The sequence below is a fragment of the Macrotis lagotis genome, unplaced genomic scaffold (genome assembly GCF_037893015.1).
Source record: "Macrotis lagotis isolate mMagLag1 unplaced genomic scaffold, bilby.v1.9.chrom.fasta BILBYCTG032, whole genome shotgun sequence".
In the NCBI taxonomy this organism is placed as follows: domain Eukaryota; kingdom Metazoa; phylum Chordata; class Mammalia; order Peramelemorphia; family Peramelidae; genus Macrotis; species Macrotis lagotis.
Window position 1 is genome coordinate 83,611 of NW_027421939.1, and position 288,358 is coordinate 371,968.

At 35.9% G+C, this 288,358-nt stretch overlaps 3 protein-coding genes and 3 pseudogenes across 13 annotated transcripts; 2 read left to right on the plus strand and 4 right to left on the minus strand.

The window, feature by feature from the left end:
- LOC141504030 (uncharacterized) overlaps positions 1-574 on the plus strand; it is a 6,025-nt pseudogene extending 5,451 nt beyond the window's left edge.
- Positions 575-25,700: 25,126 nt separating this feature from the next.
- Positions 25,701-114,868, minus strand: LOC141504031 (uncharacterized). The gene is given in 19 exon segments (XM_074208868.1): positions 25,701-26,645; positions 40,504-40,644; positions 41,349-41,380; positions 45,274-45,458; positions 50,029-50,197; positions 85,118-85,256; positions 86,212-86,228; positions 88,753-88,888; positions 91,721-91,787; positions 93,975-94,011; positions 95,303-95,356; positions 101,548-101,648; positions 102,669-102,774; positions 102,777-102,802; positions 104,632-104,738; positions 108,954-109,127; positions 109,274-109,388; positions 113,402-113,581; positions 114,747-114,868. Coding segments are annotated over 19 exon segments (2,853 nt in total).
- Positions 65,871-87,838, minus strand: LOC141504034 (uncharacterized). Of its 5 annotated transcripts, none has more exons than XM_074208887.1 (13): positions 85,118-87,838; positions 84,239-84,288; positions 81,261-82,052; positions 80,363-80,397; positions 78,768-78,906; positions 77,898-77,947; positions 76,241-76,370; positions 75,306-75,355; positions 72,753-72,858; positions 71,864-71,901; positions 70,597-70,735; positions 69,705-69,754; positions 65,871-67,000 (listed from the first exon to the last, which is right to left on the minus strand). In XM_074208887.1, exons 4-13 carry the CDS (start codon positions 80,363-80,365, stop codon positions 66,947-66,949), a joined length of 759 nt encoding a protein of 252 aa, XP_074064988.1. In that variant the 5' UTR covers positions 80,366-80,397; positions 81,261-82,052; positions 84,239-84,288; positions 85,118-87,838; the 3' UTR covers positions 65,871-66,946. The 5 variants fall into 5 exon arrangements, with proteins under 5 accessions (XP_074064988.1, XP_074064984.1, XP_074064983.1 ...); XM_074208883.1 differs by having other exon boundaries at positions 65,872-67,000; positions 80,363-81,400; positions 81,923-82,052; XM_074208882.1 differs by having other exon boundaries at positions 65,872-67,000; positions 80,363-81,400.
- A 2,367-nt stretch (positions 114,869-117,235) lies between the features above and the next one.
- Positions 117,236-137,593, minus strand: LOC141504035 (plasma membrane calcium-transporting ATPase 4-like). 7 transcript variants are annotated; one of them, XR_012473192.1, is made up of 6 exons: positions 137,548-137,593; positions 130,570-130,692; positions 128,877-129,056; positions 128,487-128,574; positions 122,528-124,951; positions 117,236-118,950 (listed from the first exon to the last, which is right to left on the minus strand). XR_012473192.1 is itself a non-coding variant. In XM_074208890.1 (6 exons), exons 3-5 carry the CDS (start codon positions 129,006-129,008, stop codon positions 124,860-124,862), a joined length of 312 nt encoding a protein of 103 aa, XP_074064991.1. In that variant the 5' UTR covers positions 129,009-129,056; positions 130,570-130,692; positions 137,548-137,593; the 3' UTR covers positions 117,236-118,950; positions 124,856-124,859. The 7 variants fall into 7 exon arrangements, 4 of the variants coding, with proteins under 4 accessions (XP_074064991.1, XP_074064990.1, XP_074064989.1 ...); XM_074208890.1 differs by having other exon boundaries at positions 124,856-124,951; XM_074208889.1 differs by having other exon boundaries at positions 117,236-122,595; positions 124,856-124,951.
- Positions 137,594-150,682: 13,089 nt separating this feature from the next.
- Positions 150,683-187,881, plus strand: LOC141504032 (ankyrin repeat domain-containing protein 26-like; annotated as a pseudogene).
- A 21,571-nt stretch (positions 187,882-209,452) lies between these two features.
- On the minus strand, positions 209,453-210,981 carry LOC141504027 (basigin pseudogene; annotated as a pseudogene).
- Between the last annotated feature and the right edge of the window lie 77,377 nt (positions 210,982-288,358).

The window sequence follows — 288,358 nt, forward strand, 5'->3', positions numbered from 1 at the left end:
GTTGGCATTTGAAAAGATGCCATCCACCCATGGGTTTGGGTAAGGTCCTAGAGAATTAAACTTCATTTTTAAAAACTACCTTTATTGTCCTGTTTTAGTCACAGGGAAAAAATGGTTTACACTTACTGGCTTCAGAGACAGAGAATGAAATAAAAAAGATGACAGAAAGCCACCACATGGCAAAACAAACAAACAAACCAGCAATAGTATGGTTCAGTTTGGATCAGCTGTTGAGAACCACATAAGCCTTTATTCTCCATTTCACCAGGAATGGAACAAACACATTTGGAATAACCAGTTGCAGATTGGTGGAGAGGGCTCCTTTCAGCACCAGTTGTTTCAGTACCCCTACCCTACCAGAGACTTGAGGACTACTTAGTGAGATCTCTCCCATGATACCACAGATTCTTTGAGTTTTGATATCCCCACATCACCGAAAATCTCCCAAGCTGCTCCATGAACATGCAACTGACGCTAGCAAGTCAGAAGAGGACTATGATTACTGGAAACCAGTGATGCTCGAACGCAATCCTTAGATCCCAGTGAGGTACCTTATATTCAATTCATAATCTGAGAAGTTAAGTTTTTTTCTTCTCAGAAAAAGTATTGTTTTCAGGGACCTATACCACTGATTTTTTTTTTGGCCATTATAGTAACTGTTATTGTGACTATGGTACTTGGCTGATTTATATGAGTAAAGGTATCTCTTACATGAAGAAGGTCACTATCCTGCTTAGGTTTTGCTGGCTTGTTCTCGGTTTAGGCACTAGACTATATACATATATGTGTATATATATTATAGATATATGTATATATTATATATACATATTTATAAACATACATATAGGTGTGTACACACACACAAACACACATACACACAAAGTACATAAGCTTTTGGATTCTGATTTAAATCATAGGATGAAACTCATTCTCATTTGAAAAAAAGTAATGATATAGCATATAATGGGAAAAGACTGAACAGTAGGATGTGATGACTTTTTTTTTTAAACTAGGGTGTGGAAAAGTTATGGTTAAATTCTACAGTCCTAACTTTTATCCTTAATATATATATATATATATATATATATATATATATATATAATAAATATAAAAAATCAAGCTTGTACCTTCCTTTTTCAGATTATTCCTCAATTTATCCCTTTAAATATGTCTTGTTTGTTCATTATTTGCATGTTCTCTCCCATTTGGTTATGGGCTCATTTGAGAACAGAAACCACCTTTCAATTTTCTTTGTATATGCTGTGTTTAGTGCTGTGGCTGACAGCATAGAAGACGTCTTAATAATTGTTCATTTGGAAAAAAATAAGAGTGGTCAGAGTAGTTGAATCCATGTCTTTAGTTCAAAGGAAAAAATGCCTGCTGCATTTTCACGACCTGGTTATTTCAGCAATAGAGTAAGGAGGTCTCAAGGATACCTAATGTACAGCTTGAACAAAAGTCATTAGCTTTCTCAGTATTTGCTGGGAGTATTGTCATTCCAATTACTATAAGAAAAGATATATGTGTGTGTGTGTGTGTGTGTGTGTGTGTGTTTGTGTGTGTGTGTGTGTAAATGTATATATATATATATATATATCTTAGAATTATGTTCTTTAATTTGAAAGATTGTAATTTTAATTAACTTTGAAAATGAAAAAGACTTGTTTAGAACTATTTTTGATAACTGGTGGTGCTTAGTAGTATCCCTATAATTTTCTTATAAAATAAAAGCAACAAGAATTATTCAAGAAGATGGTGACAGGTATCTAGATGGTGCAGTGGATAGGCTTCTGGCCCTGGAGTCAGGAGAACTGGAGTTCAAATTTCACCTCAGAAACTGGATACTTATTGTGTGACCTTAGACAAGTTGCTTACCCCAATTGCCCACCCCCCCCAAAGAAGAAAAATAGTGGTTTTCCATGGGCATGGAACATCACTATAGCCATAGGGTCATGAGGATTAGTAAATTTAAATTCAGCTCTTGAATAAACTGAACAATTATATTTCAATCCCGATATGGCCAATTAGTTGCTTAAAAATAAATGACAGTTTTAGTATATAAATTATGATGATTTGGTATCCTTTTCATTACCAGCAGTAGAAGCACATTTATCTTCATTCCTATAATAATTATTTTATATTCTTAAATTCTACCAAAACCCCTAATGTCTAGTGGAACATGTGGTAGTTTATAAGGAGACTTGAATTTTAGTCTTGACTACTCAAGTCACTTAATTTTAATTTTCTTATTTGTTTTTTGAGATAAGGCTTGCCCTACCAATTTGATGGGGTTGTTAGAAAGGAATAAAGGAAATACGCATTAAGTGCTTACTATGTGTCAGGCAATTCTACAAATATTTCCTTTTATTTTTCATAAAAGCCCTCAAGGGGAGGTAGTATTATGATTCACATTTTTATATGATGCTACTTGAGGTTAAATTACTTCCTCAGGATTACCCAGCTTGAAAGTGTCTAGGATTGAATTTGAACTCAGGACTTTCTGAGCTGTTGGGCTCAGTGTTCTATTTTCTGAGCCATCTAAATTCAGTCAGATAATAGATGTGAAAGCACTTTGAAAAGATGAAAGTAATGTAATTATTTCTTTAAAAACACAGTCCATTTTAGCTTTATCCTATGAAAGGAAGACAAAATAAGCAAAACAGATATGAAACATGTTTGTGGTATTCCTAGAAAAGTTTGGGAGATAACTTTGAATTCATCTTAAGGTAGAGAAACTGAATTTCCATTGATAAGTCTCAGAAGCCTGATCTTTGATGCTAATATTTATAGCTTTATTTCATTTCATGAAACATTGAATTTTTGCTTTGCTTGGCAAGTTCTCCATTTTGCACTTTTATTTCTAATATTTATATTAATTTTTGTTTCTTAAAGATAATTTTCCATTCTTCTCTTGCTGTATCATTTAGTTTTCAGTTGTACTGGGAAGAAAATTTGAAGGCCAGAAGCCTAGAAACCACTCAGACTTTTCCATCAATGTGTGGTACCTGGGAATTTTCAAAAGACAGTCTTGTTCCAAAAAATTAGATATGATAGTGTACTATTTTTTCCTTACAGGTGTCTATTACTGTTTCATTTTGGTAAAGTCTTATCCATTCCATCACATACTGAGCTGAAATATGCTATATTTTAATAAAAACTACTGTATTATGTGTTTCATATTTAGTAACATCTTATTTATGTAACACTTCAGAATAATGAAGTAATCCATATAAATGAATTTTACAGATACCCAAAGCTTGTCAAGTTTAGTGCCATTATTTCAAAATTTTCTGATGGAAGTCTTGCCAATATGTGCTTCTTAAACAGTATTCCAAGCATAGTGTAAAAATCTTCTGATTCAGTCATTCCCCAAGAGACAAATGGTCAAAGATATGCAAAGGCAATTCTTGGACAGAGAAATCACAGCTATCTATAGTCATATGAAAAATTACTCTAATCCATTATTGATTAGAGAAGTGCAAATCAAATCAACTCTGAGGTACCATCTCACACCTCTCAGATTAGTCAACATGACCAGAAAGGATAATGATCAATGGTGGAGGAGATGTGGGAAATCTGGAACACTAATACATTGTTGGTGGAGCTGTGAACTGATCCAACTTTTCTGGAGAGCAATGTGGAATTATGCCCAAAGGGCAATAAAATGTGCATTCCATTTGATTCAATAATACCACTACTGGGTCTGTAACCTGAAGAGATCTTGAAAAAGGGTAAAATTCCCACAGGTGCAAAAATATTCATAGCAGCTGTTTGAAGTGGCAAAGAATTGGAAATTGAGAGGATGTCCATCAATTGGGGAATGGTTGAGCAAATTATGGTATATATATGTCATGGAACTCTATTGTTTTATATGAAATCATGAAGGACAGGATTTCAGAAAAACCTGAAAAGTGTTGCATGAATTGATGCTGAGTTTGATGAGCAGAATCAGATGAACATTATATTTACTAAAAACAACACGGGGTGATCATCAACCTTGATGGACTTGCTCAATCTACTGGAGTTCACACTATTACCATAGCAATAATTATGGACAGTTTTAGGGTGTCTATGATGAAGAATGCCATCTGGATCCAGAGATGGAATTGTGGATTTTGAACAGAGAAATATCTTCAATTTTAAAGGCTTTCTTATATATTACATAATTTTGCTATCTCTAATGTTCTCTTTCATCTTGTTGGATCAGTTTCTTCTCTCACAAGACATTTAATTTCGATCAATGCTTATGATGGATGCGAAGGTAAAGCCTGTATCAGTTTGCCTTCTGTTGCTGGGAGAGAGAAAAATTGTGAAACTCAAAAACTTGCCAAAAGTAAGTGGTAGAAATAACCATTATATGTAATTGGAAAGCAAATAAAATATTTATATAATAAAAAATAAAAGTGTAAAATTCAAAAATAAAATAAAATCTTGTTTGTCAGTATAAGGAGCATTAATCATTGCTGTAATTCAATGAATCCCCACAGGGTACTATCATAGAGTATTAAGGGATAAATTCAGTAACTGTAGATTGCCATATATTGTGTAAACTTACTTTTTAATGTGTATTCTAGAATTTTACTGTGAGCTGTCAATTCTTAGGTTTCATTTTTAATATGCAAAAGTTGTAAGCCTGGATAATTAGGAATGTTATTTCATATAAAAGAAGAGCAATATATTTTAGAGAACTGATGTGCTATCCTATAAACTAGAGTTTATAGATTCATAACATTTTTGTCATTGTTTTTGTTGCCAAGAGACTGTTTTCATTGTCTTCTTGACATTTCTCTATAAAAGGAAATATTATAGAGATCATATAATAATTGATTTAGAGCTGGAATATGGACAAGGTGCCATCTAATCCATTCTTGAGAGAATAAATGACTTATCCAGTGTCATATATATGTAGTGATGATTATATAGGAGACTTTTAGATAAGTGTGATATTCTTTAAATTAATTAAATCCATTGAATATACTTTGTTTTCTATTCATATTTTTAAACACATTCAATAAATATATGTAGTAAGATTTAAAAAAGAAAATCACTCAAGTTTTTTATGTATGGCAAAAAATGCAGATGTTTCTTAGGAATTTTTCTTTGTTTCTTTTAAAAAGTATTCAAGAGACAAGGATGAGCATTTATTGAAAATCATGGCTATGAGATAAAATAACATTCTGTATTTTATGTGATTGACTTGAAACATGATTAAAGTATATGCTTCTCAAATAGGAATTTTACACATACATACATGTATTATACATGCTTATATATTAACCAAACAGTTGAAATGATATGTTTTTATGTTTATATTTCACATTAAAAGAATTATTTGTCTATTAGTCCTGCAAAGAAAATATTGAATAAAAAATAAGATATTGTAAAAAATGCCAGAAATATAAGTTTATTTACATGAATATGGCATATTTCAGTGAGCAGACAGGGTCCTGTTTTTATATTATAAAGTATTTAATCTGCAACTGCATGCTTTTAGAAATAGTGTCCTAGTTAAATGTGCACATTGTGAATGCTAAAAAAATGAATCAAATTGTTAAATTTTCTTGCATTTACTCCCCCCCTGCCCTAAATAAGTGAAAACTAGTTATCATCTATCTTTTTTTAGGTCTATTTATCATCTGTAAGAGATAAATGACTATTTATGATACTTTTATGAGGTTCCTAAATAATCCAGCAGGTAGGTAGTTTGGAGACATAGTGGATAGAATTATGAACTAGCTATATGATCCTGGACAAGTCACAGATATTTTTTTAGTTTGATAACCAAATAAACAATAAAAAAAATGAAAAGCATGAACTAACCACCAATGAAGAGAAAATTAAAGAGATAATCAGAGCTATTTTGCTTAACTGTATGTCAATAAATTGGACAACTTGAGTGAAATGAATGAATACTTACAAAAATACAAACTGCCCAGATTAACCGAAGAGGAAATAAATTACTTAAATAACCCGATTTCAGAAAAAAAGAAATTGAAGAAACCATCAATAAACACCCTAAGAACAAGTCCCCAGGTCCAGATGGATGTACCAGTGAATTCCACCAAACATTTAAGGAACAATAATTCCTATTCTACATAAACTATTTTACAAAATAGGAGAGGAAGGAGTTCTACCAATCCCCTTTAATGACACCAACACGGTGCTATTACCTAAATCAGGAGGAATCAAAATAGACAAAGAAAATTATAGACCAACCTCCCAAATGAATATTGATGCCAAAAATCTTGCATAAAATTTTAGCAAGGAGACTACAACAAGTTATTACCAGCATAATATACCATGTACAGGTTGGATTTATACCAGGTAGGCAGGGATGGTTCAACATTAGGGAAACACTCAACATAGGGAAAAAACTCAACATAATTAAACATATCAACAGTAAAAACCAACAGAGACGATACGATTATCTCAATAGATGCTGAAAATCCTTTCATAAATATAACATCCATTCGTATTTTAAAAAAAAGTGTAGTAATGGAGTTTTCCTTAAAATAATAAATAGTATCTATCTAAACCCATCAAAAAATTTTATTTTTAATGGGAATAAACTTGGGGCATATCCAATAAATTCAGGGGTCAACAAGGATGCCCACTATCACCATTACTGTTCAATATAGTATTACAAATGCTAATAGTAGCTGTAAGAGAAGAAAAAAGAAATTGAAGGAATCAGACTAAACAATGAAAAAGCAAACGTTTCACTCTTTGCAGATGATATGATGGTATACTCAAAGAACAAGAAAATCATCTAAAAAACTCCTTGAAACAATTATAAAAATTAGCAAAGTGGCAGGATATGAAATGAACCCTTATATATCATCAGCATTTCTTTATATATAAACAACAAAGCCCAAGAACAAGAGAAAGAAAGAGAAATTCCAGTTAAAATAATTATAGATAACATTAAATACTTGGGAATCCACCTCCCAAGACAAACCCAGAAATTGTGTGAACACAATTATAAAGCTCTCTTTCCCAAATAAACTCAGATCTAAATAAATAGAAAAACGTCAAATGCTTAGGGTTAGGTCAAGCTAATATAACAAAAATGACAATTGTACCCAAATAAAAATACTTGTTCAGTGCCTTACCAATCAAACTACCAAAGAAATACTTTACTGAGCTAGCAAAAAATAGTAATGAAACTGATTTGGAATAAAGAAGGGCAAGGGATAGCAAGGGAAATGATGAAAAAAAAATGCAAAGGAAGATAGCTTAGGTCTACCAGATCTAAAACTGTACTATAAAGTAGCAGATATCAAAACTGCCTGGTACTGGTTAAGAAATAGAGTAATTTATCAGTAGATTAGGATGGGTTCTAAACAAAAATGCAGTAAATGACTACAACAATATACTATTTGACAAACCCAAAGGCATCAGCCTCTGGGATAAGAACTCACTATTTGACAAAAATTGGGAAAACTGGAAAATAGTATGACAAAAACTAGGCTTAGATCCACGTCTCACACCCTATACCAAAGTCAGTCAAAATGTGTACAGGATCTAGACTTAAATGGTGATAATAAGGAAAATTAATAGATCAAAAATATTTTATCTATTTTATTTATGGAAAAGGAATACATGCATTACTAAACAAGAACTAGAGCACATTATAAACTGAAAAATGAATGATTCTGACTATATTGAATTAAAAAGTTTTTGCACTAGTAAAATCAATGCTGTCAAAAGTAAAATAAGAGCAAAAAATCTGGGAATCAATCTTCACAACCAGGACTTCTGATAAAGGTCTCATTTCCAAAATAGATGGAGAATTGCAGCAAATTTATAAGGTCAAGGGCAGCAAGGTGGGGCAGTGCATAGAGCACTGGCCCTGGAGTCAGGAGGACCTGAGTTCAACTCCAGCCTCAGTCACTTAATAATTGTCTAGTTGTGTGACCTTATGGGAAAGTCACTCAGCTGCATTGCTTTGCAAAAATCAACCAACCTCCAAATTTATACGTTATCCCCAATTGATAAACAGTCAAAAGATACGAACAGTTTTCAAATGACAAAAATTAAAGTTACATATAAGCATATGAAAACATGCTCCAAATCACTACTGATTAGAAAAAATGAAAATTAAAACAAAAATGAGGTATCCTCTCTTGCCTATTAAACTAGTACAGAAGAGAAGAAGGAACAATGATAAATGATGGAGAGATTGTGGTAGGATTTTGACACTGATGCATTGCTGGTGGAGTCGTGAACATATTCAACCTTTCTGGAAAGCAATATGGAACTATATCCAAAAAAGCAATAAAACTATTCATACCCTTTGACCCAACAAATCCAAGTCTAAGACTATATCCAGAAGAAGTTATAAAAACATCAGAAAAGTCCTATGGGTTCCAAAATATTCATAGCAGTTGTTTTTGTAGTGGCAAAGAATTGGAAATTGAGGGGATGCCCATTAATGTGGGAATGGCTAAACAAATTATGGCATATGAATACTGTGGAATATTACTGTTCTGTAAGAAACAACAAATGGTCAGACTGAAAACATGGAATGATTTTCAGGATCTAATGCTGAGTGAATGGAGTAGAGCCAAGAGAACACTTTACACATCAACATTATAAGATGAACAACCTTGATGGAAGCAATCGCTCTCAGCCATTCAGAGAGCTAGAGCAACTCTATTTGACAGATTATGCATGATATTATCCCCAACCAGAGGAAGAATAATGAAACCAAACTAAACCAAACAAAAGCACACACACACACACACACACACACACACACACACACACACAGACATAGCTCGGGTGAATGTGATAAACACTTAATAAAAATAAATTATCTCTTATGTCTCACTTTCCCTTAATCCTAATTTCTCATGACAAAAATAACTAATTTTTAAATATGTTTAACAAAATATGTATGTAAAATGCTAACCTCACTGTTCACAACTGAGGGGAAGGGGGGAGGGAAGGGAGGGGGAGGGTAACTTTGTAACTTGGAAATATTCATGTGGAAATGTATAAAAATAAATAAGCAAATAAATAAAATGGTAGTAGTCAATACTGTCTGAAACTGGATTAGATATAGAAAAGTGGATCAGTATTACAGGTAAAAAAAGTAGCAGTAAACAACTATAGCAATCTAGTGTGAATAAACTCAAAGTCTTCAGTTTCTAGAGTAAGTCTCGATGGATCTATGGATGTCCATGTAAGCATATAGCTGAGTGGATTAAAAAAGCAGAATCCTAAAATATGCCTCTTACAAGAAACTCATTTGAAGCAGATATATATATATATATATATATATATATATATATATATATATATATATATATAATAAAGGTAAAAGGTTGGAGCAGAATATATGCACCTAGTGGTATAGCAGCCAGATTCTTAGAGGAGAAGTTGAATGAGTTACAGGAAGACCTAGACAGCCAAATACCACTGGCAAGAGACCTCAACCTCCCTTTCTCAGATTTAGATAAATTTAACCATAAAAGTTAAAAAAAGGAAGTTAAGGGGGTAAGGGCAATCTTATTTAACAAATGTAGACATGATATACCTTTGGAGAAAACTGAACAGGGATAGAAAAGAATATACTTTCCCCCCCACAGTACATGGCACTTACAAAAAAATTAACTGTGTACTATCGCATAAAAACCTCATAAATGCAGAAAAGCAGAAATAGTGAATACTTCCTTCTCATATGATAATTCACTAAAAATTATGTGCAATAATGGGCCATGGAGAGATAAACCTAAATCAAATTGGAAACTAAATAACGTCATTTTAAAAAATAAGTGGATCAAGCAACAAATTGTAGACAGAATTAATGATTTCATCCAAGATAATGGCAATAATGAGACAACATACCAAAACGTATGGGATACAGTCAAGGTAGCTATTTGGGGATATATTCTATCTTTAAATGCTTACATAAACAAAATAGCAAATGAGGAAATCAATGAAGCATGCAACTAAAAAATTAGAGAAAGAATTAGAACCCCCACTATCAAATTAGAAATTCTAAGAATTAAAGGAAAAATTAATAAAATTGAAAGCAAGAAAACTATTGAACTAATAAAACCAAGAGTTGATTTCATGAAAAATAAGATAAAATTGACAAACACTTGGCTAATTTGATTTAAAAAAAGAAAGATGAAAATCAAATCATAAGTGAAAAGGGTGAACTAACCACCAATGAGGAGGAAATTAAAGTAATAATTTGAGATTATTTTGCCCAATAATATTCCAATGAATTTGATAATCAAAGTGAAATGGACTAATATTTACAAAAATATAATTTCCCATGTTAAATGAGAAATTAAATGCCTAAATAACTTTATCTGAGAAAAATCAGTACAGGAAGCCATATCTTCAGGGTTACATGGATTCACAAGTGAATTCTATTAAACACTCAAGAAACAATTGGTTCCAATTCTATATAAACTCTGGAAAAATAGGTGAAGATGGAACTCTGCCTAACTCCTATGACACCATTTTCGTGCTGATACCTAAACTAACAAGAATTAAACACAGAAAGAAAATTAAACATCAATTTCCCTAATGAATATGAATGCAAAAAATCTTAAGTAAAACCCTAGCAATATGATTACAGTAAGTCATCACTAGGATAATATACTATGACCCAGCAGAATTTATTCCAGGAATGCAGGGTTGGTTCAATTTTCAGAAAACTGTTACTATAATTGACTATATCAATAACAAACCTAACAGAAATCATATGATTATCTCAAAAGATGTCGAAAAAGCCTATGACAAAATATAGCACCCATTCCTACTAAAAGACACTAGAGAGAGTAGGAATAAGTGGATTAGGAACATAGTGAATATAGATAAGTTAATAGAATAGTCTACCAGTATCTATCTGAAACCATCAACAAGCATTATATGCAATAGGGATAAGCTAGAGGCATTACCAGTATGATCAGGAGTTAAACAAGGGTGCCCATTATCATCATTGCTATTCAATATTGTATTAGAAATGTTAGCTTCAGCAATAAAAGGAGAAAAATAAATTGAAGGAATTAGAATTGGAAAGGAGAAACAAAACTCTCACTCTTTTGCAGATGACATAATGGTATACCTAGAGACTCTTAAAAAACCAGCTAAAAAACTACCAGAATCAATTAACAACTTTAGCATTGTCACAGGATACACCCATATAAACCTCAGCATTTCTATATTACAAACAAGATGTAGCAGCAAGAGCTAGAAAAGAGAAATCTCATTTAATAAAACATCAGACAATATAAAATACTTGAGATTCTACCTGCCAAGACAGACTCAGAAACCCTATGAATAAACAACTTTTTTAAAAGTTGTCTTATGGGGCAGCTAGGTGGTGCAGTGGATAGAGTACCAGCCCTGGACTCAGGAGTACCTGAGTTCAAATCCCGCCTCAGACATTTAATAATTACCTAGCTGTGTGGCTTTTGGAAAGCCAATTAATCCCATTGTCTTGCAAAAAAAAAAGTTGTCTTATGTACTATATAATTTTTTGATCTCTATGATTTTTTCTCAACACATTCAGTTTTGAGCAATGAATAACATGGAAATAATGTAAAGATTATAAGATTGCTTTCTGTTGGGAGGGGGGAAGGGGTAAGGAAGAGAAGGTGGGGGAAAATGTGTAAATTCAAAACCTCACCAGAAAATGCTAAGTAGACAGTTTATTTTATATAATTGGAAAACAAATAAAAACATAATACACAAACACACACAAACACACATATATACAAGAAAAAAGAGAATAACCAAAATCATTTCTATTCACAAAGTACCTAGTGAATAGTAGTCTAAGCACTGACTGACAAGTTCGTATTCTAATAGGAAAACAACAAATACATTTATATTTACATATATATGCATATACATAAGGAGAATAAAAACAAAATACAATTGTCCTTTCCACAATAGAGGGGCTAGGGGAGCAGCATCCCCATGATTTAGAAAATTCTTATATTTTTTGGTCTTCTCCACATCACATAAGTAGTCTGAATTTTTTTCTATTTATGGGGTGTTTATAGTACCTTGTTGTAAAATTTGGATTAAGTATTTAGTCATAGTTAATTATTAGGGTCCTTGCTGGTCTCCATGTGTCATCTACAGCTTCTGCCAAACTCCCTCTTATTCACATATAAATTCTTATGCTGACCTACTGCAATATATTAAAACTGTGATGGGGAAAGTAGCATTGTGGAAGGGTAACTGTAGTTAAACTCAAGATGCTAGTCCAAGCTTACACAAGTAATAAGTGGCAAATCTATTTTTAACATCAGGGAATGCCTTTCTTTGGCTTGGTGACTTTCCAGATCCTTTTGGATTATACTGTGGATATAGAAGTTCAATATAAGAAATATAAAAGGACAATATTAATATTCTACATTTCCCAATTTGCTCTCTCCCAGTCACAATTGGACTGGTCTATATCATCAAAGGCATTTGATGCTCCAATATTTCAGTTTGTAAGAAATAAGGTACACAGTCCTGTACTTTACTTAACCATCCTCCATGGTAGCTAAGCAGACACGTAGATGAATCTCATCAGACTATAATTCAAAAAAGTATATATATATATATATATATATATATATACACATATATGTATACACATTGTAGAGATAGTTCCACTTCTTTTTAAAATTAAAGTTAATGTGATCATGTTTGAAATCCTTTATCTTCAATGTGCAAAGCTCTCTGAGGGATCACATTATCATAGATCTGCAATCAGTAGTTGAATTGGTCAAGGTCAAAGGTGGTGCTATCTTGCCATATGCTTAGCTTTCTGTGCATTCCTACTTCTGTACTCAAAGTCCAGAGAGCAGCATAGCAATTATCTGTAGAATTACTGTCTTAAGATATTTTTGAAATTACCCACAAGTAGTTTGTGGAAATTGTCGTGAAACTGTGGCATGGAAATGTTTCTGTTGGTATGTCCCCAAGGAGCTCTTGAACAGTTAAATCTGGTCACATCACATAAAGAATTTCACAAAAGGGAAGAGCTGAATATTATTTTGGGGGTACAAAATAAGCTCCAGGACAGGGATCTTGGCCCTTCTGTGAAGTGACCATGGGTAAGAAATTATTTTGTCAGAAAATGGTACAAGTCTCAGTCGCTACTAATTGTCAGGATGTTAGTAAAAAAGGTAGGATCCAAATCAGTCTAATATTATGGCAAGTCAGGAAACCTTTCTGAGGGCTACAAGTGGCTATTTTCATGACAGTGACTGGATTTTCCACCCTGTATGTTTTCTGAACTCTCATTGTGACATGGAGCTGACTCTGGGATCTTGAAAACTTATACTTATGGAGTATGTTGTCTGCTAGGTTCCACCATAAGTGAATAGTTACTTCAAATATTCTGGAATAAACTGCAGGTGGGTCTTTTAAGTAATTTGACTTTAATTACATCTTCTGGCTTTACCATAAATGATTTTTCACAAGTTCCCAGCAAAGTGATTAATCTGCTGTTCCTTTCTTTTGCTTTTGTTTTTTACAAGGCCATGGGGCTTAAGTGACTTTACCCAAGTAACACAGCTAAGTATTAAGTATCTGAGGTTGGATTTGAAGTCAGGTCCTCCTGATTCCAGGGCCAGTGCTCTATCCACTGTACCACCTAGCTGCCCCTCTGCTGTTCATTATCTATCTCCTACCTCTGGGATCTTACAAACCATTCTCCCATGCTGCAATGTAATCCCACCTGACTAGGTCTTTTGAAGTTTCCTTTGAAGGTTCAAGTACATACAAGTCCTATCATGATGATCTTAGTTGCTGTACAACGAAATGTCTTTGCAGTTATTTAGATTTATAAAGATTGTTGGGTTTGTTTTGTTCTTACCATCACAATGCAATGCAAACTCTTTCACAGTAAGTGCAGTTTTATATTTTTTACTCCCTAAAGCCAAGTAGAGTGCCTGCTATACAGTAGGTGCTTAATGAATGCCCATTCAATAAATGAATGAATGACTGAATTAAGTACAATGTCCCTTGTCAGGGATACTGACCGCTCACAGGTGACAATAAATTTTAAGAATAACTCATGAAGCAAATTAAAATTATAAGTGGCTTTTCATTTTTCTGAATGGCATCCTTCCTCCAAAAAGAAACCCAAACAAACATGGTGTTAAGAATCAATTGATCAAAGTGTTTTGTCACTTTATAAATAATAACTCGATAATTTAAATGTCCAGTGACTGATAAGTATCATACTATCAGAAGAAATCATTAACATCCATACTGATGGATGTTACTGAAATAAGAAAGAAGACAAAATGCAGTTGTGGTTAAGTTGAAGGATTACTCAGAAGGACAGATCATAATTGGTTTCAACATATACCCAAAAGTAACAAGAATCATTGTTCCACATAATAACTGGCCATGTCAATTTGCAATGTGTATGATAAGTATATATTAAAAGACTACCAAGAAGTGCTTATATCTGTTGAAGAGAATGAAGTAGTGAAAATTTAGAAGAAACAAATTAAACAAATTAAATTATTAACCACATACAATTTTATTTCAATGTTTAGTGACTTCAAAACCAATATAGGAAGAGCCCATGTCTGAGAAATGAAAATGGAAAAAAGCCTTTTAGGTTACTTAGAAACAGGGCAGGCAGCTAGGTGGCCCAGTGGATAGAGTATTGGTCCTACCTGTGAGAGCTTGGGCAAGTCACTTAACCCCTTTACCATGAAAAAACTAAAAAAAAAATTCATAGGATCCACATCAGTCTATCCTGAAGGTAATGACTAAAATAATTAATGAAAGAAATAAAGTAAAATAAAAACAAACACATGAAATGAAGAATTTTCGTAACTAATTTGCTCTATGAAAGTGACCAATTTACAAAAGCAAAGTGACACCAAAAGATGAAAAAAATAAAAAATCTCATCAATTGTTGATTAAAAACAGCACCTCCAATAAGAGTCAAGTCTGTCAAAAAGTTTCTTTCAAGTGTTGTTTGCCAGACCCTATGCTAAAGACACAGAAAGACGAAAGACAATCTGTGTTCTTAAGTAGTTGACAATCTAGTGGAGTCTATGCAAATGCTAAGATCAACTAATATTTCTTGTTAAATGAAAAAAATACAAAAGAAGTTGTGATGACATATTTTCAATAATAATTAGTTACCTTTCAGCATTATTGCTCATCTGTTTTCCCCCTTAATTTTCCCTGAAATTAAGACACTGTGGCTTACTGGATTATTAGGACCTCAGGATTTGGAAAGGTTCAAGTGTTCTCTCTGATACATATTGTTGGGGATCTCAAGAGATGTCACACAGAACACTTTTTTCGCATAGTCAAGTTCCTTAATACTACAGGTTGCAAAGAAGCTGTTTTGTGTGGAGGAAGTTCCTAATCAAGTGTTCCCGATCTGGATCAAAACATAGACCAGATTAGAAGTAAAATAAATACAAAGATAGATTCATAAACATTTTTAAGATATTAACATACTCAGCCGGTAATAAATACTAGAGTAATTGAATGCAGAAGCATTTCTATTCATTCCATTATCTAACTCAATTAGACAATCCCAACTTGGCAGCCACCAGGAAAACACTGTGTATCATGTCGCAAAAATGAAGTCCTTGATTCAATGGAGTTCACAAAGTACTTTTTGAGACAACTGTTTGATGTATTTGAATTCATTACTGATCAATACGTTTCAATTAACATGCAAACATTTCTTAAGATTGCAGTGCAATGGATGCTCTGGGCTCAGAATGCATTTCAGATGTCAGATGGTGAAAAAAGATGCAGGTGGTTTCTACAAATCTAATAAAATGATGTGTGATCTGCTCTAACCACTTATTCATATATTTAACATTCTAAGTTTGCTTTTAAAATACATTAATATGGAATGGTTCTTTTTTTTTAAAGATCAGATAGTAGATCAAAGTGTTCCAAGTCAAAAATAAGGAGCCAATTAGAACATGGAGCAATTCTGACTCCACATTTTTCATGAAGCTGGTTGTCGAGAAAAGAAAGGAGAAAGAGATTGCTGATCAAGGAGCTGAGGAAGTAAGAAAACCTTCAAAGATGTTATACCAAAAGTTTGAGTAAAACAATGGAAATGTAGTGAAGGTCAGTTGGTTCTCAAAGAGAACGAGTAAATAAAATGCCTATATCTATCCAGGTAAAATTAAGTGGTCAACTCAATCGATAAGGAGATGTTCACATGGAATATTTTCATCAGAATTACAAAATGATGTTTTTCAAAGGAACATTGTAATTAAATGTTTCATAGGAAATAACATCTATCAAACCAACATTCACAAATCTTTATCATATCATTAGCACTGAGATGCTTATAAGATTATCAACCATAAAGCTTAATCCTTACATCTTTATTGATTAATTACTTCAATATGTTTTTGAGGGAATTTGAGCAATTGTCTTTAAAAAAAATGTAAGCTCTTGCTGAACTTAATGTTGACTGCATTACTATTAATGTTTCAGTAGTGTGAGGTTCTTACAAGAGATGTCATAGTTCTATCAGGTCTCTTAAGGCTATGTCCCAAGTTTAAGAAACCTTTATACATTATGAAAAAAATACACTAAATTAGGAGATAATTATTCACATGACATAAGATTATTATGCAAAGTTTTCTCTGGGATATTCTAAAAAAAGAGGGTGTGCTTAGAAGTATGTTAACTTTTTGTATGTTTGTTTTAAGTGATATGTGTGTTTGCTTGAAGAAATTCTGGAAAAGAAACAATAAGAATCACAGAAAGACTACATTTTAAGTATTAAGATGACATTAGCAAGGGAAAATACATCAGAAGAGAGAAAGTTGGGGCAGCTAGGTGGTGTAGTGGCTAAAGCATCGGCCTTGGAGTCAGGAGTACCTGGGTTCAATCCGGTCTTAGACACTTAATAATTACCTAGCTGTGTGGCCTTGGGCAAGCCACTTAATCCCATTTGCCTTGCAAAAAAAAAAAAAGAGAAAGTCTCTCTCAGGATTGGTTGGTGAGAAGTTAACATTCTATTTAAAGAACCCTTATATATATATATGAAAGTCATTTGTTAGATTTACATAAATTTTGTAAAATCAGATAACACTATATCTGAGAAGTTAACAGACTCACACATATAATAGTCATGGAACAAAGAAACATTTTTTCACATGTTATTAGCTAGCATTTTTAATTATCATTAAGTAAAAAAAAAGAACCACCTTCATTTAAACATATCACAAAAATCAATGATACATTCAAAAATACTTAAGCAGGAAATTTCACTACTATGAATGCTAAACATCACATCTTTAACATAAAGGAAGGAAAAACCTTCTAAATGACTAACTTTTAAAAAGTAGGCTTCCATATTTATTTTATTTTGAAGACACACTCTCTCCAGTAGAATGTATTTTCTCTTGGAAAATAACTTATTGAAAGCTATCCCAGGATTAAGATTCTCAACATGAGATGGTTCTGGAACTGGACTTGCAGTACTACTACTAATTAAAGGTTGTGTTTTGGCCCATTCTTTTGTACATCATACTGGATTCTGGCATTCACTGAAGCTAGCCTCTCTTCAAATCTGTGAATATTTCAAAGCACATAAATGGTTAGATTCTTCTTAATGGTTGATGTTTTTTATTAATACTTTCATAATTGATTTTTTTCCTGAATAATTTCTTAATTTTGTAAACAATTCAAGTATGTGGACTATTAAAAAGTTTTTGCTTGAGGCCGTTTCCCAACAAATGATAATTTAAAAAACTGAGTGAAGGAAAAGGGTTTTTCCCATTGTCCTGGGAAAATTTAAAGAAAAAATACCCTCAAAAGACATTTATAAATATGCGGTTCCTTACTAATCTAGTCTTTAAGGAATTCAATAAAAGTACTTTCTTCTATAAATTTATAATAGAAATTACTTCAGTTCCTTTAATGGCATCAATTTGGATGATAATATCAAGCAATACTTTTACTGTTTTCTCCCAGGACACAAGCAGTACCAAAATGACTCAGGGATGTAGTCTCTAAATGGAAAAGTTTGGTCATTCCATTGATGTTTTAAAATCCCTAGTCTCTCAAATGTATAGGCAATCTATTACACCCATTTATGATTCTCACCAAGATATATAGCAAGGAAGATGCCACATCCTTTTTTTTTCATTTAATGCTAGTATTTCTTAGCTTTCCAAGACTGTAATCTCAACCCTTAGGTATTTTTTTTCCTTTTGTCCCCTCCAATAGTTTCCTCAAGGACCTCTTAACATGTATAAAAATTGGAGCAACTAGGACATCAGGGAATTGAGGGGTATTGCTTGACTTGCTGTATAGGTCATAGGATGACCCTGAGACTTGCAGTTTCATTAACACCTTTAGGAGATTATTTGCAATGTATCCTATATGGCTACGAACCTGTTACAAATGTAAAGAAACACTTTAAACCTCTAAGTATTGCCATTTGGTTTAATATTATTAATGTTATTCTCATTTTCAAATTTAAATACTGTATTCATTTGCTTTTCCATCTACATGCAACAGTAGTTTTTACTATTCACTTTTTGCAAGTTTTTGAGTTTTACATTTTTTTCCCTTTACTCCCTTTCCCCATCCCCCCCAACAGAAACCAATCTAATATAGAACCTAGATTCATAGATCCACATTTTTCATGGTGTGAAAGAAATGTCAAAACCAAAGGGATTAAAAAAAGGACACAGGACACAAAACATAACGTAACTTGTAAAAATTGAAGAGAGTAAGCTTTGGGATTCATTTAAACTGCACAGATCCTTGTCTGGATTTGGATGGTATTTTCCATCACAAGTGTTTTAGTATTGTCTTTGATTATTGCACTGGTGAAATGAACCACCATCATGGTGGATCATCACGCCCTTTTGCTGTTGGTATGTATAATACACTTCTGGTTCTGCTCTTTTGCTCGGCAAAACTGGTTCATGCCAGTTGTTCCAGGCTTTTCTGAAGTTGCATTCCACATAATTTCTTATTGAACTATAGTGTTTCAGCACATTCATATATCAGTTTGTTCAGACATTTACCAACTGATGAATATCCCCTCAATTTTGACCTTTGGCCATAAATCCAAATTTTTCTCCAGAAGCCTTGGATCAGTTTACAACACCACCAACAATGCATTAGTTATTATTTTGAAGACTCTCTTTCAGTAGAATATTGTAAATATATTGAGTCTATTATCTTATTATCTTATATACTAATATATTTAGCATAATGTTTAGTATATTCCCAGTTTTCCCATAACCCATCCAACATTGATGATTTTCATTTTTATTCATATTGGCCAATCTGATAGGTGTGAGGTATGCGTTTCTCTAATCAATAATGATTTGGAGCAGTTTTTTAGATACAGAATTGCCTTTCTATATCTGTTAACCATTTATAAATTGGGGAATGAAATGTATTCTTACAAAATTTGACTCAGTTCTCTAAATAACTTAGAAATGTTTTCTAAGTCAGAAATACTAGTTGTAAAAATTGTTTCCCAATTGACTGCATTCCTTTTAATCTAGGTTGCAATGGTTTTGTTTGGACAAAAACTTTTTAACTTAATATAATCAAAATTATTTGTAATATTCTCTATCTCTTCTTTGGTCATAAACTGTTCCCCTTTTTCATATTTCTGACAGGTAAACTATTCCTTGTCCTCCTAATTGGCTTTTATGTCATCATTGATGTCTAAATACTTTACCCACTTGGTCCTTATCTTGGTATATATAGAGTGTGAGATGTTGATCTATGATTACGTTCAGTCATAAGACCTTCCAGTTTTGCCAGCAGTTTCAAACGGAGTTAGCTCTTATCCTGGAAACTGGAATCTTTGTGTTATCAAACAATAGATTACCAAAGTCATTTGCTTCAGTTTCTTTTGCGCCTAGTCTGTTACACTAATTCACCACTCGGTTTCATAGCCAGTAAGTACCAAATAGTTTTGATGACTGATACTTTATAATTTTAGATCTTGTATGGCTAGGCCGCCTTACTTATCATTTTTCCCTTAATTCTTCTGATACTCTTGCACATTTCTTCCTCTAAATGAATTTAGTTACTATGTTTTCAAGTTCACTAAAGTAACTTTTTTGTAAGTCTCATAATTTTGGCACTAATTAAGTAATTTGATTTAGATAGAATTATCATGTTTGTTATATTAGCTTGGCCTGCACATGAGCAATTGCACAGTTTTTTAAAACTAATTTTATTTTTGTGTAAAGTGTTTTATCATTTCTGAGTCTCCCTTGGTCGCCAGTAGACTCCCACATAGTTTATGTTTTCTAAAATTACTTTAAATAGAATTTCTCTTTCTATCTCTTTTTTTTGTAATGTAAATGCTGAGGATTTACGTGGGTTCACTTTATATGCTGCAATTTTGTTAAAGGTACTCAATGTTTCAAATACTTTTTAGATGATTTTCTAGAATTCTCTAAGTGCATCATCATATCATCTTTAAAGAGTCAGAGTTCTGTTTCTTAAGTACCTATTCTAATTCCTTCAACTTCCTTTTCTTCTCTTATTGTTATAACCAATATTTATAATACAAAATTGGAAAACAGTGGGGATTTCAAAATCCTTTCACCTCGATGTTATTGGGAATGCTTCTGGCTTATTCACCATTACTTACCTGTAATGGTTGTTGATGGTTTTAGAAAGATACTGCTGGGGCAACTAGCTGGTGTAGTGGATAAAGCACCAGCCCTGGAGTCAGGAGTACCTGGGTTCAAATCTGGTCTCAGACACTTAACAATTACCTAGCTGTTTGGCCTTGGGCAAGCCACTTAACCCCATTGACTTGTAAAAAATCCTAAAAAAAAGATACTGTTTATTGTGCATTTATTCCTGTGGTCTCTAGCATTTTTAATAAGAATGGTACTATATTGACAATAACTTTTCCAAAATCTATTGACATAATGATAAGATTTCTTTTAGTTTGGGTATTGATATAGTCAACTACATTGATAATTTTCCCAAAAGTCAATCAACCCTGCATTTCTAGAATAAATCCTGCTTGATAGAGTATTATCCTAGTGATAACTTGCTATAATTGTTTTGCTAATATTTTATTTAAATTTTTGGCATCCACATTCTTTAGGGAAATTCTTCTATAATTTTCTTTCTCTGTTTTGACTCTTCCTGGTTTAGGTGTCAGCACCAACTTGGTGTCACAGTAGGAATTTGGAAGAATTCCTGCTTCAGCTAATTTTTCAAATAGATTCTATAGAATTGTAAACAGTTTTTCCTTGAATGTTCGGAAGAATTCACTTGAGAATCCATCTGGCCCTAGATTTTTTTTTTTTAGGGATTAAGTATTTAATTTCATCTTCTTTCAACCTGGGCAGTTTGTATATACATACATACACACACACATATATATATATGTTTGTAGCTAGTCACCTATTTCAATTAAATTGTGAAATTTATAGGCATTTAGTTAGGAAAAATAGCTCCAAATTATTACTTTACGCTATTCTAATTTTCAAAGTATCTAACTTCATTTGGCAAGGACTAACATGTAACAGACAGTGAGAAAGAAATGATATAGCATATAAATAGAACATGCTTAAAGAGGAAATGGGTGCCCAGGGAAGGTTAAGAAATATTACCAATCATAAGATATTTATTTTTTTTATTTTTATTTTTATTATTACTTTTTTGCAAGGCAGTGGGGTTAAGTGGCTTGCCCAAGGCCACACAGCTAGGTAATTATTAAGTGTCTGAGGCCAGATTTGAACTCAGGAACTCCTGACTCCAGGGCCAGTGCTCTGTACATTGCACTACCTACCCGCCTCTATAAGATGTTTATTACCATGTTCTATTGGGTTCCATTTTCATTTCAGTCAGTGATTTAGAGAACAAATCTGAATTTTTAGAAACAGATACTTTGAAAGTATTCATTATCAAGATCAAATGAATTAAATATATGAAAAGTTATAATCTCAATGGTAAAATCCCATGTTCTAGTGAAGTCATAGTTGTCTATAAAGATGTGCTAAATTTAAAATGGAGAAGTTTACAAGCAATCTGTTAAGTTTAGGTACTTATTATTTTCTTAATGTCTGTATTTGGGTTTACCTGTCTAATTCATCTAACATTTTTTTTTTAATTTTTAAATCAGCAGAATAAAAACTGTGAGTTTCTCTTCTTCTATCTTAGAATCCTGAAGTTTCTATTTCATTGTCAAGATTTCAGGTTCTAGATATTTAATTTGATGCTCCAATATGTTTCTTTTTGAAACTTTGTAATTTTCTCTTAATAGAACTGAGTTTTTGTGGCGGCTAGGTCGTGCAGTGGGGGGGGTGGCTAGGAAGCACAGTGGATAGAGTGCTGGCCCTGGAGTCAGGAGTACATGAGTTCAAATTCAGCCTCAGACACTTAATATTTACCTAGCAGTGTGGCCTTGGGCAAGCCACTTAACCCCGTTTGCCTTGCAAAATCCTAAAAAAAATTTCATTGGGTTTTCTTGGTAAGGCTCTTTGGTTCTAAAAAAAGAATGGAATTAACAACAGAGTTCAGTTGTATCTGGTAAGATGCTTATTACCAAGTTTGCTAAGGTTTCATTTTCATTTCAGTCAGTGATTTAGAGAACAATTCTGAATTTCTACAAATAGATACTTAGTTAGAAAGTATTCCTTTTCAAGGGCAAATGAACTAAATGTGAACTTAATAAAATCCTACTACTCATAGTAGATCATTATGAAATTGATAGGGGTAACTCCAGAATCTTCCAGAATGTTTCATTTTTGAGTTAAAAAAACCTCACCCTTCAAATTTTCACTAATTAAGCCAAGTTAAAAGGAAAACTTGATTGTATAAATGGTTATTTTCGCCTATTCTTTCAAAGGTCATTATTTTTTAGATAGTGATACCAGACTTAAGGAGACCCACAGAAAAGAAGGCAAAGAATGAAAAAATGGATTTTGCAGTTTGATCAGGGGGGAAAAGAAATATTTTAAAAGCACAGTAGGTGATTAATTTAACCTGCACGAATATTCTGGCTTCTTTTTGCCTTTCTAAAATCTGCTGCCTTGCTTCTTCTTCGAGGTCATACTTGTATTGTTCTATTTGACTGTATTCCATCTTAGCCATTTCTAACTGGTGTCTGTGCCTCTTGACTCCTTCTTCCCATTCTCTTATATTCTTTTCCAACTTGTTATTTTTCTTTTCTAATTTTTCAAAGAAAATTAAGTCTTCTTGAGGATTTTTCCTTTTTGATGCCAACTGTGTGCATTTTGAAACTTCTATTTCTGAATGTAGGTCTTCAATCTGTATAAAATATCAGGTTAGCAAATTACACAAGTAAAACAAAGGTCTTTCAACTCAAAATACTAACTTAAAACTACTAAAGATAAAATGCTTTTTTTTAATTCTGCTGTATTAAATTGTGTATCATAATCCTTTTAACATTGCCGCTACAAAATGACTTCCCTAAAACCCAAAACAAAATTAAGCTGAAAGAAGAAATCATGAAATAAAATTACTAACTCTCATAGTCTATATAATCTATATATATTACTTGATCTCATGTTGGCTTCTGCATTCTCTAATTTTTTTCAAGTGTCTTTTCTTCTTAGTTTCCAGTACTGTATCAATAAAATTCATAGTACCAGGGATATCAACAAATTTTTCTTAAGTCATGCTAGGTTTCAAGCAATAATAAAAATTCCTTAAAGGAATATGGAATGAAATGAGATTCTTTTTTTAATCATTCTAATGAGAACAATGATTCTATGGTGACAGATTTTGCTGAGAAAACAAATCAATATATACTCATTGCAATATCACATGGTGAGATATTCAATTACAGAGCCAGAGAATATAATGTCTTTCTCATTTACAAAACTCTGGTGAAAGAACCAAGGGAAAATACATTTATCAAAGGTTCTTTTGGCTAATGGCCCTTCCTCTTCCTGTTCCCCAACTGCCTCAACAAAATAAACAAACAGTTTAACAGGATTTCTATTGGTTTTCTTTTGACTGAAATAAAGGATAAAGGAAAAGGTGATGCTGTTGAGTTCAAAAGGGCAAAAACTGGATGAATGTTGAAGTTAATTCTTTTGGGTAAATATTGATGAGAATTGCTGACAGTAGACTCCAGACAGGAAAGTTAGTGAGAGTAAGAAATGTTGTTTCATAGAAGTCATTTCTCATTAGAGCAAAAAAAAATTAGCACTAGTACTAGTTGCACTCTAGCACTTTAAGGTTTAATTTCAAAATTTCTTTAGGAATTTCTCCTAATTGGTTGGTGGTGGTGTATAGTGGTAAAGTTGGGAAAATATCTCAATATGATCAAATATCAGAATTTTAATAAAAATAGTAGTAGTTTCAGTTGTATTAGTCAATCTTTCATACTTATTGTTCTTCCAGTAGATGAAAATATTTTTATTCCCTAAAAGAGAAAAGCAAGGTATAGGGCATATGGTTTTCACCTACTTATTGGAGGAAAAAGGAATGAAAATCTTTGAATCTTCTCATAAACCAACTGAAGTCCCATTTTTAGAAAGTTCCCCACTTTAATTCTGTTGAATTATCAAGTTTCGTAAAATTTCCATTGAACTCCTTGCAATCAAACTGTTGCTTTATTTGTTCCTTGTCATTTTAAAATCTCTTAAAGATTTTGCTACTGATTTTCAAAATATTTCTCCCTTTTAAGGGGATATTTTTTGATCTTTAGGTTTACAGAAGTAGAGTCTCAGAGGGATCTCAGAGGATCTAAGTTAAGTAGGGAAAGATGAACGAAGGTTTTCCAGCATTTCGTTTCTTAAAACAGTGCATTTTTCTTAGAGATCACTCTAAGTGTTGGAAATTTTTTTCTCCATGTACATATATATATACACACAGATGTAAAGATATACTATAAAAATTATAGCAAAGAAAATTGTGGCACATATTCATAATAGAAAATTAAGTTAAAATCAAAAGAAATTTAAAATTTTCTATCTTATTAGATAAGTTTAAGTATGAAGGAAAAATAAATTTAACTAATTTCTACTAAACTTTATCAAAGAAAAGTTAACTAAGACAAACCAACGGAAAAATTGATAAAGGAAAAAGGCATAATTAATTTTACTACCAAAGATTAACTGAATTACAGTATGAAAACTACTATTTCAAACCCATGATTTTCTGTATTAAAAACAAAATCTAAAGTTTTTTCTATAAATGTCTTATCTAGTTAAATAGTTGATGGTCCTGCCACTAACTGTCCATATGAGAAAATCAAGGATAATGAGACCAGTTATTAAGTCTGTAAAAACCTATCTATCTTCAACAAAGGAAAGTGTTAAGCAAAAATTGTTAGTAAAAGAAAGACAAAATATAATGAAAAACAAAAAAATATGTAATGGGACACAAAAAATAATTTTAAAAAATGGCACTTTTTTCACACAAAAATATTAATGCTTAATACATAGCCATAGTCTCTATGAAGAGAATAACTATATAATATCCCACAATATCTCAATGTAACAATTTAATTAGAATTGTTACATTATTATTAGCATAATTTTTAAACTTAAACCTTTCAAATCATTTATTTAATTGCAGCCTTTAATTTTATCTTGGGCATAATATTAGAATAATAAAGTCAGACTTTTTACAGTGAAAGATAATTATCATCTGCCTGCTGAAAAATTCAAATTTCTAATTTAACTGGATCAAATTTCATTTGAATTTCATTTCAAGAAGTTAAAAGTTTATCAAATACATTCAAATTTAATTTAAAGACTTGCCTCCATTTCTGCTTTGTCATTTCCACATTTATACATTTGAGAACATAAAAATTTATGTTCATGTAATTTTTTCTTGCTCTCTCCTACCACAAGAAAATGTTTTTCATTATCATCTTGGAATTTCCAGAGGAGATCCTTCAACTGTCCAAGAACAACCTTTTCTTTAATGATGTCTAGCTTCTGAACATCATCAAGCTGTTCTTGTAGCAATGCATTTTCTTTCTGCATATGTCCTAAACTTTCTTGGATGGATTCCTCTTTGACAGCATATTGTTTCAATTTTTCTTTTTCCATTTGAAGTCGTTCTTGAAGCTCCTTTACCTTATGTTGGGCCTGGATTAATTTGCTCTGTGTGCTTTCTAAAGTTAGAGTCTTTTCTCTGAGGGAAGCGTATAAAAGGGAGAGCTCATTTCTTGTACCATTAACTGTACTTTCCGCATCAGAAAGCTCTTGAAAAAGGACACTAGTGTTATCCCTTAGACTAGACAACTCAAAACTTAGTGTGTCCTCTGAATGAAGCCAATCTTGTTGAAAGCTATGGGCAAGGTCCACTTTTAATGTCTGACTTTGTTCATGATCATGACCAGCAAAACTCAGATGAGAATAGCATGATTCAATTTTAGTCTCTGATCTGACTCTGTTTTGTTTTTCATTCTCAAATTTAGAGTTCAGCATTGCATTTTCTCTTGTAAGAATCTTTATCTGTTCACTCAATTGGCATATTGTTCGTGTTAAAGCTTCTTTATTGTCTTTTAATTCTTTGTTAAGTTCATTCTTTTCTTCTAAAATTTCATTTTCTTTTAAAAACAGATGAATTATTTTTTCATTATCTTTAATTTTTCCTCCTTGTGCCAGTTCCAGTGCAGCAACTTTTTTCTTTAGGCCATGAATTTTACATTCCAAATGTTTTTCTCTTTCATGACTATCAGCAACCTAAACATAATAAACAGAAAAAGTGCAAGTGATAATAAAATGATGCTTCTGATTTTTCCTTGATAATGAAAAATGAACCCAAAATACAAAGAATGATAGTATATTTGAAGAAAAAATAAATTGAGGGAATTTCATAACTCCATTTCTCCCCAAAGAACAGACATTAAAAATGCTACATCAGTCAGAAGACTACTTAGGATATTCACTCTTCAAAACAAATGGACATTTCATTATATGAATTAACACCGATTTTACATGCTCTGTCTGACTTTCAGCATATTTTTCCATCCTTTTCTGAATCCATTCTATTCTACACTGACATTTCGTAATATAGCCTTTTAGAATTTACAACGTATTTTTCCTGCATTATCTCCTTTAAGCCATACAACACACATATGAGAGATGTAGCCATGTTATTTATCCCCATTTTACAGATGAGGATATAAGTCATAAACTGTTTGACAATCTGCTCATTTTCACAGAAATAGCATTAGAAGCAGTATCTGACTTCACGTTGCTTCAAACTCCAAATCTACACTCTTTTACAATAAGTCATTTCTCCTTAGGTGTTGAAGAAGTACTGTTGTCCTACATTTAGTCTCCATCCTGATAAAATTATCTTAGCTGTAGTCATAATAGTGTTTAAATTTCTTAGTGTATACAACTTGAGAACAATCTGTTCTCTGATAGCTCTGTAGCTTTGTCATAGCATGAATGTGTTGGACCTTTTAGCTCTTATCAAGTCCAGAACTCTCATGTTAGGCTGGGGAAAAGTGAGGTCCAGAGTAACAGTCTGCAGATGGTAACTTCACCCTAACCATTGCTCTTTTAATAGTCATTTTATTTTATTTTTTAAAAATTGTTCACTATTTTATTTTATTTCTCCAATTACATTCAAAGAGAGTTTACAATCTTCATCCATATACATGTTTATGAGTTCCATGATTTTCTATCACCCTCTCTTCATTCCTTTGTCTCTAAGATGGCAAACAATTTGGTAAATGTTGTATATGAACAATCATTTGTAACATATTTTCATATTAGTCATGTTGTGACAGAGGAATTGGAACGGGGTGGAGGGAACCATGAGAAAAAAGAAAAAAACATAAAAGAAGTTTTAAAATTTTTAAAAGTTTAAACAAATATGCTTTGCTCTGCATTCAGACTGCTAAGATTTTTCTCTGGATGTGGGTGGCATTTTCCAAAACAGGTCTCTCCGGACTGTCTTTGATCACCCTACTGCTAAGAAGAAATGTATCCTATGGAGCTGATCATCTGATGTTGTTGTTAATATATACAATGGTTCTTTTGGTTCTACTCAATTCACTGAGCATCAATTCATGCAAGTCTTTCAATGTTTCTCAAAAATTTGACCATTCATGATATCTTATAGAATAATAGTACTCTATAAGATTAAGCCATACCACATTCAACCACTCCTCAAGTGATGAGTATCCCCTCAATATCCAATTCTTTGCCACTAACAAAGAAATGCTATAAAGATTTTTGAACATGTAGGACTTTTCATTTTTTGATCATCTTGTTGGAATATAGAACGAGCAGTGAGTATTGCTGGATCAAATGATTTTCAAAGCTTTATTTTCCTTTGCACATGGTTCCAAATTGTTGTCTACAATGATTGGATCAATTCACAACTCCATCAACAATGCATTAGTGTTCTCAGCCTGGCCAATATGACCAGAAAGGACAATGATCAATGTTGGAAGGGATGTGAGAAATCTAGGAGACTAATTCAGTGTTGGTGGAGCTGTGAACTCATCCAACCTTTCTGGAAAGCAATTTGGAATTACGCCCAAAGGGAAACAAAAATGTGCATACCCTTTGATCTATCAACACCCTCAAAGAGATTATGAAAAAGGGTAAAAACATCACTTGTACAGAAATATTCATAGAATCTTTGTTTGTGGTGGCAAAAAATTGGAAATAAAGTGAATGTCCTTCAATATGGGAATCACTTAACAAACTGTGGTATATATAAATATATACATACATATATATATATATATATATATATATGTCATAGAACACTACTGTTCTATTAGAAACCATAAGGCATGGGAATTCATGGAAGCCTGGAAAGAGGTGCATGAATTAATGTTGAGCAAGATGAGCACAACCAGAAAAACACTGTACATCCTAACAGCAATGTGGGGCTGATGATCAACCATTGACTTGCTCATTCCATCAGTGCAACAATCAGGCACAATTCTGGCTATCTGCAATGAAGAATAACATCTGTATCCAGAGAAAGAATTGTGGAGTTTGAACAAAGACCAAAGACTATTACCTTAAATTTAGGGAAAAAACCTATATTATTATATATGTTTATTATTATTATTAATATTATTATTATTATTATTATATAAATTCGCTATCTCTTATACTTTACTTTTTCTTCCTTAGGGATATGTTTGCTCTCTCATCACATTCAACTTAGATCAATGTATACCATGGCAATGTAAAGACTAACTGAATGTCCTCTGTGGGGGGTGGGAGGAAGCAAGCAAGAATGGTGGAAAATTGTAATACTCAAAATGAAATCTTTTCAAAAAAACAAAAATAAAAAAATGCATTGTCATACAAATTTTCTCCAATATTGACCACAATAGTTATTTGTCATCTAGGTCAATCTGATTGATGTGAGGTGGTAGCTTAGAGTTGTTTTAATTTGCATTTCTCTAATCAATAATGATTTGGAGAATTTTTTCATATGACTATAAATAACTTTAATGCCAGTGCATATACTTTGATTATTTATCAGTAGGTTAATGAAATCTTATGAAACTGATTCTATTCTGTATATATTTTTGATATGGGTCCTGTACCTGAAATGCTAGCTGTGAAAGCAGTTTCCCTGTTTTCTGAATTCCTTCTAATCTCGATTGAATGTGTATTATTTGCAGAAAATTTTTCAGTTTATCCCATTCTCAATCTCTTGTTTGGTCATAAACTTCTCCCGTATCCATCAATTAGACAGATAGACTATTTCTTGGTTTTCTTAATTGTTCTATGGTATCAGACTTTATGTCAACCATAGTTTGTTATAGATTGTGATATGTGGGTTTATGCCTTGTTTTTGCCTTATTGCTACCTAGTTTTCCCAGAAACTTCTGCAAAATAGTAAATGTTTTTCCCAGAAGTTAGCATCTTTAGATTTATATTGCTAGATATTCCTTCATTCAAAATCCTCCACAAATAAAGGGAAAACTCTTTATCATCTGTAAGAGATATTGTGACTTTTATGTATTTATGACATTTTCCTAAATTTCCTAACTCATTCAACTTGTAGGTAGTTTGACAACAGAGTAGTATTGACAACAATAGAAACAAGAAGATCTGAGATACTTTAAAAACCTTATATGACCGCAACCTCACAACAATTTTGTGGGATGAGCACTACATATAATTATTTTAGAAATGAGTAACCAGGTTAAGGGAAGTTTTGGGACCTGTCCTGGTTCATATATCTAGCTAAGAGACAATGGATGCATTCAAAGTATTGAGAAAAATTTAATTGTTAGTCATTGTTATAGTTTTAAGTTGTTATGATCTTAGAGTATTATTATATATTTCATGAAGCAAAGTACAAATAATCTTGATAATCTCACTTCTGGCAGCTCTATAGAGGTTTATGATTTGATTCCCCCAAATTATAAAAACATGCTATTTATTGTACAATTTTGCATTGATTAAGTAGGTAAAAACATTTTAAAATTTCCTAACAAAATACCATTGTTCAGAAGAAATCAAATACCTCTGTAAATACAAGAAAATACCACTGAGGTCCTACTCTACTGACTCACAGTAGAGAAGAGGTAACTTTGGGGGTTCTGACAGAGTAAGGCAATGGTACTACTTCTAGGGTAGAGCCAGATGGTGGTGTAAAGCTAAGAATTCTGAAAGCTTTTCCTGAAAGAACTTTTCATGAAGCCTCTACACAGACCATGAAGCTACAGGTTCCAGAACTCAAGATATCATTGAGGAAGTTTGGTAAAAGTCTGTGTTACCTGGGGTGTGTAGGGGAGTATAACCCAGAGTAGGTAGAAGAGCTAGAAAACTGGAAGAGGGCCCTTAGCCAAAGTATGGTTCAGGTTGAGGTTCAGCAAACCAACATTGCAGCAGATGAACAGTGAGGATCCCAACACCAGCTCAGCAAATGAAGTTTGAAGCCTGGGAATGCTGGTGCAACAGAAGGGACTGGGTTGGGCTTCTTGATGCAGGGAACTAACCACTGCATAAGCAATGCACAGGCAAATGATAAACCAAGGATCAGATCTAGACCCCAGCACAAAAGAGCTTGAGATTTTACTCCCTGTGCCCTAGGAGGAGGGGTCAACTATAAAAATGAGTAAAAAAAGGGGGAAGAGGAGGGTACATTTACAATAGAAAGCTACAATTCTTATAGAGATGATAAAAACACCATCTCAGAAGAGGAAAACTGTGACAAATTGTCTACATATTAAGCTGAAAAGTTTATAAATTGGTCTAAAATCCCAAAAGAAGTACTTCAAAAACCAAAGATAAAAGGAAAAAGAAAAATGGAGAAAAGAAATGCGAGCTATGCAGAGAATTATGAAAATTTCGCTGAAGAAATTAACTACTTTCAAAGTAAAAATGACCAACTGGAAAAGTTATTACATCATCAAAGAGAAAATCTGATCAACTGCAAAGAGAAAGATAAAAACCTAATTGAATAAAATAAAATTCTAAATAGAGAAACAAAGGACTCTATGACTCACCACAATTCCATTAAACAAAATCAAAGCCCTGAAAAATAGAAGAAAATGTAAAGTACTTCCTAGAAAAATAACTACTTAAAAATAAATCCAAGAGAGATAATTTATGAATTATTGCTTTATCCATTGCTCCTATCTAAAGCTCATATCTAAAAAAAGAGCCTGGACAATATCATGCAGAAAATTATTAAGAAAAACTGTCCTAATACTCTTGAACAAGAAAAAATGATATTTGAAAGAATCCACTGATCACCAAAAAGAAAGAGATCCCAGTATAAAAATTAAGAGGAAAATTTTAGTCAAATTTCAGAATTCTCTGATAAAGAAAAAAATCCTCCAAATTGTCAAAAGGAAGTAATTTAAATATCACGAAATTATAGACACAGTTATACAGGACTGAGTATAACATTGTGGAATATGATATCCTTGAGGGCAAAAGAGCTTGAAATACAACCAAAAATCAATTGCCTTGCAAATTTTTATTAAGGATGGACTTTCAAAATTATCTGAAAAAATATTTCAGAACTGAATAGAAAATTCTGAAGTATAAGACTCAAGAGATACATAAAAATGTAAATGTAAAGGGGAAAACATTTCAATTAATAGCATTATGCTGTACATATCTCTCTTGAGAAGAGAATATTTGTAACATTAGAAAATTATATTTCTTTTGGGAGAGGTAAAGGAAGCATACTTAGAAGGTATGAGTATATATTGAAAAAGATGATTTAGTTGAAATTTTAAGCACATTGGGGTTGAAAATATTTGGAGGAAGTGGACTTAGAGGGTGGGTGTAGGTATAAATGGATCATGAAGCAATTTTGCCTTTACAAGACACTTTAGCTTATGAATACTGAATTTCTATAGAGGGTACTTGAAAAGAGAGCATGCTATAAATTAATTATAATTTCATGATGCTTATATGGCTATTGAGAATTGAATTTCTATTGGGAGACTTGAGAGGAGTGTACTTGGAAAGTGGCTGTGGGTATGAAGTACCTCTGAGATAATCATATTTAAAAATCAATCAATCAATCATTTAACCATGGAGAATTGTGCTTCTATCGGAGCAGATAAAAGGATTCCATCTTAAAGGAGGTTGTGGGTGTAAGACAGGTATAAAACAATGCATGAAAAGAAGGACAATACCAGGAAAAGGTGAGGCATCAGAGTATTACAGCACATGAACAGACATAAAGACCTATTGTGGTAGAGCAAAAGAAGGAGTGTCTGAGTACTGAGCAAATCTTATACTCAACAGATTCACCCCAAAGAGGGAGTAACATTCATTCCCAAATGACTTCAAAATTTCATCCAACTGGGAAGGGGAAAGAAAGGGAAAGAATTGTTTGATAAAAAACTCAAAAGGTAATGTAAAAATATAGTTAAAAATAAAAAGAAAAGGAGAAAGGGAAATGGAAAGTGGAAAAGCCTGATAGAAAGAAGGGCTGCTCAAGAGGCCTAAGTCTGAAGAAAATCATTAATGAGGTGGGATAAGGTGAATGGAAAAATTATGAAAAGCAGAAGAAAGTATGGAGGGAAATACTATATAATAATCATAACAGAAAATGGGAAAAAGATGAACTCTTGCATAAAACGGAAGGTGGGTAGCAGAATGAATTAAAAACCAGAATCCTTCCGTATGTTGTTTGCAAGAAACATGTGTGAGACAGAGAGAGTGATTGGTTCTTGTCCTCTGTTATTGAAGAATACCAAAATGACATCAAAATGTTTGACACAAATTCCAGTGTGTCCAAATGTGCCTGATCAGACTAATATAAGCTCTGAGTACTCTACCACAGGTCAGGCACCAGTAATCCATGTGAACAATCGGGGTACTTAACATAAATGTATATAAGTCCCATTTTCTTTGAACTACTTCAATTCTGCCTTCCTCTTAGAGTGCAGCACCCTCACAGAGGAATGCTTGAAACGCCAGATGGTCCTATGCCATAGCTTTCCATGTTGAACAATAAATTTTAAAGTGTTAAGAGAGAACTTTAGGCTGTCCTAGTATAACTATTTTGACCAACTTGTGAGCTATTGCTCTGTCTGAGTTCTCCATACAATAGTCTTTCGGGCAAGTGTTCTCTGGCAATCTAACAATGTGGCCAGCCCATCATAGTTGCTCTCTCTGTAATGATGATGGAATGCTTGGCAGTATAGCTCAAGAAAGCACCTCAGTGTCTGGTATCTTCTCCTGCCAGATGATCTTCAGAATCTTCTTAAGACAATTCACTGCTACACTCTTACCAATTATGTGTTGCCTTACTTTTCCTTCCAAAGTCACAACAAACTTTTCCTGCCAAGAGAGACCTCTAATTTCTTGACATTCATTCTTCTAGTGGTCATTGAAGTAGAGAGATCCACACCAGGAAAAGGGAAAAGGCTACAGCAGAACATATTATACTTCAGCTGAAGTTAAAAAATAACTGGGAGTGTAGCAACCCTGATCTCACACAAAGAAAAAGCAAAAAATAAAAGGGGTAAAAGGCAGAACCAAGATGGCAGCATTAGCTACCATCTTCCTGGAACTTCTCCCTATTGACCACTAAATGAAGCCTCCAAAGAAGAGGAGAATACACTTAAAGCTGCAGATCCCATTAAAAAAAGACAAGATCAAAACAAGTTTTCAATGGTCTGACATTGTGGAGGATCTTCAGTGAAGGTCTGTCTCTTCAGGGAGAAAAAGGGTAGTAAAACCTAGCTAGGCAGGAGAGCTGGTCAGCAGCTTTTAGCCAGAATGCAGTCCAGGTCTGGACAGAATGACAACAGCAGAGGTCCTGGCAGTTAGATAGCAAGCCAGCAGGGAGCCTACCAAGTCCAAACAAAGTCTGAACCCTGTGAATACTGGGATAATAGATAGGGCTGGGTTGGGAAATCCATTGAATAGCCAGACCCTCGATATATAAGGAGGGAAATAAACCTCTGTAAAGGCAATACTGGGCTGCATAGGCAACATTTTGGTCAATGACAAGCTAGGGAACAGACCCCCAACCCCAGCATAAAAAGCTTCAGTCTATACTCCATTTACCCCAATAGAAGACACAAAATCAAAATGAACCAAATAGTTAAAACAGCGCTAATCACAGAAACCTACTATTTGGATAGAAATTATATAAAATCCAACTTAGAAGAAAGCAATGAAAAAAATAACTTACTCAAAGGAGTCTATGAGTTGGACTCAAATCACAACCTCACACAAGAGTTTGCACAAAAAATTCAAAAACCAAAAAAGAGAGGAAGAAGAAAAAAGAAAAAAAGAAAAAGAAATGAGACCCAAGCAGGAAATTTATGAAAAATTGGCCAAATAAATCAGTTCCTTTAAAAAGTAAAAATAACCAATTGGAAAAAAGAATGTAACTCTTCAAAAAATAAAATCAGCAACTGGAAAAGCAATGCAACTCATCTAAAATTCAAATTGAACAACAGGAAAACTCCATCCAACAACTGGAAAAGTCCAAATCTCTAAACAATCAACTGGAAAGGGAATGGGACTCAGCAAAAAATAAAATCAACCAATAGTAAGTGGAAACACAAAAATTAACTGAAGAATATAAAACCCTAATAATTAGAATTGGATCAATAGAAACCAAAGAATCCATGAGATTACAAGATTACCACAAACAAAGCAAAAAGACTGAAAAAAGTGAAGAAAAAATGAAGTACCCTGTAGGAAAAAAACAAAACAAAACAAATGACTATTGAAATTAGATAAAGGAGAGAAAATTTACGAATTACTGGCATACCAGAAAATCTAAATCAAGAAATGAGCCAGCAAAATATCTTTCAGGAAAAACTGTATATAACTGCTATATCAAGAAGGCAAGATGAGCATTGAAAGAGTACACAGAAATCCTCCAGAAAGGTGACACCAGGAGAAAAAAATTCCAAGGACTATCAAAATAAAATTTTAGAATTCTCAAATAAAAGAGCACATCCTGCAAGCAGCAAAAATGAACCAATTTAAATACAAAGAAAAGACAATCAAACTTACACAGGATTTAACAGCTACAGCACTGAAGGACCAGAACATCTGGAATAGCTAGCACATTTCAGAGGACCCAAGGACCTTGGATTACCACCAAGAAATGACTACCCTGCAAAATTCAGCATATTCTATCAGGCAAAAAAAATGGAGAGCAGGACAAATGACTTCCAAAATTGCCTGATAAAAAGATAAGAATGGAAACAGAGAATTCAATCTGCAAATATAAGACTAAAGAGTTACATAAAAAGGTAAATCAAAAGGGGTTAACAATGTTACTCAGGATTATTAAATTGTATACAGCCCTAAAAAGGAAGGTAACACTTATATCTCTTGAGAATTTTATTTCTCTTAGCATAGTTAAAGGGTTGAATATGGTTTAAAAAGATTGAATTTAAAGGATATGGGTATGGCTGGTTCTTGCTCTATTGAAAAATACCAAAATGAAATATTTCTATGTTGACACAAATAGTCCAGGTGAAAAGCTGTGGTGTATATTCTAAAATTATGTGTCCCATGCTTCCTTTGACCTACTTTAACTCTTAGGGATTGTTCATGGAGTTAAGTATATTTTCTGCTGAGAGCATCCTGTGTAGCCTTGAGCAATTGTCTCCCTTAATCTTACAATTAACTGTAAAGTTCCTAAGAGAGACCTTCAGAATGTCCTAGTACTTAGAGTAAATTAGAGACTCTGTATTTAATTAAGTCAGAAATGCCTTGAATTTATTAGATCCTTAGAGATTTTGTAGTGGCATGAGGGCAGAGAGTGGGAATGTACTTAGAATAGTTGGACATAAAGAGATTAGGAAGTGATTTTGTTTAAATCCATACAAATTAATGAGAATTCAAGTACTATGTTTCTGGAATGAAAGAGGAATATTGGAGTGTAGGAGAGAAGATGCTTGGGTGGGGAACAAATATTTCATGAAATGACGTGGCTTTGCATGATGCTTTGGCTCCTGAGAACTGTTGTGTCCATGGAGGGTACTTGAAAAGTTGATAAGGTAAAGTGACTTTAATTTGATGTGATTCATGATTGGCAAAGAAGAAGCAAAGCTTTCACAATTTGCAGATAATCTGATGGTATACCTAGATCCAGGACCTGAGAAAGTCATCTAAAAAGTGCTTGAAACAATGAATAAATTCAGCAAAGTAGCAGGATATAAAATAAGCCTACTTAAAACAGCAACATTTCTTTATATAACCAACAAAGTCCAAGAGCAAGGGATATGCATTTAAAATAATAGCTGACAGCATTAAATACTTGTGATTCTACCTCCCAAGATACACCCAGAAACTGTATGAACACAATAATTACAAAGCACTTTTCATATAAATAAAATCAGATATAAACAACTGGAAAAATCTCAGTTGCTCATGGTTGGGTTTACCTAACATATTAAAAATGACAAATCCACCCAAATTAAATTACTCATTCAGTGCCATATCAATGAAACTCCCAAATAGCCATTTTTCCAAGGTTGAAAAAAATAGTAACAAAATTCATATGGAACATCAAAAGGTTAAGAACATCAAGTGATCTGAAAAAAAAAGTAAAGGTAGGTAGCCTAGCTCTACCAGATCTAAAACTCTATTTAAAAGCAACAGTCATCAAAACTTCCTGATTTTGGTTAAGAAATAGAGTAATGGGTTCATTTAAGTGGCATAGTGGACAGAATACTGACCTGGAGTCAAAAGGACCTGAGTTCAAATCCAGGCTCAGACACTTAATAATTGCCTAGCTATGCAACTTTGTTCAAGTCAAATAACCCCATTGACTTATGGAATAAAAAATGGAGTAATAGATAAATGCATTCAGATACGTTTACAAAGAACAGTGTAAAAAACTATTATTTGTCTAATATAGATTAGTGTAATCTTACAAATGCAAAGACAATTTTCTGGGATAAGAACACACTATTGTTCAAAAAAGGTAGGGAAAAATAGAAAACAGAATGGCAACATCTAAACACAGGCACGTATCTCCAACTTTATATCAAACAGAATTCAAAATGGGGGCAGGATTTTTCCATAAAGGCATTATCATAGACTAATTAATAGAGCAAGAAATACTCAATCTATGTAAGATCTATAGAATGGAGAGAAATTTATGAACAAGAAATAGAGTACTTTATAAACTGCAAAATGGATGATTTTGACTATATGAAATGAAATAATTTTGAACTAATAAAATCAATGCTTCCAAGATTAGAAGGGAAAAAAAAGCTGGGAAATAATTTCCACAACTAGAGCTTCTGATAAAGATCTTATTTCTAATATGTAGAGAACACCATCAAATTTATAAGGTTACAAATCATTCCCCAGTTGAAAAAATGGTCAAAGAATTTGAATAGAAAGTTTTCAAATGACAAAATCAAAGCCATATGTAATCATATGAAAAAAATGCTTCAAATCATTACTGATTAGAGAAATGCAAATTAAAACAACTATGAAGTTATACCTTACACATATCATACTGGCAAAGAAGACACAAAGGGTAAGTGATCAATATTGGAAAGGTTGTGGGAGGAATGGGTATTAATGCATTGTTGGTGGAGTTGTAAAGTGATCCAACCATCGTGGAGAGCAATATGGAACTATGCCCAAAAAGTAATAAACCTTATCATACCCTATGATCCTGCATTACCAATACTAGCCTTATATACAGAAGAAATCGTAAAATGAAAAAAGTTCCACAGGTTCCAAAATATTTATTCATAGTAGCTCTTTTTGTTGTGGTAAAGAATCAGCAATTGAGGGGAAGCCCATCAATTGGGGAATGAACAAGTTATGGTATATGAATGTTAATGAGTACTGTTGTTCTATAAGAGACTATGAATGATCAGACTCTAAGGAAGCATGGAATAAATTACAGGACCTGATGCTGAGCAAAGGGAGCAAGACCAAGATAACATTTTTCTTATTAATAACAACATTGTGAGTTGATTAACCATGATGGGTGAAACTCCTCCCAACAGATCAGAGAGCTAGGGCAACCCAAGGAGATCTGCTATAGACAATGTTATCCTCATCTAGAGGAAGAAAAATCAAACCAAATCCAAAAATCCTGCAGAATCTGAATGAACACTATATTGACTTTTTATTTTTCATTTTTTCATTTTTTTTAAGTTTTTTGCAAGGCAAATGGGTTTAAGTGGTTTGCCCAAAGCCACACAGCTAGGTAATTATTAAGTGTCTGAGACTGGACTTGAACCCAGGTACTCCTGACTCCAGGTTCAGTGCTTTATCCACTATGCTGCCTAGCTGCCCCTACATTCACTTTTTAAAAATTTCTCTTTATAGCTTTCTTTCCTACTCATGCTTTTCTTCTTTTTTTCCTTAATCTTAATTTCACCTACAGAAAATGACTAATATTTAAACATTTTGAACACAAATGTATATATACTGCCACTGAGGAGAGAAGGGTGGGAAGAGAGGTTGGAAAATAATTATGCAATTTAAAAAGAATGCATATGCATGTGGATAAATGTTGAAATACTAATCCTGGGGTGGCTAGGTTGAACATTTGATAAGAGCGCTGGCCTTGCAGTCAGGAGTACCTGAGTTCAAATCCGGCCTCAGACACTTAATATGTGCCTAGCTGTGTGACTTTGGGTAAGCCACTTAACCCCATTGCCTTGAAAAAAACTAAAAAAAAAAAAAAAGAAAAGAAAAGAAATACTAATCCTGGGAGACCCTACCTTTCCTCTGTCAGAATTAGATAAACCTAGTCACAAAGTAAACATGAAGAAAGTTAGGAAGCTGAATAAAACTTTAGAAAACTTAGACATAGTAGATCACTGGAAAAAACTGAATAGGGGTAGAAAGGAATATACCCTTTTCTCTGCAGTTCATGCCACCTACACAAAACTTGATCATATAATAGGGCATAAAAACCTCACCATCAAGTGCAGCGGCAGAAATATTAAATGCATCATTTTCAGATCTATCCATCACATTTAAAAAAAAATAATGAAAGAGTTATGGAGACGAAAGAACAAAAAGTTGACATTGCTCCCATTAAAGCAAAACAGGACTGGGGGGGGCATAGAAGCCCCAGTCTATGGTATCCCTTCTATAAAATTAGGAGGATGGTATGAACAAGTTGCAGGAGATTACTAAGGATTTACTTCAAACCACTATTGAAAATAAATGAAAAATTTGAAATTTGGCATTGGGTGAACTTTTGTTTTTAATATGTTGAGCAATGATGAATGTGAATGAATAAATTCTAGTAATGTATTGAGCCTTATTTTAGAAATCTAAGTGAAATTTATTCTTATTTCAAATACTTGTATTTTTTTTCTCTTTCATGAAACAGGAGAGAGATAAGAAGACAACTTATTATCATTTATTTTTTTAATCCTTAGTCTCTGCTATGGAAAGACACATGAATGAAATCACTTTAAAAAGGAAGAAAAAGTGGTTTGTATATATCTGAGGTGTTTCCTACTACCTAGCTGAACTGCTTTCTCCCCTTAGGGATTAGTGAAATTAATGACCCACTCCCTCAGTTTGAAAAGAGCAGAGTGATTGTTGAGAATCAGGGCTTTTGTTCAGTAGGAGTACACACAGGTCTGTGGAGGCATCACTTAATTCAAAGAAAAGGAGCCAAAAAGGGGGTGGAACTAGGCAGCACAGTAGATAGCAGACTATCCCTGGAGTCATGAGGACCTGAGTTCAAATCCAACCTCAGACTCTTAATAATTACATAGATGTGTGACCCTGGGCAAATCACTTAACCCCACTGCCTTGCAAAAAAATGAATAAATGAAGAAAGAAAGAGAGAGAGAGAGAGAGAGAGAGAGAGAGAGAGAGAGAGAGAGAGAGAGAGAGAGGAGAGAGAGAGAAGGAAGGAAAGAAAGAAAGAAAGAAAGAAAGAAAGAAAGAAAGAAAGAAAGAAAGAAAGAAAGAAAGAAAGAAAGGAGAGAAGGAAGGAAGGAAAAGAAAAGAAAAGAAGTCAAAAAGAAAAATAAATCACCTGCACTGATTTTGGTCACCAACTGTATCAGCTCGTCTGTTGCAGTCAGATGCACAATATGTCCAAAAATGAAGGACAAAAGTCCTTCTTGTTTAAATATGCAATTAGTTTCAAAAATGACAAAGTGAATACCTTCAAACTCAGAATTCTTTTGGAAGCAACTGCTTCTTTTTCCCTCTTCTTCCTAAGATCATTCAGAATTCTCTCTTGCAAAGTTCTGGCCCTCTTCTCCTGAGCAAGTTGTTTTAGAGCATCATTTCTCTCCTTTTCAACCTAGAGAAAAAAATTTCATAGAGCTTTTAATCCTGTTTTTTATCAGAAGTCAGCAAAAATATTTCATCTTTAAGTACAATGTAGAATCTGAAGGAAAAAAAAAGGTAAATAGCAAAAAAAAAAATAAGAAAAGTAGATTACTGAAAATGAAAAGCACCTGGAATAGAATTTTCAAGTGCTAAAGGAACCTTAAGTAATCAGTTCGATTCATATGCATTCTTACCTACCTGACTCCTATTAGATTTAAGTTAGACTCAGCTTGATGTCTTTTCCAGTGAGGAAAGCTGCTATCTCTAATTATGAATGGTTCCATTAGTACTTTTATTCTGATATTAACAATAAAGTTGTAAATTCTTGCAAATTCTACTATTCTTAGTTCTATATCTTAGACTGAAGCACAATAAGCTTAATCTTTCTTCCACATGGCTGTCTCCTTCAAAAACTTGATGAAAGTTACTGTGACTCCCTTTTCTAAAGAGTAAAAATATTCATTCACTTTAACTGATCCTCATGTTTCATGGATTCAAGTTCCCTCTTCACTCTGTTTGCCATCTTACTTACTAGCTACTATAATTCTGTAATTGATGAATTGATTATTGACTTTTGTAAATGACAAAGACCATGTCAACAAGGGAATAATGATGTGACATTCAAATTATATAGATTAAAGGGAAGGTAATGTTATGCCAAGAGATTCTTCTCACTGTGTCTTCCAGAACTATCTTAACCCAATGGCCTGCAAGAATAGGAAACAAGACTTCAGGTGATGGTCTACATTGGGAGACCTGGTCTTTTACATGTAGGACTTTCTCATGAAAATGAGGCATCATGGTTTTACAGCTGGGAAAATCATCAATATGGTATTTTTATGACTTCAAATTTATGACAGTGTGGTATGCTAATCTGTTTCTTGATGGTCTAATGGTCAATATGGTAATTCTGTGGTAACCAAAAATGTGGTATCTGATAAGGTCAGCTAGTGTTACTTCCTCAGTTTTGGAAGCTATGCTTTTCTTAAAGCAATCCAAAATCATATTTGCTTCATGATGGCCAAAAAACAGTCTTGTCCAAAATTAAACTTGGGGTTCACAAAACACCTACATCTTTTCAGATAGAATATTATCTAATTATATTTCCCCAACTTGCGAAACAAATTTGTGTAGTTAAATATAAAAGGTTATATTCATTGTTATTAAATTTCATCTTTTTTTTCAGGTCAGACCAGAAATTTGATCTAGTTAGAGTTTTCCTTTAGTCCATTAAGAATTGACATGAGAACATTTTAATTAAATAAATGAGATAAACATACTAGCTTTTCTGAAAGGCTCAAAGATGTGTGGTACAGTGAAATACAAAAAAAAGAGAAAGGCAACTTCATTGGCCTAGAGAAATCTCAGATAAGAAAACTCCCTGTGCCAGTGTTGGTGGACAGCTTCTCTGGAATTAGAGTCAAAGAGAGATTCTTAGAGGTGTTATGTCAAATAGATTCCGAAATACCAAGTTTCATGGGCACGTTTTGGGGAATTCAACACATCTCACTTGGGTAAAATGACTTGCCTAGTGTCAAACAGTCAAGATGTATCAGTGGAAGCATTTGAATTCAGGTCTTTTTTGATCTAAAGCCAGTTCTATCCACAACACCATGTTGTGACATATGCTATAAAAAGTACTAGCTGTATCTGCTTTTTAAATGGGTAATTCACCTGCAATTTGCATTCAAATGCTTTATAATTTATGAATAAATATTTAAGAGTGATCAAACCCAGTTTACTTATCCTATACTTAAACACTACAGACCTGTTTTTTATACTATACTTAAATACTATTGACCTGTTTGCAAGAAATAAACAAGAAGAAAGTTAAGGTGAATGGAATCATAGAAAACTTATATATATATATATATATATTTATATATGATAGACCTTTGGAGAATACTTAATGGGAATGGAAAATAATATATATTTTTCTCAGCTGTACATGGCATCCATAATAGAATTGATCATGTATGTACTCAGGCACAAAAAACTTATAATCAAATGCTGTAAGGAAGAAATGATAAATACACACTTTTCAGATCAAAATGCATTAAAAACTACCAGTAATAAAGGGTCATGGAAATATAAACTGAAAACCTATTGGAAATTAAATAACTTCATCTTAAATAATGGATGGATTGAATATGAAATAGAAATAATCAATAATTTTATCCAAGAAAAAGATAAAAATTAGTCAACATACCAAAATTTATGGGATGCAGACAAGGCAGTTTTGGGGGACACTTATCTCTAAAGGCTTCTCTGAATAAAATGGAGGAAGAGGAGATCAGGGAAATAGGTATGCAACTAAAAAAGCTAGAAAAAGAATGAATTAAAGATCTCCACTGAAATACCAAATTAGAAATTCTGCATATCAAGGGAGATATTAATAAAATGAAAGCAAGAAAACAATCTCATGAATAAAAGAAAGAGTGGATTTTTGAAAAAGCCAATAAAATAGATAAACCTTTGGTTAATCTGACTCAAAAAAAGAAAGATAACCAAATTGCCAGTACCAAAAACGAAAAGGGTGAACTAATTAACCAACAATGAGGAGGAAATTAAAGAGACACTTTGGAACTACTTTGCCAAACTGTATGCCAATAAATTGGATAACCTGAGTGAAAAGGATGAATATTTACAAAAACACAAACTGCCCAGATTAACCGAAGAAGTAAATTACTTAAATAACTCCATTTCAGAAGAAAGAAATTGAAAAAAAAAATCAATAGACTCCCTAAGAAAAAGTCTCCAGACTCAGAAGGAATCACAACATTATATTCTTAGGAATCTGCCTCCCAAGACAAACTCAGAAATAGTATGAACACAATAATAAAGTATTTCTCATCCAAATAATGTGAGATGTAAATAATTGGAAAAATGTCAATTGCTCATGTTAGGCTGAGCTCATATAAGAAAAATTCTACCTGAATTAAATTACTTATCCAATGCAATACCAATCAAATCAAATAACTATTTTACCAAGCTAGAAAGAAATAGTACCTAAATACATCTGGGCCAAGAAAAGGTCAAGAATAGCAACGGGATTGATGAAATATATGTAAAGGAAGGTGGACTAGCTACAGCGGATCTGAAGCAACAGGCATCAAAATTACCTGGTACTTAGAAAAGGTTGTAAAGAAACCACAGTAAATGACTACAGCAATCTACTCTTTGATAAACCTAAACACCTTTGTTTCTGGGATAACAACTCACCATTTAACATAAATTGTTGGGAAATCTGGAAAACAGGCAAAAATGAGGCATTAACCACATTCTCACACTTTATACCAAAATAAGGACAAATTGGGTACAGGATTTAAAAATAAATGGTGACATCATAATAAATTAATAGACCAAGAAATATTCTAGCAAATCTATGGACAGGAGATACATTTTTGACCAAGTGAGAATTAGAGTACATTAGAAAGTGAAAAAAACCGAATGATTTTGAATATAATTAATACAAAAGGTTTTGCACTAAAAATATCAATGCTTCTAAAATTAGAGGGAAAGCAAAAAAGCTGGAAACAACCTTCAAATCTACGAGTTCTGACAAAAATTTCATTTCTAAAATATACAGAGAATTGAATTAAATTTTAAAGTTACAAGTCATTCCCTAACTGATGAGTGATCAAATGATACGAATAGACAGTTTTCAAATGAAGAAATTAAAGGTATAATCATATGAAAATTCACCAAATCATTATTGATTAGAGAAATGCATAGTAAAAAAGCCATGAATTCATCACTTCACACCTATGAGATTGGCCAAGATGAGAAAAAGTGGAAAAGAGCAATGTTGGAGAGGTCGTGAGGGGATTGGGACATTGATGCATTCTCCATGCTGGAGAGAAATATGGAAACATAATCCAAAGAGCAATAAAAATGTTAATTCCCTTTGATACTTTGATAGCAGTTCCTCTTCTAGTTCTATATCAAGGAGAAATTATAAAAAAAAACAAGCAAAAATAATGAGAAAAGTCTCATATGTTCCAAAATTTTCAAAGCAGCTATTTTAGTAGTGGCAAAGAATGGCAAACTGAAGGGAACCTATCAAATGAGAATGGGTAAACAAATTGTGGCACATGAAAACTATGGCGTATTATTGTTCTACATGAAAATGTAAATGGAGAAGTATGAAATGAGTTACAGGATCTCATGCTGAGCAAAGGGAAAAATAGGAAGAGAACAGTGTACATACACATTAACAATTATTGTGAGATGATCAACCTTGATGCAAGCAGCTCCTCTCAGCAGTTCAGAGAGCTAGGACAACCATATTAGATGGGACATGGACAATACTATCCCCATCCAGAGGAAGAAAAACAGAACAGAACAAATTTTTTAGAAAGCAATTCATCAGAATCCAAAGAACACTTAATAAAAATGATCTCTTTTGTATCTCTTTTCCCTTGATCCTAATTGCTCATACTGACAATGAGTGATCTGTAAACTTGATTTTCAAAAATACATATGTACAATGTTAAGGTGGGAAGTAAGGGTGGAACGAAGGAATTCTGTAACTTAATATTATATATGTGCATATAAGATGAAAAAATAGAGACGTTATTAAAAATAATTTCCAATTTACCTGTTTCAACATAACTTTTTATTGGTGTCAGTTCTAGGTCAACAGTGCTAGGAGAGCTTTCCAGTTGCTGTCTTAGCTCCATTTCTTTATTGTATGGTTTTTCTTTTCTTCCTGATTGTTTCTTTAGGTTTTTAAATAGTATTTCTGCATTCAATCTCTTTTCTTCCTCTTGTTTCAGTGCAAACCTAGATTAAATTATTTGTTGAAATATCACTGTTCAGTAGTGATAAGGACTATAATACCAGTCATATGACCTCTAAAGCAGGGGTGAGGGACACTCCAGTCTCCATATTGCTGAGACAATCACAGGAGGGACTCCAGATTCATTAAATCTGAACATTTTTAAGCCAAATTAATCAAAATTTGACCAAAAATAGCCCATGAATGATACAAACATCCAAGTGGCCCTTTAGAAGAAGAAAAGTCTGAGTCAAATTTATAAGAATACAAGTCATTTCTCAATTGAAAAACAGTCAAAAGACATAAATAAGCATTTTGCAGAAGAAGGAATTTAAGTTATCTATAGTCATATGAAAATGCTCTATGTCATTATTAGAGAAATGCAAATTTAAGCAAATGTGAGGTATCACCTCTTAACTATGACATTGGCTAAAATGATAAAAAAGGAAAATTTTCAATAGTGGAAACAATGTGAAAAACAGGCACACTGGTGCACTATTGGTGGAGTTGTGAGCAGCTCTAATCATTCTGCATAGTAATTTGGAGCTATGAGAATAAAAGTGTTCACACTATTTGAGCCAGCAATATTGACAGTAGGTTTTTATCCCAGAGTAAGATCATAAAAAGACTCATGTACAAAAATATTTGTAACAATTTTTTTTTGTAGTGACAAATACTTGTAAATTGAGGGAACTCCCAACAATTAGTGATTGGATGAGCAAATTATGGTATATGAAAGTGATGGAGTACTTGTATTGAGTAACAAATCATAAGACGGTAGACCAGAATAGCCTTTAAAGTCTAGCATGTGTTGATGTTGAGCGTAATGAGCAGAGCCAGGCAAATACGGTACACATTGACAGAACCATTGTATGATGATGCACTTAGCTCCTCTCAGCATTATATTGATCGAAGACAATTATAAAAGATTTTCTTGGAAGATGCCATGCATGTCCAGAGGAAAAAATTATGGAATCGCAAGCAACAACAGGTAACAATTTAAAGACAAAGGAAATACAATCAGACTCATACAGGACTGATCAGCCTTATCACTGAAGGACTGAGGGACCTGGAATACCATATTTTGGAGAACAAAGGACGTGGGATTCAAAACAAGAATTTACAGCCCTACGAAATTCAGCATATACTATTGGGAGAAAAGATGGATGTTCAACAAAATAGAGGGTTTCCAAAATTTCCTGACAAGGAAGAGTAGAACTTAACAGAGAATTCAATCCCTGAATACATGAGTCAAGAGATGCATAAAAAGGTAAATGGAAAGGGGAAGGAAAAAACATGGAAAAAACAAAACATGTTAGTCAAGACCATTAGACTGCATGGAGATGTAAGAGGTATAAATAACACTTGTAACTCTTGAAGATTGTTTTTCTCTTAGCATAAATAAAGGGTTGAATATAATTGAAGACGTTGAATTTAGAGGATAGGGGTATGGTTGGGTCTTGTCTTTCCATTGAAGAAGATCAAGATGACATCACTATGTTTGAGACAAAAAGCCTTGATAAAAAGTAGGGTTTCCTATTCTAAATTTAAGTGTTTCGGTTTTCTTTGACCTATGTTAATTCTGCTGGGCTCAAGAAGCTTAAAACTTTTCCCAATGAGGCCATCTTAAGCTAGGTGATTCTGAGTCAGTGCCTCCCATATCTTACATTCAATAGTAAAGCAAAGTAATGGGGTTGAATGACGCAGTTAGGTAATTATTAAGTGTCTGAGGTCAGATTTGAACTCAGGTCCCCCTGGTTCCAGGGCTTGTGCTCTAGTCACTGCACCACCTAGCCTCCCCAAATAAAAAGTTCTTAAGAGACCATCAGAGTGTACCAGTACAAGATTCTATTGTTTATTAAATCAGGGATAAGATTTGATCTATATTTACTTAACAAGGGTTTAAGTATCATGGAAAGGGGATTTGGCGAAGGGGGGATGGAAGAGTGGGAGAAAGGGGACGGGGAACAAATGGTTCATGAAATGATTTGACTTTGAATGATATTTTGACTCATGATGATTGTGTGTCCTTAGAGGGTACTTCAAAAGGGGGTAAAGTTAAAAAATGATCAGAATTTGTTGTAATTCAAGATTCTTTAGAAATGTACTTCTAATGAGACAGAAGAGGCATTGGAAATTGTGGTGGTACTTTGACAGCAATTTGAGCTTATCAAGAAATCAAATAATTCAGCTTTGTCTGATGATACTTGATTAATAGTACTTGGTTGATATATCACACCAGATGAAGAGGCACGAAGATATATATATTTTTAGAGGGAAACAAGGGAGTGTGTGGGCACTGAATAAATTCAATTTAGTAGATTTCACCCAGAGAGAGAATCAGATACACTCCCACTTGGGTTTAATATCCTATTGTAAAGGGAAGGGGCAGGGAGGAGTGTGATGGGGGAAAAGAAAGATGAGGGAAGAAGGGACTGATAAACAGGAAGAAGAGCTCTGGTGCAAACTTAATGTCGACAAAAAAGAATATACTATCTTCTCTACAGTATATGGCATCTATATCAAAACTGACCAAGTATTAGGGCATTAAAAACTCAAAATCAAATATGTAGAAAGGCATAAATAATAAATGACAAGAGAACAATAAGCACATCAACAGCAATATTGTGTGAGATGATTAAACTTGATGGAAGCAGCTCCTCTCAATAGTTCAGAAAACTAGGACAAGCGTTTTAGACTAGCTACAGAAAACGTTATATCCATTCAGAGAAGAAAAAAATAAAACAAAAAAACAACAACAACGTTTCAGGAATCTGATGAATTCTTTAGAAAAATTTTCTCTTTCCCTTAAACCTAAATCTTCATACTGAATATGAATAATCTATAAACATGTTTATTAAAAATGTATATGTACAATATTAACCTCACAGGAAAAGAAGGAAATTCATACATAAATTTTGTACTTAAATTCATACATATACATATGGATGAATGTTAAAAAAAATAGATGAACATAAAAAAATAAAGACACATTTCCAAAAATTAAAAGAATAAGAATCAGAAAAATTGCTTCTTTTATTGTAATTATAAGGAGAAAATTCTTTAGGTTTATAAATTGGTAGAGAAATTATTCTTAAATAATCCCCATAGGAAAGTCAAAAGGTACCTGTTTTGTATATAGCATCTCTCTCAATACATCATTCAGTGTTAATAAAGAAGCATTTATTAAATGACTCCGGTGGGCCACATAGTGGACTGTGCTCTGAGGATACATACAAAGGTAAAAACACCAGTCCCTAACTTTAAGGTGCTTACTTTCTAACTGGGGAAATAACACGTAGATAAACAGTACAAACAAGTTCTATACAAAATAGATGGAAGGTAATGTTAGAAAAGAAGGCACTTGTAGCTAGAGGGACTAAGAAATGACAAATAGGCAGATTTCAGACAAACCTGGAAAAATTCACATGAATAGAAGCAAAGTGAATCTAAAAGAACCAGAAAAATGTTGTGCACAGCAACAGGTATAGTGGTCAACTATCAACTTAACTCTTCTCTGCAATATGGAAAGCCAAAAAATTTACAAAAGACTCATGATGGAAAATGCTATTCATGTCCAAAGAAAGTACTAACTGATGGGCATTGAAAGGAGATCATAGCTATTTTCACTTTATTTTTTCATGCATATTTCCTTATTGTTTATTTCTTCTCTCAAAACATGACTAATATGGAAATGTGGATTACAGGATTGCACACATAAAAGCTACATCAAATTGGTAGTCATGTTAGAGAGAAGGAAGGGGAAGAAGGAATGAGGGACATCAAAATTTTTAAAGGATGAATTTCCAAAATTGTCTCTGATTATCTTAATCATAAAAAGAGAGAATAAAAGTCAGTCAGGACAGTTGGATTCTAGAGTGGGAGGATAAGAGAAAAGTATGAGAAAATTTGAAAGCAAGAAGGTGACAGGATGTAAAAGTTTTGAAAGAAAGGTTTTATTTGATCTTGCACATGATAGGGAACCACTACAGCTTATTGAGCAGGAGGACTGACAGGATAAGATAAGTCTGTGAAAAATCACTTTTGATAGTGAGTGAAGAATGGATTGGTGTTTGGAAGATCCTAAACCAGAGAAAGAAATTTGAAGACCTGTAACAGACGATGGTCTAAATGACAGTGGAGCTTTGAGACACAAATGGACATAGCTGAGGATATTTGTCATCAGATTGAATATGAGGAGTAAAATGGAGGAGTTAAGGATGTCATCAAGGTTGTAGTTATGTGAGAATGTGAGGGAGATAGTGTCCTTGATATTAATAGGGATATTGAAAAGAAGAGAGAGAGCTTGCTAATAAATGCTTTTTTGAGTGAAAAACAACTATTGTTCAAAATAAGTAACGTCATGTAGTAATAATGGGCACTCATTGAAAATTATTCCAAACAGGAAGATGGATCATACTCCACAGTGAAAAAAAAAGGATTACATAGGGTTCATTATACTCTTATTTTAAACATATGTCACTTTTGCCTACCTAACACTCACATTCTCTGTCATAATGTTCCAATACTAGAGAAAAGTTTTCAAATATTTGTCCAAACCTGTGAATTCCATACCTTATACTACAGAGTTCTCTGTCCCATTCATGTTTTTGATTCTCTAGCTGGAATAGATGGGATTTCATTGCTTTAGTTCCTGATAATTTTTCCTGTAGTCTGATAACCATCTTTTCTAAACTCTTAACTTTTTCTGTGAGTAGTATACAATGTACATTCTTAAGTTTTTCTGATCATTCATATTTAAGAATTATGTCCTTTATTTGCAAAAGCTTAATGGAATCTGTACAGAGAAAAATCACAAGGAAATAAAAATATTAACATTTTAAAATCTGCAGAACAGTACAAATAGTCTTGGAATTCATGAAATCAGGTGCTGATAAAATAGTATCCACATATAAATCCAAAGTATATACAACAATATATTATTTTGTCAGTAGATAGAGTTTTCTAAATTTATTTTATTTTTAAATCCCCCCCAGCTAAATGGAAAAGTAAATTTCAACGTTTATTTCTAAAAATCTCAAGTTCCAAATTCTCTTCCTTCCTCCCATCCTTTTTGCCCATTGAGAAAGTAAATTACTTGGTATAGGTTAAAAATGTATAGATATATGATAACAGTCATATGTAAAAATAAACATATACCCCTCCACAAAGAGACAGAACCACATGAAAAATAAAATGAGAAAAATATATAGTATGCTTAAGTATGTTTTCAAACACCATCAGATAAATAGCATTCTTTATCTTAAGTTAAACAGAGAACTTTTTTTCAAAAATTTCCCCCTACATTTGCTATTGCTATCTATATTTCTCTAAATCCTATTCCCCAACCCTGTTCATTCTATTCTTTCTTTCCTTTCACCCCTTCCTTCCTCAACAATGTGTTGTATGTGACTACCCTCTCATGTTCTTCTCTCTTGTCTATAACCTACACAGAAGTTATCCACTCTGAGTCACTTCTGATGAGAGTAAGGCTCACACACCCCATTGCAAAAGATATTCTTGCCTCTTTTATGTGAAATAACTTAGCCCATTCTACCTTTCTTTGCCCTTTCTCCCCATTAATTTCATTTTTAAAAATATCTTATACCTTCAAATTCAACTCCCTCCTATGCCATGTCTATCTAAATCTTTCAAACTGCCTTAATAGTTGAGGTTCATTTGAGTTATAGTATCATTGTCCAATGCAGAAATACAAGCAGTTCCACATCATTAAGTCCCACATGATCTGCTCTTCCTGTCTCTATAGTACACCTGAGTCTTATAATTGAAGTTCAACTTTACAAAGGATTCAGAGTCCCCTATTTCACTGAATATACATCTTTTACCCTGCAAAAAAAGGATGTTCAGTTTTGCTGGGTAGTTGATTTGTGGTTATAATCCAAGTTGTTTTGCCACTTTTTTGCCTTCCACAATATCATATTCGAAGCAATATAACACATTAATATAGACGTTGCTAATGATGTGCTACCCTGGCTTAGCCACCCCCATCTAAGATATCTTGTTGAGAAGTTATTTCATTGTTTTGTAGGTTCTGTCTATTTAGAGGCTTCTTTCAAATTTGCTTTGGAAAAAGCTCCAGGAGTTTTCTAGCTTCATGCAACCATCATGGCTGTCTACCAAATATTTTTCCTTCACAGTACTTAATTAAAAAAAAAAAACTGGGGCAGTTAGGTGGAGTAGTGGATAGTGCACCAGTCCTGGAGTCAGGGGTACCTGAGTTCAACTCCGACTTCAAACAGTTAATGATTACCTAGCTATGTGGCCTTGGGCAAGCCACTTAATCCCATTGCCTTCCAAAAAAAAAAACCCTAAAAAAACCCAACTATTTGAGACCCTAGCATTCTTTATAATACTAGAAAATTTATATGTCAAAATTAAACATTCTTATGTGTATTTTGGTAGATATAAATAAGATTGATACGATGGAATACACATTTAATGTCCATATGTGGAAGGATGCTGAATTATTTTATAATTATAAAAAATGCTTTACCCAAAATAGTTATATTTAAATCCTACTTCTTCTTTAGAGACTTACCAAGTAAAACTGTATAAAACATTCATTCATACAATAACCACCATCTTCATTTATCACTCTCTAGACTTCTGGCAAATTTAACTAAAATATAGTTGAGCTACCACAGGAAAGTTTTAAAAAGTCCTCTGAGTATTAAGGAAAATAACTTCTACAAAATTCGCACTTTATAAAGGAAAGGGATACATAGCCAAATTTTGTCATAATCCAAGAAATTATATATATATATATATATATATATGTATATATGTATGTATATACATATATACGTATATATCTTTTACAGATTCAGCAGATTTTGTTATCTGATTTGTCCCAGCCACTCTCAAGTTTTCGTGTATTTCATTTTGTAGCAAAACTGAAACATTAAGGATATGGGGGCAAGAATGGCACTCCTAGAGTAACAAACACTAAATGAAGTGGGCAGGAAAGGTGATAAAGAGGGAAATCATAAGATCAAAGATTCAAAGCAAAAGAAGGAGGGTTTGCTGAGATTCACATGGTTAATAAGGGTCTAAGGCAGAATTTGAACCTAGTATTCATAGTATGTCTAGTAACTAAAATGACAATCTGACAGAAGAATTGCATATAGCAGGCAGAATATCATATTTCTGGCATTTTCGTTTGACATTTTAAATATTTTATTATTTAGATTGTTCTTTTTTGAAAGGGATCACTTTCTAATATCTTTATGAATCTCCCCCTGAAGTTCTTTTCAGAGGTTCTCAATTAACAACTAACTATAATTCTTATACCCCATCCTACCATTTTATAATGCAGCTAGGTAAGGCATTTTATACATAAAATAGTTCCAAGTTGGCATAATTCATCTGTATAAACAAAACTAGGACTACTACAATGCCTTACCTTTCCATATATAATTCTTATTGTTAAATATTATCCATAAAGCTGGATTTGTCATTTTCCTGATAATATCATTGTCATTTTGTTACCATGTTGTTCAAAATTCCAATGCCTGAAATGCTGCCTCCATTCCACTGTACTCCCATGATGTACACCCCCTGAATTGATTCCCACCTTTTAAAATTCAACTCAACTACCTTCACAAACAGGCTCTTGATTCTTAAAAGTCCATATTCTTTCCCATTTTATACATCACATAGTAATATAATTGTATTCCTCAAGTATTTTTTAATATTAGCTTTTAATATTGGCTCTCTCATAATATTACCTCCCTGGTGTACTACATACTCAAGGAAGACAAGGACTATGCCATATCCAAATTTTGTGTATTTGGAACACACTAGATACTTATTGCTTCCTTTGGAGTTGAAACAAATCATGGGTTATCGTTGAGAATTTCTGTGGCTGAATAATTCACATCCTGCAGCCAATATAATCTTTTTCAGCTTGCTAAGGACTGTCAGAGATTTCTGGAATCCAGAGTCAACTTTACTCTACCACGAGCCAATGCAGGAGGACTTCACTGATATTATCTTTTCGTGTATACACAGATATTTCCTTTCTGCTTAACACTACTACTTTGTTCTTACCTTTACAATTAACACACAGTTGTTCAATCAGTAACATAATATGATTTGAAATTGAGGCAGTTGAATTATAATCCTCTTTTGATCTGTCAGGTGATTCAATGAGATCATTAATCTCATATACATCCTTCTGTACTTTGCCCTACAAAACACGTAAAAGTACTGTAAAATAATAAAAACTTAAAAGTACTGAGGATGACTACTATTTATCTAGCAATTTAAGGTTTTCACAACACTTCAGATACATTATTTGATGGCATCTATAAGAATTTTGTGGAAGAAGCACTACACTCAACTATTTGAAAAATGAAGTCACTAAGCTTTTCTGAGCTTCAATTTCCTCATCTATAAATGGACAGTGACTTAGTGAATAAAACCATTGAGTCTATGCAAGGAAAGGTATTGAAGACTCCTGTTGTGAACTGAAACTTGGTATTGTAACTCTGTGAGAAGAAGACTGTGTGACCTGATGTGTCTTCCATGCCCCTCAGACCTCTTCCTTCTACAAGCATATGCCAACTAAGCTAAACATGGTAAAAAACATTCTTGTACAGAACATCTGAAATATTCTCTAATTTCTCTGCTAGAAAATATTGCCAGGAGATATTGAGAGCAGGAGACAACCTGACATCCTCCTCATGTCATATTATTAAACTCTGAATTCGTGTCATTTTATTCAACTTGACATTTCAAGATACTGAAAACAATTTGCATAGTGAATTGAATAATTTTTTTTTTAATTTTTGAGTAGCTACAGTTTACCAAGGAGTTTCCCTGGGACTAGAAAAAGGTGATTATTGTTGATTGCTGGTAAATTTTAACCTGATTTATCAAAGTAATAATTCATATATTTTTCTTCAAAAAGGTTCTAAAGGGAATAATTAAGAATAAACATTAGTTTGTTCAAAAGTTATACAAGATAACTAATACATTCTTTTATTTTATTTTGTTGAAAATATCAGTAGATTGGGCTTTCCTTCAAGATGGTGAAGAAAACTTGACAATGTTTTAAGCTCTTCTGACTTTCCCTCAGAACTGACAAGAATCAAACCTCTTAACAGATTTTGGATTGACAGAACCCACAGAAGAACAGAGGATCTGTCAGGGGGTAGTTTGGAGATGTCCAGGACAGAGACTAGAGAAGAACATGCAGAAGTGGTATGCAAGAAAGGACTACTGGAAGAGCTCCAGCATGGCTGTCCAAGACACTCATTTGACCAGTATAGGTGGTCTAGGTCGCCCAAACTTTCATTCCTGTGGGAGAGTCTGACTTTCTCTATTACATACACTGAAAAAGTCTCAGGTGTATGCACCTTTCCCCAAGCCCCAGAAGCCTATCCAGAGAAAGCCTCTGAGATTGCCAGCCCTGAGCCTCACCCAGTGAATAGGTTGTGTGAGAACATCCCAGATCTAGCCCGAGCACCAGCGAATGGACCACTGACACCTCCAAAGCAGACAGTGCAGACAAAGTTTCTGGTGCTCCTTAGTGGATGGCCCACTGACCAATCCCCCTGGAATTTCTAACTCCTGTGAACAGACCTCCAGAATTCTCAACATTGCAGGTGTGTGAACCAACCCTCCCCAACACAAGAAGCCAGGGGACACTAATGTGCCAAATTGAAAAAAAGGCCAGGTCTATTGAATGTTACCTTGGATATAAGGCTACTAGCTCAGAAAAGGAAGACAGAAGGCATTCTATAGATGTGAAGCGTCAGAGGAAATTTGGTCTCTAGCCCATTAAGACTTCTCTTTGATCTTTTCTAAGTTTCAAAGCCAAATGGAAAAACTGGGAAAAGATATGCATGGGAAAATGATCATCATGGAAGAGAAAGTTAACATCTTATAATAAAAAATTTCAGAATAAAACAAATCCTTTAAAAATACAATTGGACAAATGCAAAAAGAAAATTCCTCAAAAGCAAAATTGGACAAATGGAACAAGGTAACAATTCCTTTAAAAAAGAATTGAACAGAATGAAAATTTTAAATGTTAAAAGGCAGAAAATATCTCTCTGAAAAATAAATTGGAATTAGTAGAAGCTAATGACTTCATGAGACACCAAAAATCTGTTAAACAATATAAAAAACGCAAAAAATAATGTGAGATATCTCATTGGTAAAATATCTAGCATGGGACAGATCAAGTAGAGATAATTTAAGCATCAAAAGGTGACCTGAAAGAACATGAAATATATTCTTCAAGATATATTTGTGGAGAACATAAAAGAACTTAAGGATAAAATAGTCATTGAAGAAATCCATTGATCTCATTATGACAGAGAACCTTTTTTTAAATTTTTTTATTTATTTAAGGCAACTTGGTTAATTGACTTGCCCACGCTTACAAAGCTAGTGAATCATTTAGTGTCTGAAGCCAGATTTGAACTCAGGTCATCCAGACTAAGGGCTGAATGCTCTCTCCCCATGGCACAGCCTAGCTGCCCCACTGAGAGGGATTCTAAAATGAAAAGCTTGAGGAATGTTGATTCCAAATTCTAGAATTATCAGATCAAGGAAAAAATTCTGCCAGAGTCTACAAGGAAGTGATTCAAATACGGGAGGGAAGATAGCATGGAGGCCAATAAAGAGGTAGTAATTATAACTGTGAATGTGAATGGGACTAACTGTCCAAAGGAACAGAAGCAGACAGTAGAATGAATTAAAAACCAAAATCTCTTAATATGCTGTTATAAGAAACACATTTGAAGAAGAGAGATATAAACAGAGAAGGGTAAAAGGTTAGAGCAGAATATTTTATGTTTCATATGAAGTGCAAAAAGCAGGGGTAGCAATGCTCATCTTGGGCAAATAAGTTGCATAAATAGAGCTCATTGAAAGAGATGAGGAAGGACATTATATCATCCTAAAATGTACCACAGAAAATGAAATAAATTCAATCCTAAATATGTATGCACCAATTGGCATAGCATCCAAACCATTAGAAGAGAAGCTAAGGAGCACATAGAAAGAAAAACTCTTCTGAAGGAGGACCTCAAGCTTCCTCTGTCAGAATTAGATACATGGAATAAATAAGAGGGAAGTTTAGGAGCTGAATACGTTGATAGAAAACCTAGATGAGATAGAATTGTGGAGAAAATTGAATGGGCTTAGAAAAGAATATCTTTTTTTCTGTGGTATCTGACACCTATACAAAAAAATGACCATGTCTCAAAATCTCATATTCAAATGCAGAAAGGCAGAAATATTCAATGCATCCTTTACTTATCATGACACAATAAAAATCATGTGCAATAAAGGGCCATGAAGAGACAGCCCTAAAATTAATTAGAATGTTAATTAGCCTAATTTAAAAGAATGAGTGGATCAAACAACAAATCATAGAAAGAAGCAATGATTTCAAGCAAGACAATGACAGTAAGGAGACAACATACCAAACCCTTTGGGATCCAGTCAAAGAAGTTATTATGGGAAATAATATATTCCTAGATGCATGCATGCATGAATAAAATAAAGAGGAAATCAGTAACCTGAGCATAAAACTAAAAAGTTAGAGAAAGAACAAATTAACAATCACCAATTAAATAAGAAGTTAGAAATTCTGAAAAATACACATGTAAATCAACAAAATCAAAAGCAAAAAGTCTTATGAACTAAAATGAAACTAAAAGTTGCTTTTCTGAAAAAAATCAAATAAATAAATCTTTGGTTAACTTAATTAAAAAAAGAAGAAAGCCAAATTACCAGTATCAAAAAATGAAAAAAAAAACTGATATGAACATCAATGAGGAGCAAATTAAAGAAATAATTCGAGGGGCAACTATGTGGCACAGTGGATAGAGTAGAGGCCAAGGAGTCAGTAGGGCCTGAATTCAAATCCAGCCTCAGACCCTTAATATTTACCTAGCTGAGTGACCCAGGAATAGTCACTCAAACCCACTGCCTTAAATAAAATTTTTATAGAAAGAAAGAATTCAAAATATTTTGCCAACTGTAATCTAATTAGTTTGATAAGCTAAGTGAAATGGATGAAAATTTACAAAAATATAACCTGCCCAGGTTAAAGAGGCAATAAATATGCAAATTGCCCTATCTCAGAAAAAGAAATAGAACAAGTTATCAATGAACTCCCTAACAAGTGAATTGCACCAAACATTCAAAGAAGAAGTTGTATAAATTCCATATGAACTGTTTGAAAAACCAGGAGAAGGAGGCCTACTGAAATCCTTCCCTGATACTAACATAATGGTGATACATAAACTATGAAGAGTCAAAACAGAGGAAGGAATTTATAGACCAACTTTCCTAATGAACATGGATGTAAAAATTTTAAATAAAATATTAGAAAACAATGACAGCAAGTACTCACTAAGATAATAAAATGATCAAGTAGGATTTATATCAAGAATGCAGGGTTAGTTCAATATTAGGAAAACTATCAGCATTATTGACCATGTCAATAATAAATCTAATAGAAATCATATGCTTATCTCAATGCATGCTGGAAAATCTTTTGGCAAAATACATTACCCAGTTCTATTTAAAACACTAGAAAGCAGCATAGGATCAATGGAATATTTTTTAAAATGATAAGCATGATCTATCTAAAACCATCCATAAGTGTTATATGTAGTGAAGATAAGGTAGAAGAAGATCAGGGCTGATACGAGAATGCCCATTATCACTACTGTTATTTAATACTGTATTAAAATTCTTAGCATTAGTAATAAGAGAAGAAAATGAATTTGAAAAAATCAGAATTTATAATGAAGAAACAAAATTCCCACTCTTTGCAGATGATATGATGGTGTACCTGAGAAAACTAGAAAAATCATCTAAAAACACTACTGGAAACAATTAGCAACTTTAGCTAAGTTGCAGGATATAAAATAAGCTCTCACAAATTTCGGCATGTTTATGTATTACTAACAAGCTGCAGTAGCAAGAGATAGAAGGAGAAATCTCATTTAAAATAACTGTGGAAAACATAAAATACTTGCTCGTGGGTAGACTAAGCTAACGTAATAAAATTTAAAATTCTACTGAAATTAATGTACTGATTTAGTGCCATACCAATCGAACTTCCAAAAAAAATTACTTTAATGAGCCAGATAAAATAGTAACTAAATTCATGTGGAGGAACAAAAGGTCAAGAAGTCAAGGAAATTAATGACTGGAAAATGTAATGGAAGACAGTCTAGCCAGACCAGTTCTAAAATTATATTGTTACCCATCAGTTGGCAAAACTATTTGGTGTCAACTAAGAAATAGAGTGGAGGATCAATGGAACAGATTACTTTCAAAAAAGACAGTAGCAAATGACTATAATCATCTACTCTTTCATAAACCCAAAGATTCCAGCATGTGGGATAAAATTTCACTGTTGGATAAAAACTGCTGGGAAAACTGGAAGAGAGTATGGGAAAAACTAAGGAGAGAGAGAGGCCTATTAAGACATAGCTTACCTGTCAGACTTATGGAAAGGAGAACAGTTTATGATCAAAGAAGAGACAGAGAACATGAGAAAAAAACAAACAGGATAATTTTGATTACATTTGCAAAAACAAAATCACAATGACAAGATGATAAGGAATGCAGTATGTTGGGAAACAATGTTTACTAGTTCTTTCTGCCAAAGGATTCATTTCTAAAATATATACAGAACAAAGTCAAATTTGTTTTAAAAAAACTCCCCAATTGATAGAAAGGTGTCGAAGCTATCTACAGTCATATAAAAACTTGGTCTAAATCATTATTGAAGAGAGAAATGAAAATTAAAACATCTCTAGGCTACCACCCTCACACCACTCAGATTGACTAAAATGACTTGAAAGGAAAATGATCAATATTGGAGGGGTTGTGGGAAAACTAGGACACTAATGCATTGTCAGTTGGGTTGTGAACTCATCTGATCCTTCTAGAGAGCAATCTGTAATTAAACCCAAAGGGCAAAATAATGGGTATAACTTGTTTCCATGATTCTTCTATTGGGACTCTATATCCTGAAGAGATGATGAAAAGGGGTAAAAATCCCATATGCACAAAAATATTCAGTGCTACACTTTTTGAAGTGGCAATTATATGTATGTGATGGAATACTATTTTTCTATAAGAAAATAAGAGATGGGATTTCAGAAAAGCAAAAGATTTGCATGAACTGATGCTGAATGAAATGAGTAGAACCAGAAAATATTATACACACTAACAATAGCATAGATGATGATCAACCATCATGGACTTGTTCATTTCAGCAGTACTATGAACAAAGACAATTTTAAGACCTGTGTTTGGAAAATATCATCCCTATCTTATTATCTTCAATTTTTAAAAAGTTTTCATGTGCATTATGTCATTTTTTTTTCTCCTTTATGTTTTCTTTCTTCCGTTTAGATCTGGCTCTTCTCTCACACCGTGATGAATATAGATCTCTGTTTATCATGGTTACAAATGTTGAGCCTATATCAAATTGTTTCCTGTCATGGGGACAGGATAGAGAAGGTGAGAGAGAAATGTATAACTCAAAACCTTGCAAAAATGATTGGTTACAAACTATTTCTACATGTAGTTGGAAAAACATATAAATATTTAAAATTTAACAAATGTAATTATCGGTAGACTAGAGAATAGATGATGAGATTCACAGAATGTAAAAGACACAGTATGCTTGGATGTCACCAAGAATTTGCAGAGGTTTCTCACAAAATCTTTGCCTATGAAACGAAATATGGGGACTGTATTAAAGGAAAACTAGATAGCTTTTTCTTTGGGGAAACTTAAGCAATATTAATTCAATCTGAAAATGAGTTAGTAGATTTCCTTTAGACTTATTCTCTTAAACCTTTTAAATTCTCAATCCGAATGAAATGATAGATACAATTCTAATGACAAGGAGGCTATAGATAAAATGAAATCATGGACCAAAAATTTGAAAGGATATTGAAAAGACAGAAGAATAGACTGATGCTAACAATACAATTTAAAAGGAAAAAATTTTTAAATCTTGAACTTGTATAAAAAAATAGCAGCATATGTACATAATGGGCAATACTTTTTCATAGTAGTTCATAAAAGAAAAACTTACACGTGTTTGCTAGTTTCTCATAACTTTAATGTAATTTGACTAACAAGAGGGGTGAGTTTATCTTTGTCTACAGCCAAAGGCCTACACCATCCTTCGTGAGAGACATAAGAATCCTCTACTTTGGTCTACTCAGACCACATCTGTATTATTATGCTTAAAAACTACAGTGCCTTCAGAAGAACTAAAACACACTTAGAAGTCTTCTAGGATTCATTTAACAAGGTCTACTAAGCAACTGTAGTAATCTAGTATACAGGAGATAAGATTTAGGGATGCTGGGATAATAGTCATCAAATAATTATAGACTTATAGCTCAATCTCAGAAAAACATCCCAATCAATTAGAGTTGTTCAAATACAAAAGGCTGCTTCATTTGAATAATTTTCATTCACACAGCATCTACTTTTAAGAATACAATAGACTGGATTCATTATTTGGGTTAAAGAAGGTCATCAATGCCAAGCTTTTATTATTATAGCATCTTCAAAATCATCGATTAAGATTTTTACCAAATTGATAGGATTCTACATACATGTCTAAGGACATATAGAGTTCTAGGCTTGGGCATTATAGGGTATTATTTTGTTATTGACGACCAATAACTTTAGACTGTTTAAGAGAAAGAATTTAGAATTAAGATGCTCAAATCCATGATATTTCGATTATTGTCATTGTTTTTGTCAATTAAGGGAAAGATAATTAGATGATCAGTATCCAAAGTTAACTTCCTTATAATGTTAGAAATTTACAATAATACCACCAGTGAACCATATCCAGGAACAACTCCTTTACTCCATTGATATACAATAGGGTTGACGTCCCTGTACGTCCACAGAAAATTTTACCTCCTGAAATCAGTTAAAAGTGCATTTAAAAGTAAAATAAGTTCTAAAATTCAAAACTCACACAAAAATCACTGTTATTGAATAGCAGAAATTTCAATATCATTTTTACATACCCATTCCTGGTCATCTTTATCCAAATTTTCTTGTCGTTCCTCTGATAGTCCTTTAAATTCCAATTCTTGTATTGAATCTATATTAATATGTAAGCAAAACATTTATATTACTTAGAATTAATTTTCTTTCATAAATGAAAGTCCATCATTACTGGGAATGGAAGTTATGACAGCTTTAATTTGCCTAGTTTATTTTTATAATCAATATATGAAATATAAGATTTTTATTTAACTAATTATGGACTTTAGCTGATGAATTTATAATCTCAAATCTATTACTACACTTTGTTTGTTGTGACATACCCATTTCAAACCAATTCACAAGTTGTGAAAATTTAAATATATATAATCTTGATGAAACTCTTACATTGGAAAATTAAAGAAAAACTGAGAGACAATGTACATGTACATGATCATTTTATTAGTTAGGCTAGCAGTAACTCATATGTTGGATTAATGGCCTTTCTCAATTACTTAATACTGGAAGGGAGGGATTTACTAGACATTATTTAGTTTCTAGAATTACAAGAGAACTAAAAACAGAGTTGGGGAGGGGGGAAAATCAATGGGATTGTTTATAGAGTAAAAAAGCATCATAGGCATTGGGATATAATGAAGCTTTAAGTGAAAATTAGTACTGAGTGGTTAGCAACAACACCTACCTTGTCTCTTGTGACAATGAAATGCTCATTGTTTGAATACACCTGCAAAATTAGAGAATTCTTTGGATATCAAGTCAAATATCCTTGAAGAATAATTTGATGATATATAAACACACAGAATCAGACTCCCTGGAGTCTACTTCCCTCATTATCGTTTAATAAATTTTCTTTTCATAGGAGTAGAAAAGTGATTAACAAGACACCTAGATTTCTAAATTCATTCATTATAGGACAGATGAATTTCTGAAATACAGAAATTCATGACTTAGGCAGTGAGATTACAAATCGATTAAAAAAAGACAAAATCAATCTGATTATTTCAAAACACAGAGAAAACAAAACTTAAATCTTACAAGTAAAACCACTGATCAGGAAAGAATAGGAAAAAAAACGGCCCCTTTCATGGCACCATGTTCCATAGGAAAATAAAAGTACAGGAGCTCTGTATCATTAATGAACCCTATAAGCTTCTCTGATTATGTGAAGAAATTATGCAAACAAACCAAATAGATATTACTCCAGCAGTTAATATAAAATGTGTTATAAAACATTTAGTTACCTCAGAGATAGATGGAGTATGATAACATGAAGAGATATTGACTGAGCTGAAAGGATAATTAACAGAATTTCTAAAAAATATATGCCACGGGTCAAACAAATCGATTGAAAAAAAAACCCAGATAAACAGTTAAACCTTAATATAATTATCTTCAATGATGGATCTTGGATAATGACAGAAATAAAATTAAATTCCCTGGTATGGAAACTACATTCTGCTGATTATATTTAATTTTGGGGAAGATAACTATAAACCGTTAAATATTATATTAGTGTTAATCCATGTGACATATTTAATCTTTACCTGCACTCACTCAAATTAAAATCTAGCTTTATCACTTTTACTTTTTTATGCATAGTTTATTTTACCTGGATTACTCTCTCATCAAAAATTAACTGTTCATGTATACTCTAAGAAACTATTAGTGAGATCCTTGAAGAAAAGCTTTCTTTTGTGATAACCATTTGACAATAACTTACGCTTGACTTTTCAAATTATTTAGGATTAGAAAGTTGAACCTGAACATGTGAGGTTTAACCTGTGATCTATCTCAAGAGAACTCTCAGTGAAGAAACTCTAATATCTTCTCTGTCACTTTGAGTCTTAGAGAATTGCCTAGGGACCTAAGTGACTTGCTCAGGGTCTTTTAGCCAGTATGTGTCAGAGATGAGACCATGTCTTCTTGGCCTTGAGACAATTTGGATTTGTTCAGTGACTGTATTTTAATAGAAAGAGCTGCCATTTGTTTTTGTTTGTTTTTGCAAGGCAAAAGGGGTTAAGTGGCTTGCCCAAGGCCACACAGCTAGGTAATTACTAATTGTCTGAGAACAGATTTGAACCCAGGTACTCCTGACTCCAGGCCAGTGATTTATCCACTGCACTACCTAGCTGCCCCTCCATTTATTTTTAAAACACCATTTTCCCACAAATGTGATGTATTTTAATTTGATTGCAAGATAGTATTTTTCCCCAGAATAATCAAACTTCTTGAAGATTCAGTATGTTAACTTTCATTATTTGTGACAAATTTAGCATGAAGACAGTTTACAGAGTTTAAATAGACCCTTTTAAATATGACAAAACTGTAAGTAAAGGATAATGATTCCTGGAAAGGATAAACACCAGAATATAAATAGAACATCTTATTTTCTGGATCCTTTAAAAGGATGGGATCTCCACCTATACCTCACTTAATCATCTTCTCAAATTATTGTCCGATATTTGTGACAAATTTAACATGAACACAGTTTACAGAGTTTAAATAGACCCTTTTAAATATGACTAAACTGGAGGCAGTTAGAAATATTCTAAATGAAAATCAGGATCAAAAATCAAGATGAGGCCAAAATGGCGACAAGAAGGGATCAAGTCTTAGGAGCTCTCTGATAAAATTCATCAGCTAAGGATTCTAACTAAATTTTCAAGAGACAGAACCCACAAAGGGACCCAGTGAGGCAGTTCTCCTACTAAAGGTAACCTGGAAAGGAGTAGAAAGGTTCTGCTCCCCGGGATCGGAGAGGCAGCCTGCCAGAGCGAAAGAACTTCAGCCTCCTGGAGGCAACACCAGTGCGCTGGGAGTCTCATCTCACAACAGTGGGGGAGTCTCCTGAGCTGCACCCCGAGGAGCACAGGGAGCAAAGTGGGTGAACAGCGGGGGACCTCTGCCATAGGGAGAACGTGGAACCCAGCCCTCAGGGCACACAGCCAGCAGCATGGTCTTTCCCCAGCCCTGATCCAGAAAACAGAAGCAAGCTGAGCAGGTAAGCAGGAGCCCCCAGGGCATGAGCCCATTCAGCTGAGGGAGGGGAGTGAAGAGAGACTGCAGAGCTCTGTCCTCTGCCTCTGGAACAGGACTCTGGGGCTCTGACCACATTCAGATTCTGATAGCAGTCTAGGCCCCCCCATGGAACAGCAGGGCCCCCCAACCTGGGTCCCGTGGCAGAGGGAGGTGCTTATAGTCATTCTCAGACCAGGAGGGAAGACAGAGCCTCACACACTGAGACACTTGTGGGAGTGTCCCAAAAGCTCAGGCAGCACCCCCAAACCAGGCCCAGGACGGGAAAATGAGCAGGAAAAGAAACAAAAGGAAGACTATTGAGAAATATTTTGCAAATGAGCCTAAGAGAGATCAAAATACTCAGTCTGAAGATGAGGAAGCACAAGCTCCTGCATCTAAAGACTCCAAGAAAAACAGAAATTGGGCTCAGCCTATGACAGAGCTCATACGAGGCTGGATATGGACTCCGGTGCTCTTGGCTCCAGGGCTGGTGCTTCGTCCATTGCGCTACCTGGCCATACCTACAATTATTACTATTATTTTTTTATTTTAATTTTTTCTCTCCCCTTTACTTTTTTTTCCCAAGCAAGTCTATCTGTATTCATGGGGGAGGGGTGGTATTTTGTTTACTTGTAAACAAGAATATTATTAATGTAAAAAACTTTTGTACAAAATGAGAATAAAAAATAAATTTAAAAAAATAAAAAATAAATATGACAAAACTATAAGCAAAGGATAATGATTCATGGAAAGGATAAATATCAGAATATAGAAAGAACGTCTTATTTTCTGGATCCTTTAAAAGGATGGGATCTCCACCTATACCTCACTTAATCATGACATCTTCTCAAATTATTGTCCAATATTTCCCCTCATTTTCATTGTCTAATTTCTAGTTAATTTCACTTCTCAAACACATTCATCTGCCTTTGGACCTAAGATTAATGGAAAAAAAAACTTATTGCAAAGTTATCAATGTTATCATAATTGCTAAATCTAACAACCTTTACCTTAGTCTTTATCCTTTATTGACTTTACAAAGCCTCAGAAATGGTTGGAGACTTTTGTGGGAATAGAGATAATCAATCTGTTTTCAGAGGTTTTCCTGGTGACCTCATTCACTCTCAATGCATACAAGAATATCATCACATTTCAATAGGGTTACTAGACTGACTTACAAAGGGATTGTTTGTCATAACAGAGTACCAGAATTTCAGAAAAACATGTGACAAATTGCCTCATCTTATATTTGTGGACAAAATGACAAAAAGAAGAAGACATACATGACAGAATGGAATAGATAAATTCCTAGGATAATGTTAGATTTTGCTGAATTATCTGCTCAAACTAAACAATTTGAAAGGTCAAGTAAATGCATTATTTTTTAAAGGTTATTACAAAGGAAAAGTATTTCTTCAAGATATTAATAATAATTTCTTAGACTACATGAACAGATATCTTTCCATGAGCAAGTAAGACCTGACAAACCAAGTTAAAGAGAGAACAGGTTGAAAAAAATTAAAGAAATCTGTTGTTGGATTTTTTTCTCATGTTGCCTAAAAGATTAATGCAATATTTGCCTTGGACACCATAAATTAGGACTGGACTTCTGGAATATAGGAGAGGAAGCCTGGAAGGAGGACTGCTCAAGGAATGTGGAAAACCTGAACTCAAGTCTCACCTCTGTTAAATACTGGGAGTATGATGATGAACAAATCACTGCCATATCATAAGTAAGCCAATTCTCTGAAACCTTAAGTTTCAGAGAAAGTGGTAACCAGCATTACTAAAGGGAGTGGTCTCACACCAATGAAAATGCAGGTCTATTCCATATATTCAAAAAGAATTGTGATATAGACTTGAATCATAAGGAAGATGAGATAACCATTAACAGAGACAATTATCAGAGCCAATCAGCAACTACAAGTTATTCATGATTATTTCTTCTCTCTCGCTCTTTTCATTGAATTCATACACACTCTCTGCAACACCTAGTCATCTTTGTTTTTGTCTTATTAGATTTAATTTCTAATATCGTAATCAACTGATGCTCAGGCAAGTATTCACATTGGACTAAAAAAGTTAAACTTGTAAGAGGTCTTTAGACTTTATGTAAAATCATATATACTACATATCTGAACTTAGGCCCCTATGCCTTCCCCAGTCTCAATGCCAAGGTCATAGATGATATTGTCTTTCTGTTTATTAATCAAATCTACATAATCTAATTTTACCTTCAAGGAAATAACCATTAAATAAGAAGAAATCTGAATTGATAGAAATTTCTCCACGGGGGAACAATGCCCAATGATGACATCATGAATTATGGCCCTATAGTAACTTATGTTGTCTGGTAGCACCATGCTGAAATGAATGATGAGAATGATGTCCAGTAGAAACACTTGGAGGTGCATCACTTCGTTTAACTTCTCTAGGTCCATTGGTAATTGATGCATTTTTTTTTCTTTTTTTTGCGTGATTTTTTCTAAAAGTAGCAGATGAGAAATGTAAAGTGTCTTCTGAAAAGTTTGATTGATCTATAAGTAATATAAATAATTCAATGATATAAAAAGTACCTTAACTTTCAGACGTTCTTAGATCTAAAACCAAATCATGCAGACCTTTAGATTTTTAACTTTCACTGATTCGAGTCATTTGATTTACAGGAAACTTTCCTCCATAAGAAAAAATATTATTTATCATGATACAGACAGATAGACTTAAACACTGAAATACTAGGAACTGAGAAAATTGATAGCCCACACCCAATTCTTAACCTCAAGTAACTATCTAACAGGGAAGGAAAGAAAGCCTCTAACTGGAGGAGAGTCATGAACCTCAAAACCTCCATTTGAGGAGTCAGACAAGCACAGGCATCTCCTCATCTCTATTCTTAAGAATATGCCTTCGAACATGCCTCACTTCTCTTTTTTTTTTCCTTTTCTTTTGTTTTGCAAGGCAGTGGGGTTCAGTGGCTTATTCAAAGTCACACAGCTATGTAACTATTGTCTGTGGCCGGATTTAAAATCAGGTACTGCTTATTGCAGGGCTGATGATCTAACCACTGCACCACCTAGCTGCTACACTGACAACTTCTCCAACACCTAGAAATCCAAGACATCAGCCACAATGCTATTTCTGGTGGAAGGCTCATGAATCAACAATGATGCTTCATGAGGACCTCATGTCTGACTTTGATGCATCATTTGGAACCTATGTGACTTCCAGTCTCAGAAACTTACCTGCTACAAGACACTGGGGAAGCCACTATAATTGGTTTGCCAATGATTCCTGAGGTATAAAATTAGCTAGACAAAGATATGACAATAGTCAAGAACAACTTGGATGTTGCTCCAAATCATCAGACGTGACTAAAATTGTTCAACACCAAAATATCTGTGCATGTTGTTCTTTCTTAATTCTGTAAAAATGTAAATATATGTGTGTATCTGTGTGTGTTTTATGAGTGTACACATGTACATATTACTAAATAATGGTATGTATTTTGATATATAAATTTGTACTTACACAGACACAAAAATGTGCAAATTTTGGAGAAAAATACAGACCATCTGGAAAACATCTAATGATGCCTACATGACATGTACTGAAAAAAAACCATTGTTGAACGTCGAATATTTGAGACCATTATTACCCTCTCTACAGTCCCCCTCCAGTGGGATTATTTCTGTTCTTCTTCATGCTTGATATCCTTAATATATGCCCAGGCCTCCAAACTCCCAGAGGTTAACTATTTGCAATCTATCAGCTGCAAGAATTTACTCTACTATAAATGTTGCATAAAATTAGCAATAACCATTCCGATGTCCATTTCTTCTCTGCACACTTCATACCTCTGCCTTTAGTGACTTCCAGCATCAAGCTGTGAGTGAATTCCATCATCTGACTATCTCAACTACAAGAGAAATTCCCATGTCACAGTGATTTCTGATCCGACATTTGGCAATAGACCTAGAAATCTCTCTTATAAGGAGAAAAATATTGTGGCAATCTGTGAGACAGAACAACTGAAATATTTCATGAAAAGTACTATATTAAAAAGGAGCCTTAGAATGCTATCACATGAGAAACAACAATTTCTCCATTTCACATTTCCAAATCCTCAGCCTTAAAAAGGCAATCACCTATCTCCTTCATTTGATGATGGGAAGTTATTCCAAAGGACCGCTTAATGTTTGACTACAATAAGAACAATATGGGAAGCGAGGCAGCATAGTGGAGAGAGGAAGGGCCTGGAATCAGTAGGACCTAATGATAAAACCCTTCTCATGCTCTTGATAATTGCCAAGCTCTATCATCATGGACAAATTCATTAGCCCCACTGCCTTAGAACGAGCCAAAGATAAATAAATGTAATCAAACTATAGAAGCAACCTGTCATTAAATCATTCTTGCTTCTCCAGTCATAAATTCTACCTCTTTCCTTGTTGGGATGGGGCAATGTGGTTAAGTGATTTGCCCAAGGTCACACAGCTAAGCAATTATTAAGTGTCTGAAGTCTGATTTGAAGTCAGGTAGTCCTGACTACAGAGTTGGTTCTCTAGATACTGTGTTAAATAGCTGACCCATCTGCAATCCTTATTTCATCAATTCAGACCTGCTCAAGTTACGCTTCTACACTGAGCACTAAAAGTTATCCTAAAATACAACATTTCACAATATTATTTTATGTATATCAAATCCTCAACGCTAAAGCTATCAAAGTCTCAATCAGTATCTTAATTATGGAAAAGACTTGATACTTCTTGTAATCAGCCCAATATTAAAAGCTAACCTTCACTCTTTACATTCCTTTTGAGTACACATACTTCTTTCAGCCTATCTTCTCTCCTGGAAGGATTTTCTGCCTCCTCTTTGCTAACCAAACTTGCAATCTGACCTAAAACTCTTTAGTGAAGTCTTTTCCTATTTACCAGAGTTTACTTTGTCATTTTCCTTTGTATTCATCTGAGCTCTCCTGTAAACATCATGCAGGAATATCCTCACAATCGGCCATAAAATCATCTCATTAGTTCCCAAATGGATCCCATGGCTTATGTTTTTTGAGCTCTAAAATTTTTCATTCTAATTCAAATTGGTAATTACATTGAGTAATAATGAAATCAATCATTAATGTAATTTTGAAAGCAGCAATCCATTAGAAAATTTCAAAATAACAATAGCAATACCATTGCAGCCCAATGTGATTTGTAGTCTTCCCCTTCTTCCAATCCAAATCCTGACAACATAGAAAGTAAATATTGAAAAAAAAATGTCAAATTAATAATTGGAGATGCAGCTACAGAGAAGAGGAAAATTGTACAAATATGTTGATTCATAACATCTCCAGCAAAATTATACCCAAAACAAATTGCATGAGACCAGAAGCGATCAAGAGCATATTTTGTGGATTTAGGAATTATGGAACAGGAAGGTTCCTATTATATATGTGAGGGGCACAAAGTGGAAATTTTTGTCAAAGAAATATGTGTATATAAATAATAATTGGTTTTGCTAATACACACTTAATGTTTTGGTAGAAGAGGAGAATCAAAAAAATGTTTCTCTTCAACATGCTTCTTAGGTCAAGCACATTAAATATAAACTTTTAACATGAAATATAAATGAAGGTATGAACATTACACATTTGAATGTTCATAAATGAAGGAATGTGATGGGATGGAAGCTTGGAGGGAAATTGTGTAGTTTAAAAATCTACTATCTGTGGAAGAAATCAGGTACATTTTCTGAAAAGGGAAATTAGGAAAAAATAAAATATCGATTGAAAAACTAAGTTACAATATTTAATGTTTTTAGTGATATTTTAGAAAAAGAGAATTCAGTAAGCATATTCTTGAACCTGAGGGTTACCACATCACCATAGAGGATGAGGCCAGTTTTGCAATTAGCAAAGGACCATTTCCAATGATTTGAATGTGTAAGACAATGAACTTATTTCCTTCGGGTACTTGATAAGACTGGAAAATCTAAAACAAGTGCCAATCTGAAATGAAAGAAATTTCCCCACATGGAATAATGTCCAATGAGGACATCATGAATCATGACCCTATAGTAACTTGCCCAGTCCAGTAGAAGCAAGGTCAGGTGAATGATGAGAATGATGTCCAGTAGAAATACTTGGAGGTGCACCACTTGGTTTAACTTCTCTAGATCCCTTATTAGTTAATGCATTTTCTAAGATTATTTTGAATGCTTGTTTCTAAAAGTAATAGAAGAGAAATATAAAGTGTGCTCAGAAAACTTTGATTACTGCATAACTAATAGATACGATGTAACAATATTGAAAGTACTTTAATGGTCAGATGATCTTAGATCTAAAAACGAAATCATGCAAACCTTTCTATCTTTCCCTTCACTTATTTGAGACAGTTGATTTGTAGGAAAATTCTCTCCATAAGAAAAAAATATTAGTTTTCATGATATAGACTGAAAAATGTTATAATTATCACGAGTAAATCAATAAAATACTAGGTTAGGTTCTTTTCTTTTCTTTTTTTTTGCAAGGCAAACAGGGTTAAGTGGCTTGCCCAAGGCCATATAGCTAGGTACTTATTAAGTGTCAGAGACTGGATTTGAAGCCAGATGCTCCTGACTCCAGGGCCGCTGCTTTATCCACTACACCCCCTAGCTGACCCCTACTGAATTCTTAATATGAAGTTATGGTCTAAGAGGGAAGGTAAGAAACCCTTTGTTTGGAGGACAGAGGCATGAACCTCAAAATCCTCCGATTGTGGAGTTGGACCAGAACAATCATAACCTCATCTCTATTCTGACAGAGCAACTTTGGAATGTCTGTCTTCTTTTCAAAGACCTAGAAATCCAGGACAAGGGTCTTGGAACTTCACCTAATCATTTCACACTAATCCCACTGCTGGTGGAAGGCTCATCAATTCATAATGACACTTCATGGACATCTCATGTCTGACTTTGATGCATCATTAGGAAGCCATCTGACTTCCAGCTCATATACTTACCTGTCACGTGACCTTAGGCTACCCACTAAAATTGGTTTCCCAAAGTTTCCGTGGAGATAAAATTAGCTAGGCAAAGATATGGCGAAGGGATTTAGTCCTATGGTCAAGAACAACCTGAATACTGCTACAGAGTATCGGACATGACTGATACTGTTCAAGAACAAAATATTTCTGTGTATGTCAATCCATTTTTCTTATTGTCATAAAAATGTAAATATAGATGTTTGTGTGTGCATGTGTATGTGAGTATACAAACATACATATTCATAAATATTGGTATGTATTTTGGTATACTAATTTGTACATTCAAAACAAACAAATGTGCAAATTCTGGAGAAACACACAGACAATACCATTGCAGCCCAATGTGATCTGTAATCTTCTCTTTCTTCTAATCCAAATGCAACGACATCATAGAAATTAAATACAGAAAAAAAGGTCAAATTATTAATTGGAAATGCAGTTACTGAGAAGAGTAAAATTGTACAAATATGTTGATCCATAATGTCTCCAGCAAAATTAGCCCCTCAAACAAATTCTAGGAGACCAGAAAAGATTAAGAGAGTATCTTTTGGATTTAGGAATCATGGAACATTCAGGTTCATATTATATATGTGAGGGGCACAAAGTGGCAATTTTATTCAAAGAAATATGTTTATATAAATAACAACTGGTTTTGCTAATGCACACTTAATGTTTTGGTAGAAGAGGAGAATCAAAAAAAATGTTTCTCTTCAACATGCTTCTTAGGTCGAGCACAATAAATATAAAAGTTTAACATGAAATATAAATGAAGGTATGAACATTACACCCTTGACTGTTCATGACTGGAGGAATGTGATGGGATGGAAGGTTAGAGGGAAATGCTGTAGCTTAAAAATATGCATATATCTGTTGAAGAAAGCTGATCAATTTTCATATCAAGAAATTAAGATAAAATAAAATATCAATTGAAAAACATTACATGTTTATAGTTTTTAATGACATTTTAGAAAAAGACAATTTTGTAAACATATTTTTGAACTTGAGGGATACCACATCAACACAGATGATGAGAGCATTTTCACAATTAGCAATTTTTAGTGTTTTGTTTTGAATGTGTAAGACAACGAACTGATTTCTCCAGGGTATTCGATAAGACTAGAAACTATAAAACAAGTGTAAATCTTAAATGAAAAAATTTCACCACATGGAATAATGTCCAATGTGGACATTGCGAATCATTGTCATATAATAACTTACCCTGTCCAGGACCTCCAAGCTCAAATGAAGATGCCTCATTTGGTGTAACTTCTCCAGGTCCCTTATTAATTAAGGCATTTCCTTTCAATTTTTTGAATGCTTTTTCCTAAAAATAATGAATGAGAAATTTAAAGGGTACTTGTGAAATTATGATTAAGCTATAACCAATATAAATAATGTAATAGTGTCTAAAGTATTTTAGTGGTCAGATGTTTTTAGTTCTAAAACCAAATCATGGAAACCTTTCAATTGGTCACTTCACTTATATGAGACATTTGATTTAAAGGAAACTTTCTTCCATAAAAAAAAAATACTAGTTTTCATGGTATAGAATGATAAATGTTATAAAAATCACAAGAAAAACATTGAAATACTAGGAACTGAGAAAACTGATGGACTACACAATTCATAACATCAAGAAATATACTAACAGGGAAGGTAAGAAAACCTCTGATTTGGAGGAGAGAGTCAGGAACCTCAAATCTTCCATTTGAGGAGCAGCATAGTCATTTCCTCATCTCACTTCTGACAGAACAGCTTTGGAATATCTCTGTCTTCTTCTCCAAGACCTAGAAATCCAGGACGTCAGCCATGGAACTTTACCTAATCAATTCACAATGATCACATTGATGGTGGAAGGCTCATGAATTTACAATGATGCTTCAAGAAGATCTCATATCTGACTGTAGCATCATTTGGAACCCATCTGACTTCATGACTCAGAAATATACTTGCTCCGTGACCCTGAGGAAGCCATGAAAATTGGTTTGCCACAGTTTCTTTGGAATAAAATTAGCAAGACAAAGGCATGGCAATGGGCTTTGGTCCCATGGTCAAGAGCAATCTGAATGTTGCTACAAAGTATCAGACACTACTGAAATTGTTCAACACCAAAATATTTCGGTATGTTGATCTTTCATTCTTACTGTCATAAAATGTAAATATTTATATATAAATATATATGTATGTGTGTCTTCTGTGTATTTTATGTGTTTACACAAATACATATTTTTAAATATTGGTATTTATTTTGGAATACTAATTTGTACATACAAAGACACACAAATGTGCAAATTCTGGAGGAAAAGACAGAACTTGACCATCTGGAAAATGATTCCAATGATTCGCACAGCACTTGTACTGAAAAAAGCATTGCTGAGTGTGGAGTATTCGAGACAATTACCACCTTCTCTGTAGTTCCCCCTCAGTGAGATTATTTCTGCTCCTCTTTGTAGCATTTACCTGTGAGTGAATTCCTTCATTTGTCTATCTCAACTACAAGAGAGATTCCCATGTCGCCATGATTTCTGATTCCACATTTGGCAATAGAAATAGGGAAAATCCTTTGACTTTAAGAAACACTGTGGTTATCTATGAGATTGCTCAATGTAAATATTTCCTGAAAAGTACCATATTAAAAAGGAACCTTAGACTGCTATCATAAAAGATACAACAATTTCTCCATTCAGTATTTCCAAATCCTCATCCTTAAAAAGTCAAACGCCTATCTCCTTGGTTCAATGTAGTGAAGTTATCCCAAAGGACAGCTTAATGTTTCACTAAAATAAGCAAGATATGGGCACCCAGGTGGAATAGTGGAGGGAGCAAGGGCCTGGAATCAGGATGAACTGAGGACAAAACCACTCTCACACTTTTGAAAATTACCAAGCTCTATCATCATGGACAAATTCCTTAGCCCTACAGCCTTGGAACAAAGCAAAAATAAAGAAATTAAATCAACTCTAAAAACAAGTTGTCATTAAATCTTTGGTACTTCTTGAATCATGGTCAAGTTCTGTCTCTTTGTTGGGGAGGAGGAAATGGGTTAAGTGATATGCCCAAGGTCATGCAGCTAAGCAATTATTGAGTGTCTGAAGTCTGATTTGAAATTTAGTAATCCTGACTACAAAGTTAGTGCTCTAGACACTGTGTTAAATAGCTGACCCATCTGCAATCCTTATTTCATCAATTCAGACCTGCTCCAGTTAAGCTTCTTCATGGAGTACTAAAAGTTATTCTAAAGTACAACATGTCAGAATATAATTTAATGTATAAGAATTAACAATGGATCCTTGATGCATATCAAATCCAATCCTAAAGCTTATCATTCCAACTCTCAATCAGTTTCTTAATTACTGAAAAGACTTGATGCTTCTCGTCTTAAGCCCTATATAAAAAGCTAACCCTCACCTTTTACGTTCATTTTGAATACCCTTTCTTCCTTCAGACTATCCTCTCTACTGGAAGCATTTTATGCCTCATCTTGGCCAAACAAAGTTACAACCTAGACAAAAGCTCTGTAATGAAGTCTTTTCATATTTACAAGTTTACTTTCTCATTTCCCTTTGTATTCATCAGAGCTCTCCTGTAAACATCATTCACAAATTCCCTAACAATTGACCATAAAAATCATCTCGCTGGCTCCCAGACTGATCCTATAGCTTATTATATTTAGATTCAACTTTAGCAATTACATTGAGTGGTGAAGAAATCAATCAGAAATTTGGAAAGCAGCAATCCATTAGGAAATTTCAAAAGAAAAATAGAAAATACCATTGCATCACAAAGTGATTGATAGTCTTCTCCTTCTTCCAATCCAAATGCTGACATCATAAAAATTAAATACAGAAAAAGTCCACATTATTAACTGGAGACACGAGTAATGACAAGAGGAAAATTGAACAAATATGCTGAAGCATAATGTCACCAGCAAAAACACCACCCCCCCAAAAAAAATTCCAAGAGACCAGAAGAGATTATGAGAGTAACTTTTGGATTTAAGAATTATGGACAAGGAAGGTTCCTATTACGAATGTGAGGGGCTAAATGGCAATTTTATACAAAGACATTTGTAAAAGTTGGTTTTCCTAAAGCATGCTTAATATTCTGGGTAAAGAGGAGAAACAAAAAAATTTACATTTAATATACTTCATAGGTCAGCAGATTAAATATATTGGTTTAACATGAAACAAAGTTATGAACATTAAACACTTGTCTGTCTGTTCATGATTGAAGGAATGTGATGGGATGGAAGGTTGGAGGTAAAGTATATAGCTCAAAAATATGTGTATAAATATATACATATATATGTAAATATATATATATTTGTATATATATATGTGTGTGTGTGTGTGTGTGTGTGTGGATGAAGGCTGATCAACTTTGATATCTGGAACTTGGGAAAAAATAAAATATCAACTGAAAAAAGTTAAAATGCTTATAGTTTTTAGTGCCATTTTCTCAAAAAGAGAACTCAGTAAGCATATTCTTCAATTTGAGGGATACCACATCATCATAGATATGGGGGCAGTTTAGCAATTAGCAAGTACCTTTTGCAATGTTTTGCATGTGTAAGACAATGAACTGAATTCCCCAGGGTATTCGATAAGACCAGATAAAACAGGTGTCAATCAGAATTGATAGAAATTTCCCCAGTGGGAATAATGTCCAATGAGGACATCATGAGTCATCATGCTATAGTAACCTACCCAGTCCAGTAGAAGCAAGGTCAGGAGACTGAAGTCCAGTAGAACTACTTAGAGGTGTATCACTTGGTTTAACTTCTCTAGATCCCTTATTAGTTAATGCATTTTCTATGATTTTTTTGAATGCTTTTTTCTAAAAGTAACAGAAGAGAAATGTAAAGTGTCCTTGGAAAACTTTGATTAATGCATAAGTAATAGATATGATACAATGGTATCAAAAGTACTTTAATGGTCGGACGATCTTAGATCTAAAAACGAAATCATGTAAACCTATCTATCTTTCCCATCACTTACTTGAGACAGTTGATTTATAGGAAAATTTCCTCCATAAGAAAAAAGATTAGTTTTCATGATATACACTGAAAAATGTTATAATTCTCACTTGAAAAACATTAAAATACTAAGAACTGGAATAATTGATGAACTACTCAAATCTTAATGTGACGTTATGGTCTAAGAGCGAAGGTAAGAAACAATTTCTTTTGGAGGACACAGGCATGAACCTAAAAAAAACCTCCATTTGTGGAGTTGGACCAGAACAATCATATCCTCATCTCTATTCTGACAGAGCAGCTTTGGAATATCTCTGTCTTCTTTTCAAACACCTAGAAATCCAGGTGAAGGGCCATGGAACTTCACATAATCATTTCACAATAATCCCATTGCTGGAGGAAGGCTCATGAATTCACAATGACACTTCATGGAGATCTCAAGTCTGACTCTGATGTATCATTAGAACCCATCTGACTTCCAGGCTCAGACACTTACCTGCTTGGGACCCTGGGCTAGCTACTAAAATTGGTTTGCCAAACTTTCCTTAGCTACACAATGATATGGCAAAGGAAGTTAATCCCATGGTCAAGAACAACCTGAATGCTGCTAAAAATTATCAGACATGATTGAAACTGTTCAACAGCAAAATATATCTGTGCATATCGATCCATGTTTCTTACTTTCATAAAAATGTAAATATATGTGTGTGCACATGTGTGTGTGAGTGTACAAACATACATATTTATAAATATTGGTATGTATTTTGGTATACTAATTTGTACATTCACAAACACACCAAATGTGCAAATTCTGGAGAAAAAGACAGAATTTGACCATTTGGAGAACATCCAAAGATGATGACGCCCACCTCACTTGTACTGCAAATTCTCTATCAACGATATCACTCAAAGTCTCAATCAATATCTCAATTATGAAAAAGACTTGAGGCTTCTTGTTATAAGCCCTATGTTAAAAGCAAACCCTCACTCTTTACATTCCTTTTGAGTATACTTACTTCCTTCAGCCTGTCTTCTCTCTTGGAAGGATTTGCTGCCTCCTCTTTGCTAATCAACCTTTGAACCTGACCTAAAGCTCTTTAATGAAATCTTTTCCTATTTACCAGAGTTTACTTTGTCATTTTCATTTGTGTTCATCTGAGCTCTACTCTAAACATCATGCAGGAATACACTCACAATCGGCCATAAAGCCATCTCACTGGTTCTCAGGTCTAATCCATGGCTTTATGATTTTTAGGTCCATTCCAGCTCTAAAATTTTCGTTCTAATTCAACTTTGGTAATTACCTTGAGTTGTACGGAAATCTATCAGAAAAGTAATTTTGAAAGGAGCAATCCAATAGAAAATTTTAAAATGACAAAAGACAATACCATTGCAGCCCAATGTGATTCATAGTCTTCTCCTTCTTCCAATCCAAATGCTGACATCATAGAAATTAAATACAGAAAAAAGGTCAAATTATTAACTGGAGACACGGCTACTGACAAGAGGAAGATTGTAAAAATATGCTGATTCATAACATCTCCAGGAAAATTAGCCCCCCTCCCCAAAAAAAAGAATTCCAGGAGATCCGAAGAGATTAAGAAAGTATCTTTAGGGTTTAGGAATTATGGAACAGGAAGGTTCTCATTATATATGTGAGGGGTGCCAAGTGGCAATTTTACACAAAGAAATGTGAGTATATAAAAAAGAATTGGTTTTGCTAAGGCTTGCTTAATATTTTTGGTAGAAGAGGAGAAGAAATGCTTCTTAGGTCAAGCAGATTAAATACATAGGTTTAACACAAAATATAAAGGTCTGAACATTATACGCTTAACTGTTCATGACTGAAGGAATGTGATAGGATGGAAGGTTGTAGGGAAATTCTGTAGCTCAAAAGCCTGTATATATCTGTGGAAGAAGGCTGATAATTTTTCATATGTGTAAATTGGGAAATAAAAAATATCGAAAGAAAACTAAGTTAAAATGTTTATAGCTTTTAGTGTCATTTTAGAAAAAAAGGAATTCGGTAAGCATATTCTTCAACTTGAGCAATACCACATCAACAAAGATGATGGGGGCTGTTTAGCAATTTGCAAGCACCATTTCCAATATTTTAGATGTGTAAGACAATGATTTACCCAGGGTATTCGACAAGACTTGAACTCTAAAACAAGAGCCAAACTTTACTGATAGGAATTTCCCCACTGGGAATAATGTTCAATGATGACAACGTGTATCATGGCCTTATAGTAACTTACCCTGTCCAGTGGCAGCAAGCTCAAAAGAATTATGAGAATGAGGTCCAGTAGAAATACTTGGAATTGCATCACTTGTTGTAGCTTCTCTAGGTCCATTATTAATTAATGCATTTCTTTTCTTTTTTTTGAATGATTTTTCCTAAAAATAATAGATGAGAAATATAAAGTGTCCTCTGAAATTTTTGATTAATCTATAATATAAATAATGCAACAGTATCTAAAGTACTTTAATTGTCATATGTTCTTAGATCTAAGAACCAAATCATACAAACCTTTCAATTTTTCCCTCTACTTGAGAAATTTGACTTATAGGAAAATTTCCTCCATAAGAAAAAATATTACTTTTCATGATAAGATTGATAAATGTACTAAGTCTCACTAGAAAAACACTGAAATACTAGGAACTGAGAAAACTGATGCAAAACATAATTCTTTGCCTCAGGTAATGACACTTTTTCTTTCTTTTTTTTTTTTTTTTTGGTAAGGCAATCATTTAAGTTTAAGTGGCTTGTTCAAGGCCACACAGCTAGGTAATTATGAAATGTCTGAGGCCAGCTTTGAACTCAGGTTCTCCTGACTCCAGGGCTGGTACTCTATCCCCTGCACCCACTAACCACTCCCTTCAGGTAATGATCTTACAGGGAAGTTAAGAAACCCTGATTGGAGTAGAGAATCATGAACCTCACAACCTCCATCTGACGAGGTAGACCAGAACAGTCTTCTCCTCTTCTCTACTCTGACAGAACAGTGTTGGAATATCTCTGACTTCTTCTCCAAGACCTAGAAATACAGGACATCAGCCATGGCACTCCATTCATTGATCCTATTGCTGCAGGAAGGCTCATGAATTTACAATGACAATTATTAAGTGTCTGAGGTCTGATTTGAAGTCAGGTAGTCCTGACTACAGAGTTGGTGCTCTAGACACTGTGTTAAATAGCTGACACATCTGCAATCGTCACTTCATCAGTCCAGACCTGCTGCAGTTAATCTTCTCCACTGAGCACTAAAAGTTATTCTAAAATACAATTCGAAATACTATTTTATATAAAAGAAATGGCAATGGATCCTTGATGAATATTGAATCCTCAAACCTAAAGCTACCATTCCAAGTCTCAATCAATATCTTAATTATTGAAAAGACTTGACAGTTATTGTTATGTACCCTATATTAAAAGCTAACCCTCATTCTTTACATTCCTTTTCCCTTTACATTCACTTCCTTCAGCCTATCCTCTCTCCGGGAAGGATTTTCTGCCTCCTCTTTGCCAACCAAACTTTCCACCTAACTTAAACCCATTTAATGGAGTATTTTCTTATTGGTCATTGTCATTTGTCAATTGTCACTTCCCTGTGTTTTCATCAGAGCTCTCCTGTAAACATCATGCAGGAATTCCCTAACAATTGCAGGTAAAATCATTTCATTGTTTCCCAGGTTAATCCCATAGCTTCTTATTTTTAGGACCATTCCAGCTCTAAAATGTTCATTCTAATTCAACTTTGGCAATCACCTTAAGTTGTAAATAAATAAATCTAAAAGGTAATTTAGAAAGCACCAATCCATTTGAAAATTTCAAAATAACAATATAAAATACCATTGCATCACAATTTGATTGATGATCTTCTCCTTCTTCCAATCCGAATGCAGACATCATAGAAATGAAATGTAGAACAAAAGATCATATTATTAACTGGAGGTGTGGATACTGAGAAGAGGAAAACTGTATAAATATACTGATTAATAATGACTCCAGCAAAAAAAAAAAAAACAACCACATTAAAATTCCAGGAGACAAGAAGAGATTAACAGTCACTTTTGGATTTAGGAATTATGGACCAGGAAGGTTCCTATTATGAATGTGAGGGGTGAAGTGCCAATTTTACACAAAGAAATATGTGTATGTAAATAATGATTGGTTTTCCTAATGCACAATTAATGTTCTGCTAGTAAAGGAGAAGCAAAAATATGTTTATATTTAATGTACTTCTTTAGGTCAAAACATTAACTATATGGGTTTAACATGAAACATGGAAGTATGAACATTAAACACTTGACCACTTGACTTTTCATGACTGAAGGAAAGTGATGGGAAGGAAGGTTGGAGGGAAATTCTGTAGCATGAAAATATGCATATATCTCTGAATGAAGGCTGAGAAACATTCATATCAGCAAACAGAAAAATAATAAAATATAAATTGAAAAACTAAGTTAAATATTTATAATTTTAGTGCCATTTTACAAAAAGAGAATTGAGTAAGCATATTCTTCCACTTGTGGGATACCACATCATCATAGATGATGGGGGCAGTTTAGTAATTACAAGTATCATTTCCAATGTTTTGGATGTGTAAGACAATGAACTGATTTCCCCAGGGTACTTGATAAGATTTGAACTCTAAAAGAAAAGCCAATCTTAATTGATAGAAATTGCCCCACTGGAAATAATATTCAATGATAACATTGTGAATCATCATGGCCTTATAGTAGCTTACCTTTTCCAGTAGCACCAACCTCAAATGAATGATGAGAATGAGGGTCAGTAGAAATACTTGGAGTTGTATCACTTTGAGTAGCTTCTCTAGGTCCATTATTATTTAATGTGTTTCCTGTCTTTTTTTTTTAATGATTTGTCCTAAAATTAAAGGACAAGAAATAAAACGTGATGACAGAAAATTTTGATTAATTAACACCTAATATAAATAATGCAATAGTATCTAAAGTACTTCAACTGTCAGACATCCTTAAATGTAAGAATGAAAGAAATCATGCAAACCTTTAAATTTATGGGAAAATTCCTCCGTATGAAAAAATAATAGTTTTCATGATATAGACTGAAATATGTTATAACTGTCACTAGAATAACATTGAAATACTATGAACTTAGAAAATTGATGGACGACACAATTAATAACCTCAAGTAATAATCTAACAGGGAAGGTAAGAAACCCTCTGATTGGAGAAGAGCCAGAAATCTCTAAACCTCCATTTGAGGAGGTAGACCAGTACAGTCATCTCCTCATCTCTCTTCTAACAGAACAGCTTTGGAATATCTCAGACTTCTTCTCCAAGACCTAGAAATTCAAGACATCAATGGTGGCATTCCAGTAATCACTTCACATGGATCCCACTGCTGGAAGAAGGCTCGTGAATTTACCATGACACTTCAAGGAGATCTCATGTCAGACTTCATTGCATCATTTGGAAACAATCTGACTTCCAGGCTCAGACACTTAACAGCTATGTGACCCTGGGCAAGCCACTAAACTTTGTTTGCCAGATCCCTTCTATATGAAATTATCAAGACAAAAATATGGCAATGGGCTTTAGTCGCATGGTCAAGAACAACCTGAAAGTTGCTATAAAGTGTCAGACACAACTGGAAATGTTCAACACCACAATATTTCTGTGTTATGTCGATCTATGATTCTTTCTTTCATAAAAATGAAAATATTATTTGTTTGGGAATGTGTATGTATGTGAGTGGACATGGAAATATATTCTTAAATACTTGTATGTATTTTGTTATACCAATTTGTCCATTCACAGACACACAAATCTACAAATTCTGGAGAAAAAGATACAACTTGACCATCTGGAAAACTTCCAATGATGCCTCACATCACTTTTACTGAAAAAAACCATTGCTGAGAGTTGAATATTCAATACAATTACCACCTTCACTAAAGTTCTCCTCCAGTGGGATTATTTCTGCTCTCATGCATGAAGCCTTTATTATACATCCAGGCCTCCAAACTCGAAGAGGTTCATGACCTACCTGGTACAAGATTTTACTCCACTATAAATGTCGCATAAAATGAGCAATAAGCATGCTGTTGGACCTTCCTTCTGTGCATACGTAAAGCCTCTACCTTTGATTATATCCGACAAAGAGTTCTGAGTAAATTTCTTCACTTACCTGTCTCAACTATGAGAGAAATTCCCATGTCACTGTGATTTCTGATCCTGTATTTGACAATAGACCTGGAAAACCCTCTGACATGGCAAAATAAATCATAGGCAATCTATGAGACAGCTCAATTTAAACTTTTCCTGAAAAGTATCTTATTAAAATGTAACCTTAGGCTGCCATCCATATAAGAAACAACAATTTCTCAATTCCACATTTCCAAATCCTCAGTCTTAAAACGTCCATCACCTGTCTCCTTCATTCAATGTAGTGAAGGTATCCCAAAGGACAACTTAATGTTGCATTAAATAACGGTCTTGGAATAATTCGGATCTGAGATCAAATCCCTTCTCATATGCTTGATAATTACCAAGCTCTAGGTTAATGGACAAATTCCTTAGCCCCTTTGAACAAGCCAAAAATAAAGACATTAAATCAAACTTTAGGAATAAGCTGTCATTAAATCTTTCTTACTTTCCCAGTCATGAATTCTTCCTCTTTCTTTGTTGGGGAGCAGGCAATGGGTTAGGTGACTTGCCCAAGGTTCCACAGCTAAGCAAGAGTTATCAGGGTTCTTAGATTCAGAATTGAAGTCAGGTAGTCCTGAGGACGGAGTTGGTGCTCTAGACACCATTACCTAGCTGACCCATCCACAAAACTTATTTTTTCAAATCAGACCTGCTTCTGTTAAGCTTCTAAACTGATGACTAAAAGATACCCTAAATCACAACATTTCAAAATATTATTCTATGCATAAGAAATGACAAAGCATCCTTGATGCATATCAAATCCTCTATCCTTAAGCTATAATTCAAAGTTTCAACGAATAATTTAATTATTAAAAAGCCTTGATGCTTATTATAAGCCCTATACTAAAAGCTTACCATAACTCTTTCCTTTTTAGAAAGATTTTATTTGAGTTTTACAATTCCCACCCATTCCTGCTTCCTTTCCCCCACCTGTACATGAAACATTCTATTAGTCTTTATATCATTTATACTTTGATCTCAGCTGAATGTGATGACAGAGGAATCATATACTTAAGGAAGAAAAAAAAGTATTAAATAGCAAAATGACATAATAAGATAATTTTTTTTTGCTTTTCTAATTTGAAGGTAATAATCTTTACCTTCAATCTTTTCATTTCTTTTGAGTGCCCTTATTTCTCTCAACCTATCCTCTCTCCTGGAAGAATCATCTGCCTCCTTTTTGCCAACCAAACTTTCAGCCCAACTTAATGCTCTTCAATGAAGTCTTTTCTTTATCAGGGTTTACTTTGTTATTTCCCTTGGTACTCGTCTGAGCTCTCCTGTAAACAGCATGCAGGAATTCCCTAAAAATTGGCCATAAAATAATCTTATGGGTTCCCAGGCCTATCCCATAGCTTATTATTTTCCGGTCCCGTCCAGCTCTAAAATTTTCGTTCTAATTCAACTTTGTCAATCACCTTGAGTAGTAAATAAATGAATGAATAAATGAATGAATGAATGAATGAAAGACTCAGAAATGTAATTTTGAAAACAGCAATCCATTTCAAAATTTCAAAATAACAGTAGAAAATACCATTGCTTCCCGATTTGATTGATAGTCTTCTCCTCCATCCAATCCAAATGCTGACATGAAAATTAATATAAACAAAGGTTCATATTATTAACTGGAAGCGTGGATACTGAGAAGAAGAAAATTGCATTAAATATGCTGATTGATACTGTCTCCAGCAAAAATATCCCCCCCCAAAAAAAATCCAGGAGAAAAAATAGAGATTAAGAGAGTAACGTTTGCATTTTGGAACTATTAACCAAGAAGGTTCCTATTATGAATCATAGGGGCTAAGAGGCAATTGGTTTTGCTAGTGCACAATTAATGTACTGGTAGAAGTGGAGAAGAAAAAATGTTTATATTCAACAAACTTCTTAGGACCAATCATTAAATATATGGGTTTAACATAAAACATAAGGGTTTAGAATTAAACATTATTAATATAACGGTTTAACATTAAATATTAAACACTTGACTTTTCATGACTGGATGAATGTGATGGGAAGGAAGGTTGGACGGAAATTCTGTAGCATAAAAATATGTATTTATCTCTGAATGTAGGCTGATAAACTTTCATATTAGCAAACTGGGAAAAAATAAAATATCATTTGAAAAAGTAAGTTAAAATATTTATAATTTTAGTGTCATTTTACCAAAAGAGAATTCAGTAAGCATATTCTTCAACTTGAGGGATACCACATCATCATAGATGATGGGGGCAGTTTAGCAATCAGCAAGTACCATTTTCAATGTTTTGGATGTTTAAGACAATGAACTGCTATCCCAAGGTGCTCGATAAGACTAGAAACTCTAACACAAGAGTCAATGTTAATTGATAGAAATTTACCCACTGGAACAATGATCAATGATGACATCATGAATCATGGCCCTGTACTAACTTACCCTGCACAGTAACACCTGGTTCAAATGGATGATGAGAATGAGGTCTAGTAGAAATACTTGGAGTTGCACCACTTGGTGTGACTTCTCTAGGTCCATTATTGATTAATGCATTTCCTTTTACTTTTTTGAATGATTTGTCCTAAAAATCATAGATGAGAATCGCAAATTGTCGTCTAAAAATTTTGACTTATCTATAATAACTAATATAAATAATGCAACAGCATCTAAAGTACTTAAATTGTCAGATGTTCTTACATCTAAGAACAAAATCATGGAAAACTTTCAATTTTTCCCTTCACTTAATCTGAGAGGTTTGATGTATAGGAAAAAAAAGTATTAGTTTTCATAATATAGACTGAAAAATATTATAACAACAACAAGACAAACATTAAAATAGCAAGAACTGAGAAAACTGATGGACTACACAATCATAACATCAAGTAATAATCTTATAGGGAAGGTAAGAAACCCTGATTGGAGGAGAGAGTCAGGAACTTCAAAACCTCCATTTGAAGAGTTAGACCAGTAGTCATCTCCTCATCTTGCTTCTGACAGAACAGTGTTGGAATATCACTTGACTTCTCCAAGACCTAGAAATCCAGGGCATCAGCCATGGCACTCTACATAATCATGAATTTACAATGATGCTTCAAAACATCATGTCTGACTTAGATGCATCATTTGGAACCCACCAGACTTCCAATCTCAGACACTTACCAGCTATGTGACCCTGGGCAAGTAACTGAACTTTGTTTGCCAGATTCCTTAGGCATAAAATGAGCGAGACAAAGATATGACAATGGTCTTTTGGTCCCAGGGTCAAGAACAACCTGAATGCTGCTACAAAGTATCAGACACGGCTGAAATTGTTCAACACCAAAATATTTCAGTGTTATGTTGATCTATGTTTCTTACTTTCATTAAAATGTAAATGTAAATGTATATGTGTGTGTGTGTATGTGTTTGGGAGTGCACATAGAAATTTATTCTTAAATACTGGTATGTATTATGGCATACCAATTTGTACAATCACAGACACATAAATGTGCAAATTCTCGAGAAAAAGACAGAACTTGACCATCTGGAAAACTTACAATGATGCCCACATCACCTGTACAGGAAAAAAAAACATTGCTGAGAGTTGAGTTTTTCATACAATTACCACCTTCTCTACAGTTCTCCTCCATGGGGGAATTATTTCTGTTCTTCTTCATGCTTGGTACCTTTAATATATATTTAGGTCTCCAAACACCCAGAGGTTCATGATTTTTAATCTAGTACAAGCTTTTAATCTACTATAAATGTCCTATAAAATTGACAATAACCATACTGATGTCCCTTTGTTCTCTGCATACTTCATGCATCTACCTTTCATTACTTGCCACTTTAAGATGTGAGTAAATTCCATAACTTGCCTATATCAGCTACAAGAGAAATTTTCATGTCACCAGAATTTGTGATCCTCCATTTGGCATCAGACCTGGAAAAACCTTTGACTTTACAAAAAATTGTGCCAATCTAAGAAATAGCTCAATTTAAAAATTTCTTGAAAAGGACCATATTTAAAAAGTAACCTTAGACTGCCATCATAGAATAAAGAACAATTTCTCCATTCTGCATTTCGAAATCCTCAGGCTTAAAAATTCAATCACCTGTCTCCTTCATTCGATGTAGTGAAGTTATCCCAAAGGACAGCATAAAGTTTCAGTAAAATACGCAAAATATGGGCACCTAGGTGGCCTAGTGGAGAGAGCAAGGGACCTGAAATCAGGAGATCCTAAGGTCAAAAGCATTCTCACACCCTTGGTAATTACTAAGCTCTATGGTCATGGATAAATTCTTTAGCCCCACTGCCTTGAAACAAGACTAAAATAAATAAATTAAATCAACCTAAAGAAACAAGCTGTCATGAAATCTTTCTTATTTCTACAATCATGAATTATTCCCCTTTATTTGCTGGGGAGGAGGCAATGGGGATAAGTGACATACCCAAGGTCATACACTTAAGCAATTATTAAGTATCTGAGGTCTGATTTGAAGTCAGGCAGTCCTGACTACAGAGTTGGTGCTCTAGACACCATGTTAAATAGCTGACACATCTGCAATCATTTCAGACCTACTGCAGTTAAGCTTCTACACCGAGGACTAAAAGTTATCCTAAAATACAACATTTCAAAATCTTATTCTATGTATAAGAATTGACAATGCATCCTTGATGCATATCAAATCCTCAATCCTAAACCTACCATTCCAAGTCTCAATCAACATCTTAATCACAGAAAACACTTGATGCTTCTAGTTATGAGCTGTATATTAAAAGCTAACCCTTACTTCTTTACATTCCTTTTGAGTACCCTTACTTCCTTCAGCCTATCTTCTCTCCTGGAGGGATTTTCTCCCTCCTATTGGCCAATCAAACTTTCAACCTAAACTAAAGCTCTTTAATGAAGTCTTTTCATATTTACCAATTTACTTTGTCATTTCCCTTTCTATTTATCTGAGCTCTCCTGCAAATATCATGCAGAAATTCCCTAAGAATCCCACATAAAATAATCTCATTAGTTCCCAGGCTGATCCCATAGCTTAATACTTTTAGGGGCATTCCAGCTCTAAAATGGTCATTCTAATGCAACTTTGGCAATCACATTGAGTAGGAAATAAATAAATCAGAAAAGTAATTTTGACAGCAGCAATCCATTTAAAATTTCAAAATAACAATAGAAAATACCTTTGAATCCTGATCTCATTGATAATCTTCTCCTTCTTCTAATACAACTGCTGATATCATAGAAATTAAACATGGAAAAGGAGTCATATTATTAACTGGAGACATGGCTACTGAGAAGAGGAAAACTACAAATAACCTGATTCATAACAGCTCTAGCAAAAATAATTGCCCCCTCCCCTCAAATTCCAGGAGGCAAAAAGAGATTAAGAAAGCAATGTTTGAATTGGATTTAGATATTATGGACAAACAAGGTTCCTATTATGAATGTGAGGGGTAAAGTGGAAATTTTAAGCAAAGTTATACATACATATACATATATATGTATATAAAGCTATTGGTTTTGTTAATGCACACTTAACATTTGGGAAATGGTGCAGAAACAAAAATGGTTATATTTCACATCCTCCATAGGTGAAAAACACATTAAATATATACCTTTAAGATTAAATATAGAGATATGTATAATACACACCTGACTTCATGATTGAAAGAAGGTGATGGAATGGAAGGTTGGAGGGAAATTATGTCATGTGAAAATAAGCATATATTTGTGGATGAAGGCTGAAAAACTTTTATACCAGGAAATTGGGGTAAAAAAGTAAAATATCAATTGAAAAACTAAGTCAAAATGTTTACAGTTTTTGACGGTATTTTACAGAAATGGAATTAGGTAAGCTTATTCTTCAACTTGAGGGATACCAACTCCTCATAAATATGGAGTCAGTTTAGGAATTAGCCAGTACCATTTCCAAAGTTTTGACTGTGTAAGGCAATGAACTGATTGCCCCAAGGTATTCAATAACACTAGAAATGCTCAAACAAGTGCCAATCTGAATTGATAGAAATTGCAACACTGGGAATAATGCCCAGTGATGATATCCTGAATTATGACCAAACAATAACTTACCCTGTCCAGTAGCATCATGCTCAACTGAATGATGAGAATGAGACCCAGTAGAAATACTTGGAGTTGCAACATGTGTAACTTCTCTGGGTCCATTATTAATTAATGCATTTTCTTTATTTTCTTTGAATGTTCCTTCCTAAAAATAATGGACAAGAAATCTAAAGTATCCTCTGGAAAATGATGAATAAACTATAACTAATATAAATAATGCAATGGTATCCAAAGTATGTTAAATGTCAGATATCCTTACATCTAAAAACCAAATCATGCAGACCTTTAGATATTTCCCTTCAGTTAGTTGAGACATTTGATATATGGGAAAACTTTCCTCCATAAGAAAAAAATATTAGTTTTTATTATATACCAATAAATTTTACAATTTTCACTAGAACACCTTAAAATCCTAGCAAATGAAATAACTGATGGACTAAACAAAGCTTATCCTCAAATAACAATCCAACAGGGAAGGTAAGATACCCTCTAACTGGAGGTCAGAGACATGAACATCAAAACCTCCATTTGAGGAGTTTGACAAGCACAGATATCTCCTTATCTCTATTCTGACAAAACAGCTTTGGAATTTCTCTGACTTCTTCTCCAAGACCTAGATATCCAAGATGTCAACCTTGGCACTCCACCTAATCACTTCACACTGATCCCATTGCTAGAGGAAGGGCCATGAATTTACAATGACCCTTCATGAAGACCTCATTTCTCTCTGAGGCATCATTTCTTACCAATCTGACTAAACCAAAAAGCTGAAAAATAGAAGAAAATTCAAAATTCCTCTTAGGAATAAGAGCCAACCTGGAAAATAAATCAAGAGAAAAACATTTTTAAAAGAGTCTAGAGAATATCATACAGCAGCAAATTATCATGGAAAACTTCCCTAATAATATAGAATAAGATGAGAAATTAGTCCTTGAAAGAATCCATCAATCACCCCCCAGAAAGATATCCCAAAACTAAGAACCAAATTTCAGAATTCTCAGCTAAAAGACAAAATAATGCAAGTTATCTAAAAAAGAAGTAATTTAAAAACCAGGGAACCATCATCAGGATTACACAAGACTTACCAGCTTCAATATTAAAGGATTGGTGGGCCAGGAATATGATATTGCTGATGTCAGAGAAGCTCACATTATAATCAAGAATCAACTATCCTGCAAAATTCAGTATATTCTTTCAGGGGAAAAGATGGACTTTCAAATAAATAAAGAACATTCAAACTTACTTGATAAAAAGACCAGAATTGAAAAGAAAATTTGATCTTCCAACACAAGACTCAAGAGATGCATCAAAAGTTAAATGGGGTGAAATGTCAGGAAGACTAAACTGTCTGCATCCCTACATGAGAAAACAACTAATCTAACTCATGAAGATTGTATTTCTCTAAGTACAGTTGGAAGGATTATACTTAGAGAGTGTGGGTACATATCTGTCATGTGCTGAAACCCTTAGCTCTTGAGGCTTGTATTTATATTGGGACAGTTGGAGGGGTTGTTCCTGAAAAAAAGGGTATGAGTATATTGTGATTAGGAAATAAACATGCTTATGATTCTTGAGAACTAAACTACTATCAAGGCACTTGAAAAGAGTAAACTTTGATGAAGGTGTGGCTACCACCCAGCTATAGAACAATGAGGACATGGGAAAAGAAAAAGGATTAAGCTGGGATAAGAAGGTTGAGGCATTGCAGTATAAAAAACACCATACAAAGAGGTCCAAATGACAGGCTATAGTAAGAGGTATTGTGGGAGTGGGGGAGCACTGAGGAAATTTTACTCTCAACAGATTTGGCTCAAAGAGAGAAAAAGTTATATCTCCAACTGCATTTAGAAATTTATTATACCTTACAGAGTAGTGTGGGCGATGAGGGAGGGGGCAGAAAGGTGAAAAATGAAATTGGAGGTGGACTAACCAAAGGGAGGACTAATTGAGGGAAGGAGGCAGAAATGTAAAGCATAACACTAGTGAAGTGAATTAAGGGAAAAGAAGTGTGAAAAGTACAAACAGGGAAGATAGGATGCAGGGAAATATAGCATTAGTAGTAAGCATAACTGTGAATGTGAATGGAACGTTCTCTCCCATAAAACAGATATGAATAGAAGAGTGAATGATAAACCAGAATTCTAGAAGAGGAACCAAGATGGTGGCATGAAGCTAGGGAGTTGCCACAGCTTAATCCCGAAACAATTTTAAGTGAAGCTTCTAAATATATCCTGATGTGTCAGAACCCACCAAAAAAAAAAAAAAAAAAACAGTGTAACAAGTTCTCAACTCAAGATTCTTTGGAAAAAGTGATGGTATATCAATTCTATGGAATACTATTGTTCTTTAAGAAATATTGTTCTTAGGGGCGGCTAGGTGGCATAGTGGATAAAGCACCGGCCTTGGAGTCAGGAGTACCTGGGTTTAAATCTGGTCTCATACAATTAATAATTACCTAGCTGTGTGGCCTTGGGCAGCCACTTAACCACATTTGCATTGCAAAAACTAAAAAAAAGAAAAAGAAAAGAAAAGAAATAATGTTCTTTAAGAAAACCTTTGGATAGGCTTGGAAGATTGCCAGTCATGAGATATGACCCAGGTCCTCTGTCTCCAACTCTAAGAGCTTTTGCAATACACAGTTAAATACAAGGCTTACCATGAAATATGGAAAGTAACACAAAAATATCAGCAGAAAGTAAATTTTACACACATTGATTTCACCTAGGGTGTCAATTAAAAAACAAAAACTAGACTAAAACTAGAGGTGGGGACAGTTGTAAAAATTCTAACAAAAACTTCTTCCCTTTTAACTTATTTGTTATCTAAATGCTGTGAATTTATCTGGTGCTAAATACTAAGAATACTGTATAAAATTTTATTTGTTTATTTTTCTTGATGGTTATGTTTGCAATAAAGTTTTTTACAAAGCAAAGTACTGAAATTTAAGCTTAGAAAAAAAATTCAGAGAGAAACTTACCTTAGTATCAAACTTTAATTCTTCATCTGTGAGTGAACAGTGATCGTCAGGCCCAGAGTCAAAGAGTCTTTGAAACAGAAAACAAAAATAAGTTTAATTATTTTAAAATGTCTATTTCTAGAAGAGAACAATCAGAAAAGTTTTTTAGTTGTTGTCACCAAAGGATACAGAATAAAGGATTACTTAGCTAAACTAATTATACTCCAAGATTCAATTTAGCAGAGAAGAAAATATTATAGAGGCTATCAGTAGTTCTATCCTCCAGAATAATCATGCTTCCGATTTTTATACTCCTCTAAAGTTGACAAAGGAACACAATGAAACATGACAAATCACACAAGCCCTGGAAACTTGCATGTATTTGTAGCATGGCCATACTATCTGTGTCTTCCTTACCAGTTTCTGACAAATGTTTTCACAATGATTCATTTTCTCTGAAGTTACCTTCCACAGATTTCAACTCGAGTTGTGTTTATGGTTGTTCAGTCATTTCAGTTGTGTCTGACTCTTTGTGATCCTATGTGGTGTTTTCTTGGAAAAGTAATGAAATGATTTACCATTCTCTTCTCCAGCTTATATTACAGATGAGGGCTGGGCCAGAGGTAAGTGACTTGCCCAGAATAACAAGTTAGTAAGGGACTTGAGATTAAATTTGAACTCAGGAAGATGAGTCTTCCTGATTCAAAGCCCAGTGTTCTATCTGCTGTGTCTCCTTCCTGTTCTCTGTGAGTAGGTCAACTCATAATTACAGTTTCAGAACAAGTGCAAACATTCCAACATGTAATATAGTCAATGAAGAACCTGGTCATGTTAAATCTATCTCTATCCACCACTCTTTCAGTTTGATTCCATTTTCACCTACTCCTAACCTTTACATTGTCTTCTTCCTTATATCCTCCTCCATCTCTTCAAATCTTTCTCCATTGATTCACTTTCTCTTCCTCCTTTAAATGGAGTCTTCCTCCTCCAGGCAAAGTCACTTCAATTTCTAAAGACTTCCTGAATTTTTTTATATTTTTAACTATGAATCTCTGAGCTTTTTCAAAATTCTAAATAAGCTCATAGTTGTCTCCTTCTCCTGCTCCCTTTTTTTACAATCTTCTTTGCACAAAATTGAGAAGATAGACCCCAAATATTCAGCTTCTCTGGGCGAGATGTGTCTTCCCACCCACTTCCTGACACATTCATTCCTCTCCTTTACCTCTTGCAAGATTCTCTCTTTTTACTTTTTCAAAGACTGTGCATGATTTCTAAGAATATTTCATTCTACTTGATCATCTGGAGAGTAGAAAGGTTTTTCCTTCACCCTTTTTTATCTTCTATATTGACTGTCACTAGCAGCAACAAAAATGCAGAACAAATTCTGCAGGTGACTACAAAATAATCCGTGCTGTGTGAACATGAGCACCCTGCTGGTGGTCTTTACAGCTAATGCTTTGTGATATTTCTTTACCTCATTAGGAGCTCCAGAGAAATTAGTTTCTTTAAATAGCTTTGCCACCTCTTCTCAAGGTGTAATGTCAGCTTGCCTGGATGTTTCTAATTGCAAATTAGAATATTCAAGCCAACATATCATCGTAAAAAGTGGCTTATGCTATTATCCATGAGAGTTCCAAGCAGAAAGCCCTTACCAAAATTCTTTCAGGTTCTATTGCTTCTCTCCTCCTTGCTGAGAAATTTCCAATACTACTTTCTGTCTTGACTTAAGGGAACCTGTCCCCAAAGACTTAGGACCCCAATGTTGATAATGCCTTTACTTTAAATTCTGAGCACTTGGAACAGTCTCCACAATGATAAGACAAGACAGACTTGCACTACAGATATGCCTCAAAAGGCTTTTTTAGGAACTCATTCCTAGGAGCTCATACATTGTGTGCGCAGAGTAGCATGGAAGAATATAGCTTGTGCATTCTTCATTAATCTAATAAGTATTTATTTAAATTTATATTAGGAGATGGTGAATAGGGAGAGATCCAGGAGTAAAAAGTTACTGAATTCAAATTTTACCTTCGTAACATATTGATTTTGTGAAGTTAAGCAAGTCACCTCAAGTGTTCTAAGATAACTTTAATATACAACAGCTACTAATAAGTTTCGATATATACTAGATGTTTAATAAATCTAATTCGAGGCAAGATAATGAAGCAAAAACATGAGTTAATATGATGTTGTGGATGATTTCAATTGAAAATGAGCCATTTTTTTTGGAAAAGGAGAGTCTACTTTGCATATACTAATAAGGTATAAAGCCTACCTGATTATGGAGTTTTCTAGGAAAATTTCTTCCATTACTGTAGAAGGAAATAAAATACAATTAAAACCAACACAGATATTACTATTAAATGTATAATTTATGAGGCTTTGATCAAATTGTGTATTTTTGTTTGGGAAAATGACAAAAACCAATGGTACAAAAGAAATTATGCTATAGGCAAGAATTTTAAGCATCAGTACTCTGTGAACAGAAAAGAGGTCTTCTTAAAGTATCAGAAATCTCTCAGTGACTTCTTTACATTATCATGTTTCCTGTCAAAGAATAATATCACTAGCAGAAATCATTCTTTACAATAGCTACATTCTTTACATTAGCATGTTCTTGCCAAAGAATAACATCACTAGCAGAAATCATAAGCAGAAACCGACAAGGTGTAATAATAAACTATCTGTGTTTTTTGATGCAGGTAGATTGAAAAAATGCCATATCAATTTAACCTTTCTCCTCACACTCTTCACAGATGGAACATCTAGAGATTTAATACTGCCAAATTCAGTATGATATGGCATGACTTGTTTGGTTCATTTTGCAAATCAGGGCAGATCCAGAGACTGCTCTATGACATAACATATTTGTAACTCTTCTCCATGGGCAAGAGATCCAGAAACAATGCAAATTCTACAGACCTCTATTGTCCACAAAGTAAGACATTAGTTGCCAGAAGATGTTCTTTTTCTTTCTAAAATTTATTTTTTCTCACATTGTGACAATAATCCGGTTTTAAAAGTAAACATAATTCCTTTACATAATTGTAAAGTGAAAGGGTGAAAAAGTATACTTCAAGCTGTGTTCAGATACCATCAACACTGTCTCTGAGATGGGTGGCATTCTTTATCTTAAGTCCATTAGAGAACTGAATCAATATTTTTCCTATAGTTGCTATTCTTAACTGTATTTCTCCTCCATTCTATTTTTCCACACTCCCACTTATTCTATTCTCTCAGCTTTCACCCTGTCCCTCTTCAAGTGAACTTTATTTGACTACCCTCTCCCTCTCCCTTCCCTCTCTTCTATCCACCTACTCCCTCACCACCTCTCCATTCCCTTCCCCTTATCCCTTTCCTCTCCTATTTTTCTCTAGGGTAAGTTAGATTTCTATTCCCTATTGAGTGTGTATGTTATTATCCTCTGAGCCACTTCCAATGAAAATGAAGACTCACTCATTCCTTCTCAGCTTCCCCCCTTCCACCTCATTGCAAAAGATTTTTCTTGAATCTTTTATGTGAATATCTTAGCCCATTCTACATCAGCTTTCCCTTTCTCCCAGTATATTTGTCCACTGACTCCATCTTTATAATATATTATACCTTTATATACAGCTCCCTCCAGTGCCTTGTCTATAGATGCTTCTTCAAACTGTTCTAATAAATAAGAAGATTCATATGCGTTATCAGGATCTCATTCCATGCAGGAATACAAGCAGTTTAACATCATTAAGTCCCTCATAATTTGCCCTTCCCATGCACGCTCTCTGTTTCACCTGAGTACACTTCTTGAAGAACAAACGTTCTGTTCAACTCTGATCATTTCAACAGGAAAGTTTGAAAGTCCCCTAATTCATTGAATATCTTATCTTTTGCTCCAGAAAGAGAATGTTCAGTTTTGTCTGGGAGAGAATTTTGGTTGTAATGCAAACTTTTTTCCCTTTCAGAATGTCATTTTCCAAACCCTATGAACCCTTAATGTAGAAGCTGCTAAATCGCACATAATCATGATTGCACTGCCAATAATTTAATTGTTTGTTTCTGGCTACCTGCAATAATTTCTCTTTAAATTGGCAGTTCTTGAATATAGCTGTTTGATTCCTGGGAGTTTTTATTTTGGGATCTCTTTCACTAGGTGAGTGGTGGACTTCCTCAGTTTCTACTTTTACTCACTGTTTCTATTTTTTTTTTTATTTTATTTTTATCAGGTTTTTTTTGCAGGGCAAATGGGGTTAAGTGGCTTGCCCAAGGCCACACAGCTAGGTAATTATTAAGTGTCTGACACCGCATTTGAACCCAGGTACTCCTGACTCCAAGGCCGGTGCTTTATCCACTGCGCCACCTAGCCGCCCCTACCCTCTGTTTTCTTTAATATTAAAGGTGAATCCATGAAGTGTAAAACACAAAATGACAGTGACAACACAACATTATAAAGGTCGGTTGGTACTTACTACTCTGCATTGTACAGATGGAATTTGTCCCACAGATGGATTGAAAATTCTATGAGATTTGTTCCATCCATAATACTGCTTAAACCAAATTAACCAGAGGTTTATCAATTTTTTTGGTTTTTTCATAAAACCAACTTTTGGGTTTATTTATTAATTCAAATGTTTTTTGTTTTTGATTTTAATTCATTTCTCCTTTAATTTTTAGAATTTCTAATTTGGTATTTGGGGATTTTTAATTTGCTCTTTCTCTAATTTTTTAGTTGCATATTTAGTTCATTGATTTCCTCTTTCTCTAATTTATTCATGTAAGCATTTAAAGATATAATATATGCCCTGACAGCCACTTTGAATGAATTCCATAGGATTTGGTTATGTTATTTCATTATTGTCATTATCTAGGATAAAATGATTAATTAAAATGAGGTTATTCAACTTCCAATTAGTTCTGGGTCTATATCTCCTTGGCCCAATATTGCATATGACTTTTATTGCATTGTGATCTGAGAAAGATGTATTCACTATTTCTGCCTTTCTGCAGCTGATCATTAGGTATTTACATGCTATTAAATGATCAATTTTTCTATAAGTGCCATGTAATGCAGAGAAAAAGGTTTGTTCCTTTCTATCCTCATTCAATTTCCTCCATAAGTCTACCATATCTAGCTTTTCTAACAATCTATTTACCACCTTAACTTTTTTCTTGTTTATGATTCGATTCATCTAGATCTGGGAGTGGGAGGTTGAAGTCTCCCACTAGTAGAGTTTTGCTGTCTATCCCTTCTTGTAGTTCTTTCAGCTTCTCCTCTAAGAATTTGGATGTTATCCCATTGCATACATATATATACATATATATATATATATATATATATATATATATATATATATATATATATATATATATATATATTCGGTATTACAATCAATTTGATGTCTATGGTAGCTTTTAGGAGAATATCATTTCCTTTTGTATCTCTTTTAACGCTATCCATTTTTGCAGCTGCTTTGTCTGAGATAAGGATTGCTACCCCTGCATTTTCACTTCAGCTAAAGCAAAATATATACTGCTCCAACTTTTTACCTTTATTCTATATGTATCTCTCTGCTTCATATGAGTTTCTTGTAAGCAGCAAATTGTAGGATTCAGGTTTGTATTTCACTCTGCTATCCATTTACATTTTAAGGGAGAGTTCATCCCATTCACATTCAAAGTTATAATTACTAACTCTATATTGCAGTCCTTGGTATCTTCCTTCTGTTTGTATTTTTCCTCTTTATTCATATTCCCCAGTGTTTTGTTTCTGAATACCAGCAACCTTTAGTGTGTTTGTCCTCTTATATCAGCCCCCTCCCCTTTCTTTCACCTTTCCCTTTTCCCCTTCTTCCCTTGCTTCTGTTAGTTCCCCTTTTTCTTGCCCTCCCTGTTTTCAGCCTTGCCCTGAACAGAGTGTGAAAGTGGTGGCCACGTAGGCTCAATTCTAATTAGAATTTGAGGACTCAGATTTGATAGCAGTTTTATATTTTTTCATAGACCTATTTTAGGTCCATGTGATAATAAGCAGTTCAAAGATTCTTCCAAAAGCAAATAAGGATCACAAACTTTTTTCATCACAAAAGACAGACAAATTTTTATAGGCCTGAAAACTCCTGGTAAGAGGATAGCATTGGTAGAGAATGGGCATGGTGTGAGGGTGTTGGGGCTGACAAAAAGAATAAGACTTTGACATATTTTACTGGAAAATAATTCAATTGCATTAAGTCATGCCTAAGATGGGACCACAGCATAACTTTTAGATTTTTAATAAATAGATTGAATTTTTTTTAAAATAAAATTTAGATTTTACTTTATCTATATATAAGTGAAAATTTATTAGAATCTCTTAGGTTAAGATCAGGGGCAGGGACCATCCCACCTAGAGGTAATATTTGTATGACATTGCTAAAGCAACCATATGTCAGACTTGAAATTGAAATCTAGCCAATCTCTGGTGTTATTAATATAAATGTTTGATCAAATACACTGCTGAAATACTCAAATGATCCTTGGCAGAAAGAAGCTTCCCCATCCTGATCTCGCAAGAAAAAAACTGACAAATATGAGGATTAATTGGAAAGCAAAATGAATAAAAAAAAAAAAAACAAGACAACTAGCCTGCTTTTACTGTAAATGATAATATATCTCTTTCTCCTGGAAGTATTTTTATTTAAAACAGGCTGGAGAGTTTCAATTCCTCTGCAATAGAGTGAAGTATTACTTATGACCTAAAGTATTTACAAATTATGGACTAAAATTCTGCATGCACTTTGGAAACCAAGTCATAAGAGGGTTTGAAATGACAAGATGCATAATTAAAGGAGAATCTGTCGTATTATAGACTAAATATTTCTGGGACATTTTTTGAGGGAGATGGACAATAATAGTTGACAAATACCACTGTGGCTGACTAGTCATATTATTCATGATATGAATAAAAAAATGTAATTCAAATCAACAATATTAAAAATGAATAAAGGGCAGCTAGGTGGCCCAGTGGATACAGGAATGGCCCTGGAGTTAGGTGGACCTGAGTTCAAATCTGCCCTCAGACACTTAATAATTACCTAGCTTCTGTAATCTTAGACAAGGCACTTAAACCCATTACATTGCAAAAAACAAAAACAAAAAAATGAATAAACACAAACATATTTAAAACAGATGAAATTTCAGAGGACATTCCAAATCTTTCACTTTATATTTATACACTGAAACAAAAGGAAATTGGGATTCAAAGAGATAAAAGAGCTAGTCAGTGACAAAGTGGCCTATGCTACGGCACTGTGCCAGATGAGGAGGATATATTTTACTTATTTGCATTTGTCAATCAGTGGATCATTGTGCAAGATGAAATAAAATTAAAATTTTGGTTGCACAAAATGTAAACTGAGTATCAGTTTTCAGAGAACAGGAAGAAAAAGATATTTGGAATACAATGTTATGGATAAAGTGTGGATTTTCTACCATAACTTTGAATTGAAATGTCAAAATAATCAATAGAAATAATGAGGGAGTGATTAATCCAGGAACATAATAATTTGTCAACGTACAAGAAAATTAATAATGTTTTGGTTTTTAACAAAGTTGATGTTATTCACAATTACTGTATACAAAAAAATGCAAGAAATAATGGCAAGAAAGTAATATGCTTTTTCAGGGAAGTGAAAATGACAGCTATGGCCCAGCATCAGTGTTCTCACACACTCATTCTTGATGATACGAGTCTGGTTCTCTTTGACAAATGTTTTATATGAAAATTTATATACAAAGGGTTCACTATTAATAAAACTCAAGGGGCAAAAAGGTTCTTACTTTAAACTGCTCTAGGTTTTGACCCGAAACAATGAAGAATTGAAGTTTATGGTAATAGTTTACAAATCAAATTCAAAAGAACTAAGAGATCAGCTGTTTTGCATTCTAATAAGGGGTTAAGTGATAACATTATTGAGACACTTAGCTATCAAATAATAAATTTTACCAATTTTTTGATGAATAGAAAAGGAAGTGGAATGAATAAATGTCTTATGGTGTAAGATAAGTATTTGAAGGAATATTTACTTTAAAATAACAAGTCATTATAATGAAATTTTCTCCTCATTCATAAGCCCAGTTCTTTTAGCCTTTTAAAATTCTAACACTAACAAATTTATGAATAAACTAGGATTACATCTTGAATACAAAATGCTATTATCTTTACTATACATTTCTTAAGTTCAATGCCTACCTTATGATATCTTCCTTGAACATATTGATGAATAGTTTGATTTATATTTAATTCAGTGTTCTAGATAGAGACTTGAGAGACACTCTGGCTTTATTGAGATTACTTGAATATCCGTATCAATCTTGGATTAGAGATTTTAAAAGCATTGCTTAAAATTTTCAAATGGGGCTAATATGATAAAATATATAAAGACATTTTTGTCTTTAAATGCTTATCATAACAATTTCATGTTATGTAGCTAAAGATACACTATTTTACTAATGAATAAAAGGAAGGAAAGAGATTTAGTTATATAGCTAGTCACTCATCTAGCTATAGTTATTTAAAATATGTTAATGGAAAAGGACATTTCTAGGCAGTAGTGAGATATACCAATAGCAGAAAAAACAGTAATTAATTTGAAGGATATCTCATTTCTTCTAAGAAAGGGGTTACAAAGCTCATCTCTGTCTGATACATAAAGTAATATACAGTAGTTAAAAGTCCATGATAACTCAATCTTCAACGCTTTCTGCTCCTCATGTCATCATCATTTAAAATGTGAGCAACCAGAATACTTGTATGATCTTTGCCACAAGTTCATGGCAGAATTCATTTGAAAAAATGCTTCTTAAAACGTGATGTGAATTTATTATTACAAGCCCAGGTCATTAAGATTCTAAATGGTCCAGCTAGAAAGACTGAATGTTTCGCGCAAAGTCAAAAAAGGATCTCTTCTAAAGTTTAAAACTCCCTGAATGAGGAGGTTATAAAATTTTCCTAGGGTCATGTTGGAGGGGGGCACATATGGCAATATCTACCAAAAGTCTCCCATTGCCTTTCAAACCTCTATTTCCTGGTCTCCCTAATTCTTGAGGCTTTTTTATATGCCTTACGATCTATGAAGGGAAAGCTATAGGAACATTTTAACATTTTGGAAACACTTGATATTTCCATAGCTTGAATAAATGATTTACATGGTTTCCAAAATGTATGAGGGCTCTGCTGTCCTTCTATTTTGCTTTTTTTTTGTCTTCTTTCTGTTCCTATATTAGACCAATCCATTTGTCCATGTGTGTGCCTCTGTGTGTCTATGTCTGTGTGCACATGCTACTGCCATTGAAGGCCCTTGTAGGTTTTATTTATTGATTTTCCCCATATTTAAGAATCAGAAATAAGTCATATTAATATATTGCATTTAAAATTTCTAGTTTTCATGTAATTTGGTCAAATTATTTAGAATAATACAGAAATCTGAACATTGTTATTGTAGTTTACATAAAGAAATGTTTGACTAAAGCAGATAATAAAACAAAATGTCTCGTGAGGTTTTAGTAAATATTTCAAAATAATGAAACTACAAGGATAATTAAGTAACTATCCAAAATAAACAATTTTCCATTTAAAATATAAAATGGAAATAAAAGAATGATTATATATGAATTTTAAAGGTGTTTCTTCAGTTTTTTAAAATCATTTCTTTGGGGGCGGCTAGGTGGCACACTTGATAAAGCACCGGCCCTGGAGTCAGGAGTACCCGGGTTCAAATCTGGTCTCAGATACTTAATAATTACCTAGCTGTGTGGCCTTGGGCAAGCCACTTATCCCCATTTGCCTTGCAAAAACCTAAAAAAAATCATTTCTTTGGAATTGTCAAGCCTACCTCCTTTGTTCACGTCAGGTCCACCCAAAGTAGAATCCAAAGTCCTGTTTGACTGCATACGTCTCTCCTGTTGTACACACAGCTCAGCCAGGTCATGATAACTATGTATAAAATGAAATAGGGAACATAGTAAGACTACATTAACTAAGATAAAATTATATGCATCAAGTCATTGTGCATCTCAAACCTTAAATAATTACACCATCAAAAGTATTTTTTTGCTTGATAAAGACTGTAGATATTTTTAGATCTAGGTTATTCAATCTAGAAGTTAATACACTCTTCTTTAAAGGCACATAATAGAACTGTAGGTTTAGAGGTGAAAAGGTCTATAAAATTATCAGTATCTTTATTTTATAGATTAAATAACTGAATCCTAGACAAGGTAACATTTGTCTAAAAGTCAGACATATAGTAAGAGGCAGGACCTCTCTTTAGGTCCCCTGAAAATCTGTTCAAATAGCAATGTTGAATATTAATATTTTTTGTATTATTATTTTTATTTAGTACTCATCTGAAGCCATTAAAGACATAATATGAATTTTCCCTAAAACTAACTTTAGTTCTATCATAATTGAGGGTGACAGCAAAGGTTAAAAAACAAACAAACAGGGGAGCTACGTGCTTCAATGGATAACTGGCCTTAGAGTCAGAAGGCCCTGAATTCAAATATGGTATTAGACACTTAATAATAATGACCTAGTTGTGTAACCCTTCTCAAGTCACTAAATCCCATTGCCTTTCAAAACGTCCCCCTCCAAAACTACTGCCTCATTAAATCAGACATTATAATTAAATTACAGAACTTTTCTGAAGATCAAATGAAAACATGAAAGTAAAATACCTCAATCTTTAAAAAAAAAAATTAAAACATTAGCCACAATTATCATTGGTAATACCTATGGGAATGCTGATCTCAGAATATCCTTACATTCTATTGAACTTGGATGAACTAACTTTTCTATTTGCCCAATTTCTTCTTAGTGCCCTTACAGATGCTTGCCTGAATGTTGCCATATTTTATAACTTTGAAAGCCCAGCTCAGTCTTGATTACATGGAGGAAAAATTCTTTTAATTTCATTTCTAGAATGATAATTAGAATTCTTAAGTAAGGACTTACGCCATTATGCTACTGGCACTAGCATATTTCTCAGCTCTACATCCATGTTTATCTTGGCAAGAGAGAGTAACATCATATTTCAAAAGAACACTGAGCATGCCTGCTAACCTTTGAGTGCAATCATCAGGGCTGTTCTAGAATAACAAAGAAACAATTCACAATGAAGAATCCAAATAAATAACTTAATCAGATATTTCTGATACATTTTGATACATTCAGTACATTTCAATACATTTCTTTTGTATTACTATGCATATAGAGGTACACACATTTACTGATTGATATGAGTACTTTTATTACTCACATGCAGCATTACTAAATGGCAATTAAGACCAAAATTATCAGAAAAGTTTTGTGGTTTTTTTGGTCCCCTTAGAGTTTAGGTTGGGACTATCAAAGATTTTACAATAGACAAGACTATGTTAAAGCCACCAGTGTGTGACAATCAAGGACTTTCACCTAGGGACTTCACACAGCTAGGGATGTCACACTAGCTCTCTAGTTTTCAAAGTAAAATAGAGGCTCTTTGAAAATTATTAGATTAAAAATTCTTGGCAAGTTATTCCACTAAATTTCTATTGCAATGCCCTAATCGTAATGTAGATGGCAAAAAGCTGTTATATTTCTTAACAAACAAGAGCATAGAAATGAACTCTGTTATTTAAGGACAAGCCTATGGAAATCAAGAAATGTTCATCAAGAGAAAGCTAGCACCAGTGAGGAAGGTCCATTGAATCATGAAGACTGCTCACATTAATGAAAACAGATCTTCTGAAGCACTGATTTTGTCATATGTGAATGATTTGCAGGCTTTTTTGCCTTAGGCAATATTTCAGCCATATCAGGAAGGTCATGTGCGGGCTTGCTGTGCCTTGACTACTTAGTGATAACTGATACAACTGCCTGGAACTATTAAAAGGTGAGAACTCACTATCTGAGAAAACTGCTAGGAAAACTGAATAAACAACAGGACACAAAGTATAGAGAAATATGTTTCACTTTCTGGACCAAGATAAGGTCAAAATGGGTGCATGATTTTCATGTACAAAGTGGTCATAAGTAGATTAGAAGAGCAAAGAATAGTTTACCTATCAGATGTATGGAGAAGGAAAGAATTCATTTCCAAACAGGACATAGAGAGCATTGCCAAAAGTAGAATACGTCATTTTGATTATATTCATTTAAAAAATCTTTGCAAAACAAAATCAATGCAAAATCAAGTTTAGTAGGAAAGCAGAAAGTTGGGAAACAATCTCGACAACAAGGTTCTCTGATAAAGGTCTCAATCATGTACCCATTTCGATCTTACTTTGGTGGAGGATGTGAGATGCTGTTTGCATCAACACAAAAAAGGGGTAGAATATAGCTTGTATTGAAAATAAAAACCAGAGAGTACTGCATTAAAAGCACTAGTAGAAGATTTCAGTGTGTTTCCTGGATTCTCAATGAAGAATTTATGGAATGATAAGGACAAAAATCATACTGGATGAGAAGGTATGGAAGGAATAAAATCTGAACCAGTGGCAGGAATATCCACAATGACATCAAGTACTTCATCGTATTATTCCTATATTTATTTGTATTCATCAATGGGAGAATTTTTAAGGGAAAATAAAGGAGCAGAGAACACATAATACAATTCTCATTAAAAGAACATATAACACAATTGTCATTAAGATTATTTAATAAAGAGAATCCACTAAACCACAAGAGTACAAATATTTCTCTGGGATAATATTACTCATTTAAAATCCAATAAAGAAAACTCGATTAGTCATCACCCATAAATGATCACCGGCATATCCCACATGAAGAGCTTCCTTGGTTGTAGAGTCATAAATAATAGTTATTTTTATAGTTGATGTTTGAAAACATTTTCACCCTTTCCTGAGTATTACATGATTTATGTTGTTCTTATTCCTCTAAAACAAATTCTTTAAATTTCAGGTTTTAAATATTGTACCTTTGATTCCTATCCATGGCATTCACATTTGCTCCCTTCTTTAGGAAAAATTCTACCATGCCTTTGTTTTGTTCTGCAATTGCAAGCAGAAGCGGTGTATGTCCATCCTGCAAAATCATATTAAAGATAGTTATAGTATGTAAGTATTCTATATATGCTTCAACATCTTGTGAACTTGCTAATGGAATGTATAATATAATGAAACTGGAGTGAGAAGACCAGGGAAGCCCTCTTTCATTTAAATCCAATCCACTTGCAAGTCATGGCATCACCTCCCTGATGTCATGGTCTATTTGAAGAGTGAAGGTCAAAGAACAGCAACTGCAGCAACCGTGTGATCATAAGCAAATTATGTCACCTCTCTGGACCTTAGTTTCCTCATATATAAAATGACTGAATGAAACTAGATAGCCCCTGGCATTCCTTCCAACTATTAATCTGTGGTCAGGAGATAGAAACCCAGTATCTGTAAGAGACTATTTCTTTGAGACTTTTTTTTTTCCATTATGCTGTTTCTACTAATCAACTAACATTGTGATATCATAAATAAAGCTCTGTATGTAGAAAAGCATTGCAGGGAAATATCTGGGGGAACTATTGCATTTGGGGAAGCAGAGACTTAATATTTTATGTAGAGAAAATTCTGTAGAGACAGTTATGATGAAATGTGTAGAGTTAGCTTCAAAATCAGTAAGACGTAGCTTCAAGGCCCTAAAGTATTAAACACATACTAGCTGGGGGACCCTGAGAAGTCACTTAACATTTCAGTATTTCAGGCATCCCTAAGACAGGGTTTCATTCTTTGATTTCCCTAATTACACGTGCAAATTAATTTCAATATACAAATTTTAGGAGATTTTAAGTTCACATTATTCTATCTCCCAGCCTTTGCCCATCCACCCCAAGGAAGCAAGCATTCTGAAATAGAGTATCCGTGTACAATCTTGTTAAATCCATTTCCATATTAATCATGATGTTGAAAAAAAGAATCAGAAAGGAAAGCACCATGAGGAAAAAAACCAAAAAGTTCATTTCAGAAAGTTAAAATAACATGCTGTGGTCTGCAATCACACTACATAATTCTCTGGATGTGGATGGCAATTTTCCATCACAAGACAGGAAAAAGTTCTTAACTTTTTTGTGTCCAGAATATTGGTTTTGTTTGCCTGTAATAAATATACATATATAGGAATATAGGAATATATATATATTGCATTCTGTAATGCAATGCTATAATGTAAACAATGTTAATTATATTGAAATAACTAAAAAGTTATTGTTTTTTAGAAACTTAGCGGTTTCCAGGTTTGTAATTCCTACTCTTCTGTTATTGCCCACAATTATACAATATTGTACTAGAAATGCTAGACTTAGGGGCAGCTAGGTGGTGCAGTGCATAGAGTACCAACTCAAGAGTCAGAAGGACGTGAGTTCAAATCTGCATTCAAATAGTTAATACTTACTTAGCTACATGACCTTGAACAAATCCCTTAACTCCATGGTCTTGCAAACCCCACCTCCTCCCCCCCCAAAAAAAAGAAAAAAGAAAGAAATGTTAGATTTAGCAAGAAGATAAGAAAAACAATTAAAGGAATTAAAATAGGTCATGAGGAAACAGAAAGAACTCTCATTTTTTGCAGAGATGGTATACTTAGAGCATCCTAGAAAATAATCTGAAAACCACTTGAAACAATTAGCAACTTGAGGAAAAGTTGCATAATTATAAAATACACCCACATAAATTATCAGTATTTCTATACATTATCAACAGATTCCCGATACTAAGAGATTCAAAAAGAAATTCAACTTAATGTAACTGTATGAAACAAAAAAATAAAACTTGGAAATCTACTTTCCAAAACAAATCCAAAAACAGTGCAAACACAATTACAAAATACTTTACACGCAAATAAAATCAGATTTAAACAACTGGGAAAAGGTCAATTGTTCACTGGTAAGGCAAGCTAATAATAATAAAAATCATAATGCTACCTAAATTAAATTACTTATTCAGGGCCATATCAACCAGAATACCAAAAAATATATTATAGAACTAGAAAAAATAGAAACAAAATCTATCTAAAGGTGAAGAATATCAAGGGAATAAATGAAAAAGATCAAATGAATATCTAAATCTAAGACTATATTATATAGTTTACATATATATATTATATGTAAAATTAGTTTTAAATCAACTGTATTATAAAGGTGTAATCATCAAAACTGTTTGGTACTGACCAAGAAATAGAGACGTGGATCAGTGGAACGGATTGGGTACAAAAGAAACATTAGCAGATGACTACAGTAATCATCTACAGCTTGATAAACACAAAAACTCCAGCATCTGGGCTACGAACCCCTGGTCTGGCAAAAACTATTGCGGAAAATGAGAAAAGAGTATGTCAGAAAAATAGGCTTAGAACAGCATCTCACATCCTCTACCAAGGATTACCTTACCAAGGTAAGGTCAAAATGGGTCCAGGATTGAGACATAAAGAGTGATGTCATAAGCAAATTAGGAGAGCAAGAAAGAGTTTGTATTTTCTGTGAGATTTATGGAGAGGAAAAGAGTTTATGACCAAACAACATATAGAGCACCAAATAAAATGCAAAATGGATAATTTTGATTACATTAAATTAAAAATTTGATGTACAGATAAAACCAATACAACTAAGATGAGAAGGAATGCACCAAGGTAGGAAACAATTCTCACAGTTAGTACTTGTGATAAAAGACTCATTTCGAAAATATATGGAGAACTTAGTCAAATTTATAAGAAAATAAGAGTCATTCCCCAGTTAATAGGGGACAAAGTTTTTAGTTGAAGAAATTAAATCTATATATGGCTATATGAAAAAAAATGCTCTAAATCATCGTTGATTAGAGAAATGTAAATTAAAACAACTCTGAGATAACCATATCTCAGATTGGGCAATATGACAGTAAATAAAAATGATGTTAGAGGGAATATGAGAAAACTGGGACAGCAATACACAGTGTTGGTAAAGATGTACACCGATCCAACCCTTCTCCAGAACAATTTAGAACTAGTTCCAAAAAGCTATGAAACTGTGCATACTCTCTGATGCAGAAATACATCTACCGGGTCTGATCCTAGAGATCTTAAAAAAAGGGGGGGGGGGACTGACATGTTCAAAAATATTTATAGTAACTCTCTTTGTAGAAGCCAAGAATTGGAAATTGAGGGGATGTTCATCAATAGGGGATAGCTAAATAAATTGTGGTATATGAATGTAACAGAATACAATTTTTCGAAAAAATCATGGGCAGATGTATTTCAGAAAAACTGAGAAAAACGTAGTGAAATGATGTGCAGACAAGTAAGTGGAACGAGTAGAACCTTGTACAATAAAAGCAACGTTGATGATGCCAGAATTAGCTCTCAGTTACACAATGATCAAAGATGATTCTAAAAGACCTGTGATGGAAAATGCCATTTACATTTAGAGAAAGAATTATGGAGTCCAAAGGGCAGGTAGGTGGCACAGTGGATAGAACACTGGCCTTGGGAGTCAGGAGGACATGAGTTTGAATCTAACCTCAGTCACTTGATTCTTATTAGCTGTATGACCTTGAGTATGGCATTTCACCCTGATTGCTTTGCATCCAGGGCCATCTTCAGTGGTCCCAATTTCTATCTGACCCTGGATCCTGGCTCTGGAGGAGAAACTGAGGCTGGGGACATTGCACAATTCTCTCCCCCCTAGCCCAAATGCAATTCATGTCCTTGTTATGGCATCATCTCCCCAATGTCATGTTATTTTTTGAGAATGAATATTATTATGGAGTCGGAATGCAGCTGAAAAAAATGTTATTTTCACATTTTTCATTAATTTTTCTTTTTTTCATTTTCATGTTTTGTTTCCCTTTTTATCCTGATTCAGCTTTCAGAATATGACTAATATGAAAAGGTATTTAACATGATTATAACCAAATTACTTGCTGTCATAGAGAGGTAGAAAAATGTGGGTGGAAATGAATGCTGATGACTATCTGTACAAGGAACTGGAAAAAACTTAAATTTACATTTAAAAACTGAAGAATCAGAAGACCCTAAAACTCATATCTTAATATAAAGAATTCTCTGCCATAATGTTAAATCAAAGAAAAGGCACTAGTCTAAAATCTAAAATCTCCTTCCCTGTTCCCTGAAAATTCCAAAAGCCAATGAGCTTTGACTACATATTTAGCTTGTTATTTGCAATAAAGACATACTTCCATGAATTGATGAATTATAAAATATGTGAATTATACATTTTAGCTCATAAAATACTTTATCATACAAAAGATGGTCTTCTACCCTGTTTTTTGCCTCAATGTCAGATTTATGTTGAAGCAGCTCGGTAACTATGGCTGTGTTCTGACCAGAGGCAGCATAGTGAAGGGCAGTGTTGTTGAAGGCATCTGCAAGATGAGGGTCTGCACCATGTTTAAGTAGGATAGATGTACATTCCTCCTGCTGACCCTGTACTGCCTGTCACAAAAATAAAGAGAAAGAGATAATAAATCCTCTAATAAGTAATATTGAGTATATTTAAATAAGGTCTTAAAGTTTATTATCTTAATCAAAAAGAGAAATCAAAAATGTATTTCACTGACCAGCACTTAAGTAGTGCATACCTTAATTAAAGGTGTTTGATTTTCAAAGTCACCTAAGTTCAGTTGGCATTTTCTCTCTACTAGGAGAGACACAACATCTGGATAACCATAAGCACAAGCCAAATGTAGAGGTGTCCTATGGAAACAAGAGAGTGAGAGTGATGTGATTATTTGACAATGTCCTACCAACTCTACAAGTAGTATCTCATTTGATCTTTATAATAACCCTGGGAAATATTATTATGCACATTCATAGATAGGGAAACTCAGATCATAGAGGTTAAGTAACTTCTCAGGGGCATACAACTAGAAAGCTTCTGAGCTGAAATTGGAATGCAGGTCTTCCAGACCTTCCACTTCCAGTACTCCATCCACGTCCAGTACTCCATCCACAGTTGAAAAATATTTTTCACAAGACATCATTGTCTTAAATTGATAATTAGACAAAATAGACGATTATTTTTGACTCTTGATATTTAAAAACAAAAAAAGTTTTAGTAGAAAAGGGGGGTAGAGGAAATGAAGTCTTTTATTATGAAAGAGAACTTTAAAAAAATTTTGAGATTTGGTCATTCAAATTACACTAATTTTCTTTCTTAATCCAGATTAATCCAATGCTTACCTGCTATAATTAGTGTAGGAGTTTTTATTCATCAAAGGAACAAGAAAACCAAAAGAGAGCCATGGAAAAAGACCAAGGGGTTAGAGAAACATTCTTTGAAAGGAGTTGACAAAGAGAGGAAAAATAATTTTTAAAAATGTGTTGATGGAGAGCTCTGTCCTCTTCCTCTGGAACAGGACTCTGGGGCTCTGAACACATTCAGATCCTGATCCCAGTCTAGGACCCCCCACCTCATCCCCGTGGCAGAGGGGGGCGCTTATGGTCATTCACAGACCAGGAGAAAGGACAGAGCCTCACACACTAAGATTCTTCTGGGAGTGTCCCAAAAGCTCAGGAAGCACCCCCAAGCCAGGCCCAGGCAAGGAAGATGAGCAAGCAAAGAAACAAGTGGAAGACCATTGAGAAATATTTTGCAAATGAGCACAAGGAGGATCAAAATACTCAGTCTGAAGATGAGGAAGCACAAGCCCCTGCATCTAAAGACTGCAAGGAAAACAGAAATTGGGCTCAGGATATGACAGAGTTCAAAAAAGACTTTGAAAATCATATGAGGGAGTTGGAAGAGAAACTGGGAAAAGAAAGGAGAGAGATGCAGGAAAAACATGAAAATGAAGTCAGCAGCTTAGTCAAGGAAATCCAAAAAAATGCTGAAGAAAATAGCATGTTAAAAACCAGCTTAGGTCAAATGGATAAAACAGTTCAAAAAGTTATTGAGGAGAAGAATGCCTTAAAAAGCAAAATTGGACAGATGGAAAAAGAGATAAGAAAACTCTCTGAGGAGAACAAATCCTTCAGACAAAGAATAGAATTCACGGAGATTGATGAATTTACCAGAAAACAGGAATCAATATTTCAAAACCAAAAAAATGAAAAATTAGAAGAAAATGTGAAATATCTCATTGAAAAAACAACTGATATGGAAAAAAGACTTAGGAAAGATAATTTAAATAATATTGGAATACCTGAAAGTCATGATCAGGAAAAGTGCCTAGACATCATTTTCAAAGAATTACTACATACAGGGAAATTGCCCTGATATTTTAGAAGCAGAGGGCAAAATAGAAATGGAGAGAATCAACCGATCCCCCCAAGAAAGAGATCCCAAAAAACCAACCCCTAGGAATATTATAGCCAAGCTCCAGAACTCCCAAGTCAAAGAGAAAATATTACAAGCAGCCAGAAGGACACAGTTCAAATATCATGGAGCTGCAGTCAGGATCACACAGGACTTAGCAGCAACTACATTGGAAGCTCATAGGGCTTGGAATACAATATACCAGAAGGCAAAAGAGCTTACAATGCAGCCAAGAATGAACTACCCAGCAAGGCTGAATGTCCTCTTCCAAGGAAAATGATAGAATTTCAATGAACCAGGGGAATTTCAAAGGTTCCTTTTGGAATGGCCAGAGGTGAACAGAAGGTTTGATCTTCAGATATGGGACTCAGGTGAAGCATGGAGATTGGAGGAGAGGGGGAAAATATGTGGGACTTAATGATGATGAACTGCATGTATTCCTGCATAGAAAAATGACACTGATAAAACTCATATGAACCTTCTCAGTTAATAGAGCAGGTAGAGGGAGTTTTTATAGTTGAAGCACAGGAGAAAGCTGAATTTGAAGATAAAATATGGTGTAAAAATGGAGTCAATAGAAAAAAAGGGAAATGCAATGGGAGAAAGAAAAAGGAGAATGGGAATAGGCCAAGATATTTCATATAATAAGATTTTTTTATTACAATGAGCTGTTGCAATGATATGGAAGGGGAGAAGCAAGGGGGAATGAGGGAACCTTTTCTCTCATCAGAGGTGACTAGGAGAAGAAACAGCATATATACTCAATGGGGTATAAGCATCTGGAGTAAGAAGGAGGGGGGAGCAGGGGGAAGGGGTGTGGATGTGCATAAAGGAGGAGAGGATGGACCATGGGGGTAGAGTGGTCAGATATAACACATTTTCTTTTTTAGTTCTTGCAAGGGGCTGGGATTGGAAGGCCTGTCGAAGACCATAGGGCCAGTTGGATTCTGGGCCTAAGGGGTGGTATGGGGGCTCAGTGCTTCTTGGCCCCAGGACCGGGGATCTGGCTGCGGCACCAGTCAGCAACCCTACAGCAGAGTCAGAGTGAAAGGAGAGAGAAAATATAGTACATGGTTGCGGAGAAATAAGAAAGGAGGGAGTTGCGATCAGCAATGGCAACGTTGGAAAAATATGGAAGCAACTTTTGTGATGGACTTACCATAAAGAATGCCATCCAGCCATGACAGAGGTGTTGGTGATGGAACAAAGACTGAAGCACATTTTTTACTATTATTATTTGGGGGAGAGTGCAGGGCAAATGAGGCTGGGTGGCCTGCCTGGGGCCACATAGCAGGGTGATCTTTGGGTGTCTGAGGCCGGATTTGGATCCGGGTGCTCCTGGCTCAGGGGTCAATGCTCTGTCTACAACTCAGCTAATATGATTACTATTTTATTTGATTTTGGGTCCTTTTTTTCCTTCTTTTTGGTTTTTGCAGGGCAGTGGGGATCAGATGGCTTGCATGTCACATGGCTGTGTGATTATTGGGTCTATGGGGCTGGATGTGGGCTCGGGTGCTCGTGGCTCCAGGACTGGTGCTTCATCCATTGCGCCACCTGGCCATACCTACAATTATTACTATTATTTTTTTTAATTTTAATTTTTTGTCTCCCCTTTACTTTCTTACCCAAGCAAGTCTATATTCATAGGGGCAAGGGTGTTTTGTTTACTCTTAAACAAGTATATTTTATTAATGTAAAAAAAAAAAACATTTGTACAACATGAGAATTAAAAAAATAAGATAAAATATTAAAAAAAGAAAAAATGTGTTGATGTACATTTATGAAATTGCTTAAGCAGAAAACTTTAGCTATGAGTAGTGAAAGAAACCAAAAAGAAGGAAACAAAACAGCAAGAAATATTCATATTAAGGGAAAAAAGGGTGAAAGAGAAAGATTCAGCTATCATGTAGGTTGAGGGGGAGGAAGGAAATTTGTTTGCTATGAATTTTAGGAAAGGATATATCTACAAGAGGAGAGGGGAGAGAAGAGTCTGTGAGAATTTTCAATCTGAGTTCACATATAGCTGGTAAATTGCAAATCATCATTCTGGGAGTGTCTCCCTTGTGGACAAAGTGCAGCTAATTTTAAGTCTAGTGGATCAATATCTAGCTGACACATTGCTCAAACTTCCCTAGCAAGAATTCTCTTCTTTAAATGAACACATTGAAAAGTTTCTAAATCTTGAAATGTCTTGGCATTTTTTTCAACTGTAATATTGACTGCTCGGGCTCGCGCACTGACCTTTGTCAGCGCGTGCGCAGTGCGGGTAGAAGCTGCAGAACCTGGGGGTCAGGGGCGGGGCTCCCTGAGGCACTGCTGAGGAGAGTAAGGCGCTCACACCCCAGCCAAAGCTTTTTCTTGTCTCTTTTATGTGAAAGAACTTAGCCCGTTCTGCCTCTCTTTGCCCCTTCTCCCGGGACAATACTTTCTCCCCATTAACTTCATGTTTTACAACATGTTATCGTCCCGATTCACCTCCCTCCCATGCCACGTCTCTAGGAGCCCCTTCAAACTACCTTCATGATGGAGATGGTCCCCTGGAGTTGGCAGTGCCATTGTCCAGGGCTGGCACACAAACAGGGCAGCATCAAGAAGGCCCATGTGGTTTGCTATGAGTCCCCTGGGGCTTGTACTAGAAAATCAACGGGAGAAAAGCTGGAAAGTCCCCTATTTCATTAAATATCCATCTTGTCCCCTGAAAAAGAATGTTCATCTTTGCTGGGTAGTTGATTTTTGGTTATACCCCAAGCTTTATTGTCTTCCACAATATCCTATTTCGAGCGTATGAGCCCTCAATACGAGCGCTGTTAAATCTTGTGCTATCCTAACTCTAGCTCCATGATATTGGAATTACTTCTTTCTGGCTGTTTGTAATCATTTTCTCCTTGATTTGGGAGTTCTGAAATTTGGCTACAACATTCCTGGGAATTAGGGGGTCTCTTTGGGAGATGATTGAAGGATTCTTTTCATTTCTATTTCACCCTCTGCTTCCAAGATTTCAGGACAATTTTCCTGGAGAATTTCTTGGAGAATGACATGTACAGTGTCATAACTTTCATGCAGTCCAGTATTCTTTAAATGATCTCTTCTGAATCTCTTTTTCAGGTCAGTTGTTTTTCCAATGAGATATTTCACATTTACACATTGGCTTCTAGTTTATCATCCTTATGGTTTCGTTTTATATTTTTCTTGATTTCTCAGAAAATTGTTAGCTTCCCTTAGCTGTATTCTACAATTTAAAAAATTGTTTTCTATAGAAAGCTTTTCAATCTCCTCTTCCATTTGATCATTCTACTTTTTAAGGAATTCTCATTGGCCATTTGGACTGCTTTTCCATTTGAACCAACCTGTTATTATGATGGTATTTTCTTCAGTACGTTTTCTGTCTCCACCATGCTGCTTACTTAGCTTTCATCATTTTCCTGCATTACTCTCATTTCTCTTCCAAATTTTTCTTCTACCTCTCTAACAATTTTCATTTTTTTTTTAGTTTTTCTGTAGCCTGAGATCAGTTTTTGTTTTTCTTGGAGGCTTTGGATGTAGGAGTTTTGACATGGTTTTCTTCCTAGTGTGTTTTTGTTCCCCCATAGAACCCAAGTTAAATGTCTATGGTTGGATTTTTTTCTTTTTTTGTTTGTTCATTTCACCAATTATGACTTGATTTTATCTCTTTGTTCAGATGAGGTTCTGCTTCCAGGGTGGAGGACACACTATATTTGAGCGAGTCCCAGGTCTGCTTTTGAGGCCAGTGCTAGATAGTGCTCTGCTCTTTCTCTGGTGTGGCAGCACTTTCCTACTGACTTTCCAAATAGTCCTTGGCAAACCCTGCACTGAGAGGTCTGGTAACCATCATTGCTGTCCTAGATCCAGATGCCCCATGATGTGTTCCTGGATGGCCAGAGCCAGTTTGCTCCAGCATGGCCTAGGCTGTACTGCATGACCTTTCTAACATGAGCATAACATACCCTTCCTGGAGATATTTCATGTTGTCTTGAGCTGGAAAATTGTTTTATCCAGTCTTTTTGTGTGTTCTGATGCTCTGAAATGCAATTATTTAAATGTATTTGGAGTGGATGGGGTAGAGTTTGTGAGACTCACTGCTTCTACTCTACGATCTTGGCTCTGCCATTTTCAGTAGGTCTTCATTGAATTTGAAAATAACCTGCTACCCCATTTAGGCATGATGGAAAAATAAAAAAAATCTCTTAAATAAGTTACACATAACTTGCTTATTTTAAATAAGTTTTAAATAAATTAAATAAATTTTTATTTATTTTTTCCAATTATTTACAATGATGGTTTTCAGCACTCATCATTTTACAAACTTTTGTGTTCCACATTTTTTTTACCACTCTCCCTTCCCTTCAACTTTTCCATGGCAAAGGCTATAAATGTGTATTTATGTTAGCAATTAAACATATTATAATAAAAGAGTTAGAACGAGGGGGGGAGAAAAATCAAGAGAAAGGAAAAAGCATAAAAACAGGTTTTTAAAATAGTTGAGTATGTTTTTTTTAATGTAGATGAAATTTTCCATAAATAGTCCCACATAATTGTCATTGAATTGTAGAGATGAGCTGGATCCATCATAGTTCATCATCTCACAATATTACTGTAAATGTCTACAATGTTCTCTGGGTTCTACTCATTTCAGTCAACATCTGTCCATACAAGTCTTTTGAGGTTTTTCTGAAGTCAAATCACTCATGATTTCTCATGAGTAATCATCATTTGTTCCATCATTCACAAGCCAATGGGCTTTCCCTCAATTTATAATTCTTTGGCAATACAAAAAGAGATACAATAAATATTTGTACATGCAGGTCTCTATTACCTTTTATGATTTTGTTGGGATACAGTTCTGGCAGGGAATTTGCTGAAAAAAGGGTAGGCAGAGTTTTGTTGCCCTTTGAACAGAGATTCAAATTGCTCACCAGAATGACTGAATCAATCCACAGCTCCACTAACAATGCATTAGCTTCCCAGGTTTTTTTCTATAACCTCTCCAACATTGATCATTTTCCTTTTTTTGCCAATATGATATAGGTGAGCTGGATACTTCAGAATTATATTCATTTGCATTTCTCTGGACAATAGTGATTTGGAGCATTTCTTTCAAATGAATATAAATTTAATTTTTTTCACTTGAAAATTTTTGACAGTTGCTTGAGCAAGTTTGGGATAAAAGGTCAGTTATGACTAAAGGTCCAGGCTTTGGTGACCTTCAAGCTGAAGGCTCTCCACAGAACTCTGTTGTGATAACACTTGTGTGATAACCCTGTACACAAACTTCTTGACCTGGGATACATCCTGCTAGGTTATTTCCTACACTAGTTTTAGAAACATCTTTGTTTTATCCTGCGTGCTAATTACGTGGTTTTCTGTTATAAAGAACCATTTGATACTATCAATAAAAGGCTCTGCTATTTGTCATGCTAATACCCTGACCTATGTATACATATTTCATTTCTCTCTTGAGCCAAACTAATCCTCCTACTGGTTGGGGTTTCCTAATACTTGGCACCCCTAATGTTGGACAGGTCAGGGACTTGAAGCCAGTCGGGAGCCTGAGAGAGTCTTTCAAGAGGAGAAACCCCTATGTGGAGGATCTGTCAAATTTCCCAGGATGAATTCAAGGTAAGGAGGAGACTTGGAAGAAAGTCCAATATGGCAAGGCTTTCTGTTTCATATTTCCAAGCTAGTAAGGTGTACTAGGGAAGTGACTATATAAAGTAATAAAGAAACCAGGGAAGGATGTAATATTTTTCAAAAATTGGCTAAAGAGACAGGCTTAGCAATTATATATATATATATATATATATATATATATTATAATTAATAATAATGATAATAGGTTTCAGTGAATTGAAATTCTACTGTACAAATTTTCCTTCTGGGATTTGGGGGAGAAACTGAAAATTAAAAGGATTCTACAACACTTCCCCAAGGGGTTCTGAAATGAGGATTGGAGGGGCGAGTGTCCTAAACTGTTCCTCATGACTGCCAACCATGACTAAACCAAATTTTTGTTTTTCCCACTTGGGGTAGAATCTTTCTCCATTTAATCAAAACTTTTCTGAGGGAAAACATCCAAATTCTCATGTCAAAAAATCCAATGTGATTATGTACTAATAAACTCCCAGGCATAAAAGAAGGGAAAAGATTCTAGAGGTTGCAAACTTGGTAAACAAATTAATCCTAACTGGCTAGAAAAGATATTAATGTCTTTAATTTCAATCTGCCAATTACTTCAAAGAAAACAAAATTCAAAAAGAGGCCCCTAACTTCTGAAAACCATGAAGGGAGCTGAAAACCTGACTTCATGGAGAAAGAGTCCATCTTCTGTCTGGCACGGTGATTCTTGTTGAATGTCTCCCCTTTCCATTGGTAGATGAATCCCCCTTTTTATCCTTCATGACCTATCTACAGAAGAATCTAAAATGGAGGCTTCAGTTTCCCCCAATTTCTTCCTCCCTAATTTCCCATTTCAAATCTAAAGCACCATTTTATATTGGGGGAAGGTGGAGAAGAGAGAATTTTGTTGAATAACTTGAATAATTTAAGCCACATTTACCTGTTGCCAGTTTTATCACTGAAACTAAATATAAAACAATTTTATGTTGAAAGAGTATGCACATAAATGTTTAACTTAATCAGCTATATCAATATATTTTACATAAAAGACCTGTAGAAACCAAGTAATTTTTTTCTTTTTTCTTATGTACAAGGATATTTGTATGGAGAAAGTTATTTATTGACCTTTAAAACCAATCTTGTTATATGAATTAGGTGGTTTTCATAAGTCTTTTAATTGGGTCACATTACAGATCTTTATTTTTGATCATTTTTAAACAAAATACATATCACTGACACAAAAATATACGTTTCTGATAAAGAAAACTATACATATATAAATATATATAGATATATAGATATATAGATATGAATATTTATATAGTCTTTCTTCTACTATGGAAACCAGGACACAGAAAATCTTTGAATTTAAAAAATAGTTAAAGTCCTCAAGGGTAACCTGTCCGGCACCTAGAGTGTCTTTAAGTAGTTAACATGGCTAAGTAGCCTCCAAAGTTGTTTTTAAACCTATCTGAGGCAGTAAAAGATTTGACAGAACTAAATCAGTATCTCCCAAAGTATTTTTAATACATAACATGTACACATATGATAGTTCCTAACACCACCTTGGGTGACGAGCTTTTATCTACCTCTACTCCTCCACAAGTATTTAATATAAGGGAAAAAAGGTCACTGAAGCACATAACCTTTGAAAACCAAATCCAAGTTCGTTTTATTTCCTAGGCTGATGGATTAGTTCAGTGCTGGGGCTTGTGACCACGAATAAGCAAATGTCTAATTTCCTTATTCTCCCAAGTTGGACTGCTCAATGGAAACTGATAGAGAGGTTCTCTTGAGGAAGGCTTTGGAAGAGGAAGATCCTCCTCACAATGCAAAAAGACTTTGGTAATTTCAATTCTTGGCAATTTGGCAGTTCATTAGAGCTTTGATGTTCTCCACCTGGTTTCCCATCCCTCTTTCTTGGTGGGGGTTTCCCCCTCATCTTATGGAGATAGAAAGGGGTGAAGATGAGCGATATGCTTGCTCTCACATACAGAAAAGCATCAGTCACAGTCAGCAGGGACAAAAATGGAACTTCCAGAAAGCACAGCTCTGTTTCATCCTTAAGAAACACTTTAAAAAAACAATCTTCCAGCAAAGTCCCCAACTCCTGAGTTCCAGGCTGATAGGGAAGGCTTGGGTCAGTGTTGGTGGAGGTGGTGGTGGAGGGGAAGGACCAGGATTCTCAGGGCAGCAGTTAAGAGCTCATGACTGGAAAAACTCAGGGAAAAGGTGGAGTATGGAGAACTGAGGATGAGAGAGTAAGCTCCTCTTGCTGACTTCAACAAATAAAACTGAAGCACTGATAACAGGTAGTTTTGAAGCTAACTTTTGGGGTATATTGGAGAGCCCACAGTGGACACAGGACTGAAAGGAAAACAGACTTGATAAAATCAGAGTGGATGCAAACTTGGGCAGTAGGATCCTGATCTTCACAACTGTGTGAAGGGGGGCCTGCCCTGGCTCTGACTTGAACAACCTTTCTCAGCCTCTTCAGAGAGCCCCTGAAACATGGACTCTCTTAACCATCTATCATCCCGGGTTGGCAGAGCCTTGGCAGATTCCTTTGCAAATAACAAGGGCTAGCCTACAATTGAAAACCCAATGTTATTCTCTCTAATGGCCTTTCTTGACCTAGGATCTTCCAGTTTCTGATCTCTAATGTATAACCAGGAAAAGTAAGATTTGGCTAACCCCTTCTGCTCAGACCCCAGGAAACACTACCTACCACTCAAATGCACAACCCTCTCCAAAGTCAGGGCTTTGAGACAGGACTCAAAGTCTACCCCTTTCTGACCACATAGCAGTTTGGAGGAGAAGGCTCATTAAACCAACAGGGAACATACATACACATAATATAACCAAATTTCTTGTTTTACTTTACTGTTCAAATGGAATTCGTTCAAGACAAAAATTGGTTCCAAAACCGTAAGTGAAATTTCCCTTGGCTTCAGAGGCAGAAGGGAGTTTGGTCAGACTGAGACTTGGCAAACCAAGCTAAGACTTGGCTTCTCAATTCACTCAGTGGTTCTCCTACTCTCTTCATCATTACCATGGAGAAAAGAGAGAGGGAAGGGCTAAAAAGAAATTAGGAGAGAAGGTAATCCTCCCCACCTCTCCATTCTTATCCCATACCCATGGGAGTTAAAGAGAAGTAGTGTTTGCTTCTCTTGCCCCAATCCCATCTTCTTGATATCATCCTTTGGGGAGGGGGAAGGGGAACACGCTGATTGTAGGGAAAGCCTTTTTCCATTAGCCTCAACAGGCCTCTGCTGACAAGCAAGTAAGACCATGGGATAGCATCCTGTGGAGGAAATATTATTATCCAAATCTGTTGGCCTGTTCTTCCAGAGGCTGAGGGAATAGAGGATCACCAATCTTCAGTTGCTGTTGCTAGTTTTTGCCTTCTAGATATTGAAATGAAATGGTTATAGGGAAGAGAGAAGATTAAAGTCTCTCTCATCTTCCCCAGTCCCATGGAGGGAGGCCCTGGAAGTATTTCTACATGTGACTGGTCCAGGGGGAATTGGGATTCCTTGGATTGAGTTTCCTAGGAAAAGCATCATTTCATCTAGGAAGGTTCTGCTATGTTTCTGGAATTCCTTGGCCAAGAAAGGAGTTTTCTCATTGCCATGATGACAAATCAAAATTTCCTCCCTTAAGTATCTCCTAAAGCTGATGCTGCGCAAATATGCTCCTGAAATGAAGTTTCTTGTAGAAAAAAAGGAATATTCATTGCCATAATTTATTATTCACTAGCTTACTGTGGAAAGACAAATTAAATATTTTTCTCCCAGTTTTGATTCCTTAATCCTATAAAACCATCTAATCTGTACTAACACTCAAAGTAGCAGTTAACCCAAGGATAACAACCTGGATTTACTGAATTTCTAATTTGACTTCATTCTAAACTCAAGTCATGTAAATTTATGTAAAATTTATCCTTTCCTTCTAAAGTACTCCCAAACTGCTTGCCTTGGCCCATCTATAGCACCAATGGTTCCTGAGATTCCTCTCTTTTGTTTTCCAAAACTTGCTCTAGTCACTGGGTTTATTGTTTCTTTGCCTACCTTCAGCTTAATCTTTTCTTTTCTACTCCTTGCTGCAGCTAGTTTCTGAAGTCTCACTCTAACTCCCTTTCCAATGATACTATCGGGGGCTGCTAAGTGGCACAGTGGATAGAGCACTGGTTCCGGAGTCAGGAGGACATGAGTTCAAATCTTGTCCCAGACACTTCATATTCGTGGTGTGACCTTGGTCAAGTCACTTAACCACATTGCCTTGCCAAAAAAAAAATAACGAATGATTTCCAATGACACTATTAATCTTGGATTCAAACCTAAAATTTAGGAAAATCATTCTGATAGTTATGTGGAAACAAGAGACCAATGAGTAGGTCATGATAATAATCCAAGGTAAGAGTTGATGAGAGCCTGAAATAGGTGATGAATGAGTAAAATGGATGAATACAATAGATGCTATAAAGATGAAAAAGACAGGGGTGGCTAGGTGGCAAAGTGGATAGAATATGACCCTGAAGTCAGGAGTACCTGAGTTCAAATCAAGTCTCAGGCATTTAATAATTGCCTAGCTGTGTATCCTTGCAAAAAAAGCAACTTAAAAAAAAAGATAAAAAAGACAATCCTTGGCAGGTGATTGGATGACACGTGAGAGAGAGTAAGGGTCAAGGATGACTCTGAGTTTGTTGATTTGCAACTGGAAAGAAGGAAGTGAGGAGGAAGTGAGAGGAAAATGAAGTTTTCTGTTTTGGATACACTGAATTTGAGAAGCCTTTGGGATCTCCAAAGGGTAGTGGCTGCTGCTATACTTCCTCAGACTCACTTACATAGATATGAGAGTGTCAGTCTCCAATACAGACCGGAATTTAGTGACTGACTAGTAAATGTGTTTCATGCAAGTTGAACAGAGAAATGGGTCAGAATTAAAAGAATATTTTCCATGGCCCAGAACAAAGGACCTCCAAGACCTCCAGGAGAATGGGGAAAGTGGAAATTGCTAAGGTAGTGGAAAGAAGTTTACAAACTAGTGGAAGAATCCACTAGGGACTAACATAGACCTAAAGGATAAAGATGGAAGTGTGGTTTGGCTCTAATAAGAAGTCATGACCCAAGGGTCTATAAATGGAAAGAAGTTGGAGACAGGGAAGGGAACAAGAATCTGAGCATACTTAGCCAACCTGAATATATCTTGCATAAAGGATGAAGAGTTTGGTCACAGGATCTAGACCTCAAAGGAACCATAGAGATCATCTAGCTCAATTCCTTCAATTGGCAGATGAGAAAACTGAGAAAAGAGAAGTAAGGTTGCCTAAGGTCATGCTAACCCTAAGCAGAAGAGTAAATTCTATTCTTGATCTCCCTCCATTGCTCCAATCTGCTCCTAAACCTTTTACAATGCTATCATTCTCGGCCACAGATGTCCTCTTCTCCATACTCATGTAGTCATCAGCTTAGTTCAGGATTTTTTAACTTCTCCCATGGACAAGGGCTTTGATATTCTTTTTCATTATATTCCCTACCTCTAGCCACTCCCCTTTGCAAAACATCTTCTACTCTCTACTACCAAAGGGAGGCTCCTAAACCTCAGTTTTGACCATGTCTCTGAGCTTACTCCCTAAGTCCAGTAGCTCTCTTCCCCTCCCCCAGACCTCCAGAATCAACTCTGAGCCCTCAATTTGGCATTTCAAATCTTTACTACCTGCCCCCTTCTCATGATTCCAGGCTTCATACACCTCCTCTTTTCTATGCACTTTCCAATCCCACCCACCAGACTCTTAGTCATCCCCTTCTATAACACTCCCATGAGTGTTTATGCTTGGCCTTTGCCTTGGTTGTCCTCCTGGCATGCTCTCCTCTTCTAGTACCTCTGGCTTCCTTTTGAGACTCAGCTACAATATCACCTCTTGTAGTTGCTTATGCCTTACCCTTTAAGATTAAATTCCATGAAAGCAGAGAGCAGCAAGATGGCATCCTAATGCATAGAACACTGGACCTGCAATCAAGAAGATCTGAGTTCAAATCCAGTCTCAGATTCTCACTGGCTGTGAGACCCTGAGCAAGTCATTTAAACTTCTGTCTACTTTACTTTCTCAACTTTAAAATAATAACAGTACCTAATTCCTTAAAAGTACTGTAAGTGCTATTATTCCTGCATGTACATGTACATGATTTTTTTCCTTTATTACGATGTAACTTATTTAAAGGAAGGACATGGTTTTGCTTTTTCTTTGTAACCCTAACAGTTATCATGGTGCCTAAGTTATGTTAATTAACTTTTTTTAAAACTCCAATTACAATATTCTTCTATTAAGGCCATACCCCTTAGAAAAATGTCATAAAACAAACTACATTTGCCAATCTGTACCTCAATTTTAATCAACTTTGCATAGGATTTCAGTGGTTCTATACATTTACCTGTTTCCATGCCTTCTGTACAATAATTTTATTCCTCGAGAGTTTCCAAAAACTTCCTTTTGAATAAGTCCAGTCTTCCCTTTGAATTGTAGTAAAAGGAATTAATTTATTCCTAGACTTATCACAGGCATTCCTATGCTATAGTGCATCCAATATTAGCTTTGGAATCAGAGGAACTGGTTTTATATCCTGGCTCTGAGACATGCTAGCTAAGTAACTCTGAGCAAGCCCAAGAGACGCTGAGGTTCAGTTTTCCCATCTGAAGAGTGATGATCTGACGATGATCAAAGGTTCCTAATAGTTTAAAATTTTAGAATGATGAGAAGATAGAGAAAAGTAGAAGTGAGGAGTAAATGGGGAGCACCATGTGGTTACTCCTCGTGAATGTGTAAAAAAATCAAAGTATGAATTGAGATATCATTTATTCATTTAGAAGAATCAATGTTAGGAAGAATAAATGCCATGGAGACCTCCAGGTTTCATACTCTTGATACTCTTCAAAATATTGGGATGTTTACTCAAACTTAGTTATTTCCCTTTGGTTTCCCCATCCAAAATGACTTTCTGCTTTCAGACCTCACATCTAGTTTTCTTCCCTCTAATTGCATATACTTCACACCTACTCTGCCCTGGCTCTTCCTAGCTTCTAAGAGAACAATTAACTAACGGGATTTTTTAATGGGTACCTGAGGGCCCTGTCTCCACTTCCTTGTTCATACGTGTACTGTCTAATGAAGAGCTTCTAGACACACAATTATTTAGCCTTTCTACTGTAATTTATTTATTTACAGGATTGCAGAATGAACCTTGGACGCCAGTTAGTGAAACTCCCTCATTTTACAGAAGGGGAAAAATGAATTTAGGCGAGTGACTTGCCCAAGGTCATATTGGTAGCATAGTAAACAACATGATTCTGGATTCTTTACATTGAGCCACTGGATTTCATTTTAATTTAAAAAAATAGTATGCAAACAATATAGATGAGGTTGGGAGTATATTATAACATCAAATTATTTTTTCTCTTCTCTCCTCTTGCCCTCCTCCCCTTTCCCCCACACTCTTCAAAAATAGTTGTACTAATTCAATATTCCTTAAATATTGGTATGAGTAGATCCATAATACTCATATAATATTAACTGAATCCAGATAGCTAATGCAGTTGTGCCATATGTACAAATGCTTTGTTATTGAAATTTTATAAGATGTCACTGGAACATTTTTTATATTTTTTGTACCATGTTTGAAATTTTTACAGTGCAATAAATGTATTATTTCTGGAAGTAAACAAAGGTAAATTTCTCATGGTTTTGTTGCATGCTATAGCAGTAACTGGGGATTTTGTTATACATTTGTAACAGAAGAAAAATCAGATTACAAATCCTGTTTTATTTTTGTTTCATTTTTTAAAGCTAAACTATGTAAAAGACTTTGGTTCGGATTGTAAATTTAAACTAAATTGCATTACATTAACTCAGAAGAGTGTATTTTCCAAAACATTGTTATGTTATATTGTGACAATATTGCAAAATTACTCTTTCCTTTAAAAGTCTTAGGGAAGGCCAAGGTATGGCAGTGGCAAATGTAGAATTCCAGGCAAAACTAGAGAACCAGAGAGCAGAGAGATAGATGCCTGGGGTAATCCAAATGTGATCCCCTTCAGAATCTCATTACCATCAGCTGTCACTATCCCTGGCCCACAGAAGGTGCTGAATCAAAGTTTTTAGCATGCTAATACTTGGTAATTGCATCTGTGGGGGTGCCCTTTTCCAGTGTAGGTCAGTGTGCTCAAACTAGATGAGCACATAGCTGAGATAAATATGTGGGAAGAAGTTACTCACCTGGTCACAGAGCAGCTCTGAAAAGACACCATAGCCACTGGTTCAAGGTAAGGTTTGTGCAGCTAAAAGGATTTCCCCCAAATTCCACTATCAGTACTGGAGAAAAAAAGAGACATATCACCAGAGCAGAAATGAATCATTCACACAGACAAATTGGAGAGGTGGAACTGTAGGAACTTGGAAATGCTATCATAGACATTTCAACCCCACATCACTGCCTTTACAATACTGGAAAAGTTGTCATTTTGTTAGACTGATGTCGGATGCCTCCTTTGCCACATCTGTGCCTGCAATGCCCTGTGGGCAAGAGGAGAGATCAAAATGAGTATCTGGAATGAGACCACCTACTTCTGGGCCAGCAATCTTTTGGTGGAATTGAAAACACACCCAGCTTAGCATGATCATGATGGCAGGAGCTTCAGGTTACCTTTAAATTTCATTGCATTGCTGCCCTCTGGACTTAGTTGCAGGATAATTTTCTATTTCCACCATGACGTACCAAGACCAATATCAGTAACATCCACGAAGTTTTTCACCCTAGCACAAGCCTCATGCACTGATCACATCCATAATTGCCCTCCAATTCTGACATGTTATAATTTTATGAATCGATAAGCTCAGAGTACAATAGGATTTGAGATAATGTGATGCAGTACAAAGAGCACTAGAATGGAAGGACTTTAGGTTCTCATCCTAACAAACACTAGTTCTGTGACTTTGTCACTTCCTCTCTCTGGGTCTCAGTTTCCTCATCTGTAAAATGAGGGGCTTGGACTTTATGGCCTGTAAATTCCTTTTCCAAAATAAATCTATGACCCAGAAAACCTTTAAGAGACTATAGGGGGATGGCTAGGTTGCACAGTGGAGAGAGCACTGGCCCTGGAGTCAGGAGTACCTGAGCTCAAAAATGACCTCAGTCACCTGATAATTACCTAGTTGTGTGGCCTTGTGCAAGCCACTTAACCCCATTTGCCTTGCCAAAAAAAAAGAGAGACTATAGGGTGCACTGAACTAGGACAAGGAGGACTCAGTCTCCAAAACAAAAAAACAAAAAAAAACAAAAAAACTAATTCCTTCATTCTGTGAGACATCAGCCTATTGACTAGCAAGTATTCATTCACCCCCGGGTACTAGAGATATAAATACAAAGAAGGAAATGATACCTAGTCACAAAGAGCTGCCATTCTAAAGGGAAAAAGGAAAGACATACTACTTATTCTCGAAAAAGGAAGATCAAGGCTTGAGAAATGGAGAAAATAAAGTTGCAAATTAAAAATAAAGGGATACAAAAATAAACTGGAAGTTTTCCCCTGGGGAGAAATGGGGAGAAAAGGGAGATTCAGAACATTTAGGAATATTTAGAAGAGGGAGGAAACACTCTGCTAGGAGTAGAAGAGAGTCAGGGAGGAGGAGGGAAGAATCAGGGCAAGCTTTAATAAACCCCAGGTCATGGAGCTTTTGACTGAACCTCAGAAGGACTAATAAGATTCTGAAAGGGAAGGCATTGCAAATGCAGTCAGGAGCCAAGAGCTCAGTTTGACTTATACACAATTTATAGTAAGGTGACATAAGCATGGAAGGTAGATCGGGGTTAGGAATATGCAGACTCTTAAATGCACAGTCCTGAAAAAAAATAAGCAATTTTTTTTTATTCTCTAATCAAATGGGAGCCCCTGAAAATTTTTGAGCAGGGGAGTGACAAGGCCAGACTCATGTATCTAGAAACATATTTTAATAGTTCTATGAAGGTACATTAGAGCAAGGCAGATCAGGCAGATGGCAATTATTAGTTCAGATAGAAATAATGAGAGCCTGGATCAGGGATGCTAAGAGTATGGCCAGATGGCCAGAAGGTAGACCTGGTAAGCCTTGGCAACAGATTCTATTTGAGGAAAGAAGAGGGAATGGCCAAAAGAGAAAGCTCTTTTGAACAATTCAGGATTAAACTCAGTCTAATTTTTTTTTTCCTTTTGCTCTCTAAACAAACTGGATACTCAGATCATTGACTCCCCAGGAAGTCCTTGGATGTACTATATACATACATACATATATATGTATATATGTATATATGTATATATATTCCAAGCATGGCCACTTACTCCTTCCTTCTTTCTCATTGTTCCCTAACCATACCAACTACAGTCCAGATTCTTTTCACTTAATATTTACAATCCTTATAATTTTTTCTCTTCAATCCATCCTGCACACCAGAGGTGTCAACATGTTGCTCACATAAGTCATCAAAATGTAATTGGGAAAAATGTGACAAAAAAAAGTAAAGCTACAATAGAATATAGGTAATGGTCATATTTGGTTTTCTAAGTCAATAAGCAGTCCACAAAGATCCTTATGATCTCTCCTTCATAACACCGCTGCCAAATTAGTCTATAGGCAAGAGTCAACCAATGGAGAGTTCTGAACAAGTATGTGCAAAGCAAATGTGTCATGAAACTTGAAGTCCAAAGTCCTAGACCTAACATTAAAAACCCTCTCTAACTTGAACCCAGTTGGTAACCTAACCTCTCACTCTTGTCACTCTTCCCACTCAAGTAGACTAGTCTCCCTAATACCCTCACATGACCAGGCTTTTTAAAAACATCTCATTATTTATCCCTCTCCCATTCCACCTCCACTGACATGACACTGAAAGACCTTATCCCGGAAATCATTTTCTCACTTGCTTGACCCAGAGTAATCCCCACTTCTTGCCTATACTCACTTGGGGATTAATTCTTTACCTTATTTGCAGTCTTCTTACCACTATGCCTTTATTTTCCCAGCCTGAAGAACAGAGACTTTCTGATACTTTGTATTTGCCATAACAGCTAGCTAGAGCTGGGCATCCAATGTTTCAAATATGCTTGTTGAGTTGAATGACCCCGTGTACAGTGTCAGCACACATGTGTAGTATGACTTACTCCTGGATGGATTACAAATCAAAGTGATTGTTTTTGCTTCACTGGGAACCAGTCTTCCCTAATTGCTTTCCAGTTTCCTCCACTCCACATCCTCCCCTCTCCCAACAACACAACAAATCATAGGGAGAGAGAGTTAGTGAAGGGTCATAAAGGGAGGGGTAAGGAAATATGAAGTGGCAAGGGAAGCAGAAACCTATCTTGGCTTCCAGGTTAGAGAATGCAATTTGAGCCAAAGAGAGAACTGGTTACCATGACAAAGCCGACATCTGCTATCTTTAAGGCTGGCCCATCATTGGTGCCATCCCCAGTAACAGCTACCACCTGCCATTGCTCCCCCTCAGTGCTGTCAATGATGCCCGTAATACACATGTGCTAAGTGCAATAGTCACAAGTATTCTGCCAACCTCATGCACCAAGTCTTGTTTTGGAATCTCACCCCAGTCCCCCCTTTTTGTTCATCTTTTCTCTTTCTTTCCCTTTCCTTTCCTATGGATCTTGGACTTTTCTGTGACTATATTCTAATAAACATTGCCTTGGTATCCTTTAGGGCTGAAAAACCAATGAGTCCTTGGAGCATGATATTCTGGATTAATCTTTCTTAAAGTTTATTTAGCTTCCCAAAGACTCAGAGACTTTTTCTTGCTGATTCTTCCCTTAACACAGGACTCTCCCCCTAAATGGTGCCTGAGACAGAGGTTTGACTTCCTGCTCACCTTTCACGAGTGTGTGCTTGTCAGTAGGGGATGATCTAGCCAGCACCCGAAGCCTGGGCCATATCTTGTCTAACTGTTCCTGCTGCACCTATCAACAGTGAACAACCCCAACCCAGTAGATTGGTCAAGAATGAAGGAAACGGTGCCCACCTCCAAATACCTTGACTGCAGGGCACTCAATCTAATCCTGGCCAGAACCCAAGACTTTAAGTACACCCTGGGAACCCACAGTCTCTTGATTCAGGATACTCTGGCTTTCAAAAGCAATTGTAGAATTAAGGTGATTGTCTTCTGCAATCTGTGGATCCATTCTTCAGAGGCTCATTCAGCTTCCTCATTACTCTGGCACTCAGTCTCAAACCCCAGATGCTCTAGAATCCCAGCACCCACCTCACCCTTCTCATTTTGGAAAACTTGGTTGAAGTCTTTGCGCTCTATACAGAGGTATTCATCATGATGACTCAGGATGCCACACTTAATGGCAATAGTTCGGGTTGTATTGATATTGTCTCCTGTCACCATGCGAACAGTGATGCCAGCTCTTTGGCTCTTGCAGATGGCTTCAGGGACCTATGGAAATATATAGGAGAGGGAGGAGAAGATAATGGGAAGGTAGTAGTTTTACCAAGTGAAGAAAGTTCAGGGGCATCATGAGAAGAGACCCTTGTAAAGGTGATTAGAGGAAGAAAAAAGGCTGATGCTTGCCAAATGCTCTGGAACTCACCCGTTGTTCCCTTTCTTGCCTGGAAGTTATTTCTTCACTACCCCATCTAGCAGCACCAGCATGTTCATGGTAAATTTAATTCTCACTATTTCTTAGGTCCAGCTTTCCTCTTCATACTCAGAGTCATAGAAGTGAACTGTATTGAATTTTGCTTGTGAGGTTAGTAACAGCAAAAAAAAAATGGCCTGCATTTATGTGGTACTTTCAGGTTTTTCAGAACTCTCTAAATATATTATTTCATTTGATCCTCTCAAGCATAAGGTGCTGAGTTGTATTAAAACCTCTCATTTTACAGAGAAGATACTGAGTTTGATAGGGATGAAGTGGCCTGCCCAGGGTCACATAACTAGAAAATGACTGAGGCCAAATTTGAACTCAGATATTCATGACTCTAACTTTATACACTATTCTATTTAGCTGCCTTAGGGTAAGATGGATGAGTTAAGGTGATAAATGAAAGTGTGAAACTGTCCCCAGGCCCAGGAGTCAGATTCAGCTTAGCCTCTTTATTCCTTATTGCTCAAAATAGCAAAACCTATACAACTAAGCCTTTTTTTTAATTACTTACCAACAGAAACCATATCATTTTCAATATTCATTAGTGTTTTCTGTGATGAGAGTGGATGTAAAATTGCCTCTTACAGAATGGGGGAGTTTCCTTGGGGCACCTAGGTGGTGCAGTTTATAAAGCCCGGGCCCAGGAGTCAGGAGTGCCTGGGGTCAAACCCAGTCTCAGACACTTAACAATTAACTAGCTGCATGGCTTTGGCAAGCCAATTAACCCCATTTGCCTTGCAAAAAACTAAAAAAAAAAAAGAATGAGGTGAAAAAAGAGGCCAAGAAAGATGTAAATGAAGTCGTTAATTTACCTAAGGTCACATGATGAAAAAGAGAGCTAGCCTCACACTATGATGCCTTGGGAGCCAAATTTTAAAAAAAAGGGTTAAATAAAAAGTTCAGTAGTTATAAATGTTCTCTTCCTCTGTTAGAGCACAGGTCTTACCTCTGGTCACACAGGGTCTTCAATGCCAACCACAGTAGTGCAAGTCAGCAAAGAGAAGATCTCACTCTCTTTTTTCCCAGCTTTTATTTAGAGATCACATTCTTTAGTTCTCAGGTTTGGATCTGAGGACTCAAATGTACTCCAGAGTCTTCCTTATTGATGAAGATCCTACCTCAGGGAAAATGATGCCAATTCAAAAAGGAATTGGAGGTAAAGCCAGGATCTCATCTCCTTGTTTACCCTAGTCGTGTATGAGCAGGGAGAGTGGGAGAAGTGAGATTTGTGGGATAGCCAACTTTTTTTTCCTTTTCTTACCCTTTCCCCAAAGCTGACCCCAAACAGCTTGACCTACTTACCAGGTTTCCCAATCTGAACAGCCAAGAGGGTCTGTTTACCCTGCAGTACTGACTTTTCCTTGGGCTCCTGGCTCCTCAAATCATCTTCCAAAAAGGCTTCCTGCTTCTGACAGGACAGGGTTTCTAGAAGCACATCAACATCAGTTTTAGCTGGAACACAGATAAACAGCAGATGAGCTAGAGGCTCAGGTGCACTGATGACAAGGCAGGTTAGAGCCAAGAAACCAGGATGCTTAACTACCTGTCTCATTGAAACACAAGTTCCTGTTGGGCAGTTAACACCAGCTCTGAGACCTCCACCACTCCTCTGAGTTTACCCTGGTCCATCCTTAAGGGCTAAGCATTTGAATTGAACCTGTATGGATTTCTGATTAGATTCTTTGAAGCCAGACAAAGTACAGGGTATGTTTCCCCTACTGTCAGCCACCTATCCCTAAGTCAGCATCCAGAATTGGATTTAACATTGCATATTACTCCATCAAAATTTTAAATATGTATATATATATATATATATATATATATATATATATATGTGTGTGTGTGTGTGTGTGTGTGTGTGTGTGTGTGTGTGTGTGTGTATGTGTGTGTGTTTGTGTTTGTGTGTGTGTGTGTTTATACACACAGATGCAGGAGAAAAATTCAAACCATCCTTTCAAGAAGTCAGTGTTTGCAATGGATGCACTTTGGAAATACAGAATATGGTTGAGATAGTAGGCAGTAGGGAAACATGATGGGGGTATTGGAATTTGGATTCTTGATTTGAAATGCATATCTCCATTCCTACATACATATTATCAATAAAACAAACAAACAGAAAGGACCATAAAACTGGGCATCTCCAGACCCCGCCAATATAAATTGGGGCTGAGAGTGCTTGGTTAGTACCCCACGAAGGAAGGGAGACATGGAAGGAAGCCTGGAGCAAAATCCTTTACATGACAGTTGGTATGAGGGTTCCATGGGAAAAGCATAAGAGAGATTAATAGAGAAATAATACAGAAACCAAATTGTTTCATCTGTATTTAAAACATATGTATAATAAGTCTAAAAATAATGATAATTACTTCCTTTGAGCAGCTGTGGTTCTCTAACAAATATGATAGCTTTACTTTTAGTGCCATCTGGACTGCTAAGGAAGAGGTCTTTATGAACTGTCTTTTCTTGCAGTACCATTATCTCCAAATCCTTTTCTTTCTTAAGGCTCTATGCATACTCATGTTCATTGTCCCCTTCTGAAGAGGTTACTTCTGTTATAAGAATATAGAAAGCACAGAAAAGGAATGAAAACACAGTCACCATAAAGAAAAAAAGTTTAAGAGGATGAAACCAAATAAAAAAGATGGAGAGAACAAGAAATATGGGGAAAGAAGTGTAAAAATAGGGTTCTCCCTAAGCCCATATGGGAAGAACAATGGAGAGGATAATCCTGATCAGGAAAGAACACAGAGAGACCATGAAAAGACAAGGAGGGTGCAGTGAATATGCAATCCTTGCAGGGATAAGGTCATTGTCCTCTCCTGGAAAAACATCAGATTGTAGAGCTTAGAAAACGTAGTATCAAGCTCATGAAAAAGGGCCATTTCTGCCAGGGCCGGCAAGGAAATTGGGTTCTTGGTATAGAACAGCTCAGTCTTCCAGTATCCCAGAAGCAACCCAGGTTCTGGCTTCCCTAAATTGAGGGCAGAGGGTGTTATATCCTCAGCTCAGTTTGGCAAAGGAAAGATGGACCAAAAAGTCTTGATCACTGCATGCCTCCACTTGTTCAGCAAAGATCAGACTCAAGGGAAGAAAGAAGAAGGAGGAACAATGATGAAAAGCCTGGGAGATCTGGTTTAAGGGAGGTGGGTACATGATGGAGAGAGGAGGTGGCTTACTGGGTTTGGAATCCTTAGAAAACTCTTATGACCCTAAAAGGGGGAAAATGATTCCCATTTGGGAATTCACTCCGACCATAGTCACTAGCATCCGGTCAGATCCTTCTATCACCTGGGTCCCTGGAAAGAGTGAGAAAAATTATTATTTCTGTAAACCCAGCCTTTCCTTGTGTAGCAATCCATCATTGAGATACACCTGAGTCCTCTCCTGGAAATAAAGAACATCAGATTGTAGAAAATAGAACATTCAATTTGAAACTCAGAAAAACGGGCCATTTCTGCCAGGGTGGGCAAGGAAATCTATTTCTTGGGATAGAACAGTCCAATCTTATTCAATATTCTTGCCCTTATTTCCAGGTCCATCTTTGGACTGCACAGGAATCTTTTCAGAAAGTGTGCAAATTCATTTTAGGATTGGAGTTAAAAGAACCCCAGAAAAGAGCTAGTTCATCCCCTTCATCTTATGAAGAAGGGATCTGAAGTGCAGGGAATTCAGGTGTCTTGTCAGTGTTCCCATGGGCAGTAAATACCAAAAGCTGGGTCTGAATTCAAGCACTTTGCATTCAGAGAGAATCCTTTTCCATTGATTCTTTAGGAGACTACTTGGTAGGGATGTTGTAGAAAGGAGTAATTGTCAGGGCAACCAGGATTAGAAATGACAATCACCTCTGAAGACCCTTTGGAATGGAATCAAAGAAGCCTCATTTAAAGGACTGGTTTTACTGAGATCTGAAACACCCCAAGGAGCCTCTAGTCAGTAAAACAAGTTCAAATCTACCCTTGGATACTTCCTAGCCTTGTGACTCCAAGGAAAGTCATTTTGCCACTATCTGGCTCAGGTTCTTCCTTTGTAACATGGTGATCATAATAGCACCTGAATCCCCAAGTAGCTGTTGTCAGGATAAATCAGAACAATTATAAAGAGTTTAACATGATACCTGGTTCACAGGAAGCCTTATGTAATCATTCGCTCTCAGTTATTATTACAAGGCCATCTGTGTGACACCAGAGTTTCACCTGAAAGTAGCATGGGATCCTTTAGAATAGACTTCTTGACATGGTCAGATTCCCTAGTTAATCACCTTCAGTTCTCTTAGGGAATTCTTTTGGACCAAGTTGCTGGATGAGTGCTGATCTGCATTGGTTAAAAGTACTTAATCAAAGAAATCACCGTACTGAAACTATTCAATTACCATTTGACTTCATCCCCTCACATGGCCTCCCTTACAACTCTTATAGGGACACTAAATAGTCGCAAGGAGCAAGGAGTATGCATCCTGATTCTCTTCCTAGGATTACTTGTACTAGATTTCCAAGGAACCAGAAGACATTAGATGTTCTGGGATCTCAGGTTTTAATTCTGGTGTTTTCTCTATTCCCAGTGATTGCCCCCCAACCCCACCTTTGAATTACTGGGATTATTTAGGCAGAAAGTGGGGGGAAGGAGCAAAGGAAGTTAGAAGGGGTTTTTGGGGTAAGAAGCATCCAGACAATTTTCTGAGCCTGGGTAGCCAAAGACAATGTCTGTCTTAATCTTAGTCACTCTTCTCAACTTTAACAGCCCCACTGCTAAGATGAAGGGGGCAAGGGATATCAGAATTCAACATGGTAATGAAAGGCAGTTGGAGTTCATCAGTGGGCTTATATGCTACAACAAACTAGTTATGCATTTGACATGGAAGACATGGCATGGCAACACAGATCTCCCAGACAAGTCAAGGAGGAAACAGCTGTGTGGGCTTAAGTCCAAGCAACTGTGGCTAGTAGAGAGTCATTAGAGAACCTCTGAAAGGAAATATGACTTGATGATGATGATGATGATGAAAGTCTCTACTTGACTAGTACCTCTAAGGTTTGTTTGTTTATGATATACTTGGAAGAGTAGCTGATCATTTCTACTAAGAAGGTAATTAAAGGAAATGATCTTCAATTTGACAAAAACACTTCCTGCTACGACTTGAAATGGAACTTTGAGATAGACTTTGTCAAAAACATCGACTGATTAAAAAACAAATAAACTTGGAGAGATACACAATTGGACTAGAGGTGGGACTCTATAGAGAGAGCAAGGCTGTGAAAGGAAAAATTTAGAATTTGAGAATACTTTTTGATAGACTATGCTTGGTCTTCAGCGTGTAGAACTGACAGCACATAAATTAGGGAAGAAGAACCTTTAACCCCTCCATAAAGGGAGGTTGTATCGAGCCATGTCACCCTGGGCAAGTAAATTAAATTCTCTGCCTCAGTTTCTTCAGCTGTAAAATCGGGATAACAATAGAACTTCCCTCACAGAGTTGTGAGGATCAACTTAAACAATATAGCTCAAGTACTTACTTTAATACTGATTTTTCATTATTGTTGTTATATTACTTATCATAAAGATAATTTGGTTCTATGACATTGAAAAGCTAGTGCAAGGAGTAGTGAGAAAAGTTAATATTAATAATATAATAGCCAGCATTTGTATATCTTTAAAGTTTGCAGACATAATCACATTTAATTCTCACGACAATTCAATAAAAATACGAGCTACTGTTATACATTCTTTATTGACTCAGGACAAGAAGCTTGAATGTTTCCCAGCAGGTTCCCTGTCTCCAACAATCTAAGAGATTCAATTCTCACTAGGAAAAGAAGAGGCAAACCTGGGAAAATAATGCTCTCTGCAGAGATAGTATTGCCATGGGGCAGAACCAGTTGGGAATCTCCCTGGGACCCTAAAATGGCAGGACAATGTCAAGTTGATCCTGGGATTTGGAGTCCTTCTGATGAGTGAAGATGCTCCTTGATATGCAGCAGGCCTCACAGGGTAAAGTGAAATCCCCAAGGATAACTAGAATGTCAGGTTCTTAGAGGTACTCTAGGGATATCACCACTGTCTGAAGGGAGAACAAGAGAGAGGGCCATCTGAGCTGGTCTTGGTTGTGGATGCAAGCCATAAAATAGCAAAGAGAACCTAACTACCTGGAGAGTGGTTCCAGAAGGAACTTAATGAAATTCCTGCTGGTTCCCTAGCACCAAAGATGGGGAGAAGGAGGGGAATGAGGAAAAAAACAGAGTTCTGCTAGGGATTTAATAGATCATCCAATCCAACACCTTCACTGTAGAAATAAAAAAAAAAAAAAAACTAAGAGCCCAAAAGATTCCTGTGTCATACTTTACAAGAAGCAATGAGGCAAAAGTCACCATGAAAAACCTAAGGCAAGATATAGGATGACCCCAATCCATCTCAACTCCTGCCCTATCATTTCCACCATATGTTACCTAGAGTTTCTATCTTAGAGAACCAAAATGGATTTTCCAGTTTCCAGCAGGCCCAGTAAGTAGCAGAGAGGGGAAAGCTGGAATCTATTGTCGACCTGGAAATCCTTTCCCTCTAACATATGAAATAGAGAGGGGGCCATGTGGGACTAGGAACTTGGCTAGTCCTGCACTTTGGACATTCCATTGTAATTCTTCATGCCCCAGAGAAGGTTTTCAGTCCTTGATTTCCTGAGCTGTAAATTCACACACACACACACACACACACACACACACACACACACACACACAGTCAGGAGGCAATTTTTAGCCTCTGATCTCAGCAGCTGCAACACAAACACACACACACAAAACACACAAAACACACAAACACACAATTTTCTACAAAAAGTAAAGGGAGTTTTACAAGTTCTTTTTCCACTAGGAAAGGTTATTTCCCCTGAAATAACCCAGAAGGAGAGAAGGAAAATCTTGCTCCCAAGAATATTTGGAAAAAGAGCCTTAGTTCTGAATTGGAAATGTCACTAGAGAGTCAGACTGAGCACATGGGTTGGGAGAGACTTAAAGAATGTGTTATACTGTGAAGTCATACCCTACCCCATGCTGGGGAATCCACAGCCCTTATCCAGGTCCCTAAGGGGTTGGAAGAAGACTAAAAGCATTAATAGAAAATCTGTGTCTGCCTGTTTGGGACCCAGAAAGTGGAAGGAGAAGCTGGAGCTCAGTCCAAAGTGGCCCATCCCCATCCATCAGGGAAAGTTCACTCCACTCTATCTCCCAAGAAGATGCTGCAAGGATAACCCTCTATTACTAACTACGTCCCTAGCAAAGGTGCTGCTAGGAAACATATCATCAGACTTCCAGCTGCTTGAGTTAGAATACCTTAATAAGGGCGGAAACAACATCTTTGCCCTGAGATGGTTTGAATTCAGTCTTATTTGAAAAGACAGGGAAAATCAGATCCTGAGATCTATAAAGGAAACTCAACTCAGCGGAGTATATATTGTGTTTCTTGGGAAACAGTTGTTTGGGGTTAAGGTCAGGTTTGAAATCAGGTCTTCCTGAAGTCAGGGCCAGGGCTCTATCCACTGTGTCATCTAGCTGCCCATTGGCAAAGTGGATTCCAAATCCAGGAGTAGATAACAGTCAGATGCTGTCCTAGTGCCTCATTTTGGAAGATTCAAGGGACCTTTTCAACATTCTGGCACCTCCATTTTAATACAATGATATGCAGTTCCAGGCTCAGCATCTGCCTTTGTCAGTCAAGATGCAGAAAAGGATGGGATGTATTCAAGGCCACATGGTAAAAAATGACTAGTGGCACAAGTGTGGGGCAGGAGGAAGGGAGCCCAAAAGAAGGCAGAACAAGTCATCTTTCTTTTCAAAGTGCCTAGAAACCCTGACAGTTAGAGAGAACAGTTTCTCCTGAGTTTGAAGTAGTAAACCTTGACTTCTAACTTGACTACCTCTTTCTACCATTGCTTCCTAAAAACCACAGCCTTAAGAAGGAAAGGGTTCCCTCTCCTTTGAGGTCTTCAAAGGGAAGCTGAGGAAACATTGTTGGTTAGGTGTTGGGTGGGAAAGTGGGAATAAAATTCCCTATTTCCAAGAAGAGCAAAAAGAAAGTGTTACCTTAGTCAGAGTGTAAGAAGATGTGCTAGTCCAGTGGTATGGCCCTGGTCATAATCCACCGAGTTACAAGTGTAGTTAATGGAATAGTAGTGAGTGGGATAAGGTCTGAGATTTCTTCAGTAGAATATTATAGATTAGAAAATAGTTGAACTGTGTGCCCCTCCTCCCTTCACAAATCAACTTCTGGGATATTGGTAATGAGTCAACTTACCCCATCATATCTGTTGTAGTCCAGATGTCCATTCAAATCCTGGGGCTGAAGGGATATTCTGGTTACAGTTTGAATTATATGCTCTTTTCCATAGATTGTGAAGACCACATTCCGCATTAATGAGCATGGGTCAGTGGGGGGGCAGGGGGATAAAGTTATGATAAATTTGATTCTTGGGCCCTTTGCTTTTGCCTCAGTCTCTCTAATTGACTGGGGTCCATTCCTCGAGAAACAAATAAAACTTCCTCTTCATACCTTTGGGGGCTCTTTTGGGATTTCATGTCCACTGGGGACCTCGACCTCTCAGGACTTGGCAAAAGGGTGCCCCAACCCAAATTCAGCAATTTGCCATTTTTCTGGGAGTCCTGGATTCCCATCTCTGCCAGCAACCCAAAGCACAGAGACTGGGTAGGAAGAGAAGAGTAAATCTGCAACAAGAACCTGACTGGTCTGTGAGGATGAAAAGCAGTCAGTAATTTTTGTGAACAAAACTCCAAAAAGAGGGTAAGCCTAGACCTTGGATTTTGAAGGCACTAGATTCCTAGAGGGTCCATTTGGGTGCCTGAAGGTTGGGGGTGAGCCCTTCCAGTTTGGGTGTAAGAGACTTGGATCTAAAGACACTTGATTCTGAGAGGTCTCTGTCAATATTTAAAATCGGAAGGGCCCTGTCCTAACCCTTCCCCTGCAGTAAATCAGGTAAATAAGACTAAAATATAAAGGGGGAAATGTAAGAAGAAAATGATAAAGTATTGTTGCCTTGCATGAGAAAATAAAGAATATAGGAGAAGGAACACATTTGGTCTGCCTTTGGGAGAGAGAGAGATTGTCAGCTGAGAGTCTGAAATCTCCCCTCTTGGCATTCCTGAGACGTCAGCAATTTGCCCTTGCCCTGTGTTTTGAAATTGTCGGTTTGGAAATTCTGTTGCATTTTTTGTGACCTGTGTTTGTGCCTCATCTGTCTTTATGTGTTTAGATTGTCTATTTACTTGTTAAACAGGGGAAAGGGGAAGTTAGCAAGTTCCCCTAAAGAGTACCTTTGGTAGCCTCATTTTGTTATTTTGGATTTTGAGGCAGTATCAATCTAACACTCCCTGGCTCTGCCCTTGAGCCTGCTTTCTGCCTGTGGTACAATGGATGATATGATCCCTCCCTCCTCACTCCTGGATTGTCTCTTGAGCACTTAAAAGAGTGAATTTAATTTTGATTGAAAAGGAATGGATTGTGGTGTTAAATTGACTGAGGCCAAACTACTCACCCTGTTATTCTACCCTTATGAGAAGGGCCTCCCCTTCCCTGTTTATGTTCCCTTCTCTTCCCAGTTCTCTGTGATTCTGTGGTAGTAGAGTGTTTTCCCCCACCCTCTTTTAGAAAAAGACTAAGAGAGAGAGAGTTACTTCAGGAAGAATTAGTAAAATAAGTGTTAAAAGGGGAGGCTAGGTGTCACAGTAGATTTAGCACCATCCCTGGAGTCAGGAGTCCCTAAGTTCAACTCCGGCCTCAGACACTTAATAATTGCATTTGTGGCTTTGGGCAAGCTGCTTAACCCCACTGCCTTGCAAAGAAAGTGTTTAAAAGGGGACTTTATTTTGAAGTCAAAGTAACAGGAAAGAGACAGTGAATATTACCAAATATGTAAACAAAGATATCATGTAAAGAAATATTATTTTAATTAGAAAAAATGTTGTTAGAAAATTTCAGAAAGACAAGGGAGTCAGGTTAATCCTAAAGTATATATAACGTGGTTACAAAGATTTGCAAGTATATGGGAAAACAAATAGTTAATCTTTTTCCAGAATGATATGGTAACATTAGAACTTCAGAAGTTTATCAATACAGATTCTGATAATGGTAGTTATTACAGAAAATTATGGGACATATGAGAATTTAAGAATAGAAGATCAGCTGTCACCCAGAAAGTATTGTCCCTCTATAAAAGTTATTTGTATTACTTTATTTGAAGAAAGGGGGGCAGGGAATATTCTAATTAGGCTAAGGGATTTTTCAATGACTGCTTATCTTTTTTAGGGTGTTAGCAGCTATAAACCAGAAGTGTTAAATATTAGAACCTGGAATGGAAAATATATTGTGAAAAGTGGAATCACATCTGTGGTTTATATAGCTCTGTAAGCTATGTGACTATAGTTCGGAATAGTATGAATTAAAGTCAAGCAGAGTTAATGAAAAAGAAAGCTGGAACAGCATTTTGAGGAAAATGTGAGTTGTGTAGTCTGAGTAAGAGGTTCTGAAAGTACCGGGAAGAAAATCCAGACATAGAGACAATTGGGGTTTTTTGAACCATTTTGTGGTTTGGGGAGTGTTTAGAAGAAGTTTAAGAGAAGAAAGAACCTTTAAGGTAAAGATTGAAAAGTTATAGGAGAGGGGAGTTATCCTTATGAGTGTCTGAGAAAGATCTCATGCTTTCTCCCTGGGTTGGGGGAAGGGGGTGGTGGGTTGATACATGGTGGTCTCCATTCCCTCCACCATCTTGTTAAGACTTGAAATCTAGACTGAGTCTACCTAAGTGCCCCATCTGCCTGTGGAGGGGGTGGGAGAGGAGACCTCAAGTACTGAAGTCTTAAAGGGAAAGAGACTCCATCTCAAGTGGGATATGTGAAACGAAAGGGAAAAAATATATAAAATCCAGGGGATAGGAGATGCATTTATTGAAAGGAAATCATGTTTAATTAATATCTGCTCTGGCCACAAGGCCTTAAAGTAATGACTCTCACTGTTTAAGGTTTCTGAACTAGAGTTGTGGGAAGCACACTGAGGATTTTAAAAGAGGGTTATTAATGTTGTAGCAGTCTGACAAAATTTTTATAGAATGGGAGGAATTCTTAAATTAATTTGGGATTATAAACTATTTTAACACTATTTTTAACTTTTGCAAGGAGTTAAGTGATTTGAAATTTAAAACTTTATTGTAAAACTTTTGGGTTAAATAATACTGGTATCATGTTAGAAGAGAAATAACTATGTTATCAGGGATTTTTACTGATTTCTTTTGGAAATAAAACAACTGTGATTCGTTTTAATGTTAAGCCTAATAATGCTAATTATTGTATTTTTACTTTGGATAGAGCTTTTGAATGTGAGTGCTCAGTATAAGGTACTCTAAAGTTTTATCAAACTAAACTGTTGGGAAATTCAATTGTTATTGATTGGTGTTTTAAATGTATCATATGTATGAGATTGGATTCTGAGAATCTGGGCAAAGAAGTCTAGAAGACAAAAGTATAAAGATCATGGGATATTCAAATCCTCTTCTAAGGGAAATGAGATGTTTAAATAAGAATCTTATGTTTTAATGTATATCAACAATGTATGTTTCATTCCAAAGAAGTCAAGAATGTGGACTTCTCTCTAGGTGGCTGCAGATAGCTGATGGGGGATTCTGAAGAAATGGCAATTTTGTGGGTCCCATTGTAAGGTAACTTGTCAGCATTTATCAGTTTTGTGATATTCTTTTGTATCTGCAAAGAGATTATATTTTCACTATTTAGTTATCGCTTGTGAATGTGATTTAAATACTGCATTGTTGAAGCCTGTGATTAATGTGTGATTGCTTTGAAGGGAAATAAGAGAAATATTAAAAAGTATGGCCCTTTATGGGATAGATCTGTGGGTTCATGAATAATGTAATAATGGAAGGATTGCTTTGTTCAATCTAGTAATTTGTGTGTTACGTTTATTGCTGTTCTGTTATATTGAAATTATAAACACAAATTACAAATTTAAGGTTACCTAAGATATTCTAATCATTTTTAAGAATTGTTAAAAGTAATTTGTATGTTGCAGGGGCAGCTAGGTGGTACAGTAGATAAAACATTAGTCTTGGAGTCAGGAGACCCGAGTTCAAATCGGGCCTCAGACACTTAGTGACTACTTAGCTGTGTGACCTTGGGTAAGTCATTTAACTCCAATTGCCTTGCCAAAGCAAAAATAGCAATTTGTATGTTGAGAACAGCTAGCAACTAAACAAGTTTATGCACATAAGTGTCTATATATATAAGTAAATTAAGATTATTTTGGAATACATACTATATATATAGTATGTATTCCAAAGCTGGTTGTTTGCTTTGAAGTAAAAGCACTATGTAATACGAGAAAGATGAACAGAAAGATAATTTGAGATTTTTCTGTGCAATCTCCAGGACAAAGGAGATATTAATTTGTTGTAAAATACAACAGGCTAGAAGGACGTTTCTCTAGCCAAGGGGAATCTGATATACCATCTTTATACAGAGCTGGATTAGATATGATTTCAGACAAAGGGATATCTCTAAAAAGAGGTAGGAGATGAGGCCTGTAGGGCCAGTCATAGTTACAATACCTGGTTTTAGACAAAGACCTAGGAAAGACATTCAGTTTTAGGTAGGGATTTCATTAACTGGGACTCCATAATATTATAACTGGAATTTAGTGAGTAGTATGCACTGGAAGTTCTAATTAGGTAAAACAAATATTTTAGATCACATGACTTTTAATTTTCTCTTATGTAAGATACAAGGATGGTCAACAAAAGGGAATGCTACTGGGTAAATGTCATGTTCTTGGAACCAAGGAAGCCAATGGGCTAAAGATGTCAGGAGACAGGAATGGGCAGCTGAAAGGGCAACTTTTCAGTATGGCTAAGGTTAGAACCCTTTGACTTGATTTCCCCAAAATGGAGAGGATGGAGGAGACTGAACGGGGTAAATCTCATTACATTAAGAGGTAGAAAGAACTTATTGCAATAGAGGGAAACAAGGAAGAAGGTGAGAATTATCTGGATCTTACTCTCATCAGATTTGATTTAAAGTTAACATACATATGCACAGTTAAGTTAAGAAACTTTCCTTACCATTAAGGTATTAAAAGGGGAAAGGGGAGGGAGGAAGAAAAGAGGAACCAACAGAAAGAAGAGAAGGAATAAGGGGCAAAGGGAAAGGGAAAAAAGGGGAGCGGTTTGGATATAGGAGGGCAAACACACTAAAGGTGAGAAATATGGATTACTGGGGAAAAAAGGGGAAAAACACAAACCAAGGGAAGATAACATGAAGGACAATAAAGAATTAGTAAATATAACTTTGAAAGTGAATGGGATGTACTCTCCCTTAAAATGTAAGCAAATAGCAGAGTGGATTAAAAACCAGAATTCTACCATATGCTGTTTATAAGAAACTCATTTGAAGCAGATACATTGTATTGTGTAAAGGTAAAAGGCTGGAGCAAAATATTCCTTGCTTCACCTGAAGTGAAAAAAGCAAGGGTAGCAATCCTTATCTCAGACAAAGCAGTTACAAAAAGAGATAGCATTAAAAGATATGAGGAAGTAAACTATAGACTCCTAAAAGGTACCATAGACAATAAAGTAATTTCAATACTAAATATGTATGCAACCTATGTTATAGCATCCAACTTCTTAGAAGAGAAGTTTAAGGAGTTACAGGAAGACATAGCCAGAAAAACTCTACTAGTAGGGGACCTCAACCTCCCAATCTCAGATTTAGATAAATCTAATCATAAAATAAACAAGAAGGAAGTTACAGAATTAAATAGATTGTTAGATTGTTAGAAGACCTAGGTATGAAAGACCTATGGAGAAAATTGAATGGGGATAGAAAGGAATATAATTTTTGTTTTAAACAATTAGAAAGCTAGAAGGAAGGGAGATAAGATGTCAATACTCTCTTGCTTTTCCAAGGTCAAATTTGCTACTAAAGAGCCAGCAGTCCTAGTAACACAGTGGTTCAGAGCTCAGCAGTCAGGATCTCTCTTTCTTTGGCATCCCCATTGGTGGTGAAAGATGAACTTTCTTTAAAATTTAAAAAATTTAAATCTTCACTCTTTTAGACACCTTAGCTGAGAGAGGAACATCCCATCATTCAGGGTAGGTTGAATCAACAGTCCTGTCATTACCCTTACATACCATTCCCAGAAAGCAAACTACACATCAGTAGCCAGTCCTTCATCTGCTAAACCCTTCCTAGGAAACATTTATCTAACTGATACAGTAATGGCAGCAACTTGAGAGGTTTCCTTAGTGACAGATTACAGCAAGCAAAGGACTTCACTAGGGTTGTCTTTGGAATTTCCAAGGCAATGCCCTTTCCCCTGGGCCCCACAAGTTTGCTGCCATGGGGGCCATTCCTTGGAATCCTCATCACTTTCAACTGACATGAGGGTTTCAACTGTCCATTTCCTGGATCTATGCCAAATCCTTTCTAGGTAGATATAGTTGAGGGCCTAAGGTAGAAAGAAAGAGCTATTTGACCCTGGGCAAGTCACTTAATCTCTTTCTGCTTCAGTTTCCTTAACTTAGTTTTCTTAAATATAAGAATGAGGATAAAAGTAGCAGCTACCTTTGATTGTCATGGGAAGATTAAATGAGATATATTTGTGAATAACTTAGAACAGTGACTGGCAAATATGAGTATGAAATGAATGCTCCTTCCTTCCTTCCTTCCTTCCTTCCTTCCTTCCTTCCTTCCTTCCTTCCTTCCTTCCTTCATTCCTCCACATGAGATCCCTCTGTGTTAGTAGAGCAATGATGGAGTCTCCCAATTTTCAGAAATATTCCTGCTTCTCTCCTATAGTATCTGACCAAATTCTGCTATAGTCCCTGCTGTTGTCTTGAGTTTGGTATTCTGTGATGATGAATCCTTCGCTGACTTAGGAATGCAGGCGTAAAAAGAAGATAGAAATTTGGTTTTTAAAAAGTTACAACATAAAAGAAAGTGATATAGAATTTAAGAAGTTATTAAAGAAAAGCCACATGGATTACTAATTAATCTTGTCAGGTCAGCTGTCAGGTTAAGCTGAAATCCAGAAGCAAGTAGAGCAATAGCCTCAAGCATGAGCCTTGCCTGAAATCTTCTTAAATTCCCCCGAGTGTCCATGGGAAGAGATGGTAACTTGGGAGTTGGGTGGTCTCAGATGTTGTTTCAGAACCTGAGTAATCTAGCTTGCCTTACTAATGAGAACGTGACCAAGGTTAGAGTGGAGGTCAAGACAGAGTGTTTTAGCAGAGTGATAAAGGAAGAGAGAAGATTTGCAAAATTTGGTTTCCAATTAATTTCATTATTCTCTTTGCCTGTAATTCTCTGTATCCCTGCCACAACTAGAGCCTGGCACTTCCTCTCTTTTCCAGAATTTAAGCACTATCTCACTGTGCTTCACACCACTGTGGCCAGTTGGTCTGGGCTATGGATACTGAAGGTCCTGACAGAAGTTCAACAGTGACCCCTGTTCCAGGACATGACTAATCCTAGGACCTCTCACTTCTGTGACTTGATAACAACCCCAGTGATGTGGTCTGAGTGCTGCTAATGTCCCCTTCTCTCAGGTTCAGGCTTTTGCCAGTTTTATCACTCCTGCATTTTGAGCACTGCCCACCTCTGCCAGGATGAGCCTTGCTATGGAAGCTGCTGCTGTCTTCCTATTTTAAGAAATGATTCAAGAAACCATCCTAGAGGGGGTCCTCATTCATTTCTCACTAGAAATTACAGAGAAAAAATTATATTTCCCAAGAAAAAGAGAAATTCAATTTTAAAAGTTATAAAATCTATGTAGGTTTTACTTTTCATTGTAAAGCAACTGGGGTGTCTTCTGTCCATCTGTCCATACCCTAATTTCAGAAATATTCCTAGATTCTGGCAAAACTCATGTATTTTCCTCTCAGATATTTCCCCATACTGCTTCACATTAAAAAATCCCAATAACCAAATGAAATCCCAAATTCCATAAAAATTCCTTTGGCATAATTCTTAAACAAGTCCACAAATCCACACTTAAATTATACCCATGATTACCACAGTTGATGAAGTTGTCAATCATTATCAATGCAAATGCAAAGTTTCTTAAGCTTAAAGAATTTATGTCATTTATCAAATTTAGGTCTAACTTTTTAAAGAAACATTTTATTTTTGTTGAATTTTAGAATGTTTCATCTAATCTTGCTTCCCTCCCTCAACCCCCCACAGAAGACTGTTTCCCATTCTTTACATCATTCCCATAGTATGCATTGATCTAAGTTGAATGTGATGAGACAGAAATCATCTCCTTAAGGAGGAAACATAAAGTGTGGGATATAGCAGAATTCCATAAGAAGAAAACATTTTTTAAAAAAATTAAAGGTAATAGTCTTTATGAACACAGAGTACACCCAAATCCTAGATGCTGAATGCTCACTCTTTACTATTCAATCCAATCACCTCCAAGCAATTGGAAAATTCTCATAGTATGGCATACAACAGCAGTAGAAAGGAGGATCTATATAAGTCAATAAATATTTATTAAGTATAAACTAACTGCTGCTGGAAACTATGCAAAGCCTTGAGTTTACCAAAAAACCCAAACATTAATAAACATACAAATAAAAAAGTCAATCCTTCAAAAGGAGTTCAATATCCTTTCTTTTCTCTACTTTTTCCAATAGTCCTCATTTTTTTGCTATTATATTTGACTAAATATCACATTGCAAAAATTAATTGATTTTATCTAGCAATATTTAGAAATATCAAGTGGTTAAATTAAAGTAGGAAATTAATCAATAGTTGGAAAGTAAATGGTGCAGTAGACAGAGGTAGTTCAAATTTGACTTCAGACCCTTAACAACTTTATGTTAATTAACTTTTTTTGCCTTAGTTTCCTATATAGAAAATGAGCTGGAGAAAGAAACAGCAAATCACTCTCGTATTTCTGCAAAGAAAATTCCAAATGCGATTCCACTAAAAAAACAACTAATCAATGGTATCAGTGATAATAGGGAACAAATTCCTCCTCCTGGAGATTGATAGTTGTGTAATAACCCACTAGAATAATTTGTGCTGACAACAATATCAAGAATGCAACCCCACCTCATCAGGAAAATAGAGTTTTGGTCCTTGGTTTTGGCAAGTAGGAATTGGGATAATGAGCTGGGAATATATAAGCTACATGTGGGGTTTTTATTAAGATTCCTTGCTTCTCCTCTGGGACACCAATGCATTGCTGGTGAAACTATGAACTGATCTAACCTTTCTGGAGTGAAATTTGTAACTATGCCCAAGGGTAATAAAAATGTGCCTACTGTTTGACCCAACAATTCAACTATTGGGTCTATATCCTGAAGAGATCATGAAAAAGGGGAAAAACCCTACATGAATATTTATAGTAGTTCTGTTTGTAGTGGCAAAGAATTGGAAATTGAAGGGATGTCCATTAATTGGGGAATGGTTAAACAAATTGCACTATATGTATGTGATGGAACTCTATTTTTTTTGTTTTTGAATTATAAAGATTTTATTTATTTTGAATTTTACAATTTTTCTTCTAATCTTATTTCCCTCCCCACCCCCCATCGAAGGCAATTTGCCAGTCTTTACATTGTTTCCATAGTATACATTGAATGAAATTGACTGTGATGAGAGAGAAATCATAACCTTAAGGAAAACATATAAAGTATAAGAGATAGCAAGATCAGACAATAAGATATCAGTTTTTTCCTAAACTAAAGGTAACAGTCCTTGGTCTTTGTTCAAACTCCACAGTTCTTTCTCTGGATACAGACAGTATTCTCCATTGCAGACAGCCCGAAATTATCCCTTGTTGTTGCACTGATGGAATGAGCTAGTCCATCAAAGTTGGTCATTACTCCCATGTTGCTGTCAGGGTATACAGTGTTTTCTGGTTCTGCTCATCTCAATCAGCATTGGAACTTCATTGTTTTATTAGACATCAGGAGGGATGTGCTTTCAGAGAAAATTGGAAAGACTTCCATGAATTGGTGCTGAGTGAGATGAGCAGAACCAGAAGAACATTGTAGACCATAAAAACATTCTGTGGTGATCAACCTTGATGGATTTGTTCACTCCATCAATACAATAATCAGGGACAATTTTGAAGGATCTGTGATGCAGAATATAATCAGTATACAGAAAAAGAACTGTGGAGTTTGAACAAAGACTAAATATTATTATCTTCAATTTTTAAAAACTTATCTTAAATATTATATAATTCTGCTCTCCCCAATATTTTCTTTCTTCCTTAAGGATATAGTTTTTCTCTCAGCACATCTATGGATATCATGGAAACAATGTACGGCCTACCAGATTAGCATCTATTGGGGGGAGGTGGGAGCAAAAGTAGGAAGAGGGAAAAATTATAAAATTCAAAACCTTGCAAACAAATTATTGGTAGAAATTACTATTGTATATAATTGGAAAACACAATATTTATTTAAATAAAAAAGAGCCTTGCTTCTTTCTCTGAAATCTCATGTTCCTCACAGCTATAAGCAGTGTCATAGTCTTAAAGTTCTCTCTGTCAATGTACTCACCATCACAAAGCTAGCTTTCCAGGGAAATGCCCCACCTGCCTGTGCAGAAATGGTATATTTTTTTAAAGTTCCTTTGCTTTTGCTTATATTTCTTCTTACTTGATTTATATTCTTAACTTGGGAGCTTTGGAACTTGGTCTTGACATTCTTATTAGTTTTCTTCCTGGATCTCTTTCAGGTGGCAGCTTTGTTCTTTCTACTTTATTGTGTTGTTCTATTTCAGAGCAATTTTCCATAATAATTTCTTTTAATATTGTATCCATTTTTATCATAAATTTTATGTTGTCTGACAATTCTATGTTTTTTCTCTTCAAGTTGTTCTTAGTTATTTTTTATTGAAATGTTTCAGATTACTTTCTACTTTTTCAGTTTTTATTTGTTCTTGATATTGTATAAGGGCATTCAACTACTCTTGAAAAAATTCTAATTTTCAGAAGGCGTTTTTTTCCCTTAAGATTTAATATCTTATCCAATTGACTTACTTTTCATATATTCTTATATCTTTTTAAATGCTGATTGTAATCTGGTTGGTGTTCAATCCATTCATGGTCCTCTATTTCCCTTACTAGTCTACTTGTACATTGTAATCTCTTCCCCGAATTCTGGGATATATAATTGATATGATGATTTTGAGAGAAAAATCAAAAAAATAGATAATAATGACTAGGAGTAATTGTTATACCCAAAGAGCAAGATGGAGATAGGAATTTGTTAAGGTTGGAGATCTTTGTTATTCCTGGGGACTGTCTGGGGATTGAGTTCCCAAATCAGACAGTACATAAGTTTTCATGGGATAAGGATTTTATAGTGTATGGGGGGTGGGGGGTGCAGAGAACAAGCAAGATACAAAAGCAAACTCAGCAGTTAGAAATATTATCTTGTTGTACTAATACAAACATGTAAACATATTGCTCCGTATAGATAGGGGTGAGAAGGGGTCAGGGTCTTTGTGTCTGAGATGGATGGAGTCAGGAATTTACTATCTTATGGTTCCAGCTGCATCTAGGGAAAGGGAAGGCAGTCCTGGAATTTAACAGATGCAGCAAGATAATTAGGCAAACAAGGGTGCTTTGTAAATCTTTAGACAATTTTATGGTATATCCCTGAACCCTTGTGTCCTATCAGACTATTTTTAGACCCAAAGGCCCCTAGTCAAAGTTATATTTCTAAGGAATTTCTCAGGGCACAGAAGGATATCAGGGAACCCTTTCTATACAGGAATTTCACAAACATTGATATTGTGCTTCATTCCCCACTTTGCTTTCAAAATAACTCGCAATCTTATCATCTTCATAGCATGAATAAACATGAACTACAAACATCTTTACAAAGGCTCCAGGTATCATCATTACATCTCAATCCACCTATCTCTTTAAGTTGTATAGGACAGCTATATCAGAGATAAGACTCTCCTTAGATAGGATACAAACATACTACCCAATAGTCTTCCTCCTTTTCTTTCACTGGAGAACATCTACACCCTGCCTCCCCTCCATTTCATAGGGAAAACAGCATAAGTAGGGGTGTCACACATACATTATCAAGGGGTGGTTACAAATACAGATCCCTTGACTATACAATGTATACATTGGTGAGAAATGTTAGAGATGAACTGGTCCAGTTTCTCTCCTCTCTTCTCTTCTCTCCTGGAGACCTCCAATGTCTTTCTGCATCTTCTGAATCTGGTCCAAACAGTCCTCTCCAACTCAGGTGACTAGTTGAGACTTTGTCTTCTGGTAAAGAATCTGCTTAACGTTTTACATAGATCCAAACACATATTTTCATCACAAGACAATGAGATTTTGGAGCTTATTGCAATTTACATTTTACCTTATTGCCATATTGATCCACAGACTTAATTTTAACACAATAATCTTTCGTTAGTGTTTTACTTTATGAGCAAACTCTGAATGAGAATTGTCATACTGTCTTAAGCTTGTAACATATAATCCACAGTCATGTTAGTTCAGAGTACCCAGCATATGGTTTAAAAATAAAACAATCTTAGCCTTTGCTCGTATAACAATAATGTCTCAAACATCCTTAACCAAAATGAAATTTTTCAAAATATTCTCAAATATACCAATGATTTTCCTTTTCCTGATATGCTTATCTGACCCACATTCCTTTCCTTAAGCTAGGCCTTAAACATATAATTATCCTGAGAATTTCCCAGTCTTCTTCTTACCTAAATATCCCTTTTAAAAATTAAAGAAACTTAATTCCTATCTTAATATATAGCTGTTAGCAGGTGTTGGAGCCACACACCTAACACACCTAACCTATCTCTGGCTATTAGAGCCAACTCACCTAAAATTTCTTTTTCTAGTTTGCTTAGTAACTACCTATAAAGATCCAGGACATTAAAAGAAAATTTCTTTATAGATATAAATATTGCATGTCAGTATCTAGGCAGAGGTCACGTGGGTAAGTCAAATGTCTTAGGGCAGATTTATTCTTCCAGGTGAGATATTATCCAAATGTCATTTTGGGGAAATCAAGTCGAATGGGTCCAACCTCAACCATACTGAGAAGCCACCCCTTTGGCTGCACATCCCAGTCACCTGACATCTTGGCTTCCTTGGCTACAAGAACATGACATTTATCCAGTGGCATTTCCTTTTTGTTGACCATACTGGTATCTGACATAAGAAAATCAGTTGTTGTGGCTTCCTTCACCTTGGAGCCCACAGTGGCAACCTCCCTCCCAGAGAGGAGCTCAGAATAGCGAGTCAAGCCACTACTGCCTTATGCCTCCAGCTCAATTTTATTACTTCTTAGCTTCTACATATATACTGTTAGGTCTTCTGCGGTAGAACAAAGAATCATGAGGTAATGGGGGGATACACAAGTGGTGGGTATGTGCAGCACCTTGTGTTACAGGATGAGGGGGTACATTAGAGGGGAGGTAGTAAAGCACAGCTTTGTCTTGTGACCTTGGGCTGTGGGGCAGAATGTCCAGCTCCCAAGGACTCCAGAGCCCCTTATCTCTTAGGGTGGCTTGCCAACTCCTGAGACTGTCTAGGTGGCAGTCCATTAGAATAGGCTGTGTTCCCAAAATCAGTTAAAAGTCCCATGATCTAAAATGGTTATTTTACCTAGGTAGAACTTGCAGTGAACACAATTCATTAAATTCCAATTATTATATTAATGGAGGCCCAATTAATGAAACCCTCTACCTAAAGCTCGAATTATCCTTCCTGGATCTTTCCCTGAAAACAGATATACTAACTATGACTGGCCCTACAAGCCTGTCTTCTACCTCTTACTAGAGACATCCTTTTGCCTGAAATCATATCTACTCTATCTGTATATAAAAATGGTATATCAGATTCCCCTTGCCTAGAGAAACCTCCTTCTAGATTGGTGTATCTTACTGCCTTTGTCCAGGAGATTGCACAGAGAAATATCAAATTATTTTGTGTTTATCTTTCCTATATTATATAGTGCTTTTACTTCAAAGTAAACAACCACTGCTTTGGAATATACATATATAGATCCAAAATATTCCCAATTCACATACATACCTAGAAACATATATACATACACATGTTTACCTACTCTAATCCTCAACATACAAATGGTTATTTTTGTTTTGGCAAGGCAATTGGGGTTAAGTGACTTGCCCAAGATCAAACAGCCAGACAATCACTAAACAAAGGCTGACCTGAACTCAAATCTGATGACTCCCGGACCTAGTGTTCTATCCTCTGCAACACCTAGCTGCCGCTTAACATGCAAATTACTTTTCATAATTCTTTAAAAACCACGAAAACATCTTAGATAGCTTTAAATTTCCAACATGCATTATTTCTATGAGTAACAGAATAACACACAAATTACTAGATTGTAAAAAGTAATTCGTCCATTATTACATTATTCATGAACCCACAGATCTATCCCAGAAAGGGTCATACTTTTTTTGTATTTTCCTTATTGGTCTTCAAAGCAATCACATTAATCCCAGGCTTTAAGAATACAGTATTTAAAAAGCATATTCACAAGAGATCGCTAAATATTGCAAATATTATCTCTTTGCACTTACAAAAGATCACATAGCATCTTATTTATCAATAAGTTACCTTACAATAGGGCCCACAATTGCAATTTGTTTGGAGTCCTCATCAGTCTCTGCTGTTAGCATGAGAGTAGTCCACATTCTTGACTTCTTTAAACATGCATTGTTAATATACATTAAACATTAATATTTTTATTTAAACATCTCATTTCCCTTAGAACAAAAGCAAAATGAATAACCTATGTTCTTTACACTTTTTGTCTCTACCCAAATTCTCAGAATCCAATCGCATACATATGACACATTTAAAACCTAAATGTAATTACAATTCAACTAACTTCCCAGCAGCTTAGTTTGATAAAAACTTTAGAGTACCTTATACAGAGAATCCAGCACTCACATTCTAAAAGCTCTATCAAAAATAAAAATACAATTGTTAGCATTATTCAACTTAACATTACAACCAATTAGAGCTTTTCCCCCAAAAGACATCAGTAAACATCCCTGATAACCTAGGTATTTCTCTTCTTAGTAATACAATACCACTTTTCTTTAACCCAAAGGTGTTACAATAATTTAAAAACCCAAACCACATACCTCCTTGCAAAAGTTACAATAGTGTTAAGAATAGTTTAATCCCAAACTAATTTAACTATCTAGGTTATTTAATTCCTCCTATTTTGTACACACTTTGTCAGAATGTCACAACACTAGTATCCCTATTTTCAAATCCCCAGTGCACTTCCCAAAACTCTAGTTCAGAAACTTTCGAAACAATGGGAGGGATCACTCAGGTCACATGGCCAGCAGATATTCATTAAACGTGATTTCATTTCAATAAAGGAGTCTCTTAACCCCTGTTTATTAGATTGTTTTCCTTCTTTCCCAATCACATATCCCACCTGTGGAGGGAATCGCTCAAGTTTGTGTTTTAATTTATGGGAAGAAATTCAGGTTTAAGAGGCTAAGAATTTTTTTTTGTTTCATTTGAAAACTTTTCAAGAGACAAAAATGAGCATTTATTATAAATAATGGCTTTCAGATTAAATATTCTGTATTTTAGGTAATTGGCTTGAAACATGAAAAAGTGAATGGTTTTCAAATTATATATATTCATCAAATAATTACAGTGAAAACTTTGATGTGTAATTTGTATTTCACACTTAAAAGAATCATTTGTCTTCTTAGCCCTGCGAAGGAAACATTGAATGAAAAGAATGAGGTACTTTTAAAAAATCCCAGCAATATAAATTCATTTTGAAAATGCATCTATAAGTGAACAGATAGGATTCCCTTTCTTACATTACAATGTATAGGAGTACTTAATCTGAAAATGAATACTTTTACAAATAGTTACCTAGTGAAATATGCCTATAGTATGTACTCAAAAACAAATTTGCAGAATTTTTCTTCATTTTCCCCCATAAATAAAATGAATCCATCATCTATAAGAAAGATTGACTATTTAAGACTTTTCATAAGATTATCAAAGAATTCTGTTTCTAGGTAATAAAGTGACATAGTAGAATTAAAAAGATCTGCGTTTGAATCTGTCCTGGGGCTTTTAGTTACTGGATAGTCCTGGACAGGTGATCTAACTTCTCTTAGTCTATTTCCTCATTTGAAAAATAATATGTGTAATGGTTATTCCACAAAACTGCCATGAGGATGTCATGAGATAATGTATACTAAGTATTGTGGAAACCTTAAAGGCCAAAATAGATATTCGCCATTGTTGTTGTTTTTGTGTTTATCATTTTATAAAACTATTATGTATTTTGTAGGACAAAGTACAGATGGATATAGATGATACTGATGCCTTCACTCAGTCAACTGACATTTCTATAGAAGATTATGATTTAACTTCTTCAAATCATAATAACATTATGGTATTGATTGAAAAATTTAGTGTTGATTGTAATTTCCTAAAATTGTAATTTCCTAAAAAACAGTTAAACAGAAATCAAAGATTTATGTATATAGGTCAAATGATTCTATATGTGCTAAATTACTTAATGTGAGTTATTAATATTGAATATTAAGATGAAAGAGATGAATTTTACTTTCTCAACAATAGAAAAAACAGTGAAGAAAATGACTTGTGTAGATGCATAAAATTATCTGGCTGTGATGTCTTTCATAGAAAAAAATAGCTCCAATATTAAAATCCTTTGCTAATTGGCAAAAAATATCAACAATTCTACAAATTTTCTGCCTACTTTATATAATTCTTCTATCAGCATGGCATATAGAAGAGTGTACTGGACATGATTCCTAGTTTCAAATTCTGCCCTGAGCACTTACTGTGTGAAACTCAATCCTCCTCCTTTGGCTTTGAATTTTTCATCTTATTTCTCTTACTGTCAACTTCTCCATCCAATACAATCAGTATATTTAACTCTTGCAATTGTGTTCTTGCTCAAATACTTTCTACTTCAATTTTGCCAGGCACTGAAATATATGAGGAATTGAAAGTTGCCAAGGGAAACCAGATAACAAGTATGTTAGAGCTATAACTTGATGTAACACACATTTCTAACTCTAGATCATGAATAATTTCACTATGTCTTTTTTTGCAGAAGATAGTGTCTGGGCTTTGTGATATCCATTTTCTTTAATGCTCAGATTTTTTTCACTTTCTTCTTGTGCCTCAGCTATATTTTGGTTAAAGTTACTAAAAGTCTAGCCAATGAATAAATGAAAATGAAAGTTATCATATGAATGTTAGATACTGATTAATATCTCCAAGAAACAAGCAGTGGTTACATGTAACTATTTTGGGTAAAACATTTTTGAAACATAAAATAATCCAACCTATTTTTAATGTATAGATTGTAAATATAAAATCAATTGTGTTTATCTTATTTGTCACACTCAGAGCACAAGAAAGAATGTTTCCTTTTCATATTTTTTTCTAGTATTGTGAAGAATTCTAGCATTTCAAATAGTTGATTTCTTCTTTAAATCATATGTAGAAAGTACTTTCCTGGTGGAGCCCAGATGATGATTTGAAGTCAGAACAACTTTTAATGAAATCTCTAAATGAGACCCTAACGTGACAGAACCTAAAATGAAGAGGAGCAGGTTTTCAGTAAGATAAATTAGGGGGACTTCAGGGAAAGGTCTCTCTCATGTGAATAAAAGAAAAGTATAGCTCTGTTTAGGCAGGAAAGCTGGGAAGCCAAGAAGCCAACAAGCCAGAAAGACTCAACAGGCCCATAGAATAGACTGGTGGTGAAGGTCCCAAGCCCAGCTCAGAGAGCAAGGTTGGAACCCTTAGCACAATTTTTTTGGCATTGGGCTACCCTAGTGCAAGGAGCAAACCACAAACAATCAAAATGCTAGAACAGAATGTCAGGAACCAGGCTTCTGGTCCCCAGCACATAAAGTTTGGGACTATACACCCAATGCTCCAGGAACACAGCTCAACTATTGAAAGAATGGTAGCAACAACAGCAAAAAACCAAAAACGACCTTAAACATAGGTTTATGCTTTGATAGGAATGATAAAAATGCCATCTCAGAAGAGAAAAGCAGTGGCAAATGTCTGCAAATGAAGATACAAGGGGGTTTATGAATTTGTATCAAATCCAAAAATATTTCTAGGAAAGCTCAAAGGATGTTCAAAATCAAAGAAGAGAGAAAAAGAAAAATTGAGGAAAAAATGAGAAATGAGAATTTTTAAAATTTTAATATAGAAAACAATACATTAAAAGTAAATTCACTAGATGTAAAATACAAAAAATAGACAAAACTCTGATTAATCTCATTTATAAAAGAAAACTAGAATCAAAAATGAAAAGGGTGAAAGCACTGCCAATGAGGAGGAAATTAAAGTAATAATTCAGAGTTAGTTTGCCTTATTGTATGCCAAGTGTGACTATATTTTTGAAATGAATAAATATTTACAAAATAATCCCATTTCAGAGGAAGAAATTGATAAAGGCTACAATGAATTTCCTAAAAAAATTCTAGGGCCAGATTAACAAGTGAATTCTATTGAACTATTAAAGAACAATTGTTTTCAATTCTTCATAAATTATTTGAAAATAATAGGTGAAGAAGACCTGACAAATTCTTTTATGACACCAATATGTTACAGTTTCCATTTACATTCTTATTTTTACATTTAATTTATTTTCACGTTACTGCAATAGTCTTGTAAAAGTAGACATACTCCATCCTCTCCCCATAAAGATAAGGAAACCTCAAGAAAAATAAAGTGAGAGAAAAAAAGGATATTTCAATAGATGTTCAGATACATCAGTTATGTTTCTAGGATGGATAGCATTCGTCATCATAAGTCCATAAGAGAAATTACTTCAATATTTGTTCCCACAGGTTCTATTGCTAGCCACATTTCCCTCCATCCTATTCCTCTCCATTTATTTTATTCTCTGTCTCCTTTCTTCCGGTTCTTCCTCAAAAGTGGTTTGGATCTATTACCCTCTCACATGATCTTCCCTCTCCTCTAACTCCTACATTCCCCCTCCCTCCCCCATCTCCTCCATTTTCCTCTAGGGTAAGATAGATTTCTATTTCCTATTATGTATGGTTTTTCTTCTCTAAGACATTTCTGAAGGCTCACTCATTCACCCTAACCTCTCTCCGTTTCACTCCATTGAAAAAGCTTTTTTCTTATCTCTTTTACATGAAATAACTTAGCCCATTCTACCTCTCCTTTCCCTTTCTTCCAGTACATTTCTTTCTCATCCATTAACTCCATTTTTATAATACATTATACTTGCATATTCAGCTCCCTCCTGTGTCTTGTCTAAATATGCTCCTACCATTTTCACTATTAAATGATAGGGTTCATGTGAGTTTACTGTATCATCTTCCTATGTAGGAATACAAGCAGTTCAACATCATTCAATCCCTCATAATTAGGGCCAGACTGAAAACTCGATCTGAAGATGGGCAAAGCAACACAGTCCTGTCCCAAGGATAACAGAGAGATTTCTTGATGTCTCTGTGAACCCCCTTATGATCTGTAGACCGAGTGCTTTGGAAGTAGCTGCTGGGTGCCTCTGCAGTTTCCCAGTGTGGCAGCTTTCCTGCTGATCTTCCATGTTGGTCTTGGTGATCCCTGGGTTGAGAGATTTGGAAACCATCCCTGCTGCCATGGACCCAGCTGCCCCCCAGGGTTTGTTTCAGCACTGGGACCCAGACTAGGCTCTGGCCCTTTCCAACAAAATTGGAACAGAACCTTCCCACAAATCTTCCAGGTTGTCTTGAGCTGAGTGTACTCAGACTTACTGTGTCTTCTACCACTCTAGTATTTGATTAGAGTCTTAATTTTAAGGCATTTGGAGTGGTCTAGGGAAGAGCTTCTGGAAATTCTTGCTTCCATTCCAAAATCTTGGCTTTTTATGTTTTTCAATATTCATCCATTCTCCATATTTAAAAGTTACACATTTTTTTACCACCCTGACTTCCCATTCCCCTTGGTCATGGACAGTCTGTATAAAACTTGTACATGCAATTTTGCATTTAACATATTTACATATTAGTCATTTTCTGAATGAGGAATGAAGGAAAAAGAATGAAAACCATGTGATATGTGAAAGGAAGGAAAAACATAAGAGAAATTTTAAAGTAAACATACTGCCCATTCAGATTCTGTGGGTTTGGGGGAGGGGGTTTCCTTTTGTTTTTTGTTTTTCCTCTAGATGGCATTGTCCAGGGTTTTGCTAGATCCCTGAACTGCTAAGAGGAGCTACAACCATCATAACTTATTAAATCAGAATGTTATTATTATTAAGGTGGTCAATGTTCCCTCGGGTCTTCTTCCTTAACTGAGCATCAGTTCCTGTAAATTTTCCCATGCTTTTCTAAAGTTCAATCATGAGGCGGCTACAGTGGCACAGTGGTTAAAACACTGGCCCTGGAGTCAGGAGTACCTGAGTTCAATCCCAGTCATAGACAGTCACTACCTAGCTGCATGGCTTTCAGCAAGCCACTTAACCTCATTTGCCTTACCAAAAAAAAAGAAAGTTCAATCATTCATTGATTATTATAGAAAAATAAAACCCAATAATATTCATATATCATAACACATTTAGCCATTTCTCAAATGATGGACATCTCTTCAATTTCAAATACCTTGCCACTACAAAAAGAGCTGCTATAAATATTTTTGAACATGTGGTTCTTGTGCCATCTTTTATAAAAAGTTTGTAATTAGTTTGGCATTGCTGAATCAAAATGTATGACCAATTTTATTTCTATTTGAGCATAGTTCCAGATACTTCTTCAGAATATTGGATTAGTTCACAACTCCACCAACAGTGCATTCATGTCCCAGTCTTCACATTGACAGTCCAACATTAATCATTTTCGCTTTTTGTCGTCTTAGTCAATTTTCTAGGTGTGATAGTTGTTTTAATTTTCATTTCTCTAATCAATAACGATTTGGAACATTTTTTTCATATGACTATATATAACTTTTTATTTCTTCATTTGATAACTTCCTGTTCATTTCATTTAACCATTTTTCAATTCAGGAATGACTTGTAACCTTATAAATTAGATTCTATTCTCTTTTTATTTTAGAAATGAGACCGTTATTAGAACTACTAGCTGTGAAAAATTGTTTTATTAAGACAAAGACTTTAAAATTTAATATGGTAGAAATCATTCATTTTTCAGTATATAATGCACATACATTTCTCCCCTTTCCAAAGATCTGACAGATAAGAGTATTTCTTGATTTCTTAATTGATCTATGGTATCACCCTTATATCTAAATCTTATATGAGATGTGGTTCTATGCCTATTTTTTGCTATACTCTTTTCCAGTTTTCCTGTCAGTTTTTATCAAATAGTGATTTATCACAGAAGCTAATGTCTTTAGGTTTGTCAAACAACTGATTACTAGAGTTATTTACTGCTGTTTCTTTTGTACCTTTTGATTCCACTGATCTATTATGCTATTTCTTAGCAAGCAGTTGTTGCTTTATAATATAGTTTTAGATCTGTACAGCTAGGCCCACCTCCCTTTGCAATATTTTTAATCAATTTCCTTTATATTCTTGGACTTTTGATTTTCTTTTTTTTTCTAGATCTATAAAAGTTTTTTTGTAATTGATTAATATGACACCGAATAAGTAATTTAATTTGGATAGAATTGTCATTTTATTATATTGGTTCAGTCTATCCAGGAACAATTGATGAATTTCTAATTGTTTCAATCTGACATTATTTGTATGAAAAGTATTTTGTAATTGTGTTCGTACAGTTTCTGAGGTTCTCTTCTGGGATGTAGATTCTCAAGTATTTTATGTTGTCTTCAATTACTTTAATTGGAATTTCCCTATCTCTTAGCCTTGGTCTTTTCTGTTCATATAGAGAAATGTAAATGATTGATGTGAGTTTATTTTATATCCTGCTAACATGCATAAGTTGCAAGTCATTTCAAGTATTGATTTAGTTGATTATCTAGGGTTCTCTAAATACACCATCCTGTTGTCTACAAAGATGAAAAGTTCTGCTTCCTCATTACCAATTCTAATTCCTTCAGTTTCTTTTTTCTTCTCTTATTACTAAACCTAGGATTTCTAATGCTATATTGAATAGCAGTGGTGATAATGGGCATCCTAGTTTCATCCTTGATATTACTGGAAATGTTCATAGTTTATTCCCATTAGATATAATGTTTGTGGATGATTTTAGATCAATTCTGTTATTATTTTGTGGAAAACTGAATTTATTCCTATATTCTCTAGTGTTTTAATAGGTATTACATTTTTCAAAGACGTTTTTTAACATCTCAAGATAATTCTATGATTTCTGTTGGTTTTGTTGATTTTGCTGATATGTTCAATTATGATGAATATTTTCTTAATATTGAACCATCCTTTTCCACCTTGTATAAATCCTACCTGATCATAGTCTATTCTTTTAAAAATAACTCATTGAAATCTTTTTTGCTAAAATTCTAAGATTTTTGCATCAATGACCATTAGGGAGATTGGTCTATAATTTGCTTTGTCTGATTTGACCCTTCCTGGATTAGATATGAGCTTCATATTGGTGTCATAAACGGAATTTGGAAGAACTCCTTACTTTTTTATATATAGTTCATTTGAAATTGGAATTAATCCTTAAATGCTTGGTAGAATTCAGTTGCAAATTAATCTGCTTTTAGAGATTCTTTTCTTTGGGAGTTTTTTGATGATTTCTTCAATTTCTTTTTCTGAAATGGAATTATTTAAGTATTTTATATCATCCTCTGTTAATCTGGGTAGTTCTTATTTTTTGTAAAATACCCATTTCCTTCAGGTTGTCAAGTTTATTGTCACATAGTTAGACAAAATAGCTCTGAATTATTTAATTTTCTCCTCATTGGTGGTGAGTTCACTCTTCATTTTTTGTATTCTTCTTTATTTTTTAAATCAGATTTTAAAATGTTTATCTATTTTATTGCTTTTTTCATAAAACTAACTTCTATTTTTATTTATTTGAACATTAGTTTACTCACTTTCAAATTTATTTATTTCTCCTTTGATTTTCAGAATATCTGAATTTATTATTCAATTGGGGATTTTATTATGTTTTTTCTTAGCTTTTAGTCATATTTCCAATTGATTTTCTATTTTATTCATATAACCATTTTAAGAAAAATGTTTTCCTAAAAACTTCCTGGACTGAATCTATAAATTTTGTTATGTCTCATTGTTGTTATTTTCTTGGATGGAATGGTAGATTATTTCTATCATTTCTTATTTGATCCATTCATTCCTTAAAATCAGGTTACTTATTTTTTAATTTTATTTATTTAAGGCAGTGGGGTTAAGTGACTTGCCCAAACTCACACAGCTAGGCAATTGTTAAGTCCTGAGGCAAGATTTGAACTAAGGTCCTCCTGACTCCAGGGCTGGTGCTCTGTACACTGCACCACCTAGTTTTCCCTAGTTATTTATTTTCCAATTAATTTTGGTTTACCTTTCCATGGTTGTTATATTTTCAATTGCCTCATGTTCTGAAAAACATGTATTTTTATTTCTGCTTTCTGTATTTGATTGTAAGGTTTTTGTATTGCAGAGAAAACATTACATTCTTTTCTGTCCTTGTTCAGTTTTCTTCATAGGTCTATCAAAACTAAGTTTTCTAAGATTTTATTCAACTTTTTAACTTCTTTATTGTTTATTTTCTTAATTATGAAAGAGGAAGGTTGAGGGTCTTGACTATTTTAGTTTTGCTGTCCATTTCTCACTGTAATTCATTTAGCTACTCCTATAAAGATTTGAAGATTCTCCACTTGGTTCATACATAATTAATAATGAGGTAAATTCATTGCTGATGGTGCCTTTTAAAAAGATCTGGTTTCCTTCCCTATATCTTTTAATGACATCTATTTTTTGTTTTCCTTTATCTGAGATCAGCATCACTACTCTATTTTTTTTACTTCAGCTAAAATATAATGTATTTTTCCAGCCTCTTACTTTAATCTATGTGTCTCTGCTTCAAATGTGTTTCTTGTAAACAACATATTGTAAGATTCTGTTTTTTTAATTCTCTTATCACCTTCAATTTTGGAAAGAGTTCATCCCACTCACATGTACAATTAAAATTACTAATTCTGTATTTCCTTCCTTGCTATCTTTCTCTTTCCTTTTCTTTTACTTCTCCTCACCAATGTTTTACTCTTTCCCCTTAAACTTTTCTTTTAAATTTTAATTTTCTCCTTGCTTTTATTTGTAATATTGTCTCCCCTTTTATCATCCCTTCTCACCCTTTCTTCCCCTTTCCCAACCTCTACTTCCCTGAAGTGTGGGATAGATTTTTCAATTCAATTGGGAATGCATGTTATTCCCTCATTGGGCCAAAACTTTTGAGAGAAAAATTTATGCAGTGATCACACCCTCCCTTCTTTCCCTGTAGTATAATATGTCTCTCCATATCTTTAATTGCTGTTATTTTTCCTTTAATGCCTAGCTTTCTCCTACTAGAGTTCTTCTTTTCATCTCTTTATTGTTTTAACCCCATCTTATACCTCCTCACCCTTCTGGCAAAATATACTACTTTTTATCGGTCTTGATTTTTTCCCAAAGTTTGATCGCTTGCTTGCTTGGTTGGTTGAATAATAAGCAGCATTGCCTTAGTCATTAAGTACAATCACCTTTTCTGTCCCATTAGAGATACACTACTCAAGAGTCATAAATCACACCAGATTATAATCAACTTATACCACCCTCACTTTTCAAGTACCCTCCATGGATACACAGTTCTCATGAGCCAAAGCACCATATAAAGACAAATAATTTCATGAACTGTTTATAGCCCACTCCTGACATTTCTTTCAGTTGTAGTCAAAAGATAAAGTAAAGCAAAATTGCTTCATGATCTTTTCATTTCCAGTCCTTCTAAGTACACTCTCTCCCTGTGTCTAAATACAGTACACCAACCATAGCCCTACAACCACCCTAACCAAAATATCGGATTCAATCTCTCCTCCTGTCCCCAAACTTTCCAACATTAATACTTCTACCCTCTTAGACAAGAGTATTGGGTATATCTCTCCCTCTGTCCCTTTAGTACTTCTAACCATCATACTGCACTCCTCCTTAACTAAAATATTGGGCTCACTCTAGTACTCTAAGTTTAATGCTATAACCCTTGTTAACAAAGTATGAAATAAAGTAAGATCATTTGGTGATCTTTTTAGATTCAACCTTTTGAAGTACACTCCCATCCTCTATCCCTATTGTACCACAAACATCCTTAACTAACATATTTAGTAAAATAAGGTCACTTCATGATTTCTTTATGTTTAGACCCTCTATGTCCTCTCCCTTCTCTATCTATAGGGAAAATCCCACCCATGTAATCAAATTGCTTCATGTCTCATTTTTATCATATATCCTTTAAGAACAATCTCTTCAACTGTTAAAGGACAAAAATTTGATACTCAATCTTTTAAACATGAATGTTAAAATTGTCTTTTTGTATAATTAGAAAAATAATATTTAAAAAGAAAGATTAACAAGGAGGTCAGTACAACTGGATGGTAGATGAGGGGAGTGGAGTAAAGCATGAGAAACTGAAAAGGCAGGAGGAACCAGGTTATAAGGACTTTGGGATGCCAAAGAGAAGTGTTCATATTTGATCTTGGAGATGATAAGAGAACACTACAGATTAGTGAGCAGAAGGAATGACCAGGTAGCATTTATGCTTTAGGTAAATCACTTTGATAGCTATTGAAGTGAAGAATAGATTGGTCTGAGGAAGGTCTTGAGTCAGAGAAAGCAATTGAATGGCTAGTGCCATAATATAAGTAAAAGAGGATGAATTATACTGGTGATTTTGAGACAGAATGGACATCTCTGCGAGATGAGATGAAGGTTAGAAAATTTATTACCAGATTGATTCTGAGGAGTGAAAAGGAGTTAATGATGTTCTCATGGTTGTATATCTGGGTGAATGTGAGGAAGGTGGTGTCCTTGATATCAACAGGGATATTCAGAAAGGAGAACTTGCTGATAAATGTTTGTTGATTGAAAGATAACTATCTAGTCTTCAAAAAGTGTATCATGTAATAGTGGGTATGCCCTTTAATGCCCTCTAACTATCCTATGAGAAATACAATTTTTAAATGAGATGTATACAATGTGATTAGCATTTTCCCTCTTTTTTTGTTCACCTTTTTTACATATCTCTTGAGTCTTGTATTTGGAGACTGAATTTTCTGTTTAGTTTTGGTCTTTTTATCAGAAAATGTTGAAAGTCCTGTATTTCATTAATAATCCATCTTTTACACATGACAAAATATGCTTAATTTTTCAGGGTAATTAGTACTTGTGTAATTCAAGGCCCTTTGCCCTTCTGAATATCATATCCCAGACCTTCGGGAAAAGCTCGGAGATGATGCTAGCTTCACACTGCCATCTTGGCTCCACCTTTAAGTCATCAATGTAAAAATTTTAAATAAAATTTTAGTAAAGGGATTAGAAAAAGTTATTACTAAAATAATGCCCTATGATCAGGTGGGATTTATACCAGGTGTGCAGGAATGGTTTAATATTAGAAAAGTAAAATGCAAAATTGATCATTTTAATAACAAAAATAACATAAATCATATAATTATCTCAATAGATGTTAAAAAAAGACTTTGACACAATATAGCACACATTCCAATTAAAAAGACTAGTGATTCTAGGAATAAATGGAGTTTTCCTTAAAATGATAAGCAGTATCAATGTTTTTACATCAGCAAGCATTATATGTAATAGGGACAAACTAGAAGTATTCGCATGAAAAAAGTATGCCCATTACATTTAAAGTGATAACTTTAACAGTAAAGCAAGAAAAAAGAAATTTAAGGAATTTAAATAGGCAATGAGGAAACAAAATTCCCATTTGCAGAAAACATAGTGGTATACTTAGAGAACCCTAGAAAATCAATGAAAAACACCTTATTGAAACAATTATCAATTTTAGCAAAGTTGCTAAAATAAAATCACTGTGTTATCAAGTTGTAGTCATAAAAATAGGTTGTTACTGGTTAAGAAAGAGAGGCATGGATCAGTGGAACATATTAGGTAAAAATAAAGCAATAGAAAATGATTACAGTAATAGATTATTTGATAAACACAAAGATTCTAGCTTCTGAATAAGAACTTATAATTTGACAAAAACTGCTGGGAAAACTGGAAAGTAATGTGCTAAAACCTAAGTACATCCTGTACCAAGATAAATTTAAAATGGGTAGAGAATTTAAACATAAAAGGTGATACCATAAGCCAGTCAGGAGAATGGGGAGATGTTTATGACCAAACCAGTGACAGAGAGCATAATAAATTACAAAATAACTAGTTTCCACTACATCAAATTCAAATTTTTGTACAAATAAATGCAAGATTAGAAAGCCAAGAATAGAAAGAATGTACAAAATTGGGGGAAAATTTTTAGGTTTTTTTAGGTTTTATTTTTTTGCAAGGCAAATAGGGTTAAGTGGCTTGCCCAAGGCCACACAGCTAGGTTATTATTAAGTGTCTGAGACCGGATTTGAACCCAGGTACTAGTGACTCCAAGGCCGGTGCTTTATTCACTGCACCACCTAGCCGCCCCATGGGAAAATTTTTTACATTGAGGGTTTCTAATTAAAGGACTCCTTCCTAAAATATATAGGGGAACAGAGTCAAATTCATGAGAATGCAAGTCATTCCCTAATTGATAAATGGTCAAAAGATATAAATAGGCAGTTTTCAGTTGATGAAATTAAAACTAATATACTCTTATGAAAAAAATGCTCCAAATCCTTATTGATTAGACATTACAATTAAAACAACTCTGAGGTAGCATATCACAAATATCGGTTTGGTTAAGAAGGCAAAAAATAAAAATGATCAATATTGGAGGGGTTGTGGAAAAACTGGAACACTAATGTATTGTTGATGTAGCTGTGAACTGGTCCCAGGTATTGTGGAGAGCATTTCCCAAAGGGCAATATGAAACTTTACATACTTTTCGATCCAGCAAAATTCCTAACAGATCTTTATCCCAAACAAATCATAAAAAAGGGAAAAAGTCTAACTTTTACAAAAATATTCACAGCAACTCTTTTTGCAGTGGCAAAGAATTGAAAATTGAAAGGATGTCCATCATTTGGGAATGACTGAACAAGCTATGGCATATGCACGATGTGAAATATTATTGTTCTGTAAAATCATGTGTGATTGGTCTTCAGAATGGCCTGAAAAAACCTGACTGAACTGATACTAAGCGAAGTGGACAGAATCAAAAGTGCATTGTAAACACTAACAACATCATTGTGAAATAATCAACTATGAGGGATTAAACTCCTCTGAGCACTTCAAAGACAATTATGTGAGATTATTTATGGAAAATTCCATCCATAACCAGAAAAGAACACTTTGAATTCTGAACAGAACAAAGCATACTAGTCCACTTTTTAAAACTTCTTTTATGTATTTTTTTTTCTTTTCCATATGATTTCCCCTCCTTTGTTCTAATTCTTCTTTCACAGGATAACATAAATTAAACATGATTGTTCATGTACACCCCATAGTAGTTTGTTTTCTGCCTTGGGAAGGGAAGAAAGAAGGGAGGGTGGTAGAAAAATATGGAACATAAAAGCTTGTAAAAGGGAGAATGTTGAAAATTTCTTATATGAAAATTGGAAAAAATGATAAAAGTATTTAAAAATATGTAGCTGAGATTATTTTAATTGTACACATTGACAAAAAGAGAAATTATTTTCAAATTCAACACAAATTTATTGACAAAATAATAATTTTGTGTATAACTTTTGGCTTTATATATGGATACTCTTTTATCAGTGCCAGTGTTTCTGATTTCTGAGAATATTGCTACTATCCTACAGATTTTAGAATACTAATAATTTTATTTACTTGTGTTTTTTTCTATACCGATCCCATTAGCCTTTTGAAACTTGAGGATATAGTTCTCAAATATGAACAAACAGCAGAAATTAAGAAAGGCTGTTGTACACTACTCAGAGGAACAATTAAGAATTTAGAAATGAACATTATAAAATACAAGAATAATTATCAGAAACAAGAGAAACAAAATTACAGCTAGAGAATCAAAAAGACAAATGGGATAGAAAACTCTGTAATCTCCGGTATGTAACTGATGAATTTGCATAAAGACTTGAAAGCATTTCTCTTACATTGAAGCACTGTGACAGAGGATTTGAGGTTATGCAGGGGAAAATGACGTATCTTTAAATAATAAATAATATAAGAGATCAACATAATACTTTTTTCTCTTGTATAGAACAATTTCCAAAGAGGACCCACTATTACATGATATACTTTTTGAAGACTAGAAGGTTATCTTTCATTCAATAAACATTTATCCCCAAGTTCTTCCTTCTGAATATCCCTATTAATGTCGAGGACACCACCTTCCTCACATTCACCTAGATATACAACCATGAGAGCATCATTAACTGCCTTTCGCTCCTCATAATCAATCTGGTAATAAATTTTCTTACCTTCATAGCATCTCTCAGAGATGTCCATTTCTGTCTCAAAACCACCAGTATAACTCATCCCCTTTTGCTTATATTATGTCACTGTCCTTTCAATTGCTTTCTCTGACTCAAGAACTTCCACACACCAATCTATTCTTCACTTCAATAGCCATGAAAATGATTTTCCTAAAGCATAAATCCTACCTGGTCATTCCTTCTGCTCATTAATCTGTAGTGTTCTCTATCACCTCCAAGATCAAATATAAAAACTTCTCTTTGGCATTCATAAGTCCTTATAACCTGTTCTTCATGCCTTTTCAGGCTTCTCACACTTTACACCTCTCCCCTCATCTACAGTCCAGTGCTAGCCTCCTTGCTAATCTTTATTTTTTAAATATTATTTTTTCTACTTATATAAAAATATTTTTCAGCATTCATATTGAAACATTGAGTATCAAAGTTTCACCCTCCCCCTATACTTCCCCTATCCCTAAAGCAGTAAGCAATTTGATATAGGTAATACATATGCAATCCTTTAAAACATATTTCTATATTAGTTCTGTTGTGAGAGAACAAAATAAACCAAATGGAAAAGTTCATGAAAAAAATAAAGTGAAAATAGTCTATTTTGATCTCCATTGAAACTCCATCAGTTTGTTCTTTCTTTGGAGATGGATAGCATTTTACATCATAAGTTTTTTAGAATTGTTTTGAATCATTGTATTGCAGAGAAGAGCTAAGTTATCGATAGTTGACCACTTCATAGTTTAGCTGTTACTGTGGAAAATGTTCTCCTGGTTCTGCTCACTTGACTTTGCCTCATGTAAATCTTTCCAAGTTTTCCTAAAATTTACCAGTTTGTCTTTTCTCAGTCCCCCTAACAACAAGTACCTTTATCTGGGACATTGCTTCCTTATAATCTGTATAGAACTTGTGTGTACATCTTTATTTGCATTTTTCCCCTTTTAGAAAGTAAACACCTTAAGATCAGGGACTGGTGTTTCTGCTTTTATATCCTCCGTATTTGGTCCAGTATATGGTACATCAGAATCACTTAATAAATGATTGTTTATTAATAGTGTTTAGCTTATTGGGAGATATACTATATACAAAAATAGTTTTAAAAAAGCATTCAGTTATCTCTTGATTTTCCTATGGGAGCATTTGAAAATGAGTCCTCAGTCACTTTCTAAACCTATGGAAACTGTGCTTTATATTTACAAAAGTAAAATCATTTTGTATGCTTCAAATGCAACATTATTTAAAAGTAAATACTTTTAATTCTTTAGCTTTAATTATTTCACTTTCCTATTCTTAATTGATGTTTATGATAACATTGCCTCATTACTTTATTCTTGAAGGATGGTAAAGTACTGAAAATAATGAGTTAAAGTCTAATGAATCTTTGTTGTGGCTTGCTTCCTTGGGGCCCACAGAGGCGACCTCCCTCCAGGAGGGAAGCTGAGAATAAGGAGTCAAGCCACTACTGCCTTATGCCTCCAGCTCAATTTTATTATTGCTTAGCTATTACATATATACTGTTAGGTCTTCTGGGGTAGAACAAAGAATAATGAGGCAATTGTTAGGAGGGTACAAGGGGTGTGTAGGTACAGCTTCTTGCATTACAGGATAAAAGGGTCCATTAGGGAGGAGATGATAAGGCACAGCTGTGTTTAGTGCCCTTGGACAGTGGGGCATAATGTCTAGCTCCCAAGGACTCCAGCTCTCCTTATCTCTCAGGGCGGCAAGCCAGCTCCTGAGACTGTCCAGGTGGTGGTTTACTTGGATATGATTCGTGTCATGGCTGTTAGAATAGCCTGTGTACCCACATCTCCCCACCCTGTTTTTCATTTAGGACCCAGAGGGCCTGGATAGTCATGGCAGAGCCGATGAAGGCTTTAGCAGCTTTGCGCTGGTTAATCAAAGAACAGAGGAGGAGTAATAGACAAATAAGAATGAGAACCCCAAGAATAATTTTGGTTGGGGAAGTCTAGCTAAAAAAATCCTGCAAGAGCATGTCTATGGAATCACTATCTAGTCGTGGTCGGATGACCGTGTCATTGAGGTCCAGGACCCTATATGTCATATTGGCAAGCAGGGATTGCAAGTAGGAGTCCCACTGGGAGGAAAGCTGCCTATTGAGGAGAGTTTGAGCATGGGAAAGGTTTTGTACAAGGAATGGTGTCACACAAAAGGAGGTATATCTTGCATCACACATGGTCCTAATTTGATGTTCTACAAAAGAGATTCGTTCATTAGTGAGGGCTAGCTGTTGGTTTAGGTTAAGGATAGCTCCTCTCAGGAGATTATTAACCTCATTTTGCTGGTGAAAGATTCCAGCCATTTCTCTGGCCATGTGCTCTATATCCTACAGTCGTGGGGTGGTGACAAGGGTTGTGGTTGTAGAGGTGGCTCCAGAAGCTATAAATGTAATAAGCTATGAGCAGGGTAAGTAGGCCAATGGCTCGGGATTCCCTTTGATAGATTGTAACTGGCTGAGTCCACCCATCAGTGGTCACAGGTATCCATAGATATCTGGGTGTACGGACCAGGACATGTGTGTCAGCATCAGGCAAGGTGCAGGAGGTAAGATAGCAAGAATTATTACTGGAGCAGTTCAGGATATCAGAGTGGTCAGGGGTCAGATTGGTAGCTACCCAGAAAAATGGGGGTGTGAGACACGCCTGACTGTGTAAAAACACTGATTTTTCTGGCTGTGTTGTAGGCTCAACCAGTGCTAGCTTGGACCGCCTAGGGTCCATTTTTCCCCAAGTTCCATTATACCAGACAAGCCCTCTCATTAAAAAAGAGGTCTAATGTCTGTGCAGGCTGAAGGGCTGCACAGAGGGGCCTGAGACAGGGCGGTGTATTTTGTAAATTGGGGGGGAGTCTATATCTCAATGGGGGTGCTCCAATCTCATCTAAATCAGAATAGATACTGAGCCGGGAACCGATATGGAATGTATAGGGGCCTCTGCATGGGGCCCAGGGGATCTGTGGAGACCAGAACCAGGGGGAATGTCCAACATTAGAGAGAAAAGGGCAGGGAGGGGAGTGTGGAATTTGGGGTGGTCTATTAGTCTCAGGTCCATAGTACAGTGTTCTAAAATCCTTGGGCCAGCACACACCAGTACCATTGTATCCCCATAGACTTCAAGCTGGGAATCTTATGTCAGAAGAGTCAAAAGCAAAAGGTCCCCTTGAAATGGGTGGGTTAGCGGGACCCAGTATGGGTGTGCAAAGGACCAGTTAAAGCTGAAACCAACAGAATTGGAAATGTTAAGAGTCCTGGGAATCAGTGTGGCTGCTTGTTCTTCTGGTGAGAGTGTGGGGAGACCCACAGTTCCACTACTGGCAAAGAGCGCAGGGAAGAGAGATGCATCATAACCTATGGGTAAAAGAATGGGGGGGGGGGAAAGGGATAAGTGCCCATCAGGGGGTAGCCCGTACTTCAGGGGTATCCATCAGGAACAGCATAGAAATGAGGAGTTGGTGAAGAGACAAGTGTCTTCTGGGTTTAAAGTCCATTGCTCTTTTTGCCAAGGTGTGGAGCTGGTGCTGGAGCACTGTGGGAGGTTGGGGAAATTGCCTTCTCCCCCTCCCTCTGCCTCTGTTGTTCAGCAAAATTCTCTGCATCTCTTTGGTGAGGGCTGCGATGTGGGGTGTCATCTCGAGAGGCAGGTCGGATCAAATGGTCGGGAATCCACAGCGGGGCAGTGCAATCTGTGGGAAAAACACAAGCAAACCCTCTCCCTTGTGTTAAGAATAGGGTCAGATCCCCTCCATTTGTTAGAAATAGGATCCTTCCAGTGAACCATGGGCAAAGGTGTGGCCAGGAAAAGGGCACCCCAGTGTTTAAAGGCGGGGGAAAACCCTTCAGAATCAAAAGTCAGGAAGTTCATAGTAAAGAGGGCCCTGTGCAGGGCAATTTTCGGGCCACGCCAGTTGTGGGAATCACTGATTTTTTTTTTAGGAGAGTGTTCTTTAACGTGCTGTGAGTCCGTTCAACAATTGCCTGGCCTGGTGGGTTGTGAGGGATTCCCGTGACATGTTTAATTCTCCACTGGGAACAAAATGTGGCAAAGGGGTAAGAGGTAAAGCAGGGGCCATTATCTGTTTTTGTAGTGTAAGGGACCCCTAGGGTGCAGAAGGCGGCCATCAAAGCAGTGACAACTGCTCTGGAAGTTTCAGAAGTCAAGGCTTCAGCAAAAAGAAAGTGAGAAAAAGTGTCAATACAAGTAAATATGTATTTGTGCCGGCCAAAAGGTGCAAAATGAGTGACATCAGCCTGCCACAAAGAGTTGGGTCAGAGTCTGCGAGCGTTGACTCCTGTCCTAGTGAGTGGGCTGAGGGGTAAAAATGGTGCACACTTACTGCACTGTTGAGAGAAGTTTTTGCATGCCTCAATGGTTAAATCAGGGTAAAGAAGGTGAAGGGATGCTGGGGACAAATGAAACCTTTGGTGGAGCTCCTTTGCCTGCTGCAGGGGTTCAGTGGGGGTAGTTAACAAGATAAGATTGTCCATGAGACTGTTGCCTGCAGAGAATGGGCCTGGTAGCCCGGTATGTGAGCGGATGTGGGAGAGGAACACCGGCGCTGCTCTGCTGTGCAGGAATGCATCAGAGCAGACATGAGGTTGGCCTCTTCTTGGGGTAGGGATGCAAAGGGGAGGCTAGAAAGCATCTGCACAGCATATGCACTGTCACTGAAAATGTTGATGGGATCAGAGGGGAAGCGGGCAAGGACCAAGGCTAGGGCCTGCAGTTCTACCCATTGCAAGACTGGGTGTGAGGGCTCTTATGAGTGAACAAAACAGATCCATTTTTGTAGATAACATAGCCCAGGTGCTTTCTGTTTGCATCTGTAAAGGCTACATAAGCCTGTGGAATGGGTCAGGGGGGAGGGAAATGAGAAGGGGAGTGTGCTGACAGGGAGTGCTGAAATCCCCTTGAGGAGAGGGGAGGGTTGCATATGGTTACCAACAGACCCCGCAAAAGCCCAGGAGTGCCAAGGCAAAATCAGGGGAGTCAGAAAAGCAGTGAGGGATACGGTGAAGGGGTATGGGAAGGACAAGTTCGTCAGGGTCGGTTCCGAAATGAACTTTGGCAGCCTTCCGAGCCTTTAGGATGAGATGAGCCAAGGACAACACCAGTGAGGCTATACGGGGAAGGGAGGACTGTGATAGGTGTACCCAAAGCAGGAGTGCACTCTGCCAGAGGCGGGCAACGTGTGGAAAGTCAATCAGGGAGAACAGTTAGTGAGGGTCCCTTCGGGAGATGGTAGCTAGGCATAAAGCTGAGTTAACTTTGTCAATGGCTGCCACGGCCTCTCTGGTCAGCACACGGAGGTTCGAGGGATCAGGGGAGCCTCTAAGGCAGTTGAAAAGAGGCTGCGAATCTTTAGTCCAGACAGGCAGAGAGGTGCGAAGCCAGTTAATGGTCCCACAAATCTCCTGGAGGGAAGTAAGAGTGAGGGTCTTTGGAATAGTAATGACTGGCCAGCCTAAGAGGGCCGAGGAAGAATGCACCATAAAGCCCAGGTAGGTAAATGGGGGGTGCCTCTGAAACTTATGCGGAGCTATTTTCAGGCCAAAATTAGAAAGGCTCTCTTTAACCCAGGCCTCTATCATCTTAAGGGTGGCCTGAGAGGGGTGGGACAATAACATGTCGTCCATGTAGTGGATGCAGGTTAGATGTGGGTAGGTACAGATGGGTTTGAGGGCTGCAGCAACTTAAGTCTGACAAAGGGTGGGACTACTTGCCATGCCCTGAGGCAGAACCACCCAATGAAAGTGGTCATTTGGAGATTCATTGTTTGTAGCAGGACAGAAAAAGCAAAGCGGGGAGCATCCTGAGGATGCAGGGGAATGCTGTAAAAGCAGTCTTTAATGTCTATTACAAAAATGGGTTGGTTTTGGGGTATAGCCGATGTGTGAGGGAGACTTGGCTGTAATGGGCCCATGGGGACCAGCTGGTTGTTGGGTCCCCGAAGGTCATGTAAGAGACGTTTTTTTCCTGGTGTCTTTTTTGGGATAACAAAAATCAGGGAGTTCCAGGGACTGTTAGAATGAACAATGTGTCCCAAGGAAAGCTGCTCTGAGACAAGGCAGTGGAGAGCAGTCAATTTAATAGTAGGTAAACTCCATTGATCTGTCCATAAGGGGGTGTCATCCTTCCATTGCATTGGGGTAGGCAGGGGGCAAGGAGGGAAGGATGGCAGGGGTGGAGCAGTGGCCTCTAGAATTGGGGGTGACCGGTAGAGACATCAGTGGATATGTGGAGACCCATTTGTTTCTGGAGGTCCCTTTCCCAAAGGACAAGAGGACCACCCAGTACCAGGAGGGGTCGGATGGATCCTGAATGATCTTCCCAGTCCTCCCATCGGAGGTCTCTGGACAGCATCTGAGTGGATGTTTCCCCACAGACCCCCATGATGGTGGGTGCTTTTTCAGTGGGCCATTCACTGGGGGCCTGATCGGCAGGGATAACAGTGGTGTCAGCTACTGTGTGAATGACCCTAGTCCAGCCTGACCTGGACAATTTTAGGGACATTCTGGCCTGCCCAATTTGAATGGGTGCTGTCCAGAGGATGTCGTTCCCTCTTAGGCCCAGGGCTGAGGGTTGCCCCACATCCCGTTTCCGGGGGGTGGGGGTGGGGGGAGGAGGAGGGAGAGCGAGATCCAAATGACAGTCTTTAGCCCAATAAAGGCCTTTCTTACATTTGGGGCATGGTGTCTTGGCTTTCTTGTCTATGAGGGCTGGGGCCCATGGCGGGGGGCAGCACCAGGGAATTGGTGCTACCAATTAGCACATTCTCATGCTAGGTGGCCAATTATCCCACATGCATGACATTTCCTGTCTTGGTTCCCTGTCTGTGCACTCTGAACTTGTATCTGCAAGGTCTCTAGGCATCGGGCTAGGGCGGAGGCTTGATGGGTCATAGAACCCACATCCCTGCAGGCTAAAACCCAATCTTCTATGTGAGTAGATTTAGAAAGATCTATCAGCCTCTGGCATTCCTGGGAGCAGCCTTCCTTAATGAGTTCTTTAGCAAGGGCTTGGGCTGCTCCTGTGTTTGTGACTTTAATTTCAACAGCCTCTTGGATCCGAGCAAGGAAATCAGAAAAGGGCTCTGTCAGTCCTTGGATGAGTTTGCACAAGGGCTCTTTAGAGGGGCCTCATTGTGGTGTGCGACATCAAGCCCTTAGTGCACAGAGCCTGACCTGATCATAGTATTCTGGGGGGCCCTGGGACTGAATGTTCGTAGTACTAAAGGTCCCTTCCCCTGCCAGCATGTTAAAGGTTAGCTGGACACCAGTGCGACTATTGCGCTCAACCTGTTGCTCACATTCATCATAAAAGGCTGCCTTCCACATGAGAAAGTCCCCAGGGGTTAAAAGAGTCCATATGAGTTGTTTATATTCCCCTGGAGATCAATGCTCCAAGTGTCTAACATGCTTTGCAAGTAGGGGCTATTAAGGCCTTCCTCCCTGACGACCTTCCTCATCCTTTCCAGGACCTTAGCATCTGTGGGATACCACCTTAAGGGTCTTTGTGGTGTAGGGTTAACGTTAACTGGGAAAGCCTGAGCAAAAGGTTCTGGCTTGGGGGAAAATGCACCCCAGCAGGAATCTCTCATCTGGCAGGCTTCTGTGAAGTCAATAGTAGGTGTTAACGGGGCAGGGGAAGCATCTTGATGTTTCAGGCCCCAGAGGTTATCATCAATGGGATTGTCAGGGATTTTACTGTGTGTCCAGGGTGGCTCTGGGGGAGAGTGTTGGGGGAGTTGGATCCAGTCATCTCCCCGAGGCAACTCAGGGTAGAGACGAGGAGGCTTTGGCGGGGGGGGGGGGGTTGTCTGGCGGAGGATCGGGGAGGGCTTAGGAGGAGGTGGGGTGAATGGATTTCTCATCAGTGTGAGTGCCCTCATCACGGACCTCAGTGAGGTGGCATGGGCTCTCTGCTCTGGCTTTTTCTACATCTAAAGCTGCCTGTAACATATCTTGAGGCTTTTCTTCTCTCCCTGAAAGCCAGGCATGTATTGCAGTGACAATAGAAGGGCAGAGAGGGAGAAAAGTCACCACGTACCTCAGCTCTGCAGGAGAGTGTCAGAACATGCCCCCAAACATCAGGATCCAGGATGTGACCAGCTTCAATCCAGGGGGCCAAAGCCAAAACCTCCTGGAGTGTTATCTTATATTCTTTTTCAGTGCATTTCAGGCGACGGGAACTTAGGAGTTGTTTAAGAACCCATACTTGCATATCTTGGGAAGAAGGGGGAAGATTCCCCATTAGGATAAGGGACTACAGGGGGCTCTAATAGCCATGGGGCCGCTGGGGCGGGGGGCTGTTGAAAGGCCAGCCCGAATGGGGCAGTTACCTTGGCCAGCAAGGAGGAGTGTGAGTTTGAAGAGCTCTTCAGAGGGGGATCCCGGGTTTCGGCACCTTTTGTTGTGCCCTGCTTCCTTGGGGCCCACAGTGGCACCTCCCTCCAGGAGGGGAGCTGAGAATAAGGAGTCAAGCCACTACTGCCTTATGCCTCCAGCTCAATTTTATTATTGCTTAGCTATTACATATATACTGTTAGGTCTTCTAGGGTAGAACAAAGAACAATGAGGTAATTGTTAGGAGGATGCAAGCGGTGTGTAGGTACAGCTTCTTCCATTACAGGATAAAAGGGTACATTAGGGAGGAGATGATAAGGTACAGCTGTGTCTAGTGCCTTTGCACAGTGGGGCAGAATGTCCAGCTCCCAAGGACTCTGGCTCCCAAGGACTCCAGCTCACCTTTTCTATCAGGGCGGCAAGCCAGCTCCTGAGACTGTCCTGGTGGTGGTTTACTTGGAGATGATTTTTGTCATGGCTGTTAGAATAGCCTGTGTACCCACAAATCTTGGTCTTAATAATTTTTTCCTGTAAATCTCTTTAAGTTGTAATTTTTCATTCAGAAAACTGGCTCCTTGAGTATGACTACTATGGACTGGACCTCTGACTCCTCAGTGGTTCAGGCACCTCCAAATAAGATAAACAGTGTGCTTCAGAAATGTTTTCTTCAAATCCTAAGGAAGATGCTGAAAGCTGACTTGTAGGCAGACCCATAGACTATTGTAGATCTTCAAATACTGATAAGTACTGGAAAAGGTAAAAAAGAATCTTGAAAATTAAATTTTCAGTTTCTCACAGAGTTCATTGCAACATTTCCTCTTGAATATTTTAAAGTTTTATTCATTTATAGTGAATTTACAAAAGTATAACAATTATTTTATAATATTTTAATAATTCTTTTCAAAATAAAACATGGCAAATCAATAATAAGTTGTAATAGGAAAAGAATGAGGAAAATGTAGAAATTTTATAATTTGATAAAGGAATTTTATCAACATCCCTCTCTAAAATTTTTACTAGGGTCATTCATATGTAACAAAAATCAGGAATTTTGAAAACCATTCCCTCTTGATCTTCTGTAGTACAGTTCAGTAGACAATTTAAAGCTAAGGAGGGCAGTAGAGGAGGGAATTAATTGGATATATGTATTCACTTTATGGAATTTCTATCCACTGAATACAAAACTTGAAGGCACCAAAAGAACTCTATGTATAAACTTGTTTGAGTGTTGTTTTTTTTTTCATTTGCATGCAAACTTAGGTTTTTTTTAACATTTATCTGTTTGTAACCTTTTCACTTCCACATTTTCTTCCATTGTCCTTCCCCTCATCCCTCCCTACAATATCAAGTAATCTGGTATAGGTTATACATGTGCAATCATGCTTAACATATTTTCAGATTAATTATGTTGTGAAAGAAATAAAGGGAAACAAAAAAACATGAGAAAGAAATAAAAAAAGCAAGTTTTAGAAAGTGAATATAGTATACTATTATCTGTATTTAACCTCCATAGCTTTTTCCTCTGGACATGGATGGCATCTTTGATTAGAAGTCTTTTACAATTATCCTTTCTCATTGAACTGCTGAGAGGAGAAAAGTTCATATTACTTTCAATGTCTACAGAGCTTTCATAGTTCTCAATTCACTCAGCATCAATTCCTGTTAATCTTTTCAGGCTTTTTGAAGTTCACCCTCTTAAAATTTCTTACAGAACCATAGGATTCCATCATATTCATATACCACAATTTGTTCAGCCATTCCCAAGTTGCTGTGCATCCCCTCAGTTTCCAATTCTTTGCCACTACAAAAAGGAGCTGCTATAAATATGTTTTACATGTGATTCTTTTTCCTTTTTTATGATATCTTTGGAAAAGAAACCTCCTAATGGTGTTGCTGGTTTTATTTTCCTTTAGACATATTTCCAGGTTGTTCTCCAGTTTGGTTGGAGCAGTGAACAATTGCTCCAACAACACACTGGTGTCCCCTCTAACATAGATCATTTTAGCCCATCAGATAAGTGTGAAGAGATACCTCAAAGTTGTTGTAATTTGCATTTCTCTAATCAATAATGAATTTAAGCCTTTTTTATATATGTCCTGGTATAACTTTAATTTTTTAAAAATTTCCTATATTCATCATATCCTTTGACCATTTATCAATTGCAAAATGACTTGTATTCTTACAAATTTGACTCAGTTTTTAAATATTTTAGAAAGGAGATCTTTATCAGAAAACTAGCTGTGAAATTTGCTTCCCAGCTGTTTTCGTTCATCCCAATTGTGATTGCATTGGTTTTATTTATGCAAAAAATTTCTAATTTAATGTAATCAACTTTATCCATTTTGCATTTCATACTGTTCTCACTTGCTTGGTCATAAACTCTTCCCCACTCTATAGATGTGACAGATAAACTATTCCTTATCTCCTAATGGGGTTATAGCATTGCCCTTTATGTCTAAATATGATACATTTTGGCTAGAAGTTCAAAGTCTTTGAATGTCCTGCTTGGAGAAGTAGGTTCATGTCTCATTTTAGGTACATGCTGACTGTACTAACTTACTCAACTCCTCAGGGCCTCAGGTAACATCTAAGGCTCAAAATTAGAGAGTGGGGACCTCAGGTGACCATCTAAGGTATAAAATTGGAGAACAAGGACCAATCTGCATTACCAGAGGTAATTTATTGACAGTGAATTCCTTACATTGATTGGTCCCCCAAATTAATGTCCTTTTCCTTTAGAATTCAGATTAATATACTTAAATGGCATTATAATCCTGATTTCTACTGAGCTATGATTTTAAAACAAGAAATTCATTCTAGGCTTACACTGAAACAAGAGGAAAAAAAGACTAATTGCAGAAATGCTGTTTGAAAAAATAAGGAAACAATCAAAAAGCAAAGAACAGGCGACATGAAGGGATTGAATCTTAGGAGCTCTCTGATAAAAATTCATAAACTAAGGACTCTAACTAAACTTTCGAAAGAGAGAACTCATAAAGGGACCCAGTGAGGAAGTTCTCCTACTCAAGGTAACCTGGAAAAGAGCAGAAAGGCTCTGCTCCCCAGGGTCGGAGGGGCGGCCTGTCAATGGGATGGCCCAGTAGAGCAAAAGAACTTCAGCCTCCTGGAGGCAGCCCCAGGGCACTGGGAGCCTCAGCTCACAGCAGTAGGGGAGACTCCTGAGCTGCACCCCTGGGAGCACCGGTACAAAGTTGGGGAACAGCAGGGTACCTCTGCCAGAGCAAGCACGTGGAGCCCAGCCCTCAGGGCACACAGCAAGCGCCTTGGTCTTTTGGCAGCCCAGACCAGGAAACAGAAGCAGGCGGAGCCTGTAAGCAGGAGACCCCAGGACATGAGGGCATTGAGCTGAGGGAGGGGAGTGAAGAGAGAGAGACTGCAAGCTCAGTCCTCTGCCCCTGGAACAGGACTCTGGGGCTCTGACCACATTCAGATCCTGATCCCAGTCTAGGCGCCCCCATAGAACAACAGGGCCCCCCACCTCAGCCCCATGACAGAGGGGGGGAGCTTATGGTCATTCACAGACCAGGAGGGAGGACAGGACCTCACACTCTGAGACCCTTGTGGGAGTGTTCCAAAAGCTCAGGAAGCACCCCAAAAATCAGGCTTAAGCTGGGAAAATGAACAAGCAAAGAAACAAGAGGAAGACTATTGAAAAATATTTTGCAAATGAGCACAAGAAGGATCAAAATACTCAGTCTGAAGATGAGGAAGCACAAGCTCCTGCATCTAAAGACTCCAAGAAAAACAGAAATTGGGCTCAGGCTATGATAGAGCTCAAAAAAGACTTTGAAAATCAAATGAGGGAGTTGGAAGAAAAACTGGGAAAAGAAAAGAGAGAGATGCAGGAAAAACATGAAAATGAAGTCAGCAGCTTAGTCAAGGAAATCGAAAAAAATGCTGAAGAAAATAGCATGCTAAAAAACAGCTTAGGTCAAATGGATAAAACAGTTCAAAAAGTTATTGAGGAGAAGAATGCTTTAAAAAGCAAAATTGGCCAGATGGAAAAAAGATAAGAAAACTCCCTGAGGAGAACAAATCCTTCAGACAAAGAATAGAACACATAGACACTGATGAATTTACCAGAAATCAGGAATCAATACTTCAAAACCAAAAAAATGAAAAATTAGAAGAAAATGTTAAATATCTCATTGAAAAAACAACTGATATGGAAAACAGACTTAGGAAAGATAATTTGAAAATTATTGGAATACCTGAAAGTCATGATCAGGAAAAGAGCCTTGACATCATTTTCAAAGAATTACTACAGGAAATTGCCCTGATATTCTAGAAGCAGAGGGCAAAATAGAAATGGAGAGAATCCACTGATCCCCCCAAGAAAGAGATCCCAAAAAAAACAACCCCCAGGAATATTATAGCCAAGTTCCAGAACTCCCAAGTCAAAGAGAAAATATTACAAGCAGCCAGAAGGACACAGTTCAAATATCATGGAGCTGCAGTCAGGTTCACACAGGACTTAGCAGCAACTACATTGGAAGCTCATAGGGCTTGGAATACAATATACCAGAAGGCAAAAGAGCTTAGAATGCAGCCAAGAATGAACTACCCAGCAAGGCTGAATGTCCTCTTCCAAGGAAAATGATAGTCTTTCAATGAACCCAGGGAATTTCAAAGGTTCCTTTTGGAATGGCCAGAGCTGAACAGAAGCTTTGATCTTCAGATACAGGACTCAGGTGAAGCATGGAGATTGGAGGAGAGGGGGGAAATATGAGGGACTTAATGAGGATGAACTGCATGTATAGAAAAATGATACTGATAATATTCATATAAACCATCTTAGTTAATAGAGCAGGTAGATGGAGCTTTTATAGCTGAAGCACAGGAGAAAGCTGAATTCAAAAATAAAATATGGTGTAAAAATGGAGTCAAGAGGAAAAAAAGGGAAATGGAATGGGAGAAAGAAAAAGGAGAGGGGGAATAGTCCAAGATATTTCACATAATAAGATTTTTTTTATTACAATGAATGAGCTATTGCAATGATATGGAAGGGGGTAGGCAAGGGGGGATGAGGGAACCTTTGCTCTCATCAGAGATGGCTAGGAGAGGAAAGAGCAAATATACTCAATTGGGTATAGACAACTGGAGTAAGAAGGAGGGGGGAGCAGGGGGAAGGGGTGGAGATGTGAATAAAGGAGAAGAGGATGGACCATGGGGGGACAGTGGTCAGGTATAACACATTTTCTTTTTTTACTTCTTGCAAGGGGCTGAGATTAGGTGGCCTACCCAGGACCACAGGGTCAGGTGGATTCTGGGCCTAAGGGGTGGTATGGGGGCTCAGGGCTTCTTGGCCCCAGGACCAGGGATCTGTCTGCTGTGCCACTCAGAGACTCTACAGCAGAGTCAGAGTGAAAGGAGAGAGAAAATATAGTACATGGTAGTGGAGAAATAAGAAAGGAGGGAGTTGCAATCAGCAATGGCACTGTTGGAAACATATGGAAGTAACTTTTGTGATGGACTTATCATAAAGAATGTGATCCACTCACGACAGAGTTGATGGTGTTGGAACAAAGACTGAAGAACATTTTTTGTTATTATTATTTGGGGGAGGGTGCTGGGCAAGCAGGGCTGGGTGGCCTACCTGGGGCCACATAGCAGGGTGATCTTTGGATGTCCGGGGCTGGATTTAGACCCAGGTGCTCCTGGCTCAAGGGCCAATGCTCTGTCTGCCACCCAGCCACCCCTACTGTTATTACTATTTTATTTTATTTTGGATCTTTTTTTTTCCTTCTTTTTGTTTTTTTGCAGGGCAGTGGGGATTGGGTGGCTTGCATGTCACATGACTGGGTGATTATGGGGTTTAAGAGGCTGGATGTGGACTCGGGTGCTCGTGGCTCCAGGGCTGGTGCTTCGTCCATTGCGCCACCTGGTCATACCTACAATTATTACTATTATTTTTATTTATTTTAATTTTTTTTCTCTCCCCTTTACGTTTTCACCCAAGCAAGTCTATCTATATTCAAGGGGAGAGGGGTATTTTGTTTACTTGTAAACAAATATATTTTATTAATGTAAAAAACATTTGTACAAAATGAGAATAAAAAATGAATTTAAAAAATAAGAAAGGAGGTTCCAGATGTAGCAAGCAATAAAACGATACAGAATTTTTTTATAAAAAAAAGCAAAGAACAACAATACAATAAAGAAATGGAGCTAAAACAGCTACTTGAACTCTCTCTTAGAACCCCTAATCTAGAACTGAGAACAATAAAAGGTTATTTGAAACAGGTAAATTGGAATTTAAAAGTCGATATATCCTGAGTGTGGAGAGGCAAATACTGTAAAGCCTTTTAATCTTAAAAAAGTACTATAATATTTAAGTATAGTGTAAGAAAATTAGGTTCAATCATTCATAAATATTCATTCATAAAGAAAAAGAAAAAATTTATTTTCTTAGTATTGGAATGTAAAATTGGAATGTAAATAGCCATGAAAAAGTCATGATGGAGCCTAATACTTTTCAAAATATGTTTCACAGAAGAGAAATCATTATACAGTTGTATATAGAACTCATATCAAGGAAAAGATGTGGGAGTTTTCATGAATTCTAAGCTTAATTTGGGTCAGTTATTTGGCAACCATAAAGCTAATTTAATTTGGATTGCATTAAGAAAAGCATTGCTTCCAATGAGGAGGTAAAAAATGCCTCTGTACTCTGACCTTATCAGATCTCATCTTTACTATTTTGTTCATTTGTGGCTACCACAGATTACAACATCTAGTAAGCAGGATGAGGAATGGACTCGAATTCATGACATAGGAGAATCAGTAAAAAGAACTGGAAAAGTTTATCTTTGAGATCAAAAAGAGGGCCACACTGATTGTCTTCAAGGTTTTGATGGGGACAGTCATGTGGAAGAAAGATTAAGCTTGCCTCTTCTTCATCCGTTAGGACAATAAGGATAATATAAATATTTGTCTCATAAGGGTGTTGCAAGACCTAAATGAGATGCAAAAACTTATATTTTTAGGGTTAATATTAGGAAGAATTTACTAATAGGATCATCCAAAAATAGGAGCTGCCATGAGAGACAGTGGCTTCCTTGATCTGTGAAAACTTCAAGCTAAGGTTGGGTAAAGTTTAGTAAGATTCAGGTAGATAATAGTGGATGTGGATTTAATTGAATAATGTTTCTTTAGAACTCAAAATTCTATCCCTGTTGCCTTTGCTTTTCTTTTTTTTTTGTTGTTTTACTAAGGCAAACTTGGTTAATTGGCTTGCTTAAAGCCACACAGCTAAGAAATTATTAAGTGTCTGAGGCCATATGTGAGCTCAGCTACTCCTGACTCCAGGGCTGGTGCTTTATCCAGTGTGCCACCTAGCTGCCCCAACTTTTGTTTACAATAGCCTATTTTTCTTAGTTTTTTTTTTTTCCTCAGCAATTTTCTTTGCATTTTTTTAGATTCTACATTCTACTTTAAAATGAAATGTTTCTACTGAATTTTGAAGAAAAATGATTAAAAATTTTATGAAATTGTTGTCTCCAGGTAGAAGAAGAGCGAAATGACATTCAAAGAGAACTTCCTAAGGAACTGAGTGCCAGAACTTTGCAAGACAGAATTCTGAATAATCATGTTTGGAAGCAAAAGGAAAGAAAAACAATTGCTTCCAAAACAACTGACAGTTTGGAGGTATTCACTTCGGTGGTTTACAAATCTAAAAGTCAGAATTTGTGTTCTTCATTTTTGGACGTATTTGTCATCCTCAGTTGATCTGACTATAACAGACAAACAATGACATGCCTGTGAACAAAATCAGTGCAAGTTGGTTGTTTTACTTTTGTTGATTCTTTTCTTTGGATTGAACGATTCCAAGACCCAAGTGAACTCGTACTGAAAAGTAGCCCGGCTTCTTAGTAGAGTCTCTGCCTTACCAGTTTCAATAACCCTTAAGGAGTGAAAGCAATGCAGCCTGCTAGAAGGTGACACCTCAGGCACAAACCATTTTTCTTAAGGGATTTCACCTTTTTTTGACTTTCTAGGGCAGAATCTAAGGATTTCAAAACTCATAATACTTCGTTCTGTATCACCTTGTTGTCTTATTTCTATTTCATGAAAGAAGAAATAAAACAAGAATAAATTTCACTTAGATTTTTAAAATAAGATTACATACAACACAAAGATTCATTCATTCATATTCATCATTGGTCAACATGGTAAAACCACAAGGTCATCAACTGCCAAATACAGGATTTTTCATTTTCTTTCTTTTTTTTTCCAACAGTGCTTTCAAGGAAATCATTAAGATTGTTGGTCGTCAGTAAAACTTTGGTGCCTGGGGATCAAAGCACTTCATTTATTTCAGCTACTGTTTGTTTGAATATGCTTTGCTTCTTGATACCTTGGAGTTTATTTTTACTTACTAAGGAAATATCAGAATGCACAAATTTGAGTAGATTTATTGAAGGGATCTCATACTATTGGCTTTTAAACTTTTTGATATAGTTTGTTCCACCAGCCCTGAATGGGACCAAATGTTCCTGGAACAGCTTTGCTATGATGCAAGTGCAGCATCAACTTTTTATACTTTGTCCTCAATAATTCTTTTATTATTATTTTACAATGTGATGGATTGAGTTAGGTTACCATCTACAGATGTCACCCGGGGTCTCACTTTTCTCATCCCCAAAATGAGAGTTATGGACTTGATAACAACTAAAAGGGGTTCTATAATAATGTTACAGAGTTATCAGAAAACAGATTGAGAGACTATTATAACTTTATTAATCTGTCGCTAACATAGTTGTACCAGGACAGTAACTCTGATTGTTGAACTGAAATTCTTCAACACCTAAGAGGAAATGAGCTATTGTAAAAGAATATAGATCTGGAATCTTAGGAGAACTGAATTCAGATATTGTTTCCAACACTTACTAGCTGTGTGACAATGAGGAGGTTATTTCCTTCTCCTGACCAATGTCCTCTTCTGTAAAATAAGAATAATATAAATATTTGTCGCATAATAGTTTTGCAAGACCTAAATGAGATAATATAGGAAAAAAATTTTGCAAACTTTCAAAAGACCTCTATACATATTTGATGTTATTTTTATGGTAAGTGTAAAAAACCAGTTTGACATAGAATGGATACAACAAAGGAAATAAAATATGCTGAAAGGCAGACACAATTTGCAAAATGTACTGTAATATGTATCATATAGTGAAATGCCCATCTCTTTTGTAGCCTGAGTATCTTAAGCAGTCTTCTGATTGATGTAGCATTTTTAAAGTCTGTTCTTTGGGAAAATTGAGTCTGACAGAAAGATGAAGTAAATGAAACTCCTTCAATTTGCTTTTTCTTTGAATATACTTTGCTTATTGACACCTTGGTTTATTTTTAATTACTAAGGAAAAACTAGAATGCACAATTTTATTTTGAGTAACAATTTTTTTTCTGTTTATTGTATTTAGATTTCTGATAGCCATGGAAAAGAACTAGCCATGCTGGATAAAATTCATAAGCTGCAGGAAGAAGTTACCTCCCTCAAACTGGAGCTAGAAGGAGTAAAATTTAAGAATCAGGATAAAGAGAATCTATGTACAAAAGAAAACGAATTTTTAAAAGCAAAGAATGATGAGCTTACAAAGGATTTAAAACTGAATGAAGAAGCATTAAAAAATAATATTCCAGTACAGTGAAAAAAATAAATGTTCTAACATCTGAAATAGCAATGTTGACGTCTAAACTGGAGATGGATAAGCAAAGTAGAGATAAACTAGAGATAAAAATCAAATCATACCATTCCCGTCTGACTTCTGCTATCCGTGATTATGAACAGAGTGAAACATCAAAACTAGATCTCAAAAAAGTCTTCCAGAAAGAACGAGCACAGTCAAATCATTTACTGGACTGATTAAATTGTGAGTTATCTAGTCTAAGAGATAACAATGGTGTCATTTCTCAAGAACTTTGTAAAGCTAAAATCAAGATGAACATTTTAGAAAATCAACTATGCTTTGTGCAAAATTCTCGCAAAGACACTAGTTTTAGAAAGCACCCAGAGTGAATTAAAGGAGACCCAAAATAGATTAAAGGAATTTCAAAATGCAGCTCAAATGGAAAAAGAAAAATTGTATCACTATCTTGTTAAACAAGAGTCGATCCAAGAAAGATCTGCCCAAATCCACTGTGAAAATATATTGCTTCGACAAGAACTTGAAGATGCACAACATCATGGCCTCAATAAAGAAAAGATAAGTGATATTCAAGAACAGTCCAATGATCTCATGAAAAAAGTTCATGCTGATAATAAAAAACAAATTCTTATACTGGAAAAGAAAAATAAAGAGTTAATCAATGAATGTAATCACTTAAGAGAGCAAATTTGTAAATATGTAAATGAAAAAGAAGAAAGAGAGGTAGGACATTAATATCCTTTGATAAGCATTTGTAAGTTTTATAAAAATAAATTAGAAATTTAAATTTTCACAGGCAAATGATGTTGTCAAACTTTCATTATAAAAATTCTGATTCCCTAGGGCAATGAAAAATAGCATGATAAAAATCAGCCTGATACCCATCTTTTAGATAAGATGACTTACTTTGCTTAAAAATGTTGTGTAGTCCTTGAAATTTTAAAGGTAGCATTTTAGTTTAATAATTGTGGCTAGTCAATCACTTGAAAGTAAATACTGATAAATTTTAATTATCCTAAAACTAAATTTAATACTGCAATAAATTAAATTATTTAAAATGCATAACTTAAAAGTTATGTTAGGAATAATATAATTCACATTAGACATCTGAATTGAGATACTGTCAAAGTTACCTTTTTCATACCTATTTAAACATGCTTATCAATGTGACTAGTTTTAAGCCAAACATTTTGAACTAATGTAGACATTTTAAATACTAAATTATATTTTCAATGAAATTCTAAAAACTAGCAACTGCTTTCCTTGAAAATTTAGGACAATAGACTATGGTTCTGCATTAAACATAGATTTTTTTTGCATGTGGTAGCAGTATCATTTTATAAAAAGGGTGTTGCCATCCCATTACATAATTATTATTCATCTGAATCTTTTTTCATTGTTCTACCTGATACCTTTTACTTAATGTCAAGTAAAATTGCAGTTTCTTGAAAAACTGTATTTCCTTTATTGAAGATAAATAATTTTTTGTGGACTTAATGACAGTTCTCATTATCTGTGATTTCTTATATATACTCAATGCTGGTGAGAGCACTACCAACTATTTCCTGGGAAGCAACTGTATATTAAAAATAGATTTTATTATTAGTGCATATGATCATATATTTGAATCTAGCCATATCATACTGAGATTTAGTGGTAGTAATTCAATTAATTATACCAAGTTTTTTTGCTGTAACGATTTTACAATGGCTTCTCTTAATTTGTTTCCTTTAAAGTTCACTAGATTGTAGTTAAATTTATTTTTATAGGATACTTAATCTTATCTAATAAGATAGAAAATTTCAAATTTTTTTTTGCTTTTTTAGCTTCACTTTTTATTAGGAACATGTGCTATAATTTTCTTTGACATATACTGAAAATGAACATAAATTTTATAGCATGTCCTTATATGTATGAATATTTACACATGCTAATATGTATTTGTGTGTGTGTGTGTGTGTGTGTGTGTGTTAGCAGATATTCTGCCTAGGTTAAGAGAATGAAGTGATTTCTCTTTAGCAGTGACTTTACACCATACTCTGTATACATAAATGAGAAAACTACCATACTTTTCTATAGGTTCCCCTTTGTCTGTCCATTGACTGCCACCAAGAGTGTACTTTTTTATCCTAAAAGAAAAAGGAATGGCTTTGAAGGTTTGCCAAGTATAGTAGATGTGACTAGTAGCTAGTAAACTCCCACCACCACCACCACATCAGTCTCTTCATGAGTTTTCACCAAGCCTCACAAGTATATCAGTGTAAATGATCATTTCTAGGGGACTCTATGAGTGGAAGGAAAATACAAATTTTTCTTACAGATGTCCTCATTATAAAGCCAGGTACAAATAAATAAGGTGTTTAACTTTTCTAATAAAATGGTAGGGAAAACTCCCTAACATTTCTGTCAAGTGTCAGGAGCTATATATTCTTGCCTCTTTTGTAAATTGGATGTTTTATCCCTTATATGGTTCTGGAGGTATTATAATTCTCAAAAAGATGGTATGAAATCAAACTGAATGCATTGCTCTATAAGGAGAACACTGAGCAAGAAGAAAGATGGAATTTGGTCTATGCTGAATGGAGGGTAAGTACTAAAGTTCAAAGAGCTCTGTAGTCTCAGAAATTAAATTCAATTTCTTTTCCATTATTAATTATTATTATTATTACCATAAATAACTCATTTAGCCTCGTCTAAGCTTAGTTTTCCAACCTGAAAAATGAGGTTGTTGGATTACATATGTCCCAGAGGCATCTAGTTCAAAAATCTATGAAAATACAGATTATAGAAAGTATGAATTCATGAATTTAAGTTGCATATGAAAGTATTTATATCAGTTAATTTTGAATGTATACTTTAACAGTGATTTATGAAATCTATAAAAGAAATGTGGACATATTCTCTTAGGGTATAATGAGAAAACTTCAACAAGAAATTACCAATTCCATAGAAAAGCAATCCATGACAGATGTTTCTCTAGAGGATATATCACATTATTGAAATGATTGCACATGCAAAGTGAAATAGGATGAATTATCTCATTATTACCCTGTAATTTATTCAACCTGATCTCATCCCACCCAGTCATGCTATTCTTCCTGTTGAGTTCATTATACTTCCCTATCTGTGCTTTGGATTCACGATCTTTCCATTCTTCCTTGCCTTGCTTCTCAAATTCCACTTTCAACTCAAAGAACATTTTAATTTCCAAAAGTATTATTTTTTTTGCCATAAACTTTTTTTTATTTTTTAGTTGTATTATTTTCAAATCTTCTGAATTACATGTTTCATCTGATATCAAATAATTTAGTATTTAACTGTATATTGTCATATATTGTTCACATTATCAAACTAGTGTTTCCTATATCTATGTCTTTGTTCCCTAACTAGATTGTAATTACTTGAATACAATGATTATTTATATTTCATTTTGATAAAACATTCTTCTCACAGCATGTTGTCAGTAAAATGTCAAATTACAATTGTAGTAGTAACAGTGGCAGCAGTGGCAGTAATGGTAGTAGTAGTAGTAGAAGCAGTAGTAGTAGTAGTACTAGTAGTCATTCTAGTAGTAGCAGTAGTAGAGGTAGTAGGAGGAGGAGGAGTAGAAGTAGTAGTAGCAGTAATAGCAGCAGCAATAAAATAGTAGTAGATAGTAGTAGAAGTGGTGGCAGTGGTGATGGTGGTGGTGGTGGTGGTGGTGGTGGTGGTAGTAGTACATAATTTTGCTAAAAAGATATGCTAGGATTGGATGAAAAAATAAAGTACATGGTTATCTATTAATAGGAGCATTTACTATCAATGGGAATCTTATCTTTATTTTAAACTTAAACAAGACATTTTCCATGACACTGTTAATGACCCCAGAGAATATATTTCTTACTATTTGATACCTAACTAAATAGCACTATTTACCAGACTGTTGAAGAAAGTCAGCTCTCTAGTCACATCTCTCATGGAGTCTCTTATAAATCTCAATAAGAGATACCTTGTCTGTGAAGAACGTACAAGGCTATATTTTGCTCAATCATGTTAAATGCTTTAGTAAAGGCAATAAAAAATAAACACAGAAGGGGGGAGTGGAGCCAAGATGACACGAGAGTAGGAATTCTTGAAAACTTGACTCCAAAAACCTCCAAAAGTCATCAAATTATGACTAGCCAAAATTTAGAGGGACAGAACCCACAGAAAGACTGAGCAATACAAATTTCCAGTCCAAGACAACTTAGAAAAATCCACAGAAAAACTCTGTTTCACTAGGACTGGGTGGGGGCGGGGTGTTGGAAAGAGCCGTAGCCCAATGGAGCAAGAGTAAACCAACTCTAGCCTTCCAGGAACAGCCCACAGGGCGCCTGGGTCCATAGCAGAGGGGACAATTTCCAGACCTCTTGGCCGAGGAATACAGCTTGAAGGGGCAGTGAGAGAACTCTGCCTCACCAGAGTGAGGGTAGAGCCCTGGCTGGTCCCACCTGGGAACCTGTGGTAGAAACCTGTGAAGCCTTTCAACACTTACAGAGCACTCAGCCCACAGACCATAAGGGGGTGGGGAGAAATTGCAGTGGTCTTGCTGCTTTCCCTGCTGTTTGCCCACACTGAGATCCAGGTGGCATTCTGGGATCCCTACTATCATAGAGCAGCAGGGATTCTCCTCACAGGCCTATTGCAGAAGGGTGTGCATTTGTAGTCATCCACAGACCAAAGCACAGACCAGGAAAACAGTCAGAGCCTCTCAATAAAACCTTGGAGGAATTAAGGTCCCTGTGGTTTGGGTGTCTCCAACCACCCCAAAAAAAGTCTTGGAAGTGTGGTAAATCAGTCCTAAGCTGAGGAAGTGAGAAAACAGAAGAAAAAGAAGAATCTGACAATAAAAGATTACTCTGGTCCCATGGAGGATCAAAATAAACACTCAGAAGATCACAAAGTCTAAAGTTCTGTAAGATAAGCATTTATAAAAAGGGAGAGATGACTGGGTGTGGAGATAGTACTTAAGTCCTCTTCCCAACATAAAATAATACTTAGTGCAAATTTCTGGAATTTTCATACAACTACATTAAAAATCGTATTTCAGATAACTGAAAAAATATAAATGTTTAAAAATCCATATCTGAATAGTAGCTTTTTGAAAGTATACTTTTCTTAAAGAAGCTAAAGCAGAAGTTTCATTTTACATAATGACCAAGTTTCACATTAATCATTTTAACATTAATTATCTTTGGTATAGTGTATTGACTTGGAGTATGGAAAATTTAGTCTAATTCACCCATTGTGACTAGCTACAAGACCCTAAGAGAGTTTCTTAAAGCTCTTTGGCTCAGCGTAATACTCTAGGATTTATAGTTATGCGTAGCAATAATCTACATTGATGAAGGTTCTTATGCTACTGAAATCATAAATCTTTCACATATTTAATGTATTTTGCATGTAGCCATATGAAATGAAAATGGATTGAATATAGTGGTGTTTGGAACACAAAAATATATAGCTTTGTTTATGGGTGTGACTATTTGATGGACCAGTGAAAACTTGAGTGACTTTTTGTACTTATTTTAATACAGGCATCCTTATTTCAGATTTAAGAACAAGATTATGATTTTCTTGTTTGGAATTTTTATAGCTGAAAGAATCTCAAGAACAGAAGATACAGTCGCAACAGTCTACTAATGAGTTAGAAGATCATACACAAAAGTAAGAGTTAATAGTTTAGTGCGCCTACTAATTGTAGAGCAAGCACAAAAGAAAAATCTATATATTGCTGTAATGGATTCACATGTAAGATAGAAAGCTAAAAGTTGTTTCTTCTGTTCAGTGGGAGAGAAGAATAATTTACTTAGCTCTGACTTGTTTTGAGATGAATAAATGACTGACTGACTGAATGAATGAAAAAGCATTTCCTAAGCATTTTGGAGCTGAGTATTGTGGAAATTACTGGGGATAAAAATGCCAAAAGCCAAGTGTCTGCCCTTAAGGAGTACTTACATTCTAATGGTGGCCAGGGTTTGGGATACTTGGGTCCTCAAAGTTTCAGGGATGATGCACAAGGCTGTAGAAATTAAATTGAATTACATACCAAATTGAACCTGTGCTAATTCATCTATTTTCCCCCTCAAGAACTAGGGTAAAAGTACTCCAATCACATGTATAGGGAGCCTGCCTTCTAATAATGAAATTCCAGATATCTCCTGGTGGGAGCTGCAAGATTCCTTCCATTAAAGATAGAACTCTTGGGCTACATAGTTTCTTGGCCTGAAATTTAACATTCTTCATACTGGGGCAGCATCCTGCCTTTCCACAGATCAACTTTATTATTCCCTCTTTTAGGACCTTGACTCCAGTTCAACTGAACTATTCTGTCCTTTAAAACATGTCCTGGGGGTGGCTAGGTTACTCAGTGGATAAAGCACGAGACCTGCAGTCAGGAGTACCTGGGTTCAAGACCGGTCTTAGACACTTAATAATTACCTAGCTGTGTGGCCTTGTGCAAGCCACTTAACCCCATTTGCCTTGCAAAAACCTAAAAACAAAACAAAACAAAAAAAAAAAAACCATGTCCTATACTTTGCCACCTCCATCCTGTCCCTGTAATGTCCATCTATGCCATCTGTATTCATCTTCTCTGGAGTCTTCTCTGAACTCTATTGTTGATAATGAATGACCTTCACCATCAAACTTCACAAAGCACTTTCTGTTGTCATCTCCTAATGCTCTTATATCCCAGTTGTATAAGAACACTGACTATGGCTTATCTAAATTTTGCATTGTATCAGAGCCATTAGGTGTAAGCCCTTAATGCTTTTTAATTGAATTGTAATCAAATTCAACTTGATGAATTGAATTGAACATAGCAAGAGACTACCACTCTCTAGATATCTGATCCTCTGACAGATTCGTGTCCACTACCTCAGTGGCAGAAGAGAATCTCAAATAATCAGATATATTATCTAGGACAGCAATTCAGCTTTATTTATGATTTAAATAGGTTGTTGTGTCCTTACACTGAAATTCTTGTTAAAAAATCTAGTTCTAATGTGGGGAAAAGAGAAGGGGGAAAACGCATTCCCTGGTCCAATGAGTCATTTTAAAAAGTATCTTTTGAAATCCAATTTACTTTTCAAGTTAAGGAATGCCTAGATCTAAATTCATAATAAATTTTTTTCATGAGACTTTGTATTTTAATCACATTAAATAATATCATTTATGTTTAGTGGGCTAGAGCATTTAATTACTTCACCAGCTAATTTACACATATCTACATTTAAAATAATAAAAGCAGAAAATGGCATAAAACTTTTTAAAAAAAGTTATTTCTGGGTGTATTACTGGAAAGTGTCTTAGGTATTGCAGAATGACCATAATCATTTGCGGGAATACTCTAAAATGAAGTGGTATAAATGAAGAGCTGATAGTAATTATACATATTTTAAAATAAGAGATGAAATTATTAGTGAGGCTACTGTTTCTTTGGTTTTTATTTTCACAGAATATTGTTAGATTTGTTTGTTGAACTCACATACTCTTTTTGCTTTTATTGCTTCTCAATGATTGAATATAATTTGAAGAAATGGGTGAAAGACAATGCTATTCAATTGCATAATATTGAAATTATGGAGTTTGACTTAATTATTCTGTTCCGTCTTACAGATTTAAAAAGCTGAAGAAAACAAAAAAAAAAAGAAATATATATAAATATATATATAAATATATATATATATATATATGTATATAAAGAAATATATATATAAAGACAATATAAAAATTATATTTACCATGGAGTAGTAAACCAAACACATTCTGAAGTGGATAGAAAACTTAATTGTTTAAACAATAAGGTAAAATCCTTAACATTGGACAATGTAAAATGACTTATCTTTATATTCCTTTTCAGAAGGTTATAGGCTGTGAGAAGAGAGGATCAGTCAACTCCCCCTAAGAAACAAAACTTAAACCAAAGTGAGAGAAGGAAATGTTTACTATTGTTCTTCCAAAAAGTGGGTAGAGAGTTCCTCAGAGCATCCACCACTTTACAGAAGCAAGAATAAGCTTATATACTCTTAGTTCAACCCTACCTCTCCCATCAGAGCCAGCTTCCTTTAGTATAAAACTCTTTCTACCCTTACTTCATATATATGACCTTGATATGATGCCCTACCCTGATCGTGCTTTCATATACATAGAAAATTATTATAATGAACCTTATACTACTCATTGGGTAGAGAAGTTAATATGTTTGAGGCTAATTAAGTACGTGTGTTAATAAAAAAAAAAAGGCAGTGGCCGGTCCTTGAACTCTTGTCAGTACAAGACAGTTAAGACCTGGACCTCCAAGAGGAACTTAGATTTCAACTAGTCATTTGAATGCACAGGGTAATTCTGCTCCTCTTCCCCTCCAACCTGTTTTTCACTTTCCTACCCATATTGTGTTCCATATAGATCTCTTCAAACACCCAGAGGTATGTGTTTCTATAGTCTATATTATTCTAATACAGCCTGGGGAAACCAAACCATCAGAATCTTCTCACATAGATGTAGAAGATGTGGCAAGTCATTGAACATCAGTGCCCATGGGAAGATAAAATGTCCTCATGTTTGGAAGGCAACAATTTGTAAGGCAAATTCACACCATTCTTTCAGTTCTCAAGGACTCAGTAGACAAGCTTGGGGACTTGATATCTCCTTCAAAATTCTGAACTCCAGATTTTTTCTTTTTTCTTTTTTTTCTTTAAGATTTTATTTTGAGTTTTAAAATTTCCCCCCTTATCTTCCTCCCCACCCCCAGAAGGCAGTATGTTAGTCTTTACAATGTTTCCATGGTATACATGATCTAAATTGTATGTGATGAGAGTGAAATCATATCCTTTAGGAAGAAAAATTAAGTATAAGAGATAGCAGAATTACATAGTAAGATAACAGGGTTATTTCTCCTAAAGTAAAGGTAATAGTCTTTGGTCTTTGTTCAAACTCCCCAATTCTTTCTCTGGGTATAGATGGTATTCTCCATCATAGATAACGCAAAATTTTCTCTGATTGTTGCACTGATGGAATGAGCAAGTTCATCAAGGTTGGTCATCCACCCCCATGTTGCTGTTAGGGTGTAAGATGTTTTTCTGGTTCTGCTCATCTTGTTCAGCATCAATTCATGCAAATCCTTCCAGGCTTTACCGAATTCACATCCCTCCTGATGTATAATAGAACAACAGTGTTTCATGACAACAATTGAAGGACATTTAATTAATTTCCAATTCTTTGTCACCACAAACAGGACTGCTATGAATATTTTTGTACAAATGATATTTTTAGAATTTTTCATTATCTCTTCTTGGTATAGACACAGGAGTGGTATTGCTGGATCAAGGGGTATGTACATTTTTATTGCCTTTTGGGCACAATTCCAAATTTCTCTCCAGAAATGTTAGATGAGTTCACAATTCTACCACATCCCTTCCGACATTGATCATTGTCCTTTTATAGTCATATTGACCAGTCTGAGAAGTATGAGGTGGTACCTCAGAGATGCTTTACTTTGCATTTCTCTAATAAGTAATGATTTAGAGCAATTTTTCATATGACTATGAATCACTTTGATTTCCTCACGTTTAAACTGTCTTTGCATACCCTTAGACCCTTTGTCAATTGGGGAATGTTTTTTTTTGGAAAATTTGACTCAGTTATCTGTATATTTTAAAAATGACCAGTTGGGGATTAGGAAGAGGGCCATTACACAACAGAACCTTTGGCAAATGTTTTATATTCCTTGGGGACTATCACCAGAGTTTTGTGGATGAGACAGACTATTTTCTCTGGCTTTGCAATTGAACATCTCACCATTCAAATTACTATAAATTCATTTGTTTTCCTCAGTAAAGTCTATTACCATAGAATCAGTGTACTCATTAGAATGATAAAAAGTAATCTCATTTTTTTCCAAATTTCTCTTAAGGAATTTTTTCTTTTTGCTATAGGTCTAATATGACTTAAGAAAAATGTGCTGATATCTATTATCAATTTTATTGATATATCTGCTCACTCTGAGGTGGAAGCTAAAATTTCTGGGTGGAAAAGACACTTAAAAAATTAGAGAACACAAAAGACAATACAGAATCCAGTGGTATATATGGATGATGCAGACCTAGAGTTAGTAATAAAATATCATAATCTCTTCTTTCAGGCTTAACTTTGATTTGATTTGTAAATTTACCTAAATAACCATTTTAGGAAATGCATTGTTTAGCTATATTTTAAGGATAATGATATATATTTTATTGTAGCTGAATTAAAACTAATTTAATCTTAATACTTGTAAATTATTTAAATTGAAAACCTTTTCTTTTACTTGTGTAATTTACTAACCTGATATTTTATGCAAACAGACTGAAGACCACACACAACATTTAGAAGCAGCAACTTCAAAATGTTTACAGGTGGAATCAGCAAATCAAAGTCTTCAAGGACAGTTAATTTCTATGAAAATGTTGCAAAAGAAATGTGACAAGATAGAAAAAAAAGCTGGAAGAAGAAATAGTTAGTCTTAAGCATCATTTACAAACTACTAACCTGGAACAAAGTCAAATAGAAAAATATAAACATGAGATTGAAGAACAAGCAAGACAAGAGATTGTAGAAAACTACAACAAGTCAACTGAGTTGTACAGGTTGTTTTTTGTCACTACTATGTTTCTTAAAATATTTCTGTCCAAATGAAAGTTTAAAGTTTTTTCTTTTTAAAATTCAGAATATCTTCTTTAATATCTCCCTTTGCAACATTTTCTGCAGTTTTTAAAAAATAAAATAATAGTCTTTTAAATCATGAGTAAAAATAACTATATATCGTCATTTAAGTTTTTCAGGACAATTGGCATAATTAAAATAAAATTGAAGGGTTTTTTAAATTCAACAGATATTTTGATTGTAAAAAGATATTCTGGAAGGTTGAGTTCAAAGTTTTTTAGAATTATACCTTTTGCTTTTATAACAATCTAATTATATTAGCACAGAGATAAGAACCAGGGACTAACATCCAATGGAATGTGTGTTTCTTTAAGTTGAAATTTAAATCAGCTGACTTTGATTGCTAGTATTTTCCATGTAGAATCTACTTTTAGAAATTAAGACTCGTTCTCTGAATCAGTGACTAAAATTAAAATGAAACCTAACAGAACATGGTAAGAAACATACTTTTCATGACTGAGTTGGGTAATTTTTTTTAACACCATTTTTTTTTTTTGTTTTTCGTTGCTTAGGACACAAGCTGCATCCCAAGAGAACTTGGAAGAACTAAGAGAATTGCAGGGACTTTTGACTCCCTTTTGTCCCTTTTTGTTTTGATTCAGGACTTCTCATTTAGCCTCCATTCCATTTCTTTTTTAGCCTCCAGAGAAAGAAAGAAGGAAGGTGTCCTTGGCAGGTGGGAAACAAGACCATGTGTGGTTTACTGGCCTTGGTTGAAGACCTGCAATATGACTACCAGGCAATAATAAATGAGATACCCAAGGACAAATTCTTCAAGTCTACACCTTCAGTTCTCCTATGTGGTCAACATTTCAATATCCTCCAAATCTACAAAATTAATCTTAGATTTTTATTTTATTCAGATGAAATGATTACTGAATAGGAGCAGAATAGAATAGGATTTGAATTGGAAGGGCTCTATTTTGGAGAAGTTATAGCCAATTCTCATCATTCTTTTCTTCTGGCAGAAAAAGATGAAGGATTAACAACCTTGTGCATCATGTGAATGCCTGTGAAACTAAGGGGAATGAGTCAGCCATCAGCTCAGACAAGAGAGGCACACTGACCTTGAACCACATAACAGTTTTGCAGGTCTATATAGGGGATACTCACTATAAGGCAGTCACTAGCCCAGATGTCAGTGCACCCAATACCAAAAACCTCCTTGTTCATGGCATCACCATCCACAGTGGCTACACCACCAAGTTCTATATATGCTCTCTGGTGACTCTAGGTTTTAACAGTATAGGACAAGTGACTTGCCTGAGGTCACATTTCTAGTAAGTGGCAGAGTCAGAATTCAAACACAGGTCCTCAGTTCACAAGTCCAGAATTCTTCCAGCAGCACTCCAGTAAATCACCCCCTGAGTTTAGCATATGAAAACTAATGGCTTGAGATTAGGAAGTATAGAAGTATGAATGTAGTCTTGAGCCCTATAGGTACCTCTCAAGTCCCAAGCAGAAAGAAACTTTGGGGGCAGATATTTGCTCATAAAAGTCTCACCAGCACACTGCCCCTGAGAATAAATAAAAGGTCAAATAGTCAGAAAGTGACTAGCCAGCTGGACTGCTAGGAAAGTCACAGTAATTCCCTGGACTTTTGACTCCCTTTAGTCCCTTCTTGTCTTGATTCAGGACTTGTCCTTTAGCCTCCATGCTATTTCTTTTTCAGCCTCCAGAGAAAGCAGGAAGGCCTCCTTGGCAGGTGGGCAACAAGACCAAGTGTGCTTCACTGGGCTTGGTTGAAGAAATCAAATATGACTACAAGGCAATAAGAAATGAGATACCAAAGGACAACTTCTTCAAAGTCTACACCTTCAGTTCAAAATGCAAATCAATCAGCACAGTTTTCAAGAATCAAAATGAAACGTTTTGAATGTACAGCAAGGAGGCCTCAGAGATTCCCCTGATAAACTAGGCCATCCCCTAGTCCATTTTGTAACACCCACCCTCTAGCAAAACTTCCATGTGGTTTTATCCTAGCCCTTCGGGCTGCTGCAGACTTTCCCCTGACTGTCTCAATGCCAAAGTGGTTTGGGGACACATTCAGGTTGTTTAACCGCACTAGGTCCTACCCAACTTCAGCTGCTGAATGGAGTAATAATGCTTTTACTGTTCCCTTCTCCACCCAAAACCATACCCTCCACCCCATCAGGGAACAGAAAAGAGAAAGTGAGATCAGACAGAAAAAAGGGTTTGAAAGATAGAAACCAAACCAGGAGTTCCTGTCCCTTTCTAGTATCATTGATGCTTTTGCCAGTCTGATGAAGGCTATGAATCTCTTGCTATAATAAAGTTTTTTAAATCATAAAATAAAATGCAGAGGATTCCACAGGTAGGCAAATACATATATTGAAATATAGGTGTCATTTTCCCCCTCATCTAAGGTTATGGATCACATGAAATATCTCCAAAGATCCTATCTAATGCAACAAGTCCTGAGGTAGAAGAATCCCATGAATTTTGACATAATTATTCTAAACTCTTCAACATTGATACAATGCTTATATGAGACCACACATAAGTGATCCCTGGTTAAGAGTGAAATGGGTTAAAGAAAGGGATGTCTCTGATGATGACAGGGTAAGGAGGCAAGCAAGCAATTGGTTGTCACCATCTTTTTTATACTGTCATGGTGAAGAAGGATCTTCATCTTTCCTTCCTGTAGAACACTGAAGGGGAAAGGAAGCTAATAGCAGCATGGCTCAGCATGTGATAGTTTCATGTTCATTTAGGAAAGAGAACATGGAAACCTCACTTTGACTCAGAACATTTGTGGACATAGAGCATTCATAATAGGGAGAGAGGCCTAACCCATTTGGTCATCAGTTTAAAATGCACCAAACATTTTGAATTTGTAACAAAACCAGAAATTTCATCTTGGGTTTAATTTTTTTCTTCAGAGAATGACACAGGTAAATGGGAGAAGAGGGGATAGGGTTTAAATTGGAGAAGTTTCAGCCAATTCTCACAATTCTCTTCTTCTAGTAGAAAAAGATGAACGATAACAACCACATGTTTAAATAGGATGCCTGTTAAACAATGGGGAATGCATCGTCTATTTGCTTGGGCAAGAAAGGCATGTTGACCTGGAACAGGACGAGAAGAACTGCACTCACTAGAAGACAGTCACTAGCCCAGATGTTATTGCATCCCAAATCCTGATCCTCCTTGTCAATGCCATCACCATCCACAGTGGCTACACCAGTAAATTCTTGATATTCTCTCTGGGGACTCTAGGTTTTAGGAGAAGAGAATTTCAAAATCCCTGGGGAAACTATGAAAGCTTACGTGATTTGCCTGAGTTCACATTTCTAGAAAGTGGCAGAGCCAGAATTCAAACACATATTTTCTGTTCACAATTCAGGAATTTTTTCAGCAGCGCTACAATAAGTTCAACCTAAACAGACCATACGAAGACTATAAGTTTGAAAATAGTTAATATGGAAGCATGAGTGGGGTATTGTGTTGAAGACATACCTAACAAGTCTCAAATAGAAACAACCATTTGGGACAGAGAAAGTCTCATCAGCAGACAAGAGATGTTCCCATTCATCCAAAGAATGAAAGCCCATCTCCAGAACTGCAAGAAAATATGTCTAGGAGAGCAAGCCATTACCCTTCTTTCTCCTCTTCCCCCACTGCCCTTGAAACAAAAGTCATACATACAGGAAGTGATTAGTCAGCTGGGCTACTAGGAAAGTAAGAGTAATTCCAGGAACATTTGATTCCCTTTTGTCCCCTCTTGCCATGATTTAGGATATCTCATTTAGCTTCCATGCTATTTCATTTTCAGCCTACAGAGAAAGAAGGAGGGCTTCCTGGGCAGGTGGACATAAAGATTAAATAATCTGTCTGAAGTGTTGTGGAAACCTTAAAGTTCCAGATAAATGGTAGTCAAAGTTATTAGTGTTATGTTCATATTATTTTACAGTGCTTCCATGTATTTTATAGGGCAAAGTACAGAAGGATGCAGATGATCTTAATGATCTTAGTATGTCACCTGACACATCTAAAGAGGATTATAATTTAAGCCCCTCAATTTCTAGTTATTTTATGATACTGATTTTTTTTTCAGAGAGATGGTATATGTTAGAGGACAGTATATGGTTTAAATTGAAAATACGTTGATTTGGAGAAGTTCCTGCCAATTCTCACTATTCTTTTCTACCAACAGAAACTGATGAAGGATAATAACCTCATGAGTCACCTGGCCATCTGGGAAAGTATGGGGAAGGCGAAGGCCATCTGCTCAGACAAGAAAGGAACATTGAGCTTGAACCTCCCAACAGTGCTGCAGGTCTACATAAGGGACACTCACTAGAAGACAGTCATTAGCCCAGATGTCATTGCACCCAATAAACTGATCCTCCTTGTCAATGGCATCACCATCCACTGTGGCTACACCACCAATGATGTCCCCTGACTCTAGGGTTTAACTGTAGAGACAAAAGGAATTTCGAAATCCCTGGGCAAAGCAGAAAAGCTTAAGTGACTTGCTTGTGGGCACATTCTTACAAAGTGGCAGAGTCTCAATTCATATGCAGGTTCTCTCTTCACAAGTCAAAAATTCTTTCATCAACACTGCAACAAATTGAACATGAACATACTATATGAAGATTAATAGATTGAAATAAGGCAATATGAAAGACTGAGTGGGTTATTGTGCCCTAGACATACCTAAGAAATATCAAACAGAAATAACCCTTTGGTTCAGAGAAAGATTCATTAGGAGACAAGAGTTATTCCCCTTTGTCCAAAGAATGAAAGCCCTTCTCCAGAACTGCCAGAAACAGTTTCTCTGTTCACAAGTCAGGAAGAACAGGCCATTAAACTTCTTTCTCCTCATCCATAACTGCCCTGGAATCAAATAAAATGTCATAGAGTCAGGAAGTGACTAGCCAGCTGGCCTGCTAGGAAAGTCACTGCAATTCTGGTTACATTTGCCTCCCTTTTGTCCCCTCTTGCCATAATTCAGGAATGCACATTTAGCCTCCATGCTATTTCATTTTCAGCCTCTAGAGAAAGAAGGAGGGCTTCCGGGACAGGTGGACAACTAGACTGCCTGAGGCTTACTGGCTTGGTCAAAGATCTGAAATGTGACTGCCAAGGAATAAGGAAAAAGATACCAGAGGAGAAATTCAACAAAGTCTACGCCTTCAGTTCAACATGTAAATAAATGAGCACAGTTTTCACGAATCAAAATGGGACTTTTTTGAAAGTACAGCAAGATGGCCCAGAGAATCCAATGAAAAAGTAGGCCATCCCATACTCCAATTATTAAGGTCCTCCCTCTAACAAAACTTCCATGCAGTTTTATCCTACCCTTTTGCACAGTTCAAGACTTTCCCCATATTCTCTCAATGCCAAAGTGGTATGGGGCCACATTCATGTCAATCAACTTAGTCATCATTTCAATATGCTCCAAAGATTTTGATTTTGGACCAAACCCACAAAATTCATCGTGGGGTTTTAACTTTTTTTAATTCAGAGAAAGAGACTGTTATATGGAAGAGGAGAATATACAACTTAAAGTGGAAATACTCTGATTTGGAGAAGTTCCTGCCAATTCTCTCTATTATTTTCTACAATCAGAAACTGATGAAGGATAATAACCTCATGTGTCACCTGGCTATCTGGGAAACTATGGGGAAGGCAAAGGCCAACTGCTCAGACAAGAACGGCACACTGACCTTGAACTTCCGGACAGGGCTGCAGGTCTCCGTACGGGGCACTCACTAGAAAACAGTCATTAGCCCCGATGTCTTTGCACCCAATAAACTCCTTGTCAATGGCATCACCAGCCACTGTGGCTGCACCTCCAATGCTCCCCCACCGAAGCTAGGGTTCACCTGTCCAGACAAAGGGAATGTCGAAATCCCTGGCCAAAGCAGAAAAGCCCAAGTGAGCTGCTGGTGCTCACACTGCTACAAAGTGGCCGAGTCAGAGTTCAAAGGCAGGTTCTCTCCGCACAAGTCAGGAACTGTTCCGCGGCCCCGCAACAAGCTGAACATGAACATCCCGTGTGAAGCCTCATAGTCTGAAACAAGGTAATATGGAGGCATGAGGCCGCGCTGGGCCCGGGGCTTCCGGAGCCCTGGCCCGCACCCCACGCCCTCCCCCACGGCCCGGGGCCTCCCTCTCCGGAGTGCGCGCCTGCGCGCAGAGCCCTCGGGGCTGCAGGAGCCCGGGAGCATGCCGGGAGACAGGAGTGGCGGTGGGGGTGGGGGCGCGCTTTACGAGGTCACAAGGGTCAGTGAGAGGCCCTGAGCGCATGCCCCGCGGGCCAGACCGACGCATGCGCAGTTCGTCCCTCCTCCCTGGCCGGGCTCGGGCTGCCGCACTCTCCTGGACGGAACTGTTTCTCCCCGCAGTTTCACAGTCAAGGAAGTCAAGGAAGATGAGAACTGAGAAAAGACCGTGAGATCTGGCAGTGAAGAAACCATTAGTGTCTTTGGAGAATATGGACTGTAGAGTGTCAAAGGAAATGACGGGAGATATCTGTTGTCAAGGGTCCTCTCTGGTATTTAGGTCCAAGATAAAGGAGAGATGTGTGATGATAATGGAGACAGGTGGATCCAGTAAAGTTTTTTTGAGAATGGAGACAAAATATGGGCATGTTTTTAAACTAGGAAGGAAGCAACCAGTAGACAGGAAAGATTGAAGGAAAGTCAAAACAGGAAGGATAGATGGAGCAATTTGGTGGAGGATATAAGAAATAAGAGCCTTACTTGGACACGTACAAGCATTTTCATTGACTAGAAGAAAGACCAGGTCTTTGAGATGGTTGAAGGAAGAGATGGTGGCAGAAGGAAATGGAAGACCTTTGAGAAGAAGGATGGTAAGAAGGTGGTCTCAGGTAATAGCCTCATTTAGTGGCAAACTTTTTAACTGAAAAACTGTATAGTGAACCATGAAAGGTTAGGAGTAATGAAAAGGTTCAAAAGAGCTGCCATGGAAATTGGGATAATGAATTGTTTAGGGGAAATTAAATATAAAAGCATTGCTTTGCCTCAAGAAGAGCTTAGTTGAGGTGATGTAACATACATGTCTGGTGTACCTTATGAGTACTATTGTCTGATTTTTTCCACATTTATTTAGCAGCATGTACATACAAGCCAAGGTGGCAGATGAAAGGAGTGGTTCAAAGCTAAGATCTGACAGGAGACCATTGGTAATGGGATGGGGGGTCGGCAATATGATGTAGAGTTGAATAAACATATCACTTGGTTTACCAAGAATCAAAATGGGGACAGGCAAAAACTGTAGCTAACACAGTAGAGATGGTCTCTGATCAGAGGTCATGGTGCAGATAAAAACAGTGCATTTGCAAGACTGAGGAAGAAGATCAATTTTGACCAATTAAGAGAAATTTAGAATTAGTATACTCAAAGTGCATTTGTGGGTAATCAAAGGCATAACCATCTTTGTAAGTACATCTTTTGAAGAGGAAGCTAAGGAACTGTGAAGTGAGGGTGTTGACATATATGTTGAAGTATGATACATATGAGAAGAGAGAAAGTTCGTAGGATAACATTGGTTACAAACTATGTGTAAAGAAAATAAATGCAAGATAAATTGGGAAAAATCTCAGAGGGCAGACACTAGTTTGAAGGGAAATATAGATGAGATAGATGAGACTTTAGCAGACACTAGAAGAAAGCCAGGAGGTAGAACTGTGGAGAAACAGCATTGGAGGCAGTCAGGGAAGACTGTCAGGACATGGAATTTATGAGTGAGAAATAGATATTTATTAAGAATCTACTTATGTAACTCTTGGGAATACAAAGAATGGGAAGATAGTCCCCGTTCTCAAGGATATTACATTGTAAATGGGGAAACAACAGGAAATGGCTAAGTGCATTCAAGATACTACATACTGTATAAACTGGAAATAATCAGCTGAGGGAGGCATCCACATTAAAGGGGATTAGGAAACCCTCCTTATAGAAGGAAGTGTTTATCTTGGACTTGTGTAAACCAAATAGGGCAAGAAAGGAAGAAGAGAGAGGAAAGAATACCATGCATGGGGATGGGGGTGGGGTTGGGGAGCAGCAGGACATCTGGCAAAAATGCCTACAGTCAGAAGATATGAGAGTTTTCTTTCTGGAACAGCACTTCCTCTCAAACCATACTATTGGAAACATTAGGCCAATCTGTTGTATCTGGTACAGGGCAGAATACTCAGATATTTCTAGAAAATGTATGTCCTACAGTTTAAGGTCTCATCTATTCTATTGATTTTTCTTTAAATAATTCTTAATAAGAATTCCCTTGCCCCTCAAAAATCCTAAATTCTTGAAAACAGGTAACTCATCAGTATTTTCAATTTAAAATAAAGATTTAGAATACAATTTCCATAGGCTATAAAAACAATATAAAAAACAGGCATAAGGCTATAATGTAATGAGACTGTGTAGTTTATAGGATCAGCCTTATTAATTTTTCAGCATGCCTAATATAACCATCCAGTTATATGTGGATGTTAGAGCTTCTCATCGAATATGGATTGGATATGTGGTTTCATTTCCATAGGGAACTTCCTTTATCCTGCAGGTCAATATCTTCTCTGCAACTTAGAATCTTGAAAATTGCTTAGATCAGTGAGAGGTTCAATGACATGCCTACGGTCACACAACTCGTATGTCTCAGAGGTATAACTTGAAATCTGTGGTCTTGCAAACTTCCAGGGAAACTTTCTTTTTCTTTTCTTTTTTTATTAAAGATTTTATTTATTTTGAGTTTTACAATTCCCCCCCCCCCATTCTTGCTTCCCTCCCCGCACAGAAGGCATTCTGTTAATGTTTACATTGGTTACACTGGTTCCATGTTATACTTCAGTCTCAGTTGAATGTGATGACAGAGAAATCATATCTTTAAGGAAGAAAAACAAACTATGAGATAGTAAAATTACATAATAATATAACTTTTTTTTTTCCAGTTTGACTGCCATAGTCTTTGGTCTTTGTCCAAAGTCTGTAATTTTTCTCTGATTACAGATGGTATCCTCCATTGCAGATAGCTCAGAATTGTCCCTGGTTGTTGCACTGAAGCAAGGAGCAAGTCCTTCAGGGTTGATCATCACCCCCATGTTGCTGTTAGGGTGTACAATGTTTTTCTGGTTCTGTTCATCGCACTCAGCATCAGTTCATGCAGATCTTTCCAGGATTCCCTGAATTCCCATCCCTCCTGGTTTCTAATAGAACAGTAATGTTCCGTGACATACATGTACCACATTTTGTTAAGCCATTCCCCAACTGAAGGACTTCCACTTAATTTCCAATTTTTTGCCACCACAAACAGGGCTGCTATAAATATTTTTGTACAAGTGATGTTTTTCCCCTTTTTTTATCATCTCTTCAGGGTATAGACCCAGTAGTGGTATTGCTGGGTCAAAGGGTATGCACTTTTTTGTTGCCCTTTGGGCATAATCTGAAATTGCTCTTTGGAAAGGTTGGATGAGTTCACAGCTTCACCAATAATGCAGTAATATCCCAGATTTTACACATCCCTTGAAGGACTGATCATTTTCCTTTCTGGTCATATTGTTGTGCAAACTCTTAATTGTGAAAATATGCAAATAATTATTTGTGTTATTAGAAACAATGAAACTGTCCTGTTGTATATTTGCCCCCTATTCATTTCATTTCCAATATCTTTCATTTATTAACTTGGCTATTTTCACCAATTAAGAAAATATGCAAAATTTAGTTTGTACAAGTGAAACATGCACTTTGAACCATCAAATTTCCAGTCGGGATTTCATATATAACAATCCTTATGTTATAAACAGATCTCATGAAGTAAGGACCTTGAGGAACTGTGAAGTGAGCATTTTAGGGTATTAACATATATGTTAAAGTATGATATATATGAGAGGAGACAAAGATTGTAGGGTAAAATTGCTTAAAAATTATATATTTATATAAAACTATATGTGTGTATATATAGTTATGTGCAAGATGGATTGAGAATTGGGGAGGTGGGGGCAGGGAAGTAAGATGGGAAAATTGTAAAAGTCAAACAATACCTTTAATAAAAAAAGATAGATTGGGAATAATTTCACGGGGAAAGCACTAGTTTTAAGGGAAACCGAGAAAGGCTTCTTGTGATAGATGAGATTTTAGCAGAGACCAGAAAGAAGCCTGGAAATGCAAATGAGAAGGGATGGCACTCTAGTCATGGGGGCAGCCAGTGAAAACTGTCATGAGATGGAGTTTTGCGTGTGAGAAATAGATATTTTTTAAGGATCTACTATAAAACTACCACCAGGCTAAGAGCTGGTAATACAAAGAGGGAATAACAGGAAACAGCTAAGCACAGACAAGATTCTACCTACTGAATTAACTTCACATAATCATCAGAGGGAGACATCTACATTAAAGGGGACTGGGAAAACCTAATTGTGGAAGGCAGGGTTTTATTTTTGACTTAAGCCAGATAGAGCATGAAATGAAGAGGAGAGAGAGGAAAGAATTCCATGCCTAGGGAGAAATCTAGTGAAAATACCTACAGTCAATGGGTAGGAATGTTTTATTTTTGGAACAATACTTCCTCTCTCAAACCAAACTATTGGAAACAATAGACCAATCTATTGCGTCTAGCATAAGACAGAAGAAGACTGCAAATCCTCCTACAGTTTGCTCCAAGTTTTTTACAACCCTCTCAAATGACATATTAAGAAAGAACACATCTATTCTATTGATTTTTCTAGAAATGAATCTAATAAGAAATCCCCTACCCCTCAAAAATCCTAAATTCTTGAAAACAGGTTACTCATCAGTATTTTCAATTTAAAATAAAGATTTAGAACACAATTTCCATAAATTGTAAGGACAGTGTAACAACAGGTATGAATTATGACTATTTTGTAGAGAGACTGGTTTTTCATGAGTATTTTATGGAATCAGCTTTACTAATTTTTCAGCATACCTAATATAGCCATCCAGTTATGTATGGAGGTTAGAGCTTCTCATGGAATATGGATTAGATATGTGCTTTCATTGTTATAGGGAACTCCCTCTACCATTGCAGGTCAGTATCTTCTCTGCACCTTAGAATCTAGAAAATTGCTTAGATCAATGAGAGTTTCAGTGACTTGCCTAGGATCACATAACTAGTCTGTCTCAGAGATATGACTTCAACTCTGTAGTCTTGCAAGCTTCCAGGGAAATTTTTTATCTGTCATATTATGCAGCCTCTGTTTAGTTTATAAAACAATATATACAATAGGAACTGCAAACATGAGTCTCAGAAATCTTACGTGTGGCAGCTAAGTTCCCAGTGTATTTTTTTAAAGGAGAAGTAAATTTATTTAAATATTGAAAATATATGGAATCCTGATGGGAAATTTGATGGTTCAAAGTGCATTTTTCACTTTTGCAAACTGAATTTTGTGTAGTTTCTTAATTGGTGAAAATAAACAAATAATTGTTTGTATCATTAGAAACAATGAAACTGTCCTGTTGTAAACTGGCCCCACATTCATATCATTTACAATAGCTTTCATTCACTAGTTTTCAAAATCAAAATAATAGGCTGTATTCTGAGTTTTTCTTAATATTTTTTGTTGTCCTAAATGCCAAGAAGTATAAGCACTGGCATGTTGTTTTTGGACATAGGTCCACATCATTATACTGGACTTATGTTTACAGAGTCAAAGTTGATTACTTAAATGAAATCAACCCCATAGGTCATTGCAGTTCAGGCTCACTGAAATGGCTGAAGCCAGAGCTCTTTCATGGTTGGCTGACTATCCTCAGTGACTTACTTGTAATGGATATTCTGTGATTTGCAGATTAATAACCTTTTCCCATCGTATGTATATGGTTGTTAAAACCTGAGTCTAATTTCCATAAGAATATAGGACCCGGCAAATGTCAAGAATTTAATGGAGTCTATTAATCATGTTTTATTTATGTGATTATTAAAAAATCACTTAAATATACTCAAGATTAATGGAAATGGGTGTAAGCAACAAATGGTTTAAAATACAAATGTTAAATGAAACTAAAGAAAATAAAAATCCTACCACCAATGCTAATCCCTTTCCACGATTTAGATACTTTTAAATGTGTTCATTTAAAGAAGAGAATCCTTGCCAGTGAAATTTGAGTAGTGTGTCAGCTAGATTTTAAATCACTAGTTTCAAAATCAACTGTACTTTGTCCATAAGGGAGACATTACTAGAGTCATGAACACTGGTTTCACAAATACAGGCTGCACATGAGCGCATATTGAAAGCTGTCACAGATTCTTCTCCCTTTTCCCCTTTACTCTTACGTTTATATCCTTTCCTAAAATTCACAGCAACCAAATTCCCTTCCCCACACTGGTGCCATTCAACTGGCTGAATGGCTGAATCTTTCTCTTTCCCCTTTTTACCCTTAATATGAATCTTTTATGTTACTTTGTTTCCTCCCTTTCTGATTTCTTTCACTATTCACTGGGTTTTCTGCTTAAGCAGTTTCACAAATGTATATCAATGTATCATTCAAAATTGTTTCTCCTCTTTCTGTCAACTCCTTCCCAAGACTATCTCTCTATCCACCCTGACCCTGTCTGTCCGTTTGCTTTCTTGTTTCTTTGATGACTGAAAGCTCCTACATTAAACCTGGATTATGAAACAGAAAATTAGTGTAACTTGAATTAACATCTCAATTTTTTTAAAGTTCACTTCATAGTTTCCATAATAAAAGGTTTCATTTCTTCTCCCTCCATTTCTACTTAAACTTTTTTCTTTAAGTATCAAGAGATGCAAAAATATTCATAATATATTATTTATTAATTTAAGTCAGTGTTGTCTTGTGAAAACCTTTTTTAAACTGTGAAAAGGGTACTGAAACTGGAAGGTCAATTCTACCTCAGAAACTTTGTATGCCCCTGAGAACTTATTTAACCTCTATGGTCTCAGTTTCCCCTACCATGAATGAACATAATGATAGCACCTCCTTCCCAGAGTTATTGCAAAAATCAAATGAGATAATATTTGTAGAGTTTTGGCACATTGATTTTATTTTTTTGAAAAATGGAAAATGTCTTTATTGCTGAAATGTTAACAGACAAGGTTTCTCAAAATACAAGGGACCACCAGCAACCAGCACAGACCTCCCATGTACTGATGTCCCCCAGTTCCTGGGGCACAGAGGGATGAGGAGCCATCATTTCAAATGGAATAGGTTTTCTCTGCTGCCAGTTCTGTGCACATTATATGCAAATCTAGTCTACACAAACAGAACAGTCCTGTCACCTACTGCCTGCTTGGCTCCACTGAGCTAATAATATGACAATGATACTAATAAGTCTGTGTAGCTGGTCATCACCACAATCACCTTTGTTGGATTTCAGATTCTGTTTCTTCCCTGGTCTAGCTGGAAGGTGGTATTTTGGAAGGACAGACTGTGAAGTTTTGGAACATGCGATGAATGTGAAGATGCCCCTGTCTGTTAAGCTGAGGGTGTGGGTGACTCTGCAGGGTGTGGGCACCCTGCCAGTGAGAACATTCAGGGAACATGAGAGGGGTCTTTGTAGCTCATTGCCTGCCTTTTGTTCTTAACCACAGAGGTTGGATCATGTCATACAGAAAAGGTCATTTGGAACAGCTAAGAAAGGTAAGGAGCAAGAAATACTTGTGACTTTCACTTGGGACAGGCAGTTGGCAGGACTCATGTTTTAAAGCCACTTCATTGGATTAGTTGGGCAGAAGATTATCTTTGACCCACTGGACTCTCTCCCAGACAACATAATAGTACACACTCTCCCCTTTTCGAACATAGGGCCAGCTGCTGTGGAATCTTTTCCATTATGGGCAACAAGCCTCTAAAAAAAGAAAGCTCTTATCTTGCCAAGAAAACACTCTCCCCACTTCTGTGACACACCGCCCAGAAAAAGGGTACAGAAATACAGACAAGAACAGGCACGCAGATCGTGAAATCAATTACCCTACATCCCCAGGGACTGAAGCCAGAGATCAGACTGACTGGTGCCCAAGGGACAAAAATATAGAGAGAAAACAAAAGCAAACAAAAAAATCAAAAAAACATAAAAAACCAGCCTCCAACAATTTTAAAAAGTACTTGAATTTACAATTTAGTTTGCTGTACTTTAGTGAAGACAATTGGATTTTGCAAGGTACATTAGGAATTTAATCCATGCTACATTGTAAAGAAATATACAGTCAGACACACAGACATACACACAAAGACACACACACACACACACACACACACACACACACACAGACGAGCGCGCACAGACACAAACAAATCCATCCAGGTGAGAGTTTCATCAGAAATCACCTTCTTTGCTCACTTGGCATTTCTCTGATGAACATTTTGTCTATCTTTGTCATTTTGAGACAAGCTGCTTTTCATTGGGGTAGAACCACCATTCCTCATCATGTGGGGGACTTCAGCTCCTGTGATTTCATCGGGCTTTCTCTTCTTCTCACAGATGAAAATGAGAGTGAAAAGGATCAGCACCTCTGCCACGATGCCTCGGAAGGACCAGAGCGCCGCCAGGCAGCTACGGACTTTCAGGGTGATTACAGCAGAATCAGAGCCCTCAGAGTTGGTGCCCTTGCAGATGGATTTTCCAGGATCCGTCTCCAATTCTGCAGCTCTGTTTTTTCAGGGGTCTCAATTATGATGATCCTCCCTTCACTAACTTTTAAAATGTTCCTATAACTTCCAGGTTCAGATAGTTTGGACCAATTCCAGTGATCGACAGGAGGATATGAGGTACTCTTACACGTAAGAACTATCGTGTCTCCCTCATTCCCGTGTTCGGACTTCTTGCTCGCCACAATCTTTGGGGGCCCTTTGACTTTTAGGTCAGCCTTTCCAACAACTTCTGGAAGAAAGACGCACTGATATTCCCCGGTTTTGTCATGTGACATAACCTCATACCGTGTTTCTGGACTACTAGACGATTCCTCTTGTAACACCTTGTCACCCTTCAGCCAACGATGACCCTGAATTTGTGTTGAATTTTGATTCAATTTACAGGTCAGGAGTGTTTTATGGTCAGAAACATCTATGATCGTCCAAATTTTGCTTCCCGTGGCGCAGGTGGCCGGAGCGCAGAGCAGCGCGGCGGCCAGCAGCAGGCACGGCAGTGGGGCCCCCATGGCGCGGTGGCCTGGCGCTCCCTCTCCCCCACAGTGATTCTTAATTAGAAAGTAGTTTCTTCCCAGGCTAAATGAAAAAGCCATCACTATTGCAGCTAGGAGTCTGGGGAACAAATAAGTCTTAGACACTCTGGAAGAAGGCAAAAGGGGACTCCTGAAGAACAAGAAAAGATGAAGAATACACAATAGATGAATATTTGCACATTCATTACTTGAGGGATACATGAGTTTGTTTATGGGAATAATCCCGCCCGCAGGACATATCATAACTTCGTTACTTCTTAGTAGATGGTCTGCTAGGAGTAGTGGATGGAGTGCCAGACCATTTGTCCGTAAGACTCATCTGTGTGAGTTCAAATCCATCCTGGGACACTAACTGTAACCCTGGGCAAGTCATTTGAGCCTGTTTGCCTTGTTTTTTTTTTTCCATCTCTAAAATGAGTTGGAGAAGGAAATGACAAACTTCTCCAGTACCTTTGCCAAGAAGACCCGAGATGAGGTCCTTAAAGAGTAGAAACATGAGGCGGCTAGGTGGCCCAGTGGATAGAGAACTGACTGGCCCTGGAGTCAGGGGCATCTGAGTTCAAATCCAACCTCAGATGCTTAATAATTACCTAGCTGTGTGGCCTTGGGCAAGCCACTTAACCCCATTGCCTTTATCATATGAGAGGTGGTCTTCTACCTTGTTTTGTGCCTCAAAGTCACAATTATATTGCAGCAGCTTTAAAACTATAGCAGTGTTCTGGCCATAGGCAGCAGAAAAAAAAAAAAAAAAACTAAGAAACTAAAAAAAAGAGTTGAAACAACTGAAATGATTGAACAATAAAGATGGGTTTTGAGATTTGCTACTGATTAAAAAAAAAGTCTTTATATTTTGACCCAGCAGGGGAAAGCTTTAACATTAGTGAGCATATATCTAGTAGTAAGAGCTAATGCATATTTTGTATTTCTTCAGGAGACCATATTGGCAGTTTTTATTTATTATGGCAGTGAGTTACAGTTCAGGCATAAGTATAACAATACCTTTTATGTTAGAAATTATACTAATATGTAATTGTACAACTTTGATGGTTGGTAGTACATTATTGAACTATCATATGGCTCTCTTCTTTCCATAGGACCCCTCTACATTTGGCTTCTGTTTATAGATATCCTGATGTTGTTACTCCCCTAGTGGAGAGAAAATGCCACCTGAACCCACGTGACCTTGGAGGTCGAACACCTTTAATGAGGGTATGCACTTGTTAACTACTGGTCAATGAAATTCATTTTGATTTCTATCTTCTAACTTATTTAAATATCACTAATGATATTTTAGTACACTAAATTTTATATTACAGTATCTCTTTATATAATTTTGAGAGGCAATACAAGGTCAGCAGGAGGAATGTACATCTATGCTGCTTAAAGACCCTATGCTTGTGGATACCTGCAACAACAACACTGTGCTTCGCTCTGCTGCCTATGGCCAGAACACTGCTATAGTTTTAAAGCTGCTGCAATATAATTGTGACTTTGAGGCACAAAACAAGGTAGAAGACCACCTCTTATATGATAAAGTGTTTTGTGAGCTAAAATGGACAACCTGGTGGTTTCCAGTTTACATATTTTATAATTCATCTATTCCTGGAATTATTTTATATTGAATAGAACTTAAAATAAATCTGTAGTCAAAGTTCATTGGACCTTGGAATTTTTGGGGAACATGGGAAGAAATTACATTCTCGTTGGAACTCCTAATGAGTTAAGGCCTTCAGTTGATTTAGGCCAATGCCTACTCTATGACTTAATCTCAAGGTAGAGAATTTTTTTTTTTAACATAGGAGTTTTAGGGTCTTCTGATTCTTCAATTTTTAAATCTAAATTTAAATGTTTTTCAATTACTTGTAAAGATAGATATCAGCATTCATTACCACATTTTTCATTCTCCCTATGACAGCAAGTAATATGATATATATTATACATGGACAATAATGTTATATGTATTTCCATATTAGTTATATTGTGAAAGGTGAATTAGAATAAAAGGAAAACCAGAAATGATAAAAAAATATATAGAAAATATGGAAAGAGCATTCTTTTATCTGCATTCAGATTCCATAATAATGTTTTGTCCTTCACTCTGAAAGAAAATCATGAGATCAGGGAGATGATGCCATGGCAAGCACATGAATTGTATTTGAGTGTGGGGACAGTGGGCTGTGCAGTGCCATCAGCCTCCTCCAGAGCCATCTGGGCCCAGTGGTCAGATATGAATCAGCACTATTGAAGATGGCCCTGGATGTGAGGCAATCAGGGTTAAATGATATACCCATAGTCACACAGGTAATAAGTGTCACGTGTCAAGTGTCTGAGGTCAGATTCAAACCCCTGTCCTCCTGTCTCCAAGGCCAGTGCTTTATCTATTGTGCCAACTACCTGCCCTTCAGACTCCATAACTCTTTTTCTGAATGTAAATGTCATTTTTCATCACAGGTCTCTTAGAATCATCATTGATCATTGTTCAGTTGGGAAGAACTAAATCTGTCATCATCAATGCTGTTAATCTTCAATGTTCTCCTCATTCTGCTCACTTGACTCCATATCATTTCACTCAGTCTTTGCAGGTTTTTCTGAAATCCACCTGCTCATGATTTCTTTGAGAACAGTGGTATTCTGTCACATTCATATAACTATAATTTCTTTAGCTATTCCCTGATTTATAGGAATTCCCTCAATTTCCAGTTCTTTGCCTCTACAAAGAGAGCTGTTATAAATACTATTGCATATGTCAGTCTTTTCCCTGTTTTTCAGATCTCTAGGATACTGACCTAAGAGAGGTTTTTCTGTGTCAAAGTTTTCTAGCCCTTTGAAGCTGCTTTCAAATTGCTCTGCAGAATGGTTGGCTCAGTTCACACCTTCACCAACACTGCATCATTGTCCCAGTTTTCTCATATCCTCTATAACATCCTTTTTCTTTTCTGTCATGTTAACCAATCTGATCAGTGAGAGGTGGTATCTCAGAGTTGTTTTAATTTACATTTCTCAAATCAATAGTTATTTAGAGAATTTTTTCCATATGATTTTGACAGGCAGTACAGGATCGGCAGGAAGAAGCATGGTGCAAACCCTAAGCTTGCAGATACCTTCAGCAACAGCACTCTGTTTCACTATGCTACCTATGGCCAGAATACAACTATAGTTTCACAGCTGATGCAATATAATTCTGACTTTGAGGCACAAACCAAGGTAGAAGACCACCTCTTGTATGATTAAGTGTTTTATGAGCTAAAATGGGTAATTTCTTCATCTAAAAACTGTCTGTTCATATCCTTTCATCAGTTAGAACTGGAATAACTTGTATTCTTATAAATTTGCCTCAATTCTCCAAATATTTTAGAAATGAGTCCTTTAACAGAAGCACTAACTGAAAATTGTTTCCTAGCTTTGTGCATTCCATCTAATCTTGGTTAGATTGTTTTTTTTTGCAAAAATTTAAGTTAATGCAATCAATATTAGCCATCTTACATTTTATTTAGTGCCCTATTTCTTGTTTTGATCTTCAATTCTTTCCCTCTCCATAAATCTGACAGACAAAAATATTTATTCCTCCTCCTAATTTGCTTGTGGCATCCATCTTTTATCTCTCAATCTTATACTCATTTCAACCTTACATTGCTATAGAATGTGAGATGTTGTTCTAAGTCTAGTTTCTGGCATACTCTTTTCCAGTTTTCCCAGTAGTTTTGGCGAAACAGTGAGTTCTTATCCCAGATGCTGGAGTCTTTGTGTTTATCAAGCTGTAATTGCTATAGTCCTTTGCTATTGTTTCTTGTGTACCTAATCCATTCCACTGATATACTTCTCTGTTTCTTAGTCATACTAAACAGTTTGATGATTGTCTCATTATAATAGTTTATTTAAAACTATTATGTCTTCATATGTATGTATATATAAGTATATAATGTAGTTTTAGTTCTAGATCTTCATTTGTATTTTTATTTATTCATGATATTCTTAAACTTTTATTCTTCAGATGAATTTCATTTCTATTTTTTCTAGTTCTATAATATATTTTTGATAGTCTGGTTGATATAACCCTGCATATATAATTTAATTTAGGTATAATTGCCCTTTTTATCATTATTAGCCTGGCCTACCAATGAGTAATTGACCTTTATCAGTTTTGAAATCTGTACGTGTGTGCAAACATGAACATACCATATGAAGACTGATAGTCTGAAATAAGGTAATATGGAAGCATGAGTGGGGTATTGTTCCCTAGACATACCTAAGAAATCTCAAACAGAAACAACTTTTTGGTTCAGAGAAAGTTTCACTAGGAGACGAGAGATATACCCCTTTATCCAAAGAATGAAAGCCCTTCTCCAGAACTGCCAGAAAATATGTCTAAGGAAGCAGGCCATTAAGCTTCTTTCTCCTCAGCCCTAACTGCCCTTGAATCAAACAAAATGTCATACAGTCAGGAAGTGACTAGCCAGCTGGCCTACTAGGAAAGTCACTGCATTTCTGGGTACACTTGACTCCCTTTTGTCCCTTCTTGCCGTAATTCAGGAATTCTCATTTAGCCTCTGTGCTATTTCATTTTCAGCCTCTAGAGAAAGAAGGAGGGCTTCCTGGGCAGTAGGACAACAGGACCATCTGAGGCTTACTGGTTTGTTCAAAGATGTGAAATGTGACTACCAAGTAAATGGAATAAGATACCAGAGGAGAAATTTGACAAAGTCTACCCCTTCAGTTCAACATGGAAATAAATGAGCACAGTTTTCATGAATCAAAATGAGGCTTTTTTAAAAGTCCAGCAAGAATGCTTCAAAGATTCCCGCGAAAAAGGTGGCCATCCAATAGTCCATTTCACAAGGCCCTTTTTCAATTAAATCTTCAATGTGTTTTTATCCTAGCCCTTTGGGCAGTGGAAGACTTTCCCCAGATTGTCTCCAAGCCAAAGTGTTTTGTGACAACATTCAAGTCACTGAATCTCACTAGGCCCTACCTAAAGTCATCTGCTTAATTAATGGAGAGAGTCATGCTACTGTTCCTTTCTCCACTCAAAACCACACCCTCTACCCCATCAGGGTACAGGAAAATGAAAGTAAAATTTGATAGATACAAGGGTTTGAAATGTAGAAACCATTCAGAAGAGAGAACATGGTCTCCTCACTTTGCCTCAGAACATTTGTTGAAATACAATTCTCATCTTTTCAATATGCTCCAAAGATTTTGATTTTGTACCAAACCCACAAAATTCATCTTGGCTTTTTAATGTTTTTTTTTTTACATTGGAGAAAGAGATACATATATGGAAGAGGAGAGGTTACAGTTTAAATTGGAAATACTCTGATTTCTCTCTGTTCTTTTCTACAATCAGAAAATGATGAAGGATAATAATCTGATGTGTCACCTGGCAGACTGGGAAACTATGGAGAATGTGAAGGCCATGTGCTCAGACTAGAAAGGCACACTGACCTTGAACTGCACGACTCTGCTGCAGATCTAAATAGGGGACAATCACTACAAGAAAGTCACTAGCCCAGATGTCATTGCACTCAGTGACATGATCCTCCTTGACAGTGGCATCACCATCCACAGTGGCTACAAATCCAGTGGTCTCCCTTGATGCTAAGGTTTAACTGTATAGGCAAAGGAAATTTTGAAATCCCTGGGCAAAGAAAGAATGCTTAAGTGGCTTACCTGTGGTCGCATTTGTAGAAAGTGGCAGAGTGCAAATTCAAACCCAGGTTCTCTGTTCACAAGACAAGAATTCTTTCAGCAGCACTACAAAAAAAATAAATATCAACATACCATATGAAGACTTGTAGTTTGAAATTAGTTAATATGGAAGTATGAGTAAGAGTATTGTGCCTTAGATATACCTAACAAGTCTCAAACATAAATAACCTTTTGGGGCCAAGAAAGTCTCACTAGCAGACAAGATATATTCCCCTTTATCCAAAGAATGAAAGCCCTTCTCCAGAACAGGCTGGAAAATACATCTAGGGGAACAGGCCATTACTCTTCTTTCTCCACATCTTTCACTGTCCTTGAAACAAAAAGTCATGAACTCGGGAAAGGACTAGCCAGCTGGGCTGCATGGAAAGTCAGAGTAATTCTAGGTGCATTTGTCTTCCTTTTGTCCCCTCTTCCCTTGATATAGGTCTTTTCATTTATCCTCTATGCCATTTCTTTTTAAGCCTCCAGAATAAGAAGCAGGGATTCCTGGGTAGGTGGGCACCAAGACCGACTGAGCTTCGTCAAACATCTGACTACCAGACAATAAGATAAAAGTTGCCTGAGGAAAAAGTCTCCAAAGTCTACAGCTTCAGTTCAAAATGAAAATCAATGTGCACAGTTTTCAAGAATCCAAATGGAACTTTTTCAACATACATCAATGGGGCCTCAGAGATTCCCCTCAAAAAGTAGGCCATCCCATAGTCCATTTCATAAGGTCCTCCCTCTAACAAAACTTCCATGCAGTTTTGTCCTAGCCCTTTGGGCAGTTGAAGTCTTTCCCTTTATTCTTTCAATGCCAAAGTGGTGTGGGGCCATATTCATGTCACTCAACTTCACTAGACCCTAACCAATTTCATCTGCTTAATGGAGAGAGTCATTCTACTGTTCCTTTCTCCACCCAAAACCACACCCTCTACCCCATCAGGGTACAGAAAAAACAAAAATGAATCTGACAATAGGGTTATAAAGACAGAAACTAAACCAGGGAATCCTGTCCTTTTTTAGTGTCATTGACCTCTTTGGCAGTCTGATGAAGACTATGAATCTCTTGCCCTAATAAAGATTTAAATTATAAAATAAAATGCAGATCATTCCAAAGGAAAGCAAATGCATATAGTGAAATAAAGGTGTCATTTTCCCCTAATCTAAAGTTATGGATCACCTGAAATATCTCCATATCTCTAGCTTAATAGGTCCTGAGTTAGAGGGAACCCAAGTATTTTGACATAATTCTTCTGCACTCTTCTACACAATACCTTTATGAGAGCCCACCTAATTACATTCCTGGTTAAGAGTGAAATGGGTTAAAGGAAGGGATGACTCTGATGGTGGAGTGAGTATAGTAAATAACTCATTGGCTGTCACCATCTCATTTTTCTATTCTGTCAAGTTGAAGAAGGGTCATCATGTTTCCTTCCTGTAGAACACTGAAGGTGAAGGGAAGGTTATAGCACCATGGATCAGGTTGGGATTTGGCCATGTTCCCTCAGGAGAGAGAACAGGGATACGTCAGTTTGCCTCAGACAATTTTTTGAAATATAACATCCATATGGTTCGGCTAGGTTACTTTGTGGAAGGAGCACCGTCCTTGGCGTCAGGAGTACCTGAATTCAAATCCAGTCAGAGACACTTAATTATTACCTAGCTCTATGGCATTGGGTAAGTCACTTAACCCCATTATCTTGTAAAAACAAATTAAAAAGTTTAAAAAAAATTCAACATCCATAATAGGGAGGGACCTCTTTCACATTTGGTCATCATTTCAATATCCTCCATAGATTTTGATTTTGTACCAAACCCACAAAATTCATCTTGGATTTTTTGTTATTCAGAGAAAGTGATTAGAGAATAGGAGAATAAAGCATAGGTTTTGAATTGGAAGTGCTCTGTTTTGGAAAAGTTTCTGCCAAACTCCTCTATTCTTTTTTTCTGGCAGAAAATGATGAAGGATAATATTGTCATGCATCATCTGGAACTAGGGGAAATGGAAATTAATTGGCCATTTGCTCATACAAGAAAAGCACACTAACCTTGAACCTCACAACAGTGCATCAGGTCTACATAGGGGGCACTCACTACAAGACAGGGACTGGCCCAGATGTCATTATACCCAAATACCCAGAGACTCTTTGTCCATGGCATCGCCCTCCAGATTGGCTACACCTGTTAGATCTTGGTATGTTTGCTGGTTACTCTAGGTTTTAACTGCATTGGAGAAAAATATTTCAAAATATCTGGGCAAAGCATGAAAGCTAAGTGACTTGCATGAGGTCACATTTCTGGTAAGTGGCAGAGTCAGAATTCAAACAAATGTTCTCTGTTCACAAGTCAGGAATTCTTTCAACAACACTACAATAAATCCAACCTGAACATACCATATGAAGACTAATGGTTTGAGATTACATAATATAGAAGCATGAATAGGGTCTTGTGCCCTCTAAGTACCTGTCAGGTCTCAAGCAGAAACAACCATTTGGGGCAGATACTAGCAGAGAAAGTCTCACCAGTAGACAATAGATATTCCCCTTTATCCAAAGAATGAAAGACCTTTTCCAGAGCAGTCAAAGCAATATGTCTAGGGGATCAGTCCATTATTCTTCTTTGTCCTCCCTCACTGCTCTTGAAACAATAAAATATCATATAGTCGTGAAGTGATTAGGCAGCTGGGCTGCTAGGAATGTCACTGTACTTGCCGGCACATTTGACTCCCTTTTATCCCATCTTCCTTGGATTTAGGACTACTTGTTTGACCTTCATGTTATTTCATGCTCAGCCTCCAGAGAAAGAAGGAGGGCTTCCTGGGCAGATGGATACCAAGATCAAGTGTGGCTTACTGTTAGATCAAAGATCTGAAATATGAGTACGCGGCATTAAGGAATGAGATACATGGGGAGAAATTCTACAAAGTCTACATCTTCAATTCAGCACTTCAAACAATGAGCACAGTTTTCCAAGATGGGACTTTTTGTATGTACAGCATGGGATACTCAGAGATTCTCCTGAAAAAAGTAGACCATCCCATAGTCCATTTTATAAGGTCCTCCCTCTAGCAAAACTTCCATGTAGTTTTATCCTAGTCCTTTGGGCAACTGGAGACTTTCCCCTGATTCTCTCCATGCCAAAGTGGTGTGTGCCAACATTCAAGTCACTGAACCTCACTAGGCCTTTCCCAACTTCATCTGCTCAATGGATAGAGTCCTTCTACTGTTCCCTTCTTCATGCAAAACCACACCCTCCACCCCATCAGGGTATAGAAAAAACAAAGTAAGATTAGACAACCACAAGGGTTTCAAAGATAGAAACTAAACCAGGAGTTCTTGTCCTTTTTGGTGACATTAACACTTTTTGCAGCTTGTGAAGCCGATGTATAATTTGTTATAATAATTTTTTTCTAAGAAATATTTTAATTTGAGTTTTACAATTTTTCCTCTAAACTTGCTTCCCTTCCCCCAGGCCCCTCCACTGGTAGTTTCTTAATCTTTACATTCTTTCCATGGTATACATTGATCTAATTTGAATGTGATGAGAGAGAAATCATATCCTTCCAGAAGAAAAATAATAATGAAAGCCACCTTGGCCCATCCCTTGTTAAGAGTGCAAAGGGGCCAAAGGAAGGGATGTCTCTGCTGGGGAATTAAGGAGCAGAAGTCTTTCCTTCACTCCTCCTTTCCACTCATATCTAACCCCCTCTTACATTTCCAGAACCCCTCTAAAAGGAGCAGCTCTACCCCTCTGCTAGAAACCTTTAAATTGCCATCTGGCAAGGAAGAATTCTTTCACCGATTAGAAAAGTTTAATCAGAGAGGAAAATACTCCTTGACCCTACTCCCTCTTCTATACAAAGTCAAGAATTTACCCTAATGAGCACTGTTATTGATAATACCACCTACTTGGGGTGATGTCAGGAATGTTCTTTTCTGTCCTGGCCTGTGTCAGTTCTCCTGCCCTAGACCAGAGTAGGGAGTAGAGAAGGATAGCAAAGATGATCAGAAGTAAACATCTCAGAATAATGACTCTTTCAAACTGCACTGGGGAAGTAATATCTAGATTGGAAGTCAACTATGGCAATGAAAGTACAAGCCTTCATTCTCTTCAACTCAGAATGGCAAAGTATGTGGATCAGCTAATGGGAAAGTTTCTATAAGATGTAAAATGACTGGAAAGGTTGGTGGTTGTAGGGAACATGTTATGAATGGCTTGAATGATAATAAAAAGATTTTATGTTTGGTCCCTGAGATAATGGGGAGCAGTTGGAGTTTGATGAGAGTGTGGTAATGGGTGACTTGTTCAGATTAGTCATTTTAAGATCATTTTGAATGTTGAATGGACTGGAGTTTATTATTCCAGGAAGGTTTGTCTGTAGCACTACATCAGCCCAGAGCCCTCTCTCTTCCAATCCATTCACATTTCCACCTCTAATCTTAGTCAGATTTAATAACCTTCTGGTAGGGAAAGTGAGGTGAATATATGTGGTGGGTGGAGATAGTGGTAATCAATGAACCTTTTCCTGATTTCAAAAGTGGACTTGGAAATATTAGGGAGAGAAATAGGGAAAGGGGTCTGAGGGAGGAAAACAGACCTATACACCAAATTGTGAAGTTAACTGTCCTTCTCTAGACTGGGAGAGTCCTTTAGATGAAGAAAAAAAGTTTAGCCTCTAAAACAATGGGGGGACTCAATTGGTCTAGGTCAGGATTGTGAGCTACTGTTTAATGTTTTGATTGCTTCAGATAGCAGAGGGTTTTAATACTAAGAACACTGGAGTTGGACTGCAAAGAACCGAGTTCCAATCCTAACTTTTTGTTAGTTTTTATTGTATAAATTTCGATAGCTTACTCCCTGCTCTTGTCTCCAGTGTCCTCATTTGTAAATTGAGAGAGATGGTCTAGATGACCTCTGATGTCCTGTCTAGCTCCAAGTCCTATGAAATGCAGTGGTCCCTTATTTCTGGTATATAGTAATAGACCTAACATTGGAAATGTTGAGGAAGCATAGTGTTATCCTGGAGAGAGGCTAGGCCGTGTAATGGGAAGAGTTGTATTCTGACCTTCCTTCTCTTTCTACCTGTATGACCTTGGACAAATCACTTAACCTGAGGAAGACTCACTTTCCTTTAGAAAATGAAGTTCTCACTAAATGACCTTCTAAATTGAGATGAACCTAGGTATGTTTGCATGCCTGCAGGGGGTTATATAAGAAAGACCATGTCTTGCCTTCATTGCCTAGTAGTAGCAGAAAAGCTTACATATCTTAAGAAAGATTGTAAGATCCTTGAGGATCACTGTCTTATTTTAAATTGTATTTGTTTACTAATTACTAGACATGTTTACCAAAAGGAGGAGGTATCTGCATATTCCTAGACTGAATTTTTATCAGACTGAGGGTAGGAAGCCTGAGCAGTAAGAACAACATTATATTGGTGGCAGAATTGGTGGCAGGAGATGGGGGACTATCAAGAGTCCTGACTTCTTACGTTTATTCTTATGCAAGTAAACTTGTCAAAATCTTTAAACTCTAAGGCTTTTAGTATCCTCTTTCTAAAGAGGATAAGATTATCTTACTTTCTTCATAGGATGTAGTATGTGAGTATAGATGTGAAAAATACTGTGCTTCAGGTTTTTTCAGTCTGTTCTTGTTTAGATGGAAGAGGGTGAGATATTTTCTTTTTTGTTTGTTTTTGCAAGGCAATGGGGTTAAGTGACTTGCCCAAGGTCACACAGCTAGGTGATTATCAAGTGTCTGAGCCTGTATTTGAACTCAGGTCCTCCTGATTCCAGGGCTGTTACTCTACCCACTACACCACCTAGTTGCCCCAAGATGAGATATTTTTCCAAACAGCTGGAGTGGTGACAGCAATGGGAGCTGAGAGGCTACTTCTCCCACAATGCTATTGTTGAAACTGATTCATGTCAGCCTTGCCAGGTGAAAAATGGATCCTCCTCCCTCCCTTCCCGGGGATCGGCAGATAATAATGCTTGTTTGGGACTTCCTTTGAGTTTAGGGCTGAAATTATTACTTTTTGGGTAGTTGCCTAATTGAGTTAGAGACCTCCGATATCAAATTAGAAATTCTAAAAATTAAGTGATAAATCAATAAAAGCAAAAGCAAAAAACTACTGAATACATAAATAAAACCAAAAGTTGGTATTATGAAAAAACCAATAAACTTGATTGACCTCTGAATAATTTGATTAAAAAAAGAAAGCAGAAAACCAAATTGCTAGTATCATAAATGAAAAAGGTGAACTCACCACCAATGAGGAGAAAATTAATGCAATAATTTCAAATTATGTTGCCCAACTCTATGCCAATAAATTTAATGATCTAAGTGAAATGGATGAATATTTACAAAAATATAAGTTGCCCAGGTTAAATGAAGAAGAGATTAAATACCTAAACAACCCTGTCTCAGAAAAAGTAATGCAACAAGCAGTCCTTGAACTCCCTAAAAAAAATCTCCTGGGTCTGATGGATTCACAAGTGAATTCTACCAAACATTTAAGGAACAATTGGTTCCAATTCTGTATAAACGGTTTGAAAAAATAGGCAAAGGGGAAGCTAGGTGGCACAGTGGATAAAGCACCTGCCCTGGAGTTAGGAGTACCTGTGTTCAAATCCAGTCTCAGACACTTAATAATTACCTAGGTGTGTGGCCTTGGGCAACCCACTTAACCTCATCTGCCTTGCAAAAAAAAAAAAAACCCTAAAAATAGGCAAAGATGGAACTCTGCCTAACTCTTTCTATGAAACCATTATGGTGCTGTTACCTAAACCAGGAAGAGTTAAAACAGAGAAAGAAAATTATCGACCTATTTCCCTGATGAATAAAGATGCAAAAGTCTTAAAATCTTAGCAAAACGATTACAACAAGTTATCACTGGGATAATACATTATGATAAAGTAGGATTTATTCCAGGAATGCAGGGTTGGTTCAATATTAGGAAAACAGTTAGTATACTCAATTATATCAAACACAAACCTATCAGAAATCATATGATCATATCAGTAGATGCTGAAAAAGCTTTTGACAAAATACAGCATCCATTCCTATTAAAAACACTCAAGAGTTTAGGAATGAATGGACTGTCCCTTAAAATAATTAGCAGTATCTATCTGAAACCATCAACAAGCATTATATTCAATGGGGAGAGGCTAGAGACGTTCCCAATAAGATCAGGGGTGAAACAAGGGTGCTCATTATCACCACTGCTATCAATATTGTATTAGAAATGTTAGCGTCAGGGGCAGCTATGTGGCATATAGGATAAAGCACCGGCCCTGGAGTCAGGAGTACCTGGATTCAATTCTGGTCTCAGACACTTAATAATTACCTAGCTGAATGAGCTTGGGCAAGCTACTTCACCCTGTTTGCCTTGCAAAAACCTAAAATAAAAGAAATATTAGCATCAGCAATTAGAGAAGAAAACAAAATTGAAGTAATTAGAATTGGGAAGGAAGAGACAAAACTCTCACTCTTTGCAGATGACATGTTGGTCTACGTAGAGAATCTCAAGAAATCATCCAAAAAGCTACTGGAAACAATTACCAATTTTAGAAAAGTTGCAGGTTTTAAAATAAACCCTTATGAATCCTGAACATTTCTATATATGTGTAGCAAGATAAAACAAGAAGAGCTAGAAAGAGAAATCCCATTGAAAGAAACCTCAGACAATATAAAATACTTGGGAGTCTATTTGCCAAGACAGACTCAGAATCTTTTTGAAAACCATTATAAAACACTTCTCACACAACTTAAATCAGATTCGAATTACTGGGCAAATATTAACTGCTCATGGACAGGTAGAGCTAATACAATAAAAATGACAATTCTACCAAAACTAAACTATCTGTTTAGTGCCCTACCAATCAAAATTCCAAAAAAAATTATTTAATGAGTTAGAAAAAACTGTAAGTAAATTCATTTGGAGAAATATAAAGTCCAGGATTTCCAGGAGATTAATGAAAAAAAAGTAGAAAAGAAGGTGTCTTAGCCCTACCTGATCCAAATTTATATTATAAAGCATTGGTTATCAAAACTGTTTGGTATTGGCTAAGAAATAGAGTGATAGACCAGTGGAATAGATGAGGTGTAAAAGCAGGAGATGATTAGAGTAAAGTCCTGTTTGATAAACCCAAAGAGTCCAGCCATTGGGATAAAAACTCCCTCTGATAAAAACTGCTGGGATAATTGGAAGTTAGTATGGAAGAAACTTAGATTAGACCACCACCTAACACTCTTTACCAAGATAAGATTTAAATGGTTATAGGACATAGTCATATAAAACAATACTATAAGCAAATAAGATCAAAACTGGTCTACCTGTCACTTCTATGTAAAGGGGAACAGTTTATGTCTAAGGAAGAGTTGGAGAACACCACCAAAAACCAATTGGATGATTTCGTTTACATTAAATTAAAAGCTTTTGCCCAGATAAAATCACTGTAACCAAGCTCAAAAGAAATGTAGTAAATTGGGAAACAATCTTTACAACTTATGATTATGACAAAGGACTCATTTCTAAAATATACAGAGAACTGAGTCATATTTTTAAAACAAAAAGTCATTCCCCAATTGACAAATGGCCAAAGGATATGAAAAGGCAATTTACAAATGAAGAGATCAAGGCAATTCATAGCCATAGGAAAAAATGTTCTAAATCATTAATTATTAGAGAAATGCAAATTAAAGCTTCTCTGAGATATCACCTCATACCTCTCAGGTTGGCCAATATGACCAGAAAGGATAATGATCATTGTTGGAAGGGTTGTGGGAAATCTGGGACACTATTACACTGTTGGTCAGCTGTGAACTCATCCCACCCTTCTGGAGAGCTATTAGGAACTATGCCCAAAGGGCAACAAAAATGTGCATACCCTTTGACCCAGCAATACCACTACTGGGTCTATATCCTGAAGAGATGATTAAAAAAGGGCAAAAACATTACTTGTACAAAAATATTTATAGCAGCCCTATTTGTGGTGGCAAAGAATTGGAAATCAAGTAAATGTCCTTCAATGGGGGAATGGCTTAGCAAACTGTGGTATATGTATGTCATGGAACACTATTGTTCTATTAGAAACCAGGAGGGACAGGATTTCAGGGAAACCTGGAGGGATTTGCATGAACTGATGCTGAGTGAGATGAGCAGAACCAGAAAAACATCGTATACCCTAACAGCAACATGCAGGTGATGACCAACCTTGAAGGACCGGCTCATTCCATCAGTGCAACAATCGGGAGCAATTTTGGGCTGTCTGCAAAGGAGAGTGCCATCTGTATCCAGACAAGGAGCTGCAGAGTTTGAACAAAGTTCAAGGACTATTAACTTCAATTCAGAAAAACACAGATATCTTGTCTGATCTTGGTACCTCTTAGACCTCTTGTCTCTTCTCTAAGTATATGATTTCTCTCTCATCACACCCAATTTGGATCAAGGTACAACATGGAAACAAAGTAAAGACTGACAGATTGCTTTCTATGGTGGAGTGGGGAGGGAAGTAAGATTGGGGGGAAAATTGTAAAACTCAAATAATATCTTTAATAAAAATTAATTTAAATATTGTACCCTGGGGACCTTTAAATATATGGATATGACTGTCCCCAGAGCCAGGGCTGGAATCACTTTATCTTCTAAATCCAGAATCCAATCCTTGGTCCATTAGGGTGAGCAAGAGAAAGGCTCAAGAGTTGAATTTGAGAACCAGTATGATGGTTTACTAACTTCTGTAACAACCTGGACACAAACCTTGAAATAAGAGTTAAATTGAACCTGATTCTATAGCATGACTGATCTTAGTAGTCTGTATGAAGGAGGTTTGAGGCATGGGCACCAACTCTCTTCAGACATTCCAGTCTGCCCCCAATTCCAAAATACCCTGAAGGCTCCTTCAAAATCAAAGATCTGAAGTTTAACATAGCTTTTATGATTCCAAGATCACTAACAGGAGAGGCAGCGAAGGGCAGTAGAAACAAGCAGATCTGAGAGATTTTGATGCTAGATTATCATCTTTGGAATCAAGGGTCAGCCCTCAGAGTCTCAGTTTCCATATCTGTAAAATGGGGGTAAGAATATACATCCATAGTATTGTGGCAAAGAAAGATAAACTCCAGTTTGCCCTTTAAAAAGTGATTGCTATTTTTGTTGAAGAAAATGATCTGGAAGCTTTTCTTTCATACAACCCAATTGTACACACATGGAAAATCTCAGAAAAGAAACCACTTCTCTGGGGAGGGGGAGGGAAAAAACTCTGCAAACCCCAAGAACCTTGTGTGGGTAGAGTTCCCACACAATCTGGAGAAAGAAGAAGGCAAAGGGTGTCTGTGGTTAAGAGGTGGGATTACCTGTCTGCCTACCCCTAGGTGCCTGACTGAAGGAGAAGGGCAAATATTTTTGTCCCTTATCATCCTTGTAATGCTAATTAAATATTCTGCCATCTTATTCTGAATTAGGTGCCAGGTCCTTTGACTCTTATGGGTTTTTTCTGAAGATGTAATGTATGCAAGGTTTCCTTCCCCAGTGTCAGATCTAAGGGCTCCCCTTCTGTCAGAGGGAAGCAGTTTTCAATTTAACCTATTGATGTGTGGCATCATCTCCCACAGAAAAATATAGCTACCTGCCTTCAAGAATGAGCTTGAGGTGGTTTGGCTTCTACTCCACAGTCAACTTCTAGTTTTTGTGTTTGGTGAGGCTTGATACTTTCTCTCTCTGTGAGGGAAAAAGGATATTTATCATTACAAAAGACTACATTTATCTATACCTCTTCAGTTTACAAAGTATTTTCTTCACAACAACCTTAAAAATAGTTAAGTTACATATATTAATCTTCTTTTTCAGAGCCATAAACTCTGACACAGTGGTGAAATGACTTTTTTGGAACATAGGGTTAGTACTTGATAGAGCTGGAGCTTCTAGCCTAGGTCTCCAGACTTCCAGGACCCTCTTTCCCTACACATAGCATGGTATTTCCTATGATTGAATTACTGAGGGGATTTGTGGAGAACTCCTAGGTGTGCTCATTGCAAAGCAGTTGAGACTAACTCATTCTCCATCTCCCCCTTTGTAAACACATATCTAAAATGATAGACATTTTATCTATATTGTCCCAGAGTACCTCTTTCTGACTTGTGTCTCCTTCTCATTGATTGTTCTGTCATCTCTTAAGATAGACCCCTCCCCCATATCTTTAACTGCCAGAACCTTCAACTCACCAATCAAATGGAGAGAACTGTGATTAGGCCCTGAGTCCTCTGCTTCCTGAAGAGCCATCTCATACCTCTGCTAGGCTGTCTCATCCTTGTTGTGGCGGGGGGGAATTAAAGCATAAAAATTAGTTCCTATTCGAGGACTGATAATGAACCTGAACATAGATACTTTATTTAGACCCTCCAAAGGGGTAGAGACCAGATGGGTAGTGTGTGTATATGTGTCTGAGGGCTTAAAAATCAGAGGAAAGGGCAGATGAAATCCCCAGAGAAGATTAGTGATGGGGATAGTGGTAAAAGAGTGGGAAATAGCCGATTCACAGGTTTTCTTTTCCCCAAGTGCCAGTGACACAGGGCCTAGAGTCAGAAATACCTGAGTTATTAACTGTACTAGATCCATGAGCAAGTCATTGTAAGCTCTCTGTGCCTCTGTAAAATTGTGGAAATTGCACTTCCCAGGTTACTGTGAGACCTAGATGAGATATTAATTATAGCCAGGGGATACCTCAGCTTAAAAAAAATCTTAGCAAAATGATTGCAAGTTACCACTAGGATAATACATTATGATCAAGTAGGATTTATCCCAGGACTGCAAGGTTGGTTCAATATTAGGAAAATAATTAGTATAATTTTATCAATAACAAACCTATCATATGAGAAATCATATGATTATATCAATAGATGTTGAAAAAGCTTTTGACAAAATACAGCACTCATTCCTACTAAAAACACTAGAGAGAGGGGCAGCTAGGTGGTGCAGTGGATAGAGCACCGGCCCTGGACTCAGGAGTACTTGGGTTCAAATCCAGCCTTAGGCACTTTAATTTTTTAAAAAAGTTGTATTATTATGTAATTTTGCTATATATCATATTTTATGTCTCTGCCTTAAGGATATGATTTCTCTCTCATCACATTCAGGTTAGATCAGTGTATACCATGGAAACAATGTAAAGACTCATAGACTGGCTTCTGTGGGGGTGGGGGGAGGGAAGCAATATTAGGAGGAAAATTGTGAAATTCAAAATAAATAAACTCTATTAAAAAAAAAGAGTAGTTCAATTTGATAGGTGTGTAAGGACCATGGATGAGAGTAGATTAGATTCTGGTGAGCTGTCAATAGCATCAAAGATCCTGTCTCTGATTTTCTACAGTCTTGCTCACTGCTAATACTATCTGTAATCTGATTCTCAAAGAGTTCCCGTTCCAAAAATCAGAAGACATTGGATATTAAACAGTCAATCATAAGTTATAGCCGGTGGATGACTTTCCTTCACTTTGGCTTTACCATCCTCATTGAAAGTTCCTGTTTTTGCACTAGGCAGTGCCTTCAGGACAACAGAACATTGGCATAAGAGGTTTCCACCAAAAATGACTAACTGGCATGTATTAATCCTAGGCTCCATCCGACCCATGTTCAGCAGGATTCAGCTTTCTTTGCTTTCATGTAGAGCCTATGATAAAACGGCTTCCTGAATGATTAAGACTGGGTTCTGTAGATTCCTAGGTCCTCTCACTGAGGCAACTAGATGGTCCAGTGGATAGAGCACTGGGGTTGGATTCAGGAAGACTGGAGTTCGAATTTGACCTCAGATACTTGACACTTGCTGTATTGACCTTGGTCAAGTCACTTAACCCTAATTGCCTCATATCCAGGATAATCTCCAGTCAGTCTGATCCTTATCTGGCCACTGGACCCAGATGGCTCTTAAAGAGAAAGTCAGGCTTAGTACAGCACCCCTCACTAAAATCCAGTTCATGTGTTTGTACTGGTAGCACTTCCCTGATGTCATGGTCTTCTTCAGGAAAAAAAATGAAGCATAAATATTATTTTTTAAGCTCTCTAATTAGTAAGGGTGGGGACTGGGAATAGAAAGCAAAAATGAAACCAAGCAACAGGGGTTTCTTTTTACTAGAAATAACAAGTCATGTTAGACTTGTTTATTGGACTGACAAACACCAGGATCTATGAGCTCCAGTGAGGTGAAGCCATAAACAGCCTGCCTGATTTTTTTGCACAGGTCTTTGTCAGCTCTGAGAGACCATTGCAGAAACCTACCTCTTATTAGCAGTCTCTTTTGGGGGAGCTAGGGTTGAATGAGATAGAAGAATCTCAGGGAGTCTTGAAAAAATCTGTTGTCCCCCTCCATTTCCCCATATCTCTACTCTCAGAAAATTTATCTCGAACTGAGGAGAATTATGGTTCAGTCCCCCTCTAGGGAGATACATAGCAGACACATGTTCTGACTCTCAGATACATCCAAGATCCTTAGGTTCTAGCTGCCCAAGTTCAGTTCTACAATACTATGTAATGTACCGTGACTTAGATAATCCCCTAAGTCCATTTTTATTTTTATCAGTTGAAAAACATTTATGAAACTCCTGCTATATGGTGTTAAGCGCTGGGGATACAAATAGTGAAAAAAAGAAAAAAAGAAAATTTCTGCCCTCTTGGTGAAGTAGGAGAAGATAGAGGTAGAGCCTCTCTTACTTTACCAATAGCTTACATTGAGTAAAAGTCCTTTTTTGAATTTTGACTCTGCTTTGGGTAGAAATGGTAGCCAAGTACAGGATGTCTACAGAGAGAAGCATCTTGCCTATATAACATTCGGGCTGTTGTACCCGATCTCCTCTTCAACGCTTTCTCTTTTCTTCCCTCTCCCTCAAATCTACATTTTCCTGCAACTGTAATAAGCCATTTTGGTTGGTTAAGGAGTTAAGGAGAGTGTTTTCAGAGTGCAACCTGAACCAGGTCCTCAGAATCAATCTTGGGCTTGGACCAGAAAGGGTGTGGAGAGGGGGAACCTTTAATGACCAGAGAAATCCAGTAGCACTGGGACTCCTCTCAGAAGACAAAAGAATGTTTCCATTTCATTTGGAGTTGATTGATTGTGAATGAAATTCCCATTTGTATTCCCCCCAAAGCCCACTTCTTCATTCCTTGCCTCTAGCAGCCATGAGAGAATGATATTGTGGTAGAGAAAATGCTCAAGACTCAGTCAGGAGAAACCTGGCTCTGGTGCTTACTAGCTCAATAACCCTAGGCAAGTCACCACTGAGTCTGTGTTTCTCCCTCCATGAAATAGGGATGCTTCTATTTCTATTTCTTGTGAGAATTGAGAGCTATCATCCAGAGAGGTAAATATTCAGAGAGATCAGGAATGAGTCTGGTACCTTGCCTGATGTGAGAACACCTGACATTTTTGGGCACCAACCTTAGAGCCGCCTTTTTCTTTGGAAGTAGCAATTGATTCAAGCTTATTTAAGCCCCATATCTGGAGTTCCGTGGCATCACTTCCCCTGACCACGCCCCCCTCCCATAGGTGGCACAGTTGATAGAGCACTGATTTCAAAGTCAGGTCAGGAGTTCAAATCCAGCTTTAGGTTCTTTACACTATGTGACCCTGGTCAAGTCGCTTAAAACTGATGAACTTACATCCAAGGTTACCTCCAATCATCCTGATTCATATCTAGCCACTGAACCCAGATGGCTCTGAAGGAGAAAGTGAGGTTGATGACTTTGCACAATATCTCCCACCCTCAAATCCAATTCATGTCCTAGTCATGTCATCACTTTCCCTGATATCAGTGGTTTCTCAATACCTAGCATGCTAGTGCAGGTGCTGCTAGATAGGGTGATGAAGAAAAAACTTCCAGGCAAGAAAGGGAATACTGGATGAGGTGTAAGAGTATATGGCAAATATTAGCCTTCTTTATTTCTCTGATCATTTTTAAAAGGGTCTCTCCTCCTCATGATGCCCCTGAACAGAAGTAACTTATTTCATTTGGTATGACCACTACCTTCCTTCTCTTTATCTTCTCCTCCTTCTGTATATTTCCATAGGTCCCTGAAGCCATTCACAAGTGCCAAGGGGTTGGAATCACTGTTTGCATGGTGACAGGAGACAATATGAATACAGTCCGAGTTATTGTCATTGTGTGGCATCCTGAGTCATAGTGATGAATACCTGTGTATAGAGGGTAAAGAGCTCAACCGAGTTATCCAAAATGAGAAGGGGGAGGTGGGTGCTGTGATTCTAGAGCATCTGGGGCTTGAGGCTCAGTGTCAGAGTAATGCAGAGGACGAATGAACCTCTGCAGAATTAATCTACAGATTGCAGAAGACAATCACCTCAATTCTATAATTGCTTTTGAAAGTCAAAGTAGCCTGAATAAAAAGACTTGGATTTCTAATATGTACCAAAAGACTTGGGTTCTGGCCAGGATTAGTTTGAGTGCTCTTCAGTCAAGGGATTTGGAGTTAGAGGGAATCTCCTTCATTCTTGACCAACCTATGGGGTATGAGCTGCAGCAGCAAGTCAAACCTGTCTCAGGCACCATTTGTGGGCAGAGTCCCATGTTAAGGTAAGAATCAGCAAGAACAAGTCTCTGAGTCTTTGGGAAAATCAATACAGCTTAATACAGCTTAGGGAAGATTAATAGAGAATGTCATGCTCCAGGGTTTTTTGGCACTGAAAGATACCAAGGCAATGCTGATTAGAATATGGTCACAGAAAAGCCCAACACCCATAGGAAAAGAAAGGGAAAGAAAGGGAGAAGATGACCAAAAAGGAGGGAAAGTGGTGAGGACTCCAAAACAAGACTTGGTGCATGAACAAGTGCAAGAACACTTGTGACTATTGCACTTAGCACATGTGTATTACAGGCATCATTGAAAGCCCTGTGGGGGTCCAATGGCAGGTGGTGGCTGTTACAGGGGATGGTACCAACATTGGGTCAATCTTGAAGAAACGAGATGTTGGCTTTGCTATGGCAGGTAACCAGTTCACTCTTTGGCTCAAATTGCATTCTCTAAACTAGAAGTCAAGACAGGTTTCTGGTGCCCTTGCCACTTCATGTCTTCGTGTCTCCTCACTCCACCCTTTATGACCCTTCCCTAACTCTCTATTATAGGCTGTGATTTTGGAGGGGAGGGAATGGGGAGTGGACATAACTGGAAAGCAATTCAGAAAGACTATAAAAAGCTCATAAAAATGTTCTGAATATATTCACTTAGTTGTATGCTTTCATTTTAATAATATTTTTATTCCCATACACATAATACCACTGGCATGCACATATTTATTGTATATGTCAGTTCATCCTTTTTATAGTTATTTGATCCATTCATGAAAGAAGTCATATAAAATAAATTTTTAAAAATGACTTACAATACCTTTCAATTTTGAATCCTATTTTGGAAAAAAGGAAAATTATTTTAATGAGCTCAATGACTTAAGTCAGTGTTATTAATTATTGATTATTGAAAGAGAAAGAATGTACAGTGAAATGGAGATGGCTGACTTCTGCCTTTTGGTCGGGCCACACCTACATATTGTCCTTCATTTTGGACACCACATATTGGGATCAGAACCCTCAGCATGTTTGTCCCTCCTGGACCTTGAAATTCAAAAAGAACAAATCTGAACTCATCATTACCTTTCTTCCATTCCCCAAGTCAAAGTCATCAGTCCTTTTCTGTTTCCTATCTATGTTAAAGTTAGGTAAAGTCTCAGTCACATAAGTGTATAACTTTGACACTTCTCTCTTATCCAACACAGATATGTGTCCAAAAGTTATCAAGTCATGGTGCTTCTTTCTGCACAAGACCTGTCATCCTCTCCCTTTTCCTCAATTTCAAATGTATGATGCTATTCATGACATTTTTACTGGAGTTTCTGCAATACATTATTAACTGTTCTTATTTCTGTAATCTACTTTCTCTGGTTATTCCATTTCAAAGCTTTCTCAAATTTTTGTTTTGGTTTCTGGAAGACAGTGGAGGTTAAATGACTTGCAAGGGTCACACAGCTAAATAATTATTACATCTCTGAGGTATGACTTGAACTCAAGTCTTCCTAGGTCCAGGTCCAGGGTCAGAGTTCTCTATCCACTGCACATTTAACTGCACTAGTAATCTTAAAACATTCATGTAGACCATCCTCTAGTGTAAAAATCTTCTAAGAGATGCTATTTTCTCAGTTCAGAGGCATCAGAGCTAGGAAACCTTCCTTCCACAAACACATTTTTATATGTTTTCTTCCCTTGAATTATCCTAGATCTTTTTCTGTTGACTCCTTTACTGCAAGACATTGGGATGGACATATTTGTGTGGAGGTTGTAACCCTTCACAATGAACTTCATTAATTTTTGAAGACTATTTTTATTTTTGCATGCTAGGAAAAAACGGTAGACACTTGATATGCATGTGATATATAATTGATTCTTAATAAATGTTAACATGAATTGAAAAATATATACATTATTATATTTATGCAACTTCATGCCAAATAGCAAAACAGGCAGAGATTAGAAAAATGTAACTTGAAATACAGAATTCAAAAACACAAAAATAAATCCTTCTATTAGTTATAATTTTTTAAAAATTCACTAATAATCCTATTTGGGAAGAAGGGGACAAATGGAAAATATCCTCCATGTCCTCTAAATCATCTGAACCAAATTCGTCGTGAAAATTACAAAACAAAATGGAGAGGCAGGAAGACAAAAAGAAAATGATACTTAAAAACTTACAAGATTTGTTTTTTTAATTCTTTTTCTAATTATTGGTTTAGGAATGAGTATTTCATTTCCAAAGGGAGGTACAATGAGCTTTGAAAAAAAGATAACTAAATAACAAGAAAGTAAAATATAATTTTTCACAAAGTTGTTCTATAAGTATTTCATGACTTATTTCATTCTTATTCCTCTAGTATCATTTTAAAAATTTCAAGTTTTAATTACTATACCTTTGATTCCTATCCACGGCATTCACATTTGCTCCCTTCTTTAGGAAAAATTCTACTATACATTTTGTTCTACAACTGTAAGAAAAAGTCATGTATAACAATCCTGCAAATCATTTAAAGTTATTGACAATGTATAAACTCTATGAAATTACTTGCTATCATAGGGAGGTAAAAGAAATGTGCAAAGGAATGCTGAAAAGTCTTTACAATTAATTTTAAAAAACTAAAATTTAAATTAAAAAATGATACTAAAACTCATAGCTTAAAAAAAAATAATTCTCTACCTTAAGACTAAATCATAGAGCAGGCATTGGTCTAAATCAACTGAAATAGATTCCTCATTAGGAGTAGCAATGAGAATGAAATCTCCTCCCATGTTCCCTGAAAATTCCAAAGACCAATGAACTTTGACTATAGATTTATTTTAAGTTCTTTTCAATGAAGAAATGCTTCCATGAAAAAAAAAAAAAGAAATGCTTCCCTGAAAAGATGAATTCTAAAATGTGAATTGGAAACTTATCTGATTACGCATTTTAGCTCATAAAACACATTTAATTCAGTTCAATGATATAAAAAAATGAATAAACTCAGGAACACAGATAAAATGATATTAAAAATGCACAAGCACAATATCAGAAGACATGCCAAACCTTTCTCCTTTATATTTGTAAATTCAAACTAAAGGAGATGGATTCAAAGAGGTAAAAGATCTAGTTAGTGGCAGAGTCAGACTGCATGACAACACTGTTCAAATGGAGGATATCTTTTACTTATTGGCATTTGTCAATCATTGTGCAACATGATGATGAAATAACAAAATTAAAATTATGGTTGCAGAAAAAACAGAGTATTGATTTTTAGAGAGCAGTGGAAAAAAGACATTTGGAATCCAATATCAGGGATAAATAGTGACTTTTCTACCATAAATTTGAACTGAAATAGCAAAATAATCAATAGAAATAACAAGGGACTGCTCAACCCAGAAACATAATAATTTGTCAAAGTGCAAGAAGATAACTTTTTGGGTTTTTTTAGCAAAATTGAGTTTATTCATAGTTACAGTGTACAAAAGAATGCAAGAAATAATGTCAAGAAAGTAAGATGATGGGACTACTAGGTGGCACAGTGGATAGACCACCAGACCTGGAGTCAGGAGTACCTGAGATCAAATGTGACCTCAGACAATTAATAATTACCTAGCTGTGTGGCCTTGGACCGGTCTCTTAACCCCACTGAGTTGCAAAAACTAAAAAAAAAGTGTATGTGTGAATATATGTATATCCCAACAATATAGAATGAAGGGGAAATTCTCTAAAAATAGCAAGAAAGTAAGATGTTGTTTGAGGGAAGTGAAAATGACAACCATGGCCTAGGACCAGTGTTCCAGCATACTCACTCTTCATGATAAGGTTCTGGTTCCCTTAGACACTATGATTTATATGAAAATTCTCCAAAAACTCAACGGGAAAATGATTCTTATTTTATAATTCCTTTAAACTTTGCCCCCAAACAGTGAAGATTTGAGGCTTATGGAAATAGCTTACTCCTCAAGTTCAAAAGAACTGAGAGATCACCAGTTTTGAGCTCTAATAACAGGTTAGGTGATAACATTACTGAGATACTTTGCTATCAATAAATTTTACCAATTTTTGATGAATAGAAATAATGTGCATCAAATAAATGTAATATGGCATAAGATGAGTATTTGAAGAAAAATATTTTAAAATAAGACATAACAAATCTATTTTTAAAATAAGAAATAGTTATAATGAATTTTTCCCCTAATTCTTTTAATCTTTTAAAATTTCTAACACTAATATATTTATGAATAACCTAGGATTTTACCTTGAATAGAAAATGCTAATGTGGTTGCTAAATTATTATTACAGTATTCCTATATTGTACCAATGCCTACATTCTGATGTCTTCCTTGCACATATTTATGAATAGTTCAATTTAAATTGGATTCAGTGTTCTAGATTGAGAGCCTCAATAGATACTACATCTGTAGTGAGATTACATAATTGTTTTGGTAAGACTATATTGAAAAATAGAACGTCAAAGCCTTTTTTGTCCATAAATGCTTGCCATCAATTTCATGTTATGTACCTAGAGATATACTATTTTATGAATGAATAAAATGAGGGAATGAGAGATTTAGTTGTCACCTGACTGGCTATAGGAATTTAAAATATTTTAATGGAAAAGGACATTTCTAGGCAGTAGTAAAATATTCTTCAATTTAATTACTGCTGTTCCTGCCTCTGGGAGTTCTCATTTCTTCTATGGAAGGGGTCCGATAACTCATCTCTTTCTGATATATAGTGTAATATACAGTAGTTAAAAGGCCATGTTAATTCAGTCCTTTTCACTGTTACCATGAACAAGCCACCTAAGCTTTCTGCTCCTCACTTTCACTTTTGGCTAAAGCAGATAATGATAACGCCAAATGTCTTGAGACAGTTCTTAGCAAAATATTTCAAAACAATGAAATAACAAGACTAATTAAATAACTTACCAAAATAAACTAATTCCTATTCCTTTAAAATATAATAAGGAAATAGAAAAAATGATTACATAGGAATTCAAAGGCTTTTCTTTCCTGAATTTTTTTAAATTGAGGTATTTCCTTGGAATCTTCTTTGGGATTGTCAATCCTACCTTCTTTGTTCATGGTAGGTCTAACCAAAGTAGATTCATAAGCTATGTTTCATTGAATACATTTTGCCCATACTTTATGAAATTCGACTAGGTGGCTATGACTATGTATAAAATAAAATGAGACATAGTAAGAATAAAATGAAAACGATATGCAGCAAATCTTTCTAATCTCAAACCTTAAATGATTACATTAACACAATTATTTTTTATTTGATAAAGTATGTAGGGTATAACTAAACATTCAATCTAGATGTAATACACTTGCCTTCAGAGTCACACTATAGAACTGTAGGTATACAAGTGAAAAAGTCTATGAAATTATCAATTCCTATCATTTTATGGAGATTGTCTATGTCTTCCTGTAACTCCTTCAACTTTTCTAAGAATTTGGATGCTATACCATTGTGTGCATACATATTTAGTATTGAAATTATTTTATTGTTTATGGTACCTTTTAGGGGGATGTAGTTTTCTTCCTTATCTCTTTTAATAATATCTATTGTTTCCAGCTGCTTTGTCTGAGATAAGGATTGCTATCACTGCTTTTTCACTTCACCTGAAGCAAAATATATTTTTCTCTAACCATTTACCTTTACTCTCTGTGTATCTCTCTGCTTCAGATGAGTTTCTTGTAAGCAGCAAATTGTAAGATGCTGGTTTTTAACCAGCTATGCTATCCACTTACCTTTTAAGGGAGAGTTCATCCCATTCACATTCAAAATGATAATTACTAACTCATTATTGCCTTCCATATTATCTTCCCTCTAATTGCATTTTCCCCTTAAAGGTTTGCAAAATGCTTTTTATGCTTTATTGTTTGAACACTTACTAATAATTTCAAAATATCTTTAGGATTTTCTCCTAATTTGTGGTGAAGTATAGTCTTAAAGTTGGTAAATATCTCAATATGATCAAATATCAGAATTTCACTAAAATATTAGTAGGACAATCAATAATTACTTAATTGTTCAGTTTATCTGTAGTTGTTAAATCAATTATGAAAATATTTTCCTTCACTAAAATAGATAATCAAGGTATAGAGCATCCTTCAATGCAATGGTTTTCACCTACTTATTGGTGAAAATGAAATGAAAATTTTTGAATCCTCTCATAACCCAACTGATGACCCATTTTTAGAAAGTCCTCACCTTTATTTCTGTCATATTATCAAATTTCTTAATATTTCCAGTGATTGCCTTGCAAACAAACTGCTGCTTTATATGATCTTTGTCATTTTAAAATCAAAGACTTTGCAATAGCTTTTAAAATATCTCTCCCTTTTAAGGTGATATTTTATGATCTCTGGGCTTACAGGAGTATAGTATCAGAGGGATCTCAGAAGGTTTATGTTAAAATGAATTCTAAAAGTTTTTCCAGATTTTGGTTTCTAAAAACAACACTCAAAATTTTTCTCCATGTGTACACACACACACACACACACACACACACACACACACACACAAACACACACTCATATTGTGCATATATATATACATATATATACATATATATATACACACAAGCATACATATAGATAAGCTAAAAATTATAGCAAATAATTTTGGCACATAGAAAATTATGTATGCATATACATAAATATATAAATATTATACACATTCATACATGTAGATATACTATAAAAATTAGAGCAAAGAATTATGGTACATAGAAAATTTAGTTAAAAAACTAACAAAACTTAAAACTTTCTACCTTATTAGATAAGATTAAGCATGATAGAAAATAAATAAAAATAAATGATATATACAAATGAAGAGAAAGGAAGGAAAAATTTCATGAAAACAAAATTTAGCATTTGATATTTCTAGAACTAATTCAAAATAATATGATTTGGAACTAGTCAGATTAATAAACATGTTTAAATAATTATGAAGAGGATAACTAGATAATATCCCACAATTTCTCAATTCAACTCTTATAGTTGTTACATTGCTCCTATAATAATTTTCAAACATAAACATTTCAAATGATTTATTCCATTGCAGGGTTTATTTTACCTTGGGCATAGTATTAGAATAATAATGTCAGAATATTATCATCTGCCTGCTGAAAATTTAAATTTATAACTTATTTTGAGCAAAATTAATTTCAATTTCATTTCAAAAATTTAAATACCTATCAAATATATTTAAATATAATTCAAAACTTATGTCTATGTCTGCTTTCTCATTTCCATATTTATACATGTGAAATCTTAAGTGTTTAAATTAATTGATTCACTTTGAATTGCTCTCTTCAAATGTAAGGCATTGTTTTTCATTATTGGCATAAATTTTAGAGAGCAGATCCTTCAACTGTGCAAGGACAAAATTTTCTTTAATGATACCTTGGTTCTGGATGTCTTCAAGCTGTTGTTAAAGCAATGTATTTTCATTCTGCATTTGGATTAATCTTTTCTGGATGAATTCCTGCTTGACAACATATTGAGTCAATTTTTCCTTTTCCACTTGAAATCTTTCTTAAAGTTCCTTTACCTTATACTGGTCTGATTCAATTCACTCTGTGTGCTTTCTAAAGTTTTCTCTAGGCTTACAAAGAATTCTCAGAGGTTCTATGTTTCCTAGGAAAAATGAACACTAATAGGTTTTTCAGCAACTGGTTTCTAAAAACACTTGTTTGTTTGACATCACTGAAAATTTTTCTCCATGTACATACACACACACACACACACACACACACACACACACACACACACACATACACACAAACGCCTACATACATACATATATATTTTCTATGTATAGATATATATTTTCTATGTATATATACATATATACACATGAATACATATAGATATGCTATAAAAATTATAGCAAAGAATTATGGCATAATGAAAATTAAGTTAAAAACAAAATTTAAAAATTTTCTAGCTTATTAGATAAGATTAAGTATGATAGAAAATAAACAAAAAAGAAACATAAATGAAGAGAAAGCAACAAAAAATTGATAAAGGAAAAAGGGGGCATAATTAAACAGTTATAGATAACCTGAATTACGCAATGAAAATACTAATTCAAACCCATGATCCTGTATGGTAAGAAGCAAAATCTAAACTTTTTCTATGCATGTATTAGCTAGTAAAATAGTTGGTGGTCCTGCCACCCACTGTCTATATGAGAAAATTACAGATAATGAGACCAGTTCTTAAATCTGTAAAAAGTTATCTTCAAGAAAGAAACGTGTTAAGCAAAAATTATTAGTAAGATGGTTAAAAAATATATAGTGATAAACAATATGTAATGGGACAGTAAAATAATTTTTTTTAAAAATGGCACTGTTGCCACACAAAAATATTAATGCTTCATGCATAACCATTGTCTTGAGGAAGAGAATAACTGTCACAGATTTTAAAGGAAAGTAGTTGGTAGTGTTTGGAATTTCATGAAAACAAAATCTAACATTTGATATTTCTAGAATTAATTCAAAGTAATATGAATTGAAACTAGTCAGATTGATAAACATGTTTAAATAATTATGAAGAGGATAACTAGATAATATCCCACAGTTTCTCAATTCAATTCTTATAGTTGTTACATTGTTCCTATAATAATTTTCAAACATAAATATTTCAAACGATTTATTCCATTGCAGGGTTTATTTTACCTTGGGCATATTATTAGAATAATAATGTCAGAATGTTTACAATGAAAGTTAATATCATATTCCTGCTGAAAATTCAAATTTATAACTTAATTTGGGCAAAACTAATTTCAATTTCTTTTCAAATAGTTAAATGCCTATCAAATATATTAAAATGTGATTTAAAACTTGCCTCTATTTCTGCTTTCTCATTTCCATATTTATACATTTGAAATCTTAAGTCCTTAAATTCATTGATTGACTTTGGATTACTCTCTTCAAACATAAGACTTTGTTTTTCATTATTGGCATGAACTTTAGAGAGCAGATCCTTCAACCGTACAAGGACAAAAACTTCCTTTAATGATGCCTTGATTCTGGATGTCTTCAAGCTGTTGTTAAAGCAATGTCTTTTCAATCTGCATTTGGATTTATCTTTTCTGTATGGATGCACACTGCCTATATGAGAAAATATAGATGAAACCAGTTGTTAAATCTTTAAATTGATGTCTTCAACAAAGAAGACGATAACTAAGTAATATCCCACAATATCTCATTGTCTATCTTCTTTATTCCTTGTAGTGAAGATTTACCTAAGAACAGCTTAATGTTGCTCTAAAATAAGTAAGATATGGGCAGCATAGTGGAGAGAACAAAGGTCCCTAAATCAGTAGGACCTGAGGTCAAAACCATTCTCACACTTAACAATTACCAAGTTGTATGATCATGGACAGATTCCTTAGCCCCAGTGCATTGTAACAAGTCAAAAATGAATAAATAAAAAACTATAAACATGTTGTCATTAAACCTTTCTTATTTTTACATTCATGAATTCTTCTTCTTTTGTTGTAGGGCTAGAGGCAATGGGCTTAAGTTTCTGACTTGTGATTTGATGTCAGGTAGTCCTGACTACAGAGTTGGAGCTATAGACACTAAGCTACCTAGCTATCCCATCTGCAAATGTTATTTCATCAACTCAGACCTGCTCCAGTTAAGCTTCTTCTCTGAGTACACCTATAATATATTTGAAAATATTATTTTATGTATATGAAATGACAGTGGATCATTGATGCATATCAAATCTTCAGTCTTAAAGCTGTTGTTCAAAGTCAACTCAATATCTTAATCGTAGAAAATACTTGATGCTTCCTGTTTTACACCCTGTATTAAAACCTAAACCTCACTCTTTACATTCCTTTTGAGTGCCCTTACTTCCTTCAGCATATCCTCTCTCCAGGAAGGATTATCTTCCTCCTCCATGCCAACTAAACTTTCAAGCTAACATTAAACTCTTTAATGAAATGTGTTCTCATTCACCAGAGTTTACTTGGTCATTTCCCTTTGTGTTCATCTCAGCTATTGAGTAAACCTCATGCAGGAATTTGCTAACTACTGGCCATAAAATCATCTCTTTGATTCCTAGGCCTATCCCATAGGTAAAAGGTAAACTACTCAGGCAGTATGGAAGCAGGATGGATACTACATCTTTGTAGAAAGTCTTTTACTTTAATGGAACATATCTAAATACCCAGAAGATCAAATCATATTTTGGTATTCATTGAATGATTGATTGAATGGATGAATGACATGTTGAATGAATCATACGTTGTGTAGGGTGGGACACGCATGGCAAGAGAATGAAGGATGCAATTCTATTTTTCCATAGATTAGTTATGAATTCAGAAGCAAGTTGCTTAACTTCTCTGGGGATGAGTTTCTCATGTTTTAAATCAATAGTCAGACTAGAATGTTTTAAGGGCCCTTCCATCTCTAAAATTTTCCTTCTAATTCAACCTCGGCAAATACCACGACTAGTAAATAAATCATAAATGTAATTTTAAAAGCAGCAATGCATTTGGAAGTTTGAAAACAGCAATAGAACATAGCATTTTCATCAAAGATGGTTTTGAATCCTTTCCTCCTTCCAATCCACATGCTGACATCATAGAAATCAAATATAGAAAAAAAGATCATATTAATTGTTGATGGGCTGCTGAGAAGAGGAAAAATTGTACAAATATGCTGATTCATCACAGCTCCAGCAAAAATAACCTCCACAAAATTCCAGGAGACAAGAAGAGATTGAGAGGACCTTTTGGATTTAGGAATCATGGACAAATAAATATATTTTGAAAGTGAGGGGCTAAGTGGCAATTTTATACAAGGCTATATAACAATTTTCTTATTATTGTATGCTTAACATTTTTGGAAAAGAGGAACAAAAATGTTTATATTCAACATACTTCATAAGTGAGGAACATGAAATATATACATTTATCCTTAAACATGAAGGTGAGCATTACAATTCACACCTCACTGTTCATTATTGAAAGAAGTTGATGTGATAGAAGGTTGCAGGGAATTAAGTAGTTTAAAAATATGCAAATATCTGTGTGAAAAGACTGAAAAACATTCATTTCATGAAATTGGAAATATAAAATACCAATTGAAAAATTAATCTTAAGTGTCATTTTACAAACAGAAAATTCTGTAAGCAGCATCTTCAACTTGAGGGATTCCATGTCATAATAGATTTGGGAGCAGTATAGCAATTTCCAAGTACCAATTCCAATATATTCGTTGTGGAAGACACTGAACTGCCCCAGGGTATTCAGTAAGACTAGAAACTGTAAAACAAGTGCCATTCTGAATCAATAGAAATTTCCCCATTCAGAATTATCTGCAATCATGACATCATGAGCCATGTCTAAATAATAACTTTCCCTGGCCAGTAGCACCTTCCATAAATGGACTCTGAGAATGAGGCCCAATGGAACTGCTTGGAGCTGCATCACTTGGTGTGACTTCTCTAAGACCAATTTTAATTAAAACATTTTCTTTTTTTTTATTGATTCCTCCTAAAAACAATGGAAGAAAAATATAAAATGTCCTCTGAAATTTTTGTTTAAATTTTAACTGCTATGAATAATACAACATTATCCAAAATACTTTAATTGTCAGGCATTGTTAAACTTAAAAACTAAATCCTACAAACCTTTAGATTCTTCTAAAGTCCCATTGTGCTTAGCCTCACTCACTGACCTTTGGCACCCTGGCAAAACATGCCCCCACCGCTGCTTCTTTCTTCTCTGCCAGACATGCTCTCGGGTTCTTATGGCCCCGAGGGGCATGGACGCCTAGCACAAAGGCTTCCAGCTTCTCCAGTGATGCAGGGCATTGAGTGCGGGTCCAGGACTCAGGAACACCTTGGTTCTAGCCCAGGCGCAGGTGCTTACAAGCTGTGTGACTCTGGACAAGTCATTTCATTTACTGGCCTCAGCCACTTTACCTCTACAACAGGGATAAATAACTGTAAATCCCAGGGTGCTTGAAAGGACCTTAGCAGGTATTTTTTAATGCTGATCATAGGGTCTCCTACGTGGCAAGCACTCTATAAATACTGGATAACATTATTATACTTATGGCCATCTTTGGAGGGATTCTCCACAGAGAATTTTTGTAAACTTGGTGGGGGCTCCCCATGTGCAGGGTCTAGCCTGGAGTCAACTGGCTAGATTTCTGCTAGGTTCACTAGATTTTCTTTGACTCTTCTATTTTTTCCCCTAGCCCTGACCTTGCAAACGATAAGATTATGGGACCGACATGGTGAGCTAGAGTTGGAATAGTGAAAGAATTTCATAAAGAGTATTGACTTAAGAGGGACAGGAGACAAATATCTTTTATTTTCCAGGTGTCAGGCTTTTGCCTGTGAGCTCTATCCCTTCTGCTGCTCACCTGCACTCCAGGGAGCACTAAGCACAACTTGGAAGATCAACTGGGAGACCTCTGCCAGAGTGAGTGCGAAGCCTAGTCCCTCAGAGCATAGAGGAACTGAACACAGCCACAGCAGCCCAGATCCAGGAAAAGGAAGCAAGCCTGTGGAGCTGTCAAGAAGGAGCCTCCAGGCAGCTGTGCCCTGAAAACTCAGCCCAACAAATGTAAGGGAGTGGAAGAAGATTGCCAAGGTCTGTCCTCTGTCCCTGGAGCAAGATCCTGGGGCTTTGACCACATTCAGACCCTGGTTGCAGTCTAGGTCCCCCATAGAATAGGGATCACCACCAACAGCCCCGTGGCAGAGGGGTAAGCTTTTGGTCATTCACAGAACAGGAGAGCAATCATTCTCACACACTGAGGTCCTTGCAAGAGGGGAGGTGTCCCAATAATATACAAAAGCTCAGAAAGCACCCCCAAATTAGGCACAGGCTGGGGAAATGAGTAAACAGAAAAAAGGAACCTGTCCATAGACAATTACTTTGGTCCCATGGAGGACCAAAATACTCAATCTGAAGATGAAAAAGTCCAAGCTTCTGCTAAAGATTCCAAGAAATGTATAAGGTGGGCTCAGGGTATGACAGAGCTCAAAAAAGATTTTGAAAATCAAGTAAGGGTGATAGCAGAAAAAATTGGAAAAGAAATGAGAGAGATGCTGGGAAAACATGAAAATGAAATCAGCAGCTTAATCAAAGAGATCCAAAATATGCTGAAGAAAATAACATGTTAAAAACCAGCATTGGCCAAATGTATAAAAGAGTTCAAAAACTTATTGAGGAGAAGACTTTAAAAAGCAGAATTGGCCAGATGGAAAAAGAGATAAGAAAGCTCTCTGAGGAAAACAAATCTTTCAGATGTAGAATGGAGCTAAAGGAAGCTGATGACTTTGTGAGAAATCAAGATGCAATAGTTCAACACCAAAAGTACAACAAATTACAAGAAAATGTGAAATATCTCCTTGAAAAAAACAACTTATCTGGAAAATAAATTCAGGAAAGATTATTTAAAAATTATTGGGATACATGAAAGTCATGCTCAAGAAAAGAGCATTGAACTCATTGTTAAAGAATTTCTACAGCAAAATTGCCCTGATATCCAATAGCAGAAGGACAAAATTCAAATATCATGGAGCAGCAGTCAGGATAACACAGAACTTATCAGCATCCACATTAATGGCTCGTAGTGCATGGAATATAATATTCCAGAAGGCAAAAGAGCTTGAAGTGCAACCAAGAATCAACTACCTAGCACAACTGAGCATACTCTTCCAGGGGAAAAGATGGACATTCAATGAAAAAGGGGATTTTCAAATGTTCCTGCTGAAACAACCAGAGGTGAATGGAAAGTTTGACCTTCAAGTACAGTACTTAGGTGAAGCATAGAGAGCAGAGGAGAAGGGTAAAATTTGAGGGACTTGATGATGAACTGCAAGTATTCCTGCATGGAGAGGTGATACTGATAATACTCATAAGAACCTTCTCATTTAATAGAGCAGGAAGAAGGAGATTTTATAGATGAAGGACAGGAGAGAGCTGAATTTGAAGATATAATATATTGTAAAAATGGAGTCAGTTATTGAAAGTAAGCATAAGAGAAAGGAGAGGTAGAATAGGCTAATATATTTCATATAAAAGATATTTCATGTAACTTTTACAATGGTATGGAAGGGGGGAGGCCAGGGAGAATAAGGAAGCCTTCATTCTCATCAGAAATGGCTCAGAGGGGAAACTGTATAGACAATAGGGTAAAGACATCTAGAGGAAAAAGGAGAGAAGGGGGATGTGGAGAGGAGGAGATGTGGGTGATAGAGGAGAGGGTAGATCATAGAAGAGGATAGTCAGATATAATACATTTTCTTTTTTACTTTTTGCAAGGCAGTGGAATTATGTGGCCTGCCTTGGACCAGGTAGTTGTTGGGTCTCTGGGGTGGGATGTGGGCTTGGGGCCTCTTGGCCCCCAGGGCTGGTACTCTGTTATGCCACTCATTGGCCCCACAGCACATTTTCAAAGAGGGACAGAGTGAAAGGAGAGAAAATATGATAGATGTTAGTGGGGAGGAATGGATGGAGGGAATTAGAATAAGCAACAGAAACTATGGAAAAATATGGAAGTAACGACTATGATGGACTTATCATATAGAATGTCATCCAGTTAAGACATAGCTGATGGTATCAGAACACAGACGGAAACATATTTTTTCCCTTTTTTTTACTTTATTTCTCATGGAGTTTTAGATTTTTATGGGGGAGCGGTACTATGTTTACTCTTAAACAGGAATATTTTAGTAAAGTGTAAATAAATTAAAGAAAAAAATAAATGCTTATCTTCAATACTCACACACACATATATGTATACACACACACACACACACACACACGCAGACGCACACATACACACATTTAACTATTTCCCTCAAGTTGTCAAAATTGTTGCCATGAAGTTGGGCCAAATGGCGGCTCCAAATTAATACTATTAATTTCATTTTCAGTGCTGGTGAATTCACCTTATTCATTCTTGTAGTGGAAGCAAGATGGTAATAGGAAGCTAGTATCCTCCCAGAGCTTTTCCCTATACAATGTTAAATGAAACTTCTACACAGACATTAAAGTCACAGACCCCAGCTCCAAAAGAAGAGCAAAACAGATTCGCAATTTTAGATATGGAAGATCTTCAGTGGAGGACTGTCTCTTCTGGGACAAAGGGAAAGGAGAGCCCAACTAGGCAAAGAGTTGGAAAACCAGCAGGAGACTTTGAAACAGAGCACAGCCCATTTTCTGTTAGCTGGACAGCAGGAAAGATCCCAGTTCCAGTCACAATCTGAACCCTGGGAACACAGGAGCATCAGCAGGACTAGGTAGGGAACAAGCCACTACATAGGCAAAGCCTAGAAAACAAGGGGAAAACAAGCTTCTTCATAGGCAAAATCTGGACTGTGTAGGAAACACTTTGGAAAGCAATAAACGAGTGACCAAATCCCAGCCCAAACCCAAAAAGCTCAGGAATATACTCGCTATCCCAGGAGCAGAGTTTAGCCATCTAAATGAGCAAAAAGATGAAGAGCATGAACCATGAAACATGCGAAGCTCCTAGAGATGATGAAAATGCCATTTTGGAAGAAAAAAACAGTGGCAAATTACCTACATGGGAAATCTCAAAGGAGATAAAAAAATAGACTAAAATCCAAAGTATCATGGAAGTGTTTTAAAAAACTTTAAAAAAACAAAGAGAGGAAGAAGAAAAATGGAAAAAAGAAGTGGAAAAAAAACCACCATATAAATCAACTCCTTTAAAAGTAAAAATAGCTAATTGGGAAAAGAATGTAATTCATCAAAAGAAATGAAATTGTTGAACTGGAAAAAGAAAGGGCCTGGAATAAATTTCCAAGATTAAAGGACTTTGGAGTACAACCAAGAATTAACTACTCTGAAAAATTCAACATATTTTGTTGGGGGAAAAGATAAAGTTCAAGGAAATAGAGGACTTACAAGATTTTCTGATAAAAAGATCAGAACTTAACAGAAAATTTGACTTTCAAATGCAAGACTGAAGAGAAATGCATTAAAAGGTTAATGGATTGGTGATGGTGGGGGGACAAACATTTGTCAAGAACATTAAACTGTATATCTGTACAAGGAAGATAACACTTGTAACTCTTGAGTATCATATGTCTCCTTTGATAGTTTTTTAACTATTACAATATATTCTATAATATACTATAATTGATTATACTTGAAGGTATTACTTAGAGGATATGGGTATAGTTGGTTCTTGTCCTTCAAGTCCAAAATGACAACTCTGTGTTTGAGATAAATTATACAATTTCCAACTGTGGCTCATCAGGCCAGTAGGAGCTCAGAATGCTCTTACACAGAGCACAAATATTTGCCTTTATTTATATATCTCACATTTCCTTTGAGCTACTTCAGTTCTACCTTGCTCATAAGAGTGCAGCACCCCTTCTGATGAGAACATGCCATGCAGGGAGATCCTCTGTCAGTGTCTACAATGCCATGTATACAATTCTAAAGTTTTTAAGAAAAACCTTTGGAATGTCCCAGTACTTAGAATCTCTATACATAATGACATTTTAGGGGGAAGATTAAAAAAAAAAAACTCCTGAGAATTTGCATGAACTGATGCTGAGTGAGATGAGCAGAACCAGAAAAAACGTTGTATACCCTAACAGCAACATGGGGGTGATGATCAAACTTGATGTACTTACTGATCCCTTCAATGCAACAACCAGGGACAATTTTGAGGTATTTGTGATTCATCTGTATGCAGAGAAAGAATCATGGAGTTTGAACAAAGACCAAAGACTATTACCTTCAATTTAGGGGAAAACACCCTGTTATCTTATTATGTAATGCTGCTGTCTTTTATACTTTATTTTTCTTCCTTAAGAATATGATTTCTTTCTCATCAATTCAACTGAGATCAATGTATACCAAGGAAACAACATAATGACTAACAGAATGCCTTCTGAGGGGGGAGGGAAGTAAGATTTGGGGGAAAGCCTGTAAAAATCAAAATAAATAAAATCTTTCCTTTATAAAAGAAAAAAGAAAAACATAATGACATTTTACTTAAGGAGGGTTGCAGTGCAACATGAAGGGAGTATGGGACCATGTTTAAAATACATCAGTAGATTAGGAATGCTTTCATCCATTTGGATCTGATTTTTCTCTACAACATGTTCAGTATAGATCTATATTTAACTTGATTACATATGTAGAGGCTATATTAGATTTTCAGGGTATTGTAAAATATCCTACCAAACTTCCTAAGAAGATTTAGGATTGTTGTGAGGAAATAGCTTTGCAATTTTTGATTTAATATTTATTTATTCTCATTTTGTACAAATAATGTTATTTATGCATTAATAAAATATTCTTGTTTATGAGTAAACAAAATACCCCCTCCCCCCAAATATAGACTCGCCTAAGCAATTAAGTAAAGGGAGAGAAAAAAATTTAAAATGAAAATTAAAAAATAATAGTAATAATTGTAGGTATAGCCAGGTGGCACAGTGGACAGAGCACCAGCCCTGGAACCAGGAGCACCCAAGCTCAAATCTGGCCTCATACACACAATCAGCCAGCTGTGTGACATGCACGGCACCACGGCACCCCAACTCCACTGCCCTGCAAAAACCAAAATAAGAAAAAAAACCACCCAAAATAAAATAAAATAGTAATAGTAGTAAGGGAGGCTGGGTGGCAGACAGAGCACTGGCCCTTGAGCCAGGAGCACCCAGGTGCAAATCCAGCCTCAGACACCCAGTGATCACCTTGCTATGTGGCCCCAGGCAGGCCACCGAGCCACATTTGCCCTGCACCCCTCCAAATAATAATAATAATAACAACAACAACAACAACAACAACAATAATAATAATAATAATAATAATAATAATAATAATAATAATAATAATAATAATAATAAATGTGCTTCAGTCTGTGTTCTAACACCACCAAATCCGTTGTGGGTGGATCACATTCTTTATGATAAGTCCATCTGTATAAGAAAATGTAATTCTTAAATGAGTAAGTTCACTCGAGCCTGTATGAGAATGTGTCCTTCCCCCCTGGAACATGTCCTATGTGATTTGACCACATATATACATATGTATATACATACATACATATATATATATATATATATATATATATATATAATTTGCTATATAGAATATTATTGTAAACAATCTATTCCTTGCATTATTTTTTTAGGGTTTTTTTGCAAGGCAAATGGGTTTAAGTGGCTTGCCCAAGACCACACAGCTAGGTCATTATTAAGTGTGTGAGACCGGATTTGAACCCAGGTACTCCTGACTCCAAGGCTGGTTCTTTACCCACTATGCCACCCAGCTACACCTATTCCTTGGATTCTTAAAAGACTTTCATTTTTAGCTGTGTGAGAGTGTCATTTACAGGAAGGAACCTGAACCTCATTAAAATCACAATACATTAAATGGCATCAGGAACAGGATTCATTGTGTAAATGCCTCTATTTAAGAAAACAGCAGAGTTCCCAGCCCTCTTGAAGTAACCAGATGGGAAGACCCTCCCCTTTGCTGCTTTAGCAAAGGTCTGGGCTGAAAATACTGGCTGGTGCTTTAGGGATGGAAAGCCTCCCCAACTTCCTGAGTGCTTAAGTAAAATTACCATAGAAAAGGGAAAGGAGATAAATGGTATTTGCAGAAGGGGATGGGCTCTTTTAACCTTGTATCAGAAGGTATGTCACACTTTGGATAAGAAAGAGGAAGAGAAAATTCAAATGGAAAAAAGAATTGATTGACCTACAGGGGTGAATGTTTATGTTACAGTGTCAAAATTTTATTTTAGGAGAATCTCTGAGATAAGTGATAGATAAATTATCTCAGCTGGGAGATTTAGGAGAATTTAAAGATGTAGGAGAGTCTGCTCCCAGAGAATGGAATAAACCTAGGAATCGCACATCAAATGTTCTTGTGTCCTGTAAAGAAATGTTCTCTGTCTTGCTCAAAGCATGAGTAGGAAGGGAAGAGATAGATGGCATTAGTACTTTTGAAATGCATCAATGATACTGTAAAAAGGTGGAAGATAAAGGAAGGGTTTCTGCCTTGAATTTGGAGCCTACTGTTCCATCCTCCCTGCCCTCCTCTTCTCTCCTTGTATATCCCTCATTAGAACATTTTAAAGAGGAATAGTAGATAGGGACCAAACCCCAGTAAGGGAGATCAGACAGAGGAACTATTAGTCTCTCATAAGATTAATTATACATTGGAAAAGTGGATATACAACTGTTACTAAAGTTTGTTTGCTTCTTTGTTTTGTTTTGTTTTGTTTTGAAATTGGGGCAAGACATCTCTGATGGATGGCAATCCTAGTATATTTAGAAATGGAATGTCTGTTAAAATTACAAGCTTGGGAGGAAAAGAAATGTAGGTAAAACAAGTAAAAATAATGATGAGTTAAGTCAATTACCCGAAAAAGGAGTACTCAGTGATGATTATTCCTTTTCTCCCAGAGTACATATTTGTACATTTTAAGGGGGATGACTCTCAATTTACTTGATGAGAAATTATTCTTGCAAAAGTACAAAGACCATTACAATGTCTAAAATTTTAAGTATACAATAGAATTAGGGACATTGAAAAATCTTGCCCAAGAACTTGTAAATAGAACTATGCCTATTTAGCTGCAAAAGTAAGGTTTTAAATAAATCTTTGGATGTGGTCATGAACAGTATATCTCGAAATAAAGTATGTGTTAAAATAAAAGAAGAAAGGAGGGGTGAATAAAGTCTGAAATATGCTTAAATAGTATGTTAAGAGAAAATGCAAGTTGTGCAATCTGAATACTGTATTTAAGCACCTGTAAAGAGAATAATGAAAAGGGGTGCAAAGAAAATGAAGAGGCATAGAGAAGGTTGGGTTCTTTTTAATTTATGGAAGCTAAAGCATGTAGAATGATGGTATGAGCAAGTTTGACTTTGTATAAATAAGATATTGGTTTTGGAAATTTTGAAAATTGATTTTAAAACACTATTAAGTAGAAAAGAACATAGAGAACTATGAATCACCTAATAAGTTAGGAATTTCTTCTGGGACTGGCAACCCAGATTTGTACTAAATTGAGATGTGTTCTTAAAAGTGATTGGAGCATTTAAAAAATTTTTATTAGACTGCAACCTGTGGGAAAGAACCATACTCCTTTTGAACAATTGCTAGCTGCATATTGGACATTAGTAGAAACTGAACAGCTCCCTTTAAATCATGCAGCTCTGTTAAGGCCCCAAATAAGTATGATGAGTTGGATAAATGGAGAATCTGATCTCTCATAATATAGGACATGCACAGAAGTCCAGCATAATTAAATGGAAATGGTACATACAGAACAGAACTAAACCAGGAGAATCTGGTATCTCTCCCCTGCCTGAGAAAGTATCTGAATTAACCTCAGGGCAGTCTCCATTGACCACTCCCCCACAGAAGGCAGTTTCACCAGTCAAATGGAATCAAGGATATCATACCTTGAGTCCTGAATAAAAGAAAAACACTTGGTTTACTGAATGGCTCTGCTAGATATTTAGGAAAAATTATGTATTAGAAGGCTGTAACAAATATTATTTTAGAAAGAACAGGAAAGCAGTCAGTGGACAAAACTGATGGCTGTATGTCAGGTATTGAAACAAGAGAAGGGGAGACGATGTCATATTTATTTCTTTTACAGACACCTGGGTAGTGGCAAATGGCCTAACCGCTTAGATGATCATGTGGCATGCAAAAACACTGGGATTTTTATGGGAAAAAAGTTTGAGCTTATGAAATATGGAAAGATAAATGTATTTGGGTCCAGTATACTAATGTGTCTGTGTTTCATGTATATGCCCATGTGAAAGCTAATTCAGTGGAACGTGAGTATAATGCCCAAGCTGATGAACTCTCAAAAGTAGAAGGAAAATCCCTGCAAATGATGCCCCTGGAGAATAGGGATGATTTGATGCTAGGAAAATGGATTCACATCATTGCAGGCAGTCTTGGCGCTCTTGCATCTTACAGGTGGGCATTGGCTAGAGGAATTAATATTCCCTTAGATATTTTTAAACAGATAACTCAGGAATGCCTCCAATGCCAGCTCTTCAGTCAGCGCTCCATACCTTGAACTGTAACTGGAGTATTGGCTAGAGGCACTTTGCCTGCCCAAATTTGGCAGATTGATTATATGGGCCCATTACCTCTAAATCAAGGGTGCCAATATGCTTGTACTTGTGTAGACACTTATTCAGGAATACTGATTGCTTGCCCATATAGACGGGCAACCCAAAAGAATACTTGAAGACTATTGATATTATTTCCTTATACTATGGAACCCCTATACAAATTCAAAGTGACAATGGAACTCATTTAAAGGAAAAGGAAATTGATGCATATTGTGAATATAATAATATTGAATGGATATATCATATCCCTTACTATCCACAGGCGGCAGACCTCATTGAAAGGATGAATGGCCTGTTAAAAGAAAGATTAAAAAATTGGGGGAGCCCATTGGAGATTCTCCGGGGACAAGATCCAATTGTATTGTTGGTCGGCTATTGACCCTTCAGAACAGGGAAATTACACCTGCCCTGCATTCAACTTTTGTAACATTGCTAATTGGACTGTCACTAATGCTACATTTTATCAGACTCATTTGTCCTATATCCTGAAAGGGCCTTCTTCTGTGAACTTAAGTTTTACTATCTTTCCTTTAGAGAACATTTCATGTTGTATTACACCTCTTCTATTTGCAACCCTGGCGTCACAGTGTAACAGATTAATTGAAAGTTGTCCATCAACAATGGAACAAGAAATAATTAGGAATTGTACACAGTGGAATATAGATAACTCTGTTACTAATGTTACTACGGAAACTAATGATACTAATGAAAATAGATACCAGTATTTAGTCTGCTCTAATGCTTCCACTATAGTTACCTGAATTACATGGATACTATATATATATATATATATATTGTTGTTACCGGAGACTACCAGCATCCTCCTTCAGTAGTACGAGTTCCTAAATCTTGTGTAAATGTATCTATTGCTCAGCACAAAACTGTAATTTATTCTAATGTGTTCTTCCCACCTTTATTGCCCTGTACTAGATTTAAAAGATCCTGGTATGACACTCTATTTGGTGGAACTGGAACAGGTTAGGGTATAGTAAATTCTATAGATCTTTAGACCTTGGCCAGGAGACTGTGCAGTGTTGGACAAGATGTATCTCAAGCTTTAACAATTAATGCTAATTGGTGGCCCGTGATGATCCTGCCACACCAACGTACTCTAAAATACAGAGGCCAATTCTCACGAGTTTTTAATGGTAGCATTCTAGCTAATATATAGATGGATACCCAGATAAGTGCCGTGTTTAAATGGACCAAATGTTCTTTACAAAATATGTACACTTTAATACAAAAAGAGAATCCTCAAAGGTTCTTATAAGAAGGAGATACCCATATTTGGGACAGTGTACTCCCTAGATTGCTTAACTATTGGAAACAAACAAACCTGAACGAGCTCGATGTACTCCCCTTTGGTGTTGAGGGACTGTAGTATATCATCAAGTCTGTTTATGGAAAGTTATGTGTCAATTCCATGTGATTCCTTTTGTGTTACATGATTATTTTGCTTTGCCACATGTATATAGCAACTATGTAGATGAAGGCAATGTAACTCATACTTTATAGGACTGGTATTTTGTGTGGGATGATGAGCCGGCAGATGGAGCCCTGCCTTCTCTCACACTCCTCTAACTTATTTGACTTAACTGAATATCCTTTCTAACTTTTTAACGTTATATCAAGTATCTTCCCAAAACATTTGTTTAACCTCTAATAATAGTACTGATTTAGCCTCTGTCTCACAGAAACCCCCTTTTTCTGGATGTCTTGCTAACATCTCTTTCCTACACTGGCAGGGTGATGATTTTTACTCTGACCAAGTGGATGAAGTACATATCTCCACTGTTGGAGTGATGATTTGTTTTTGCTCTTGCACTGATACAGATGTTATTAAGAATTGTGACGATTTTTGCTTTACCCCTGATACAGATGTTATTAAGAATTTGCTCTGGCAGTGTGCCAATTTTTACTTTTCCCCTGATACAAATGTTATTAAGAATTTGACTTGGGTACCCAAATTGTTACCTTTTCCCTATACTTATTTATACTACATGTTTTAGCAGTTTAGCTATTCCTATATTATTGCTAATGATTTTCTTCCTATTATTAGGCATTTGCAATTGTTATAATCAGTTTTCTCCTATAGACCTGTCCTCATACATTTCTCGTGACCTTGAGGCCAAATTTATAAGAAAATGAAATTCTTATATGTTTAAGTTCACTCGAGCCTGCATGAGAATGTGTCCTTCCCCCTGGAACATGTCCTATGTGATTTGACTGTGTTCTTAGAGTCCCAGGAGCTACACATTCCTTGGAGCATAAACAGTACTGAAAAGAACTGGCTATTCTCACAGTACTGATCTTAATTATGTTGTGTCTTGTGACCCCATATGACATCTTCCTAATGTCATAACACTTAACTGACTTCTTATGTTCATGATAAGAACTCTGGGATCCTTTCCAATTGAATTTGGAAACAAACCTTTGTTCTCCCCTAATAAATATCCTAAAACTCCAATCATTCAGAAGAAGGAGAGGAAGCAGAAGAAAGGGGATCCCACCCATGGAAAATACATTCTGCCTGTGGCTGTACCATTCAGAACTCATGGCTTTTGAACTGCAATTATCCAGCCAAAGCAATTAAGAGTTGGTGCTCCCCCGAACTGGTGATGTTTTCTTTATCTTTCTCTTCTACTGTTGTTAAAGTATTAATAATCCTTTCTCTCATATATATATATACATATATTATTTGCTATATAGAATATTATTATAAGCAATCTATTCTTTGCATTATTAAAATGCTTTCATTTTCAACTGTGTGAGAGCATCAATTACAGGAACGAATCTGAACCTCATTGAAATCACAATACACCATCACAAATGTTACTTGCATATTTTTCCACCATTGCCTTTGCTGATTCCAACTCCCTCCTTTCGTATTTCTCCACTACCATGTACTATATATTGTCTCTCTTTTCACTCTGACTCTGCTGTAGAGTAGCTGAGTGGCACAGCAGACAGAAACCCTGCCCCTGAGGCCAAGGGGCCCCGAGCCCCCATACCTCCCCTTAGGCCCAGCATCTGGCCCTATGTTCCCAGACAGACCATCCAACACCAGCCCCTTGCAAGAAGTAAAAAAAGAAAACGTGTTATATCTGAACACTCTCCCCCCATGGTCCAAACTCTTTGCCATCATTCACAACCCCCCCTTCCCCCTGTCCCCCCATCCATCTTACTCCACATGTCTATACCCCATTGAGTATATATGCTGTTTCCTCTCCTAATGACCTCTGATGAGAGCGAAGATTCTCTCATTCCCCCTTGCCTTCCCCCTTCCATATCATTGCAATAGCTCACTGTAATAAAGAAAAATCTTATATGAAATATCTTTGCCTATTTCCCCCCTCTCTTTTTTTCTTTCTCCCATTATATTTCCCTTTTTTCTATTGACTCCATTTTTACAACATATTTTATCTTCAAATTCAGCTCTCTCTTATGCTTCATCTATAAAAGCTCCTTCTACCTGCTCTGTTAATTGAGAAAGTTCATATGAGTATTATCAGTGTCATTTTTCCTATACAGGAATACATGCAGTTCATCATCATTGAGTCCCTCATGCTTCCCCCCCCGCCACTCCTCCAATATCCATGCTTCACCTGAGTCCTGTATCTGAAAATCAAACCTTCTGTTCAGGTCTGGCCATTCCAACAAGAACATTTGAAATTCCCCTGGTTAACTGAAAGTCCATCTTTTCCCCTGGAAGAGGAGATTTAGCTTTGCTGGGTAGTTGATTCTTTGTTGCATTCTAAGCTCTTTTGCCTTCCTGCATATTATATTCCAAGCCCTATGAGCTTTTAATGAAGTTGCTGCTAAGTCCTGTGAGATCCTGATTGCAGCCCCATGGTATTTGAATTGTGTCCTACTGGCTGCTTGTAATATTTTCTTTTTGACTTGGGAGTTCTGGAATTTGACTGTAATATTCCTGGAGGTTGTTTTTTTTTTTGGATCTCTTTCTCCGGGAGATGGGTGGATTCTCTCCATTTCTATTTTTCCCTCTGCTTCTATGATATCAGGGCAATTTTCCTGTAATAATTCTTTGAAAATGATGTCAAGGCTCATTTCCTGGTCATGACTTTCATGTATTCCAATATTTTTTTTTTTAGTTTTGCTGGACTTTATTCAAAATTAGACCTACTTCTCAATCATTTAAGAATACCAGAGGTTTGGTGACCAGATATAAACACCCATATGTTTTGAAAAATGAACTTCAAAATCACACTGCATTTAATGAGGCAATTTTGGCACAGTAAGATCATCTGTGGAAAGCAAACACAAATTGAAGGAAAGGCAGCTTGCGCCTTGCAGCATGTAACAAATACGTTAAAGTAGTACAGCAGCAGCTAGTCAGCAGTGATCTTAGTTAATGAACTCTCCGATCAACATTTGAAGAAGTTATGCACACCACCACACACCTTTGCACAGGTAATTTTATTCTTGCCTGTGGGTTTTGGCAGTGCTCATAGATTTTTATTGGAAATATTCAGAAAACACATACCTGAATATTGTCACTTTTTTTACATCACAATTTAATAACCATTTAACAGTTATAGCTACTAAATACAAGGAACCAAAATGGTACAAATGTTTACACATTTTCCTTGTAAACCAAGGTCTCGAACTATAGTAATGAATTTACTGAATGCATATCACTACATCAATGAAGAAAAAGCTTTTTAAATATACTAATCTGTTTATAAAAAAAACACTGAGTTTTTTTCAGTACACATTTACAGACCTGATCAATAAAAAGCAACAATACATATACTCTTCTTTGAAAAGAAAATATCAAGAGAAGGACCACTATGGGAAAATTCATCTAAGGAAAGGGACAAGAAGCAAGCATTGTATTAATAGAGTTAAAAGTATAGGCATACTTCAAACTCCTTTCTGTTCATATACACCAACACTAGGCTAGGATTGTCAGTACTGGACCATTTTTACTTAAATTCCAAGAGATTGCAATCAATCTTGTAGTACACATAGAGATAATATTCTTGTTGACTGAGATTTAAAGCCAGAATATCCTTGGGAGCAAATTGCTTTTTTCTTGTCAGTAGAGAGCCTAGTCATCTCTTTTTCTGCTTTCATGTCCTCTTCATTATACTGAAAATCACAGACGATGAACTTGTTCTCTCTGGCTTTGTGTCTGAAGTCATCCACTGCCTTTCTAAACAAGGTAACGTTGCACAGGTAACTATCCTGGTCCTCTGAAAGAACTTTGCTAGACCTTGGAACTACCATCTCAGCCAATGTTTCATATTGTTTAACCCAGTCATTGTGGTTTAACTTTGGAACTACCACCAATAATGTGATGAGGTACTGTGAATCAAGAAAAAAGTCATCTTTATTTATAGTTTTTCTTCTATCTCCCTCATTTGATTTTCAGTCTTTTTTTGAACTCTCTCATAGCCTGATCCCAGTTCCTGTTTTTCTTGGAGTCTTTAGATGCAGGATCTTATGCTTCCTCATCTTCAGACTGAGTGTTTTCATCCTTCTTGGGCTCACAGGCAAAGTAGCTCTCAATGGTGTTCCTCTTTTTTCTCTGCTTGCTCATTTTCCCAGCCTGAGCCTGGATTTGGGGTGCTTCCTGAGCATTTGGGACACTCCCACAAGGATCTCAGTGTGTGAGACTCTGTCCTCCCTCCTGGTCTGTGAATGACCATAAGTGCCCCGCTCAGCCATGTGGTTGAGGGGGGTTTGACCCTGCTGTTCTATGGGGGGGTGGGCCAATCCCAGGGAGTAGAGCCTTTCTGCTTTTTTCCAGGTTACCTTGAGTAGGAGAACTGCCTCACTGGGTCCCTTTATGGGTTCTGTCTCTTGAAAATTTAGAGTCCTTAGTTTATAAGTTTCATGAGAGAGTGCCTCAAAGAAAATCCTCTCCTCTCACCATCTTGGCTTCGCCCCAGCTTTTCTATTTTTAATGCATGATATAAATGTGTGACATAGTAGAAAGAGTGCTAGATCTGGAGTCAATAGTATTAATTCAGGCAAACATGACCTCGTATCTTGCCTTAGACCTTGGTCAAGTCATGTGACTAATATTATATCCATTTCCTCATTTGTAAAGACCCAGGTCTAAAAAAGTTTGGTCCAATAATTCTAAAGTTTTTTACAATGCCTATCATTAGAATGGGCATTTACTGAAAAGATATATATTAAAAAGAGGTAAATGCACCTGAATTGAATCAGGACATCTTTTCCTCAACCCTACTAACCAAAAGAGGCTCAATGCTCATGACTCTTTTGAAGACAGAACAGAGGAGATGATATGATCACCTTCAACTGATACAGCTCCAAACAGGGAGCAGCAGTGAGAGGGCCAGTGTACAGAGCAAATAGTTGAGAGATTCCTAATAAACATGCAAGTACTCCAGATATTCTGATTCATGATACCATATTAATAATGGAAAATTACATGGAAGAAGTAGCATAAAGAATATTAACAGATATGTACAAATAGAAAAAGAAAATAGACTGAATATGTAGTAGGGGTTTTAGAATAAATGATTCATGCAAACTATACATCATTATGCACATAATATCCAAAAATTTAGAAGGCCTAATACATATTGGGTATACTCTCATGTGAGTGATTTATGGAGAATCTGAACAAGAAGTATGGAGAATCAAAGACCTATTTGGGTGGCACATGTGGCACATAGCACTTAATGTTTGTTGATTGATAAGATTTCAAATCCATTCAAGCATGAAAAGTTACATTATTGGTGAGTAATTTAGACATATTTAGGATTTCAAAAATAAACCTATTTCAAGTATTGGGGACAATGAAATCCCAGTGTTTTTCTTGGTCAGGGAAATCATCTTTCATTTTCAGCCATTTCTTTTTGGAGGTATTATGATATAGTTGATAAAGTAGTGGACTTGAAATCAGCAAACCTTGAATCCAGATCCAACCTCAGATGTTTGCTTACTGTGTCTCCATTTCCCTCATTTATAAAATAAAGGGACTAGCCTTGAGACCTCAAATTTTGATACTTACAATTTTGTAATCCTAATGTCTCATATGGAAAATGGAGTTTTAAAAATAATTTATATTATATTTAAGTCTGGAAAAAAGCTGTTTTACATGGAAAACCTTTGTTTATTACAAATGCATTTTAGTGACAAAATGCTGAGTTTGGTCACTTGTCAATAAGCATGACTCCCAGGAGATATATATATATATATATATATATATATATATATATATATATAACAATCAGAAATGTAGTGGGTTTTAAACTCATCAAAGACATTTTCCAAGTCCTAACTTATATTATGTGTGTTCTTTTATTTTCCATATTAAGATATTAGTCAGATTTCAAAGCTCATCAAGCTTACCTAACTATATCTCAGGTTGTTAGAATTTTATTCAATTTTCTCTCTCACTTAAATAAAATAGATGATAGATTTATGTTTTAAAAATGTTAGAATTGGGATAAGTAAAAACAACACTGAATAAACTCAATTTCCATTAAGATTCAGAGATCTGCATTTCAATTCTTTGACACTGAATAGTCATTGGTATTCTTTTAGCATTTAATACATATCCTCCTAGGAATACTATTTAAAAGTCTTGTTATTTACAAAGAAAACCTTTGTATCATTGCAGATTTCTTTTCTCCTGAAAGTAGTAAATTAAAGAACTACATGCCTCAAAGAAAGAGTGAGTACATTTATTCCTTACAAATTTGACACATTTTTTTCTAACTTATTCAACACAGCATATCCTCATTACACCAAATCATCTCTGTAGCCCTGTGTCATACAAAGTCTGGGCAAAGACAAACATGAGAAACAGTTCTCATGTTAAATAACAGGTTTCCACAAAGAACCCAAGAAAGGTTCACTTCACATTTCAGGGGAAACTCCAGATTGTCTGTCTCATTTTGAGTCTTCCTGCTTCAGACAGGAAAGTCATTTTATATTATATCTTCATTATTTGAAGGTAGACATACTTCTTAAAACAAAGAAACTCTGAAAAGGCAGAATGGAAGTTCAGTTTTAAAAGCAAATAACACATCAGATAGAGGGAAAATGGATTCATTTATAGGAATGCTCTTTAGAAAGCAAATGCAGAGTAAACACTAATCTACATATTGTTAAACTTAGATGGTTTCCTTTTACAGTTTATTTTTTCAAACTCAAAGGCTAGCAAAACTGCAAGCAATTTTTTTTAGTTTAGCTTTTATTTTTTTTTCCTAATGTATTTTTGGTCAAAGGATAAAAGGGAGAGGGAGAGAGGAGTGACAGGGGAAAGGAGTGTGGGGTCTATATAAGAACCTTTTATCATGAGTCCATCCTCTCCATGACAAATTGGAAAAATCTCCATCATCACCTTGTCTAAGTTCTTAAATAATCATGCTTCTGATTATGTATTTAAAATGTAAATTTCTCATTTATCCAAGATAATTATAGGCAGGACAAAGGTGGTAAGAAACAATAAATAAATTACTGGTGAAGATGGTAGAATGGGAGATTTTAAGAGACAAAACCCCCCTATACCCCTTATATTGAAAAAAGAGAGAAACATGAAAAAGAAGAAAAATACCTAAAAGCACAAAAGATAACAGAAATCTTCTAAAAAAGCAAATGGGAAAATAGAGTTTGTTACTTTTTTAAAAAAATAGGTAAAAACCAAATTAGCTAAAGTATGAAAACTTATCTACTATCCCAACTGTTGCTTAAATAAATAAACATGTTGAAGGAAAGTAAGCCAAAACGTATCGAAAAAAAAGAACTCCATCAAAATTTTTATTTTGCTTTTTGCAAGGCAAATGGGGTTAAGTGGCTTGCCCAAGGTCACACAGATAGGCAATTATTAAGTGTCTGAGGTTGGATTTGAACTCAGATACTCCTGACTCCTGGGCCGGTGCTCTATCTACTGCGCAACCTAGCTTCCCCCCATCAAAATTTTTAAATGAGAAGATAGCTAAAATAAAATAAAAAGATGCTAAAAATGATTGGGAAGAAATAATGGGGTAAAAGATAATAAATATGAAACTTAAAACCTGGGGGAACATCAATAATTAGTGATAGAAAATGAAATCTTAGAAAATATAGATGGAGTAGAAAATCAAGTCTTGAAAATAGCTCAACTATTAGAACAAAGGGAGGGGGCACAAGTGATAGATCTAAAACATAAGTCAAGCTATTATAACCTCAGTGTTTTTAACACTTCCAAATTAAAAAAAAAACAAAGGAATCCAAGTACTGTATTGCAGAGCATTGTTCAATAATGTTTCAAAATTCTTTTATTAAATTTTTTTTAAGGCAGTGGGGTGAAGTGACTTGCCCAAGGTCACACAGCTGGGGGTGGAATTGACCTCAGGTACTTCTGATTCCAGCCACCTAGCTGCCCACTTTCAGAATTCTTAAAACCAAGGTAATGAAATCATAAAAAAGGAAGCTATATGACCCTAAAAGGAATAACTTAAAATTCAATATTCCTATAATAGTATTGTAATAGTTAATTGTTGTTATTGTTTGTGCTTTGTTATAGAAGAGGACTAATATAAGGGTGCCATACAAAGGCAAAAGAGATGTTTGAGAAGCAACAGAACTTTTAAAATTTTTTTGAGAAACATGCATTTTGAGGAAGCTCATGAGCAACAAATAAACTTTCAAGTACAAAATTTAAGTATTTATACAATATGTACTTTTCAAATCAAGATAAAACAGCCAAGAACTTAATGTGAAACTTTTAAAAGTGTTCTATTCATCCAGTCACCAAAAATTCCAGAAAACTGTTTCAGAAAAATGGGAAGGAGGAAGAGCATCAAAAAAACAGCTAATCCTGAAGATGTACAAAAAGATAGTTTAGTGTTCCAGAAAGTCATATAGGTTAATAGTATAAGAATGCACTACTTTGTTTTGTTGAATTATTTGGATCTTGGCTCTGCCTATGAAACCTGTGTGATGGTGATCAAGTCACTTATCTTGGGTATGGGAACAGAAAGCAATATATTTGGAAGGGAAGCAAATGTAAAAACAAAAAGTAGCAATTAAAATAGGATTAAGGATATTTCAATTTTATAAGAAGAATTTTAGAAGTTTTTTTCTTTAATATGTATAAAAATCAGTATCTCAAAAGTGAACTCATGATGTTTACAGAGAAGTAATAGTACTGCCACTGAAAACTGGAAAACCAGAGCTATGAATAATCACATGAAAAGAATTACAAATTTTTGCTAATCAGAGAAAATCACAAAGTAATTATCAGATGCTATGCTTCATTCAAAAATTGAGAGGAAACAAAGACTAGCATTTGAAATAGGCAGTTACAAAGAGTTGAGCACTCTATTATGATTTTGGTGGTACTACACCTTACCTTCACTTTCAAATGCTTCCCTTTGGCATGGGAATTTGCAAACACACAAGTATTATAGAACTGATTCTATGATATTACTATTGATCTGACTTGTAGGATTTAATCCAACAATAGAAGAGGTACTAATTTCAAGCAAAAATTAGCACCAAGCTGATTTATAATAGCAAAAATAAATAGAAGATAATCAAACATTGTTCTCTTCTACCTCTCTGATTATTCTTTTTCAAATCATGCCCAATAATTTCAATTGTTCCCCAAATGTCTGTCCTGGATTCTCTTCTTTATCTGTATTTTTGATTTAGGATCTCATCAGCTCCTTTGAATTAAATTATCATCTCTATCTTGCTGGTGCTTAGATATATTTATCTAGCCCTAACCTATCTTCTGATCTCCAGGTCATATCTCCAGTTGGTACTGGATATTTCAAACTATCAAGCTAATCTTTGTAAAGTGTATAACTAACCAAATCAACCTACTATTGATTTTTTTTAATTACTTCCAGGATCACAAATAAAATTCTCTGTTCAGATTTTAAAGGATTTCAATCCCTTGTTTCATGCTTTTCCAGTTTTTTTCACATCTTCCACACACACACGTATCCCTCTTTCTCTATGTCCTCTATGATTCAATGACATAGACACAAACAGCTCTCCATTTCCCAGTTCTGGCTGTTTCCCACAGTTGGTCCTTATGTTTGGACTTCTCTCCCTAATCTCTGCCTCCTGATTTTCCCTGGTTTCTTAAAATCCTCAGATAAAATCCTATCATTGGAGAAACCTGGCTTTGTCTTTCTAAAAGCTAAAGCCTTTCCTCAGAAATGATCTACAATTTATCTTACATAAATCTTGTTTGTACATCATTTCTGTATGTTTTCTCATGTGTTTTTCCTATGGATCCTTAGGGCTTAGCCAGATGCTTGCACCATGGTAGATTTTTGATGGATATGTTTTGACTTGATTTGATATTAGTGAATACAATAGAGAAATCATTAACACTAAAGAAGGATTCCAGAGGGAAATCGAATAAATGTGAGTTGTTCACACAAGTGCATTTGTAGTCTGTGACAAGTAACATTGACTGGAAACATAAATCCAGTTCTTCAATTTCTCAAGTGTAGGGAAAAAACCTTTCATCATCAACAATTCTTTATACTTTTTTGTCCATGAATTAAAAAAGAGAAAAAAAATTTGACAATTGCATTATTGATTTCTTTTGCAATCTTTTATGTTTTATTTTATGCATTTAGAAGCATTAATTTGAGGAGTCTATAGGCATCAATAGAATTTTAAAATGTTTCATGGTAAAATAAATGGTTATTAACCCTAGCTCTAATTGAGAAGTGTCAAAAGAGATGCTAATACCCAACTAAAAATGTAATTGAGAATTGTTTAATGAAATAAATACAAACTCAGTAAATCATAATGTTGAGTTGTTGTTTCTGAAGACAAGAACAGCTTCTAGATATACATTTCTAATTGCTATTCTCACCATTCTTTTATTCCCACCACATCTTTATGTAAGAGTTACCTTCAAGGAAACTAGTCCACTCCTGATGGTAGTTAGACAACTTAACTTAAGTCAGAAGTACAAAGAACAAAACAGTGAAACCCACAACTGTACAGGCCAACTGTAGTTCTCTAGTCACCTCAGATTCACTTTCTGAAGATGGTAGAATTAACAAAAAACATTAATATTATTTTACTCTACATCAGGTAGACAAGTCAAAGTAAAATAAAATTAGATACAAAATGACACTGTTGTTGCTCAGTTATTTCACTTTTCTCTGAATCTTCATGACCTCTTTTTGAATTTTCTGGCCAAAGATACTGCAGTGGTTTTTGCCATTTCCTTCTCCTGATCATTTTCCAGTTGAGGAAACTGAGGCAAATAGGATTAAGTGACTTGTTCAGAATAACACTGCTCATAAATGTCTGAGCATGGATTCAAACTCAGGAAGAAGAATCTTCCTTATCCAGGATTCTATCCATTGTGTCACCTAACTGATCGAAATTATATTAGGATAAACTAAAAAATAAAATTGAGCAGAAAAAACACAGCCTGCAAATTAACAATTGTGTCCAGAGGTAAGAATGGATGGTCATATTATGTGCTGAGATGGGGTCTAGAGAACTATATTCTATTCTAGTACCACATTTTATTAATTGTAGTTTGAAAAACTAGGAAACATCCAAAGGAATGTGATGAGTAGGTAAAATAATTTCAAGCTCTGGGGCAGCTAGGTGATGCAGTGGATAGAGCCCCAGACCTGGAGTCAGGAGGACCTGAGTTCAAATCTGGTCTCAGACACTTAATCATTACTTCCGTAGGCAAGTAATTTAACCACGCTGCCTTGTTAAAAAAAAAAAAAAAAAAAACCTTTAAAAAACACAATAATTTAAAGCTCTGATAAGGAAGACAGAATGAATTAGGAATGGTTATTCAGAAAGAATACTTTTATGCCTTCTTGGCTAAGAGCATCATTAAAGTCTTAGACTCAGAAAAAAAATGAAGGATTAAACTTTCTTTCCTAGATAATAAAGTTTAGAATAAGAAACAGTAGTTGGAACATAAAGAGAAGTAGATTTTAGTGTGAGAAAAAGAAAGAAAAGGAAAAAAAGAGTGTAAAAAGTAAATGAGTTGCCTTGCAAGATAGAGGTATCCCCATCACTAGAGGTATTTTATCTAAAGCTAGGTAAGTAGAGGGCATAGGAAAAAAGGGATGGCCACTTAATATGTATATGAGTTTTTGCAAATTAATTAAACACCTTGCTGATCCTCTCTCTCTCTCTCTTTTTATCTATGAAATAAAGGTGTTGGATTAGATTGTCTTTAAGGTCCTGTCCAGTTCTCTGATTCTATGACCCTGTAATCAATAATCAGGTTTGAAGCAGATGGGATATCTGGTCAAGTATTAATTAGCATTAACAGCTTTTGAGGTCTCTTTGAGTTTCTTTGTTTGAATTTAATTTAAATTATATCAAATATTTAAAGCATTTGACTAATTCAGTTAATCAGGTTTTCTAGTTATCATTGGACAACATGTTCCCCCTCCTGATTTACTTCATTTTTTTCCTCTGCTTTTTAGCTACATTAAAATTTTGAGGGTAGCTAGGTAGCATAGTGGATAAAGCACCGGCCTTTGAGTCAGGATTACCTGGGTTCAAATCTGCTCTCAGACACTTAATAATTACCTAGCTCTGTGGCCTTGGGCAAGCCACTTAACCCCATTTGCCTTGAAAAAACTTAAAAAATAAATGTTGACATTCTGTGATTTTCAGTTTGATAGCATTCCTTCCTTTTCTACTATTGATACTAATCTACAGGATTTGGTTAACAAAATGGAAATCAGAAATCACAGGTAAGAACCAAGATGGCAGAGTGAATGCAGGAAATCCCAAAAGCTCTCCCCCAGACCACCCCAAATGTCTTAAAATTTTGATTCTAACCAAATTCTAGAGTGGTGGAACCCACAGAAAGACAGAATGAAGTAACATCCTAGCCCAAAAACAATGTGGGAGATGCACAGGAAGGTCTCTTCCACCAGGGTTGGAAAGGGCCACAGTGCAGCCTGGGGCCAAACTGAAGTGAACCTGCTCCAACCATCCATGAATAGCCCATGAGGCAAATGAGTCTCTGAGTGCGCTTGTGCCCATGGCAGCAAGTCCTTCTCCAGATCTCTCAACCCAGGAATTACGAAGGAATAATTAGAAGGTCAGCAGGAACACTCTGCTGCACCAAAGTGATTGAAGAGACCAGGCCAGTGTAGGTCTCGATGCAACTGCAGTCTGAGAACATGTACAGTCACACAGCTTTCAGAACCTTAAGCACATGGATGATAAGAGGGTCAAGGGAGACTGCAAAGGTCTCTCTGTTATCCCTGGGACAGGACTGTTGCTTGCCCATATTCAGATGCAAGTCAGAGTCTGGGGTTCTATGAATCCATGGTGGAGAAAGGACCCTTCTTACAGCTCCCGGATAGAAGTGAATGCTTATGGTCATCCACAAAACAGAGCATAGGTCAGGAGAAATACCAATTCAATTACTTTGGCCCCATGGAGGATCAAAATATACACTCAGGGGGCGGTTGAGCACAAGCCCTGGAGTCAGGAGTACCTGAGTTCAAAGCCAGCCTCAGACACTTAATAATTACCTATCTGTGTGGTGCAGGCTTCTGTATCCAAAGCCTCCAAGGAAATTATGAATCAGTTTCAGGCAATAGAAAACCTCAAAAAAGATCACAGAATGTAGGTAGAGGAAAAATTGGGAAGAGAAATAAAAGTATGATGTAGAAAAATCATAAATACCAAGTTAGCATCTTGGCGAAGGAGATACAAAAAACATCTGGAAGAAAATAATCCTTACAACCCAGTTTAGATTAAATTTAAAAAAAGCAATCCAAAAAGTCAATGAGGAGATGAATAACTTAAAAAAAAAACAGAATTGGCCAGATGGAAAAGGCGATCAAAAAGCTCTCTGAAGTAAATACTTCCTTCAGCTCTACATTGGGGTTAGACCACTAAAAAAGAAGTGAAATAGTCACAATCTCTGCCTTTTAAGGGCTTAACTTTGAAAGCAGTCTTTTTTTTTTTTTTTTGGTCACTGTCAAAAACCAGTTCACTCAGAGAAGGATTACCTTTTGTTAAATGTTCTACTAGGTAAGGTACTAATATGGGACTTAAAAAAGGTTTCATAGAATTCAGATAAAATACAGGCATTACAGTGGTGGGAGGGGCAGCTAGGTAGTGCAGTAGATAGAATAATGACCAGAGAGTCAGGAGGACCTGTGCTTAAATCCAGCTCCAGACACTTGAAACTTACTAGCTGTGTGACCTTGGGTAAGTCACTTAAACATTTTTTAATCCACAAACCCCCCTTATCCTCAAAAAAAAAAGTGATAGGATCGTTCAAAATGTTATTCTAATGTCATAAGAAAAAAATGAGCTTACTTCCGGCCAAGATGGTGGAGAAAAGACAAGCAGAGTTCTAAAGGCTCCTGATCTTTCCCCCATCTATCACATGAAACAAACCTCTTAAAAGAAATCCAAACCAGGAAACCCAGAAAGAAAAGCCAGGAGAAGGAACATCTACCTCAGGATTTGTCTCCTGCAGCAGCCTTAGCTGAATACAGGCGGGTGAGTCTGGGCTCCGAGGGAGGATCAGCCAGGGATCAGCCAGATTAACAGCTGAATTGGAACCTGGAGTCTGAGGACCCGAGAGCCAGACCTGCTGCATCAGCGGTGGGGCTGGACAAGAGGGGCTTGGGGCAGCAGGGAAGCAGAGGCGCTGGTGTTGGTGCTGTCCCCCTGGAGCTTGGGGAAGGGGCTGCAAGGAGAGGTCTGGTCTAGGAGAGCTGCAGACATCATCCCTGGGCTCCTCAGGTCTGAGAAACTCTGAGTCCATGCCTCCATTGTACTCCTGCCTCCTCCAAAACAAACAATTGCAAACTACTTCTGGTTCAGGCCCAGGTGTGTGAGCAAAAGAACCAGCCCAGCTGAGGAATCACCTCAGGCCAGGGTAAAGCCCACCATTGATTGAAGGCGAAAGAATTCAATAGCTCCAATTCCTTCCTTCAAGCAAAGGGAGAAGTTCACAGACACTCCAGCGAAAGCAACAGTGCCTCCTACTGGCCAGCCAGAGGAACTGCACTCAGTAAAGCATTTAGCGATCCCAAGCCCAGGTGAACCAGCCCCCCCAACTCAAGGTCTTAGCATAATGAAGAAGGGTCAGCAGAAAGGTGGATCCATAGAAAAATTCCTGGAAGGGCAAAGACCCCAACTCAGAGAGACCTGGAACCTCTGAGGAGAATACAATCTGGTCTCCAGCACAGAAATTCTTCCTTGAAGAAATAAGGAAGGAGTTTAAAAATTTGGGAGAGACAATTAATACCTTCCACATGAAAACAAAACCTTAGAAAGTACAATTGGACAAACACAAAAGGAAAATAAATCTCTCAGATCTTCAAATGAGCAAATGCAAAAAGAAATTAATTCTCTCAAAACATCAATTGATCAAATGGAAAGCTCTTTCAAAAGTAGAATTGACCAATTGGAAATGGAGTTGCAAAAGGTTAATGTAGAAAACACCTACCCCCAAAAAAGAATGGACTCTACACAAACTAATGACTCCATGAGACAGCAAGAGTCAGTTTAACAAAATCAAAAAATAGAAAAAATAGAAGCAAATGTAAAATACCTCATCAACAAAACCACTGACCTCAAGAATAAATCGAGGATGGTCAACCTCAAAATTACAGGACTTCTTGAAAACATTGAAGAGAAAAAAAAGACTTGACTTAATATTACAGGATCTAGTGATGGAAAACTGCCCTGATATCATGGAATTGGAGGGCAAAGTAATTATTGAAAGAGTACATCGGTCCCCACCAGAAAAAGATCCTAAAATGAAAGCACCAAGGAATGTTGTGGCCAAACTGCAGAAATATAAGATAAAAGAGAAAATCCTGCAAGCAGTCAGAAAGAAACAATTTCAATATCAAGGAGCCACAGTAAGGATCACACAGGACCTAGCTGCATCAACTTTAAGGGATCGAAGGGCCTGTAATGATATATTTCAAAGAACACAGGAGCTTGGGATACAGCCAATAATCTCCTTTCCTGCAAAGCTGAGCCTTCACTTCCAGGGAAAAAGATGGACATTTAACAAAATGGAAGAATTCCAAAAATTTCTGCTGAAAAGACCAGAGCTAAACACAAAATTTGGACATCAAAAGACACATGAAAAGGTAAAAAAAGGGGGGGGGGTAAAAGGAAAAAAATGCAATCCAGTATGTTGACACTGGCTGTATTCCAGCTTGGGGGGCGGGGAAAGAGTCTCTCATAAATCCTGAGAAATGTAACTCTAACGGAGATAATATACCTAGCCAGAAATGATGGACATCCATGACCTATCCATGAGACTGCTATCTAATTGGATGTAACTGGCTTTAACCACACTTGGGAGAAAGACTCTAATAACTCTCAGGAATTTTGACTCTATTCAATAGAATATACTGAACTAGAAGGGACATAGACTCTCAGAATTTTCTGTGACTTAGAATGATCTAAAAAATACACTACTCTAAAAAGGGGGACAGGAAAGAGACGGGAGGAGGGACAGGATTGAATGCTGACAAATCTCATTACACTAAGAGGTACGAAGAACCTATGGTAATAGAGGGGAATAAGGGAGCAGAGGAGAAACACCTAAATCTTCTTCTCATCAGACTTGGCTTAAAGCCAACCTACACATACTCAGTTAACTTATAACACATCTAACCTTTCAAGTATTAAAAGGGGAAAAGGGGAGGCGGGATGGAGAAAAGGAAGGGGAGTGGGGGGAAATAAGGGGAAATAACAATAGGAAGGGAAGGGAAAAGGGAAAAAGGGAAAGGGGAAAGAAAGGGCAGGATGTGATATAGGAGGGCAAACACACTGAAGGGGGTGGTTTTCAGAAACAAAAGACTAGGGAATATGGATAAAAGGGGGAAAGGGGGGAAAAATACAAACAGATCCCCTTTGTATAGCACAGAGGGCAATAAAGAATTAGTAATCATAACCTTGAATTTGAATGGGATGAACTATCCCTTAAAATGTAAGCAAATAGCAGAGTGGATTAAAAACCAGAATCCTACAACATGCTGCTTAGAAGAAACTCATTTGAAGCAGAGAAATACATATAGAGTAAAGGTAAAAGGTTGGAGCAAAATATATTTTGCTTCAGCTGAAGTAAAAAAAGTAGCAGGGGTAGCAATCCTCATCTCAGACAAAGCAGCAGCAAAAATAGATAGGTTTAAAAGACATAAGGAAGGAAACTTTATCCTCCTAAAAGGTACCATAGACAACAAACTCATTTCAATATTGAATATATAGGCACCCAGTGGGACAGCACCCAAATTCTTAGAGGAGAATCTGAAAGAACTACAGGAAGACATAGATAGCAAAACTCTACTAGTGGGAGACCTCAACCTCCCGCTATCAGATCTAGATAAATCGAATCATAAAACAAACAAGAAAGAAATTAGGGAGGTAAATAGATTGTTAGAAAAATTAGATATGGTAGACTTATGGAGGAAACTGAATGGGGAATAGGAAGGAATATACCTTTTTTCTATGCAGTACATGGAACTTATACAAAAATTGACCATGTACTAGGACATAAAAACCTAATGATCAACTGCAGAAAGGCAGAAATAGTGAATACATCTTTCTCAGATCACAATACAATAAAAGTCATATGCCATACTGGGCCAAAGCAATATAGACCCAGAACAAATTGGAAACTGAATAACCTCATTTTAAAAAATGAGTGGACCAAAAAATAAATTATAGAAAGAATTAACCATTTTATCCTAGAAAATTTTAATAATGAAACAACATGCCAAAACCTATGGGATTCATTCAAAGCAAGCCTCAGGGGATATGTTATAGCTCTAAAGTCTTATATGAATAAATTGGAGAAAGAGGAAATCAATGAACTAAACATGCAACTAAAAAAATTAGAGAAAGAACAAATCAAAAATCCCCACATACCAAATAGAAATTCTAAAAATTAAAGAAGTTAATAAAATCGAAAGCAAAAAAAAACTATTGAACTCATAAATAAAACCAAAAGCTGGTATCATGAAAAAAAACCTATAAAAATGATAAAACTCTGTTCAATTTGATTAAAACAAAAGAAAGAAGGAAAAAATTGCTAATATTATAAATGAAAAAGGTGAACTCACCACCACTGAGGAGGAAATTAAAGTAATAATTCAAAATTATTTTGCCAACTCTATGCCAAGAAATTTGATAATCTAAGTGAAATGGGTGAATATTTACAAAAATATAAGTTTCCCAGGTTAAATGAAGAAGATATTAAATACCTAAACAACCCTATCTCAGAAAAAGAAATTCAACAACCCATTATTGAACTCCCTAAACAAAAATCTCCAGGGTCTGATCGATTCACAAGTGAATTCTACCAAACATTTAAGGAACAATTGCTTCCAATCCTATATAAACTCTTTGGAAATATAGGGAAAGATGGAACTCTGACTAACTCTTTCTATGAAACCAATATGGTACTGTTACCTAAACTAGGAAGATTTAAAACAGAAAAAGAAAATTATATACCTATTTCCCTGATGAATACAGATGTAAAAATCCTAAATAAAATCTTAGCAAAACGACTACAACAAGTCATCACTAGGATAATACATTATGATCAAGTAGGATTTATTCCAGGAATACAGGTTTGGTTCAATATTAAGAAAACTGCTAGTATATTCAATTAAATCAACAACAAACCTATCAGAAATCATAGGACTTCGGGATTTTCAAAAGCCAGTCTTGTTCCAAAAAATTACATATGACAGTATACTATTTTTTCCTTACTGGTGTCTATTACTGTTTCATTTTAGTAAAGTCTTATCCATTCCATCATACACTGAGATGAAATATGCTATATTTTAATATAAACTACTGTATTATGTGTTTCATATTTAGTAACATCTTATTCACCTAACACTTCAAAATAATGAAGTAATCCACATAAATGAATTTTACAGATAACCAAAGCTTGTCAATTTTAGTGCCATTCTTTTAAAATTTTCTGATGGAAGTCTTGCCAATATGTATGACATGCTTCTTAAACAGTGTTCCAAGCATAGTGTTAAAATCTTCTGATTGAGTCATTCCCCAAGAGACAAATGGTCAAAGGATATGCAAAGGCAATTCTTGGACAAAGAAATTACAGCTATCTATAGTCATATGAAAAATTACTCTTAATCCTTATTGATTAATGTAAATCAAAGCAACTCGGAGGTACCATCTCAGACCTTTCAGATTAATCAACATGACCAGAAAGGATAATGATGAATGATGGAGGAGATGTGGGAAATCTGGAACACTAATACATTGTTGGTGGAGCTGTGAACTGATCCAACTTTTCTGGAAAGCAATTTGGAATTATGCCCAAAGGGCAATAAAAATGTGCATTCCATTTGATTCAATAATACCACTACTGGGTCTGTAACCTGAAGCGATCTTGAAAAAGGGATCCTACAGGTAAAAAAATATTCATAGCAGCTGTTTGAAATGGCAAAGAATTGGAAATTGAGAGGATGTCCATCAATTGGGGAATGGCTGGGCAAATTGTGGTACGGACTCTTGCCAGGCAGACCCCGTAAAGAAGAATCGTCGCGACCCCCTCTGATCGCGACCCCCTCTGATCGCTCCGGAGAGCCCCACGAACAGGTAAGTGACGTCTGCCTCAATCTTTCCTCATGGGTTCCAAGCTGTCTAAATAACAGGTCTTTATACGGGACCTTAAACTGGCACTTAAAGACAGGAGAGTTAAAGTAAAGAAAAAGGATCTTGTTAGATTCTTCCTTTTTATAGATGAAGTATGCCCGTGGTTTCTGGTAACAGGACCTGAAATCCACCCAGGCAAATGGCAGAAAGTAGGAAGAGATCTTAATCAGAAATTGAAAATAGAATGACCTGATGCCGTAGAGTCCTGCCTTCGCCCTCTTTCGCGTAAAGCCTATCCTCCTCTCCCTTCTGAGCTAACACCAGCAGAGGAGCCCATAACCTGCCCAGTGTTTACAAGAAATAAGAATCTCCAGCCCAGTCCAGAGATGGACCCAGATTCAGAGCCTCCAGACCCAGGCGATGAGGCAGAACTTGAGGAAGAAGCTGCTAGATATAATAACCCAGACTGGCCCCTAGCCTCCGCTCCCCCTCCATACCTAACTGCCCCTGCCTTCCTGCCCCTGGGGCCTAATGCCCCCTTTACTCTCTCCGCACTAGCAGCCATCTCCCGTTGGGGGATATCTTCTCCCCTCCAAGTGGCTCAGGGTCATCCAGGCAGTACTTACACGAGGACAGTTCCTCACCTGGAAGGCTGATTTTTTTTGATCGTTGTCAAACCATTGCAAAGGGTCAGAGACACTCTACCCCAAGATTTAACAATGCTAAAACTATTCTTAACCATGCCCTCTTTGTAATCCACCCAGGGAACCCCCTGAGGAATCCCCCTCTGTGCTCTCTTGTAGATAAGAGATCCAGCATGGAGGCACTTGTCCTGTGCCTGCTCCTTCCGCTGTCCTGCTCATACCAACTACTTAACTACACTTGGGTCAGTCGAAGATGCTCAAGGATTCTGCACCCTCTCTTTTTATGTTTGCCCGGGATACCATCGCTCATCAGCCCCACAATGTGGTAGAACGGGGGACTTCTATTGTAAAGATGGGATTGTGAGACTACAGGAACTGGGTAGATGGGGCAACAGTATGTAAACAAAGTACCCGTATTAATACTTCCTATACACCAAACAATTCCATGATAAAAAGGACTATTGTGTCCTTGTCTCCCTTTTTCCTCACCTAACTGTCCACTACCCGGAGGAATTCCTCCAATTTTGGGAACATGGAAGGGGTACCCTTATCAGAGACAAAAGAGAACCCCTGACAGCAGTTACACTCGCAGTCCTGATTGGACTTGGGTTTGTTGGCTCTGGTACACCTCTCTAGCAAACTTGGCCCCCCTGGCTCTCTACTCTGCTCCCAAGCCTTCTAGGCCCATTAATTGGCTTCCTAATTCTAATTTCTTTTGGACCATGGGCCTTCAGGAGACTGACCAACTTTATCAAATCCCAAATTGACTCAGCCCTTGGAAAACCAGTTTCGGTTTTATATCACCAATTGAAAAGCCAAGGGTCCTGTGAGGACCCCCAAATGGAACCCTTGAGGTTTGCTGCTCTTACACCTCGCCCACCTTGGTATGCGCGCATCTGCTCAAGGAAAGGCACCCCCTAAGGGCTGCAGTGATACCCAATGACGGGATTTAGTGCAACTCCATGACTTGGGAACATCAGATCCTACAGGAGATAACAAGGACCTTGCTAAGGTCCCCTCCTGGTCACGGATACCAAGCATGAAAACCAAGTTGCACAGCCTAAGACAGGGATCCTGCCCATAAATTTAAAATAAAAAAGGGGGACAGCCCCCTGTCCTCCTCGACACCCCACTTTTCTGCCCCGCGGGTCGGGGCATTGTGGTATATGTATGTATGTATGTATATGTCATGGAACTCTATTGTTTTATATGAAATCATGAAGGACAGGTTTTTCAGAAAAACCTGAAAAGTGTTGCATGAATTGATGCTGAGCTTGATGAGCAGAATCAGAGGAACATTATACTTACTAAAAACAACACGGGGTGATGATCAACCTTGATGGACTTGCTCAGTCTACTGGAGTTCACAGTATTACCATAGCAATAATTAGGGACAGTTTTAGGGTGTCTATGATGGAGAATGCCATCTGGATCCAGAGATGGAATTGTGGATTTTGAACAGAGAAAAATCTTCAATTTTTAAAGCCTGTCTTATGTATTACATAATTTTACTATCTCTAATGTTTTCTTTCATCTTGTTGGATCAGTTTCTTCTCTCACAAGACATTCAATTTCAATCAATTCTTATGACGCATGCGAATGTAAAGCCTATATCTGTTTGCCATCTGTTGTTGGGAGAGAGGAAAATTGTAAAACTCAAAAACTTGCCAAAATAATTGGTAGAAATAACCATTATATGTAATTGGAAAGCAATAAAATATTTATATAATAAAAAATAAAAGTGTAAAATTCAAAAATAAAATAAAATCATGTTTGTCAGTATCCGGAACATTAATCATTCCTGTAATTCAATGAATCCCCACAGGGTACTATCACAGAGTATTAAGGGATAAATTCAGTAACCGTAGATCGCCATATATTGTAAACTTACTTTTTAATGTGCATTCTAGAATTTTACTGTGAGCTGTCAATTCTTAGGTTCCATTTTTAATATGCAAAAGTTGTAAGCCTGGATAATTAGGAATGCTATCTCATATAAAAGAAGAGCAATATATTTTAGAGAACTGATGTGCTATCCTATAAAACTAGTGTGTATTCATAACATTTTCATTATTGTTTTTGTTGCCAAGAGACTTTTTTCATTGTCTTCTTGACATTTCTATATAAAAGGAAATCTATAAATAGAGATCATAGCATAATTGATTTAGAGCTGGAATATGGACAAGGTACCATCTAGTCCATTCTTGAGAGAATAAATGACTTATCCAATATCATACATATGTAGTGATGATTATATAGGAGACTTTTAGATAAGTGTGATATTCTTTAAATTAATTAAATCCATTGAATATAGTTTGTTTCTATTCATATTTTTAAACATATTCAATAAATGTAAGTAGTAAGATTTAAAAAATAAAATAATCCCTCGAGTTTTTTTTTATGTATGGCAAAAATGCAGATGTTTCTTAGTAATTTTTTTTGTTTCTTTTAAAAAGTAATCAAGAGACAAATATGAGCATTTATTGAAAATCGTGGCTATGAGATTAAATATCATTCTGTATTTTATGTGATTGACTTGAAACAAGACGAAGTATATGCTTCTCAAATAGGTATATTAATACAAATATACATACATGCAGTATACATGCATATATATTAACCAAACAGTTGAAATGATATGTGTTTTTTATCTGTTTATATTTCACATTAAAAGAATTATTTGTCTTTTAGGCCTGCAAAGAAAATAATGAATGAAAAAATAAGGTACTACAAAAAATGCCAGAAATATCAATTGATTTACATAAATATGCCATATTTTAGTGAGTAGACAGGATCCTGTTTTTATATTATAAAGTATTTAATCTTCACCTTCATGCTTTTAGAAAGTGACCTACTTAAATGTGCACATTGTGAATGCTAAAAAAATGAATCATATTGTTAAATTTTCTTCCATTTCCTCCCCCTGCCATAAATATTTGAAAACTAGTTATCATCTGTCTTTTTTATTTTTTATTGATATTTTAAAATTTATTTTTATTAAAGATATTATTTGAGTTTTACAATTTTCCCCCAATCTTGCTTCCCTCCCCCCAACACCCACAAGAAAGCATTCTGTCAGTCTTTACTTTGTTTCCATGTTGTACCTTGATCCAAATTGGATGTGATGAGAGAGAAATCATATCCTTAAAGAGAAGAGAAGTCTAAGAGGTAACGAGATCAGACAATCAGATATCTGTTTTTTCTAAATTAAAGGGAATAGTCCTTGCACTTTGTTCAAACTCTACAGCTCCCTATCTGGATACAGATGGCATTCTCCTTTGCAGACAGCCCAAAATTGTTCCCAATTGTTGCACTGATGGAATGAGCAAGTCCTTCAAGGTTGAACATCACTCCCATGTTGCTTTTAGGGTATACAGTGTCTTTCTGGTTCTGCTCATCTCACTCAGCATCAGTTCATGCAAATCCCTCCAGGTTTCCCTGAAATCCCATTCCTCCTGATTTCTAATAGAACAATAATGTTCCGTGACATACATATACCACAGTTTGCTAAACCATTCTCCAACTGAAGGAAATTTACTGGATTTCCAATTCTTTGCCACCACAAACAGGGCTGCTATAAATATTTTTGTACAAGTAATGTTTTTACCCTTTTTTTGTCTTTTTTCAGCTCTATTTATCATCTGTAAGAGATATAATGACTATTTATGATACTTTTATGAGGTTCCTAAATAATCCAGCAGGTAGGTAGTTAGGAGACATAGGGGATAGCCATGAACTAGCTGTATGATCCTGGACAAATCGCAGATATTTTTTTAGTTAGATAACCAAATAACCAATAACAAAATGAAAATCATGAACTAACCAACAATGAAGAGAAAATTAAAGAGAAAATCAGAGCTATTTTGCTAAACTGTATGTCAAGAAATTGGACAAATTGAGTGAAATGAATGAATATTTACAAAAATACACACTGCCCAGATTAACTGAAGAGGAAATACGTTACTTACATAACCCTATTTCAGAAAAAAAGGATTTGAAGAAACCAACAATAAACACCCTCATATAAATGTCTCCAGGTCCAGATGGACATACCAGTGAATTCTACCAAACATTTAAGGAACAATAATTCCTACTCTATGTAAACTATTTTAAAAAATAAGAGAGGAAGGGATTCTACCAAACTCTTTTAATGACACCAACATGGTGCTGTTACCTAAATCAGAAAGAATCAAAATAGACAAAGAAAATTGTAGACCAATCTCCCAAATGAATATTGATGCCAAAATCTTGAATAAAATTTTAGCTAGGAGACTACCGCAAGTTATTACCAGGACAGGTTGGATTTATACCAGGCAGGCAGGGATGGTTCAACGTTAGGAAAACTCTCAACATAAGGAAAACACCCAACATAATTAAACATATCAACAGTAAAAACCAACAGAGACCATATGATTATCTCAATAGATGCTGAAACAACATTTGATAAATATAACATCCATTTCTATTTTTAAAATTATAGTAATAGAGTTTTCCTCAAAATAATGAATAGTATCTATCTAAACCCATAACCAAATATTATATTTAATGAGAATAAACTTGGGGCATATCCAATAACTTTAGGGGTCAACAAGGATGACCACTATCACCATTACTGTGCAATATAGTATTAGAAATGTTAATAGTAGCTGTAAGAGAAGACAAAGAAATTGAAGGAATCAGACTAGACAATGAAAAAGCAAAAGTTTCACTCTTTGCAGATAATATGATGGCATACTTAAAGCACCCCAAAAAATCATCTAAAAACTCCTTGAAACAATTACCAAATTTAGCAAAGTGGCAGGATATGAAATGAACCCATATATATCATCAGCATTTCTTTTTATATAAACAACAAAGCCCAAGAACAAGACATAGAAAGAGAAATTCCATTTAAAATAATTATAGATAACATTAAATACTGGGGGATCTACCTCCCAAGACAAACCCAGAAATTGTATGAACACAATTATAAAGCTCCCCTCACCCAAATAAACTCAGATCTAAATAAATGGAAAAATGTCAAATGCTTAGTGTTGGGTCAAGCTAATATAATAAAAATGACAATTGTACCCAAATAAAAATACTTGTTCAGTGCTTTACCAATCAAACTACCAAACAAATACTTTACTGAGCTAGAAAAAATAGTAATGAAACTCATTTGGAGTAAAGAAGGGCAAGGGATAGCAAGGGAAGTGATGAAAAAAAAATGTAAAGGAATATGGCTTAGGTCTACCAGATCTAAAACTGTACTATAAAGCAGCAGATATGAAAACTGCCTGGTACTGGTTAAGAAATAGAGTAATTTATCAGTAGATTAGGATGGGTTCTAAACAAAAATGTAATAAATGACTACAACTATATACTATTTGACAAACCCAAAGGCATCAGCTTCTGGGATAAGAACTCACTATTTGACAAAAATCGGGAAAACTGGAAAAGGGTATGGCAAAAACTAGGCATAGATCCACATCTCTCACCCTATACCAAAGTCAGTCAAAATGTGTACAGGATCTAGACATAAAGGGTGATAATATAGAAAATTAATAGGTCAGAAATATTTTATCCGTTTTATTTATGGAAAAGGGATATGTGTATGACTAAACTAGAACTAGAGCACATTGTGTACTGAAAAATGAATGATTCTGACTATATTGAATTAAAAAGGCTTTGCACTAATGAAATCAATGCTGTCAAAAGTAAAAGAACAGTAGAAAGCTGGGAAACAATCTTCACAACCAGGAGTTCTGATAAAGGTCTCATTTCTAAAATAGATGGGAGAACTGCAGCAAATTTATAAGGTCAAAGGCAGCAAGGTGGGGCAGTTCATAGAGCACTGTCCCTGGAGTGAGGATGACCTGAGTTCAACTCCAGCCTCAGTCGCTTAATAATTGTCTAGTTGTGTGACCTTGGGGGAAAGTTACTTAACCCCATTGCTTAGCAAAAATCAAAAACCCAAAAAAATTTATAAGTTATCCCCAATTGATAGTCAAAAGCTATGAAAAGAGTTTTCAAATGAAAAAATTAAAGTTACATATAAGCATATGAAAATATGATCGAAATCACCATTGATTAGAAAAATGAAAATTAAAACAAAAATGAGGTATCCTCTCATGCCTATTAAATTAGCACAGAAGAGAAGAAGGAACAATGGTAAATAATGGAGAGATTGTGGGAGGATTGGAACATTGATGCATTGCTGGTGGAGTCGTGAACAGATTCAAAGTTTCTGGAAAGCAATATGGAACTATGCCCAAAAAAGCAATAAAACTATTCATACCCTTTGACCTGGCAACTCCAAGTCCAAGTCTATATCCAGAAGAAGTTGTAAAAACCACAAAAAAGTCCTACAGGTTCCAAAATATTCATAACAGTCGTTTTTGTAGTGGCAAAGAACTGGAAATTCAGGGGATGCCCATTAATGGGGGGATGGCTAAACTAATTATGGCATATGAATATTGTGGAATATTACTGTTCTGTAAGAAACAATAAATGGTCAGACTCAAAACATGGAATGACTTTCAGGATCTAATGCTGAGTGAAGGGAGTAGAGTCAAGAGAACACTGTACACATCAGCATTTTGAGATGAACAACCTTGATGGAAGCAATCCCTCTTGGCCATTCAGAGAGCTAGGGCAATTGTATTTGACAGGTTATGCATGATATTATGCCCAACCAGAGGAAGAAAAACCAAATGAAACTAAACCAAAGCACACACACACACACACACACACACACACACACACACACACACACACATGCATACACAAAAACAGCCCTGGTGAATGTGATAAACACTTCATAAAAATAAATTATCTCTTATGTCTCACTTTCCTTTAATCCTAATTCCTCATTAGAAAAATAACTAATTTGTAAATATGTTTAACAAAATATGTATGTAAAATGCTAACCTCACTGTTCTCAACTGAGGGGAGGGGGGCAGAAAGGGAGGGTGGAGGGTAACTTTGTAACTTGTAAATATTCGTGTAGAAATGTATAAAAATAAATAAGGAAATAAATAAAATGGGAGTTGTCAATACTGTCTGGAACTGGCTTAGATATAGAAAAGTGGATCACTATTCTAGGTAAAAAAAAGCAGCAGTAAACAACTATAGCAATCTAGTGAGAATAAACTCAGTCTTCAGTTTCCAGAATAAGTCTCAATGGATATATGGATGTCCATGTAAGCATATAAAAAATTAACTGTGTACTATCGCATAAAAACCTCATAAGTGCAGAAAAGCAGAAATAGTGAATACTTCCTTCTCATACGATAATGCAGTAAAAATCATGTGCAATAATGGTCCATGGAGTGATAAACCTAAATCTAATTGCAAACTAAATAAAGTCCTTTCAAAAAATAAGTGGATCAAGCAACAAACTGTAGACAGAATTAATGATTTCATCTAAGATAAGGGCATTAAGGAGACAACATACCAAAACGTATGGGATACAGTCAAGGCAGCTATTTCGAGATATATTCTATCTTTAAATGCTTACATAAACAAAATAGCGAATGAGAAAATCAATGAAGTAAGCATGCAACTAAAAAATTAGAGAAAGATTTAATTAGAACCCCCAGTATCAAATTAGAAATTCTAAGGCTTAAAGGAAATATTAATAAAATTGAAAGTAAGAAAACTATTGAACTAATAATGCCAAGAGTTGATTTCTTGAAAAAAAACATAAAACTGACAAACACTTGGTTAATTTGATTTAAAAAAGAAAGATGAAAATCAAATCATAAGTGAAAAAGGTGAACTCACCACCAATGAGGAGGAAATTAAAGTAATAATTTGAGATTATTTTGCCCAATAATATGGCAATGAATTTGATAATCAAAGTGAAATGGATGAATATTTACAAAAATATAATTTCCCACATTAAATGAAGAGAAATTAAATGCCTAAATAACTTTGTCTCTGAAAAATCAATACAGCAAGCAATATCTTCAGATGGATTCACAAGTGAATTCTATTAAACACTCAAGAAACAATTAGTTCCAGTTATATATAGACTCTGGAACAACAGGTGAAGATGAAACTCTGCTTAACTGCTATGACACCATTTTGGTGCTGATACCTAAACTAAGAAGGGTCAAACAGAGAAAGAAAATTAAACACCAATTTCCCTAATGAAGTTGAATACAAAAAATCTCAAATTAAGTCCTAGCAATATGATTACAGTAAGTTATGACTAGGATAATATAGTATGACCCAGCAGAATTTTTTCCAGGAATGCAGCATTGGTTCAATTTTCAGAAAACTGTTAATATAATTTACTATATCAATAACAAACCTAACAGAAATCATATGATTATCTCAAATGATGTCGAAAAAGCCTATGACAAAATATAGCACCCATTCCTACTAAAAGACACTAGAGAGAGTAGGAATAAGTGGATTGTTCCTTAGAATAAGGAACATAGTGAATATAGATAAGATGAGACAGATAAGTTTAAAGAATAGTCTAGCAGTACCTATCTGAAACCATCAACAAGCATTATATGCAATAGGGATAAGCTAGAGGCATTACCAGTATGATCAGGAGTTAAACAAGGGTGCCCATTATCATCATTGCTATTCAATATTGTATTAGAAATGTTAGCTTCAGCAATAAAAGAAGAAAAATAAATTGAAGGAATTAGAATTGGCAAGGAGAAACAAAACTCTTACTCTTTTGCAGATGACATAATAGTATACCTAGAGACTCTTAAAAAATCAGCTAAAAAACTACCAGAAATAATTAACAACTTTAGCATTGTCACAGGATACACCCATATAAACCTCAGCATTCCTATATTACTAACAAGATACAGCAACAAGAGCTAGAAAAGAGAAATCCCATTTAATAAAACATCAGACAATATAAAATACTTGAGATTCAACCCGCCAAGACAGACTCAGAAACTCTATGAATAAACAACTCTAAAACAATTTTCACTTCAATAAAATCATTTAAATAACTGGGCAAATAGAAACTGCCCATGGACAGACTGAGCTAATATAATAAAAATGACAATTCTCCCTAAATTAAATTACTTATTTAGTACCTTACCAATCAAACTTCTAAAAATTTACTTTAATGAGTTAAAAAAAATGGAACTTAATTCATATGGAGAAATAAAAAGTCGAGAATATCAAGGGATTTAATGACAAAAAGTGCCAAGGAAGGTGGCTTAGCCTTACCAGATCTAAAATTATATGATAAAGCATCAGTCATTAAAACTGTCTGGTACTGGCTAAAATAGAGCGGTGGAAGGGTGGGATAGACTAGGTGCGAAGGAGACAGCATGAAATGATTGCAGTTATCTGCTGTTTGATTGAACCAAAAAGGCCAGCTTCTGGGATAAGAACTCTCTCTTCAATAATAATGGTTGGGAAAATTGGAAGTTAGTATGGCAGAAACTTGGATTAGGATCAGCCTTAATGGACCTGCTCATTCCATCAGTACAATAATCAGAGACAATTTTAGGGTATCTACAACAGAGTAAAGACCAAACTCTATTACCTTCAGTTTTTTTTTAAAGTTGTCTTACAGGGCGGCTAGGTGGCGCAGTGAATAGAGCACTGGCCTTGGAGTCAGGAGTACCTAGGTTCAAATCCAACCTCAGACACTTAATAATTACCTAGCCATGTGGCCTTGGGCAAGCCACTTAACCCCATTGCCTTGAAAAAAAATCTAAAATAAAAAACAACCAAAATGTGCAAAAAGTTGTCTTATGGGGCAGCTAGGTGGGACAGTGGATAGAGCACAGGCCCTGGAGTCAGGAGTGCCTGAGTTCAAATCCAGCCTCAGACATTTAATAATTAACTAGCTGTGTGGCGTTGGGTAAGGCACTTAACCCCATTGCCTTGCAAATAAAAGTTGTCTTATGTACTATATACTTTTTTGATCTCTAATATATGATGTTTTTCACAACACATTCAATTTTGATCAATGAATAACTTGGAAATCATGTAGAGATTATAAGACTGCTTTCTGTTGGGAGGGGGGAAGGGGGAAGGAAGAGAAGGTGGGGGAAAATGTGTAAATTCAAAACCTCACCAGAAAATGCTAAGTAGAAAATATTGTATATAACTGGAAAACAAATAAAAATATAATACATACACACACACAAACACATATACAAGAATAAAAAAGAGAATAACCAAAATCATTTCTATTCACAAAGTACCTAGTAAATAGTAGGCTAAGCAATTAAATGCTCTGACAAGTGTATATTCTAATAGGAAAACAACAAATACATTTATATTTACATATATATGCATATACATAAAGAGAATAAAAACAAAATACAACTGTCCTTTCCACAATACAGGGGCTAGGGGAGCAGCATCCCCATGATTTAGAAAATTCTTAAATTTTTTGATCCTCTCCATATCACATAAGTAGTCAAAATTTTTTTTCTTTTTATGGGTTGTTTATAATACCTTGTTGTAAAATTTGGATCAAGTATTTAGTCATAGTTATTAGGGCCCTCACTGGTCTCCATGCATCATCTACAGCTTCTGCCAAGCTCCCTCTTATTTCCATTTAAGTTCTTATGCTGACCTACTGCAATATATTAAAACTGTGATGGGGAAAGTAGCATTGTAAAAGGGTAACCGTAGTTAAACTCAAGATGCTAATCCAAGGTCACACAAGTAATAAGTGACAGATGTATTTTTAACATCAGTGAATGCCTTTCTTTGGCGTGGTGACTTTCCAGATCCTTTTCGATTATACTGTGGATATAGAAGTTCAATATAAGAAATATAAAAGGACAATATTAATATTCTGCATTGCCCAATTTGCTCTCTCCCAGTCACAATTAGACTGGTCTACATCTTCAAAGGCATTTGATGCTCCAATATTTCAGTTTTTAAGAAATAAGGTACACAGTCCTGTATTTTACTGAACCATCCTCTATGGTAGCTAAGCAGACTTGTATATGAATCTCATCAGACTATAATTCAAAAAAGTGTATATATATCCATATACATTGTATATACATTGTGTATATACAAGGTATATGTGAGGGGTCACATTATCATAGATCACCAGGCAGTAGTTGAAGGTCAAAGGTGGTGCTATCTTGCCATATGCTTAGCCTACTATGCATTCCTACACCTGTAATCAAAGTCCAGAGAGCAGCATAGCAATTATCTGTAGAAGTACTGTCTTAAGATATTTTTGAAATTACCCACAAGTAGTTTGTGGAAATTGTCGTGAAACTGTGGCATGGAAATATTTCTGTTGAAATTGCCCCAAGTAGCTCTTGAACAATTGAATCTGGTCACATCACACAAAGAATTTCACAAAAGGGAAGAGCTGAATATTATGTTGGGGTTACAAAATAAGCTCCAGGACAGGGATCTTGGCCCTTCTGTGAAGTGACCATGGGAAAGAAATTATTTTGTCAGAGAATGGTACAAGTCTCAGTCGCTACTAATTATCAGGATGTTAGTAAAAAAGGTAGGATCCAAATCAATCTAATATTATGGCAAGTCAGGAAACCTTCTGAGGGCTACAAGTGGCGATTTCCATGACAGTGACTGGATTTTCCACCCTGTATCTTTTCTGAACTCTCATTGTGACATGGAGCTGACTCTGGGATCCTGAAAACTTATACCTATGGAGTACATTGTCTGCTAGGTTCCACCATAAGTGAATAGTTACTTCAAATATTCTGGAAGAAACTGCAGTTGGGTCTTTAAGTAATTTGACTTTAATTATATCTTCTGGCTTTACCATATATGATTTTTTCACAAGTTATCAGCAAAGTGATTTATCTGCTGTTCCTTTGTTTTGCTTTTGGTTTTTACAAGGCCATGGGGGTTAAGTGACTTGACCCAAGTCACACAGCTAAGTATTAAGTGTCTGAGGTTGGATTTGAAGTCATGTCCTCCTGATTCCAGGGCCAGTACTCTATCCACTGTACCACCTAGCTGCGCCTCTGCTGTTCATTATCTATCTCCTACCTCTGGGATCTAACAAACCATTCTCCCATGCTGCAATGTAATCCCACCAGACTAGGGTCTTTTGAAGTTTCCTTTGAAGGTTCAAGTGCATAGAAGTCCTATCATGATGATCTTAGTTGCTGTACAACCAAATGTCTTTGCAGATATTACTATCTACTTTGTAGTTATTTAGAATTATAAAGGTTGTAGGGTTTGTTTTGTTTTTACCATCACAATGGAATGCAAACTCTTTCATAGCAAGAGCAGTTTTATCTTTTTTTCCTCCCTAAATCCAAGTAGAGTGCCTACTATACAGTAGGTGCTTAATAAATGCTTGTTCAATAAAAGAATGAATGACTGAATTAAGTACAATGTCCCTTGTCGGGGATACTGACCACTCACAGGTGACAATAAATTTTAAGAATAACTCATGAAGCAAATTAAAAGTGGCTTTTCATTTTTCTGAATGGCATCCTTCCTCCAAAAAAACCCAAACATGGTGTTAAGAATCACTTGATCAAAGTGTTTAGTCATTTTATAATAACTGTTGATAATTAAAATGTCCAGTGACTGATAACTATCAAACTATCAGAAGAAATCATTAACATCCATACTGATGGATTTTACTGAAATAAGAAAGAAGACAAAATGCAGTTGTGGTTAAGTTGAAGGATTACTCAGAAGGACAGATCACAATTGGTTTCACAATATACTCAAAAGTAACAAGAATCATTGTTCCACATAATAACTGGCCATGTCAATTTGCAATGTTTATGATAAGTATCTATTAAAAGACTACCATGAAGTGCTTATATCTATTGAAGAAAATGAAGTAGTTAAAATTTAGAAGAAGCAAATTAAAAAATTAAATTCTTAACCAAATACAATCTTATTTCAATGCTTAGTGACTTCAGAACAAATATAGGAACAGCCCATGTCTGAGAAATGAAAAAGGACAAAAGCCTTTAGGGTTACTTAGAAACAGGGCAGGCAGCTAGGTGGCCCAGTGGATAGAGTATTGGTCCTACCTGTGAGATCTTGGGCAAGTCACTTAACCCCTTTGCCATAAAAAAACTAAAAAAAATTTCTTAGGATCCACATCTGTATATCCTGAAGGTAATGACTAAAATAATTTATTAGTGAAATAAAGTAAAGTAAAAACCAACATAAGAAATGAAATATATTATTACAAGACTTTCAAATGAAATTATCATAATTGTTTTGGAAGTGATTACAGAATCAGATAAATGAGTAAAATGTTCATATTCTATAAATATAATTTTTTAAAAAACATTTAAAAATGATAAAAAAACATCATGAAATAAGCAATAAAAATGAGAAGGTATTTTTGTATATCACTTTGATCATCTGACCTATTAAATGTAAGATGTTACTGTCAAAAGATCAGAACTGGAAAAGGGCAATGAATGGTATTACACTTTTGTGGTGATTGTGATCATCAAATTCAACTGATAAAAAAAAAAAACCAGGAACCTCAATGAGGAGGTCAAAAACAACAACAAACCAAGAAGTCACTTTTGCCACTTTCAAGTTCTCTGCAAAAGCTGGGAGAACATGGAAGACAAATTGGTGCAGAATATATGATTTGGAAAACACGGAGGAAGACTCAGACAAGTGTGAAAATGGAGATACAAAAGTATGGAATTTTATTTATGAAACCCAGTAAAAGTTTATGCCGAGATGATAAGACAACGGTGCAAAGGTCGTGGACTTGGAGACAGGAAGATCTGTATTCAAATCCTGCTTGAGGTATTTCCTAATTCTGTGACCTTGTTTCTGTGCCATGGTTTTCCCATCAGTAAATGGGGGTGAGATGGCAAATAGCAATTGATGTGATGGATTGTAAGATCTCTTCCAGTTCTAAATCTATGATTGTTTTCATTTCCAAATGAAACTGACAAAAGATAGATACCATTTGATATGTTTGTCAATTTTTTTTACATCAGTCTATTTTTATAATCTATTTTAAAATACTCTATTCATTCAATTATCTAATTCAATTAGAAAATTCCCACTGGACACCTGTTAGAAAATATTGTGT

Coding starts and splice junctions, on each gene's coding strand:
- LOC141504034 (XM_074208882.1), bottom strand. CDS start 80,422: ATGATGTCTGCATTCGGATTGGAAGAAGGAGAAGATCATCAATCAAAT. Junction 77,948..78,767: donor GCTTGCTGCCACTGGACAGG/GTAAGTTACTAT, acceptor CTATGATGTCAG/CATTTGGATTGGAAGAAGGA. Junction 70,736..71,863: donor GATCACATTGGGCTGCAATG/GTATTGTCTGTG, acceptor TATTACTTTTAG/AAACAAGCATTCAAAATAAT.
- LOC141504035 (XM_074208890.1), bottom strand. CDS start 129,008: ATGGTGACAGGAGACAATATCAATACAACCCGAACTATTGCCATTAAG. Junction 128,575..128,876: donor TCCAAAATGAGAAGGGTGAG/GTGGGTGCTGGG, acceptor CACTGTTGATAG/GTGCAGCAGGAACAGTTAGA. Junction 124,952..128,486: donor CAAGCACACACTCGTGAAAG/GTGAGCAGGAAG, acceptor TTTTTTCTCCAG/TACTGATAGTGGAATTTGGG.